This window comes from Sebastes umbrosus, chromosome 18 (genome assembly GCF_015220745.1).
Source record: "Sebastes umbrosus isolate fSebUmb1 chromosome 18, fSebUmb1.pri, whole genome shotgun sequence".
Taxonomy (NCBI): Eukaryota; Metazoa; Chordata; class Actinopteri; order Perciformes; family Sebastidae; genus Sebastes; species Sebastes umbrosus.
In genome coordinates this window covers 8,678,888-8,967,245 of record NC_051286.1, presented here as the reverse complement: position 1 = coordinate 8,967,245, position 288,358 = coordinate 8,678,888, and the positions used below count along the sequence as shown (strand labels likewise).

The window sequence follows — 288,358 nt, the reverse complement described above, 5'->3', positions numbered from 1 at the left end:
TTAGTTCCAGTTCATTTAAAGTTCACGTTGTCTAATTACAAACAAAGCAAGATATTTAAATTGGTCACGAACTGAGAGGTAAATCGTTCTTTCTGCAGTTTTGACGAACTGTGAATCCAGTATCAAATCCACTTATGAAATCCTTTATTGGCTCCATTTGGGTAAATACTAGGGCTGTCAAAGTTCAAAGTAATTTCTTTAACGAATTAACGCAACTTGCGATTTCTAAGTTGTAGCGGAATCACTTTTAAAACTAGAGTATCATATGAAACTAGAAAAACCTAACGAATCCATTGGCACCAACCATGTCATACTAGCTTGTCACAAAGGAGGCTAAATAACGCTCCAAACTTGCGTTAATTTTTTGAGGAGGAAAAACTGGCATGGCCATTTTCAAAGGGGTCCCTTGACCTCTGACCTCAAGATATGTGAATTAAAATGGGTTCTATGGGTACCCACGAGTCTCCCCTTTACAGACATGCCCACTTTATGATAATCATAGTCAAGTCAGCACACTGACACACTGACAGCTGTTGTTGCCTGTTGGGTTTGAGTTTGCCATGTTGATTTCAGCATATTGTTTTATGCTAAATGCAGTACCTGTGAGGGTTTCTGGACAATATTTTTCATTACTTTCTGTTGTTAATTGATTTCCAGTAATAAATATATACATATATTTGCATAAAGAAAGCATATTTCCCCACTCCCATGTTGATAAGAGTATTAAATACTTCACAAATCTCCCTTTAATGTATGTTTTGAACAGATAAAAAATGTGCAATTAATTTGCTATGGACAATCATGTGATTTATCATGATTAAATATTGTAATCAATTGAAAGTCCTAGTAAATTCAGTTTGTAACTTAATTTAAAACTAAGATTTAATTTAGATTTTAATACTATTTTTCTTTGGTAATCCTACAATTTAAAATACAACAGTAGTGCCTCCTTCAAATAACTTTGTCTTTTCTTATCATAGAGACATAACTTGTCTCTCTTTCCTCAAAAAGGTTAGCTGTCCCCCCAGCCTACGTTAGCTGGTGTGCTGCCAGGCTGTTCAAGTGTTATTAAAAAAAAAGGGGGTCAGACGTCCCCTCACTCCACAGAAGTTTGTCTAGTTTTCTGAACTAGCGAAGCGGCTTGTTTCGAGCTAGAAGTGCCATCCATCTAGCAGCTGTGAACTTCCATTTCTCTCAGCAAAGTCAAGTTCCATCACAGTGTCCTGAAGAAAAAAAAAAAGCTTCTAGATCTTCTGCAGCTTTGACAGATTACAGCCCACTACTGTCTCTCCCCACTAAATCAATCTCCTGCTCTCTTTTACTCTGCACAGCGCTGTGCTCAACAGAAGCAGCGTCCACATGGATTCAGCTGATGAAAACACTGTGCAGCACTGACTGACATGTCTAATATGGGCCGTATCATAGTCTCATCCCCGGACACCCAGACTCCTTCTTCTTGTATCTCCACTCAAACTAGAAACTAGAGCAAACAACGACGTCTGGTAACAGCTTGGCATTAAATTTCCCTCAAAGCAGTCTGAGAGAGAGCGCTGGTGAAACGAGACATGCTACACAGCCAAATAATGATTGATATATTCTAAAGGACATGATGCATCTCAGCTTTCACTGTCCAATTACTAAAGCAAGTGATCAAGTCAAGCTGAACTCGTACTTTAGCCTATAAACATCGACCATGTCAACAATTTCCCCCATGGAGGCCGAGGAGCATGCATACCGTACTCTATTGGTTTTATTTTTATGTCTGCAACTCGTTCAACCAAGTAAAACAAACAAATGGACAAACAGTACTTTATTTCCTTTAAATTGACAGGCCGCACTTGTAAATAAATCTCTCTGCCTCAGGGGTTTTGTTTCTTCACCTGTCTAAGTGAAGGCTCGAACAAACTAAAACCATTATCGCTGGCTCACAGTCAGCCCACGAATCAAATTTGAAACTCTATTATTGGTTTTCACATTTGTTAGCGGCCTGACATCTGCATGTTAATCTGATATGCTCGTTCCATATGAGACAAATATTACTTCACCTCCAGCAAAAACAGAAGGAGCTGAGAAGCGTAGAGTGTTTTTTCTGAACTTGTGATGCAGCATATTAACGGTAGACTCAAGTTTTGTTTGGTAGGAGGATGTTAAAACCACCCTCTTGGCCTAAATTGGCATAACAGCTTGTCTACACAGACATGTTTTTAAGTCATCCATCTTTGCGTGTCTTACGGAGCAGATACGATTCTATTGTAATCAATCCAGCTGCCGACACAGGCCACGTAACAGCTTGTGTTTCACTCGCATATTTTTACACTTCAAGTCTATTTTCTTCCGTGTTACAGTCCCCGATTTTTCTGTTTCTGGTGTTCACCTTGAATTATGAAAACATGTTTGAAGGACTTAAAGCTGCACTAATAAAATAGTTTGATTCTCTTCATTTCTACAGAGCATTTTAGTGTCTTTCAGCTTCTTGTTTTGTTTTTCTGGCCCGCAATTTTACTGTTTTGGTTCAGTCTTGTGGCTCTTATCTGCCTTGTTTTCAGCAACAAACTCAAAGCAAAAAAGTGAGTATTGGACAGAACATTCATCAAGTACCAGGAACTTGTTTCCAAATTAATGCTAATGTTGCTCTATGTCTGTCGGATGTGTAAATATGCAAGTATTTGATAACAAGTTCACCCTAACTACAGCAGGATGATAAAACCAAAAATGTTATCACAATATGTTTTTTTAGGGCTGTCAAAGTTAACGAAAATTTGTTTTAACACCACTAATTTCTTTTACGCATTAACATAACTTGCGATTTTTAAATAACCTCTTAAAAATCCGACAAGCTGCTGTCGGGCCGGCCGCTATTGGATCTTTCGGAGGTTGTAGCTCAGTTTTAAAGATAGAGTTAAGGTCCTAGCACCATATGAAACTAGAAAATCTAAGGAATCAATTGGTACCAACCATGTCTTAATAGCTTGTTGCAAAGGAGGATAAATAATGCTCCCAAAACTAGCAGTGCGAGCGGCTCTTCTATACTTTCCAAATATTATCAGACCAAATTGATCAAATTCTGATAGTGAAACGAGTCATTTTGCGGGGGGTTGTGACGCTCAATAACAATTTCTCCACCGCTTTACAGCCAAAACAGTAGTGGCATAGTAAGCTACGGCAGAGGCTACGACGTATTGGCTGTTTGTCTAGTGTTTTTGTAGGTAGAGGAAAACGGTTTCAAAAATAACTTTATCGAAAATAAATCTCATAAATGTATTATCGTTATCGTGGAAGCCCTAACCCCAACAACTTTACAAGGCTGTCAAGTGTGTTTGTGATGTTCAGCTTGTTATGAAGTTCTGCCCCCAAGTGGCCAAAAAAAAACTAATTAATGCAGTTTTAAAGTTCAATTTTAGGTCCAATACATTGTGACCTAAATATTAAACACCCTCAGTGGTGAAATGCTCGGTGTGAATTGCCATTTTTTACATGATAAACATTTGATCAGTTCCTCTCACTGTAAGCCACCACCTCTGTTGTGCCCTGCACATTCCCCTGGTAAACACTGTTGTTGTGGGAGAGATGGATGGATATGATGTACTCATTTATTATTCAGGCCTCGGTGTGTCTGAAGAGGGACGACAGGACGGCGGTGTAGGGGGAGCCAGAGAAAAGGCTGTGGTTACTAATGAGAGTTTATCACAATGATACAACCTTCCTCATGCATCTTTCATACAAAGACCTGCATAAGTATACAAACACGAGAGGCTGTGTGGTGCATTGTTGCGTGTCCTGGCATTAATTATGTGTGTCATAACCATGAGATGGCCAGACTCTGCTGTCCTATAGAGGATCCTATACTTTAGAAAACCATGGCAACAGATCATTCAAAAGGTTGTTAATTTGTCTGGACAATAATATATATTTTAATATTTAATACTAACAAGAACATCTTCTTGAACATATACAAAAAATCTTAGATATTTAAATTGTAGGAAAAAAATAAATTCAGAATTAAAACATTTCCTAAATTGTATTATAATTAGATTTTCTTATTATTAAAACAGCTGTTCATAATCGAGAAATGTAGCGAGCAATAATGTGTTTTTCAACCTGCGGATGAGGCTGGTGGTATTTTACACTTTTCTTATCGTCAGCAAATCCCATGAAGTTTTTAACGCCACTAATTTCTTTAACGCATTAATGCAACTTGCGATTTATAATTAACATAAAAATCCCGGCCACTATTTGATCTATATGAAACTACAAAATCTAAGGAATCCACTGGTACCCATCATGTCATACTAGCTTGTCGCAAAGGAGGCTAAAAAACGCTCCAAACTTGCGCAGAATTTTGGCGAGGAAAAACTGGCATGGCCATTTTCAAAGGGGTCCCTTAACCTCCGACCTCAAGATATCTGGATGAAAATGGGTTTTATGGGTACCCACGAGTCTCCCCTTTACAGGCATGCCTTTAAGTGGTAAAGAACAGTGTTGCATTACACCAAAAGATACACACAGGTATTTACTGAATCTTAACCAAGCTGTAATGACTTTAAGGCAGAATAAAAGTTGTCCAACAACCACTTTATCTTGTAACTTGTGTAACACAGACACTTTCCACATGTTCTTACTCGACAGGGTTACCAATGGTCTCCATGTCGGTGAGAACAATGTCTCTGTAGCTAAACTCCAGTCCCTCCATGAACTCCAGGTAGTCGCTGACCTTGAAGCCCTGGATTGGCTCCTCCTGCAGGTAAAAAGAAAAAATGTTGTAGTTGTAGTTTTTAACATTTTACCACATTAAAGGGGCATTCCACCAATTTTTTGTACACATAAAGGTCAGTTTACTCGTCGTGGGGAGTGCTACTCAGCCTCTGAAAACAGTTGTAATGCTGTTGTAATGCTGTCAGTGCCTCTGGAGGAGTTAAAGACAAAGTAACCCAGTGGCGTTATAGTGATGTCATCAAGGTTATCTCGATTTAAGGTTGGGAACCGTCGCTTAGAAATACAAAAGAGTATATCAGAAGTTTCCAGGGTACTTTTTATAGAACAGACTGTTCTCAGTTACCTTGCTTTTTTATATATATATCGTAAAGTTGAATTATCCTTTGGTAAGTGACCAAGACATGAAGGTAGAGGTATACAGATAGATAATGGTTTGGTATTGCGGCAGAAGGTGGCTTACTTTATTATCAGTCACTTTGTTAGGAGGTGAAGTGTGAATAATTCAGTATAATCTTTTAATTAAAATGCTTTACATTCAATCTATTTCAAAGGAAATCAAATTAAATCTCTGGAAATCAAATGCTGCACCGAGCCAATAGACAACATCCTCGCTTAGCGTTCAGGTAATGAGGTTTTATGTATAGGACAAGCAAAACAATATCTTAATAAGTACTAGCAGCATCTCCACCAAGCAGGTATACACATAACAAGATGTGGCTCAACATGCTGCAATATCTTAGCTGTCTAAGAGATACGAATCGCACACAAACATTTAATTTGGCTCATTTGTTCAGTCAGGATTTTAATTTTGGCTGCCTGAGCTACAGTATAAATCTGTCATGACAACACACGACCTTATGGGCAATGTATACACAGCAACAGAGCAAATAACTGTGACTGCTGCAGCATTATGTTGCGAGTAGCATCATCAATTAGCAGCCTGAGAAAAACGCTGCACCCAGAAGACACACCACACATTCAGAATAACAACACACACAGCAAACACCATAATTTCACCCTCTGTCAGTATCTGCAACTTCAGCACTCTCCTAATTTCCTTTCATCACTTTGCCAAATGTGTTTTTGGATAATCTAATTACGGTTTTATGTTTGCAGGTAAATAAGGCTGACGAGGACGTGACACAGTGAGAACACAGTCAATAACGGGAGTGCAATTTAAGGTCGGAAACTCATCCCGTTAATGTACTTCTTCTAATAAGTCTGAAGATTTCCACTCATGTAAATGTAAACATTACCTATCTTGCATTGGGCTCCCACCAATGTTTCCCAACTTTGAGGTCGGAACACCTTAAAGGGGTCACAAAACTAATCTCTGAGTGGTCACAAGATTAATAACAGGACGGGAGAGAATGAAAAGCTTATTACTTTTACACAAAATTATATTATTTTTTTTGGACTTTTCTATAATCCCTAGAGCTATGCTAGTAAAATATCTCAACTATTTGATGGATTGCCATGAAATTTGGCACAGGCATTCGTGGTTGCCAGAGGATGACCCGTAATGGCTTTGGTGATCCCTGACTTTCCCTCTAGCGCCACAATGAATTTGACATTTCTGGTTTAGAGTGAAATATCTCAACAACTATTTGATGGATTGCAAGTATATTTGGTACAGACATCCGCTTCCCCCTCATGATGAATTGTACCAACTTTCCATCTAGCGCCATAATCAGGTCTAAATCTTTTATTTTGTTCAATACAGTGTGAGCATGTTAGCATGCCGTCATTAGCGTTTAGTTTTATAGCCTAAGTACAGCCTCAAACAGCAGTTAGCTTGGCTTCATACTCTTAGTGGGGAAGAAGACACCGCTTTGGTTGAACTGCTCACAACTCAACCATATTAAACTTGATAAGACAGGTTACGTGTAAACATTGCTGCATTTTAAGAAGGTTGGGAACCACTGAGCTGGATACAATCTGTGTAATAATGCGTCATTCCCCTAGATGTGTGGTCTCCAATCGGTTTTGCTTGAGATGAAGAAATGTCTACTTGTGAACCCCTGTTAAAGGTTAGATGTCTTTGAGTTGTGAGCAGTTCAATCAAAGTGTGATTTTTGTCTGCTTTGTTTGAATAATTCAGAGGCGTGATGAATAAATGACGTGAAAATGCGAGATACTCGCCCGCGAATATTATATGTCTGAGACTTTTATTGTGATTACGAAGCTGCCGTGTTGTTGTTTCATAAATATAGGCGCAACTCAACTCGTTCCGCACAACGTGATTGGTTGATGCCATTATTCATGGTGTGAAAGCTCAGAAAATTTACCTTGTTCCAAAAGAAACGTGCGTCACTTTTTTGCCGCGTTATATTCACGCTTTGTGTCAAAGTACTCAAGACAAAAACAACAGTTCGAAAAATATATTGACGTGCAAATTAAGCACATGAAAAAACTTACGATTTTAACATTCTTCCTAATTTAGCACACAGGTAGTCCGAGTCACTCATCACCTGGACGTGTTAGATGGCACTGATTGGTCTAATGCTCACAGTGGTGAGACTTTTATATGTTTATATCCTATATGTATCGGGACATACTTAACATCTTGGCTTTTTGAGCTTCATATATCTGCTTATTTTTAGCTGAACTTAAAATCTGTCTTCTCATCATGTGCAGGTTAAAACAACGCAATGAAACAATTGGCAGATTACCTTTTTTTTCTTTAAAGAAAAAAAATATAAAAACTGTAAAATTGAAAGTCAACAGTCATTTGAACTTCCATTACCACAATGCCTTGCAAGTTAAAAAATGAATAAATTGACATGCGAATTAAGCGCACGAAGAAAAAAAAATCACAAGAAAGCAAGATCAGAGAAAGAAATAATATTTATACCCAAATTTAGATTTTTTTCTTATCTACTATCCTGGAAATCATCTCAGTACCGCCTTAGATCACCAAAGATTTCCGGTTAAGGATCTCGTGTCCTTTATAAGGTAATATTGAGCGTGTAGAAAAACCACAATGGAGTGAAGTGCAAAGAAACGAAATAGATTAAGAGAAAATGGAGCGATAGGTTTTTACTATTTAATAGTTTAATAGAGTGACTGAAGAGGGGTGATCGTTCAGAGGGGAGTAAGTAATGTCAGGAAGAAATGAGTTTTCCGTCTGATGGAGGACTCTGCTCTTGCAATTATTCCAAGCAGCAATGTATCATTACATTAAACGCAATTTATAAGAGAAAAATCTCCTTTTAATTACATGGTATTATGAATTAGAGGCCACAGTCTAGACTTATTTGATATACTGATGTTAATAAAGTGTAGGTTTATTACAGTCAGCAGAACCAGCTACATAACTCTAAGTCTATTAAATCCATATTTTGTTGGTGTGAAAGTCTTGTACATCCAGCAAGATGCTTTATGTACTGCTATTCTTCTTCTTGTCAAAACGTAACAGCACTATACTGCAGTAAGTATAAAAAAGTCTCCCACTTGTCTGATTCCTTATTTGAGCCAAGATTTTGCCGAGTGAGATTAATCCTGAAGAAACATCAAAACTAAAGTTGCTCCGCCTGTTCATTTATCGCACCGGGAAACGTCTGCTGACACAGTTAAACCCGTGAAGGGAGAGTAGAGATAAGCAGGGGAAATCACTGGGGAGAGTATTTTTGGTTTGTTATTTTCTCTGGGAGAATTAAAGAGGGTGAAAAAAGGAAGATGCAAGGACGCCAGTGTGTAGGAATTAGATTTGACTAATGGGGATTCCTTTAACACAAAATATACTGTGATGTTCAGTTGAGTACTTTTCATGCTGAACAGGTGACACGAGCCGTTTAATGTTCCTCGTAATCTTCAAGATATATTAACCATTAGCACTTATGGGATCATTAGGTACGCTAATTAATGCATTAATTACTAAAGATTGCTATGTTTTCTTAAGCCTGTCCTCACATGACAAATGAGTGGTGTTAATATTCAATGAGTCTGGATTTGCATAAAAGGTGACTTTAATAGGAATATATCTTGAAGCATTAAAGAGTTTTATTGGTTCGTTAAAAGAAGATATTAGCGTTAATGCTTCTTAATAGCAGGCTGACTCAGTTCAGATGTTTTTTTTGGTTAGACGTTTGGATTAATGGATTACTGGATTTTTACAGATTACAGAAGACATTGTTTTAAAATAAATATTGAGTTGCAAGGCATTGTTGGTAATGGCGGTTCAAATGACTTTAACATTTTGCTTATCTGATTTTCAATTTTACAGTTTCTATATTTTAAAAAGTAATGTTATTTCAATCTTGTTTTAACCTGCAGTTGATGAGAAGAAGGATTTTAAGGTTCGGTGAGGTTTAATAAAAAATAAGCAGATATATTCAGCTCAAGAAGCAAAGATGTTAAGTATGTCTCGATACATATATGACACAGCCATCTAAAAGTCATATCATATGAAAATTAGAAAAGTGTGTAACAATTATGGGAATCTATTGGCAGAAATGGAATATAATATTAATAAGTATGTTTTCTTTAGTGTATAATCACCTGATAATGTTCTTCTTTAAGTCCCTGTAGCTCATTGGAAGTTATATCAAATTGAATCGGGAAGGCGTTTACAGTGACAGTCTGCTTTTTCAGCATTTAGTTTGAAGTTTTTTAACGTAGTTGAGTTGAGGGCTGATTAATCTGTTGATCATTTTCTTGATTATAAGAGTTGTTTGGTCTATAAAATGTCAGAAAATGGTGAACAATGTCAATCAGTGTTTCCCAAAGTCCAAGATGACGTCCTCAAATGTCTTGTTTTGTCCACAACTCAAAGATATTCAGGTTACTGTCATAGAGGAGTAAAGAAACCAGAAAGTATTCACATTTAAGAAGCTGGAATCAGAGAATTTTTACTTTTTTTTCTTCAAAAATTACTCAAACTGATTCATCGATTATCAAAATAGTTGGCGATTAATGTAATAGTTGACAACTTATCGATTAATCGTTGCAGCTCTAGTTAAGTTGGAGTAGAAAACAGCCGTTTCCCAAAGGAATAAAAACAAGTGCGATATTAATTGTTGTTCCCGTAGGCGCACATCAGAAATTATTCGACAAACGTTATAAAAAATATAAAAATATGAGGAAGAAATCCTCATCATGTCTCCAGTGTGAACGCTTCATGTACAGTATGTGGTGATAGGCAATTTGTCTCTGAATGCAGTACGTCAGTAGAAGACGTATAACCTCCGTCTACTTTGCCTCTCATAGCTTCAGCTCCACTACAGTTAATCTCCAGCTAGACTCAGAACGATTGTAACGTTAAGTCATTTGGCTTTTCAAATTTTAATTTAGATGAAATATAGATATACCCCCCAGTGAGACAGGATAAGTGTAGAGTCTGTGTGTGTGTGTGTGTGTGAATATTTAAAAAATCCTCTAATACCACATCTGTCTGAGTAAAATAATTCCTTCACATTGTCCCACAGAGAGAGACAGAGAAGAAGGGGGAAGATGAGGCCGTCGGATGCAAACCTGTATGTCTAAAACTTTGAACGGTTCAGCTATGGACGAGGACTGTGTAAGCTTCTCTCACACACACAAACACACTCTGTCTCAAAGCTGTCTCATGCAGCAGTATCTGATGCTACAGCTCATTAGAAGAGCTTCCTCAGATAAAGCCTACATAACTGATCTTTTATTCACAAAAACTGTCAGCGGCGGCTCATGGCGATGTTAACACCAGAGCTATCAGCCGGAGACAAGACGGACTGAGATGCTTAATGAGTAATGACGATGAGTGCTTCATGTCAGGCCATGCCTCATTCACGATGCTGCTGTTTAACGTTGCTTTGGATATTGGTAGAAGGCAGACGTCTCGGAGACCGTAACTTTAGACCTTTTCTGTGAAATCTTTGGGGCCGCTCTTCAACTCGGTGTTCATCCAATTCACAGAGCAGAACGTATTCCAATGAAACATGTTAACTTTCAGAATAAGCTTCTTTTCACAGTGTATTTCAAGCAAAACACACCATAGTGGGAGGTTTTGTGAACTAATTCTTAGAGTAGATTTCTTATTCATTGTGGATGTGAATCATGGATGACTACTGAATATAAAAAGGGAGCTGAACAATTCAGTAGCGGTCTTACAGTAGAAACTGCATACCATTTCTCAATTTGGCTAAATCCAGAAAACCTATGAGCTCAAATAATGAGGTTTTTCTAATTTATTGAACTGCAATAAGGGACTGATTGTTCCAATTCAGGATTATAGCACAGACATGAGTGATCGCTGTGCAGTTTACTGATATGAACTGAGAGAGCAGCATTGCAAAAACACAAAACAACCTCTCAAATATAGAGGTCACCTTTTGAGGTAGCTCAGCTTGACCTACTGCATGCCCTATTGACCTATCCTAACAGTAAACTAAGCTAAAATAAAAAGGAAAACGCTAGCAGGCAAAGCGTTGCTGATCAGATAATCACGACACCGAAGCATCTGAGAAGCAGATTGTGGAAGTATTTAAGGTTCCACATCGTAGATGGCAAAATTACCAACAGAGATAAAGCTGTTTGTCAACTTCATAAAGAGTATCTTCCTACTACGACTACACACCTGAAGACTCACCTGCTAGCTGCAGAGATACCAAATCGAGAGGAGCAATTGTACAACATCGTTTGACTGCTTACTCGAGACACTTAAGCTAGTGCAGCTGTATGACATCACACAGGAAACTATAAAGACCATACTGAAGGGTAAGACGCTCTCTATGACCACTAATGAATGGACAACGCTAGCCACACATGCAGGACAACAATAACAATCACAGAAGTCTGGTGTTCTTTGACCCACCCATCCTCCCAACGCGGTGTTTGTTGCTCTTTGTACTTCCTGGTTAACGATTACGTGGATTAAATATGAATTGACTTTGTGGGATATATCCGAATTACAGCACATTACTTTTCGTAGGTATAGCTACGAATGGTGTGAGAACAGCCTTCTCAAGAACACCTGGAAATCAGTTCTTCAAATTTTACACAAACGTCCACCTGGACTGATTAACTGATTCGATTTTGGTGGTCAAAGGTCACTGTGACCTCACAAAACATGTTTTCAGCTGAGTTTTAAATATAGTTTGACAGGATGTTCTTTCTGTATAATATACTGTAGGACTGGCGCTCCTTCTCACCTTGAGGAAGACCTGCAGCTCCTGGGACTGTGTACGCTGCAGGATGTCTGGCTGCAGATGTTTGAAAATGGCCACGCACATGTACACCTGGTAGTCCGGACCCATCACCACACAGGTGGAAACGTAGTGGCAGATTTCTGTCCAGTCCAGATAGTTCCAGAAACACTGAGTCAACCAGTGGAGGCACACCTGGGGGAAGAAAGACAGAGGATTTCCAGGATTATTATTGTTGAATCTCACTGTTACTGACAATAAACCTGTCTACAGAATATTACAAATTTCTCTGTACCCAAGTCTTATTAGTTTACATTTTATACAGGTGGAAGAAATAATTAAAGACATTAATTATGCTGTAATATGAATGATCTACTTGACGCTTCTGACAATTAATGAATCATGTTTCAGACAATTATCCTTCTCCCTGTAATAAATCAAATATGTCAAATATAAAGTGTTTCTCCTCTCAGTTTCTCATCAATCTCCATTGCTCTCTTCAATATACCTTCTCTATTAAAAGGGAAAAATATATTCTAAAGAATTACAAATAATGTCGGTGTCTGAGTCTATATCACAGTTTCATGTAAGTTTTCTCACATCTTATTTTATGAAGTCTTAACATTTACTTAAATCTGTACAAAACCACCAAATAATTACATGTAAGCATAACCATGATAAAGTACTATTAAGAGTGTCAAACCAGTTAATTATGAGCCAACAAAGGGAAAGAAAGATGACGAGGGAAGTATTTAAAAGACAGGGTAGCACAAATGAGAAAAATTATGTTATGTAAAGTAAGTTATGATAATTTGAAAGGCACCTGAACCAAGAGCTCAATAATAAGAACAATAATTAGACTTAACAGAGTAACTCAGATGTCAATAGGTGTTTAGACGTCATTTAAAACAACACACACTGACTAAGTAATTGGAGAGCTATTCCAGAGCCTGGGGACCACAGTGGCAAGTGTACTAAGAGTTTTGCCAGCAGAGGCATACAGCAAGCTCAGCAAAATTTTTAAATGGCTTCTGTATTTGACAAATAGCCATCAGAGTTGCGGTCAGCCAAAACAGAGGTGATAATGTGGTTCAACATAAAAGCCTTGCTGTGGCATTTTAAACCACATTCGGGGCTCCAGGCCAACTTTTCCACTGGCAGCACTGCGACTACCAACTTTCTCAGTTGGTCACACCAGCACATGATTTGGTCGCACCCTTTTTTTTGGTACAACATGGAATTAATCAGTGGTGGAACATAATTAAGTATATTTACTCAAGTACTGTCAAGTACAATTTTGATGCAACTAGAGAAACATTGTAGTTTTTACATCACTACTAATGCTGTCAAAGTTAACGCAATAATAATATGTTCGCGCAAATTCGCTTTAAAGCGGAACAGTATAGAAAATGAATAAAATGAACTCTTTTGCAGCCAGCTACAGCAATAAAATGCATCTTACATGTTACTGCATCAATAATAAGAATTTAATATTATAATATATATAATAATATAACAACTAAAGAGCCCATTTAGCTGCATAGTGAGAGCTTAATCAAATGATTGAACAGGCTTATTACAGTCGTGCAACAGCCACAGATACCAGATTTTTTTTTTTTTTTGTCAGAGCATTTGATTTATTGATTGCTGTCGGGATGTAATGAGGATTTCAACAAATATAACCATAATACCAACCCTAGCTTTAAGACGGGTTGTTCCCATGGAAACATGATATAGTACAGTATGTACCATTACATGGAGTTCATGTAAATTGTACCCATTCATCTTCACATTTACATGATTGAGATTATGGACCAGAATGTACAGTATATTTAATCAGCCTGCCTCCTTAAAGACATGTTTAATTATCTAAACTCACACGGCTGTTTGATCACACACTGCTTTGTTCCATATGTCTACAGTCTATATTAACTTCACTTGCTGACTCAGCTTTTCTAAATTAATCTTTCTGGGCACGTTTGCGTTGAGAGTGAAAAATTATAACTCACAGCAGTGTTGAATATTGAGGTGGGATTAGGAGACAAAGAAACAAAGGGATGCATGCTAATGTATGTTTCTCCAGCTGATGACTAATTTGAGATCAGTGAAATTAATGCAGTGGCTCAACAAGCGGTTCCCTCCTGTCCTTAGTGAAAAGAACACAAATTACTACAGTATCTAAAGTAAAATTATCTATAGAAGTTATATCTAGCTCCTCTTGTTCTGCACTCACAATCACAGTGTGTCCAAATGACCATAAACCTAAGCCCCCGAGACAGCGTTGGGGAGAGAAACGCAGCGCATCGTTGTCATCGCTAACCGTATCCAACTATCGATTCAATGATCAACGATCCAATATCATAGGAGCTGTTCTCATACCGTTAACAGTATCGGAAATGCGGGATTCTGGATCAGGTATCGGCGAGGTTATAAGATTATATTTATCAAGCTGGTATCGGATCGGTACTCGGTATCGGTTGATAAAGCAAGTTCAGGTATCGGAATCTGTATCCTGAAGGAAAAAAATGGTATCTGAACAAAGCTTGTCGTGGTAGTCGGTGTTACCGGTGTTACACTGTGGTCGGGCACACACCGATTATGTTACGTACCCACCGCCCCCACCGTCGTTTTGCTTTTTTTTTACAGAAATGAAACCCATTTAACTTAGTTCATTTTGGCGTATCAGCGCCGTGTTATCAATACAAAGTTGGACGACAGACTCTAGAAACTGACAGTGAATGCATCTGCTCCATACGGAGTCTCAGCTCAGAGTAGCAGGTGTCATATTTCACACACACGGAATGAGACAGAGTTGACAGATGAGATGAACGAAGCGAAAAGCAAAAGCACCTATTTGGTAAAATTTCAGATTCAAACCCAATGCTACAAGGCAACCATACTGTAACGTTAAGAGGCTATCAGCGTGTGGAGGACGGAGCGGTCACAGCCGGGGTGGAAACCTGCGGCCACGCAGCAAAAGCTGGACCGTAGAGTGACAAGCCACTCAACAGCTCTGACCTGCAACCACATGTCCAACAACTGTTTTTATTCTTTCTATTAAAGACAAATGTGCATCTCATGGTGGCACTACAGGAAAAGTCAGGGGGAGCACAAAAAGTCAGTAAGATTTGTACTCTGGGGAACATGAATGTCTGTTCAAAATTTCACTGCAATCCATCAAATATTTCAGTCTGAACCAAAGTAAAGGACCGACATTACCATGCCCAGAGCCAAACCATTAGAAAGGCTAATAAAGACATCATGCTGAGAACTTTACATGTGCTGTACTCTGAGTATACAGCCTCACAGGGAAGCAGCATTATGATTCAACAACAATCAGTAGCTTTGAGTCTGACAGAGCTTCACACATTAATATCCAGCTTTTCCAAACACACAACAAACAAGTGCACTCGCCGCGTTTTTACTAATTGTCGTGCCAATAATTAGCCACTGTGTTCACTAACGATACAAGTCTGCTCAAGCATACAAACAAGCTCCACTTACGCTCCATAAACATATTAGATTATTATCGCCCCCTCCTCAGCTACACGCTAATGAAAATACTGACATCCTAATTTGCGTGTTGTAATAAAAGCGGGGAACGACTGGATCCATGCTGCGCTCTGTTTTCAAACCCTCAGGCAGAAAAACAAGTACACGTACAGTACAGTACTTTCTGTGACTAGAAATCCCTTCAACGTCCTTCCAAGAGCACCTCTATTTCTGAGAGCGACAAAATGTGCTGTCCTCTGTTACTGTTCATGTGAGTTAAAACTGAGGGTGCACAGGTGAGTGTGACTGAATTCTAGCAGTATTTTTTATCCTTTTTTCTTTCTGCCATAGAGAGGATTTCAGAGCTATTATTATTAATCTGAGCAGGTCAGGTCATATTAGCCGGCTCACCGAGATATCTCTGTGTGAGAAACACTGAATGTTCTGCAGCAGAGATGAGTGATAATTAAATGTTATTGTTCATAGACACTCAGTTTAATCTAATGCTGATATGATCATATAATGTCATTGTTTTAAGAGCAAATACTGTACAAATTAAATCAAAAAGTTATTGAAGCTTTTGATTTGTTAACAGTAGAACACATTTCTTTGCACTTAACATTAAATTGATAATAAAATATATACTTTTGAATACATTTGACATATTACAACATACTTTAATACTGGAAAAATAGTTAAAATTTAATTTCTTGATATTGCCGTATCACTGAGCCTTATTTTGTGGCTATTGACACGATGAAGTATTGATGCTTAAAGCGGCATTATATTTTCATATTAACAGAAGAAAAGTAAATTTTCAGCCCAAAAATGGCTCAAATGTAATGATTTATTTTCTTTTCCCTGCTCTATATCATTTTAAATTTAATATCTTTGGGTTTTGGACTGTTGGTCGGACAGAACGATACATTTAAAGACATAATCTTGGACACTGAGTAACTGTATGGACATTTTCTTTCTATTTTCAGACATTTTAAAGACTAAATGATTAACCGATAAAATAATCAGCAGATAACTCGACAATGAAAATAATTGTTCGTTGCAGCCCTAAACTCATAGTGGGTGAAATTTAACTGCAACTAGATAAACACTTTACCTTTTACCTTTTTACCTTAAAGCAATGTTAAGGATATTTAAATCCATAAGCGTGGAGAATAAGGACCACTAACATGTTACTGCCCCTGAAGACAGACATTGTTTCTTATTTAGGATACCTGAACTACACAACTCTTTTTTTCCCATGATTCAGCTTAATTATCCTTTACCTACCACCAGTCGCTGCTCAGACTTAAGACAATTACCGTTCTAAAGGTGCAGTGTGTAGGATTTGGTGGCATCTTGCTCATTCTAAGCTAACAAAAACACGATTCTTATTTTCAGGTGATTATACACTAAAGAAAACATATTCCATTTCTGCCAACATATCCCCCTAAATGCTCGACACTGGTCCTTTAAAGTCTCTTCCTGTCACACACACACTGTTATTCACAGGAAGTCTGACTGTTTCAAATGCTTCCACATTCTGTAGATGGATTTCAGCTGAGACCTGCGTCCACACACATTCAAACACAACCTCCGCTGTATGAATGTCAGAGGTGTATAATGCTTCATTTGCCACTGCTGCTCTGTCAGGATTTCAAAGCTCAAACTTTTGGAATAGATATTTCCATTTCTGACTGAAGAACAGGTGCCCATTATCGCCTTGAAGAGCAAAGAGACGAGTTGAATGCCAACGTTTTACTCCACCCTGGAGACGGCGAGTTCAGATCTTTGATGCAAATGCGGCGAGTCTTATACGCGCCCCTGCTGCCGTACATTATGTGAGCCTCAACTGTCAGCCGCCGACACACAGAAGACAGGATCAAACATAAGAGGATTCAAGGTGAAATACCTTTCTTCTGCCTCGTTGTTTGTGAGAGAGAGAAAGTCTGTGTCAAAAGAATTAAGTGCTGAGGAACAAAGATCTAACTTTTCAACTGCTCAGCTTAAAAAAAAAAAAAAGGAATTCAATGTCAAAACCACATTTTGGTATTTTAAAGTGAAGGAAGGTCAAAGCAGGACGAAAAGGGAAGTCAATCACAGGGCAAAGTGTGGTAATAAAGGCGTTAAGCTGTGTTTTGGGTCTCTTACTAAATATTCAACAACAGTGACAACAACAACAAAATAAGCTGCTGACTCTTTCGGTGTTGTTGTTGAGGAAATGTCTACGTGGTATATTTTGAATTAAGCAAATCTAATCCAAATTCAGTTCCTTTCGTTTCCTCCATCAGCAGTCATGACATATTGATCCAAGAGGCTCAGAAAGGGGAAGTTAGAATACAAAAGACAGAAAAGGAAGAATTAAATATTTGATTTAAACTAATTGTCTGCTGGATAGACAGAAACTAATGTCTTCAAAGCTTCATCAGTCTGTGAGTGTTTCTATAGATTTACATTATCTCTTCAGTTGATTCTGTCTGAATAGCAACATGTGTCAAATTAATCAATATTAAGCAAATAAAAAATGCATCTATTGTTCTAAACTCCCACACATAGAGTTATGAATTATGTAGAAGAACGACAGCTTTATATAATATTTTTATCTTTTACATAATTGGGAAAAGAAATCCCCTAGTGACCAAATCACAAATTAAGTGGGAGGGATGGCTCTCTACAGCCATATCACATCTTTGAGAACAGAAAAAAGTCAATGTTGTGGGTATGCATGAGTCTCCTCTTCACAGATATGCCCACTTTATGATAATCACATGCAGTTCGGGGAAAGTTATAGTCAAGTCAGCACACTGACACACTGACAGCTGTTGTTGCCTGTTGGGCTGAAGTTTGTCATGTTATGATTTGAACATTTTTTTTATGTTAAATGCAGTACCTGTGAGGGTTTCTGGACAATATTTGTCCTTGTTTTGTGTTGTTAATTGATTTCAATAATAAATATATTCATACATTTGCATAAAGTAGCATGTTTGCCCACTCCTATGTTGATAAGAGTATTAAATACCTGACAAATCTCCCTTTAAGGTACATTTTGAATAGATAAAAGATGTGCAATTAGTTTGCGATTAATCACGATTAATATTTTAGTCGACTGACGGCCCTAATATAAAATTATTTTTATATTGAAATTGTGAAAAATATCCCAAATTCTCTGGCTTAATTTCCCTCTGGCTGACCCTTGCATCCCTCACAAAGACCAAATGCTACAAACTTCATCAACAGAAAATTTTAAAACCAGAATTACCACCTGAGATATCACATTCACGAGAATGGGACGGACGTGAGGTCACAATGACCTTTGACCAATAGAATCTAATCAGTTCATCCTTGAGACCAAGTGGATGTTTGTTCCAAATTTGAAGAAATTCTCCCCAGGCGTTCCTGAGGTATCTGCCGTTCGTATATCCTGAACTGCTGTGTTGTATCATTCTGTGATTTTTAAACTTCTATTTATTTCTAAGAAAATGTCCGATGAAGATCAGTTTTATTCTAAGTCTCAGCCCGAGAGAAAATCTCGCACTAGTTCGCTTTTTAGTGAACTGTTTGTCTCCTTCTCTACAGATCCTACCTGTGACGGGGTGAAACCGGACATCCTGAAGGCGGAGTGGACCAGAGGAACTTCAGCTTTCAGCAGCATCTCCACATAGTGAGCTGTACACCAGTAAACAGGAGGGATTCCTGATTCAGCTACTTCCACAGGAACATGGACCTGTCACGACAAACACAAGCTGTTTTTTTAATCTCTTTTGATCTCAGAACATTTTTAGATTCAAGGTAGAGCTCTATATCTGTAAATAACGTCTAACTTTGCTTTCATTACTGGTGGATATTCAAACATAAAAACAACACAAGACACATCAAGTACAAGCTCCTTGTTTTGTATTCAGCGCTGATACAGAGATAAAAAACAGTCTTGAACACTTTTATTAGCTTTTACTTTGAGTAATGAAAATAGAAACAGTATGCTGCTTTGTGTTCACATACAGGTTTGTGTGTGTGTCCATGCCTATATTCCCTCCTAAGCTTGCTGCTGCCTCTTAATTATTTGTGCCCTTTCTGTTTTCCGTGGTATTGACAAAATCGACCACGTTGAGTAGTTGGAGTCTAACTGCTGTGTGGAGAAATTCACCGGCTGCATCTGCATCAAACACACTGAGAGCACGTAACACGCGTTCAGTCGAGTCAAATTGAGCTGTATTGACTTCGACTGGAGACGACGAGATGACAGAGGTTGGTATAATGATAAAACTTCTCCCCTGCAATTTACAATGATTGAAACCAGACTCCCGTTTAGACTTCTTCCGCTAACTTGGATTCCTTTTACTCTGTTATTTCTCCTCTTTCCCCCTCATTTATCTCTTTGAGTCGTCTTCCTTTTAGTACTCTAGAATTCCTCTCCTTTTTTCAGATGAGTAAAAAAACACCCGGTTTGTTTTTCACCGTGTTGAAAAATGAAGAAACGGAGTCAAACTGAAAGTCATTATGTGAAAAATGTTTCATCATCTTCACTTATTCTTTTTTTTTTGTTTTGCTGTGACTGTTGACGTGCTTTGTATGTAAAAGGTGGGATTAAATGAGACGGATGTGGAAGCCGTTAACAGTTGGGAGGCGGGTTTGAAACGGACGTGTTAATCCAAAATCTAGTATAAAAGAAAAACACATGAACATCTCTGAACGACACCTACGCACTTACATGCAGATGTAAAACGCTGTTCCAGCCCTAACAAAGAAGAGCTTACGATACTAACTGATTTACATGAACACTTTTTAGCCCATAATTTACATTTTTTTTCAAAGCAATCTCTAACTGTCTCCTGAGCAGCAGCAGCATGACTGAACTCTTCACAAACCAAGTAAGAATACATTAAAGCTGAAGAATGCTCCGTAGGATGATGCCTGTTTCTCAATAGAGTCTTTCAAATTTCAGGTTTTCTGCCTTTTGAGGCTTCTAAAGTGCTAAATTACTGCATATTCAAAAAAAATGATGTACGGTAGTCAACGGCGAGAGACAAATATCTTTTGATCCTGTCTGAATTGCGCCATGAATCACACATATGATGTTTGTCAGTTTTGCAAGTCAAGAAAGTCTCAGTTTGTCGTAGTATCATTTAGTTTTGTGTGAAGCCACTCAGTGAACTACATCTCTCATCTCGCACAACATACGTCACTACGTCTTATACTTCAACAGTTTTATGACAAACTGAGACTTTCTTGACTTGCAAAATTATCTTTTAAATTGACAAACATCATATGTGTGATTCATGGCGCAATTCAAACGGGATCAAAAACATATTTGTCTCCCGTTGTTGACTACTGTACATATTTTTCCGAAATAAGGTAGACTTCGCCTCTTCATTTCAGTACAATTTGACAACACAAAGTCACTTTATAAACCTGTCTAAATTTCTATCCCATTAAATTCACAGACAGAGAAGGAAATGAGAAGGTAAAGGAGCTGAAAACAACGCTTAAAAGACAAAAGTCTCTGTTCACCAAACTGAAGTAGAAGGCCAACGCAGCAACAGAGGCTTCGTTTAGTGGTGCACATTCTCACGAAACACAAAAAGCCCTTCGCCTGTGGCGAGATTGTAATAGAGGTGATGACTGAAACGTTATTAAAGGAGCAGAAAAGTAAGACAGAAATGATGTCCACTATTGGCGATGCACAACTTGGTGCTATGAGTTGCTCTCGGCCAATTTAATTTTGTCAAATTAGCTCTCAGTCCTCTGAGAGAAAAAGCCGTAGACCCCTGCTGTAGTGTTTACAGTTGTTTTGCACGTTGTTATACTCACAGAGGCATGTATCCTCGCCGGCCAGATGAATGCAGAGGTAAGCAGAGAGGACAGGTTGAGCAGCAAACTTAGAGTCCGCTCCACGTCTCCGGCCATGATGAGGAACACTGTGGAGGCCAGCCAGTCGTGGCCGGGATAACCATCCTGCTGAGTGACTGGAGGGCAGAGTTAAGGTGGAAAACATACTCTGACTCACAGCGATGCTAAACAAACATAAGCATAACTGGTTCACCCCAAACTCCCCTATCTGAACTGTACACCCAGTCAGTGATCAGGAAAGCCACTCTGATCAAGCTGGAGCCCTTTCACTCCCTCCACCAATCCTTCCAGTTACTGCCGTCAGGTTGACGCTACAAAGACCCACTGGCTCGCAAAAACATCTACAAAAAATCTTTAATTCCCTCTGCGATTATCACCCTGAAAAATTTAAAATAGGCTCTGTACCCTGACCTGTTAGCACTGTTCTGTCAACCGTGGTTTTAACAGTTTTATTTTACGTATGTTTGTGTTTAAATGTGTTTTAAATGTTTGATGTTGAGCCCCGTCAAAGGAGAATTTCGGTTGCTTTTTGACAGACAATAAAGTTTTTAGTTTTGCAATATGAAAGTGTACTGTAAAGGACGGAGGTTGTTGTATCCTGTACAGATTGTAAAGCACCTTTGAGGCAAATTTGTGATTTGTGATATTGGGCTATCCAAATAAAATTGACTTGAAGGTGGTCCATTGATAATAAATGGGCCAGATGTGGACTGAGGACTGTTTATCCTGCTTTCAAATGAGCCTTCTGTAACACAAATTCAAATGATAACAGCTTTAATGAAGAGAAAGATCCACTTTGCATGTGCAAATAATCTGAATTAAGTAACAACCTCTGCATTTTATTACTAATTATTAATGATCCACAGAGCTGTACATCAGCGTGGCATAAAAAAAAGACTAATTTGAATTGGCATATTTTCTGGCAACAGCAGGTGGTGTTAATTCAAACAACAGCATTAGTCACAAATATTATCAAAGCTGATATTTTAAAGGATATGTGGAGATCCGGTTTAAGCGTCACAAGACACTGAGTCCTTATGTTGTGTTAAATAAAGCGTTAAGCTAATACCGCTTTATTGTCAACTGACACCGCAGAGTGTCAACCACAGAGCGAGTAATGCTTTGACAGTCAATTAACCCTGATACACCAGACCATTATCTCATAGCAGAGAAACAGACTCCTACAGATGAGACTGCAAAGATTCTCTGTCGGCTGCATCATTACGTGAATTTATGATTTTGGTGATTTTGGTGTACGAGGAGTCAAGAGAGATTCTGCCGACATGAATCATTTAATACAAGGTCTCCCAGGTGGCACCTCTGCATTGTGAACAGCACATTATGCCAGTAATGACGAGAATACAAACTAACATGATTTGAAATACCAGGGTCACAACACACTCAGGCTCTTAGGTTTCTTACTTAGAGCCTTTAAAGTAGTTTATTCAGGCTCTGGAGTATTTACTCTTTGAGCTCGGTTTCATTTAGGCATTTTAATAATTAAATCAGATCCTGCTGGAAGCGAATAAGTGCCCTGATATGCAGGTCTGAATCTGACTCGACTCCAGAAAACAACCCACAGGCTATCGACACGTCTTGCTTTTTATGTCTTTCTGCTGATTTGCTGCCTTTGAATAATGTAAACCTTTAGCTTTTGTTTAGGTACAATGCACATAGGAAGATTTAATATGCAATGTGCCCTTAAAACATTCGCTGTAATAGCACGTAAAATATGCTTGACAAACTCAGAAATGATTCAGGTTATAAATAGTGAAATGTGAGGACGTTGTAACGGTGTGAGTTTAACCACTTAGTGAGCTGGGGTTATTTTGAAACTGATTGACAGACAAGCCTCATCTATTAGTAGTACACTCTGTCAAGACATCATTTTGAATGATAAAGAATTATAAATAAAGCACAGCCTGGAAAAAAACCCATTTTGATCTGCCATCACTCAAACTAAAAATATTGACTTAATTAAACAACTTCTCCTGTCCCTCTGAAATCAGTGCTTTATTTTGCATTTCCTGACTTTAACTGAGAATCTACTACTAAAACCAGATGTAGGAATTTAAAACTATCAAATTTGATCAATATATTGTACACTGTGCAATACAGTTTGCACCAGGTCAAGCTTTCTGAATCCATAAGACACATTTTAGTGGCAGAAACATTGTGGTAAATGTGCATACAGTTAAATTATTATATAATCGCACAGCATAAAAGATCTTCACTTCTTCATATTAGCTCAAATGTCAGTGTGGTCTCAGTACTACAAGAACAAATGTCAGTCTGCTTTATATTTGTGAAGCGTCTTTATCTCTACTCAGTGTTTTCAAGTTCAATTCTCCACATACAAAAGGGAACTTTCTGAAGCAGAGAGGGGAGGCCTATCAGATGCTTTTCGGAACAAAGGGAGGCTCAAGTGTTCGCTGAGACACAGATGGAGTCAGATAATCTGTATTGTGTTGATCAGACAGAGATGGACACTATCGGTCCCTCGTTGTCCTTCTCACAGTGAGACTGGTGAAGTTATTAACCTCACACTACTGCTGCTGCTACTGCACACACACAGAAATACTGTGTAAAACTGTGTCCTCTGTTGAATAACAGAAAAGATGGATATAAAATGAAAATAAAATGCAAGTATGTGTCAACATATGTGAGTGCATTATTTTATAGTGAAGTCAGCATGCCTTTTTGTATGTGTTAATGACTATCTGCACATCTGCTTTACCTCTGTAAAATGTGTTCATTTATCTGGGATGGTTTATCTTTAGATATTTCTAGATATTTTTTAACAAAAAAAAAAAATTAAAATAAAATTGACATTGCACATTTCTATGTTCTCCTAGTGTTAAGTTATTTAAAGATTTAGTTAGTAAAATTATTTTGAATTTATTATGAGATTCAGGAAACTTTTTGACTTTATTTATAAATTTCAGAGGAATATGACAATAAAGTGTAATCAATTACATACTTTTAACTGTCAGAAAACTTTTGAATCTGTTAATATAGAAAAAAAAAACTTAAATAGGGGTATTGCATAGCAGAGTACCCACCTACTAAACTTTGTCATTTAAATACATTTTAAGGTTATGGTGGGACCCCACAAATTCCATATTAATGTATTTGAACAAACGATGTTGCCCTACAAAATATGCAAAATGTCAGAGGGGGTGAATACCTTTAAAGTCACACTCGGATTCTGTAAAGGATACTGAGCTCTGAAGCAGTTTCAACTCTCTGCGTGGACAAGAAGATCTTAATATGCTTCATCAGCAGCGTCAGGTCGTTCACAGCATCTTCTGTCAGTAGCTTGAGGAAGCTGCCGTACCTGTAGATAAAAAAGACAAAACAGTGATAATGTATAAATATTTTACCACAGCCAAAGATCATCAGGCATATTTTGAAGGGAATTCCTTTAATCACAAGTTCAGCTTTTTCTTATTGTATCTGAGAAATTAAATAAAAGCTATTTCTGACAAATGTTACTCGATAAATAGATAGATATAGATAGATATTATTTTTCTATGCTCTCCCATAATCCCCTTCTTGAACTCAATTTAAAGTCACGATGGGAGATATTCGAATTAGTGAGGCCTCAGGCAAATACACAGAAGTACTCCTCAAAATTGAATTCACAAGAGAAACAATGTGGTCAGATTTAAGTCAAGGATCAATTATGAATTCATGTCTGACACGGTGCTCGGTGAGTAAGGGTCACACACTAAACATGGCGCTCCGTGTTTCTGAACTAGCTCTGAAAGTTTTCATCCGGAAACCTTCTTTCAGGGGAGGAACAGAGCAAAGAGATATGTACCCACTATATAATGTAGCAGCGGGGTGTCATTAAAAAAGAGCAGTGTGAGAACAGTAACACAAGTCAGAGGTCCTACTTTTGGGAAAATAAAGAACAGACCAGGTATTACAGTGAGCTGTGTACACTGGCTGCATCATTAGAGTGAAAACAGAAAAGCAAGAGAACCCTTACACACCTTGGACAGGTGTGGGAGCCAGTGCTCTGCTAGTAGGAGCAGAAGGGAATACTATTATCTCTACACAGCAGCATGTAGTTCTGAAGAAAAAAAAAAAAGAAGGTGGACAGCTGGCTTTCTGAAGGACACACCTTTGCGAGCTGTGGCCTTCACACAGCCCACAGAGGGCAACTGAATAGGGAAACAGCTAACATCCATGGTTGTTGTACACAATGTCAATCCCATCTGTCTGGAGAAACTGTTTTTCTATTTCTTCATGGCCTTTTCCCTTTTCATTGTTGGTGCACGATGGCAGCTCAAGAAAAAAGAAAAACAACTTCTGTGACCCTGAGGTATTGAAACCAAAACCTGGGGCCAGATGCATAAATGATGTGCACGCACAAAAAACATGCATACACAATTTCACATATGTAAACTAGTATTTATAAAAAAATAGGTATCAAGAACATGCTTATATATGTTTTTCTAGACTGAGCTCGGTGTGATGTAGCAGCCTGGTCTCCTAAAAGTTACGTTCCCATACAACGAAACTGCACTGTCAAAGATGTCTGTTTTTAACGTATCACAAATACGTTACTAACCATAGTCTGATCGGAAGTCCGCGTAAGGTGGAGGTCATGGTGGACGGGACTGTTTGTGTCCCGTGTGAAGAGTGCAAAACCGTGCTATACGAATGATCATATGAACGTTAAAAAAATGTTCATAGTGTGTGAGAAAAGAATCTCAGCCGCCGTCTGACTGCTCCTAGAGTAGTATTATTATGTTGAGGATGGCCTCTGAGCGAGGGGAACGGCGTTACCCTGGTTTTGCACTCGGCGGCTCATGTTACCGCAGTCTTGGAAAGGGAGGGGTGAGCGGAGGGGTACTCTACCTTTAAGGCCAAACCAGGATGTTTTTTATTAAACCTAACCAAGTAGTTTTGTTGCAGTTTTTTTTTTTTTTAATTTACGTTAATCACGTGTTTTAAACTGCAAACATAATCCGGCAGAAAATACGTTTCCCTCAAAACGTAACTGAGAATGCAGTTTAGTTGTATGGGAAGGTAATTTTATAGGAGACAGGGTTGGATATGGAGATGGAAAAATAAGACAGGTGACTGAATGTAATATGCTGTGTTGGGGAGCCGGCTCTCAGGTGAGCTCTGAGTGAAATTGCTTGGGGTAAGTTCATGATTGAAGTGAACTATGGTGGGAGTTTTAGAGGTGGTTTGAACATAGGTTAATGTCGGAGCATTGCTGTGTCACGAATGCAATTGTAGCCTCAGGAAACTCAAATCAGAGTAAAATGGTGGACAGAGTTTCGGGAAAGGTTTTAAAATGACTTGCAGCAGATAGCAGGCTATAACAGAGTAGCATAGAGTAGAGTGACCTGTTTAGAGTTTCACTTTATTTTTCAGGTGCATACTTGTATTTTGGGTTTCTACCAGAACATGTTTACAAAAAAAATGCTTTATTTTTCTCTTACTGGCTCTGCTGCAGCACCTCTTTTCACCCTCTGTCTGAAACGCTCAGTTTGAGCTCCTGCCCCGCCCTCTTGAAAAGCCCAGTCTGCTCTGATTGGTCAGCTGTAACCTCTGTTGTGATTGGTCAACCAAACCAAACTCTTCGGATTCTGCTCCAGCTCCGCTCTAACTAGCTTTGTTTGAGGACGTGCCAAACTAGCTGCTAGGCAGGTGTTATGCAAATGTGTTACAGTACTTTATGACATCACTAAATTACGGGAAAAAAGGCGGGACTTCAAGCAAGACGTTTCAGGCAGTTCAGGAGCAGTGTTTCTGTGGGGGAGAGTAACTTCCTTTGGCCTGGACTTTGGGTTTTATACCTTTGCAGACTTTTTACTGTACATGCACAAAAACACGACATAACACACTAAAGAAAAAAGGGAAAAAGCACAAAAGCATAATAGGTCCTCTAAGAGTCTTTTCTCGAACTGTAGTTACTAAAATGAAACTTGTAGTTCAGTGAGTGTTTCTACACAGCAGGATTCTCCTTCCTACCCAGGTTGCTGCTGTCAGAACACTGTCTAATTAAATACAGGTTTATGAGCTATAGAAAAACACCTTACAGTACATACCTGAGACAGGTGTTGATGCCCAGCTGCTCCACAGATGATAACACAGCACTCTCTACACTCTTCTCCTCCTCTGCTGTAAAACAAGGAAATTAAAAAGGAAAGGTGTTCATTACCAGGCAAGGCGATACCCAGAGGATGGGATATGGCTGGAGGTTTTGTGGGTAAAACACTCCCAAGACATCACTAACGTGGTGCGTTACGACCGTGGAGAATGGGAAAACATGACAACGTATCATGAGTTGCTACTTTCAAGGCACTACAGATGTGATGTTGTATCTAGGTAATTTCGTAGTTGGCAGTTTTACAGCGGTTGTTTGCCGTTTAATTGTGATGTTTGCGAGGCAGCATGGCATCAAGGTGACTTGGGTAATTTCACTAACAGTCAGCCACGGGTAATTTCACAGCAGCATTTTGATGGTTTAGAGCAGCGGAGTCATAACTCTGATTTTAGGAGTGTGGTGGAGTTTTGGAAGAAAATACAGTATGAACTCTTGAGCCCTGTGAGAAATCTCTTTATCTCCGAACTTTATCTGTGGAGCGAGATACTACAGCAGCTAAAAGTACTGCAGCAGGGCAGCTTTAGATCCACATGCCACAGCTTTGTACAGATCGTTGAGCTATCAGCCTCACCAGCTGCTCTCATGGGCTCTTACTTAGCACCATTAAGTGTGCAGAATCATAAAAATATATTAGTTTTTGGAGTTGCAGTTGTAATTGTGCGGAGAGACCGATGAATGGAGCAATAACTGGGGGAGGACTGATATTTTGTTTTGGAAGATGCTTCCTGGCTTTGGGGAAAAGCAATATTATTACATCTGTGCTAATGGATCCCCTGCTTCAGACGGTTTGCGGTAAGATGATGAGAAGATTTCGACAATTAATAGAAAAAGTATTATCCAGACAGCATCAGTGGCAGGGAAAACTTGAAATCCAATTTACAGACTAATGGTGCAGAAATATGAGAGGGAAATGCTAATATGGTGTCTGTAATCTACATACCGAAGTGATAATTCAACATTGTTATTATCGAAAAATCAAAGCTGAGCAATGTGGATGAATCCCAGGCCATCAAATCTTATATTAATTGAAAGAAAATAGCTCAAGATGAGGGCATGAAGCAGTGCCAGAACAACTAGTGCTGTATTTTCTCCCTCACCCTTCTCTTCTCACATATTAACATCTCTAAAAACCTCTTGCTGATGGCAATTACTGTCTAATGGAGATGAATGATCTCTTGTTGTATTTATTCCCTCCCTCCCCGTTCCTCTCTCCTGCTGTCTCTCCAGCATTGTGCCACCGGAGTCTACTTTACAGTTTGTAATAACTATAATCATAACCAAGACCAACTGTTGAGAGATGGCACCTGAAATGTATCTCTGACATTAGTTGTGACAACGTAAGATGAACACAAAACATCTACAAGGAGGCAAATGTGTGCAGCCTTAAAAATAATATGTGAAATTGAGACTGCGGAAAATTGTAATATTTTTTTTCTGATGAAGACTGTGTGACAAGAAAACAAGTAGAGTAAGGGTGCTTTCAAAAAACAACATTTTAATCGTACTCTGGTGCGGATCAAAAAACATCCGAGACTACGAGGGTGACCAAAAACGACTTGAATATTATCGGGTTTGAACATCTCTTAGTATATATATATTTTTAAAACTACAATTGTTCTTTATCTTCAGTATTTCTCGTTGCACTATCTTGGAATGACAACATTATGATTCCTTATATGCAAGTATACTGACAATATAGTTGAATTGAGTTGTATTTTTTTGCTCTGCAGTTGGCTATAATACAGAAGAGAAGGTGGTTTAACCAAAAGCAGGATGTGTTAAGAAAATCTATTTAAATAAGGATTGATTTGAGAAAGCGGAGATCTCCGTCTGAGCTATTAAGATGTAAAAAGCGCATACAAAGGTTTCTCTCTCTTTGTTTCCAGCCACCCAATTTAAACATGCAGCTGAAATAAATGAGATTGCTCGACAGCTGCCTTCAGGAGTCAGGGCCATGAAGGGTGAGGAGATACAACTCAGAACGGTGAACTGACAGAGGTTAATACTTGCCAAATGAGTCCGCTCTCTCCATACAAATGGGAGCACTCAAGTAGGGCAGAGTGGCTGAGACTGTAGTCAACGTCAATCAAACGCTAAGAAGTGCCTACTACCACCCATTCCCCTGCTACACACACACACACAGTAACACACACATGTGACTGGCAGATTGCAGAATTTAACAAGAGCCATGACAGCTGCCTGGTCTCCTCAGAGGCTATTAGGTGGGAGGAATATTAGAGCGGAAAATGGAATAGCAGCGTGTGAGTATGAAATAGAAAGTACACCAGAGAACCTTCATTTTAAAGCAATGAAGAGATGCAGAGATGTAAGCTAACATGGCAATTTCATAACTGATTCTTGGCGCGATGCTGGAGCAGAGGGTGCAAAACAGTTTTCAGGGTGTCACAGATTTTTTTAAACAGCTTCTGTCCAACTGTACTGACTAAGGTGTAACAAGTCTGACCAAAACGAGACTTATAACAAGTGTCCTTTGCTCTTGTCTAAGATTATTTATTGTTTACTTGCTGTTAGTTTGTCTTCCCCAAAACTAGTGATGCACAGCTGTTATATAATACATCGCAGTGCATTACATCTCAAGTCCATTTAAGTCTTCTCCACTCAAAAATGTGTTTTGCTATTTGTCACTTCACTGTGCATGATGTATGTGCAGAGTTTGACATCTGCTGAAGGGGAAAAGTTTCTCTGTGCTCTCCTTAATTTTGTGTTTAGTGGTTAACTGAGGTATTTTTCAACCCTGTTTTCCCATGTTTTTGTTTCTGAGTGACTAATGGAGCAACAATTTTTGAAAATGGAGTAGTATTGAGCGAGAACGCCGTAACCAGCAGCTAAACGGGCCGCAATGTAATCGCTCGGGGCAATTCCTCCCCATCTATTGCATGTCCACTAAAAGTGCTTGTTTTTGCCACTGACAGGCTCAAATTGTTATTGTAAGTGAGAAATAAAACTGTTTTTCTTTTCGTTTCTTTACGTTTTACCTTTCATTTGAGCCGGTCTGTTTGTTATTGTGTCTAACCAAGTCTCGTTCAAGGAGAATTCTCATTCTGAAATCTTGCAAGATGTGATTTGTTGCCGGAGGAACGATGCATTGTGAATTAAGGATAGAGATCTTTATTAGACTGGTCAGACAAATTCCTACCGATCGTATGTGTAAAATGTGGGAGGACTACTAGGCCCTATAAGTGTTCCATGTTAACAAAATTATGTTAATTGAGTCTGACTGATTTCTAAACATAGAGTGTGAAAAAACGAATGTGATAATGTGGAAAAATCAACAACTTTTAAGTGGGTGAGTGAACTTAGATAAATAAATCATCAAAACAAACACGATTTTTCATCAGTGTGGCTTCGGAGGAGACGTGCCTCTGTACTGATACTGATAAAAGACATCCAATACACTGTGGGGACATATTTCATTCTTCAATGGAAAAAGAGTAGCTGACAAGCCTTTTTCCTCATTGGAAAAAGCATCATAAATAATTATTAATTGTTAATTAATATTGGCTACTAATTCTAATACTCTCACGCACTATCTGCTCTTCTTCGGTAGCTCAGGGACATTTGTCTGAACACTGAAACATACATACTTAATGCAGTTTTTTTTTTTAAATAGTGTGCAGAATTTGATTGGCCTACAGCTAATGTTAATATACCATGACCGTGGAAAATGCTCTTTTTTGATGAAGTTGGCAGGTATCCATTTGAATTTCAAACAGGAAATCTCAAACATAGTTCCAGTCTACAGTTTAGCTGCACTAGTAATGTTATGGATAATGTATCATGAGATACTGTAGTATACTTTCTAGAAAATCAACTGAGAAAAACTGTTCATGGATAAAATATGTAAGTAGACCGCATGTCTGATCCAATGATATACTGTATATAAGAAGTGGACTTAGTCACCATGACATTACCCATTGGTTTGTGTACTACGGTTTTGAAACCTCGAGTTCGGCATTTTGGCCGTCGCATTCTTGGTTTTTGGCTGTCGCCATCTTGGTTATTTGGAACCAGAAGTGAAGTTAACTTTTCATGAACGAAAAACACACTGTGAAAGGGTTAAAGTTCTAAGATGAAAACACGGACAACTCCCAGACCGGACAACGCCAACGTCAACCACAAGGTAGCCACGCCCTAAAGCATCCCCTGCTTTATGGTCTATTTGACTCTAAACGGGACCATAATTTACTAAATGAACATCACGCTGTATTGGAGAAGACTTGAAACTAGCGATTGTTTACTGAGGTAACAAATCAAGTAAGAAGTAGGCTCATTTTCTCATAGACTTCTATACAATCAGACTCCTTTTTGCAACCAGAGGAGTCGCCCCCTGCTGGCTATTAGATAGAATGCAAGTTCAAGGCACTTCAGCATTTGCTTCACTTTTCAGACCCGGAGGTTGCAACACATAATGCAATGTGACGCTTTAATTAACCAGTCACAATCCTAACTAGTATATAAATGTGTGTCTGTTCATTTCTAAGCAGCTGACCAGAGGATTTGCTCATACAGTCATCATAGTGTTCTCCTTTTTTCTCCCGTTCTGCTCTTCGCTGTAGTTTGTGCTGCTGTGAAACTCTTTGCCTTTCCTCGCTCTCCAATAAATGCATTAAAATTGTACTTGACTCTGTCTGATCTCTGTACTTGGCTTCATCCCCTTCAGTGCTTAAAGCAGTGGCAGTATCATAATTATAATAATATTACTAATCAGTGCCAGATGATTGCACAGACATTATTTGAGCAAGGGTATATAGCACCGTTGATTCAATTCAAATGTAATTTCCATTATTCCCAGTGATGAATGGATTTAAAACATAATGTATGTTTTTAAATCCGTGATTATTTAAACTACCGGGTAATATCGCAGGTATCATGTTAAACTTGATTAAACATAAAGGCCTAATTCCATTTATTCAGGGAACACTTACTAAGGGTATTTGTAAGAAGATTTGTTGCTGCATAGTAGAAGTAATACAAGCATAACACTACTTGTTGTTGTTGTTAAAAGGAGTTTTTCAGGTGAAGGGCATGCTGTTATCATGGTATTTTGTAAAAATATGTAAAATAAGACTGAGCAATATGCAATTAGCACTTCATTTTGCAAGATTTTCTGGGTATTCACTAATTAGCAGCTTTTCTTTCTAGCTGCCATCAGTCTGATCAGGTTGTTTAGCCCAACGGCTACCAAACAAGCCAACCTACTGAAATCATTCACGCGTTTGATATGGGAAACATAACACATTTTAACCTCGGGTAAAACACTGCTCTGAAAATTAGTTAGAATTTCTCCACTTCTTTTTGTACCCCGGTCTGCCAGCCCACAGGGACTGTCCCTGACTTCCATACAGCATGGAAGAGGTGTGTCAACCGAGACAGCTCAACAATATGCAGAGTCTTCAACATCTCAAGACGACTCCCATCCACCTCGGGATTCTGCCAGCTATTCAGAAATCCATCACTACGTTTGTGTTCATTTTTTAATTAGTTAGATACACAACAGTTACATCTGACAGTTACTGGGTGTAAATATTTAGTAACAACTAATGCGTAAAACTCCGCTTCTTCAACACTTACGAAGAACTAGGCTAAGTTTGAACTTAAGAACAGCTGGTGCGACCGGCTCCTGGTGCCCTGGCCCTGTTGAGCTTTTTGCCTACCTCAGTGACCTCCACCAGTGAGGTCAAAAACACTTTTCCAACTGTGTGTCAGTTGGGCATGTCAGTTATGTTCAGGAGTTCATCAAAGTGTTCCTTACACAGCTTCATAATCTCTCCAGTGAAGGTCAACTGTTCTGTTCCCTGCTGAAAACAGCCTGGCTAAAGCCATGCATATCTTTCCTAAGGACTCTGACAATTTCCCTGAAGCTGCAGCCCTGGTCAGACCTCCTGACACCCGCCTGCTAATACAGGAGTCCCAGTTGTGATGTAGGAAAATATACTCTTAAGGTGGGAGTTGAAGGTCAAGTCATGTTAAGTCAAATATATTCATACAGCACAAAGTCACAAATTTGTCTCAGAGGACTTTAGATTCTGTACAACATCCTCCGCCCTCTATTCTTAGACACTCGATTTTCTAGACAATCTCAGTTCACCCTCACTGCACATTTGGGTTTACTGGGTCAGGCAGCCAGAACAACAGATCCCCAGAGTGACAAAAATAAGACATTGACATATTATATATATATATATATATATATATATATATATATATGTATGTGACTCATAACCGTTTTAGCTTGTCGGGAAGGAGGCTAAATAACGCTCCAAACTTACACTAAATTTTGGCGAGGAAAAACTGGCATGACCATTTTCAAAGTGGTCCCTTGACCTATGACCTTAAAATATGTGAATGAAAATGGGTTCTCTGGGTACCCACGAGTCTCCCCTTCACAGACATGCCCACTTTATGATAATCACATACGGTTTTGGGCAAGTCATAGAGTGACCAGCAATTATGTAGTATTATGATACTTGACCTTACACCGATCAGCCGTAACATTAAGACCACTGACAGGTGAACATTTTGAACTTTGAACTTTGTGTTGGAAGCAGAAAAAATGGGCAAGCGTAAGGATGTGAGCGACCTTGACAAGGGCCAAATTGTGATGGCTAGACGACTGGATCAGAGCATCTCCAAAACTGCAGTTCTTGTGGGATGTTCCCGGTCTGCAGTGGTCAGGATCTACCAAAAGTGGTCCAAGGAAGGAAAACCGGAGAACCAGCGACAGGGTCAGACCCAAGGCTCATTGATGCACGTGGGGAGCGAAGGCTTGCCTGTGTTGTCCGATCCAATAGAAGAGCTACTGTAGCTCAAATTGCTGAAAAAGTTAAGGCTGGTTCCGATAGAAAGGTGTCAGAATACACAGTGCATTGCAGTTTGTTGCATATGGGGACCGGTCAGGGTAAAGCATTATGGATATTTAGTAGTTATAAATGTAATTATACAGTGTTATAAGCACATTATAACACTGTATAAGTATGTTTATAATGCATTATAGACACGGACGTCATAGAAAATGTTTCCAAATGTCTTAATGAAATGTTCATAACCCAGAAAGTAACAACAGCAGAGGAGAGAACAGGTTTATGTCCCGTGTACAAGGACCCTGGCTTACTTCACTGATCCACAGAGTACACTTTATTTAAACAGAATGTATTGCTTTTCTCCACTGACCTTTGTACTGAGCCTTAGAGAAGAAGCACTCCGTGGCAGAGTTGGATAGATGGGCCACAACCTTCTCCAGAAGGTCAGCCAGCCCTGAGGAGAAAAGAACAGACACATACACAATACTTATGCTAGTACAACTTCAATAAACCTTGAGTTCACGGAAAATCAAATTTACAAATACATCAGCTCATTTACTTCAACTACATATAGAATGTGGATAACATCCTGTTATATACACTATTAAGCAGCACAGTTACAGTGCAAGTGGTCTGGAAAGATGCCTTTCCGGTGAACCGTACTTTGTAGTATGCATGTTTAATGTTCCAATAACTGAGTCATTAACATAAAAGAAAGGCCAAAAGAGCCACTACTCATATAGATAGTCCATAAATGAAGCAGCATTAAATATAGGAAGGATAAGCGTCTGACACAGAAGATCATTGTTCACCTGCAAAAACACGTGTACAATAATACCATCACTACACTTTGCAATTGTGCATCTGCTCGTATCTATTTACGGCTTCACTGCCTCCGACCGTCCCTGAGTAAACCCTCACAACTTTGCTTTTAGTGTCATATCACACTGCCGAGCAAAGAAACCACCCACAGTCACTGAAGATCTAATTGTGGGAATCAGAGGGAACACTGAGGCCTCTTGTAAAGGTAATACAGATCCTACAACTCTACAACAACACAGTGACACAGGAGCATATTTTTGTATATTTCCAAAGACATTCTGAACTGATCGTCCCTTTATTGTTTGCTTGAACGAGTATTTGAAAGAAAAATGAGTGCAGTCAATGGCAGGAAATTCACACACAACAGGTGTTCATCTGACTCTCTCTAGTTTATAAAGTTGCTTATAGGGAAGTGAGTGGTGAAGCAAGAGAGAGAGAGCAGCGACGACGGCAGCGAGTAACGTTAGCGACTCCGGCCCAAGCAGGACAAGTTAACAGAGTTTGGTTTGTCTGTTCTGGGCTACTGTAGAATCATGGCGGTACAACATGGTGGACTCAGTGAAGAGGACCCGCTCCCTATATCGATATAAACGGCTCATTCTAAGCTAACAAAAACACAATGATTCTTATTTTCAGGTGATTATACACTAAAGAAAAGATAATTATTAATATTATATTCCATTTCTGTCAATAGATCCCCCTAAATGCTACACACTGGTCCTTTTATAGTTGTATTACTTTAATTTAGTAGCAATTATTCACTGTCCTCCTGATGAAAGTCCTACTGAATCTTACACCAAACATGGTCAAACATACTGTACAATTTTACATTTATATTTAATCGTTTGGTAAATTATTTTCTTCTAAGTGGCGTACAAATGAGTAACAATCTAAGCCACAGTAGATCAGGGAGAAGAAGATTAAAAATATTACCGAGCACAAGTTCCACAAAGATGCAGGTGCACTTTTTTTTACTGTTATATTAATACATATGTGAATTGAGTTGCATTAAAAATGTATGATGTTTTCTACTCAGTAGGTCTTGAAGATAAAACATTTTTTTCCAAAGCCAACCTACATGAAGCTTATAATGTTCAGATTTTGTTGAAACTGTTTTAGAGAGTTGTTGATTTTGTGATAAATTTGGAGGCTGTAGTTTGCGGTTATATTATAAATAAGTGTGTCTAATATTTAGTCTACCCTACTTTGTATGAATATGCGTTTCCCTTGCATGTACTAAAATGAAAATATGTTAAGTAACAGCACCACTTCTGGTCCACTTGAAGTACTGCATTTAATTAATATAATCTATTTTCAATGTATTCTGATGTACTTATTAACTCAAGTGAAACTGCTAATGAGCATTAATAGCCAGTTCCTACTCCGCATTCGCCTCCAGTCAACCTTTAACACTTAACAAAGCTGAATATATTACCTTATCTAGTCCAGTACTTGAAAAGCACTCTTTTCAAGTGGCACCAGTGGAATTAAGCTACAATATATTAACTGTGTTTAAAAAAAAAAAAGCATTTATCATACAATGGCAATCAAGGATTTTTCATATGTGATGATGGAATAAAATGGAGTTTTACATTGACTCTGCTTTAAGTTATCTTTAGCACTTCTCACAGAGCCCATCTTTCCCCTCCGTTATTTAAAAGCAAGCTAACTTTAATTATATGGCACATTTCATTCCATGTGGAAACACAATGTGCTGCACAACGCGTGAGCAACTACGGAGGTTGCTGCCACAAACACTATATTGATAGTGTAAAGATAAAACATTAAACATAAGCAAACATAATATAAAACAGTAGGTTAAAAACAATAAATAAGAATAGACAAAAATAATAATTAAGAGCAGCAACCAGACTACTGAAAGGCACAGCTAAAAAGGAAAGTTTTCAGTTTAGTTTTAAAGGCTGATCGCCTTGGGGCACACCTAACATGACAGGGTAGGATGTTCCAGCAGCTTGGTGCATAAAAGCTGAAGACAGTTTCACCACTTTTCGTGGAGACCCGGGGAATAACCAGACAGCCTGTTCCAGATGACCCGAGGGGTCTAGCTGGTTCATAGCTCACAAGCGTGTTAGAGAGATATTGGGGTGCCAGACCATATAGGGCCTTAAACACGAGCATTACATTTTAAAATCAAATCTAAAATGTACTGGAAGCCAGAGTAGCACACCTCAGCACAGGTGTTATATGGTCGTGTTTCCTTTTTAAAATTAAAAAAGTCAACATAAAAACTCTTGTATAAAGTGTTAAGTGAAATAGGATGTTCGTTATGTTCACGCAACCGCTTAACATGCAACACAGCCATGAATGCTTCTGTAAAAAAGCTCTATTTTTTTTATACAGATGACAAAATCATCACAATGCAACCCAGTGACTCTGAGCACAAGTCAATGCACCTCATTGACATGCTGTTGAGGGAGACCAATTAAGCAATCGATGCGCTGACAAGATAGTGAGGTATTGAACTTGCGAAACAGTTCTAATCATGAGTGTTTTTGATGAAGAGATAGTATACATAATCATTTTCGGCTGACAGCTGTGTAAAAGCCTGTCGAAGGCACAAGTGATAATCACAGCGTCTTCATACGCGGAGCTAGACATCAGTAAATGTTCACTAAATTGCCGAGGAAGTAGGTTAATTTAGTAGTCAGCTTATAAATGCTACAATTTCCTTCATGGAATGTTTCTTAAAAAAGTTGAATGCCAGGTTTTTGCATAGTTAATAGTGTGCCAAATAAAACAGCACTTGTGCAGCAGAGGGAAGCTTAAAAGATAATAAATCCTGATCACAGTCTTCCAGTGAAAAGCCTTAAATGAACGCCGTGGAGTAGAGCGGGGAGTGGATGCTTTCACAGGCGGCGTTCAACAGTGTGCTGATGAAAGGAAGCAATCACTGTACAGTGCATGCATTAATGACAAGATTGTCAGCCGTCCTTCATTCTGAATGTATTTTTGTCCTCCTTGAATCACAGCTATTTACTCCTACGTAAGAAAAGTAGGCGTGATTGCCATTTCATAGTGGCTGTCAATGGCAGTGATGAGGAGTTCTTAAAAGGTTCATGGACATCAGATCTGTGTAATCTTGATGAGGAGGTGTGTGTGGTGCACCTGCAGCACAATTGAAGGCATCAGCAGATAACATAGTTGAATACAGTTGCAGTATAGTTTGACTATCATATAGCGTTGTTTTTCTCATTATTATTCCTCTACTTATCAACACATTTACACAACTAACTTTATAGGGAGCTAATTGGAAACTGATGCTGTAAAAAGCGAAGGTGACATTCTTATTTCACACTTCGCTGGCTCATTTGTATATGCATTATGAACACGTGGAGATGCACACATTCCCGCTGCATAATCTTTATCATAAATATTAATTTATGTGGGTGGGAAATGTAATTTGTTTTCATGGTCACACATATCACTTATGTATCTGGCCTCCGGTAAAATGTGACCTGGACACAACTGAGAGAACGGTGCCGATCAGCCCAGAAATAAAATCTAAGGATGAAATTTGAACATAAAGTAGGACCCATATGTTGTTATTCCTCTGGCTCAGTATAGCACACTTTAGCTGTGGTGTGCTGTCATCCTCACAGCTGATTGGTTATTAAGATAAACTGTCATTATCATCACTTGACTTGAAAGTTAAATGTTCTGTCAGTCTGCCGAGCCACACGGTGATTACAGTCCATTAATGTGAGTTATGACGAAAAACAAAGACACCATCTTTATTTATTACACGGCTTTGTTGAATACTCGGTTCTGATTGGTCAATTTCTGCATGCTACTATTTCTTTATAGCAGGCCATTGCTGTGGACGCAGTTTTGATCTCCATACAAAGCGAGAGGAATATTTCTTTTAGAGGAAACAAATGCACCCTTCATGACCACATGGTTCTCTCTACTTATTCTTCCCATGCCGCAGTCATTGCTAAGACTCATCCGCCAAGATATATTATGTATGCTTTGTAATCATTATGCAGAAGGTAGAAGATCGTGGCTACAGGAAAAATCCTGGCTACCCAGTGAACCAGCAGCTCACCTTTTCCAGTTAAGACGTTGGGTTCGGAGGTCATGACTTTGCAGTAATTTCTCCGGCACATCTCCATCCAGCTCTCGTCATTCTTTGAGTCTTTAGATGACGCCAGAAATTCACTGATCTCAGAGTCTATAAGATGGAGGGGGGGGGGGGGGACTATAGATGAGAAAACACAATAACGCACCAGATAATATTGGCAACTTCATCAATGCTCCTCTTACCCTGTGAGTTATGGCTCTCTGGTGGGTCCAAAGTGTAGCAGGGAGGTAGAGGGTAGCTTGAAAACATGGGCCAGGGGTAAGGATCTTCTCCCTGGAATGAGCAGATAAAGAAATTCAATTGACCATTAGGCCAACTCATTACACCCGACTGAAATTATTACAAACAACCTACATGATTCATCATGTTTGTATTATTGTCTTTGATTCATTTCTGCTCTGCTCTGACTAGATAATTGCTGTGGCTGTTTATGAGTTTGCTGGTTTATTGATGTGTCATTATGTTGGAGTGTTAGCATTTGTTTGTAATTTAAAAACATTTTAAACTATTAACAGTGCAGTTAAACAGTGACTTAGATGAATGAATTACTGAGCAATTGTTTAGTGCAAGCAGTTTATCAAATTATATGTTTATTATTTGTATTCCATCAGTTATTTCCCCCTTTCTGTCTTTTTTTGTCAGTCTCTCTTTCTTCCTTTCTTTCTTTGTAACCCACTGCTATTTACTCTTGCATTCATTACGCTTGTCATATCTTAGTTTTGAAGAACCATAACTTTTGAGTCATGGCTCAGCATGTGACTTGCCAAAATAGCATGCTCTAAATGTTAACTGGGTTTAGAAAGCAGGCCTGTTTATCCATTTGTCTGTGCCCTCCGCTCATGATAATCCCTGCTGGTATTTGAGTGTGCCTCTCAGGTGTTGTGCTGCTCTGACGACGTTAAGAGGAAGATGCACGGAGCCCTGTATGTCGGTAAGACGCTGATGATTGCATACAATCCTTATACAGCTTTGGGGCTCACTGCTGCGTGCAACGTGATTTGAAATACTTAACTTTTGGCATTTTTTTCTAAAGAGCAATAAATACTTTTAAAAAAAAATGACAAAATTCCACATTTTATCAATTCATTTGACTCTTCAAGTATAGCTTATGTAAAATTGTATCCTCTTATATTATGGTCTAAATGCTAAGCCCCTGCATGACATGCTCAGTGATACCTACAGTCTTGCACAGGGCACACTGTGACTGTATGACAGTTTTGGTCTTAATGTCTCCAGGTGATTGAGCTCTATTGTGCATTCCTAACAGTTTTCATATAAACATGACCAAGTCTGTGGAGCCATCTTTGCATACTCTAGTGCCATGCAGCAGTTCAAGAAATATAACAGTTTAAAGGTGCTTAATGCGAGATTGGGAGTATTTCTATTGCCTCTTCACGGTTCTCAACATGCATGCAACTGCAATTTGAATTATTATATAGTGAAAGTCTAAACATGATTGAAGATGTTTCATAGCCATCGTGGCATTCATTAGGTTTCTTTGTAGACAGGACATATTCTAACTGTCCCTTCCAAATGTCAGGAATAACCTGATTGTTTTTAACACAATGATACTTCTCTCTTCATTTCACACAAAGTGTTGATTCATTTTCCTTTTGTTTCATAAACTTCACACTAAATCAGTACTTATTTAACAGCTCTCTGGTTCCTGTACTCCCTACAGGTGACAGGAGAGATGAATAAACCAGACCTGTGAATCACAAAGGAAACGCTCACTAAACTAATTTACGCTCTCCCCTTTCGAAGTCTCTCCCACATCCTTTCATTGACCTCTCCGTAAATTAGTTTCCTGTTTTTTGTTCAGCATAAACAACACCTACATAATTTATATCCATCCCAAAACATGCTGAGTAAATAGAGCTGCAGGCTGCAAACAATGACTGAAGCCCTGTTGGTAAAAATAAAATTACCAGCAGCACAGACTCTGACTGAGTTTGTGTTAATGACAAATTTCATGATATTGTGATTAAAGAACAATTAAAGGACAAATTAAAAAAAAGAAATAGACAATTTAGTCACTCTATTCAGCGCTAATGATCAGACCAAAGAAAAAAACAAACACTGTGAAACAATGCGATGAAAAGCAATCAAAGTTCAAATGTCCAATAAACAGTGATGAAGGCTTGTATCGGTCTGTGGAGCTGTCCAAAGATACCACCAGTTGTCAAGTGTTGATGTGTTTGTTTCCCCGAACAATACTTAGGAAAACAACATTTCACCAAGCGATAATTGGCAAAAGGAAAATTTGTCACCTTTTATGAGGATGTCTAATCAGTGTTGATGGTAAATGTATTTGATTGAAGCAATAAATTTCTCAGTGCTGTGCTATATTGACTGAGAAAGTCTGAGTTTGCAGCTGCAAAATCTGTTGTTCAGCCGAATTTATTAGAGCCAGAGTGTATGGTCGAAGAAATGCAGCTCAGAGAGACCAAGGCTGCAGCTGCATTAGCTGCGCAAGAGGATATGGCCGGTGAGGACCCTCCGAGCATCAGAAACTCGCACGCAATAAATCCTGGTACATGTAGGCGCTGCCGGCACGGCTCCACAAGCAGGAGAACTCAGCTTTCTGGGTCAATATAGCACGCACTGAGGAATTTATTGCTTCAACTGACTAAATTTACCATCAACACTGATTGGACGTCCACATAAAAGATGGTGAATTCTCCCTTTAAGATTCTTTGGATACTGAAATGTCTACAAAATATCTGTCGACCACAGCCTCCCAGAAAAACTCCTGTTGTGGTGGTTGGTGGTTGATGGTTGTAACTTGCACACTTTGCTAATGTGTATAGTATGTTAATGTTATTCTATGTTCATATTGTTAGTTGTAATAGTTGTATTAGACTGGTATATTCATAGTGTATTCTAATATATTCTTTATATTGTGTATACTATAGATATTATCTCTAGTGTTGATATGTATATTTACTGTGTATTTACTGTTCTCGTACATTGCCTGGATAACCTGCTGCTGTAACACAAGAATTTCCCAATTTGGGATCAATAAAGTACTTCTATCTATCTATCCATGTATTTATGGTATTCCTTTTTTATTTTACTCCAGTGAATAAAACACAATTTTTCTTTTGTCCAAAAACAGATTTGACTCACTAAAAGCATTCACTCCACCTAACAGGTTGAGAGGAACCATAAATTGTACTGTGCTAATTCAAAACCAGGTTACAATGAAAAGTAGCTGACCTCTTGCAGTGCTCGAGGAGGAAGCTTCCTCTCAGACGGACCTCCCACCACACTAACGCGAACCAGCACGTGATTCCTCTCCACTGATACGTTGTCGATGATGAACTCCCTGAGAGGGTTTAACAGAAAAGAAAGAGGATTAGACAAAGATGGAAGTGTAAGAGGTGGTGCAAAAGGAAGTAAAAAATACAATGGACTCCAATGGCTCTAATATAATAATCGTTCATGCACTGAAACACTGTCCTCGACCAAAGAAATTCTTAGTCGACTAACACGCATACGATTTTGTTGACTAATCGATTAGTTGATTCAATCAACGGATCTGTAAAACTGAGTTTCTCCACAAAGAATCTCACAAAAGCACCACTTTAAATCTTGTGTTTACCAGAGATGTGCTCATATGTTTCTTTTAAATTAGTAATTTGGCATGAACAAAGCATAAAAAACAACTAATTGACTTAAGAAATCTTAGTCGACTAAGACCAAAACGACTGATTAGTCAACTAATCAACTAAGAGGGGGCAGCTCTATGAGAAAGACATTTAAAGAAAAAGAACATTGGGTCTGTCGTAGAATACAATACAAGTACGTCTAATATTACAAGTATTTTATAATACTTTTGGTAGACGAGCCCGTGCTATTTAATATGCCATCCAGTTCACTAACACTTCAAAACTCCCCCGATGTATTGGAGCTCAGATAAGTTTCTTTGAAAAGTCTTCTAAAGGACTTTGTACAGTTTGAAGCCTCTGAATGACTGTATCATTACTGCACGACAAGGAAGAAAAGAAGGAGAGAGGGTTTCAGTGTTAGAATTTTAGATAAGATCAGAGAATATTCCCATTATAAAGGCACTTTAGGGTCGAAGGGTGTCAGCCTTGGTGGATAGTTCTTACAGCTGAAGCAATTTGGACTGGAATTTGGTAATAAAGGAGACTATTTTCTCGCACAGTTCTCTTTCCAATGGCCTGTTTGCCACAAAATGTAATTTGCATACATTTCTTTGTGAATAAAAAAAAAGTCATATCACTCAAAGCTCAAACAGCTGGGGTCAAATAAAATGTGATTGTGCTCCCAAAGTAGTTTTGGTGAAACTGTGTGTCACCAATATTAAAAAGGAAATGGAGTGTTCGGTAAAATGAATGGCAACAAAAAGTAGGGTGAATCACATGCCAAAAAGTAAAGTTTAAAAAACATTGAACAGAAGCGAAAAGACGAGGAGATGATGTCTGCGATGATGATGGGAGCGTGAGGGGAAGAGAGGGCACGAAAGGGAGATGGGAGAATAAATTAACAAGTCATCATTCTCCCAAAATTGAGCCAGAACTCAGACATGCAATGTGTGCTGGCATTTCAGGGCCATTTCCATTCATAACCAATAGCCACAGCTCCGCCAGCCATTACCAAGAGAGACGGGCTCTTGAACACCCACTCTCAGAAATGGTCTTTTCACTGTCTTTCCGATTTATTTCATTTTATTTGTGACAAGGCAAACAAACAAACAATTTCTCACCCTGAGCAATGATTAAATTTGAAAGTGCTCCATCACTTCAGGGTGATGCACGGAGGAGCAAAAAGCCTTTACGGAACGAGAGAGAATGACTGGGTGCAAGCTGAGTGTGCTCAATGTGGAAACTATTGAAATGTCTAAATGTCTGAAATAACTTCTTTCAGTTCAACTCGGCTCTGGCTGCAATAAACTGAACTTCATAGGAAAGATATGGGGGCAATGACTACAGGAAGCATATTAAAGGAATCGTTTTCGGAAATACGTTTATTTGTTTTCTTTCCCAGAGTTTGATGAGAAAATCAAAATCAAGTTAATATATGTGTGTTAACAAAATAGCTAAAATAAAGACGTGGTTAGCCTAGTTTAGCGTAAGGACTGGAGGTAGCCTGGCTGTCAAAAGTTCAAAAATATACCAACTAATACCTCTAAAGCTCACTAATTATTATGATATATCACATTTGTTTAATTCGTACACAAAAGCAAAATGTATAAAAAACTTTACCTTTAGCCTTTACAGAGAACTTTTAAAAAACAAGTGCCCACTGACTGTATCTGGCAACCTGCGCTGTAGTCAGAGACGCTAAATAAAATAACTGGGCGGATGAATAAACTGTTCGCCAAGAAATAGAAGGAAGAAGAAATAGTTACATTTTTGTTTGTTTACAGACTAAACAAACCAGACACAATATGTTAATTTCATCTCACTCTCGGAAAGAAATTTAATCATTCCCAATAATAAAAATACTAATAAATAATTTGTATAAAAATAAACTTTGAAAACATAACTACTAAGTGCTTAACAGCAAAATAAAAATTGAATAAAATAAAAGCATTATAAAAAATAACATAAAATTAAGAATAAACCAAATAAAGTATATGACAAGATTAGAATAATTAGATATTAAAATAATAAAACAATAAAACTGATTATTAGACATACACAGCAAAGAATTAATTGGGTAAAAGTGCATTTAACAAATTTAGTTTTAAAAGAGATTTATGGGGACAGAAATGTGGCTTAATCTGTTGGAAAATGTTGGAACTATTTCCTTAATAGAGAAGAGAGCCTTTGTGTGTTTTCAAATTATATTAAATTACAAGGCTGGTGTTATTCTATATTTTGTTATTGTCAACTAATGGAAAAAGACTTAAACCAATAAGGCATTATTTTCTCTCTCAGTTACATCCATTATGATAAGCTCCAGCTAAGTGATGCTGTTCCCATCATGCACTTCTTGAGATGTCCCTATGAAAATGAATAATAATACATATTTTTGAATGTATTGTTATTTGGGATTTATGGCAGAAGTTAAGCCACTTTAATAGAATACAGTATTTTGTTTTTGCAAGTTCTAAAGGCTATAATGTTAATCTCTGTGATTAACCACTAATGATACAAATAACTTGATCATTATGACAGAATTGTTTAAGTAATTGGTTTATACCCATCATCGGTGTCCAGCTCGGTGACGACGTTCTCCCTCTGACTCTGCAGCAGCATGGAGCAGATGTTGAACTGGCTCTCCAGCAGCAGAAAGGAGTCCAGATTACAGCAGAGCACACTGAGCAGTCTGCAGAAACACACATAAAACGCACAAGAAATCAAAAATACAGAAGGGGCTGGCATTTAGAGATACTGTAGCAGAGCAGTGATGTAGTACATACTGTACAGCAGGGCAGAACCATGCAGACAAAGACCCCATTTGGACTTTGGTTGTCTATTTCCCCTGACATTGTATGTCTGCAAGTGCTGGATCAGTCAAAACAATTTTTCAGCAGCTCGCCGTAGCAAATTGTAAGCTTTGTTAAGTAGGAACCCCTTGGGAAAAAAGCTTCATGGTTAATTTTCAGTTGCTGGTAATGACACCCGGCTCAAGCAGGCTGTCAAGCTCAAGCAGCGTTTTGGGACACGACAGTGTGTTTTAGCTCTGTTTTATATGATCCAACACCTGTAGGGAAGAAATGCTTCATAATATCTTTTTAACTCCAGCGTTACTGAAGTGGTCACAGTTTTATTAGTGATAATTTATGGTGCAATAATCATAAAAATCCCAAAGGAACACAGGTGGGAACCCATTTCCCAAGACCCAAATGTTACTTCCTCACTTCCTCCTCCCATCAGTACCAGGGCTAATCTTAATTTAGATTGAATTAAGTGTGTATCAGAGAGATATGTGTGTCACCGCGCAGCATTAATCAAAACAATCTAGTTAATTCTCATATTGTCAGCCTGCTCTGCGCTCTACCCCTTCAATTAATTTGCCATAAAGTACCTCAAGTTTCAAACTTAAGTTTGTCCCCTTTTGCAAAATGATTTCCCCTTAGCTCAGGGGTTCAATTAGGAGAGTTGTATAAAGCCTCTTAAACTGCACACTACAAGCAACATCACAACTCTACAAGTCATTTTCAATGGAAGCCGGTGACATGAAGCTACAAACTGACGCTTGATGCGCTACAAATACAGTTGAGATGGTTTTAACTTTTTACAGCAATCCATATGTATATGTATAATATAATAGAGATTTTAAAGATACATTGACGGTCAAATCTATACTTTCTTGCCGGGAAGTAGATGAGAAGATCGATACCGCTCTCATATCTGTGCATTAAGTATGGAGCTGGAGCGTAACCATAACGACCCATTAGTCAGCTAATAGACTGACGGAGCATGTTTAGGATGATTCAACTGCTTCTGTTTTATCTTAATCAATAACACTCTCAGACCATCTTTTGCTTATTTCTTATAGATTGATGCTTAAGGTCATGCGAGTCTTTAAAATGAGCAAAAATATATTTATTTCACTCCTATTTTGCAAAAGCGTAGTATATCACTGTAATCTTAGACAGTTTTTTGTATGCGTCCAAGTTGATTTCCTTCTTCATTATCATTAATAGTGTACAACCATTTTTCAAAATACAGCTTAAAAAACAACAAATGCACGATGAAATGAAGAGAAATGTCAGAGTTATTTTTACACATTTAAAAGGCAGTTTAAAACAACTTTGATCCTGTTTTGCAGAGAATGGCATTTCAACTTCTAACAGTGTGTGTGTGTGTGTTCTTGTACTGACATATAAGAGGTAGTGTTAAGCTCTGCATGCTGTTTGGTGTATTGTGTGTGTGTGTGTCCTTGTGAAACACTTCTCTCCTTTTAAGCAGCTGCTTCATTTCCTGATGTGCTGGGCAGCTGCTTGGACTCGTGTTTGACTGACAGCTCTACTCAGTCACTCTGACAGCAGCACAGCAAGAGGCTGTCAGCCCTTCTGACCTCTCTCTGTTTGAAACTAAGAAGTAGATAACCAGGCCTGCTTCCAGTTTGTCTCTTTGATAGGCTTCTCTTATCAAGTGGGTTAGAGACTGACTGTCCAATCAGAAGTCTTTTAAACTGTTTAGCTGTTCTGAATAGCAATTCTTGGCAACCTTTTGAAAACAGCAGTGGTAATTGTGTTGCCTGCAACTAATGATTCTTTTCATTATCATTTAAAGGGACTATTTGTAACTTTCAGAAATGCTTCTTAACAGCGACACCTGTGGCCATGAAATCAACGAAAGTCAGTCAGCGTCGGGCTCATGCTTGTGCTCGCTCTAAATGGACATGAACGAGCATCGCTCAAAACAGTGAGGCGACACACGTCAGCTAAAAGCACAATATCACTCTATATTTCAGCTGCTTGGCAGTAATGTTAGCTGACCAGACGAAGGTCTCTCCATGAATCAATGCTGATACAGTGCAGTCACATATAAGAAATAGGTAGGAAATAATTATGGGTTATTAAAATAAAGCAACAACAGGAGTAAGGGTTTAACTAAAGCCAACCTGGGAATTAAGTTTTACGAACACAGGGCGCTACCTTTATAAAAAGGTTTCTGAATTCATTGTTTTGATCTATAAACCATCAGAAAATGGTTAGAAAAACAAAAAAATTATAATTACCACCTCGAGGTTGTATGTCTCTGCCAACAAGTTGCAGTTTACATCCATGTCTGTCCAAAATGTCATCACTTCAACATTTCATCCTATGAGACATTTGTGTGAAATTGTCATAATTAGCATATGAATTCTTGAGTTGTGGCCAAAAACATGTTGTATGAGGTCACAATGACCTTGACCTTTGACCACCAAATTCGAAACCAGTTCATCCTTAAGTCAAAGGGGGTGTTTGTGTACAATTTGAAGAAATTACTTCCAGGTGTTTTCTGAGATATCACGCTCACGAGAATGGTACAGACATGAGGTCACAGTGACCTTTGACAAACAAAATCGAATCAGTTCATCCTTGAGTCCTAGTGGAGGTTTGTGCCAAATTTGAAGAAATTCCCTTCAGGCATTTCTGAGATATCACGTTCACGAGAATGGTGTAGACGGATGGACAAACAACCCGAAAGCATAATGCCTCCGGCTACGGCTGTCCCCTGAGGCATAAAAATGCCCATCACAACTTCCCGGGGCACCAAGTTGACTTAATCAAATTGCTTGTTTTGTCTAACCAACCGTCCAAACCCAAAGATATTCAGTTTACTATCATACTAGAAGATTAAGAAAACCAGTAAATATTCACATTCTTCGGTGAGACCGCGGTGGACAATGCGAGCGTGTCGATAAAAGATGTAACATCACCAAAGTCCACAGCGATTTTTCACAGGACTTTCCGGCTGGTAACAGTCTACGAACAGAGAAAGTAAAGGAGCTGAAAACAATAAAAGACAACAGTCTCTGTCACCAAACTGATGAAGAAGGCCAACACAGCAAACAGAGACTTCGATTAGTGGAGCACATCCACACGAAACACAGAGAGCCCTTCGCCTATGGCGAGATTGTAATAGAGGCAATGACTGTGGTGGCTGAAACGTTATTAAAGGATCATAAAAGTAAGACAGAAATTATGTCTGCTATTGGCAATGTACAACTTGGTGCTATGAGTAGCTCTTGGCCACTTTCATTTTGTCAAATTAACTCTCAGAGGAAAAATGGTTGGAGAGTTCTGCCTTACAACATAACCTTTTACCAGTACTACCTGTACCGTGACATAAGGAATCGGAACAGACTCTGGACATTTTTTACTAAGAAAATAACTTTTAATTAGTTATCAAAATAGTTGCAGATTCATTTTCTGTCAGTCAAATAAACAATGAATCATTTCAGCGATATTTCATTTATTTAATTTTGAAGGTTGCAACCCAAAGAGTTTTCAGTTTTAAGAGAAGACTGCTACCAAATTTTGCTTCCCAGGTACAGACAGCTCTATGTGAGCCTGCAGTAACATACTGTACCCAACACTTCTCAGCAAAAAATGTCTGAAAACAAACAATAGAATTTGACTGTTTGGCTACTCCAACCATAGAAATAAAACTGTTTCATATCTATGACTATAACAGACACAGGTAATTACTATGCTGTTTTTGAAAAGGGATCACAGCAACTATTTTTGACAAATTTGGTGATTTGTGTTTGCTTCTAACTAGCTAAGCACAGTATGTGGTCAGCAAGGCATTATATATATATATATATATATATATATATATATATATATATATATATATATATATATATATATATATATATATATATATATATATATATATATATATCAGTGGGGCAGCACTATTAATTTGACAAAAAATAGCTGTTTTAAAAAAAGGAGGAGTAACTGAATGACCATGTTAAATTTGATTCCAGACTTGTTATGTCCTTTTTGGAAATAAGATTCACTTTCTCCACTAGGACACAAAGGGAAACACAGAAGCTGGATGGTTAAGATTTTGGAAACACTACTTATCTTATGTTGAAACGCTCATTAATGACAGATAATTACTCCCTTGATGATGTGCCTACATGCATCAGAGGATATATGAATAAACCAATCAAAACCAATCTGCTGCCAATATGACTGCCTGCATGATCGATTAGTCATGCCCGAGGTAAGATGCAAATGGTCAACCTAACGAACGTACTATTTGAGAGGCCTCTATTATATCATGGACAGTCAGGAGGGCCTGCTGAAATCAATCATAACATCATTAAAAGGTGCAGTAATGCAGATAAAAGATCTGGAAATGTGGCCATAAGAAGGAATCCTTTCCCGTAGGTCTGTGGAATCGGCAAATACTAGTAAAATAAGTTTGCAAGTTCTGCTTTTATGATACAAATAGAGACAAAATTGCTAACAACACCACACTTTATGAATGAAAACAATTGCTTTAATTAATGATCTGCACATAATCAGGTAGCAGGCTGGAAAGATCGATTAGAAGCTTCTTTTGGGCCTTGACACTGCTCCCAACACCACCATGAAACGTTACTACACTGTGGGGAGTTTTTTAATCCGTCACTACTGAGCGTGAAACAAAAAGTAATCTCTTTGGTGCTTTCACAGAATGAAACTCTGACATATTTATTTTCTTTTATTTATTCCTAATCTATTCTAATCTAGTTTGCTTTGGCTGGGGAGGTGAGACGACCACAGCTGAACTCAAATGAAGACAAAATAACTCTTTGACCTGCCACAAAGACATTGTCTTGGTTCTATTACTAAATGTTCCCGTCGAAGCCGTATTTGTACCTTTTCGGTTCTCACACGTCAGGGTTTCACCTCGCGACCTTATCTCCTACAAAATGACGTTCCATTACAACTACACTGCATTCTCAAATACATTTCGAGGGAAATGTATTTTCTCCCGGATTGCGGTCGCTGCTTTAAACAGTTTTAAACACGTGATCAACGTTGTAAATCAAAAAAAGAAAAAACGCAACAAAACTACTTTGTTAACTTTACAACAACAACAAAACTACTTGGTTAGATTTAGTAACATCATAGTTTGACTTAAAATGACAACAAAATTGAAACAAAACACCACAAAAACTCGACAAAACTACTCTGTTACACCATGATTAAAATAAGTGAACGTTCAGTTTTAGCTTCACACGGGACACGAACAGTGCTCTCCTGGACGAAAGTCTGGTGTTTGTTGAACCAATTACCACCCTGACCTCTTCCCTACACAGTTTTCCGCAGACTATCCCTACAAACGTATTTGTGATAAGTCAAAAACAAACGTAATCTGTGACAAAATACATTTCTCTCGAAAAGTAATTCACAATGTAGTTTTGTAGTATGGGAACATAATTTTTAAGAGATGAGGCTGCACCTGAGAACATCTGGACCTTCCTGCAAACAATCTTCTTCATCTCTAAAACTCCAGCTACAATAAAGACTGTGACAGCATTTTGCTCCACCTTAGTGCATAGGTGGTCAGTGTTAACAAGACATGCTATGTGAGTGTCCTTCCTTGTCTCATTGCGAATAAAATTAAAAAGAAGTTTGACCATTAAATGATATAAAAAAAAAAAGAAAATCTAAATCAAACCAGGTTAAAATGTGTGAAGCTCAGCTCACATGACGTGTTCAGAGCCGTCATCAATAGCAGAGAGAGGAGAAGAATAAAGGCATCCAAACAATTCAGACAGGGGAGAAAACATGCAAGAGCGCTGGTTGCCATGACAACAAAGAGGCTTTTAGCAACAAGGAAAACAGAGCTGAGGGATTTTAGCTCTCATTAGCTTGTGAAGATCAAGAGGGGGGAAATTGTGGCTTTTTTTTTTTTTTTTAAAGAAGGGCTGCACTTCAGGAATGCTCAGTGCACGTTTGTTTGACAGTGGTGCTGTTGATTAAACCTGCAATGAATACGTTAGAAAAGGTTCACAGCCTATAAAGACATTGTGACATACTGATGGAGCCTGAGGCTGGTTTCAAACTGCTGCGAGGTGAACTCTTACTAGAGCCAATTGTAGAATTGGTCCAATTTCAGGAAAATTGCTCCTTCATTCATTCTGATGGCTGCTTCAAGGATACTCTATATTGTTCTATATGTTACGTCAAAAAATCCCATGAAAAAAACAATGTGATCCTACTAACAACTATTGTCTGTGTATCCAAAGCCTGATAGATCTTATTCCTCTGTGCCATAGAGCTCCATTGTTCTCCAAAAACTATTAAAAACACCTCAATGAGGTACACTATGTTCACTCATTACAGTTAATATGGACACTGTAGTTTATTTTGAGTCAAAACTAGATACACCGACATGTTACCGAACTGTGCATTAAATGTGCATAAATCCGCAGCTGAAAATAGTCATATACAAATGTAGTATACAAATGATGCAGTATACATATGCACCATTTACTCCTGTTTGAGTAATCTTTACATTCAGTTTATTCATTTGCAATACTGTCCACAAATTCATATTACTTTCATTTATATTTTATTTATGTTTATATTTTAGCCTTATGTTTGAACTTGCACTATTTCATCTCTTAGATTCTCATTTTGCTTTTTACTTGCATGATTTTCCTTTTTATAAATATTTAATGAATATTGTTGGAGGGAGCCTGAAATCCAAGACTTTCATTGCCAACGACTGCTTCTCTGTAAATGTTGTGCATATGATAATAATAAAGAACTTGATTACTAAAAACTACAGTTCCCAGCTGATTTAGGAAATTACTGAGCCTTTGCCACTATAGATTTATGACCTGTTTTTAAAGATTTATGACCTCAGTAGGAACCAGTGGTCTTTTAGCTGAGTGCCATAGACAGGGTGTGAAAGTCGAAAAGTATTGAGAGACTTGTTGTCTCTCAACGCCAGACTTTTCCTTTCAACAACCACAACGCCTCACAGAATATAATCACAATCAGTAAAAAAAAAAGGGTGTCAGGGAGCAAATATGCAGCTACTGAAAATGGAGAAGCATCCAGAAATTAAAATACACAAATGAGGATATTTCTCACAATTAAATTATCTTTCCAAACATGGACCCGTTATCTATTATTCATTATGCGGCATTCGTGATAGATCGACGCCTGTGCTAATTATTGAGTCCGAGTCCGCTCGCACAAGCTTGCAGCATGTGTGTGTGTCTGCGTTTGACCTCAGATGAAGCCACACACACTTAAGTAAATCTCTTTTTTTTGGTCCTACCTGCATAGGTTGTGTTATCTATTTATCAGCGATATAAACACAAAGAACACAGAGTCTCTTAGCCAGAGAGGTGTTTGGTTGCCAGGTTGTCTGCGTAATTAGAGTTCTTTTTTTCTAATTAACTTTATGTCTCAGTGGAAAATACAAAAATATATACAAAATCTGTGGTACCAAGCATCAGGTAAGAGTATCTGCAGGTTTCAGAGAGTCAAACTTAATACATTTTTAGTGCTATTTCTAATTAAGTTAAACACAAATGACCCAGTGTCAAATACACAAACAGAAAAATAATGAGACAATGGATGAAGAGCTACGTGGATGAAACAGAAGCAGGTGCTCCTGGTGCAGCGGTAGACTAATACCATCCACAAGGAAAACACACCGTTTCATTAAAGTACAAAAAGTAAAAAATATGTACTGTATATATTATCATAGCTACATTATTAAAAACAAGACCAATGCATAACTTGTTCAATTGTTTGAACTGAGACAGACCAGTGTGGGGTCAACGGTCATGTTTTTAAATCATGTAGCCTTGATAATGAAGCTTTTTTAACTTTTTGAACCAAACAGTTTGTCTTGAATTCTAGGAGGGAATAGATCCCCTTCCTTGGAGACAGTAAAATAAATTAAGGCAGCAAAACCAGTCACTTTATAATCAAACAGTGTGATGAAATATCTGAGCACTGTAAGAAAGGGGAGCCTTGGAAATAAATATTTAAATTCAACCGTGTGAAACACAGTTCAGTATATTAATGAATCCTGTTGTTTACTGCAGAGCTTTACTGACCTTCACGCTGCAGGGGGCGCTGTTCTCCACTTAATACAAACTGGGCCAAAACTACAACAGTCTAACCCACTGGTTCCCAACCTGGAGGTCCCGATCCCCACTAGGGGTTGCCAAAGGTTCACAAAAACTAAATTACATAGTTATTTTTACAGTTTTACAGATTATTATTTAAGATATAAACCGAATAAGGGCACAGTGATATTCACAGAGCCTTCCCTCTCTGCTAAACAGCCTCATCCTGCATTCGAAAAGTACGCCGTTAAAACAACCAAAAAGCTAATAGAACAATGGTCAAGCGTCAAGGAGAAGAAAACACTGAATTTGTCTAAAGAGAAATCAAAATTAAAAAATTAAAAAATACACAATACAGACAGAATTGGGTTTAAAGTTCCTAAAAATTAAAAATATATAATAAAGAAATAATAAAAATGTATCTCTGATGAAAAATTCACAGGAAATAATCAGCTTAAAATTCATCAACATTGCTCGTTTTACACAAACTTTCTGCAGTTATTCCGTTCACTATTTGGGTTGTGGCGGACATGGCAAACTCTGAAAAGGACCTGCTCCCTATGTAGATATGACGACAACAATTCTTAGTTTTAGGTGATTATACACTAATGAAAACATACTTATTAATATTATATCCCATTTCAGATAATAGATGAAATGAAATGTTACACACTGGCCCTTTAAATGGAAATGGAGAATGGATTGCATTTATATAGAACTTTTATGAATTACCCATTGTAAATGTATTTTCAACACCTGCCATGTGCTTTTACTGTCATTATGATATATATTATATAATATACCTAAATAGTGTACGTACTATACACATACTTAATAGCCATACGCTCACAACATAATACAACCTTCATAACCATTTCTATCTTGGCCCTTTTTTGCACCCTCCAGTTCCCTCTATATGCTTTTTAATTATATTTCTTTTGACACATTGTTTATTAATAAGTGCAATGTCCTTGTGTGAAGTAGCTGCTTCACTGATGCAATTCCCTCCCCTGGGATCAATAAAGCGCCATCACTATACCACGCTTCCACATCCCTTCAGGCTGTGGATAATCAGAAAATCGAATAAAAAAAACAGGCAGAATTTTATTGTGTGTTAAAAAGGACGAGTTCTTTCTTTTGTTTTGCTTTCAACTGTTGGAGTGCACATCGGTCATGTGGGTGTGTATTAAAGGGCAGCACCCCCACATATAATATAGTAGCAATACAATAGTATGTAAATATGTCGAATGGTGAATTGATTTTGAACACAATCAATCAACACATTGGCAAAAAACATAAGCAAGCCATTTCACTGCACCATTTCCTATGATAAAGAATTAAATCATGCTTTGTGGAAGCTTCAAACATAGACTTTGCTGTGTTCATGGCCAAACATTAATACTGCAGATTTACCCAGAAGTTGAAGGTTTACAGCAATTACACAAATACCTAACAATGTACGTGGTATGACTTGGCTTACTGTTAATAAAAGGCTACATTTAGCACAGTTCGAGCGCCACACGGAGGCACAGAGTGTAAGTTTGCCAGTGAATCCATCAGTCTGGGTGTCAGATGAATAGAGCATCTTGTTCCTTTCACTTGGCTTCTGGATGTTAATAGGAGTGGGCTGACTGACAGGCACAAACAGAGCGAGTGAGTCAGCAAGGCTCCAAACAAGTCAAAGCTATTGTGATTCAGAAAGCTTTATATAAAAAAAAGGAAAGCAATGCAAAGCAGCCACCAGAGCTTTGCACACACAACTAAGACACATATGCACCTGCGTATGTAAAACATCCTCTTGCACAGATTGCTTTATATCTCCCATAAACACATTTTTAAGCCATTTCTAGCTTATTATCCTTCACAATAAACCTTAGTTTTAAGCCTACCGTAACACTTAAAACTACAATATGCAGTCTTCATTTTGTCAAAATTTTGACGTCCTTTAATTTTATGACTAAATTGTAACAACAATGTAAATGAAAAAAATATTGACAACAAAAATTACAGTAAAATCTCTGTTCATTATGCCCTGACGAGTAAAGACAAGACAAAATAATTGGCTCTGTTCAGGCTGACAAGGGATGCTAATTTAGATTTTTTTTTTTGACCGATGGCCGACCCTCGTTAACCGATCATTAAAAGGGACTGTATGTACGTTTTTACACACAAACGTATTTTTTAAACCTTCCCTCTATCAGCCTGTAGACTGCTTTTAATGTGAAGGATGCAGGCCATTTTTTCCAGGAAAATCCAAGGTATGTGACGTCATGCACGCTCGCGAGTGCTCCGCCACGGGGCTAACAACGTGAGTCATTTAGTATCGTCAGCTCCGAGAGTCACATAAGTCATTAGTCAGTGAAGTAAACGTCAACCACGACAGTTTCCTAACCCTAACTAAGTGGTTGTGTTGCCTAAACCTAACTTCCTGCAAAAACTGAAGTTTATTTTTGAAAGGACACTATGCACATAACGAGCGTATATTGACACGCTGTCCCTGGTCCGTCCAAAACGAACGCAAGAGGGGTACCCCGTGCGTTGGTCTCCGATACCGAGGGACACTAACCAAGCGGCGGTATTTGACGAGTTGGGAGTGAGAATGTGTTGCTGTGAGAACCGTGGCGGAGAATATTCCGCTTGGATGGAGCGCAGAGATAGCGGCTCGCTAGAGTGGCCAACCTCGGGAAGCGCGTCTAGTTCAGGGCTTTATTCGTCCTGGAAGATTTCAATGTCCCACACAAGAAGGGAGAAATATTAGTCAAATATTGTCTGTGTTTATTGAGCTTAAAAAGAATTGGCAGATTATATAAAGAATGACATCATCATGAACGCTCAACATTTTTGTTTCTTTTTGATTAGAGCCAGAGAATCAGCGTTCTCCGTGACTTCAGACTTTCATACTCGCCGTCATTGTCATTAGACCTGCTTGGTTTCTGAAGGGCTGTGCTGAATAGTCCGAAGCTTCATTCATAACATTGACATTTCCCCTATATTCATTCTGCAGTGGCGCACCACTCTGCATGAGTTGCAAATTAATTATACAACTTTTTTCACAAATATTCTTTTCAATCCTTTTCAATTATTATCATTTTAACAGTACAGTATTAACTTTAACTTGTACTGGAACCCTACCCCTAATTTCAACCGTAACTCAAAACTGAAGATAGATTATAATTTTAGATGAATTTCTTCACTTCTTTAATCACCCTTCTCTCTCGCTATGATGCCTGTTCTTCATAAATATAGAAATACACACACACACACACACACACACACACACACACGCACTCAGACAGCCAAGCTTATTTGTCTCTTATCCAGAGAAATCCTTTCATCAGCCTTTCAAAGCTGGGTAATCAAAGTATAAAGAACCATGTCAGTCTGCTTTTGCAAGAGGATGAAGTGTGCGAGCCTGTGTGTGTGTGACAGTGTGTGTGTGTGTGTGTGTGTGTGTAGTCACCAGGTGCTAATCCGATACCATGTGCTTCCCCAGTGATGTTAAGTAATATGGAAAAAAGAAATATCAATCTCACCTCAGGCCGAATGTGTGTGACTGCTCATAGTGGAACAGGGAATGAATCTTTGCATCTGAATTCACAGCGATCAGCCTGTCAATCAGATCCTGTGAAGTAAAATGAGAGGCTGTGAAAAAAAATACAGCAGTTATGGTGCAAAAAAAGGGAAAACTGTGGATATTTACGATGTGTAAGGTGAAACATGTACATCAGCCTCAGTGTACAAACGGATGCGTGGGTGCTGGTTGAAGGCAAAATAAAAAGTGCAAACATGCCCTCAAATGGCTGAGAGAGGCATTGCATGAAGTCTGGACAACACGGTGTGAAATCACTCACAGGGATGGAGGTTGGCATCTCTCTCAGGGTGTATTCACTCTTGTTTGCGAGAGGCTGTCGACCCAGGAGCTCCCACACCGAGTGGGAAGAGGAGAGCAGGTTGACCAAGGACAGGAAAGACTGGAGAGACAGAAAGTGAGACAGACGGAAAGACCATTAGAGGGCTAGAGAAGTAAAAACAAAGAGTGCAATTGATCACAATTGATCATAACTGGGATCGTTTTAATTGAAAGTGATAGTTTGGGTGTTTTGAAGTGGGGTTGTGAGGTACTTATCCATAGTCAGTGTATTAACTACAGTAGGTGGCGGTCAGCACAGCTGTTGTGTTATTGTGTGACTTTAGTGAACAGCAACTCCCGTGTTCTGTGAGGTAAAATTACTGTTTTCAATGGAGTCTGGTTGCTTTGGCAAGAGCATAGCTAACGGCTTCAGTTCCCTGATGGAAACATAGACTGTATATCTGTCTGACGACAAGGTAAACCGGTGAAAATATTCTAAATGTAACGTACACTTAAACTAAAATAATTTTTTTGAGGTGAGCCTTTCTTTTAGGTGTCCATAGTACGTTTGCTGCCCCGTCCACAGCAGTACATTGCTTTATTCCTGTGAGGTAACTCTTGTCTGTTTCTCCAAACTGGGGGCGTGTCGACCGTCATCTACTGTCGGTAATACACTGACTATGGATAAGTAACTCATACAACCCCACTTCAAAACACCCAAACTATCCCTTTAAGTTGAAACTGTTTTTGAAGAGTGATTAGACATGTAATCATTGGCTATTTTCATCAAGATTAAATCTACTTTTATTGTATTTTTATTGTATTTTTTGCTGTAATACGGTGTGTGTATGTTTTTCTAGAAATACCTATCAAGGGATTGGTTTCAAAAACTAGCTTAGGCGACAAATGCAGTGGCATTGGTCAAATGATATGTATCCCTATAAAAAATAAACCTTTGAATAAAATAATATAAAAGATACATGATAATACAAATACTAGAGAGATAGGAGGATAAAAAAAAATGTAATTAATGCAAAAACAAAGTGAATGAAAAGACACTGATCGCATGTGAGCACTTATACCATGAAATTAAGTCTGAACATATGAACAGAACAGTAGCCTGAAGAATAATAAACCAAGTCCTCCTACTCTCAACACTGGATCAAGGAGAACGGGGAAAACTCAAAGAAAAAAAAATGAAGTATGCACAAATACACACACACATAAATAAATGTCAGGTTAATAAAAGCAGCTTGAAAGCAACAACAAAGCTTTGACAATTGCAATGATTGTAAAAAAATATATATATATATATAAAAGTATGTTTATCTGCGGTCCATTCTTTCATCTGCCTGTTTGATGTCTCAAAGATGCATTTCAGACTTCAACATGTTTTATTATCAGGCAGCTTGTGTTTTGAATGTATTCCAACACACAAATGAAACCAATACATTGAACGAAATCAGTGCAAATTGGCCAAAAATGCTGGTGCAGTCTGTGCTACATATAAGTTTGAATCATGACACACATTTTAATTGCACATTTATCTGTTTGAAGCAGCTCCATGTGCTAGCTTGGATGGACTTGAAGGTCTGACTGTATGTATGTAACCTGGCAGCTGACCCACTGATAAGGCCGGCTTTAAAGTCACCAGTGGCAGGGCACAGTTCACACTTCACTGGCTGTCCGTATTCACTTGGCTAGTTTCACTGAGACGACTTGGCTCCTGTCAGGCCAGCATCAGACACACACACACATACAGTACATACAGACAGACACACACTAGAGTTGCAAAGAAAGTTTGAGCCTGTCCTAGACTGAACCTGAACATTCGGCCCAAACTTGTACCAAATCTAAAAAAAAAATGCAGCCTTGTGAAAAGGAGGAATTATTCTCAAGGTTTGAAACACTTGAACTGAGTTCACTGAGTGAACTTTGACTACAGTCCTGTTAGAGCTTGAACTGAGACACGTACGGTTACATTTTCAGTCAATCAATTCAATTTGATCCTACTTCAGAACATAATCCCTGTTTCGACCGCAGAACTTTCCCTAGGAACTAGGAACCTTTTGAGGAACTTGTTGCATTTCTACCACAGGGACCAGGGTCTAAATTAAGTTCTGGGGACATTTTAGCCCCCAAGAACACCCTGGATGGGGGTAGTACTTCGTGAAAGTACAGGAAGTTTCAGCGAGAGGTTTGCAGTGATGACGGTTGCTGATTGGTCAAACAAACACAGCACCACTGCTTCAACTGTACCGCTTCATTCATAAAACAAGGAAGTAGTATTTCATTCGTTACATCCAACGTGCATCAGTAAATATATGCAACAGTGAATGTCGTCGCAGTGAGACAAAACGTAACGTTTTTATTTTTTTCAACGTGTTTTTTAGATGATACGGACGGACACACTGAACTGCAGGCTGCAGAGTGTGTTTACCGCTGTGACCACCAGCAGACCTCGTCACATACCATGTTGCTTTTTCATACATCAGCGGACTAATTTGCCTGATCTTCGCAGGTCTTTAGACCGCTATGGAAACGCAGACAACAGTGGGCTGAAGGAACCTTTTAGTTCCTGCACCTTCTCACACACACATACACAATATACCTTGAGGCAGCTCCGGTCTATGGGTTCCATTGGTGTGGGCTTGGGACGGACCACCCCGACATCTTCACTGCCGCACTCAAGTACAGACCACAGCTCTACTACCAGGGCCCGGACAAAACCTGCAACACAAACCAGTGGTTTCAGTATGGATTTGTATGGAGAAAGTCTGAATTGATGCACAAAATTTAATTTGTGAGCTTGGAATTATACACTTGTGTTTGTGACGGGAGTGCAATTGAGATTTTTAAGCATAGGAGCACAGGAAATATGGAGAGAAGGAGAGAGAGAGAGAGAGAGAGGAATGACATGGAGCAAAGGTCCCTAGCCAGATTCAGAACCGTGGAAAATGTGATGATGTAGTAAATATCTTAACCATTCAGCTACTCAGAAGCTCCAAATACAGTGGAAACTTCTTGTAGTGATCACGTCTGTCCGGGTGAAATTGATCACTAAAAGAGGATGATTATTATAACCAAATGTTTTTTATTTTTATATATTTCTCATGCAGATTACCAAGTAATAAACATTTGTATTATATTAATACAAAGTAATGAAACGGACAGCTTTGCTATTTACTGAATTTTATTGAGTGTTTCAAAATACAGTACAGTTGTTTCAACCACACGCCCTTCCCTGTCTATGCCTCTTAACTACCTAACACTATGTACCCGATATGTGGAATGTATTCAGATATAATTTACTACAGCACATCTCCTGAGTGCTAATATTAATACAATCTAATATTACCTTATCTATATTACATTTCTTGTCAGACTGTCTTAATCCTTACAAAAAACTTGACAGTTAACTCCTCATCTTGCTCTTTCTTCATCTACTTATCCTGTCACAAACTATTTGAAAAATAAGTTGCTTCCAGGGCTGCTCGATGCCAACGGTGATACATGAGGCTTGTATCCCGAGTTGTTTAGTTTTTGTTTGATCAGTAAGTGCTTTAGTACCTGAACTGTGCAAAGCTGCCACCCCTGGAGCAGTTGCTGCCACCTGTGTCACCATCACACCGTATCCAAACTTCTCACAGCGGCTCACCTACAGAAAACAAAACTATTTCAGTACCTTTTTTTGCTTGCATAAGTCAAAAATGAATGAGAGGTTTGTACAGGATAGACAAATAAATGATTAATATAGTAAAAACATTAAACTAAATTTGGCGTTTGTGATTCAGTATGCAAAACAAAGTGCTATGATGACACTGTTAGAATCCTGAAAAGGCACTACATAATGTAGTTTAGTATTACGCTGAGGAGAAATCAAATTGCAAATTGATTTTGCGTGTGCAGGCCCTTCATTAATTACAACACAATGTCACCACTAAAAATAGACAAAATGTAATTACATTCCATAATTAAAGTGAAATGCCAAACGAGAGAAGCTATTACAAGAGTGCGTAAACAATGGCAGTAAATTAAGCCCTCGGGGGATTCGTTAAGATTTGCAGCAAGACCCTGTGTCTGAAATATGAATCGTGGACAATACTATGTATGTAAGGCATATGTAGAGTCCAGAGATTAATAAATTAAACCCTGCGTGGGAGTAGCAGCGTGTAACTGGTGAATACTGAACAGTCTTCAGGAAATATGACGGCGGCCTTGAGGAGCAGCGGGAGAAACAAATTACCACATCTTCTGCAGAGTGAATTAGGGATACCGATGACATGATGTTTGATGAGGTTATGACGATGCATTATGTTCTGCAGGGTAGGACATTATAGGATACAACAGCCTAGAAATACTGCATGCATGCATACTGTATATTATTGTACATAGCAAGCGTTCGGTTTACGCATGAGTAATTTCAAATGTACATGTGTTTTTAGGGTCTAATGATCAATAATTTATATCTGTGTATGTTAACAAACAAAAACAGTTATACTGTATGATCTATTGCCATCAAGAGGTGTTTCAACAAGCTAAATTTACATTTTAATTCAATGAAAATAAATGTACATGATGTAACAAGTCTGTGTGTGTAATGATTTTTTTTCTAATCCTGCATCCTGGCTTCAGGGTTGGCTTACTGTAACTCAAGTCAACGTGGCAAAGAATCAGCGTAATAACAGCGTACTATGACTTTGGCACGTTGATGCGATCCAGAAGGATTAAAATCTGAGTCACTGCCAAAGTTAATTCCTCCAGGGCTTCCATAAAGGTGATGAAACAGTTTCATAGAACTATATCAGCATCAGCGCTTATCAGCACTTTTGCAGTAAAGACATGAAGCTGGCACGATAAAGTTAATGACTACTAGCTGAAATTTTAACTTGACATCTACTAGCGGTGCTTTTACAACTAAATGATTCTGGCAACATCTGGAGTTCCTCAGAAGTAGTATTATCTTACATCAGCCATTTCAAAGTCAAGCACTTGTTGAAATGGCAGTATTGGAAGCTACAGTAGATGGAGAAGGGGACAAGTAGCACTGCTCCCTCACTACCACAGTTGAGGTGTGGTACCCTCAGACTGCTCCACTGCTTTCAGTGACTGATCTGCAGTTGGATTGGGTAGCTTTCAGGTGTGAAGTAACACTGGCTGGAGGAGGACTTTAAGTGTGCATGTGAAGTAAAAAATAATATTTGTAACACTATTATTTCTATGATGGAAAAGCACCAAATTGAAAATAACCACAGTAACAGTTGTGTAGCATTGTAAAGTACAGTGTCTGTTATTACCTGTAGTTTTTTAGTAAAGCGAGAGAACATGTAGGACAGGCACTCATTGATGGCTCCTGTCTGCTGGAGCAGAAGCAGGCCTTTAGGAGTCGCAGCAAAGTTCAGCAGGCTGTCCAACAACGTCTCCTCCCAGATGAGCCTGTTATAAAGTTGAAGAGAGAGACGGAGTGAGCTGCAGTGCTGTGTAAGACACTGGAAGGCAATTCCTTACACAGGTGAACAATCAGGGGAAAGTGCCTTATGTTCAGGTGGTAAACAAGCTTCTTAGCCGAGAAATGTTGAAGTATTTGTGGTCAGATTCACCCAAATTATTACTTCTTTATTGCTTTACATATTTTCTTTGTTTCACAATAGTTCAGCCAGGGATTTCAACAACAAGCTCCTTACATTATTTTTTTTTAAACTCAGTTCTGTGTGGTCTGGACGAGCTCTGTTGTGTCAAGGGACAACAACTTTCATTAGCATAAATCATTTCAATATACAGACGATGCTGAGTACAGTGGAGATGAGATGTATCCTTGAATATTTTGCATTGCATCTCATGTGCTACACTGCTTCGCTATAGGAGGCCTTTCTACGTGTCACTGTCAGAGGTAGATAAATGTTGATGTCAACCAAGGACAACCTGATATTATGGTATTGTGATCACTTAAACTATCTTATCTTGCATGTAAACATAATAAAAAGGTAATAAAGGTATGTGTTTTGACAAGGGAACAAGCTTACTGTTGGAGAAATTACATATTCAAAACTTGGATGGAAACTGTGTCTTTAAATGTCCAAGTTTAGTCTCTGCAATAGCTGCATTTTGACTAATCACTACTTTAATTCCAGGGATTTGAACAAAGTTCTCAAACTGGCCTCACATGTTTCGCAGCTCCTGGGTGGATGTTCCAGCTGTGGCTCCAGGTACCGGGGTTGGCACCCGTTCTGACAAGGAACTGGTCTAGAAATAAAGAAGGAGAATGCATTCGTTATCACTCCATGTGTTTGAGTGTGTGGGCAGATCTGAAGGTTTTGACCAGAATTATTAACAGTGGTAAGGACATCATGATCCTGGAACAGAGAGAGACTTGGAAGCAGCCATCTGTTTTATTTATTCAAGATCAAATCAATCTAAACCTACAGACTGATATTGGACTATTTCTGAGTGTAAATAGAACCCAGTTGTATTTTAATTTCATAAATTGTTTAACCTTGCTGTTTCTGTACTTCTGTTATTCTGTGATCTTCACTGTACTCTTGGTCTACAGGTCGTCCAATAAATCAAACCTTTAACTGTTTTTTTCTCTGTGAACAAATTAAAATCACGTCTCCTTAAGATGCTTCCCACAAACTTCGGGGGCCAAGTTTGTGTCTTTGAATAGTGGATGGACTGGGGTCAACATTGTAGTTGTTAAATTATGTAACACTACGAAAATAGATGTGGACTTGGATTTGATATATCATGTGTTACAGCGTGACAGTACGTGCAGGCTGATAATTAATATTTAACACACTGGGGTAAAGTTAGGAGGAAATGAGTGGGAAAATGTTGTGTACTGATGTCACAATGTCTCGTAGAAGTTAATTTTTGACATGAATGTTTTGGATAACAAAGTGGTAAGATGTGAGGTGGGACTGTATGCTGCGTTTACAGATGTCTACCAGTCATTAATGATGTCTCCTGCCTGTTAGAAACAGTTTAACTACTTGTCCTTTCTCGGTTTCCTCTGTAGCTGGAGTTATTTTTGGTTGCACATTCAACTTTGTCTGTTTTTGTTTTCAGTTTTGTTTTTCAGTACAGAGACTATATTACTAAAGGTATTCTGATGTTGATGCATTGTTATGACAAAAGCAGTATTCTAAAAATGAAATGGCGCAGATTACAATGGTTAGTTAATTCCCTCCATTTGCAAGCCGTGGTGGCTGCAGTGAATGAAGAAAGAGAGAACACGACATTCATCAAGCAAATGAAACATGACAGGAGTATTCTAGCCAGTGAAACTGATCATTAGACACGGACACCCCTCCATTAGATACTCTAGAAAAAAACATTACTGATACAACCTTTATCTAGCATCTTTTACAATGTTTTTATGGGGGGATTAGTCAAGCAGCGCTCTCCAAGAAAGGGTCTCATTGCTTACATTTACAGAGTCAGCCTGTAATAATCAACCAATATTATAATGCAAATATGAAACAGTTTTTTTTGTTTTGTTTTTTTTATCAGAAACTTTTCCTCCAAAACCGCTGAGGTCTTTTATCAGGCTATTATTTAACCACCAAGGGGAAACCAAAAGCCATTGAGTTTGTGAAACTGAAAGTTTGATAAATGTTATATTGAGAAATTAAGTGCAGGTACCTTTTTCCATGCAGCAGCTACAGCCTTGTGCAGGCCGTAAGGTCGGAGGACCTGCAAACCCTCACAGGTGTTGTATATCTGCCTACAGACAAAGATAAAGGCTCCACATGATGTATGGGACCCGTCAGATTCAGTTAGTGATGACAGCTCCTTATCCAGCAGCCTCAGGGTGAACTGTACAATGACATGAGCGGGAAAGGTTCTGCAGAGGAGAGGGGAAACAGACAAAGAGAAATATGCTGAGGGGAGATACAAGATAGACAGATTTTCATGTGTATAGGTGTTGTGCTTAGAAAAATGCCAGGGGAGTTATGGCGTGTTATAACTTTCCCTTCCTGTTTTTTATTGGTGTTTTCTAAGTGTCAAATACATTCTAGTATATTTCTTTATAACTGTAAGTGACCCATTTGTATTGCTTTTGCTTTCCCTGTCTGGACTAAGTCTCTAATTTCATTAAGTGAACTTTTTATATGCTCATTTTTACAACATATTTCTCAGAGGATGTACATAAGAATTAATGGCACACTAAGGCACATTAGTCAAAACAGTTTGTACCCGGTGGTATCAGCCTTGGTGAATGTATTATTACTAATTCAACAACAGACTGGTCAGGGTCAGCCAATTACAACAGAACACAAAACTAACGTGGGGCCACTGAGTGACCCTGATTATCTTTTTTGAAACACAGTTTTTGCTGTAATGAGACTCGAGTAGATCAAAGATATAACCGCAGTGACTGACAGCAAGATCCTCGGGTATAATCTGCTCTCTGTGCAGAACTAGGAGGATTTGTTATGCAAACTTAACTCTATATTGAAGTCTTCTTGCCAAGTCAGAAAAATGAAATTTATTCATTACCATCAAAGCTACAAAAAAAAAACTGTGTATTTAATCAGAACTCAATCGCACCGTCTCACCTCTCACTGTGGGCTACCACTACATTCTTCTCGTGTAAGAAGAGAGCTAATCCTCTGTCAGTGTTTGCGATGCGAGCCAGAACATCAGCGATGAGAGTCAGTGTTGCTGCAGGAGATTTTAATTTGGCCTGCAAACCAGAGAGAATAAACACAAATTACTGCTTCAGAAACACGTAGAATCCCAGGTAATACTGGTATTTGGTTTATATATGATGTTATGTTATGGCATGTTCTTTGTCTTGTTTCATTTATATTGTATGACAAAATAAGTTTGTATCATGGAGATCAAAGTACATGTATGGTTGAAATGAAATTAATCAACACAACTGGAGGTCATTTTGTTAAAAAAAGCACATTCCTTATGTTCTCGTAGACATAAGGGACAATAAAAAACAAAAAGTGAATCTCATTCTCAAGTTCACCAAGCTCACACAACAAACACATTATATCCTCCTCTGGAGTGGCATTAAACCTGCTGGTCTCTATGGTTAATGGTTATGTTCCTGAGCAAAACTGTGCACATAGGGACCTATGTCTTTTGTTTAAATTATACTTAACATAAAGTTCTACACCACAGTTATTCTTTATGAGACAATAAGTTCGTAACTTTTGTTTACACCACATATCAACGGACCATTTTTCTCTATACATGAGAAGCAATTGTGATGTAGTTTCCCTGTTTATTGACACTAGAAACTCAATTTGTGTCCATTTGTATTTATGAATCTATGAATCATATTTTTTGTGGTATGCGTCTGCAAACCTGTATGTGGTCTATTCTACTCACATCTTTATTAAAACAAATGTGTGTGTTGAGTGTGTTTGACCTGCTGTCCATTGAGCAGAGCTATGACAGGAGCCAGCAGCGTCTCTATGACGGGCGTCTGGTAGAGACATTCTGCAGCACACTCCGTCCTCTCACACAGCGTCCACAGCACCTCCATCGCCAGACAGCTGGGCGACAGGGAGTCTGAACACACAAAGATTTAACTCAATTACATGCATGTAGATACATCTTGCAATATTTATATCCTTTAAAACTGACACTAAACACATTGTCCTGCTTGTACGGCATTTGTTGATGACCTGAGAATAACATTTTGTCAAGACGCTGCTACCAAAGCTGCTGGACGCTCGTAGGGTTTTCCTGCCTGCATCTGTACATTTCCATTTTTATACATATTACATTTATACATCGTCATTGTGAGTGTGTTTAAACCTGGATTGATGCATTTTTTATTTCATGTACATTATCAATCTGATCACCCAGGAAACTCTGGTGACAATACTTCATACTCCAATGGTGAAAAGTAACTACGTACATTTGCTCAAGTACTGTAATTAAGTATAATTTTGAAATCCTTGTACAGTAATATACTGGCGCATTTCCATTTTATACTAGACGAGACGCTAGGGGCGGGGGGAGAGTTGAAAAGTTGTATTGTATTACTTTAAGTAAAGGATATGAGTAGTTCTCCAACTGCTGTCACACTCATAATTGTGAAAAACTCTTTTTGGGGACATTCGTCATCACTGGGTAATGGGCAAAGATTTTAAATCAACAAGAAATAAATCATTTACGTCACATTCGGGAATAATAATAATGCTTTTAGAACATTGGAAAAGTCTCTTAAATATTGTCTAATGGAGCTTTAAATGAAGTATCCTCCAGCCAAGACCAACTCTCTCACACACACATTTTAATTCTACTTTTACAGGACATTGCATTCTGTAGCATCATGATACCATTCAGAATATACTCTCACGAGTAGTGCAGGTGATCATCAGACTGCAGTTAAAATATGAATATAAATCTATGACTTGCTCAGCATGACTCTGCAGCAGCCAGAGGAGGATGATCCTCTGACAAAGTCAAGGTAGGGGACACTATTGATCACTGGCAGGAAGTTGCTGCAGTGTAATTCATGAGAATGAATGGGGCATTAAAGCAAGGTCTTCCTGGAGACAACCACAGCGCTGCATGACTCAGTACAAGGTTAAGAGATAAAAGATATGGTGTGAGGAATGCTGTTACGCCTCATAGGGAGGGTCACCAGGTTCCTGCTGTCCCCGATTCCAGACTCACAGTCTGCACAGAGAGTAGGGAGGAAGCAGGAAACTCTTTGACGCAGTTTATATCCGTGTGTGAGTGTGTGGGGCCTCACCTGTGTGTGAGTCGTCACAGTGCGGAGGTTTGGGGTGTTGGTACATGATGTTAATCAGGATGACAACCAGGTCTGTCAGCGTGACTGGATCTGAAACAGGATAATGATCAATAAGTAAATCAGTCTGGTTACTCACTGTCTAAACAGGGACAGTAAATATAGTAGGTACTGCTGGGACGGAAATGGCCTGAGTCCAGCTTTGGTGGCCTTGAAGACGAGGATCATCTGTCCAGGATGAGTTTTAGTATCTGGTGTGTTTTAAATAAGGCTGTTTTTCCCATTTTGTAACTAAAATACTGTTGAGGAAATGTAAGGAAAACTACAATCAGTCTGGTAGGATAGTGGACTTCACATTCTAGCTGTGGCATTACTAAAAACAAACAGTAATGCCTGAACTGCTGGAGACTTTAACAAGTGTGTGACGTGACTGGAAACCTTGGTACAGAACGAAATGGTGCTCTTAATGTAAAAAAATATGACAAAATAATCATTTGTTTTAGCTGGTTCTGTGTGTGTCTATGATAGAGCACCGACTATCAGTGACAGTAAAGTAATAAAATGTTATAAAAATTAAATTGTCACTGTGGCAAAGTTAGAAAAATAACGACCTGGGATGAACCAAATAATGGGAAAGATCGTATAAAACATGTGTGGCGTCATTTGGATCATAAAAAAAAGTCACCGTAATAGACACTGACACATTATGACACACAGGTGCCCACTGCAAGATGTGGAGTAACAGGCCTCCACCCAAAGAGTGGGCCTTATGATCAATATCAACCACTCCTACGTCAATGATTTGATTACCTCCAGACTTCCCCGGAATAAGACTCATTAATGATTAAATAAGACTGTGTTAAGAGCAGTGACAGCAAACGGTGAGTCTGCTTTAATGGTTCACCTACAACACGTATCATTCACGCCATTACATAACTTTATTAGTGATTAAGACGGGTGGAGGGACCAAAGATACTGCCCATGACGACTGGAGGGAGTGGCACCATGGGTGAGCTGATCTGACACATTCCTACATGAGATTATCTGCTGTAAAGATAGGATGGATAATTTTGTTGAAAAATGACTAAAGGGACAGATGATGATCTACCCAGGTCAATAAACTATCAACATCCATTTTTCCCTTTAACTCCACATGACTCATTTAAACCATGAGTCAATTCATTTGAGTCCTGCAGCTGCCAACAATGGGCAATATGCAGTATTCAGCTCTTTACAGGGTTTAGACGTTCCACATTTCCAGTCTTTGTACTAACCCGCTGCTGAATGTAGCTTCATATTTAAAGTACAGATAGGAGGATTGTACCGGCCTTCTCGTCTAACACTCTGCCAAACAGCCATAACTATAACTATAAAACATCCTTTTACTACAGTAAAAACATTATACTGCTTTTAGTGAAACCATTATTTAAGACATTAAATATTATACCCCACATACTTGTGACAGATGTTTGAAACTGTTAACAGAACCGTCTAGTATTGTACCTTTGCGCTTCCTCACTTTGATGGGAAACAGCTTCCGGCCGTTGGTGTATATGAGGAGTTTCCCCAGGACACACAGCGAGTGGACAAAGAAGGCATAGTCAAGCTCTTTTCCAGTATAAGCACTCCTCTGGACTGAATCTGAAACATTACACAGAAACAAATGGAGTCACATTTCCAGTTTTCATGAGGTCCAAGTATTGTTGATATTAACCAAAGTTGCTCGAAGGAGCAAAGCAAAGAAATAAACAGAGGAAAGAAATGTCCTTTTCTATCCATTGGCTAATTCACTATAAAACTAAGTATGAATTGAAATAAGAGGATGGTAGAATCAGCTTGCATGAACAGGACTGATTAGTAAAGATGTTGTTTGTGTTGATTATATTTCATGATTTCAGCTGAATATGAAAACAAAAAAATTAACTTTGCAATATTCTGATATGCTAACTACTGTTCATAAACCCATGATGAATGTTGTGATGCTGCGGTGGACAGTCAGTTTGAAGACATTTCAGATCTAAAGCTTCAGTAATAGAATGAGACGGACAAATAAAAAAAGTCTGCAGTGCCTCGGGGCTGCAGAAAATCCAAAAGCAGCTCAGCTCAGAAAAGCTCTTCTTCTTTTATGAGGAGTGTATCAGTGACGGCGTGTCGGCGTATCTCCGCTCATCCAACACAAGGTCAAAATGTTCAGTCTCGAGCAGCCAGCTGGCTCACAGGAGATAACACACTGACACCGATATCCCCTTACACCCCATCTACCGCTGTAGTCACTCTCATTTAGTGCATTTTCACAATTAAACGTGCATCCGCATGTTTTTGGTGCATTTTACTATCAACTCTTAATGTTAATTTTGGAAATTTAGATTAAATACTGTAAGCAAACAAACACTAGCTGAGAGACAGTAGAGGGGTTGATGGGAAATGTTGCTTTGAGAAACAAGCAAAAACTGGCACCACATGACATTGGGGATCAGATAAATACTAATAATCATAACAATGGTTGGTGTTTTTGTTGCATTACAGTGAATTCAAGGATGACAGACAGAGTTACGTTGTTATCCTGATTATTTCAGAACTGTAGCAACTTAAATTAAACTAAAGTAAATTCAAGGCACCTATCATAGGTTTTTCTTAGCTTATATAGCGACTACTATCAATTAAAAAGGCTGCTAAGAGGCCAAGTAGACTTCTATACAATCGTCTTCTTTTTGCAACCAGAGGAGTCGCCCCCTGCTGGCTATTAGAGAGAATGCAAGTTTAAGGCACTTCAGCATTGGCTTCACTTTTCAGACCCAGTGGTTGCACACTGGGTAGGACCTTATAAGTGTTTACTTCTACCTACTCCTTTTTGAACATTAATAGTTATATAGAATTTGCTGTATGGGTTCATGTTTTTTATTGGTTGTTCTTCTTTTGTTTAATATTTGTTAAATGTTCAAAATAAATCTATCTAATCTCATAAAATAAATTTCTCTCAACAGTTTGTTTGCTTTATCTTTTGTTTCTCTTCTCTCTTTCTCTTCTCTTTGTTTTTCTCTGCATCCCTCTGTTTTAATGACGGCATGAACAGCATGTTCGCATTAAGGAAACGTAATAAATGATGACTGTGAAGTCTAGGTACGAATACATTTAACGCCTACAGGCTTCAAATGAAGCATTACTTTCTCATTAGGCTTTCACAGTAGTTCAGCCTGAGTGTATTATATTTGAGTTTGTTTCACAGGACACATTAAATCAGCATTACCGCAAATGTGCTGATGTTTACCACGGAGAGAGTGAGAGTGGAGATTGGTATTCGTATATATGCCTGAGAAAGTACATAAACCTGTTGAAGAAATCAAAAGTCTTTGCAGTGGTTTACTTACCAGTGTTCTGCTGCTCCGCTGACTGGGGATCAGTTGTCTCATCCGTGAAGCGTTCACAGGCTTCACTGTAATGGATGCACTGCTGAAGAGCTGCTACGATCTGAAAACATAATAAGATAAATGTTCATGTGGTTGCTGCCGACACCTGAATGGTCTGAATGACATGACAACTACTAATCTCCTGTGACAGATGAGTATGCCGCTATGAAGAGGCCAGAAACAACTGGCTTACTGAAGAATTAACTCAGAATGTCAATGCAGCCTCCTCTTATCGAACCTTGTAATCAAGAGTTTTACGACTAGAACCATTCGTTTTAATCTAAATCCTGTAGCACTGGAGGGAATATCAATGCACTGCAATGCAAGAGTAGTTTAGGCTTACAGTGCCTTTGCAGGAGTTATTGACATTTACTTTAGAGAAAGTTTCAGGGCTGATTCCACAGTAATCCTCTCTGAAGTCAGAGTGAGAGCTGAGAGGGAGGTTAAGGATTAAACAATCAATTCTTAAATGTCGAAGTGACACTCAGCTCTCGTGCCCTTTTGTCTCAAAGATTCCTACATTGACCTTCACTGTTTGGCTACACACACACACACACATACATGGGCATTAATAAGAATTTCACTGTAAGCATCGGTTAAATACATCCAATCCTTACCACCTGTTTATTATTAAAAGGCATATTATGTAACATTTCCACATTAAAAAGACTAAAAACGACGTCGAGAGACCCCTAGCGGCAGAAAAAGATATACTGTGCCTTTAACATTACTTATTAAGTATGATTCTGAATACATCCAGTATATCTTGGTACAGTAAAGGTAGGAACTAGGAGAGCAAATTCAGTTTCTTTCTGAGGCCCAAGAATGAAACCAGAAAATGCAGAAAGGAAAAGCATTTCCAGCTGGATGTAGCTCATCATCCGCCTCAAAGACTAATTGAATTAGTACTTTTGCAGTTCTACTGGCCAGCGACTGCAAGCATATCTGAGTTTGTTCCAGATTGCCACCTTTTCCTTGTTCATACACAGTTTTTTCATTCTTGAATGCACTTCACAGTTCAATGGTTTCTGGTGCCTGAAGGAGGTTGTGGGTTTTGAATGCCCTCTGGAAAGACTTTTCATGCTTGTTTCTCTACGGTGCAAGACATTTCAGAAGTACAAAGGAGTAAGTCAGAGATATTGATCGAGGAGTGAATCACTCACCAGAGACTTGTATTTTCTCTCCAGGAGTCTGAGAACCACAGTCCTGCTGTAGCATCCATGCTGAGAGAGGGAGACAGATCGGGATAGAAGAGAATATATGAGACGGAGTACAAGAGAGAAAGAAAGAATTATTAAGCAACACATAAACACTACTGTATGCACTCTGCACAAATCAAAAACACCTGTTCATTTGCAATACACACCATCCACTTTTTAAACCAGGTAGTTTTAACATCCAGTAAGGCCAGTAGGTGAATGGGTTCCAGGGTTTTCTCTGTCCCAGTTGAGGCTGAGCCATGGTCATGATGGACGGACAGCAGGGAGAAAGTGCTCTCTATAACTTCCTCCATATATCTAAAGCAGGGTAGAAAGAAGACTAAAACAAATGTACTGAAGGTGTACCGTGATTCTCGACGTAATAAAGAAAAGTAAAGTACATTTGGACTGGGAGAAACCACATTACAGCATACTGCACATACAGTATATCTCACTGGTATTAAACGTTTTGACTTTGCATCACATTTTGTCATAATTCAATCAGTGGCATCTGAGACAGTGAGCGTTGGATGTGGAGAGAGACCTGCCAACTCGACTACATATTGGGGTAAAAACTCACTTCTCAGGATGGCGGATCCAAAAAGTTGTCACCTCCTTTTGAAAGTCATTCATCAATCGAATCTGAGGCAAGACACACAGAAAGGGAGAGAAAAAGCTGTAATGTGTTTGTATGATGATACACTTTGAATACTGTCAGATAAAAGATAGCTGTACCTGTTTGAGAAGACGACTGATCTCAGGTCTGTTGATGTCGATGGCAGCTGAGCCAGTTGGAAAACTTAGCTTGTGAGACAGAAAACTTGACTCCACACTTTTAGCTGCACATCAAAAGGCAAAATATACTTATTACAAACCATGCATTACATGCAAGATAATATTAATGTTCATATACATAACGCAGCATATACACAATCAATTTACAGTGCACATATTCTTAATTTAACAATTTAAAGACATTAACATTATTAAAAAAAATTTAAAACTGTATATTGTAAAACTAGATAGCCCCAATGGAAACTGCCCACATTGAGGCCTGTGAATTATTTATTCAGTATAAAACAAATAAATACATAAAACTAAAACTACAGTGTCAGCATGGCTAGATACCACTAGCAGTAAGAGGGGAAAATATTTTTTCTTCATAAATAAAGAGAAGCTCTGATGGGAATCTGGTGTGTGTTTATTTATTTATATTTTTGTATTATCGTCACAATTTTTTTATTTTTTTTTATTTTCAATTATATTTTTCATATTCATTATTATTATTATTGTTGTTATTATTATCATCATTATCATTATCATTATTGTCATTATTATTATTATTCTCCTCCCTTGTTTTTGAATACTTTGTATTTCAATTTAAAGTTACTATCTGTTATTATATGTACATATTACTTTATTTGTTATGGTTAAGTTTGTTGTAGTCATTTTTCTTAAGGAAACAATAAAAAGCATGATTCAAAAAGAAAAAAGAAAGAGGAGCTGACCCTTTAAAAGGTAATGCACATGCACTCAGTCCATTCAGAACGGCCTACCCAAGCTGGTGTAGATTTCTCGGGTCACATTCAGTGGAGAGGAGGAGAAGCTTTTAGCAAAGAACTGCAGTACATGATCCTGATGGAGATAAGGCACAATGTTATCAGCATACACACACAATCATATTAGCAATCAATGATACCTGTAGTTTCAATTACAGGAAAACATAATGAGATTTAATTAAACAATATTATCACAAAAAACAGATTTGCAGCCCCTACTGAGAGCGGTCTGCATATTTGCTACCAATTAGCTCTCAATCATTCAGGACAACAGCGTTATCTTGTTTTCTCTAATTAAGCAGGTGTGGCAGAATTGCATGTGGAATGATGAATGAACACCAAGTTTTCTGTGTTTGTTATCATTAATTATAAAGCCTAAAATTGTTCATAAACATTAAATGATTATTATTGATCCATTTGTAAATTAATTCGATCAGGACTCACGCTGAGGTCGGGGTCGGTCAGAGCGGCACAGAGGTTCCTGCGCAGGCTGCTCCAGCTCTCACAGCTCAGCACATCAGACGGAGGAGCACAGCAGAGGGCCTGAAGAGCCTCCCAACGCACCTTTACACACACAGAGAGGTACATCACTTCACCTGGACTACACTGGCAATCATATTCACATTAAAGGCAGCGTTTACTCCTCATCACAAGATGCATATGTCTCTACTGAAAACTACAATCACAAAAAAAGAAAATGGCAAAAACCAGGTATAACATCGATACAGTTGCAGGTTATTGTAAGTCAACTTACAGAAATAACTCTTAAATCAACATGTTTCATTGATCTCTGAACTGAAAATGACTTTGGCAATTTTATCTTGCAACCCTTTGTTGGGACCCCAACCCCCATGTTGGAAACCACTGATCTATGGCACAGTGCCACACATGACTCTCCAGCGTACTGACAAAAACTAACAGCAATGTACACACACCATCATAAAGTCTATGTGTGTGAAAGTGAGCCTTTCTACCTCTTTGGGTCGGCTGGAGTCAAGTTTTTCAGCCAACGCTTGCAGCTGCTCTTGTCTGATGAATGCATAACTCTAGAAGGGAGAATGGAGATGAAACATTAATTATTATGATCCATCATAAAACCAAAATAAAAAAGAGCTCTCATTATCTGATGGCACCACGACAGAAGTTTCATGGCTCACTGGGTGGATTTACTGTGGGCTTTGCCCTACATTCAGTCTACCATGGAAAGGATCAAACGATACAATCTTGGCACTTTATGTGAGTCATCAACAGTAATCTAAAAAAGGCAATACAATATAAAATATTACCATTTATTGCCACCAAGTGCATGAATTGTATCTCTGACCTGATTGAAGGAGGAGTCGCTGTCGGAGCAGTTGTCAGTGTACTGGCTGTTGGCCTGACTGTGCTGCTTCTCTCGGTGCATCTCCTCCTTCCTCATCTGGTCCTCTTCAAATTTGTTGATTGAAGACTCCACCACCATGATCATGGTGTTTTTCAAGGTCTGCATCATCTGCTGGTACCTGTCACAAAGAGAGAAAGTGCATCAGTGTATAATTAATATCACTTTGTGTCAGAATCCATCCATTCTCCTCTTCTTATCCGGGGCCGGGTCGCAGGGGCAGCAGGCTTAGCAAGGCATTCCCAGACTAGATGAGATATATAATCTCTCCAACAAGTTCTGGGTCTACCCTGGGCCCTCTTAGCAGTTAGACATGCCTGGAAAACCTCTAAAGGGAGGCGTCCAGAAGGCAACCTGATGAGATGCCCAAACCACCTCAGCTGTTCCCTTTCGACACGAAGGAGCAGCAGCTATACTCCGAGCTTCCTCCGGATGTCTGAGCTCTGATCTCTGAGGCTGAACCCAGCCACCCTACGAAGGAAGCTCATTTCGGCCGCTTGTATCTGCGATTGCATTCTTTAGGTCAAAGCTCATGACCATAGGTGAGGGTTGGAACGTAGACGGACCGGTAAGTCTAGAGCTTTGCCTTCCAGCTCACCATTTTACCCAAAATAGAATTATTATCTGTGAATTGACAATAAATAAATTATGAACATCTGGATAAAGCAGAGATTAAGCTCAGAGTCTGAGCTACACTCACTCAGCTGAGTCCCTGGTCCTTCGGGTGACAGCATGGATCAGTGTGTCATGACCTGAGCCTATTGCATGTTGTCCATCTCCTCTGGTCAAGTTCTTGGTCTCTTCTTCCACCACAGTCCCCAGTGAACTCTCCACGTACTGACGGAGATACTTGACAAACTCATAACTGAAAGGAGAGCAATGATAGATTCAGACCACTCTTCTTCAATTCTATATACATAAATTGTTTTTAAACCAGACCTTTAGAGTTAATTTCTATACTATCGGAGTCTGTTGGTCTTACTTGTGGAAGTTCTTGTCCGTCTCCTCCAGGTGAAGGAGGATCTCTTCAGCACATTCGGTCGACGGAGCGCCAGAGATCCTGTCATTGATGCTTCTCAGAAGCTGCTTGAGCAGGGACTGCAACTCCGCTTCATCTTCAGCTGACAACTGAGACATCTCTACTGCTGGTCCTGAAGATGAAACAGAATAGATTGATTGGTTTTCTAGGCTGGAAATGTGCAAATGTATAGTGGCAAGGGGCCAGTTCCCCTTGTAGTGATACCCAGGGTTTGGCAGACAACTTCAGCTCAGAAAAAAGGATGTGTATTTGAGTTTATTTTCTCGTAAACTTCTGATTTTATTCTCATGATATTATAACTTTTTTTCTCATAAACCTATGACTTTATTCTTGTAATATTATGATTTTATTCTTGTAATATCATGACTTTATTCTTGTAATATTATGACTTTATTCTTGTAATATTATGATTTTATTCTTGTAATATTATGATTTTATTCTTGTAATATCATGATTTTATTCTTGTAATATTATGACTTTATTCTTGTAATATTATGATTTTATTCTTGTAATATTATGATTTTATTCTTGTAATATTATGACTTTATTCTTGTAATATTATGATTTTATTCTTGTAATATTATGATTTTATTCTTGTAATATTATGACTTTATTCTTGTAATATTATGACTTTATTCTTGTAATATTATGATTTTATTCTTGTAATATTATGACTTTATTCTTGTAATATTATGACTTTATTCTTGTAATATTATGATTTTATTCTTGTAATATTATGACTTTATTCTTGTAATATTATGATTTTATTCTTGTAATATTGCGATTTTATTCTTGTAATATTATGACTTTATTCTCGTAATATTATGACTTTATTCTCGTAATATTATGACTTTATTCTAGTAATATTATGACTTTATTCTTGTAATATTATGACTTTATTCTCGTAATATCATGACTTTATTCTTGTAATATTATGACTTTATTCTTGTAATATTATGACTTTATTCTCGTAATATTATGACTTTATTCTTGTAATATTATGACTTTATTCTCGTAATATTATGACTTTATTCTCGTAATATTATGACTTTATTCTCGTAATATTATGACTTTATTCTTGTAATATTATGACTTTATTCTTGTAATATTATGACTTTATTCTCGTAATATTATGACTTTATTCTCGTAATATTATGACTTTATTCTCGTAATATTATGACTTTATTCTCGTAATATTATGACTTTATTCTCGTAATATTATGACTTTATTCTCGTAATATCATGACTTTATTCTTGTAATATTATCACTTTATTCTCAAAATCTCAGATATATTTCTTTTCCTCAATGTGGCCCTGATACTCAGTCATACCATAGACCTATAACAATGATAAATACAAATAAAAATGTAAACAAAAAAACAGTTTCCATTTCTATAAATCCACAGGAGAGGAGCTAAAGAGCTGCATAAGTCTCCGGAGCCGCAGGTTGCAGACCCCTGCACTAATTGATAATCACGTGTTTAATTAGGAGCCTGAAGGAGTTAATTGATTCTACCTGCTTCAGCTTGATGCTGCTGAGATGCACCACTGTAGCACATCTAGCTAACTGACTGCAAAAACTGCCTAATTTTAACTAAAAACCGCAGCTGAGCCAAAACCATAAACCTCCCCGCTGCACAAACCACCCACCCAAACCGAAAGAAACCATATGCATTGTATTTAGAAACCGGTCACCTTGTTTTTGGACTTGTAAAAGCGTTTCATCCAGGTAGCATTTCAGGAGCACTTAGCTACCGAGTGATGTGTCTCTATGGAAACCGTCCACCAGCGTCAACTGCGGTGCATTGTGGGATATCCAGAGAAACTACACGCTGCGTTTTGAGCGTCGGAAATATGCGTTTCACATGTGAGATATTCATTCCTCCTGAATGATATATATCATAAAATACTTTAAGGTGAAGGTATGTTTAAGAAGTTAATGCGTCTTACTTAACCCACTCACATTGGATCAGACACATTATGTTATGTATGAATTTAGAGAAAATCCGTTATACCACCCTGGGAACAGAGAGTACATTTCACAAAGTATGGGGCCCCTTTATGTCATTTTTTGTGAAACCCACTACAGTAATCTCTGAGTAGCCAGTAGTAGTATCTTCTTTTTCCGTTTTTGAAATTTATTTTATTTATTTATTTATTCATTATTATCATTATTATTTGATTATTTATTTTTTTCTTCTATTTTTATATATATGTATGTGTGTATTTATGTATGTATGTGTATGTGTATGTGGATGTATATATATATATATATATATATATATATATATATATATATGTGTATGTGTATATCTGTATATGTGTGTATGTGTGTACGTGTATATACGTGTATATATGTGTGTATGTGTGTATGTACGTAGGTATGTATATATATATATATTTAAAATGTTTTTTTTCTCTTCTTATTATTATTATTTCATGACTTATTTGTGGATTCTCTCCCTGTGTTGTATTCTCTACAATTTGAATTTTATGTATCCATGATTGAGAATCAGTTAAGTCCTTTGTGGCCAGCTGCGGCTGTTTGTGTGTATGTTGTTGTCAGGTAGAAATTAACTTTCCCTGTATAGTGACTGTTCTATTGATTATTGACAATCAATAAAAAGACCTTTGAAAAGATTAAAAAAAAAAAGTTAATGTGTTATATCTGTAATGTAGGCTAACAAACGGGTTTGACTTCCCTGCTGAATTGTAAAGATTTGTTAAATGGTAAATCTACTCTTGAGCCAGTAACATTTCCGTCGGTTTTTCTCATGCGGTCTTGAATGCAGCACCACTGAAATACACTATCACGTGACTCAATGTTTTGTTTTGCTCCTTCAGCCTGGGTGAAGATCATCTCTAGCAGCTACCTGCTGAAAACCTGCTAGTTTTATCATAAATGTACTATGTAGGAGCAGCGACACGTTTTATTCACACGCCTGAGTTACTAGCTTTAGAAACCACAACGTTAAATCAGCTGAAAAACGCTTTAGATAGCAAGATAGCATCAGCATCACTAGAGTGGACTATGGCGGCTGTTGACAGCTTTCAGCTTCTGCATAGAGAACTTTCTCGGTCATGTAGTCCTTACTTTGAAACCCTGGCCCTGGTCGGTGCACTGTACACGGCCAGCAGGGCGATAATCCTCCTGAGAGACTGCTGCTTGTTGATCAGGGTGCATTTCCTGCCAAGAATTATCCCGAGGAAGAAGCTCAACCAGAGATTTGGTGACTGGGCTGTTGTTTATGGTAAGAGATGCTGCAGGAGATCACAACAGAGACACAATGGTGCTGGTTTGTCTTTCAGTGAGTGTCATGCATTGACATCACAGGACCCCACAGAGCTTCATAACAACACATCAAAACAACACATACAGTGCATACAAATGCCCCACATTAGCTGGTATCAGCTTGTCAAATTTGACAAATTTGCTGCTTTTCTCTGTTTTAATATCAAAATGAATATACTTTTGTTATTCAGTTGTTGGTAGCACAAAACAATAAATTGGAACATGTCATCCTGGGCTTTGAGAAATTGCAAGAATACATTATTTTTTACTATTTTCTGACACCTTGTAGATGAAATGATCAATCAATAAATCAAGACAATAATTTGCAGGTTGTTGCAAACCTAAATATAACACTTCAATCACACTGACATTGCTAAATAGGTCTGCAAATAGTGGTCATATTAATCTGTTGATTACATTTTTGATGGATTGGTCTATAAAATATAGAGAAATAGTGGAAAATGCTAAAAGCTTTTAATCATACAGCACTCCAAAACCCCAAAATATGAATTTTACAATTATATAAAATAGAGAAAAGCAGCAAATATATTTTTAAATTTTAGAAGCTGGAACCAGAAAATGTTAATTCATCAAGTGAACTTGGTAATGTACTAATCAGCTTATTATTTCAGTAAGAAAAGTAAACTTTATCTAATATTTTGAGGCCATAGTGCAGTTCTATATCCTCATTTCTTCTGACTTTCATTGATAAATATCGTCCTCTCCTGTCAGGTGCATCAGAGGCTGTGGCCAAAGCCTATTCAGAGGAGCTGGCCAGGCACGGTATCAGCATCATCTTTGTCACTCAGAACCACACCTCTGTCAGAGACACCGCTGCGTCTCTCTCCCAAAGCTACGGAGTGGCAGCTGTTGTCGTCCTAGCCGACTTCTCTTTGGACCAGGCGGCCAGTAAGCCCATCATAGAAGCCATGAGGGGGAAAGATATCGGCTTCCTGGTGAACTGTGTGGAGTCTGTGGCGTCCCCTCAGAGCCTGCTTGACATGCCCGAGCAGGGCCTGTTGGATTTGGTGAATAAGAACGTTGCGGTCGCTACTCTGATGACCCGGTTGGTGCTGCCAGGGATGCTGGAGCGCAGCAGAGGAGCTGTGGTCAATATCTCCTCGGGTGCTTGCTCCAGACCGCTGCCTGGAAGAGTGACGCTCACCGCCTCCACTGTGAGACAAAACACTGAGGATATCTGCCTCACGGACACACAGCTGTATAGATCTTTTTCACAGCACAGGATTAGTCATAGTATGAAAAGCCCATTTGTAAATAAATACTATAAATAATGACTCCAAAAAGGGTTTATTAATAGGGTAACATACCCTCAAATCAACTGCATCCCTTCATTCTTTCTTCTTCTGCCCACTAAGTAAAAACATAATCACATTTTTCTAACCTGACAATAATCCTCTTTCCCTTTCTTCTCCTGACATTTCAGGGCTACTTTGATCATTTCTCAAGAGCTCTTCACCTTGAGTACGGCGGCAAAGGGATCTTTGTACAAAGTCTGACTCCTTTCCAGGTAGATGATGCCTGATATGATATGACCATTAACAAGTAGGGCTGTGTACCAGACCTAAATACAAATTTTACTGACGACCAAAATGTGTCAAGCACTGAAAGCTGGCTTCAAATACTCAGATTCATGATCTTGTTTACTTATTCTGTGATATATAGTTCCTGATTTGAATTTCGGATTTCGTATTTAGACATTTAACATTTGAGAACTTTGGTTTCTTTTGTCAAAGGGGACGTATCATAAAAAACTCACTTTTTCAGTGCTTGTGCTCATACATTTGAGTATCTGGAGTGTCTACCAACCCACAAATTGCGAAATAAGACAACCCAGTCAGTTGTTTGTGGGCTGCCTAGATCAGAAAACGTGATTCAACAAGCCATTCAGATTTGGTTCCCCTTCATATGTCACATGCAGCCTCATTAGAACATATCGCCCTCAGCTTGAGAACTACCTTTGTAAAAGTGCACCATATTTTTCTCTCAAGCCAATCAGAGCAGACTGAGCTTTTTAAAGAGACAGGTGCTGAAACGGAGCGTTTCAGACAGAGGGTGAATACAGGCATATTCAGATAGACAGTATGAGAAAAATAATGTGTTTTTGAACATTAAAGCATGCAAACATGTTCTAGTAGAAACCCAAAATACAAGTATGAACCTGGAAATGAGCATGTTATGTCCCCTTTAAATGAAGATAAGGGTATTGTAGAAAATACATGTTTATATTTCTCATAGTAAGGTATAGAAAATTGTTTTGGTGTCATTACCGACACTAAGGTCTTGTATCAGAACGACACATAATATGAAATGTGCTCTATAATTAGAGGTTATGAGTATATATATGTCAGCGCTTGATATACAGCATGTGTGTATGTGTCACCAGATCGCCTCGAGTGATCAACAACCATCATCTTCATCGACACCGTCATCAAGACCAGGCTGGTTTACACCAAAACCAGAGGTTTACGCCCGCCACGCCGTCTCCACCCTCGGCGTCTCCAATAGGACCACCGGCTACTGGCCTCACACACTGCAGGTCAGCACTAAATAAGTCATGATGTCAGTTTGTAATTGGTATACTCTAACAGTTACATTATCACTGATACATTCCAGCCTTTGTGAGAATAGGATCTAAAATATGAAAAACATGTATGTATGCTGATCGGTTTCTCTCTGTTGTTTTTCTCCCCAGTACGGACTGATGAGACGTATTCCAGAGAGGATTTGGGTTCTTGGATCACGGTGGCTCATGAGTTCAAGCTAAGAGCTCACCTCTCCTCTCCTCCCTTCACTAAAGACTTAACCCAGTTACTGAATCCTCTTGTTACCGGAGTCATTAGTTTAAATGTATTATACTCTCAGGATCTGTTGAATTGGTAGTAAAGAGTTTATCTTCTATTTATTTGGTGTCAATTTTAAGGAAAGCTGCAGTGGAATTTGCCTGAAATAATGAATGAATATATATTACTCCTGTATGGTCTGATAAATCTGTGACATCCTAAATTAACTATAGAAAGAAGACAACCTGATGATCTTAATGGGGGCCAGACATGAGGTTGACATGAGGTTGACTTTGAGTCAGGATTGTAAACCTGCTGATTATCACTAGAGGATAATCATTTGGTTTGGTGCCTGGACTTTTATAACATGTAGTTTCAACACTTTGAACTGTTGGATAAGAAATCCTTTCAAACCAACATGGATCCTGAAGGCCTGGTTTATTAAATATCAAACTGAATGTACACTTATTTTATTTTGCTATGCATTTAAAAAAAGTTGCACACTGAAATTCTTTCGCTCTGCAAGACAGAGTTCAGTATAGAAACAGGTGAGATCAAAAGCCTCACCTCAAATGTAACATAGAAAAAGACAGAAATCAGAAGAAAGCAATAATAAAGTAACCAAAAGATAAACAAAATCATAACATAAAATTAACCAAGTGTAATTTTGATAAATATAACTCAATCCAAATGTAAAAAAGGTGTTAACTGACGGTGGAAATGATGCATTTTTAAACTCCAACTCAAGTATATATCTGAATATATTCTTGCAAAGACGGAGTTCAGATAAACCCAAATTGTGCCAGTATACAGTATGATACATGTGAGAGTGTTTACAGCAAATACGCGTGTGGTGGTGAATGATAGCTTTAGGTGTCATTCCTCAGACTAAAACATTCAAGCATCTCCAGGAGTGAATTTGAAATGCGATGAAGAGTGAGATAGTGATGTTTTGTTTCTTTGAGAAACTGTATTTCAGCTATATTAAATATATGTGGATATTGCTTTAAAACAAGTATTTATATTTAGAAATGTGAACAAATTCATATATGTTGTGTTGAGTGGTTGCTTACACTAGAGCTGCAACGATTAATCGATCAAAAGTCAAAATTCTCTGATTCCAGCTTCTTAAATGTGAATATTTTCTGGTGTCTTTACTCCTCTATGACAGTAACCTGAATATCATTTTATGGACCAAAAGCCTAATTGAGAAAATAATTGACAATAAAAATAATCATTAGCATGCAGCCCTAGCTTACACGTACAGTACAGTATATAACAATGTTGACTTAAATATGATATGTGTCATCATAGTACAAAAAAACAATAAATCTCTTTCTCCATTCCCATACTGTCCTGTCTTTAATTGTATGCGTCAAAGTGTCTGTCTCTGAAGATTAGTCCTTTATCTGACTGGTGGGTGTTTCATGTATATGAGATGTTGACTGATCTACATGCTGAAGGCCACAAACGCTCTGTTTTTCTCTTAAAACATCAGTATGGTGTAAATCATTTACGTGAACAGACACCACGCCGGCTGCCAGAGTTTACCCTGCGACCCCCTTCAGAGCAGCAGGTCACAGACTGTTTGTAAACCAGATGAACACACGTGAGGTGCAGTCTGCCGTAAATCCACGTGGTGCAGAGCTGTACTGCTTCAGGAGGATTTAAACACAAAAACTAGAATCTGACAAGTCTGATTTTTTTAAGAGGCATTTGGTAAAGGTCTACATGGAATAGGTAAAGTTGTGAAGGCATTTTGTTTCTTAATCAGAAAATGCTGAAATTCATAAGAAATTAAGGAAATATGGTAATGGACTTTATAATAAACATTTAGATAGCTCCTTTTAATATAAATAATGTCAGCTTAAGTGCTATAAAAAAAAATAAGGAGAATCAAGAAAACAAGAACAAACAGTAACACCAGTAGTAACTAAAAAAGTAGCTGTACGAAATGAATCAAATAAGTACAGAATACCATCAGCAATGGCAATAAAAATAGTGGTAGAAAACACTTAAAATTAAAAGACTAGATTAAAAGCTAAGTTTTAGAGAAACAGGAAGTAGTATCCTTTGGAATAGTAATCCACAATTTGGGAGAACAGTAAGTAGAATAGTAGAAAAATGCTTGTGAATACAGACAGATTGGAAAAATATTAAAGGAAAAGTGTCTTTGTAAGGTGGAGAGTGAAGTAAACACTGCTTACAAGTTTACTTGCAGAAGATGTTTCAATGAATTGAAAGGCTCCTAATAAATCGATCTTGTGATAAAAAGGGTTTCCTTGGTCACGGTCAACTTTTAAGTTCATCATGGACGAGAACTTCGAGAGAAAAAAAGGAAATTTTAACATCTACTGTTCAATGACAACATGGCAAACTCCATCTGCTGAGGCAGATCATGTCATACAATAGAAAGCTCCAGAAAAAGCTACTCAACTCCCCTTGTGTTGTCAAATAGACGTTTTTACGCCTCCACGTCGGCGAAAAGTCGTGGTCGAAGGCTTTATGTTTTCGGGTTGTCTGTACGCCTGACCCATTCTTGTGAACACGATATCTCAGGAACGCCTTGAGGGAATTACTTTAAATTTGGTACAAACGTCCACCTGGATTTAAGGATGAATTGATTCGATTTTGGTGGTCAAAGGTCACTGTGACCTCACAAAACACATTTTTTGGGAATAACTCACAAATTCTTATTATGACAATTTCACACAAATGTCTAATAGGACTTTTGGACAGATATGAAGGTAAACTGTGACTTGACTGGTTGACGGAGGCATACAACCGAGAGGCGGTAATTCTAGTTTAGCAATTCATTTTGCAGGGACATGCAGGTCGGCTTTTTAACCCCTAAACCACAAGAGCGCCTCATAGCAAGTTTTAAGATGGTTCAAAAGAGGGTTTTTTTGAGTACTGAAACTGACAGAACATCTTCAGTACTCTTTCAAGTCTGTCTCTACTTGGGGGATGAAACGCCATTCTTCCAAATAATAGTCCCTCATTTGACGTTTTCGACGGTGGCGGTGAAGCGTACTGCCTAACAGTCAGTTTCCCATAGGTGTTCAGGTAGGGTTGAGATCTGGTGACTGTAAAAGGCCACAACATTTGAATCACACCATTTTCATGCTCATCAAACCTTTTAGTGAGCGCTCAAAGCATGTGCATTTGTTTCCCCACTCGTTTATTCAGGTGTGATGTAAAACACAACTAACAGGACAAAACAAGGCTTTAAGCAGCTGCTCAGATTCAGTGTTAGGGCTGGAGGTTTGTTGTTGTGGGTAGGATGGTGTCCTTCCAGATAAGACGCCAAAGGAACCATGAAAGAACAGCTTCTTCTTCACTTTCTCTCTTCGTCGTCCTCCTGAGACATCGCTCTCTTCATACACCTTTTTCTCTGTGGATTTGTTCAACTGGTAAGTTGATTTTTTAATCTATTCTCTATAATTTTACCTTGTCAAACTGATATTGAACTGTTCATGGACTGGAAAGAATTGAAGATGTATGGATTTATTTTGGAATATGTTATCGTTATACTACACTACTGCAAAATTATGCAATATCTGTAACATGCACTATTTAAAGAAACATGAATATGCATGACATTTGTACTTAGACGTGCACACCATAATGAGAAGCTCAAAAAGTGGAACTATGTTGTGGATATGGGAGTAATTTAAAAGTAAGAAATGACAAACGTAAATAAGAAATAAAAAATGTGATTCTTTCCAACTAACATATATCTAAGAGCTACCAAACAATTTAACATTTGATTTGTGCACAAATTACTTTTACTAGAATGCTTAACAAACATTATTCTGATTAAATAAACCGACCATAACAGAAAAAACCACATAAAGTCTTATGAAAAAACATAAAAGATGAAAAAATTCAGAATATATTAATTCATTATGTAAAAGAAACCCTGTAAATGGAATTTAGCAGCCTTATTTACTTAGGCAGGTCAATCTGTATTTGTACATTGGTGGTTGAGCTCACGCTCTTTGAATTAAGATTTGCAACGGTTGGTATTAACCAAGGTTAAGGTCTTGGTTTGCAGCAGATAAGTATGTTTTGGAGACTGGGAATCAGCAGCCGTGGCTTCTATCAGTAAACTCACAAGCCTGCGAGAAATTATAAAGTTTGGCCTTGTGAGAGAGTCTGTGTGTTCTGACTTTAATACAACCAATGATTTCTCTATCATCTTTTGTATAATTCTGTTTGCAAAATATGTTTTTGGCCAACTAATAATAGTGTATATAGTTCTCGAGTAATGCCTTCAGAGCTTCTGTGAGTCATAATGGATCCTTTTCGTCTTCATCCCCTCACACAGAAGTCGGACAACTGGCAACTGAAATGGGTGAATGGGATCTGCTGGGCCGCCTGCTGGATAAAGTGCAGAGCCACTCCACGGTGATCGGCAAGGTCTGGCTCACCGTGCTGTTTGTCTTCCGCATCCTGATCCTGCGCGGCGGCGCTGAGAAGGTCTGGTCATATATTCATTTCAAACACACTTCACTGGGAGCCCGGCAGTAGCCACCATGTAGAAATCGGGAATGTCTGTTCATCATCTCTTTTTCTTCTAATCTTCCTCCAGGTGTGGGGCGATGAGCAGTCCGACTTTGTCTGCAACACTCAGCAGCCCGGCTGTGAGAACGTCTGCTACGACCTCGCCTTTCCCATCTCTCATGTTCGCTTCTGGGTCTTTCAGATTATAGCTGTGACGACTCCGAAGCTGCTATACCTGGGTCACGTCCTCCATGTGATCCACATTGAGAAGAAGGTCTGTCGCTGAAGTGGGGGGAGTATGATAGTGTTACTGGTGAATGCCATACCTGTAGTGGCAGAAGCATGGGCCAGTAATGTAAAAGTGTAATGCCAAACCCACTGAGAATTATCACCAACTCTGCTTCTTAAATCTAGTATATTTCAGCTCACATACTTAATGCATGGTTGAGTCTAAAGCCTCGATTCTACTTTCTGCAAGGACGGTCGCACTGACATGAGCTGACTTGGAATCGTGACGAGGAAACGTTTGGATCTTTTATACTCCTTGCGGGTTTCTCCTAAAGGCAAATCAACATTCTCAAAGTTCTCCATTTTCTCCACCCATCTGCATCCGAGTAGTTAGAAAACCTGCCACAAGGAACCCCCGCAAAGGGCTGTGTCTGATGGTTTGACGTCACTTTGGCCGCGCGGAAACTCGCGACCCTCGTGGATGCGGCAAGCATAAATCAAGCTTAAGTGAGCCATTCTCATCAACGCCATTGAGCAGCTGTTTCCAGTTCTTCTGCCCCCTAGTGGCCAGAGATTGATTAATACAGCTTTAAAGCGATACTTACCCCAGATCTATATTTTCAGCACCCAAAACTCACTTCTTGTGGGCTTAAAAGGTAGTCTCGTAATCAGGAACGGTGGCTGTGGTTAGCTTGAAGTTAGTTGGTCACAAAGAATGTCAATGATCAGACGTTTTCATGGCAGAAATAAGTATCAACACTTCCATAAAAACTTCTGAAACTACTCCTCCAGCATAATCAACTTATCTGCTGAGCTTATATTTTATAGTATACTCATCGTTTTGCCAAAATGTGGCGAAAAACAACTCCCAGCACTTCCAAGTTTCAAGGATGTAGATATTGTAGCACTACACGCAATAAGTGTTTAGGAATATTTTGGCAAAACTAAATTCCTGAACTTCACACTGACAAGAGTAAGGTTGCATTCATCTTGCGTCTTTCACCTAATTACTTTCAATCATAGACTGTATACTGTATAAGAAGTGGATGTAGTCACCATGACGTCACCCATTGGTTTTTGGACTGCTGTTCTGAAGCCTAAAGTTCTGCATTTTGTCCGTCACCATCTTGGTTATTTGGAACCAGAAGTGACACAAGAGTGTGGAGCTAAGTACAACCGAACGCGGAATAAGACATTTTTAGGAGACCAAAATGTTACAACTAACTTTCATGAACTGAAAGGGTTTAATGGGTTAAAATTCTAAGATAAAAACACGTTGGCTATTAGAAAAAAATGCAAGTTTAAGGCACTTCCGCATTGGCTTCACTTTTCAGACCCTCTAAATCTGCAAGTTTTTTTCAGATTATTGGAAAATATCTGACTCTGTTTTCTTGTTCTCCCAATCCAAGATGAAGGAGAGGATGAAGAAGCAGGCCGAGTTGGATGACCAGGCCAGTCTGTTCCTTAGAAGGGCCTACAAAGTTCCCAAGTACACCAAGAGCACTGGCAAGATCAGCATCCGTGGCCGTCTCCTTCGCAGCTACGTCCTCCATCTCGTGGCCAAGATTGTCCTGGAAGCTTTGTTCATCGTGGGTCAGTACTTTCTTTATGGCTTCACCCTCCAGACGCGCTACGTCTGCACCCGCTTCCCTTGCCCTCACAAGGTGGACTGCTTCCTGTCCAGGCCGACGGAGAAGTCGATCATCATCTGGTTCATGCTGGTGTCGGCGTGCGTCTCCCTCGTCCTCAGCCTGGTGGAGCTGGTCTACCTGTGTGTGAAAGCTGTGAAGGAGTGCATGACGAGGAGGCAGGACTACACCGTGACCCCGGTGACGCCGCCGCCTTCGGAAAGGAAAGCGTTTAAAAGCCGCGACGAGATGCTCCAAAATTGTGTCAACCTGGAGCTGGAGCTTCAAGGACGGAAGTTAGGGGTGAACGGGGCCACAGGCGGGGTCAACGAGGCCGCTAAGAACGTATCGCCTGAGAGCAACAACATGGGAGGAGAGATCCGCATCTGAAGCACGGAGGCAGTGATAGGTTGGAGTTCTAGTGTTTGAGTGCTTTGGCTTTGGGGAGGAAAGGGGGGAGTAGCCAGCTTCTGTAAACAGTACTTAGTCACATGCAGAATGTTACTTAAAATTACTTTTGTGGCATAATACAAAAACAACAAACCATGTTTTCCTGCAGTTGACATTTCCGTCATTTCAAAACAATGTAGATTATTTTTTGACAGATTTTGCTAAGGGTACGTTTTTGATATGATTTTAGACAATGTTGTTACAATTTTGATCAATAAACCTTTCATAAATACGAAACTGTCTGAATACTTTCCTATTGAGAACAGCCTAATCCATCCGAACCTCTATCGCACTGTATATAAAGAGTAATTGCTATAATGCATACAAAGCATTTGGTTAGTTGTGTCCTGATAGAATTTTTAATGCAGTTTTAGACTTTGTACTTTGTAAACTGAGAATATATGAACCAGAAGACCTTATATTTCTAAATATTTTATTCCTCAAAGCATTTGTTCATCACAGTATCAGAAAAAGTAACAAGTAAAACTAATAGACATGAAACGACTAACCTGGCTCCTTCCAAAGGTAACAAAATTAGCCTTCCAACACCTGTAAAGCTTACTAATTAATCGGTTATATCTAAATTGTTTAACTCATACAAAAATCAAAGTGTAAAAAATGTCAAGCTGTGGTTTTAGGGAGGCGTATGTGTGCTGGACTATTTCTTAGCTGGATGTGACTTCCTAGAGCAGTGGTCCCTCAGGGGTGCTTGAGGGAGTTCCAGGGTGTCCACAGCAAAAAGGCCAATCATTTTCATTATAATTACATCCATAACTAACACAATGACAAAATCTATTACTATTTTGGTTATGGGTTTCATACACTTTCTGTAATAAAACATCTAAAAGCAAAAATCCTATCAGATGGAGGACCCTGGGACAAAATCGAATGGGGGTCTGTAGTCTAATTTGCATCAGTTTAGGGGTTCTTGACGTGAAAAGGTCGTGAACCACTGTCCTAGAGTATGCACTAGATCAGTGATCAGTGGGCTAAATCTTGCCCTCGACCATTTTCTAATTCACAATGAAAATAAATTGATTCACAATGGGATTTTTTTTGCACATTTAATGTAGATAAGGTGCCAGAGCATAAAAAAGCATCAAAATAGATTAATTGAGCTTGTTTATCGGGGAAAAAAGTGCCAGCTGAGGATCTCCTGGACAGTTGGTTTGTTTATTAACTGGCCCCTGGCTTCCTGTCATTTTGCAAAAGTGGCCCCCGGGCAAAACAAGTTCAGTATCCCTGCGTTAGATGGATCTTTCTGCCGAGCTAAGCTAACTGGCTGTAACTTCATATTCAGCATACAGATAATGTGGTTTCTATCTTAACATCTAACTATCTGCAAAAAAGGCATATTTCCCTAAATGTTTAACTATTCCTTTATGTGTTTTATAGGTATTACTCCTGTAGCGATAGAGTAATGAGATACGGTATTTGATGATATGATACCGACCCCTTTATTTAAATGCCTCAAACCTTTCACAAACTGTGCCAAAATGAGTGATTTGGGATTTTTGGACGCAATGATCACATTTTATTGACATTGGCTCAAAATTAAGTAGGTGGAGGTGAAGGATACTGTGAGTCAAACCAAATAAAAATGCACCTGTTTTCACCAGGAAACTATTGATTTATGACAAGTCAATGATTAAAGTGTGTGTATTAATTGGCCCCAGATGGAAGAATTTAACTATTTACAACTATGCGTTTATTTATGATTCATAACGGCAGTGAAATACATGCAGAATATTTAAATATGAGCAGCCCTTTTAGTGATTACACACTTTTTCCTGTTTATTTTCAAACATTCAAGGCCATTTGACGGAGATACCGAACACCTGTCGTCCTATTGGTCTCTTCAACTTTTCCTACAACGTGACATTTAGAGCCAGATGTGTGTTGTGCAATGTGATCAGTGTGAGGGTCATGCTGTCCTCACCCAACACACTCCAAGGTCCAACTTTAAAGTTAGCGATCTGTCCTCACAGACAGTCTTTCCTGACCAGGTCAGAAGGTAAGATGCAACGATTATTGTTCTCTCATACAGATAACTAATCATTTGACGCATTTAAGAATACAAATTGTGAGTACATATTTGTAAAGAGCAAGAGTATTTTTTTTCTTTTTAATATATATTTGTAAGAAAGTGATGGACTTTTATTTTACTTTTGAAATTTTAATGACATTGTAAGTTTTCTACCAGCATTAATATGACTTATTAATAATATAATAATAATGGCACCAGATTGGTTTTTCCAACTTTGCCCACAAGACACACATTTTATGTGTATTGTATAAATGTCATTATAATTGTGTTACATTATTGATGTAAGTTTTTTAAAGTTACATTTACACAGGTTTTTTTTCCTGTTTTTCTCTTCCATCTTAGTTTTATCTCTTTACCAGCCTACTATGCCTCTTTAGTTAATGCCACCGAGTCTGCCGTTCTTGCCGACTAATGATTATTGTCGGAAAATATTGACCAACTAGCTCAGGGTTCATGGGGCTCTGATATCCTCCTGCTTCTCAAGTAACCAGGTTCAAGAACAGAACCAGTTATTTATCTAAATTTAAAAGAACAATGAGCGTCTTTCTTCCAGCAGCAGCATATTGATTGAATACTAAGTTGTGGTTAATGTTTTCGTTAATAAGGTGTGGTGTCTGTTGAATTTATTAGCTCATTCCTTTTATCTGTTTATCACAGATTACTAACTGAACATAAAGATGGGAGACTGGGGATTCCTATCAAGCCTGCTGGACAAGGTCCAGTCCCACTCCACGGTCATTGGGAAGATCTGGATGAGCGTCCTCTTCCTGTTCAGGATCATGGTTTTGGGTGCCGGTGCCGAGAGCGTCTGGGGTGACGAGCAGTCGGGTTTCCTCTGCAACACCCAGCAACCTGGTTGCGAGAACGTCTGCTACGATTGGACCTTCCCCATCTCGCACATTCGCTTCTGGGTCCTCCAGATTATATTCGTCTCCACGCCGACGCTGGTCTACCTGGGCCACGCCATGCACGTCATCCACAAGGAGAACAAGCTCAGGGAGGCGATAGCGAGCCCCGGTGGGTCCCGGGTGATGAAATTGCCCAAATACACGGACGACAAGGGTAAAGTGAAGATCAAGGGGAACCTGCTGGGGAGCTACCTGACCCAGCTCGTGGTCAAGATCATCATCGAGTCCGCCTTCATAGTGGGTCAGTACTACCTGTACGGCTTCATCATGGTCCCCATGTTCCCCTGCTCCAAGGAGCCCTGTCCCTTCACCGTGGAGTGCTACATGTCCCGACCCACAGAGAAGACCATCTTCATCATCTTCATGCTGGTGGTGGCCTGCGTCTCCCTGTTCCTCAACGTCATCGAGGTGCTCTACCTGATGGTCACCAGGGTCAGGTGTGGGCGCAGACCTCGCACTCACAAGATCACTTCAGCGGAAAACCCTGCCAGCCTGTCAGGTCCCAGGTGGCCCACTTCAGAGGAGGCGCTCAAGCAGAACAAGATGAACATGGAGCTAGAGAACAGCCAGAGTATCGGAGGAAGTCTGGACGGGGCCAAAGAGGAGAAACGACTACTGAGCGATCATTAAAAACCACTATAACATATTATCTTACCCGCCTTGTTCAGATACATCTAAGAGACTGAAGTGAAGAGTGCCGTACAAATCATGAGAGAACATCAAGGAGAAGATTTATCATTGTGTTAAGTCATATTCCTGCTGAGAAAAAAGTAAATCTGCAATTTTTTTAGGGCCACATTGTTGGGATTTTACATTTACTTTGTAATATTTAACAGCAAATCTAATGATGGAATGCGTGCAATATTGATAATGTATTTATGTTCTTTGATACTCATTTGTTTATCGGTTAGTGAGCAGAGTTTGGTCTATGCCCAGTTTTTGAATGTGTCCTGTGAGTTATTACCATGTTCATTATCAAGGACTTGAAATAGTTTGCTCACTGAGTGATGATGATGATGATGATGATGATGATGATGATGATGATTGTGTTGAAAAGAGACATTTTTTGTGCTGTATTGTTTTTAATAAATGATTCAAGTTGGATAAAAACAATGTTTCATGACTATATTAATTATTTACAGATGACAAGTTTAAACTTTACACACACTTCATAGTCAAACACGTTGCTTTCAAAGAGCATGATTAACACTTGTTCGATAACGCTGTAGGGCCGCAACTAACGATTCATTTCATTATTGATTAATCTGTCAATTATTTCCTTGATTAATGGATTAGTTGTTTGGTCTATAAAAAGTCAGAAAACGGTGAAAAATGTTGATCAGTGTTTCCCAAAGCCCAAGATGACGTCCTCAAATGTCTTGTTTTTATCCACAACTCAAAGATATTCACTTTACTGTCATAGAGGAGGAAAGAAACCAGAAAATATTCACATTTAAGAAGCTGGAATCCGATAATTCTTTCTTAAAAATTACTCAAACCAGTTAATCAACCATCAAATAGTTGCTGATTAATTTAATAGTTTACAACTAATCGATTATTCGTTGCAGCTCTAGTTTACAGATAACTTTCTCAATTAACTGATTAAATATTTGGTCCATAAAATATCCGCAAATTATGGAAAATGAGCAAGAGCTCATACTGACATGTTCAAATCTGACATATTTTATCCAAAACCCAAAGATATTCATTTTAATATCACTGGAAAATAGGAAAACCAGAAAATATTCACATTTGAGAAGCTGAAACTGATGATTTTTTGGTCTATTTTTGTTTAAAAATTACTTTAATGATTAATCGATTAGCAAAATTGTTGCCAATTCCTTGTCTGGTGACTATCTGATTAATCATTGCAAAGCTATAATAGTTTATAGCTATAACTTCAGAATAGGGAGTGGTTGACAGATAGATTGACAGATAATTTGAATGAGTTCATATAAGGATAAGGATATCTACATCAGATGGACACTATGTGACATATTAAGGGGACAAAATACATCCATAAAGCCTGCAGGGATCACGAGGACGTACTCGACATTTTGCAATTCAATACAAAATAGATTAGATTTGCTCTGTTTGTTCAGAATTTGTGTAAATCACACAAAAAAAAAACTATGTGTTGACACAGTCTCAACAAAAAAATTAATCAATCGTCACGTAGCTCAGTGCAGGGTTATTGTACTGGATTGCATCAGTCTGTACGGGTGTTATTGTGCCCTTTATTCCCTGAAATTTCAGCAAATACAAAATGCAAAAAGGGGAGTAGTTTGGGGATTTACTGTGTCTGTGTATGATTTAACTATAAAATAGCATCAATACAAAAATCACTACATGATAATTGTGAACAATAATAATAAACATTTGTAGAAAAATAAGTATTTGGTTTATGGCGCTGCCAATCATTAACCCGTACAATCTAGTCAGCTCGGCCCAAAATTATCATTTCCAAATGTCATGACAACGTGACAGCTCACACTGTTCCATCGAATCTAAAGTTCAAGGTAGTGTAGACAGGTTGTCTTTGGTTCACTGCTCTCTATCAGTCATCTCCACAGCTGGTGGCCGGTCTGTTTGTCTGAACGGAGGACTTTAAACTCAAAGGTAAGGTGCATCATTTCTTCTTCTTTTCTGCACAACATGTAATGAATTCTAACTTAGATTTAATGGTATTACTTTTGAAATAAAATATACACACATTCAACTACAAAGGTGTTTTATGATTGGTATAGGCATCTATTATTATGAGTGTGTTCTTACTTTGGCATAGTGTTGTAAGCGTGTTAGTATAAGTGTAGTAATCAGACTTTAGTAAAAGTAGTGATATCACAGTGTAGACATACTTTGTTACAAGTAAATGTCCAGCATTCAAAAGTACAAAAGTATCAGCATCAATATATACTTAAAGGTACCAAAAGTAAAAGTACTCATTATGCAGAATGGCCCATTTAAGAATAATATATATTATATTACTGGATTATATAATTATTGATGCATTAATGTGTTCATCACATCACAAGGTGACGCTCATTTTTTACAGTATGTACTGCCGCATAGCTTGTGAATTTCACCAAGGGATCAATCAAGTTTTATCTTAGCCTATAATAATACATCATAATTTATTTGTTTTTTATATTTTGTATTCTGAATCTGCAAAGTAACTAAAGCTGTCAAATAAATGTAGCGGAGTAAAAAAGTACAATATTTGCCTCTGAGATGTAGAGGAGTAGAAGTATGAAGTAGCGTAAAATTAAAATACTCCAGTAAAGTACCTCGAAATTGTACTTAAGTAAAGTACTTGAGTAAATGTACTTAGTTACATTCCACCACTGGTACAGAGGAAATCTACAGACCACCTGAACATTCAGACTGTTGCATAATCCATAATCTATGAGAATAAAAATCCATATTATTTACGTATTTCCACATTTTCTTGGGGTTCAGAACTCTTTGCAATATTTACAAACACCAAATTGTATTTTAACTTTGACTAGATAAAGCCATGATGTGTAATAAAACACACTTTTCTTCTTATGAAGAAACATATATCTATAGATGTAGCAGTTTAAACATCTGTAGAATATAAATTCCTCTCTTATCATTACATCTAATCTCATATAGTAAAATAGTTTGAGATAAGTCTTCGTTGTTATGTAAAGGATTTTATAGCTCTGTCTTTACGCTCTGAACATCCTGTACTACAGTGTAGATTAGGGGTTTCACAACATGTGGTTGTGTCTCCTAAGCAAAATAGACTTTCTGCTGTTATTGATGTTTTACCCTTCATGTTAATCAATAATCTCACAGCACCTAGCACTATCTGTTCAAAAATAACAGCATGCTTTATTCTATACTTTTGTGCTATATCATAAGCGCCAGTCATGACTTAAATTATAACAAAAAAATAATTATATTTTCACAAATAATGCTTCCGTTGTCAAACACTTGATACCAATTTAATATGATTTACTAGGTCACTATAACGTAACCATGACCTGACAATAAATTTGGAAAATATTGTGCAAATAATAATGGGTAACTGAGTTTCCATTGGCCTCTACTGCATCTCTGGTTAATTGAATAGTTAATATGTCAGACTGTTTAAAGTTGTGAGGTCTGACTATGATTAGTAAAAGTTAATATTTCTTAATTAAACGTTTCTCTTCTGTCTCCATCTGACTGGAGTCTTCAGTATGTAGATGCCTAGAATATCAAATTCACTTCGGCAATGATAAATGGGGGATTTCCAATTAATAAAAACAAATGTTTTTGTCTAAATTATGATTATCTATTTGCTTTTCCTTATCAGATCAGAGACCATGGGAGAGTGGGGTTTTCTGTCCTCTCTGCTGGACAAGGTCCAGTCCCACTCCACCGTCATCGGGAAGGTCTGGCTCAGCGTGCTGTTTATCTTCAGGATCATGATCCTCGGAGCTGGAGCAGAGAAGGTCTCCTTTGTTTGTTCATACTTTATTTATTGTAGAGTTATACCTAACGGATGAATCTCTGAATGAATTTTATGAGAAGCTTTCAGGTGAAATAACAACCTCTGGTGGCCAACATGGAGGTCAACAGCTCCTGAGCAACCGGATTCAGCTTGATAACAAATTATCAGATTTCATAATTAAGACCTTTTTTATACAAATTTAAATAACTAAATACCTTTTTCTTCAATTTTCTGTACTGATTATCCTTTAAAGAGTCACAGGGCCTGGAGACTTTCCCAGCATGCATTGGGCGAGAGAATATGAATCCTCTCTGTGCTAAATTAGCCTGCTGGCAAAAAAAAAAACATTTTTCTTTATTTAAATTTGCTTTTTATCCATTTATAAAACTTTAACTTTTTAAATGTCACTGGTTGTAAAGCCACATCATAACAATTTATCGTCAGAATTACATTTTGTAGCGTGCCTGTTTATTATTTTGCCATAATTAGCACAACTGGACCTCCATTATGACACCAGTGGTGGATGCAGGAAGATTTGTGCTAAAGCTAAATAAAATACATTTGTTTTCATAGAAGTATTTGCTGTACATACTTTATATATAAATAATAATATGGATTTCTCATCTGAACATTACAGGTGTGGGGTGATGAACAGTCCAATATGATTTGCAACACCAAACAGCCCGGTTGCAAGAACGTCTGCTATGACCAAGCCTTCCCGATATCACACATTCGATTCTGGGTCCTCCAGATTATCTTCGTGTCAACGCCGACGCTGATCTACCTCGGTCACGTCCTCCACGTTATCAGCAAAGAAGATAAGATTAGAGACAAGGAGATCCGCTCTCGGAGAGGAACCCTCAAAATTCCAAAGTACTCGGACAAACAAGGTCACGTCGAGATTAAAGGCGACCTGCTGGGAAACTACATGACCTCCATATGTTTCAGAATCCTTCTGGAGGTAGGGTTCATTGTGGGGCAGTATTATCTGTACGGGTTCATCATGAACCCAAGAGTCGTCTGCACCCGAGCCCCCTGTCCCTTCACTGTAGAGTGCTACATGTCTCGACCCACAGAGAAGACCATCTTCATCATCTTCATGCTTGTAGTGTCCTGCATCTCTCTTCTACTCAACGTAGTGGAGATCTTCTACCTGGCGTGTTCTCGCTCATCCAGGCGAAGGTTGAAAACAGTGCCGACTGCTGCCATTGCTCTTCACCCGCGTGTAAACGGCGGCAGTCTGATGAAAAGTGAGAAGCTTAGCCTCCATGATGCCAGCCAGAGCACAGCCTGAAGAATGTCATTTAGAGCCAATGTGTAAAATATAAACATAGTTCCAGAGAAAACAGGAGGGCAAATAAAAACATGACTGAAATGAGACCATGGCCCACTTGTGTAACACTCAAATTTATTTATTTACAAGATGCTTAAAAATTCCTGAAAATGATGCACATTTGGAGACGTATATGTAGACTATTTATGAATATTAAAAAATGCACAAGAATAATACAGTATAATACTGTATCACTGAAGCACACTTTTAAAAATTGTACAAAAAGTGAGCTTTCGCGGTTTTATTTTGTTCTTTTTTTGTGTTTTGTACTCACAACTACATATATTTGAATATTAGTTCCCCAAGTGGCACATTGGTTATTGTGACTATTGAGTCTTTCCCATGTGGTTTGACTGCACGAGCTGTGCCGCTGTACCAATTTGCATTGGCTAAAAGCCATTAAGTACAATCCTTTTTTTGCTTTAAAGCAGTGTGTGTAAAGGTTGTTAGTGCTACTTTGCTTTTCAGCCTCTCATATATTGTTAAATTTGCAGGAATGACTTTTTGAACTGTAAATATTTTAATAAAAAATCATGTTTTGTTCATGTTTTGTATTAATATGACGGTATGTGCCTTTAAAAAGGGATCCACAAATGTTTATTAAAAAGTCCAAAACATTTCAAACTGCTTAAGTTTTTTGTTTCATGATCATTGTTTTTATACTCGTGCAACATTCATGATTTCTATTTCTGGGTATCACTGAAAGGACATTTAACTTATGCTATAAATCACTGATTTAGATACAGAAAAATATTGACAAACTTTAAAAAAAAAAAATCACATCAAAGGAGGAATAAAGACAAAATATTCAGAAGTAGAATTTAGATAAATATCACCAGAAGGATTTTATGGATTTTATGCAAATCTACTGATCCAGTGTACTGTAGGCTAACTTATGCAGTTAATGCAATTAGCCTATCGTGCAGGTCTGCAGCTCTTCTGGTGGGCAACATGGATACAATCTTATATTATGATATGTGTGATTTGATCACAATTATCACAATACAAGTAAAATCACAACTACAGTTTGGAAATTCACTGGAGGAATTGATATCTCCCAGACAGTGCAGGCATATGAATCTTGGATTTCACCATGTGTGCTGGATAAGCAACTGTTTGCTTAACTCAAAAGAAATGTCAGTGTGTGTGTGTGTGTTTGACTGTGTGTGTGTGTGGGTGTGTGTGTGTGTGTGTGTGTGTGTGTGTGTGTGTGTGTGACTGTTATTACCTTGTTGATGAGTTCTGGTTGACTTTTTTTCCTCTGGCAAGTTTGCATTTTCAACATCCATCCTACAATGTAGTTAAACTCAACCCACTGTATACTAACTTTACCTGCTGCCTTAGCACCATATAGTTAGCTAGCAGACACAGTTAGCAACTAGCCAGCATGTCTATTTTGGCTTAGTAAAGATTTGTTTGATTCTGGTGGGTCCTGCCTCTGCCTCTTGTGGTAGAAAAATAATAAACTTTCGCGTTTTAAAGGGGACATATCGTGCTCATTTTCAGGTTCATGTTTGTCTTTTAGGTTTCTACTAGAACATGTTAACATGCTTTAATGTTCCAAAAACATGTTATTTTTCTCATACTGTCTGCCTGAATATACCCGTAATCCCGCTCCGTCTGAAACGCTCCGTTTTAGTGCATTTCAACGGAATGACAACGAAATTTCATTGCTAGGAAACAGTTTGGGTACATGTTTACTTCCTGTCAGCTGATGTCATTCACATACACTGCAACAGGAAATAAACTGGGACTCATTTAGAATGTTTACGTTTAAAACTGTGAAATAGTGTAAATATTGTAGATTTGTGACATCACAAATGGAAAGAAAAAAGTCAAAGAAAAAAAGAAGTCATAATATTATGAGAATAGTCATAACTTAACGAGAAAATATTCGTAATACTATGTCAATAAAGTCATAACTTTATGAGAAAAAAAGTCATAATATTACGAGAATAAAGTCATAACTTTACAAGAAAAAAGTTGTAATATTACGAGAATAAAGTCATAACTTTACGAGAAAAAAGTCGTAATATTACGAGAATAAAGTCATAACTTTACGAGAAAAAAGTCGTAATATTACGAGAATAAAGTCATAACTTTACAAGAAAAAGTTATAATATTACGAAAATAAAGTCATAACTTTACGAGAAAAAAGGCGTAATATTACGAGAATAAAGTCATAACTTTACGAGAAAAAAAGTCGCAATATTACGTCAATAAAGTCATAACTTTACGAGAAAAAAAGTCATAATATTACGAGAATAAAGTCATAACTTTACAAGAAAAAGTTATAATATTACGAAAATAAAGTCATAACTTTACGAGAAAAAAGTCGTAATATTACGAGAATAAAGTCATAACTTTACGAGAAAAAAGTCGTAATATTACGAGAATAAAGTCATAACTTTACAAGAAAAAGTTATAATATTACGAAAATAAAGTCATAACTTTACGAGAAAAAAGGCGTAATATTACGAGAATAAAGTCATAACTTTACGAGAAAAAAAGTCGCAATATTACGTCAATAAAGTCATAACTTTACGAGAAAAAAAGTCATAATATTACGAGAATAAAGTCATAACTTTACAAGAAAAAGTTATAATATTACGAAAATAAAGTCATAACTTTACGAGAAAAAAGGCGTAATATTACGAGAATAAAGTCATAACTTTACGAGAAAAAAGTTGTAATATTACGAGAATAAAGTCATAACTTTACGAGAAAAAAGTCGTAATATTACGAGAATAAAGTCATAACTTTACAAGAAAAAAGTCATAATATTACGAAAATAAAGTCATAACTTTACGAGAAAAAAGGCGTAATATTACGAGAATAAAGTCATAACTTTACGAGAAAAAAGTTGTAATATTACGAGAATAAAGTCATAACTTTACGAGAAAAAAGTCGTAATATTATGTCAATAAAGTCATAACTTTACAAGAAAAAAGTCATAATATTACGAGAATAAATTCATAACTTTACGAGAAAAAAGTCGTAATATTACGTCAATAAAGACATAACTTTACGAGAAAAAAAGAAAATTACATGTAAAATTACTACTTTATAATATTATGACTTTATTCTCAAAATCTCTGATTTTTTTTCTCCTCAATGTGGCCCTAACATTGTACCACAGACCTACAACCATGATAAATAAAAATGGAAATTTAAACAAAAAACAGTTATTCATTTCCATTTTTAAAGATCCACAGGATTGACGTAGAGATCATTATAATCTGAGCACGTGGTCTCCTACTGGGCACGAGGTGGCGCCATTAACAAACACAGCCGTTACATTTGAACGTGTCCATCACGTTACGTCATCTCTGACAGCCGGAAGTCCCGCCCCCCGCCCACTCAGCTTCCTGTTCCTTCACTAAACAACAACAGCTGGAAGCAGCTCACTCACTAAACATGGCTTCTATGATGATGGCCGCCACTATGGCGAGCATGAACGCCCACAGGATGGAGGAGAAGAAGTTCGAGTACTTCTCCTCCATCAACTCCATGGCGAAGAAGATAATGCAGGAGCGGAAGAAGATCGAGAGGAAGCACGGCCCGTCGTGGGAGACGATGACGCCGCAGCAGCAGGACAGCGCCATCGACAACGGGATGATGGACCCGCACATCAGAGCCCGGTACGCGATGCACCGAGTGGACCGAGACGAGGTGGTCTGTTACCCGAAACTACTCATCCAGACCGGGCAGAAGATCGTTCACTTCGGGGAGGAGGTACTGGAACTACATTTGAGTTGCTATGACATCGCGTTGTGAGTGTTTTAGTGGTCAGAACAGCCTCTGTGTGATGTCATGGTTTTTAAATAGCCACGTAGCAGTTGGTTGAAATATGTAGGTAAACGTCATAGTGGCTACGTGATGACGTCACCTAGTGGCTAACAATGAAGTGTCATAATCAGGGAATGAAATTAGCACCTGTCACCTGCCAAATAACAGCAGGTCAATGTTGGCTGTGGCAGGTAAAACATTTCAGGTCACCTGCCACCATGGCAGATGGTTTTCCTTATATTAAGAAATATTATTTTTTTAAATCAATTCTAAAGCCTAAATTCAATATATGGTAACACTCTTCTCTTCTCTCCTCTCCTCTCCTCTCTCCTCCTCTCCTCTCTCCTCTCCTCTCCTCTCTCCTCCTCTCCTCTCTCCTCTCTCCTCTCTCCTCTCTCCTCTCTTCTCCTCTCTCCTCTCTTCTCCTCTCCTCTCTCCTCCTCTCCTCTCTCCTCTCCTCTCCTCTCCTCTCTCCTCTCTTCTCCTCTCCTCTCTCCTCTCTCCTCCTCTCCTCTCTCCTCTCCTCTCTCCTCTCCTCTCTCCTCCCTCCTCCTCTCCTCTCTCCTCTCTCCTTTCCTCACACTGTGGCAGGTAAAAATATTATTTTTAAAAAGCAATTCTAAAGCCTAAATTAAATATATGGTAACACTCTCCTCTCCTCTCTCCTCCTCTTCTCTCTCCTCCTCTCCTCCTCTCCTCCTCTCCTCTCTCCTCTCTCCTCCTCTCCTCTCCTCTCTCCTCTCTCCTCTCTCCTCCTCTTCTCTCTCCTCCTCTCCTCTCTTCTCCTCTCTCCTCCTCTCCTCTCTCATCTCTCCTCTCTCCTCCTCTCCTCTCTCATCTCTCATCTCTCCTCCTCTCCTCTCTCCTCTCCTCACACTGTGGCAGGTAAAAATATTATTTTTAAAAAGCAATTCTAAAGCCTAAATTAAATATATGGTAACACTTCATTTTACAGGTCCACACATTTCATGGTAATAATGTGATAATTAGCAAGTCATTTTGACATTTCTTTGGAATTACTGCCAAATTACCCCAATATTTACCAATAAATTGATTGAAAATGACTTTATTATAAACATTATTTAATAATAATACTCTGCTATTTCTCAATAGCTGGTTATTATTTAATACATTTCCAGGAAAAGAATACAAAGTTAATTACCATCTTTATTACCATGTCTGCTGGTAAATAGATAATAATTAGCAAATATTTTTGAAATTTCTTTAAAAACTCACTGAATCATGACATCAGCTACCAGGTTACATCCGTGTAGACAATAAGTCACACAGTGGTGAGATTTGTGCCTGATCAGAAGAGTCTTCTATTAGTTCTGATAAAAGCAGCGTCTAAGGGCCTTATTTTAACGATTATATACTATTTTAGCATATAATTATTAAATTATCTTTTTAACAAAGTAATTTTTGATAAATTGAGGCAAATATTGGGGTAATTTGGCTGTAATTCCAAAGAAATTAGCTAGATAAATAGAGTAAATTAGGCCTGTCTTTAAAACAATACGTTCTGTAAAAACACACTTACAATAGGAATCTATTTATAACATGGCCATAATAATTTGCCTCCCAGAAAATTGCTGTTATTATGTGTTTTGCAGGCAAAATGTGAATAAGGTAGACTTCGTCCTACTTTATTATTTAAGGAAAGCCCTGAGTGTGTTAGTTGAAATTGTAACTACATTGTTGTGTTTCCATTTAGGATATTACCTGGCAAGATGAGCATTCTGCCCCCTTCTCATGGGAAACAAAGGTAAATATATATTCAGTATTCAATATTAAAGGTCCCATATTATGCATATTCAGTTTAAAACTACATACAACTGAAAAATGGTCACGTCCTCCCATTTAAGACCCAGATAATGTTTGGCACTGTTCCTTTATAATTTACTTAAATGTTTAATTGATTATCATAAGGATTGTCAATTCACTTACAAGTTAGCCAATGAGGTTATATCTATCCTTTCTTTAATCCCTGCATATCTAAATACTTGTCCGTTTTCTGTCTGAAATTAGCGTGTAGTGTTGAGCCCAGTTGAGTCGTTGTAATTGTTGCTCCCGTCTTTCAGAGCCAGCTGGAGTTCAGCTTGTCGTCAGGCCCAGCAGACCAGGCGATCTCAACCTCACAGGCCGAATCAAAGGCTGCAAAGGTTCCTCACTCCAACCAGATTGGCAAGAGTACGCCAGGAGTCAAGGTAAGATAAAGAGTGTTTTGCGGTTGTTTTAATTTCTATATTTTGATTGGAAAGGAATCATTTGACTCATCATTTGTTACTACAGATGTAGATATAGGCTTGACTTGGTATTATTAACTCTATATTAATGCGTCGGACTGGGTTAAATCATTGCATCCAAACATAAGAGGAGGATGTCATCATTCATAGCTAAGCTTAGGACTGATTTTTCAAAGGAACTTTGAGCCTTTGGGATGGACAGTAACCTAAATCACAGTGAGGAGGTATGATCAAGAAAATAAATTGTTAATACCAGTTTAGTTCTTAAAATGTTAACAGTGGCTCTTAACAAAAATATTTAGAGCAACATGGCAGGTGTTTGTCCCACAGCAACAGTCTGCTAGATCCATAAACACTGCCTTTTTGGCTTGTTTGAATGATGCATATCTCCAGCAGGAGGATTAACCTTTAGCTTAACTTTAATCACAATCACAAGACTTGGGAGAGTTAGAATTAAAGGTGTTATTGTGTGATTGTGAAGGTGTCTGTGAGCGAGGGACGGAGGCCAGAGGAAGAGTCGTCCTTCTGGAAGATCAGCGCCGAGAGGTCCCGGCTGGAGGGAGAGCAAGCCGACTTCCAGTCCCTAACCCCCAGCCAGATCAAATCCCTCGAGAAAGGAGAGAAATCCCTCCCCTCCTACCTCCGACAGGTAAGCACCGAAATCTACCAGTCTTTCTCCTTCATATATTTTGGTCTGTATAGTGTTTAACAAACAACAGACTGAAAGCAAGTTCCAGATCTAACAGTTGTCACTAGGCTTATCGAGCTGTGTATCCTGAAATAGAATCTAGCCTGAAGCTTAGATAGCTGGCATCTGTGTAGTCTCCACAAGTGTCAGAGAAGCAGATGGTGAATGCAGCTAATTTGCAGCCAAAAAAGAAACAATGATGTCTGGATTGTTTCTGAACGCTCTACTTTGCTGTTCTTCCTCTTCTTCTTTCCTGCACATTTTGTTGTTGCTGTGATTTTTTGTCATTGTTCAACCGCCTACATACAGTAGCTTTCCATGCTCATACAAGAAGCTTAAAAGAAATGTCAACAAATATGTGACCCCTCTTTTTGACGATCAGTTTTTGAACAATTTCAAAACACTATTTGTTCTTTTTGTACCTTTTTAGCTTAAAGGGCCAGTCCATTATTTTTGTTATTTTTTTTTTTTTTTTCACATCATTCTGTAGCTTCCAGTGGTGTTCCTTATGTATTCAAATCCGAACATTACAATTATTATATGTTTTAGTGTAAAAATGCTATTTTCCCAAGTCCCACATTAGTTTCGGATCTGAAAGACACACAATAACACAAACAAACTAACGGATCGCTGCAGCGTTAGACCAGCAACTTCTGTGTTCCTCGAGGTCAAATTCATGTTTTTGTGAATGGAGTCTGGTCTGGTGGCTTTGAAGGCAGCGATAAAACAGCAGTCAGAAAGGGCTGTCTGACGGCAAGATAAAGCAGTGAAAATATTCTAAACATAGCGTACACTTAAACTGATATAGATTTATTTTTTTGGGTGGCTAAAATAAGTTTTGCTGCGGCTCCTGTCCACAGCCGCTTTACCTCGCCATCAGACAGCCCTTTCCAACGGGGAACTGAAACCATTATATTGCTCTCTTCAGAGCCACCAGACTACATTCACAAAAACAGTAACTTTTCCTTGCAGAACACTGGAGTATACATACAACCCCAGTTAAAAAAAATCTAAACTAACCCTTTCAGTTACTTCCAAACTCAGAGAAGCTAACTGACTCAGCTACTGCTAGCGTTCACATTATTCACATCCTTATTGATTAGCTTTGATTAGCTTATTTAGTAACCTACATCACTGCTTTATGAATCGGCCGAGTGGGCGTTTCTATTAGAAAAAAACTGAGCAGATGGACCCGCCCTTTAAGTTATCATAAACGTGCATAATTAAAAAATAAAATCTTAACTTTGAATATTATTTTTCTGCAGGAGAGCTCCGTCACCACCAAGGAGCCAGAGGCAGCAGACCCCCACCCTCCAGCTGCTAACAGGTCCACCAAGCAGCGAGCACCCCGACCTCCCGCTCCCCCTCCCCAACCCCCTATCCCTGTCGCCGTCGCAGTCAGTGCAACACCGGCATCCATCTCCATTTCGCCAAACCTGCCGCCACCTGTCAGCGTGTCGTCGTCCATCGCAGGATGGGAGCGATCTCAGAGCACCCTGCCGGCGGTCAGCTACACCGTGGATGAAGTGTTCTCCTCTGGCATGATGCCTAAGCCCTCCAGCCACCCCGCTGCCTCTGTGGCTCAAGAGGGAGACGGTTCCAGCCCCACCTTTGGCCAGGTGAGTTCTGAAACAGATTAAGTTTTCAGAGGGACATGAGTGCAGTTTCTTGACCCAGCGATTCACAGCTTTCACACCAGCTTAAACAAACCAAACCGAGCGGGTTATAAATGTAAAAGCATCCTAACTAGACAAGTAAAAACTTGACAAAAAGCCTTTGTACATGAGGAGAAAAAGAAATGGGAGAAATCTTTAGAGATGCAATTAAAGTAAAAGAGAGATTCCAGCTAAATTAGCCATAGGTAGGAGGAAGGAAATGTCAAAATAATAGAAGTTCAGGCAACACTGATACAATAAACAGGAAGTCCAACAAGATAAATCCAATAAAATAAGTAAAAACAATGGAATTACTCCAACATCAATTCCTCATATTAAATAGAGAACAAGAATAAAAGACCTATTGTTTCTAATAGCCAGTCACAATGTACTAAACTGTGTCTCTCTCTCTGTGTCTCCCAACCTCCCGTCTCCTCAGTATAACACCAGCAACAACATCCTGAAGACCGGGTTCGACTTCCTAGACAACTGGTAAACCTCAGCCGAGTCCAGTCACCGCTATGAATGAATCATTCTCATCGTCACTCTACAGAAGAACCACACTGCCATGACTACAGACATCCACATCTAGATTTAACACACACCAGTTCTCTAGAATGACCACATTATATTGTTGTGATTATCTTCAGTGGCTTGTTAAGACATTATCTCACTGCCTGTGTGCTGGTGTTCTCTCTCTCTCTCTGGTTAGGTTTGAATCACTTAGATGCCTTGTTCACTAAATGCAGAGTGAGCAGGGATTTTGTACCCCCCCTGACTGTGCAGTCACACTGCGATCAGCTCGGTTGAAAGATTTACACAAGAGAACTGCATCAAAATATAGAATATTATGATATTTCTTAACTGCTAGCTATGGCTGCTTTTACCCTGAAGTCTGTCAAATAAACGTTGTAAAGGAAATGGGAAGTCTTGGAAGTGAGAATATCCAATGTTTTTTATTAGGGCTGTACCTAATAGTTCATAACATGGACATTCAATTTCTAAATCAACATTCAAATGCTGCACAGCTTCTTTTTTTCTGGTATTTCTGCACAGTTGCAGATAAAGATTAGGCTACAGTAATATTATCATATTATTTGTAGAGTTAGATTCCAGTGGTTGTAAAGTCCAAAAGTCAAAATGTATTGAAAAAAAATATATAATCATCACAACAAGTTTTTATCTGACAAAATATTCTGCTTAAATCTGTATTTGTTGGCGTTTAGCCTTTCAAAAACAACATTTTCACTACGGTCAAAAACGGTTTGCTCTCCCGCTCGCCACACACAGAGAGGCACTGATGAGTTATTTTTTTTTTTTTCAATATATTATAAAAGAAAAATGACATTCGGTACAGCCGTAGTTGTGGATGCATTTTCTCACAAATTTGCTACCTGGTCGACACATTAGCCATATTTACCAGGTGGTAACTGTTAACCTGCTGATCACGTAGCTTGCAGTGTGAATGCACAGTACCGGTGTGACTTGGCTGCCTTCACATGTAACTTTTAGACACTAATCTAAGCAAGCGAGGCCATTTTTGAGTACCGTAAGCATGTCAAATTGTCATGTGTGCAAAAACACTAGAACACATCCATTTCTTTATTATGTTTTATTTTTGTTATGAAGATTTTGCTCTCTGATGTGCTTTTTATTTATACGTATCTATATATTCCTATAAGCCTAAGAGTTTTAGAGTTAAAGTAGTGCTCCGTACTGCAGTCCAGTTACTACAGACAATGTCCCCCGACTGGTTATGGAATTCCTGGAATATCATGGATTTTTTTTGAAAGATGTTCAGATGGGAAACATCATGGAATTTTACCATTGGATCATTTCACAGATATGAAACAGAATGTATTTTCCAACTTTCACACAGTCATTGAATTAGATGGTTTTCAGCGAGTGGAAACTGAAACAAAAAAGAAACGGGAGGAAAGAACAGCTCAAACTCGGAAAACTGAATGTCCGGGCTGCCGTGGGAACCTGTTACAGACGTCCTGTATGGATTCCTCACCACCTCACCCCTCCCCAACTGTCACCTTTGACCTCAAACTAGTGCTGAGCAAAGCTAGTGTGCATTTATAAGAATAATAATAAAAAAAGACGCACTCAAATTTCGTGTATTAGATAAACAAGCAGGCATGTAGTGATTTGTACCACTTGTGTCATAGATCTAAAGTCCAGTTTACATGACTAGAGTACTATTTTACTGAATTTTATATTTATCTGCTGATTGTATCTTATGCTATACATGTATACTGCACTCATGCATTTTGAGGTCACAGATTGGAAGGAAGTAAATAAATAAATAAATAAAAGTCAAACCTGTTTCTTGTCTTTTTCTTTTTTCTACACAACAATTTTTTTTCCTTTACAATGCAGAGTACTGTTTTCCATCTTTTTTCCCCCTAACCATTTAGTTCTTGATCACACCCACAAATTAAAATGTTCCAAATTTAATGAAGGCCACGTTAATACAGTTTTCTGCTGAATTTCTCCGGGAAGGGAAAGAGGAGGTCACCACCATGAGTGTCTGTTATGGTTACAAGTGCAACATCAGTCAAAGATTGTTTGCATTCTTGTTGCCCTCCCTCTCAGCTCCGTGACATCAGTCCCTCCAGCTGTAATGTCTACCAGATCCAACATGGCATTTAGGAAAGGAGGAGGGAAGGATGTCCGTTGCTCAGAGGAAACTTTGCTGTTGGGTTGAACAACACGTTGGCCCAGTTTAGAATAACCAGACCTCATTCCACCGTCTCCCCCGGGCACAAGGCAACCGCTCTACAGTGTGTATTTAAGGAAGGAAGAGCATTGCTGTGTTTCATACATAATGGATATTGTGAAGGCTAAAAGTGAAGCCACCAACATGAAGCGGATGGTTCTTTTTTATTGAATACCTGATATGGTTCAATCCACCTGTGCTGTGATTGATGTTATATACATTTTATTATGATCATTTGTGTGTCCCATGATTTACGCTGTAAAATACACAGACTACTCAACAAACTAGAAAAGTGCACTTAGTAAAGTGCAGATCTCTGCCAGATTACTGCTGTAATGCTTGTTTGAATGAATATAACCCACAATTATTATTTTTAAAATTTTGCTCAACTACTATTATTACATTATAACAACGATTATAAAGTTATTACAAGTATCCAGGGACTGTAGCACAACATATATTAAGAATTAGAAACAAAAGAAAAAATAAAGGTTATTTAGCTCTATGACAGAAAAAATGCATAAAGATAAGATAAAAAATATTAATCACAATATCTTATATGTCATTCTTTTAAAATTATTTGGTTTTATATCATAACGAGTCATGTTAAGACTTCTTTTGCCTTGTCAAAACATGGCGCCTACATTACCCACAATGCAACTCACCCGCCGCCAATAGTTTGTTCGGAGATTAAGGGTTGTGTTTAGAAGGTAAAGCACAAATTGTGAGGTGGTTAGACATTGAACTCGAATAGTTAAGGTTAGGATAGGTCGTCGGGCAGTTTTGGCAATTTGAGGGTTACCATCTAGACATACTAGGAGTTGTGCTAGGAGCGGCTAATGTAGCCTCGAGCAGCGAGCCTCAAGTAGAGATGAGGAGCGGACTAAAGAGGTCTGATGAACTCACTTCTTTCTAACTCTGCACTGCAGATTTTTTTAAAAAATGTTCAAACTTTTAGCCTAGTCTTCAGACCTTTACAAACATTGACTCAAGTGACATCACTGGAGGCAATTTATCAGACTTCACGCAGCTCCCTCTGGAACCACCAAAGGCTTTATAGTATAGAACTTAGTAGTCTACTCTCCTAGACCTGTAAACACCCTTTAATGTGTAAAATCAATGTTTTACGGTGTGTGTGACTAAAGCACTAAATATGAATAATTTTGGGACCTTTAAACTGGTCAGAGAAAATATTTCACATCAGAGCAAAATAACCACAAACAGATTAAATCTAAATATATCATGTATCAGTGTCTGTCTTCACTGTAAGTTTGTGTTCTTCATCCCTCTCTGAACTGAGGCAGCTTTGTCCCGTCCAGCCGCCTCCCTGCAGCAGCAGCACCACCCAACACCTCCAAACTCTCTGAATGGCTGCTTTGTGTTCACTCACCTCACCATTTTTTTTTTTTTTGCAACAAATGTTTGGGTGAATGAAAATCATTGCTTGGTATTAAACTTACAGCGGAAACAGAAACAGAACCGTTATATGTCTAGCAGGCTAATAAGGCAGCCTGCTCTTCAGATATTATTAAACTGAAAATATAACCGTAGAACTGATCAGACAGATACTGAGTCAGCCGTGTACCAAGCTGACCTTTTTCTAATTTTAGCAGCATTGTTCAGGTCTCAGAGGTCTGTAGATAGCTGGGAATTTAACTGAGTCATCCACATGTTTTTGTACTGATGGTACCCTGTGGTACGTGAGCAAAGTATGGGAAACATCTGCATTTCAGTCCTATTATATGTATAAATACACAAATGGTCATTTCTATTCATACATTGTAATCTTGTGGATATAATACAGACACAATGTGAATTTGAGGGGGTGCTTTTACATGTATTGCTCATACATTAAATAGTTATTATAACAGTTTAGCATGTAAAGTTTGATTTAGGGCTGCACCTTACAATTATTTTCATTATCAAATATTTTCTCGATGAATTGTTTGGTTTATTAAATGTGAGAAATTCCCATTGCAATTCCCTAAAGCCCACGGTATCCTCTTCAAAATAGTTTTTATTGTTCCATAAACAGTCAAAAAAAAATCCCCAAATACTGAATTTATTATCATATAAGACAAAAAAAAAAAGCAGGAAATTGTCACGTTTGAGACGCTGGAACTTGAAGATTTTTGGTATTTTTGCTTTAAAAAAAATGTCTTAAAACGATTAATTGCTTATCAAATAGTTTCGGATTAATTTTCTGTTGATTGATTAAGCGATTAATTAACTAATCTTAGTTTGGTTTGAATGCAGTTGCTTTGGTTGTTCTGAGTGGGAAAACAACAAGAACCACCAAGGTCAAAACAAGGCTAAATACTTTTTTTAGGGGGGGTCACAATTTGTTTTTCCAGACCCTTGTTTGTATCCTAACTGAAGTCTGGAAAAAGTTTGGAGTTTTGGACCCCGTCGTGTACTGGTGTACAGATGTGTATAATGTGAAGACTCACACATCTGTCCCTCTTTGCTGAAAGCAGACGCTCAACAGTCCCAGTCGCTGCCGGAGCTCCTCCCAGTCTCCACATCCCAGAGCCATGCCTCGCTTCCCTGGAAACTCTGCTGGATTCTTGTGGCATTTTAACTGGCAGGCATACCTCCTGTTACTGACACACACACACACACACACACACACACACACATACAGACATGCACAGACAGACACACACATGCACAGACGTTTCTTTTTATGTCATCATTTCCCCTTAATAGATTCAGAACCCCATAGTCCTCTTAACCATATGATTTATTTAATTACACTAGAAAGCTTGGTGAGCAGGCCTGATATTTGGCCAAATTAATAAAAGGGCTGTGTGTGTACATGTGTGTGTGTGGTGTGTGTGTGTGTGTGTGAGCGAGTTTATGACCACAGTGTGCTCATGTGTAACAGGCATGCAGTGTTTTCTATTTGCAACAGAATTCAGCCAACATTTAAGCCAGAAATAAAAGCTGAGGTTAAAACAACATACAAATTGTACATCACGCAGGAAACTTCCTTCTTGACCTTATAAATAGTAGCCTCGTTTGTCAAACTGCTGTTTAAAGGGCCAAAAATGAACTTTCTTGCTTAACATTTAAGTGAAAAATAAGGGAAGAGAGATCCGTGATAACGGAGCATCATAGTTAGATGCTGCTGTTACAGCGCCACCTATTGGCCAAATGGCACCAAATGTGTCATGGTTACTCAGACACTATATCTACACATGTCCACCAAATGTGGTCCCAATAGCACAAAGCGTTCAGGAGACATGACATTTTTTGTAATATAAGCCGTGCCCACAGTATTTGAGCTAACTTTGAGGGCCAGCTATAGCAAAACTGTATGAAACATCAACAACCCCTAAAAGTAAGTTTTTCTGACTTGGTCCAAAGATGTTCTGTACCAAATTGGGTGACAATTGCTCAATATTTGTAGTAGGAGTAGCAAAAAATCAGATTTGGACACAATTGAAAATGGCGAAAAATCTATCTAGACTCAAATGGGCGTGGCTTATATGGATATATTCGTCTGGACCATGGATGTATAAAGAGAACTGGATATAGCGTCAGAGGCGGGCTCTCGTTCATTCGTAGGGGGGTTGCTCAGTGGCGCATAAAGCCAAAATGGCTCGACTTCCGAGGGATAAAGTACCTGAATCATCCGGCGATCTTCTGCATCCATTGGACCCATAGAGCAGGCGTAGTAGCGTTAGCCTTGGACTGGGGCTCATTCATATCGACGGGGGAAGGAGAATAACTCGGCTATTTGTGCATTTTACAACTTTTAGGACCTAACGATTTAAATAAGAGTTATTCAAGTTCTGGGAAGTTGATTTAATTTTAAAAAAGTATCTGCTGATTCACAGACGTCTCTTTCCCAATATAAGTCTATGGGAAAAAGTATTTTGGGACCCAATGGCATCACGTGATGGATACCAATGTTGTAATACCACCATTTGGCCACTATTTCAAAGCTCTTTCTGTGGGCTTGGTCTGGTTCCAGGAAAAAAGTTTTTAAAAATGTTGTTTCTGAGAGTTACGGCTCCTAAGTTACAGGCCGAAACACAAAGTTCATGGTTACAGCAACACCATCTGGTCAAATTGCACCAGATTCAACGCTGCACTCCCTTGGGTCCTGAGCAATACACCCGCACAAGTGTGAAGTAGATCGGATGAGCGGTTCTCAAGATATGTGAAGGACACAGACAGACCGAGATTATGCGCTTTGTAGTTAGATATAAACCAAAGGATCAAAATGCTGTCCAGAGAAACCACATATCTCTAAATCTGATGATTTTTCTTAAAAATGCATTGTCACAAAGCTGAGAACTGGGTTGTTTTTTTACATGATTTTCTTTGGATTTTCTTTGGATAGTGAAAGCCAAAGTAAAACCCTTTAAAAAGGCCTTAAAAAAGCATTACCTGTGATGTTATCCCCCTGTGTAAAACTGCAGAGTTCACACAAAGAGTGGAAATGGGAGGTGGGAGCAAAAACAAAGAGCTTTCCTGTTGTTTGGTTAGAGAGAGGAGAGACATCCTGAACGAGGCAGAGAGAGAGGACTGGGATGGGATTTGTGTTTTTGAAATACCTGTGATTGTTTTCTCTCATTCACATTTCTAATGGGAGATTCCTGCTGCTGATCCTGGACCACATCTCTGAGGGAAGCACGAGGGTCAGGCGGGAAAGAGGAGTGAAAGAGAGACAGACAGAGAGACTCAGAGGGAGTTCAGCTGCTGAAGTAAAGGCAGAGTTATTAGGAAGCAGAAAATGGGACCGGCTGCCACCTCGCTCGCTCTCCTGTGTTTATACTCTCTGGGTGTGTGTGTTCCTACAGGGACGGCCGACGCTGCACCGACACAGGTCAGGACTGTTATGTGTGTACTGTGTGTGTGCTTGGACTCAATTTACTTTAACATTTTTTTATTGGAGATGTTGCTTGTTTCTTTGGGTAAAACGCTGCATCCATTCACAATGCTCTGAGTACTGTACATGTGTGTAGGAGGGATTCACGTCTAGCTAAATCAAGCAAAAGATAATCAACATTAAGATAATGTTTGGTAAATATTATGCTGAAGTGCAAGAGATGACATGTTGAGGATAATAATGGTATTAAATACTCATATTTATGGTGATACACTCAGAGGAGCAGGTCCATCTGGCAGTTTTTTTACTCTACGGAGACTTAATGTGTGTGTAAGACTTCAAAACAAAACACATCTACCCCCAAGGAACATGTTGATGCATATGATTATAATTGTGTTGCTGATACTGATTAAATGGTTTCAAGCTTAGATACATTTTTTTTTTGGCAATGCTAAAGGTAAATATATGATTAGAAACACCCCATCCTGCATAATAAGTAAGATTGTTGAGGATAAAGACACAATAAGCTAAACATTTATTTCCATTGTGGTCCTCTTTAGAGGAGAGTAATATTATTAATAACCATTGCTGTGCATAATTTAACAACTATTTCATTACTAAAATGTTTTTTTCCTGCTTCAATGATCCTGGAAGACCTGCAGAAGTATATGAGAACATATTTTACTCGTGCAGCTTCTAAATCTCAAAAAGAATAAAATGTGTTGAGCTCCCTCTTGTTTCATAGTTTTGATAAAACTTTAATTGTTGGCAAAGTGTCCAAACTGGATTTCTTCTTTCTATATGTAAGAAAACCTGAGATTTTGAGACGGATCCAGATGTGCACAGCGAGGTAATTTGCATTTTGGATACAATGAGCTAATGAGCTTGTTTTGAGCAGCTTGTTTGTGTTTGGTTGCGGGGGAGCTGGTGGAAACAGCATCTAAGAAATGTTGACAACGTGATTTCTCTCTCTCTCTCTCTCTCTGTGTGTCAGGCTTCCCTGCCAGAGGTGAAGAAGGCGCGAGGCGACGTTCCTGATATTCTTCCAGAGCCTGAACCAGAGCCAACCAGTCAATTGTCAGACTTTGAAAACTCATACAACTATGTCTGTGAGTCTCCATATTCAGACCCAGTTCACATTTAAAGCTATGACATCAACGTGGAAAATATCCACATGATATTAGTCTAAACTATGAGTCATGTCGCTGGACTCAGCACAGTAATATTTACTATTTAATGAATGCAACACATTTCTATTTCCTGTTTTTCTCCTTCATCATTATGTTACTGTATTCTATTAGTGTCCAGACTAGCCGGTATGGACCAGGCGATCCACAAGCTGAATGTTGGTCACTACACCCTGGATGTTAAAGTCAGCCAGTTAATGGACCGTCTGACCAGGATGGATGGTAAGACCATCACTTTCTCCCACAAATCTTCCACATTTCTCCGTCTTCATGGACTTAATTACCTTTCCACCATAATTTTTTTATCTATATTTCCAGCATTTCCATTTCAAGTCAGTCTGTCTGTCTCCCTCAGGGTTTCCAGGGAAACGGAGTGAATGCATGGAGGAAAAATTTTAGATTTTGGTTGCAAAAGGAATGAAAATATAAATTAATGGTCTTAATTGTTTTTCTTTGGCAAGTGACCATGGTATAAGCGGGATAATCCACACACTTCGGACGGTTCTGGCCTCCACGCCGTCCATTAAGTAAGGGATAATGTACAGTGAGCCGGTCATTATTGTGAAATAAACCCCGACAGGGCATCTAGCATTGCCCTGAAGGGGTTTATTTCACAACAATGACCCACTAGCTGTACACTATCCCGCTTATTACACGGCTACTTACTTAAGAAATCAATAATTTGACGCAAAAACGGTCTGCCAGAGTGCGACATCAGAACTGTGCCCATAGCAACGGTCTGCTATAAAGAAATAACAGACCGTAGAATGTCGTGATTGACCAATCAGAATCGAGTATTCAACAAAGCTAATAATTTATAATTCCCTACTTAATCCCCCATAATAAACTGTGATGATGGAATCAACTTGAGCTTCATTTGTCATGATAGTTTAAAAAAATGATACCCTGTACTGACTTACATGTCTCCTTCTTTTTGTTGTTCTTCGTCACCAATATGGCAGCTAAAGTCGGGGAGCTGGAGGACCACATCCGGGAGGTCGACCGGCACAGCAAGGATAACCGCAAGGAGATGGGAAGACTGGAAGGTATCAGAGTTACTTTCATATAAAACACGACTCCTAAAAAATGCTAATTTAGCTCTGCGTTTGCCGTGAGAAAATAAACAACAGTTTGCCATAAGCTTTGTATGGTGATAATATGTCAATGTTGTATTAACAGCTTGTTGCGTTGCCCCCAGGTGGCCAAAAGTATCTGTTCATGCCGGTTTTTAAGACTGGATTATTTTTTGTCTCTGCAAAGTTTGCATTGCGGCTTTTGCAACGCGACTGCAAAAGCCGCAATGCAAACACTAATCCAAAAGCTGCAGTGCAAAAGCCGCAATGCAAACATCTGTCACTCGCACGGAACAGATGCACTTCCATTTTATTAAATCTATCAATCCACGCTTCTCTTCAAGTCTATTTTTGTCGCGTTTAGTGAAGCATAAGCTGCATAGACAGTTGTTTAAATCACATAAATATCCCACCATATTTGTGTTTTGAACTTATTAATTGATCAAGGCTCCCAGTCTACGAACAGACAGAGACAGATTCCCCTCACTCGCTACGATGGGCAGGGAAATACAAATCAATGAATCACTGTTTTTTTTGTACTCTAATTCTAAGGCTGCATTCACACCAGGTCATGCGTTGCGGCGATTCACCGCAGGGTTGTGCGGATGTCTGGGCGAGTCTCCTTAATGGCCCATTAACTGCGACGATTAACGTCTTTTGTTCCCTCATGGCTGGGTTTTACAGCTCTGGATTGCCCGTTACGTGATCTGCCAACGCAGCGTGAGGTCGGGTTGCGTTTCGCCAAAAGTTTATTTGGTTTCTATTTTTCCACTGCATTTTTTTTCAGCACTCCGTGCAGCCCAAATACACTAACCCGCATTCAAAATGAATCGGAGGGCGTTTTTGCCGCACCGCTGGATCTGATGTGAATGCAGCCTAAACGTGCGATAAAACGTCCGTCTCGTTGTTCTTTTTTTCTTAGGTTGCCAGAAGGGACACAGGATGGGATACAAATGCTATCTTGTGTACAATAGCCAAGAGGACTACGCCGGAGCAGCCAGGAAGTGCCTGGAACGCGGCGGCCGCATGGCGATGCCCCGCGACCGCAGGGAGCAGGAGAACCTCGCCGACTACGTCAAGTCATTCTTCCACCCGGGGAACTGGCCCGTCTGGCTCGGCGTCAACGACCTGCGATCCGAGGGCCTGTACCTCTTCGACGACGGGTCGCGGGTCTCGTACTTCCAGTGGCGCAAACACTTCCTGTCCAGCCAGCCAGACGGAGGGAGGCGGGAGAACTGTGTGGCGATGTCGTCGGACGATGGCGACTGGTGGGACCACTACTGCGATCGGACCATGAACTATCTGTGCGAGTTTGATGACAGGGTGGCACTTTAAGATGAACTCTTTTCAAGATTTACTCTCTCACCACCTTACTTTGGCCTCCAGTTATTGATGAAAAATTCATGTATTGCTAAGTTCTGAAAGTACTGAACACATCAGATTATGTTAGTATTATAAATATTATATTATTCATGCAGCTGCGGGGATATGAATGTAAACCAGTCAGGACTCTGCTGTGATTTCACGCCTGGAATTCTAAATATTTGTTCAAAGTTTCCAAAAAAGGGGAAAACATGAAAAGCTGGAGGCCCTTTCTTCAGAATCAGCACATACTGAAGATATAAATCAATGTGTGTTTGGTCTTAACAGGAATTAGCAGTGCTTCTCTGTTACTTCTGAACTTTGAAAATATTTAAACAAAAGTCTGGTTAAACTGCTGATGCTTCAACATCTCTGGCACAGAACATTTTTAGATCTCACTTCTGATTTAACCCCCAAAAATAACCCATTATTACTGTATGTGAATGTATCCTGAGTCCTACAGTAAAACAGGAGAGTTGTACATAAAATGCTGAATGTAAATGTTTTTCATAAATCTTTACTAAAGGTTGACGTGGTTTCCAGCATCATTTTCTGATCAGTCAAGAAGAGAGAGATTTGCCTTGTGGACGTAGTCTAGTCACCATGACGTTGCAACCAGGAGTGACACGAGAGGGTGGAGCTAAGTACAACTGAACGCTGAATAAGACATTTTTAGGCAACCAAAATGTTACAATTAACTTTCATGAGCTGAAAACACACTGTGAAAGGGTTAAAGTTGTAAGACGAAAACACAGACAACTCCCAGACCGGACAACGCCGTGGTAGCGACCTGTCAATCACAAGGTAGCCTCGCCTTAAAGTATCATGATATCAGATTCTCACTACACTATTGTCATGGCCAAAATAATTCATGATAATGATATTATTGCAATATCTATAGAAAATGCAATCAGTCACATACTGTAGATATTTAACTTTTTTTAATTGTACATATTGTTTCTTTTTTTTCCAATTGTAGGGAGGTAGAGAGAGAGTCAACCATAACTGCACTTAAGTGTGATTTAAGAAGTGCCGGATTATTTACATAATATAATCATTTGTGTATTAGTAAAAATATATTAATATATATATTTTTTTAAATATCACGGTTATCGTCAATACCGTATATCGTGACACCCCTAACCTAAAGCATACCCTGCTTTATTGACTATTTGCCTCTAAATGGGACCATAATTTACTAAATGCTGTATCGAAGAAGACTTAAAACTAGCGATTGAGACCATAAACTCATGTTTACAATGTTTACTGAGGTAATAAATCAAGTGAGAAGTAGGCTCATTTTCTCATAGACAATACAATCAGACTTCTTTTTGCAACCAGAGGAGTCGCCCCCTGCTGGCTGTTAGAAAGAATGCAAGTTTAAGGCACTTCAGCATTGGCTTCACTTTTCAGACCCGGAAGTTGTTCCTTGGTATTGTAGTGATTTGTCCCTTAAAAATATTACCTCTCACTGCCACTTAGGGCCGCCAGAACCCAAAGCTGCATAATGCACCTTTAAAGTAGAGCCTTAAGAACATTACAGTTTACATCAAATTGCTAAAAATATAATTTTTTTTTAAAGTTAAATAACATTTATATTATATAAAATTAACTTCCTATTGAATCACACTGTAATCCAGTAGTATTGCTGATTTAAAAATCCTCCCATCCCATCACTGACACAACAAAGGAGATCAGCTGTCTTTGCTTTACGGTTCTGCATCAGTCACATTTCTTCATGGTGTCATGAGTGCGAGACGTGACGTCATAAATGCGAGTCAAAGAGCTGCTCTTCCTCTGCGGTGTCAGTGATGTGGTATAAAAAAAAAAGTAACCCTGATCAACCCCAGACTCAGTGTGTCTCCACATATCTTTCAAAGCATATCAATGTTACTTTTGAGCGTCGGTGGAGCAGCCTGACGGGTCGACGACCTGCAGGATGGTCTTCAGACTTGGCCTGTCCATCGGATTTTTAGATGGGTGAGAAAGAAGGACCTTCCCTGCTTCATCAAGCAAAAAGTCACCTCCCATCTGGAAAAAAATAAAAACACATTAAAGCTGCATAATTCAATATTTACTGTATATTAACATAATTATAAGCAAACTCTGCAGCTCTATTGCTATTTTTTTGGGTTTTGCAGCCTGAATAGTTTTTTATTTTTATTTTTATTTGATCCTTTATTTATTTATCTTTGTATTAATTCCCTTATTTATTTACTCTTCAGTTTAATTTTCCCTTTTATTTATTTATGTATTTATTTTTATTAATTCTTAAATGCATTTATTCATTTTTTGCATTTAATTTTTATTTATTTTATATTTATTTTTAAATGTATGTATGATTTATTTCTGCACGATTTTCCCTTTGCATTTCACCCCTTATTTATTTCCCCAAACTTTTTTTACTTCTGTATTCTTTTCTTTTTACATTTCTTTCTGCATTTCTGCCTCATTATGCAAATGAGGGGGCTGTCATCACTGATTAAGTGTTTGCTGTGTCGTCCCTGTGTACCTGGTAGATGTCCTCTAGCAGGTGAGTGGGGACGTCTGGGAAGTCTCTGTCCATAGCTCCGTACTCAGAGTACAGCAGCAGGCAGCCAAAACTCATCACCTTGGCGTAGGACGAGCCGAGGCCAAAACTCCTGTATACCTGTGGCAGAGACGACATTGTTCACTATTCTCTGCAGCAACACAATCAAAAGTAAAAAAACAAAACATCCGCTTTGGATTACGCAATAAGAAAAGTATTTTCTGTATGACATAATCAGGTTCTTCACACACACACACACATCATGATTGACGAGCACTTCTGTGGCATGTGGAAAATCTTCATATTTGGTTGATTGCCCTTTCCTTTCCGTCTCACATCTGCTAACATCTGGAGGTTGACTTTTCAGAATGATTGTTTTGGAGGCTTCAGTTTACTGGGCATTCAAGACACATCATCAAACAGCTGCTAAATATAATAAATAGCCTTTTCTAGTTTCATGCACCTGCATAACTGCACTGAATATAAATATATAAACAATATAATATATATATATGTATCCTGACCTTCCTCTGTGGATCCAGCAGCATGTCAAAGGTACATCCAGTCTGCTCCAGCCACACCTGAGCTCCCTCCACACCGCCGAATGAAACCACCAAGACCCGCACTGACCGAGCCTCCAGGCCGGCCTACAGACACACAGAATGAAAGACATTTAATATGAACACTGATTACAAACCACATTAAGAATATTTATGTTGCTTCTTGAGGATATTATTCCACATTTTTGTTCAACTGCAAGTCATTTGTTGACATAAAAGTAAACGGGAAGTAGCTGCAAGACCATGGAAAAAAATGTTGGACCCCTTTGTAGCCAGAGCAGAGAAAAAAAATGAGTTTAGGAGTGATTAAATGTGTAGTGTCGAGAATCTGGCGGCATCTAGTGGTGTGGTTGCAGATTGCAACCAACTGAATACCCCTCCGCTCACTCCTCCCTTTCCGAGACTGTTCAGGTCAATCAGAAGGTAAAGAGGGATGCAAACTGCTTTTGTTAATGAACACAAAAGAACAGTTTCACAGAGTGACGTCACAACGCCGTAACTGGTTGAAGCTGTTTTACTACAAATGACTAATCACTATCAGATTGAAGGTTAACTGACCTGCCCGGCCTCCAGCTCGGCCACGTGGTCTCGTCACGGCAGTCATCCGAAATGTCTGATGAGGACCAGCAGAGGCTTCTGACCCTGATCCAGGTACTGACCCAGAGTCACACTCCTTTAAACAACAATCACACAACACAACTCCATTTAATTAAATATTTAGATGTTTGTTATTGAAAAACAGAAATCAGGATTTGTTTTCATTAAAATATTTATTAAAAAAATGGGAAAAAAACATTAAAATCCCATAAAAAGAGGTGTGTCCTGTTTTATGATATATTTGAATTTTAAATTTGAGTCACTGGGTCAAATAACATAAAATTATTGAAATAAAAATGCCATTATTTATTTAATTTTTTCTTTAAACACCAATGAACAACTTGATTTACTGAAACACTTTGTTGTTCCATGATAAAAGTTGAACTTTGTACTGAAGAGCAGCCACACTTTGGGGGCTAATCACCAACAAAAGGCAGTAAAAACATAAACATTGAAGATCAGATTGAGACCAGCTATGTGTGGTGACTCACTTTCCAGTCCGTCCATCAGTGAACGGAGTATCAGGGCTCAGGCTGTCGGCCGTCTTTCCTCCTGACAGCTGTCCGTCTGACGTCTGCAGATCTCTGTCCACGCTCTCCAGGAAGGAGTCCCACTCACTCTGCACACACAAACACACACCAGGGTTGAAACTAAATTAATCCCAGTACGTCAAGTCAATCACAGACGGGTTTAAAGACAACTTAAATATAAAAAAATAAATTGTAAAAACAAGAATAAAACATCTGTGATTGCTTTAATTATTTAGATATAATTAAAGGAAACTGGCGTATATAACAAAAACTGGAGAACAAAAAATCCAGCGCTCTTGTTTCTAAACTAACAAGCACAAAGTCTAAAGTCATTTTAGTGATTTATGTGACTTTTATGACCCACAAACAGTCCATTTTCAGACAGACCTGTCTTTTTATTGCAGGAATCCATGTGGAAACTGAACGTTAAACTGTGGAATTTAAGTCATAATGTCCTAAATTTAAAAACTAAATATAAATTTTAAAAAGACAAAAAAGTTTCACACATACTGACCTCCAGCTGCAGAAGTTCCTCCACCTGATCTCTCACCTCTGCATGACTAGAAAAATACAAAAGTTCTGCTTTATTTAATAAATGAATGACTTTCTTTTTTATAAACAATACTTATTTGCGTGAAGGCCTCACAACTCTGCCCTTCCTCCCTGGTGCTCAGTGTCTTACCCCTTATCATGTTATGACTTACTTCGTTCCTCGGGCATCTCTGACCCTGGTTGCCCTGGCGACTGGCTCTACGGTCTCTACTACAGACACAGCTGTACAGATAACGGTGGCTCCTCTAGACAGGACTCCAACCCAATAATGTCAACAGAGGGACACTCTGACAAACACTCTGACCTTTCTACCAATAAGAGAGGAATTGATGGAAAATTCCATCACATAAACAATACTTTTATTGGAGTTTTCCCAGTTCTAACAGACATTACATATTAATAAAATGGTCAGTCTTGGCAGTAAATACCATTAAATGATTATTCAAGTAAATAAAAAAAACCATAGTAATTATAACAGAGGTGAATATACAGATTTTACAGTAATTACAATGTACAGAAATCTTAAAAGGTCACATGGGCTACTACATTTTATATTCTTATTCCAGTTGTCCCGGTCTTTAGCTTTATTTATCATTACTAATATTTTGTTTCATAAACACCATGAAGCTCCCGCAGATATTTTAGTAATGTATACTAGTTTTTCCATTGAAACACATGCTAATAAATCCTTAATATATTGATTCATACTTGTTCACATTTTCTATTCTATAGCTATTGTTTTCATAGCTGTAAGAAACACAAATCTATTAGTGCACAATGCCACTCTTCTTAATGATAAAATCACTAAATAAATAAATACCCAGGATGCAAGGGACAAGGGATTTTAACCATATCAAGAACCTCCTTCCAAAATCGTTTGACCTCATTACATTCGACAAGCAGTGAAAGAGTGTTCCTTTAGCATTGTTACATGTGAAGCACGTGTATCACATTTAATAACTAGTATGCCAGCCGTTAATCACGCTAACTGTCTCCACCCTAGGGTGAAGAAGAACACATCCAGCACCCATCAGCAGGTATTACCAGTTTATGTAATTTGTATCAACTGTATTGTGGGAAAGGGTGGAGTCAAAGTGCAGAGTGGAGCAAAGATTTATGGTTTTAGGAGGATGGAGGGATAGTTATTATCTGTGTTTTCATCTCTTTTTGTACGTAAGTAACTCGTCTGTATAATGTTTTATCACAAACATAAATGCTCCAAATGCTGGAGGGAATGACGACAGGCCTGGAAATTAAATAAAGAAAACCTGTAGTAACCCAATGGTTATAACAATAAGATATACATTTGTTTATCTATTATTATTACTATTATCATAATTTAATATGATTATATACTTACTGATAAAACTTCTTCCATATGTCCTCTGCTTCACTCTTCTTCTTCACTCCGAGGCTGCTCAACAGACACAAAAACACACAATTATTTCACAAAAAAACAGTGGATAGACTTAATTATTGATTATTCATTAATAATTAATGAATTAATTATTGTTGAAAGCTCCTCACCTTTTGTAGAAGTCTGCTCCGGCTTTGATCAGGCCCAGCAAAGTGGTGATCTTGTATGGGACAAACTTCTCCAGGGAGTCTGTGTGAGAGAACAAAGGGCCATAGTTAGATGTCAGGCTGATTTGTGAAATGTCACTGTGTTGGCAATAAGCATGACAGGGATTACATTACAACACCAGAGATCTGATCACACTGATCTACTTTAATAACTCACAATAAGCCTGTGTTGTAGCCAGTTTATGAAATATTCAAAAAGGAGACATGTGAATTATAATTATATATATATATTACATGGTAACTGTGGGTGATCAGAGTGATAACAAATGCAGCTGCAGCTTTATTTCAAACTAGATTTGACGTTTTATCCTACCTAGTAAAAAAATGGAACTCCCATTAAATTTCTCTCATTTTAATGTTGTTTTCCTTATTGGGGACAATATATAAGTTATAAAACAAAACTAAACATTACACCTGATTTAATCTGATCACTTCTTCAATTCGGCTTAAATATAATCTATTTAGGAAACACGAATTGGAGCAAAATCATTATTATAATAATATTATATCTCAAGTGCAACTACCTATGTTTTACCTGTTTTATTTGCTTTATATACTGTGTGTGTGTTTTACCTGCTATTTGTTTTACCTGTTTTATTTGCTTTATATATAATGTGTGTGTTTTACCTGCTATTTGTTTTACCTGTTTTATTTACTTTATATACTGTGTGTGTGTTTTACCTGTTATTTGTTTTACCTGTTTTATTTGCTTTATATACTGTGTGTTTGTTTTTACCTGTTTTATTTGCTTTATATACTGTGTGTGTGTTTTTACCTGTTATATTTGCTTTACATACTGTGTGTGTGTTTTACCTGCTATATGTTTTACCTGTTTTATTTGCTTTATATACTGTGTGTGTGTTTTTACCTGCTATATGTTTTACCTGTTTTATTTGCTTTATATACTGTGTGTGTGTTTTTACCTGCTATATGTTTTACCTGTTTTATTTGCTTTATATACTGTGTGTGTGTTTTACCTGTTTTATTTGCTTTATATACTGTGTGTGTGTTTTTACCTGTTATATTTGCTTTACATACTGTGTGTGTGTTTTACCTGCTATGTGTTTTACCTGTTTTATTTGCTTTATATACTTGTGTGTGTGTTTTACCTGCTATATGTTTTACCTGTTTTATTTGCTTTATATACTGTGTGTGTGTTTTACCTGCTATGTGTTTTACCTGTTTTATTTGCTTTATATACAGTGTGTGTGTTTTTACCTGCTATATGTTTTATTTGCCTCGTTTAGTCTTGTCAAGTATTTGTTTTAAAGCACATGACCAGAAGTGGCAACTGTGAATCTCATTGTATTTAATACAATGACAATAAAGCTTTCTATTATATTCTATATTCTATTCTATATCATTGGTTCACAGTAGCACATAACAGCATTATTAAAGCATAAAATGAATTGCTATGTTATATCTTATGTATGCCGAATTACTCACAAGACAAAAACAATTCACTCTGTGTAAAAGTTATAATCTAGGTGGAGTCTAGCACCTTTTTTGGCAGCAAAACACTAAAACGTCAAAATTTTCAATGAAGTCTGGTACATTCTTCTAGTCTCATTCCTACCTTCTGCCTCCTGCTTGGCATTCTGTAGAAGGACTTTGCCCAAGTTGACCATCAGAGTCAGAGCACTTGTCAAAGTCTCCTCTGATACAGACACATCCTCAGCCATGATGATCACCGGCTCTTCTCTCACCTGCACTGACAACTAGACCCAGAGCCATGTGAGCTCCGGTAACATGCTGCATGAGTGACCACGTGACTGCATCACGTGGTATTAGTGGGATTCACCTTCAAGGCTGTGTAACGGTGGTGGAGCACAATGGGGAAGTTAGATTCGAGATATAAACATTAAACTGTTTTTTATAGTTATGATTCAACAGATGATTAGACAAGAAAAATTAATTATTATTCCATGTAATGTGACCCAGCGACTCAAATTTAATACCAAAATGTGACACTTTACTGACACACAGGAAACACCTCTTTATATGGGATTTTAGTGTTTTTATTTTATTTTTATAAATATTTCAATGAAAAATAAATTATATATATATATATATATATATATATATATATATAATTTATTTTATATATATTAAATATAACATAATATAATATTAATATTATTAATATGATATAGATATATATATATATAAATATTAATAAAAATAAAATGACATTTTGATTATATACAATTTTATAAAATACAAATTAAATATATATATATATATTATTTTATTTCATATATTTTAATTTATATATAGTATATAGTAATTTTATATATTGTTTTTTATATATATATATACTGTATAATATTATTATTTATTTATTTTTATTTTTTCAGTATTTTTCAGTATTTCCATGTAATGTGACCTAGTGCCTCAAATTTAATACTAAAATGTATCAACACACTGGAAACACCTTCTCTTACGGGATTTTAGTGTTTTTATTTTATTTGTATTAATATTTTAATGAAAAATTAATTATATATATATTTTCTGTAATTTCCATGTAATGTGACCCAGTGCCTCAAATTTAATACCAAAATGTATGAACACACTGGACACACCTCTTCATATGGAATTTTAGTGCTTCTTTTATTTTAAAGTAATATTTGAATGGAAAATTCATTATTTTTTCAATTACTGTCATGTAATGTGACCCAGCGACTCAAATTTAATACCAGAATATATCATAAAAACAGGACACAACTCTACATATGTGATTTTAGTGTTTTTTTAAATAAATATTTGAATGAAAAATTCACAATTTATTTTTAATAATTTTCATGTAATGTGACGCAGCGACTCAATTTAATACCAAAATGTAACACTACACTGGACACACAGGGTGTTTTATTTTAATGAAAAATTCATGATTTATTTTTCCAAATTTGGACTGGAGTATTTTTTTACGGGCCATTGTAGGTTAAAAAAAATAATAATTAAGGAGCAGGGAGAGGAAGGTAATATTCTGAGAAAAAACTTGAATATTCTCTGAGATTAAAGTGGCAAATTTACGAGAAAAAAATTACAAATTTGTGAGATTATAATGTCATAAATTTACGAGAAAAAAACGATATTCTCTGAAATTAAAGTGTCACATTTACATAATCTTGCAAATTTGTAATTTTTTTCTCATGAATTTGCGACTGTAATCTCGGCAGTTTTTTCACAGAATATTATCCCTCAGCTCCGTAATCTTTTTATTGTATCATACCTCATTTAAAAAAAAATAATAAAATAATAATAAAAAATAAAAATACCTAACCCTTCATGTAGTTTTTTTTCCCTCTTAGCAGAAGTGGATTTCATAGATTTCCCAATAAAAAGAAGGACAGGTCCTGTTAAAATTGTCAACCAGTTTTATTGACTGCTGAACATTCATTCACTCATTCAATAAAAAAAATTCCCTCCTTCAAGTTTTTAGCTTTAAGAGCCCACCATAGCACTTAATGACTGGGTCAGCCAGTCCAAAAAGAAAAGAGAAGAGAAAAGACAATGACAACCAGTCAGAACAATCACTGATATGAAAAAGAAAAAGTGACACAGACACACTATCAGAAATGCAGGAAATAAATTAGATATGCCATTGAACACATTGATTTGTTTTTTACTGTGTGGATCTAATTAAATGACAAAATGAGGAAACCGGACATTCAATCAAGAACTACTGCAGCATTGAGATGACTTTCAGTGACGATACTTGATCATTAAAGGCCTCGAATTCACGTTCAAGTTGCAAATAAAGAGAAAGAAAACTTTGTTCAAAAGACTGACGATCATTCCAGGTGAATTACCTGCTGAGCTTGTTTCCTCTTTGTGCTTAAACTGACGGTGATGAGTCATTAGAAAACACAGGCTAATGTAGCCTCAATATCACTTAAGTATCTTTGTTTCATATGGTTGTAAACATCATATTCCCATTTATTATAATCACATAATTTCACTTGCAGGATCACCCCCATTTTATCTTGAATTATGAAAAACATAAATCAGTTTTTATGATTTGTATTTGTGCATATTCAATTTCCATTAAAGCGTCTTTAATTTTGTGTGGCCAGAATTCAATCTCGTCAACAGACTTTTTAAACTTATTAACTTTCATTACAGAGAATACCAAACAGAAAACCACATTTTTTCAAATTTACAGCCAATTTAATGTCTTTTTGAGGATTTCCGAAATCTCTTTAACCAATTTTTTTCTGACCAGGTTTTCTCCAGAGAGCTTGACAAGACAGAAATGAGGCCATGCAAAGTTAACTCAGTCACATTATGTAAAATTATACAGACAGTGTTCGATGATTAAGACATTTGGAGGCATTCAAGCTCTTTTCTCCCAAACTATTGCTCTTAAAGAACGGCTCGTACAAGCAAATTAAATCCACGAGAGCAAGCTAAAGGAATGATAGCAAAGACAACAACAGTATGTGGTGTGCTTTTAGCCCCGTCTATAATTAATCATCTACATTAAGACCCAACAGTCAGAGACGTCAGAGAACATTCAGGAGTCTTTATTTCTGTTGCTCACGTTTGGATTTTTACTTTTTATTTTTTAGTCATTTGATTTGTTGACCAAAATGTGGCAATGTTTATGTAAAAATTCAATAAAATATTAATTACAAAAACAAATGGAAAGATTAATCAATTTGTATCAATTAATCTATAAGCTATCAGGAAAAATGTTGTCTGCTGCTCATTTTTGTCTTTCCATAGACAGGGATATGTATGTATTTATTTATTTTTTTCTAAGCCCAAAATAACTGTTGACTGCTGTGCCAAATTGTAAAAATAACAGAAAGTATTAAAGAAACAAAATACCTAAATTGGAAAATATCCAAAAAAGGTAAGAGAAATCTAAAAGTCCAAGATGACATCTTCAAGTTTCTTTTGTCCTCTAAACAGTCCAAAACCCAAATTTATAATGATATAAACCTCAATGAAAACTTTTTTTGCTTGATAAGTCACTTAAATAATGAATCTATTTTTTTCTGTTTTCTGTCGATCGAACTGACAAATCTTTGAGGACTTGATGTCACGTAAAGCAACAAGTAGCTCTCTGAAAATTCTCTAAATAATCTCTGACTGTTGTTCTCCTACTAGTTCAGCAGCCAACCCCTTCTTAATACCAACCCGTTATTGGTCACGTTGAAAGAAAGCGATAAGAGAAGCGACACTTCCTGCAAGTGTCGAGAAAAACAAAATAAAAAGAGACTGCTTCAAGTATCCCGAGTGGAATTCAATAGCCCTGAAGGTTTTTGTTTCATATTTCTTTAAAAATCCCAGAACTCCTTCTCTGCTAATAGGCTGTGTGTGTGTGTGTGTGTGTGTGTGTGTCTGCGTGCACAGCAGTGGTTAAAAAATATTTTTTTAAAGTGCCAATTACAGATACCGGACTACAAAGTCACATCTAATTTAATTCTAAAGGTATATATCTAAAGCTCAGATTTAACCACAGCTGTGCAGCAGCAGATTGTTCATGCTGATGGTTCAGGAGGTTGAGGACTGTGTGCTTTGAGTGTTTCATGTTTGAGGCCTATAAAGCAGAGAAAAAGAAGGAGAGGGTGGACAGAGTCGCTTCTGCATCCCAAACTGTGACACTAATGTTCTCCGTCATCTTCTCCAAACAGAGTGTGGATGGTTGTGTTGTCACAAGCACCACATTTCACTATTTTTTGTACCTGAACAAAAGTCTGATTCAATATTTAACTTTATAATTTTACTTAGTGGAAAAAACTGGAAAATAAAAACGCCAGCCTGGATGTTGGCAGTTTTGAATTCGTATGAATATCGACTCGGTCCAGTTTGGGTTGCAGGAGAAGACGGTCCCTTTGTTCTGCCCACTGTAGCAGCTCCATGAATTAAGACTTGAATTAAACAGACTTGTCTCCTGTGGTAGAAGTTGTGTTAGGACTTCTTTGGACAGTGTGAAGACGAGTCTGTGTTGAGAACCTCGATCATCGTTCTGGAGGACGGGAAGGTCTCTGCTACAGACGGAAGACTCTGGTACCAACCTGGTAAACTGATGACGAAGAAAAAAAGTATTAAAAGGTCTCTGCCGAGGAGATGAATAACAAACAAAGGACATGTTTAGTCTTCCTACCTCTTGAGAGTCATCCAGTTCTTTGCTGTTTTACTGAAGCTGTCTGGACTGGGTGTCGTCATGGCCTCAAAATCCACCAGCTGGAACAATATTTAACAAACACAAACACAGTTAGAGGAAACATACTGTCAATATATGTCCAAATAAATAAAGACATGTCTCTTTGTGTTGACCTCCCGTCCTACTCGGCAAACATTTTTCACACCTTAACATAGCGCTTTCGGAAACCAACTCCTCAGAATAAATAAATCCCAGCGTCCTGCTCTGGCTTTGCTTTTCTATAACAATGACTCCGTTTACATGCACACTGATATTACACTATTATTTAGAATATGACAATATTACGAATTTGATAAAGGTCATGTAAACACACAGAGCTGCAACGATTAGTCGACTTATCGATTTAAAAGTAATTTTATATGCAACAAATGTCAGAAAATGTTGTTTGCAGCCTCTCAAAAATGAAAGTTGAATGCTTTTTTCCACTTTATAACATATTAAAGTGAATATTTTTTTAGTTTTGGACAGCGAAAACAAGACATTTAAAGACATTACCATGGACTTTGAGAAATTGGGACATCTTTCACTGATGTTTTCTGATATTATATAGACCAAATTGTGAGACCGATTAATCAAGAAAATAATCAGCAGATTAATCGATAATGAAAATAATCTCTAGATGCAGCCCTATAAACAGCATATTCCATTTGGATATTCTGAATTAGGCTTTATTCAGAATGAAGCATTTTTCGATTAAGACGTGTGATATGCTGATATTATTCAGGTTTTAGGAGCATTCTTTGGACATGTATACAGCTCATTAAGAATACGCGTCTCAATTGGAGTTTTTAAGGAAGTTGGCGAACTACCCGACAGTTTGCAGAGATGTATGTCCAAAAGATAATCCCACATTTCTGGCCTAGAGGAGAAACACACCTACTTTTAAACATCATGAAAGACTTGGATATCAACAGGTTTTTGGATATATGCAAATATCGAAACGTCAACCTTTTCAAGAAGGTGGTTGAAGGAATGAAAGAGAGAGGCTGCGTTCACACGTTCCAACCAGTCCACCACAGGTTATGTTAATCAGAATATGCACGGCTCCATGTGAAAAGGAATATTAGTGGAATATTAATTTTCATTAGCCATGTAAACAGCTTAGTAGGAAGACTGTCTTTTTTGGAATAATAGACAAAAAACTGAATATTTTGTGCATGTAAACGTAGTCGATGGCGTATAGCTTTACAGGTCCAGTTCGATTTTTCTAGTAGTTAAAATGTTGAGAAGCCAAATTTCTGTTGCTGCAAGATCCCACTCATTTTGATTTTCATGTCCTCACTAGTAGCAATATGTTTATAACATGACATTTGTGAGATCCACAAATCCCCAGACAGTCTTTAGTCAATCAAACAGAAAACAGGACATTATGAGGACACTCAACGAGCTTCCTGGCAGAAAACAAAGAGTCAACCTCAGCTGAACTTTTCATGAGCTTCAGCTTTCTGACACCTGATCAAATTTCTATTTTCTGCCTTGTCTCAGGAACAAAGTGTCTGCTTGGCAGGAGCAACATTAGGTGAGACTTTCAGCCAAGTTCTTCTTCCAGACGGCTGGAATAAATGTGTTAGAAACAATACATGGAGAGGTTTTGTATCCATCAATGGAGTTGATGGCAGTCTCTTATGTAAAGTAGGAGACCACAAGAACAAAAATAGGAGCTACTGATAGTCTTTTACGTAATGTTTCTTTACCTCAGACGCACCCTTTTCAGACATTCAAACACTGCTGGCTGTATGAAGCTCTTTAAGTGATGGAAGCTTTTTATCATTCACATATTTTATGTAAATGTTGTCTACAGTTTTATTCACATTAAGAGATGTGAGCTGGAGATATTTAGCAGCTGCTGCGTGAGAGGAAGTGATATCACAGCTAGGAAAGAGTGTTGAGCTGAAAAATGTAATGATAAAAAAAGAAAAGAGTTTTCTGTTCTGATCAGACATTAAGTTGGGATTTAAATTAATGAATGTCTTTTATTTTATCTGTACCAAGGAAGACATGCACATCTTTAAAGTTTGCTTATGTTTACCTTTCCTTTCGGGATCCTGCCGATGACCTCTTTCCCACTGGCCATCAACGCCCCCATCACCACTGAGTAGGCCACCACACTGAGGAGAAGCAGATTAAGAAAACACCCTTAAGGCTAAGACACACCCAACCAACATCAAAGAACTAGCGGCGACAAAAGTTGCATTTGAACACACCTCAAACACTACAGCCAACGGCTGACTACCACGTACGTCCTGCGCCTGCGTGAGAGGAAATAACTCTCCACACCAGCAGGCGGCGGTACATGTACCTACATACATGAAACAAAGCGGTGTTTGACGACCATTTTCACATCACTCTCTCTCACCGCTTAGCTTCATTCTAGATGACCATGTCGTTGCGAAAATATTTGTGTATTTGAATGATCAGATGAGATGAAGATGAAAAATGAGAAGAGCCTTCTGTGTTTTTCCTCTTGACTTTACTCGTTGGCTTGTTTTCCTCACATCCGTTTCTCTTCTCATGTACTGATTCGTTTAGGCTGAACAGCCAATCGGAGGGATTTCTCTCACCGACTAGCGCCGCCGCCGATTCAACATGCTGAATCGGCCGCCGAAAAAGTCATCGGCAAGGGCCGAATAGTGCCAATGGTGCGGGACACACCACAAAAACAATGCCGACAGATGCTCACCGATGGCCCGACATTGGCTGGCAGTCGGCATGGTGTGTCCGGGCCCTTTGCAGTTTGTAAACACAACATTAAAGGTTGGCCCCTCCTCCCCGGCTCAACGAGGGTTACAGTGCTTGCCAGCGGGTGAAAGCCAACCTTAGCTTCACTCTCGTTCTGGAACGAGCTTTGTTCGCTTGATGCCTCTCTATACATTAGTGTTTTTTCGACGCTGTGTCCGCCATTTTCGTAGCGTCCTCTTTGATGTGTACTTACGCTCAGGCACCTGCTCGCTATATTTCTATAAGCAGAGGGCTTGGTCTCTGCAGATACAGACACCACCACACATTGTGCGCCTTTAATGTCAACTGTTAATTGTTGTATTTTTGCCAAAGGGGATCTCACTCAAACCGTGAACTAAAATGACAGTTACTCACAATAGAAATATTAACGTTAGGCACAATGGCTGTTTTGACATAGAAATTACCTGGATCCTCTGGAGAGAGGCATGAGGTTGCAGAAGTAATAAACCAAGGAGAGGATGAGGTTACACACAGCATCCGCATCCTAAAAGAACAAAAGTCATCACACAGTCAACTGTAAAGTCATAAACTGGTGCGGAGAAAGAATTTAGATACTGTTCCAGGTATCAGTTTCAGATCAGAGACAATAACCTGGTTTAGTTGTTACAACAATGGGGACATTGTTGGGTGTCATCACAAACAAGTAAGAGTAACTGAGCTGAGGTTGAACAGATTCAGACTTGCTAGTTAGAATGTTTCTTTAATGGTTTGATTCTCTAAAGTCTAAAAGTCTGTTTTTACTGTGTGAAAGTCATCGACATCAACCAGCTGGAGAACTCATTCTGCTATAATCCTGTAAAATGATCTATTAGTAAAATTACTGTGATATTCTCCAGAGAATTAATTAAATTCTCTCCCCAGTTTTCCAGTCTAGAAAACTGAAATCTATGATATTCCTGCAGAGGGGAAATAAGAGAAGAGGAGATTGTCAGATGCTGAGGAGGGGAACTGCTGTGCTGCTGACTGACGACGTGAAAGTAAATTAAATATTTAACATGCTTTAAAACAGTTGGCTGCTCAGCCCAGCTCACTATGCTTCTGTTTATGTTTCCTGCCATTATTCCTCCTCCTGCTGCTGCAATGTTTGTGATGGATACAACTGCAACACGGGCTTCCACTCACAATTATTTTCCCCGTTAATCTATTTATTGTTCATAAAATGTCATCATAACATCTCCCATCTCTCTTTTCCCCAAAAGCCCAAGGCGACATCTTCAAATGTCTTGTTTTCTCTAAACCAACAGTCCCAAACCTAAAATATATTCAATTTACAGCAATATAAAACAGAGAAAAACAGCAAATACTCATATTTGAGAAGCTGGAACTAGAGAACATTTGTATTTGTAATATCTGCTTCGTCTGCTTCCTATTATGTAGGAATGCCAAAGAAGAGCTTCCAGTTGAGTGCGGAGATAAATCTTACCCCGAGTTCGGTGGACAGCATTAGAGCCTTTCCTTTAGCGGTGAGGTCTTTGTAGATAGACTCTATCTCTGACTGGTACTGCTGCGTCCGCTCTTCTGTCGTCTGAGTCTCTACTGAGAATAACATGTTGCCCACCCTGAAATACACAAAACACTTCACTTTATCTCCTTCTGTCAGTTCAAACTAACTGGAAACTGTCATTGCCTGCTGTAATAAGGAGTTTTAAATTACCTGCTAACATTTATATATTTCAATATAGACTGAACAAAAACATAAATGCAACACTTTTGTTTTCACAAGTTTAAATCAGTTCAGTTCAGTTTATAAATACAGTATAGTATAATTGTGTCTGAAAATTGATTGGATGCTTGTAAATTAGATTAGACCATGGTGCAGATGAATGTAGGGATATGTATTTGATTTGTCTCTTTTAATTTATTTCTTTATTTTTGCATTTTATTTGTATACTAGGATTTTGTAGATATTATTTTTTAAATGTATTAATTTATGTTTTTTATTAATTTATTATAATGTTTTATATTAATATTATTTTGCATATAGGAGTTTGATTTGAGGACCAAAATGTGACAATGTTCATGTTAAAAAAATCAATAAAATACTAATTACAAAAAAAAAGATACAAGTACAATCGTAAGCCATAAAGGAGATATGTAATGAAACACACTGACACTAAGCACATAGTAAACATATATTTTAAATAATAACACTGTAGTCTAGATTTGAAAAAGTGCATGCATTAAACAGTGACATTTACAACCTACAAATCATGAAAAATGTGTACTTCAACTCTCCTGTACCTTAAAAACTCACTTACTTACTTATCTTCAAATGGGGACAAAATATCAGCTATCGATTTTACTTGTGAATAATAACTCATCGTGGTATTTGTCTGTTAAAAAGACACCTAAAATATAGTTAATAAAAAAGGCAAAAGGCAGAGCGTCACTTCATTGTACCTGTCTCCGGTGATGGTGATGGTGAAACCGTCGTATTCTTTCCCGGTGTCCTTCATGCTCGGCACCTTGGAGTTGACCGTGAAGCCATCTCTGGTTTTACTATTGAACTGCTTCAGGAAATAAACACACAAACAAACATCCTGGGTTTTCACTGCTGAACGGCTACAAGACATAAAACAACTCAAAAACAAATTAAATAGATGTGTTGCTGCTTCAGAGGTTTCTTACAAATAAAACATTTGACATTGTAAACCAACTAAATGTCAAGTTCGAGAAGTTGACAAAACAATCTCTACTCAAGGTACAGTAACTTATTTCTACTCCAGTTGAGAATGATTTGACAAAATGTCGATTAAGGAAACATATTTTTTAAATCCAGTTAATATGGATTTGCACACATCATCTTTATCTCTCCATTTACTTCCCTCTCCACTAATTTTCCCACTTTTCGTCCTTACCTTCATTATAGGAAGCAGATCTTCTACTTTATTCACATTTTCAAGAGCCTGACGGACCTCTAAGAGTCCTCTGGGGTTGTACGCCCTGAGACACACAACAGAAACTTAGTTAGTTAAAGAAGCAGCAAGAAAACAGAAGCGTGAGGAAACTGATGAAGAATAAATGTATATATTTACATAAGACACTTCATCAACACTCTCATGCAAAAAAGACAAAATCATTTACATAATTCTGCTTCGTAGGCAGCGTACAGTAGGCGAGCATATTAACATAACTGCTGTCAAAACATTTAGGTGAGACATGCTGATGTTAGCCACAAATATGCAGCTATCACTGGGTTAAAGGGATAGTTCAGGTGTTTCAGGGTTGTATGAGGTACTTATCCATAGTCAGTGTATTACCTACAGTAAATGGAGTAAAACGTCTTTTAGCCACCAAAAAGAAAGGCTAACCTAAACAAATTAATATCAGTTTAAAAGTATGCTATATTTAGAATAAATATCAACTCAGGCATCGCAGAACAGTTTAACAGGTAAGGTTTTGGTGTAATTTACCCGTGATACACCAGTATTCTGTCTTTAATGAAGTCGAGGATGTTGTCAAAGTACGCCAGGTACCTGATGTTGATAATCTGTCCCCTGAAGGAAAAAAGAAAGAAAAAAGGATTTTAAAAAAATCTGCTTTTGTATGTGCTTTCAGTGAGCTTGTCAGAGTAAAGGCTACAGTGGAATAAAAACTGAATAAACTGGGTCGTATTACAAAGAATTTAAATTAATGTTTTTGTGCTACAAAGTTGAGAAAACCCCCAAAGCAAGGCCACGAGGAAATTCAAGTCGCTCAGGGAACTCATGAGAGCGTCTGACACCGTCCCCGGGGCCTTGTTGTTACCTGATGAGGTTGATATGATTGTTGAAGCCTCGACTGAGACTTCTGGCGGGCATCTGGTCTAACCACAGAACGGGCTGGTCTGGATCCGCGATCCTATGAGAATACAGGAAAAACCTGGTTAGTCTCTCAACACTGAAATCCAATCAGCTAAAGACCAAAGACTCTTTGGTGGAACGTGATCTGTCTTCTGTGGTCAGAAGAAAAGAGGAAAAGTTGACTTTGTTCTGAATCTGATTATGGTTTATTTAATTTGATGCCCTTTAAATGTAAACTTAGAATCTCCCTATTCAGCCCGGCTTTTGCTTAAGACTGGCTGTTATTTTTATTTTTTTATTCACTTATTTTATTTTATTTGTAAAATTAAATTATATTTTATTATTTTATTAATCACTTATTTTATTGTGTTTAATTTGTATAATGTTATTGTATTTTATTGTTATTTTATTAATCACTTATTTTACTGTGTTGAATTTGTATCATTTGATTCTATGTTATTGTTATTTTATTTATCATTTACTTTATTGTATTTAATTTGTATATTTTTATTCTATGTTATTGTTATTTAATTAATCACTTATTTTATTTAATTTAATTTGTATAATTTTATTCTATGTTGTTGTTATTTTATTAATCTAGTTTTTCCATCACACTGTTTTAATACTAATACTGTTATAGCTTTTAATTCTATTTTATTACATTTTTATAATTTTATTGTCTTGTGTGCGTTGGTCTCAAATGATCAAATTGTTAAATTGTTGAATTGTTTTTGTCTTTTCTGTCGTTTTCTGTCTTACTTTCAATTTGTCAGCACCTGTATGAAAGGTGCTATACAAATAAAGTTTGATTGATTGATGAGCAAACCATGACGAGTAAATAGAAGTGACTGAAATATAACAGTTTAAAGAAATTCTGACTTCTCTTTTCTGGTGACTACATGAGGACTGAATATGAGCTTCAGTCTAGACTTCCTGTTCCTGTTGTTATGCAAGAAGGTGAATTGGTGGCTATCATGTATAAACATCTGTCTTCTTCTTCTTCTTCCTTTAAGAAGTGTTTTAGGGTTATTTCCTGGAGGTGATTAGGATTCCACAGTTGCTCCTAAACTGCACTTCATTTCTCTTGGAGAATTTTTAGGTGTTTTGGTTGTTCTCATCTCGCCAAACCAAACTTACACTTGGATGCTTTCAGAGTAACTCAACACTAAATCCACTTTTTGAGTCAATAAATTGTGTCTACAGTCGACGTATTATACGGTCAGCTGATCCTGGTCTATAGAGTTCAGATTATTTGCCTTTTTCCAAAGAAATTCCACTAAATTTGTCCTCTAAACTCCAAAAAATATGTGAATAATCTATAACGTTCGCCCACCACCCCTGACATCTGGGTTTGAATTAATTTTTCTAATTAAAAGAAAGTCCTCACCTCCTCCATTTGACAGCTATGTCGAACATGTCTCTCCACTGCATTTGCCTGGTCTTGCCGTTGACTCGCACTTTGGAGTTGCTCCATGTTCGATGCATGGCCTGCATCACCTCCAGGGTCGCTAAACCCATGGCTGAAAAAGAAGCACAACAAACAACTCTTATTTTACTGCTATTTTTAAAGTCCCCATAAAATGAAAAATACATTCCCCAGTTTTAATCCTGTGTTCCTGTGATAACTGTTCATTTATCTCTTGTGATATGCCAAATATATGTCAGAAAAATCAGACAGTACAGAAGCTAAAGATGCTCTAACTTCCATTTCATGGGGATTTTATTACTTTAAGTATGTGTGTGTGTGTGTGTGTGAACTACAGCATCCATCAGTGGTACCTCTGTGTATTCTCCTGTTAGGTAAGAAACCAGGCGTGTCGTATTGCATTAGCGCCCCCAGGTGGTCGGCCGTGCAGATCAGCTTCTGAACTTCACTGCTGTAGCTGTCAAAGTTCTGCGGCAGCACGTCTCTGCAAACCACAAACACAGGAAGAGGATTCACTTTGACAAACCTTTCATGAAGTGTGAAGTTTTTTGGGGGGTCTTTTTCTGGACTCTACTGTGGCTATCTGTCAACCTTCTGAAACGTCTTTGTAAAACTAGTTTCAGTTTGCTGACAGAGGCATAAAAACATCTGTCTGAAGGACACTGGAGCTTTCGTGGCTTATAGAGAAGATGGCAGGTGTTTGTTTTAAACCATAAAACCCTGTTTGCCTCAGCGCTGGGTTCATGAAAATGTCTACAAACTGCAGCTCAGGATATTAGGGTGGTGATGGATCCTGATTTCTCAGTAATGATGACATACTTCAGGTCAAGTGTAGGACACCCCATATTAACCTCAATATTATCTGTTATATATTATTATATTAAAGTCCATTCACATCTGTAACAATAACTGCAGTTATGGTCAACGTTGTTGCTCCAGGTGTGAATCAGCATCAGACCTACTTGATATGTGGCTGCAGGCCAGGCTGTTCTTCATAGTCTTCTATTAGAAAAGGCAGGTTCTTAGCCCAGTGGTTCTTAAAGTTCCCCGGTAAGTCCTGGTCCACGTTGTACTCTGCTACTGGGATGTCAAGGTGGGAGTGCAGGTAACGAGAGTACTCTGGTAGAAACACAAGGAGAGAATATAAGATATTATATAAAAGTAAAAGGCTTAAATCTATAAAATTGTTAATAGTTTACTTGCACAGGATTCAGTATTGAAAATAAACACAGAGCATTTCAGTTGTGTGAATGATGCACCGACCGACCTCTGAGGTATTTCACTTTGAGGTATTCGGAGCTGGCCTTCTGTCCCAGCAGAGGGTCGTTCAACATGACTTTAGTCTGAGCCTTGATGCCCTCGTAGAACTGACCCATCGCCACGTGACTCAACCCCTTCATGTACTGACACACCTCGTTGTAGGGCTCCAACTGTAGACACCTCTGGAGGACCAATAGGAGGAGAGGAATACAAGGGAAGCAAAATAAAAGAAGGTGAGAAGGACTGAAAAAGGTGTACATGCAGTAATGTACACAGTTTAAGATTGATGAACTTGTGGATGCTACAATTTGTTTGTTACTCACTAACTCAGGGTCTAGAAGAAGTGTAAATCTGCTGTTTTAATGAGTATGAGGGCAAAAATAAATAACACAGGCTGTATAATTCCATGCAATCCTAACAGAGGAGCAGAGGACGGTGGATTCCCCCACCTTGAAGTTGCCTATGGCCTCCTGCAGCGAGCCGTGGTGGTACAGCATCATGCCTCGGAGCTGGAGAGACTGGATGTGGTTCTGGTTCAACATGAGGGCTTTCTGGAAGCTCTCCATCGCTGACTCAAAATCCCCCAGCTCTCTGGAAAGAGGAAGAAGAGATAAACATGTTGTTAGTGAGGCAGAAAGGCGAGGTAAGTACTCTCAATTCCTCAAATACAAAGAGGACTTATTGTGTTTATCCGTAGGATGTGAAGTAAGCGGTGACTACCTGTAGGCCTGTCCGAGACTCTTATAGGCATCTATGAAGTCAGACTTCAACTTCAGGGCCTCTTTGAATGTCTCAATGGCTTCCTGAAGACAGAAAACACAACCTTTCAGAGTGACAACACAGAAATAACAGGAAATTGCAAAAAAGGGAACATGGTGGGTCGAACTAAAATTCTCACACTCAGCAGATGGTTCAGACCTCGTATGAGATATATATCCAGACTGTGTCTACAGATTGTAGTTCACAAAACGTGGCAGCAAACTGCAAACGCTTTTCATACCAGCAGTATAAAAGAATGTCTAGTGTAAATACAATATTTCACTATGTAATCCGGGGCAGTGTGCACCTACTGGGTCAGCAGACAGAAAGAGCATGTTCACACTATTTCTTTTTACTGATAAAAAGCAGATTGTGCAATGTTGACTTTGTTTCCATGAGGACGAGCTGCAGCCGATTCCACCATCATGAAACAGAGTACAGTACATGATACTACTGTTCATGATGAGAGTATTAACTGTCTGAGTATCAAATGCACTACTGGCTCTTTTTTCAGTATATTCAGAGTGTTGTTGGTGTTCGCAGTCACACTGTAAAATGTCTGTGCAGGGTTTCCCCCCCAGGAAATTGGTTAGCCAACCGTTAACAGAGGCGATAAACACAACCCCAAAAAAACCTTCACACACACGAGACTGACACAGCAACTGAAGGAGCTTTGCAGACAAGCCTTGCAGCTGAAAACCCGCAGATTAAACAGCTGCACGCGCTGCTCTGCACGCTACTTAATCTGACAGCAATTATCAAAGTGTCAGAAACACTGTGCATGTTGAACCAGGCCTAGACCGACCACAAAATAACAGCACTGTTAAGAGTTAAGTAATTTATTTTTAGGGCTGTCTTCGACCAAAGAAATTCTTAGTCGACTAACACTCAGTTGATTTGATCGACAGATCTGTAAAAAACTGAGCTTCTCCACAAAGAATCACACAAAAGCACCACTTTAAATATTGTGTTTACCAGAGATGTGCTCATAAGTTTCTTAGAAATAAGTTATTTTAAAAAAAAAGCATAAAAAAATGACTAATCGACTGAAGAAAACTTAGTCGACTAAGACCAAAACAACCGATTAGTCGACTAATCGACTCAAAGCGGGGGCAGCCCTTGATATTTTATTGAGATGTTTCATGTTTTAAAAGGAGATATGGAGACATCTAGAATTTTAACTTGCCTCACGGTGCATGGAGCAATGACTTTTGATGTATTTGAGCTGCAGCAGTGATTAAAAAAGTATTTTTATCAAAGGACTAACTTCCCAGAGACTGAGATGAGTCAACTATTTAGCTGGCAGACCCAGCAGCACTCAGGGATTCTTCTGCTTTTATCATCAGTTTTCTGAACAAAGTACGGACTTTAATGTATTAAATAACACCCTGAAGGGTCTTTGATGTTTCTCAAGACATTAGGGAGTCTGCAGCCTCCACAACACACAGATACAGGATACTCTGGTGTGATCTTCTCCCTGCTGAGAGGTCCGCTCAAAAAACTCTGAGTGATGAAACCTCTGAAAAAAAACTAAAAATCAACCCAGACACTGAATTTCTCCCAGAGCAGGCTACTCCATCTACTTTGCAGCTGCTCGTAGGCAAGACTCAACAATAAGGATTGCCTGTTAGCTAGTAAATCTGGTAAAAAAAGAATTAAACACAACAAGCTAAAAGCTCAAAACGTCACCGGTGGTAATCAATTAAATGTTTATGGGGGAATATCTAGTGTGCAGACTCCATCTTTCCGTCTTTTACATACTTTTCTGTCCTGCACCTACTATTTATCATCTGGATGTGTGTGCTTTTGTAAATACTGTAAAGTGATTTCCACCCAGATCTATGGCCCTAAGCACCCAGAGTTTGTATATTATGTTTCTAGCAGCAGGAGGACACTGGCTACAGCAGTTTACAGTAAACAAAGGCATCATGTTGACAGCTCATTAGAAGAAACAAATGGGGATAGAAAGCAACAAATGAGGTGTTGATTATGCACTAGAGTCCCTCTAAGTAAGTAGAAAAAGAAAACAAAATAAGTGGGGTGTTTGTGCTACCAATTCATCTTTGAAAAGTCTGATTTTCACAGATGTTTGCAGTAAAACAAGACTTACCTTGAGCATGCCTCTGTGGAAGAAGGTGAGGCCCTTATACAGCATGGCGATGGGCTGATTCTTCTTCAGCTCTAAAGACTGCTGGAAGTCTTCCATAGCTGCCACATAGTCCTGGTGGGGAGGCAGAGCACGGGATCAGCATGTGGGAGCATGAAGGCGTGCATGCATGTACAGAATATTTAATAATCAAACCTCTGAAATGAAGAGCAGAGTTCCTCTGTGTCTGTAGAGACGGGCCGAGGGCTGCAGCTGGATGGCTTTGGTCAGATCACCCAGAGCTTCACTGATACGACCCAGAGGAGACAGGATCTAAAGACGCACACACAAAAACATGGAAAGATAAAGTCCAAGCACATATTAGAAAAAACACTCTTTGATGATTATTTTCTAGATTAATCGTTTGGTCTTTGAAGTGTCAGAGGATGGTGAGGGATAGCAATCCCAGTTTCACAATGTCCAGGGCGATGTCTTTAAATGTTTATTTTGTCCAAAACCCAACGATATTCAGTTTAATATGATATTAAAACAGAGAAAAGCAGGAATTTGCCATATTAGAGAAGCTGAAAACAGCATTTTCTGCCATTTCTGCATTAAAAATTACTAGTTATAGTGGCCGTTTATTTTTCTGTCGACCGACTAATCGAGTAGTTGACTAATCGTTGCAGCTCTATTGTATAAAGAACGTATAGCCTACGAAAGAAAGGAAAACTGTTGAATGTTGCAGGCTTTGGGTGTCGCCCTGTAGTGTATAATCAGCCTTTTTACTGTTATAATATATTTTATTAACTGCGGTGTAAAAGGCCAAAGCCTTTTCAAAAACATGTTCTCTGTGCCCTGTGTGAACTGCAACGTACCTCTGTCTATCCTGTGTTTTGAGTGAAGAATATAACCATTTAATTGGGTCTCCGATGCTTCAAAGTTAAGGGAGTGAAAGAATAGATAAGGCGAGGTCGGAAGTGTATAACTATCTGAATGGGTCTCTGTTTGTTCAAGGTTAGGGAGTGAAAGAATAGATAAGACAATGTCAAAAGTGTATAAAAAGAGCATGTAGGACTGGGTGCCTCATCTCTCGAATAAACAGACAAGGAACTCACGAAATCTGTGTCTTCATTTGAACACTGAAAAAACACTACAGCCCTCGCAACCACCACCCCCCCCAAACCCTTCCTGTGCTACTTGTGTGTCTGTTTTGATGTTTTATGAAATGTTGTCTTTTGAATTTCTCTGTCTTAAAATGCACAATAAAACTGTTAATCATAAAAATAAAAAAAAACAATGAATAAAAAAAACATCCTGAAAATCATGTCTTTTTATTTGATTCTTGCAGAAATTCTGTTTTTAGTAACTTTTCTTTGCTGTTAAATTGTTTTTCCTGCAGATTAGAAAAACTGGTTTGATCATTACAGCTGAAAATACGCTTGTGATCCTTCTTTTTTTTTTTTTTTTTTAGCAAATCACACTGATGTACAGTTATCAAAGACCACTATTTCTGGTTGATATTCAATTCTGCAGGATTTCCTCTTAGAGAGGACTATAGACTTTTCTTCTAGAGGAAAGGGTGGAGTGAGTATTGTCAAAGTAAACCGCACATTAAAAATAACAGGTAGGATCTTGAAGAATAGGATTTAAGGAGGACTCAAACATCTAATCAGATCATTGACTCAGCCTTTGGATTGCACAATGTTGTCGAATTGCGAATGATGCTTTTGTCAAATTACGAATGATGCTTAATGAGTTTAATAAAATGCAACTGACGGAGTTGTGTAACTACTTTTGTGCCACCAGAGACGTATTCATGTGGCTCAGAAAGAGGAAATAGCCCGTAAAAAAAGCCTCAAAGTGAAAGCCGGAAGTGTGATTCTTCGAAAATTCTGCTGAAGTATAAAATCACGTGACTTCACGGTCGCTTGTGTGTCTAAATATTACTGGCTAGTGCAGAGTGTATGTTACTGAACAACTGAATATTTACATCTTTATAATATGTGTATTAATCCACATGCTCTTTTCTGTTTCTTTGCTTGTGTGCACATGGTTAAATCAACACTGATTGATGCTGTTAAATTTTACATCTTAATAAGTTTCCCCAATTTTAAAACTGCACCGATTTGCCTAATTGTCATTGAACATTTCCCACACCATCGGGGATTATGACTGCCTCCTTCTCCTTTCACATCTGCACACAATCTGGAAACATACTGAACATGCTGTATTTCGCCACACTACAACTTCTGACTGCATCAGAAATAGAAATAGTGTAAATCACGTGTTATCAAGAAGTCAGTGATGCTTCGCTGACCAGACATCTAAACATCAAATTGATCAGATATGGTGGTGATTAATGATCAGTTCAAGTTATGAACAGTAAAGAAATGTAATCAGCTAAATTATATCCATTGTTGCAAAGAGCTGAAGTCTTTAATTTTGTTAGAGCTGCACGGATTAATCAATTAGTTGTCAACTATTAAAATAATCGCCAACTATTTTGATAATCGATTAATCAGTTTGAGTCATTTTTAAAGACAAAATAAGTCAAAATTCTCTGATTCCAGCTTCTTAAATGTGAATATTTTCTGGTTTCTTTACTCCTCTATGACAGTATACTGAATATATTTGAGTTTTGGACAAAACAAGACATTTGAGGACATCATTTTAGGCCATTTTTCACCATTTTCTGACATTTTATATATCAAACAACTAATCGATTAATTGAGAAACTAATCGACAGATTAATCAAAAATGAAAATAATCGTTGAAATGATAATAAAACTTGAAATCTCCTCTAAAAACCACATGTTTTATACTTTTGAAGGAGCTTCAGAGGCCATGAACCGTAATAAAGCATTACTCTGTCACCTCTGCTCTCTGTTCGTAGACCTCTGGCCAGTTTGGCTCCAGGGTGATGACTCTGTTGAGCTCGTACAACGCCAAGTCAGCATTCTTTATGTCCTGGCATGGAGACACAGGAAGGGGAGGTAGATTTTGTTGACATTAATATATAGTGAACAAAACTAGGAGCAGAGCCACAACCAAGTAAAAACACAAAAACTGCTCTCCAGGCTTTTATTCTGGAGGGAAAGACTCCCATAACTGCAGAGTCCAGGCGGATTGAATTAGTATTCATTAAATGACACACTGAGTCATTCTGCGTTTACCTGAAACTGCTGCTGTCACCGAAATCCAGCATGAATGAAAAAATGCCTCCGGACAACAAACTCCCTCTGCTGCCAAATTGTTTTAAATCTAACTTTGGCACAAACACGTGAGGTAGTAGTGGAGTATACCAATTAAACTAATGCAAATGAAGGCAGTCGATCAATATAGAAAACACAGGCCGCACTATGTAACTAAGTATGAGTCATCTGCCATGAATAATCTGAAGACCTTCGCTACAGCTGCAGCTCAGTATTGAATGGTGTGTGTTTCTCATAAATAATCGAGCAGCAACATTTTTCACCCAAACAAACACCTATTATTTTGAAAAGACACCCTTCATATCTCAATGAGGGCAATAAGGATACAACTTTAGTCATAACTTAATTATTCGGTTTATGACATTGTAAATGCTCTTATGGACCTGAAGACACTTTGTAGGGATAGTTTGGGTGTTTTGAAGTGGGGTTGTATGAGGTGCTTATCCATAGTCAGTGTATTGCCTACAGTAGATGACGGTAGACAAGCAACTCCTGTGTTCTGTGAGGTCAAATTAATGTTCATTTCAATGGAGTCTGGTTGCTTTGGTGAGAGCATAGATAACTGCTTCAGTTCCCTGTCGGAAACATAGATTGTATAGCTGTCTGACTGCACGGTAAACCGTCAAAATATTCTAAATATAGCGTACACTTAAACAGATATGTTTTTTTGCCGTTCAGTGCGGTAACTCCTGTCTGTTTCTCCAAACTGGGGGGGCGTGCCGACCGTCATCTACTGTAGGTAAGACACTGACTATGGATAAGTACCTCATATAACCCCACTTCAAAACACCCAAACTATCCCTTTAATAGCTGACAAGAAAGACTGCTCATAATTAATGTGGCACATTTCAACTGTACTTTAATTGTTGTTGAGTAAGAAAACTTTCTTTCTAGTTTCCTGAGTTACACGGTGCTTCACAGAAATTACAGCACCGTACAAGAATTTAAGGGAATGGCCAAACATAGAGAAATAAAAGAACATACAAAAAGAACAACATTAAACATGATATTAAAAAAAAGCTGGTATGTTATCATCTATGACTCACCTGTAGACTTTTCTTCCCATAAGCTATCCCTCTCCCATAGATGGCACTGACCAGCTCCGGGTCGCTCTTTAATCAAAGACAAAACACGTCAGGAAAATATTCTTGGCTTCAACACCAACACAGTAAGTTTTGATTCTAGGTTGACGGGATGTAGAAGGTGACTAAATAGCATAAGTGCTGCAATATTAAAACATGATGTATTGAGAGTGAAAATCTGCTTCAACACACCTGTAATAAGAGTGAGAAGTGTTTGATGGCTTCATCATAAAGACCGTTGCCTATCAGAACGTAGCCTATAGCTGCAATGACAAAACAGATTATGATGAATATTTGGGAGAACATAGCAAAATCATATAAATCTGTTCAGCATGTATAGGAGAACATTTAAACTTACCAAGTTCTTCGTTTGTGTTATGGTTATCTACAGGGAAGGGGATTTTTTTCTGCTCTATAAACAGCTTGGCCTGGTTCTGTGAGATGGAGACAAGAAAAAAAAAACACGTATGGGTGAAAAAACTATTTAAAAATAATGATTTCCTGTGTGAAGCCAGTAACAGATCGACTGAACGGAGCAGAAACACAGAATAACACTGTCAACGGTGGAAAGCTAAAAACATGTTTTCTGTTTCGTTGAAAGTTTCACAATCTAGTGACATTTTGCTGTAAAAACAACTGTATTTAATACATCTGTAAGAAAGGAAATGCTGTAAATTAAAACCACTGTCAAGATAAAAGGGGCTTTTAACAAGCTTTCGAGCATCTCTCAAGGTTACACTGAGAAATTAAACCCGACAGAACAAAGAAAGAAATCCTTTCAAATGTCAAGGACGTTTACTGCTGCCAAGCTAAATTCCTGTGAAGCAATAAATATGCTGTGTATTGCATCAAAAGGCTATTTCTCTTCCTCCTTTCTCACAGTGTCACACTGTATTTACTGTGTAATCCCAAATGGAGAATGGCAGCATACGTAGACACACACACACACACAATTACAGAATGCAAATTTGACAGCATGCAAATGTTGCTGCGGCAGCGTTTTGGGTTTCAAACAAAGCAACGAGACAACTGACAGGACAAATACTTGCCACATTGATATCATCAGATAGACTCGCATAACAAGTAGCTACATCATCATAATGACAAACTCACTCACTGGCAGTTGGTCAAAAGCTAGAGGGCTCAAGTTTTAACTGTAAATCGGTCATAAAACAGGCTATGAGGATAATTTACAAACTGCTAAACACGCACGATTTCATGCCTTTAAACCTCCTTAAAAATAAACAGGAAACAGATTTAAATGAACCAATTTCAGAGGAAACATGGCACAAAATAATACAGGGAATCTTCTCCTCGTCCTCCTCCTTTGGCATGCCGTTATTCAACTCAAAATTGTACACCATCTGCACTGGTTTAACGTCACACTTTCTAGATTAAAGCCAACATAGATCCCACATGACGGATGCAGGCAGGCTCCAGTCACTCTGCTGCACATGTTTTGGACATGTTACATGTTTCGCAAACCATTTTGAAACCTTCTCTAAGATATTTGATTTGTTTCATCAATAAATTAATCAATAATATACAATAGGGCTTTTCTCTTGATTCAAAAATGGAAAGACTGGAGAGCTTGTCACACAGTAATTTAGCACGTAGCGCAGTGTTGTGCTATTTAGATAAAAACAAGCCGTTAAGACTTGACTAGAAACCGCCTTTTTTTTCTCTAAAGGAAACAGTTAGAGCTAGATCAGATTAGTGATTAGTGTGTGTGTGTATATGTGAGATCTCACCAGGATCTTCTCAGCGTTAAGTGAGAAGACTGACTCGCAGGGCGGGTTGCTTCCCTCCTCACAGTCTGGGTCTTCCAACTGTAAAATGGAGGACTCTGAAAAGACAAACATTATGAGCATTTATTATTCCATAGCACAATTGTTAATATCTATATATATATATATATATATATATATACTTCAGACCATTGTATGTAATGTGAATACACCACAAACTCCCATCCTACCAAACCATTACTCTTTCAAGTTACATTTAAACCGTCTTATATTTCAAAGAAGAAATGTCTCAGATGTGGTAGAGGCATGTAAGCAATGTGGTTTGAATGACTCCACAAAGATCTGCAGACCAAAAGGCAGTGCACTAAGGAGTAACTAATTGATATAATTCAAATTATGTTGGACTCTTTGACAGCTTTTCATTGCACAGTTTGACACACCAAGCTCCATTCAAATCTTGGGAGATTAAAGTTGCATTTTCATTTTAAAAAGTGAATTACTTAAAGGGGCCATGCTAGTATTTTTTTGCATGCTTTTTTCCCAATATACTGCAAAGCATATGCATTTTGCATGCAAACAATGTTCCCAATAAACAAAAGTTTGTGGATATTTTAAATAGATATTTCACGGCCATCACAGTGAACACAATGTCTCTTTTAGATCTCATTAGAGCTATGTTATTAATGTGTGGTAAAATGGTTTAAAAGCATGGACAGGGGCTGGTTTGTTAAGTCTACATTGCATTACCACACAGAGATAACATATCTTTGATAGTAATAAAAGCTAATTTGAGCCTTCCGATTGCCTAAGAGGCAGGAATGACACATTTAGGAACACTGCAATAGTGCTTTCAAATATTATACCGATCATTAAGAATATCTCATTGAGCCAAGTAGCCGACACTTCAACAGAATGTCAACCTGCACAACCAGTTCACATGTCATTTATCTTTGTCCTCCTCCACCAAAATACCACAATGCCATCACCCAGTCCGACCAGTCCTCGCTGTATCAGGAGGTGAAGCCTCAACTTCCCCCTAATAGACTTAAACTGATATAAGCTTGTACGTATTTCAACATCTTTAAATTATCTGATCCACAACTGCACCACAACTTTACAGTATACAGTGCATTTAAGTTTGCACAACATCCACCTCACACATGACACATGTGTACAGTAAAAGTCTCCCACTTTTTATTTGAGTTATTGTATAGTTTTGTGCTCCTTATACACACACACATAATTGGGAACAGTGTGTCCTAAAAGCTGAGATTTGATAAAAACTATAAAGCTGGGTGCATCAGTTGTATTCAGAATCCACCAGAAGCGAATTGCTATCAGAAGACTGTTTCAGTTATGCACTGTTAAATATGTGGTTTGCAGTGCAGGAAGAGGCAAAAAAACCCACTGGGTTTATCTTAAGCCTCCACCCAGAGACAAGATTAATATAAAGAAATAATATGACAACATAATAGTGTGTCCTAAAAGCTGAGATTTGATAAAAAACTATATAGCTGGGTGCATCAGTTGTATGCCGAATCCACCAGAAGCTAATATCCATCAGAAGTTTTCAGGTTTCAGTTCATGCTCTGTTAAATATGTGGTTTTGCTGTAGAGCAAAGCAACGCCAAAATTACCTATTTTATGAATGGAGTTTGGTGTTGACCTCTTGGGGTAAGTTAAAACAAGCTTACCCCAAGAGGTCAACACCAAACTCCATTCAAAAAATACGTGATTTTGGTGTTGCTTTGCTCTACAGCTAGTAAGTGAGTTTCCCTTACTGTTATATGTACACATCACAATATACTCTCACTCCTGCGTTACTACTCTTTAGTTTAACATCCTATTTAACCTCTACGGTTAGTTAAAGGTCCCATATTATTAAAAAAGTGAGATTTTAATGTCTTTTATATTATAAAGCAGGTTTAAGTGATATATAAATAGTGTGACAATATCAAAACACTCAATACACAGATAAATACACACAACCCGTATTCAGAAACTCTGCGTTTGAAACAAGCCGTCAGGATTTTCTGTACATTTGTGATGTCACAAATCTACAATATTTAGACCATTTCACAGTTTTAAACGTAAACATTCTAAATGTGTCCCCGTTTGTTTCCTGTTGCAGTGTATGTGATAAACCTCAACTGACAGGAAGTACACATGGACCCAAGCTGTTGACTAGCAACGCAATTCCGTTGCCATTCCGTTTGGAAATGCGCTAAAACGGAGCGTTTCTGATAAAGGGTGTATACAGGTATATTCAGACAGACAGTATGAGGAGAATAATGTGTTTTTTTAACATTAAAGCATGTAAATATGTTCTAGTAGCAACACAAAATACAAGTATGAACCTGAAAATGAGCATGATATGGGACCTTTAAGAGCTTATCTCAGCTGTGGTGCTGTCACCTCAGCTTGTAGCTCATCTCATCGTTAGCTTAACGAGGAGGACGGACGTGGCAGCAAAGTAAAACAGCAGAGACAGAAACACAAGAGAGACTTTTCATTTACCGCAGTCAGCCGCGTACTCTTCCCACTCGGACAGCGAGCTGCAGCCCTGCTTGTGGAGCTCGTTGTTGAACAAAGTGAGAGTGGAGGAGGAGAAATACTCGGAGGAGAAGATCGTCCGGCTCAGGTAGAGCAGAGAGAGCGCTGCCATAACAACAGCCCGGCTGGCAGGGGCCATGTTGGAGCTACATGTGTGACGACACAGAGAGAGAGAGAGAAGAGCGGAAGCTGCTGCATGTCGATCCAAACCGCCCAACGGACCAACGGACACGCCCCCCTCACGTTACACTACATTTCCCAGCATACTCTGCAGCTGTCAAACCGGTCCCTCCACTGTCAAACATCAAGTAAAATTAAAAAAAAAATATATATATTACATGAAAATGGTAAAGTACAAGTAAAAGTACAGTTCTTGAGTAATAAATAGTAGTAAAAGTAAAGCAGTAAATGTACTTAGTTGTGAAGAAAAAGAAAACCGCAGCCGGAGAGGACAGTTAAACTACATTTCCCAGCATACTCTGCAGCTGTCAAACCGGTCCCTCCACTGTCAAACATCAAGTAAAATTAAAAAATATATATATATATTACATGAAAATGGTAAAGTACAAGTAAAAGTACAGTGCTTGAGTAATAAATAGTAGTAAAAGTAAAGTAGTAAATGTACTTAGTTGTGAAGAAAAAGAAGACCGCAGCCGGAGAGGACAGTTAAACTACATTTCCCAGCATACTCTGCAGCTGTCAAACCGGTCCCTCCAGTGTCAAACATCAAGTAAAATTAAAAAAAAAAAAAAAAAGTATATTAAATGAAAATTATAAAGTACAAGTAAAAGTAAAGTGCTTGAGTAAATGTACTTAGTTGTGAAGAAAAAGAAGACCGCAGCCGGAGAGGACAGTTAAACTACATTTCCCAGCATACTCTGCAGCTGTCAAACCGGTCCCTCCAGTGTCAAACATCAAGTAAAATAAATTTAAAAAAAAAATTATATTACATGAAAATGGTAAAGTACAAGTAAAAGTACAGTGCTTGAGTAAATGTACTTAGTTGTGAAGAAAAAGAAGACCGCAGCCGGAGAGGACAGTTAAACTACATTTCCCAGCATACTCTGCAGCTGTCAAACCGGTCCCTCCAGTGTCAAACATCAAGTAAAATTATAAAGTAATATTAAATGGAAATGGTAAAGTACAAGTACAAGTACAGTGCTTGAGTAAATGTACTTAGTTGCACTCCACCACTGAGTACAGTATAGTATAAAATTGTAGGCTACTGTAGTATAAACCGGAAATATTAGTAAATCTCCACACCTGAAGTAAATACAGTGGAAAATAATTTTTAATTTTAATTTTTTAAAAAAATGTATTTTCCACTGTATTTACTTCAGTCTAAAATGCAGCAAGAAATGCATTAAATCAGATTGTAAACACAACTTCTATTCTATTAATTGTAGAAAACATATATTTTAATTGTAGTTTTCTATTTATATAAGGTTATATGTATGACTCTTGACTTTTAAAGTACTTCTTTTGTGTTAAGTTGTTTATTTTTTACCGTTATGCACCACAACACCAAAAAAAAATCCTGCTTGTGATTCAAAAGCCTTCAGATTTTTTTAATTTTTTTTACATTTATCCTTTGATATTGCAATATATTGTTATTAATTGTTTTTTATTTGTTTGTTTGTTTTATTGACACAACAAACATGTATTACTTATTTATTGTTTTCTTCCATTTACATGCATGTTCTTTTTAAATATCTATATATTGTAATTTGCTTAATGAATTGTATATATATATGTTTATGTTTTTGTTTTTATTTTGTTATTTTTTTATTGAATTGACGCTTTGGCAATATTGTTCACCTGACAGTCATACCAATAAAGCAAATTGAATTGAATTGCTGACAAATCTGTACTTTTATTTTGAAGGCGGAACTGTATGGAAAACTCTTACTTCCTACTTCCGCTTTGCTTGCCTCCCATGCTAGCTGTGTTTTGTAGTTATCAGGGTGAAGAATGGGGAAAGATGACTTTAGGTGTGTTGAATGTAACGAAAAAGCCTCGGAGTTACACCGGGATTACAGCAACGGGATCCTGAAGATAACTATATGTGTATGTTAACTGTTAACTTCTTTGAATTGAGTCGTTTGGTTGTGTTTATGATGAAGATGTAGGCTAACAATGTTTACCTCAGAGATGTTACAGCTAATGTTGTAGTTCTATATGACTAGCTAACACAACTTTGACAACATGCCTTAATAGTATCATGTCATTCCTTAGCAGCAGCATGGAAACTACAGATCAATCTGTCAGTATCATGCTGGAGTTTACCTGTTTGTGTGTGTGTATGTGTGTGTGTGTGTGTGTGTGTGTCTCTCCAGCAGTCCTGCCAGAAGCCAGTGGACAAGTACATTGAATATGACCCAGTTATCATCCTGATTGATGCCATTCTGTGCAAGACGCAGGCGTTCAGACACATTTTGTTCAACACAAGCTTGAATGTAAGTCAACTATTTTTTTTTTACCTCCCTTGCACATGTGCAAAAACAATAATAGATCAGTCTAAACTAGGATGTGTGCATGTTGATGGACATTTAAAGGTCCCATATTATAAAAAAGTGGGATTTTCATGTTTTTTTTATTATAAAGCAGGTTTAAGTGATATATAAATACTGTGAAAGTATCGAAACGCTCAATCCACAGGGAAATACAAACAGCCTGTATTCAGAAACTCTGCATTTGAAACAAGCTGTCAGGATTTCTGCCCGTTTGTGATGTCACAAATATACAATATTTAGACCCTTTATACACATTTAATCGTAAACATTCTAAATGTGTCCCAGTTTATTCCTGGTTGCAGTGTATGTGAATGTCATCAGCTGACAGGAAGTACACATGGACCCAAGCTGTTGCCTAGCAACGCAATTCTGTTGCAATTTCGTCGCATTCCGTCAAAATGTGCTAAAACGGAGCGTTTCAGACAGAGAGTGAATACAGGTATATTCAGGCTGACGGTATGAGGAAAATAAAGTTTTTTTTTGTACATTACAGCATGTAAACATGTTCTAGTAGAAACACAAAATACAAGTATGAACCTGAAAACGAGCACGATATGGGACCTTTAAGTTAAAAGTCAAAACACTGACAGGGAACATTTTACTGCACAATGAGTACTTTTACTTTTGATACTTTAAGGTTTTGAATGCAATACTTGTAGTGTATTTTTTACACAGTGCGGTAGGATGAATACTTCTTCCATCACTAGTGTTCAGGTATACTTAATTAATGTGTGTGATTTTACCTCCTCTCTTCCACCTCCTCCTCCAGATCCACTGGAAGCTGTGTGTGTTCTGCCTCCTGTGTGAGGCGTACCTCAGGTGGTCTCTGCTCCGCGGCTCCGAGCAGAGCAGCGACCCCGCTGACATCATCAGGTACACCAAGCAATGGGAGTTCTACGGCATGTTCGGATTGGCCGCCCTCGGTAAGATGATAACACCAGAGCGCCATCACACGTCTGTTACTGTCTGTGTCGCTGCCGTAGTGTATGTTAGAGTGTTAATATGGAGCACCATCTATCTACTGAGAACACATGGATGGTTACAGTCAGTGGTGGAATGCAACTAAGTACATTTACACAAGTACTATTTTCAGGTACTTGTACTTTACTTGAGTATTTTTTTGAGCTGGAACCAGAGAATGATTCACATATTTAGCTTGATCAAAGACTTAATCGATTTAAAAACTGTTGTTGATTAATTTTCAACTAATCATTTCAGCACTATGCTGGAGTCAAGCGCCCTCTATGGGATAAAGAATAGAAATGACAATTCCCCTCTTGTTGGTAAAGGCTGAATTTTGCTGATACTCATGCAATCTGGAGGATACAGTTTAATCTAACACCTTTTGTACTAAAAAGTAATTTCCCTGTATCATTAAATACATCTATCTGTGTCTCTTGGTGGTGTAGAGCTGTCGGCGTTCTGCGGCGGCGTGCTGTGGTTCCTCTGGGTGGTGGTGGGTCGTCAGCAGGGCGGGACCCTGGAGCTCAGCCTGCTCCTCAGAGCCCTGCTGCTGTCCTGCTACGGGAAGGTCCTCCTCATCCCCGCTGTCATCTGGGAGCACGACTACTCGCCGCTCTGCCTGGGCCTCATCAAGCTGTTTGTGCTCACCTCAAACTCACAGGCCATCAGAGGTAGGAGGACGGATTCTCTCACTTACATCTGGTGTCATCTACACAAGCAGATAGATTTAATTTTTACTCGCCCCAAGACTCACTGTAAACAGGTGTCTTGGAACTACTTTTTACAGAGAAAATAGTTTAATAAATATATAAAAAATAAGTGAACAAATTTACTTAAACAAGTAACATTATATACTGTGGCAGCTGCCAATTCTCTGGTGCTTGCTGTTGTTTCCCTTTTCCCTGGTGTTTTTTTGGTTGAATTGCTGAGTGGTTAGAGGGTTATTCAGTTCACCTGTTGCGCAGGGTGTGGGGACTGGCTCTTAAATGATAGTTGAGAGCAGCTTGGTGCATTCCCCTCTTGGCCAATCAGGGTGTAACGACGCCCTTTCTGTAGGGCTTAAAAGAGGAGGGAAACTGCACACCTAGTGTCATTCTGATCTCTCCTTCACTCAATGCAACATGTGTTATCAGCTTTATCAGAAACTCTGGTCTGTTTTGGGCCCTTTTGGGATTCTGTGATCTTTGTGTTTTGTTTGTTGAGAGTGTTGACTCTCCTAGTTGGGGAAATAAGTTAAGTGCCAACCAATTGGGTTACCTGCACTGGGACGTTTAGGTACTATTTGTGCAACGATCTGGCTTGCCTTACAATAGCCTAACGCCTGCAGGCTGTATTTTTGTATTCTATTCATTTGTTGATTTTCAATGAAACCCTTTATACCCATTTCTTTTAGTGTATTTTATTTGGGAAAACTTTAAAGGAGGGTAAAAGGAAAAACACAAACCAATATTTCAGTTTCCTTAATTGTTTGTTAATATAGAGGCATTTGTTCATTATTGAAGAGGCATTTGTTCATTATTATTATTAAGAAGGCATTTTATTTTATATTATTATGTGGATGGGAACTGTTTTTCAGTCTTCTGACTGAACAACTAAAGTCTGGGGAACTCAGTGCCGCCACAATACATCTAAATAAATAAAATGAAAATAATAAATACATTACAATAAATACATTCAAATAAGTAAGTAAATTAAAATAAATAAATAAAAACGTATCTTTATTTTTTTTAGGATTTTCTAACACTCTCAATACTGACCAAGAAAATATCATAATTTAAGAATTAATAATAAGAAAAAAAGTAACTTTTTAATTTTTAAGGAATATGTTTGTACTTTGTGAGACACATCGGTGAAGTCCCGGTATTTCATTCTTTAAACAACGTTTCAAAGCACCAGCAGGTGGCAACTAACTCTCTCTTTGTTTGAAACAACCCCTCCTGCTCCTGGTGCTCCTCACTGCATGGACCCCCAGACACTTAAAATAAATACATTACATAACACAAAAGGTTTTAGTCCACGTTTTTTGCATTTGTATAATTATTTCTTCAGCAGCTCTGGAAACATAAATCTGCTCATTGTGTTTGGCAGCTCGCCTGTGAGCAGCAAACAATCAGATGTTGTTGAGTATGGTTATGGTCTGCTGCTCTGATGAGGGGCTTCTGTACGTCATATTAATAAAGAACAAATTAGAGTTCGTCTGATGCCGAGTGCAACGAACTCTTTGATCTCATGTTGTGTCTACTGTTCATACCAGCTTGAAAATAGAATTTCTTAAAATAAATGTTGAGACTTTTTTTGGTTTACACATTTTCTGTAGGATTCAAGATTTTTCAGACGTACTTTAACTAACATGAAAACAAAGTATATATATTCATAATTTTCTCATCCGTCTCCTCTGCAGTGATCCTGAACAGCAGTAGACGTCTGTCATTGCTGGCCGTGTGTTTAGGCCTGCTGTCAGAGACCTGCGTGGCTCAGGCCTGTAAACAGCTTCCATGGAGCATCCAGGACATGTTGACATTGGACTGAACGTCATCAGACTGTCGGTTATCTCTCAGGGACGAACAAGTGATCGTGGACGCCAACTTGTGCCAGAGAGAGGCAGGTTTTTGAAAGAACCCTCTACACACGGAGTTGGAGAAGGGAGTGTTCTGAAGTGTTTTTGCTGCTCAAAGCCAAAAACGGAGACAGAAAGCAGCAGAAGATCCATTTTCGTGTTGGAGGTATATTTAGGAGGCGGCTCTCCTGTTGTTTTTGGTTTTAAAGGGTGGGCAATGAGCTCAAGATTCCTGTGACATTTTTTTATTTGATTTGATGACTTTATTGAGACAAACATACAGAGAGGAGCTGCAGCATGGCAACGTCTCCTGATCTAAATGACTGTTTCTCAGGGCCGCTCTCTCTACGATTGACACAAACACCGACCCCGAGGTTGTAATTTGACAAGAAGTACTTCTCTGTTTGGACAGGACGCTCTTCACATTCTTTGGCTCATTGGTGACATACTTACCTTAACTCACACACACATGCATACAGAAACACACACACACACAGGGTCAATTGTGAGAATGAAGTGGGGATAAGTGGTTAAATAAAGCAGACAGAATTGACTTTCCCATTATTTATTGCTCTGCTGAAAGATTAGTGTCAATGTGATAGAGGAAGGACAGCTGATGTCATATTTTGGGTTTGATCGGGTTTCGATTTTTGCATCAGTAAGCACTATTTTGTTTGATATTCAACTATATTAGGGCTGCTACTAGTTGATTATTTTTTTTAATAATCAATCAATTGTCTATAAAATGTCAGAAAAGATAAAACAATGCCTTACAGAGCCCAAGGTGACTCCCCCAAATTGCTTGTTTTGTCCGACCAACAGTCCAAAACCCCAAAATATGTCATTTACAATTTTACGAAATAGATGAAAGCAGCAAATTCTCACATCTGAGCAGTTGGAGCCAGAAAATGTTTGGCATTTTTGCTTGATAATTGACTTAAAATGATTATTTGATTATCAAAACTGTTGCTGATTAATTTTCTGTCAATCATCTAATCAATTAATCCGCTAATAGTTCATTGGAATTTATTAAATTAGACTATTCTCATGACAAACAATTACCAAAATTATTTCTACTGTGTGTTTTCCTCCCATATTCTTTGCTTTTGTCATCATGTGTCATTAAACTCACCACTGAAACTGAAACTAATGAAATTCTTAAGGCAGGGTCTGACATTTATTTGTTACAGAATGATGAGTAAAATCCTTTAACACACTAAACTGCAGCAGGAATCTCCCCAGACATCTGGTTTACAATAATAATCATTATGAAACATGTGGGTAAACTTTACCAAACCTCCTTTTACTGTCCCTGGAATGTGTCTGTCTGTAAACAGAGCAACGTTCAATCAGTAAAAACAAACGTCCGAAGCCGACCGAGTGTCTGTGGAATGAGGGGAATTCATCCACTGCACTTACCTTCATACAGTATGAACAGTATGAAGGGACAGCTGAACCGGCCTCGGCCCTCAGGAGTCTTTGCAGGAGTCGTGTCGTTGTAACGAACACGTGACGAGAGGCGAGGCTGAATTCTTTCTGAACAAAACCATCTGCTGACAGAGGACTCACCCCACCAGATAACGGGATGGACATTCGGTGCTTTTAGGGGCTACAGTTTCTATACTATAGCTGCATGTAGCATCAATTTATCATCAAATTAACACCGTAAACAAATCATCTGTTCTATTCAATATCACTGTTTTTACTTCTTAACATCGTGTCTTGTCCTCCATGAACCCTTCTTTGGTGTTTGTTGTCTTTATGACATTTTATCTGCATTTCACTTCTTCCACCATCTGCTGTTACTACAAAGTCTGTTGTAAGAATCACGCCCTTCTGCTGTTGGGTTGTTTTGTAAGGCGGCATTCGCAAAATGTCCTCCAGTTACAAGAAATGAACAAAAACTACAACAACTATTAAATTAATTGGCAACTATTTTTATAATTGATTCATTGGTTTTAGTAATTTTTTAAGATTTTTTTTTTTTTAAATGTCTGATTCCAGCTTCTTAAATGTGAATACTTTCTGGTTTCTTTACTCCTTTATGACAGTAAACTGAGTATCTTTGAGTTGTGAACAAAACAAGACGTCATTTGGGGCTTTGGGAAACACTGATTGTCATTTTTCACCATTTTCTGACATTTTATAGACCAAACAACTAATCGATTAATCAAGAAAATAATAGAAAATGAAAATAATCGTTAGTTTCAACCCTATGTTAGTGTCTTATCTGTACCTTTGTACTTTCCACGATTGTTGCAGATGTTGCAAAAGAAATAATGTTGAAATATTTGTGTCTTTCTGTCATGGACGATCCCTGAAGTTTGGCAGAGACTTCTGTTATATATTATGTAAAACGAACTTGTAGAGCAAGTTTGCCACGAGCTGCATGAAACACACTGCAGATAAATGTTGCAGTACGCGCTCTCTGTACTGTCTGCTATATAAACATACGACATGGAGTAAATCAAATATTTGTATTTAAACATATGTATGTGATTTGATTTTGTGTGTGTGTGTGCGTGTGCTGCCTCTGCACATGTTGTTACAGGCCTGTGAATAGTTGAGGAGACGACACACGAGTGAGGAATGTTTTGTTAGGTGTCCTCACCCTGGGAGGATCCGTGCTCCGGAGCAACACAGTCTGGATCGGTTTAAGCTTTTAACACAGAAATGACCGAAACGTCTTCTTCTGCAGGAGATAAACTGGTGTTTTCATGGATCCTCGCAGCAGAAGGAAGCAGAAAGAGCAGTGCAGTTTGGAGCTCAGTTGTACAAATTGTGCTCTGTGTCTTCTTCTTTTTATTTCAAAATGTCATACATCCATGTGTCATTGTTCTATCATAAAAAAACAATGTGCAAAATGCATAATTTGTCAATTAAATTAAGGTTATAGGAGAGGTCTATCGGCACAGATACCAACTTGTGAGATATCTTGTCTACCTGTTTTTATTTCAGTCTTTTACATTTCTTTAATGATGCACAAAAGTGTAAATAAGCACAGGAATAGACACGTGTTATGTCAGTGTCTGATTCTCCAGGACAAAGTCTTTGTGAACAAAGCTCCGAGGGAGTTTCTAAATCTGGAAAGTGTCGCTCAATTACTGCGGCATGCAGAGGTTTAATCTGACCAATCAGATTACCGTAACAGCAGTCGCCTCACAGCCATTTACCAGTCAGGACCAGTGGGGAAGCCAAAGGAGCTCAAACTGGAGAGTAAATCCAACCTCAAGTCACTTTACCCTCCTGGTACAGAACCCTCTGCCTTCGCTGAAAATTGAAATGTTATTTTACCTGATAAGTTCAGACTGGAGGTCACAGTTGATGTTAAATTGGCCAATATACATCAAATAGCAAAATCTGAGATCTTGTGGTAGTTTGTTCCAACAGTGGACTAAACACAGCGTACATCTGAGGGGAATTTAGGAAGGAATTTGGTCATAAACCAAAGTATTGGACACATTATGGAATTTTTTTTTAGTTGGCGCTGCTATTACAATTCATCCTGAGGGGGACATGAACCAAATTCCACGGCAATCCATCCAATCGTTGTAGAGATATTTCACTGAAAACCACAAGCTGCAGGCAGAAACACCCCCCCAAACATCATTATAAAGAATGTATTCAAAGCTGCTCCAGTTGAGTCTGGATATCAGCAGGAAGCAGCACACAGAAATGCATGAGGATGTATAAATATTCAAATTATGACCCATTAAATGAGCAGGAAATGTGTTGTATACTAACCAGCAGTCATTAGAGCCAGCAGGTCGGTCATGAACCGGCCTCACTGGGATCAATGGACTGAAAAGAACAACACTAAGGAAACAGAACAGCACTATATAACAGGAATTAACTCAGAAAAAACAAGAACTATCAACAGAAATCAGTAATTGGTGACCTCAGTTCAAAAATATGACCACCATCTAACTCTTTCATGCATGTTATTGTGAAAGACGAGCCTTCTGCTGGTGTCCACAGCCCGGCTCAGATGTAGCAGTCTGTTCCTCCCTCCCTCCCTGCAGAGAGAGTGATGCGCACCTTGGATTTGCTCTCTCAATCAAGATTATGTTAATCTGCTCTAATCCCCTAACAGACGCTCAGATGGGCAGCACGAGACCAGAGCACAGAGCAGAGAGAGAGAGAAAGACAACATGGGCTTCATATGATGCACAACTGTCTGTATAGAGGAGCCTTTATACAAAGAATATATCAAAGCTCTTTTATAGAGCTTTTAAATGAATACATGTTTTATGATATAGGGGTATATTTAGGCATTTCATTTGACGTCAGATGCCAGTGCAGCTTGGCTGGTTTGCTTTGCAATACTGGTTGCAGTATCTAGAGTTTGAGTGGAAAGCTTTAATGTCCATTTAATGCTTAAATTTAAACACAAATGAGACCAGAAACAAAAAAAACAGTGCATTTAAAAAAACTCCAAAAAACATAAGAGTATAAAAGAAAGAAAGAAAATTACAAAGCACCACAATATTGCCATTACAATTTAAAGACCTGTAGGCCTATCAAAGGTTTACTTGAGTAAAACTATATAATATTAAGAGCAATTAATCTGTATTAATCTACATTAATATGTAAACAGAATTTTTGCATTGGGGCGAATTGTTTTTTTGTGATCAAATTTTATGGAAATTATTACCAACAACAAAAAAAATGGCATAATTCAAAACAAGACATTAATTGAAATAATAATAAATAAATAAATAATAATAATAAAAAATACATAAATACATTTTTTTTTTAAATTAACTAATTGGATTGGAGCTGATTTGACTTATTTTATATACTGTTAAGTGTTTCAATTTACTGTATAACAATGCCTCATATTTTATATGCACTTCATAGATTTTTAATCTTAATCTGCAAAGTAATCATTAACTATGTCAGATAACTGAAGTACAATATTTACCTGTGAGTACATGTACTGTAACTAACGTACATACTCAATACACCACTGGTTAATTACAGGAGTACACTGTCATCTATTAGTTCTCACTGTTAAATTGGTATGATTATATTTTAAAAAACACCTTTCTGACTATTACACTACCACACTCTGGTATTTCAAAGGACAAAATTCACAAAGCAGTGACACCACACAGTGGAGAACATTCAGCGCATGTGGAGTTGAAACGAGTGTTGCGTGACCTATTTCTTCAGTCTCACAGGGAGGTTTGTGAGAATTTAAACAGAGTCTCAGCGTGTGAGAATATAAACAGTGTTTTATCATCATCAGTAATTCATCTCCCAGCATGAGGAGCTGCTATATCAAAGCCGTCACATCCTGCTGCAGTAATGATCAATTAAACCGGAACTGCTTTGGCATGGCAGATAAGATAGTCAGGACCAAAATGCAGATTGGTGCATTTAAATGCAGGTCAGAGTGAGATGCATTCAGGAGAAAAACAGAAGAAGTAGGGCAGCGGAGAGAGGAAGAAGACTGTAGTTTGGTCTGAAGGAGCTGTGAGTTTTACTGGGGCTGATAGGGAAGAAGATGTCTTATTATTTTTTATTCATTTTTAGTCATTTTAGCAGCTATTGGATGAACTTCCGTGAGATTTGGTTCAGCCATTCATGACGTACGTTGGTTCAGTTTCATGTAGAATTAAAAAAAAAAAGCTCACACCAAACCTGAAAAGTATGGAATCACTTTATTAAATCCATATCAGTATAATAACTATGATAGCATTGAGACTAATTGTCCAAAGAAACAGTAGTATGGTCATTATTCATAGATCAAAGAACAGGAGTAATAACAGATGGTAACAACACACTTCTTCTGCTTATATGCAACACAAAATACATTAACACCATTTTTTTCCCACTATAGTGATTTAATGAATGATTATGATATACAGTATAAATATGACATTTCACTCTCACATTCAAACGAATTTAACGGCTACAGCCGGTAATTAGAAAAGGTGGATAATAATAATCGGAATATTCAATCTGTTGTATTTAACACCTAAAGGCTCTCTTGTGTTTTTCTTGGCTGATTTGCGCGCTACAATTCAGCTGATGAAACACAGGTCTCAACACAGGTCGGCTTAAAGAAGAATAAGTTTGAATTTTAGAGGAAAAACTCATGTTTTTATGCATTTTTGGCCATTTCTCAGTGGGCCAAGCAGAAGTTAGAAGTTTTAAGGTGACTGAAACATGGTCATTTGACAGCTCATCATGATATAAATCAACATGTTTCATGAATAAATCTCCCTCTCTGACACTCTCATTAAATACCATCAATCTCTGTGTGTTCACACTGTTCCTACATTTCCCAGAGTGCTTAGTAACAACCGCTAGAGCTGAGGTGAACACTGAGATATGACTGTGGCTACGTTCCAAATCACATACTTTTAGTACATACTGCAGCCTTACAAAGTATGTACTGTTGCATGCAGTATGTATACAATTGGGACATACTACTTCTTCATGACATTGCACCTTGAACTTTGACCCTCTTTGCTCATATATCCGCCGCAGAGGATTGTGGGTCACAATAGCCAGAAAAGCATGCTGGCTTGCATACTGCAAAATACATCCGGATGTAGTAGGACATCCTGGTATTTTTGGGTTTTGACATACTATGTAAATCATTTCTGGCATATTAAATAGTAGTATGGATATTGGAACGCACAGTGTGATTACAGTAACACCCCTCACTTTGTGGCTGCAATGCATTCTGGTCTATTGAGGCCACTTTATGTAGAAAAATCTCTCACAATTGAGTTCTTCCTGTGATTGTTCGCTTTAGAATAGAAGCGCTTGCTGTTTGATTAAGAGAGACTCGCACCAAAACATGACATTTACATAGAAACAAATCCACTGTAGTTCGCTGTAAGTATGTGGGCGACATCATCACATTGTGTACATTTACAATCGTGTTCAAATGTTTGAAGTATTTCTTTTTGTCCCTCCAAGGTAAAGATGATCAATAAACACCCTGAGATGACATCGCCACATTACACATCCAATAATCACATGAAAAAAGGGGGGCTGTAAAAGTAGGAAACACACTTTTCAACTGCTAATGGTAACGATATTAGGGTACAATTTGCTGGTGTTCAATTTAAAGTTCAACTCTCTTGTGCTGGGTTTAGTTACAGTAGAGCTACTGTAAAAGGAGCACTGTGTGCCTGTGCAATAAAGACCAACTCAAAACAAGATCAGGTACTTTTTAGGGGAGATTCAACACCGATCAACCACAAACAAGTGCAAAATCATACTTGTTTGAACAAGCGAGGAGTGCACCATGTCGTTTATTTTGCAAGTGACACGACTGATTTTAAGGCTGTTACAAGTTTTGGAGGTTAAAGCTGCTTCATGTAGAAACTAAAAATGGATTTTGATAGAATAAATGTAGAAAATTGAGTTATTCTGTGTTGCGGTTCCGTGTTTTGTCGTGTCTGGAAAACATCAAACCCAAGACAGGAAGAGAACGACCTCAGCAACTCAAATTTCAGAGGGAGGAAGCATCAGAAAATAACACCACCACCACCACCACCACTCCCAACAGCTGCATCCTTGTCAATAAAATGAAAAAGGAGCCTTCGACCGAGGAGTAAAAAAAGAAAACAGGAAAGGAAAAGTACCAGAGTAAAGCTCCAAATCTCTAAACACCTTTTAATCAGCTCTTTCTGAGATTTTCTGGATTTGCATATTGATGTAATACATTACCAGAAAAAGGATTTAGGAGGTTGCAAAAGCCATCAAGTTTCAAACTGTACACGAAGCAGCTTTAAGAACCAAGTGCATGTCGAGCGAGTCAAATGATATAAACGGTTTATTCTCGTCCCCGTGTTGAACAGCGAACCACAGGGCTGAAACCTGAAGGTTTACCAAGGCACTAATTGTGTTGACATCCAATAAAACGTCTGGGGTCAAGTTTGTGCAGAAATGTTTTAAGCTGCTTCGATTATTAGGGATGGGGGGGAAAAAAAATCTATACAGCATAGTATCACGATATTTTGCGTGGCAATATTGCATCGATACATGGACGTTAAGTATTGATCTTTTATTGTGTGAATGCTGTACAGCATTTGTTAACAGGTAGCTCAGGATGAGGCTTGTTTTTCAAAGTAAAAGACCCCAACTCTCACTGTATGTTAACAGGAAACTAGGGATGGCCCTAATGTTTCAAAATAAAAGTTTATTCCACCCAAATACTACTTTTTAGAAGTCTATTCCGCATTTGCGCTTTAAGATTTCTGTATTTTCAGCAATGCTTTGCAATTACTTTCAGTTGTCAGCATTCACACGCATTTTCTGCAGGAAATGCAATCATTTAGTTTAATCCTCTCAACAATCAATTAACCAATACCGCTCGCTATTCTGTCTTTCAGAGGTTGTAACAGGCTCAGTTTTAAAGCTAGATTGAAGATACTGGTATCATATGAACCTAGAAAAACGAAGGAATCAGTTGGTAACAATCATGATGAGAAGAACGCTAAATAACACTCCAAAGTTGGAGAGCAAAAACTGGCATGGCCATTTTCAAAGGGGTCCCTTGACCTCTGACCTCGTGATACACGACTGAAAACTCTGAGATGTACAGAGTGAAAACTGGATCTTATTAGATAAAACAAATGTTGACAAACTGCATAATTTGTAGTTGGAAAAAGGCAATAAATTGCAATACATTGTAATATATCTTATCGCAAAATGTTTAAAATCGTATTGTGACTTAAATATCGTGATAACATCGTATCGTGGGGCCTCTGGTGATTCCCGCCCCCATCGATCGGTAGCTTCAGATTAGGTTGCAGGGATAAAACTGGTGTTTTAAATTACTTTAAATGGGTCATATGACTGGAAATATTAGGAGCATTCAGATGCAGGTTGACTGTACAGACAAAATGTTACGTTTCATAAACTGTGGTCCTTTACGGACCGAGATGATTCGTAACAAATAACAGAGAGCAAACATTCAACCCAATGTATTAGATAATGTAGTCAGTACCATTGTACTCTATTGCAGAGTCTGTTTAGGTGTTTGGTTCCATTTAGAAACTTGCATTATCGATTATTAACAGCACAAGATTTAAAAGTGAGTAGGTAGTTGTGTTTTTGAGCGAGAGGTGTCGTGATGTTACACTGCTGTAGGTCACTATGAAATGATGAGTTTGTACACCGTTACTGATACTGTACTTTTGACTTCAGGGCTCTCAGATGCAGAAGCAACTGAGACTTTGACTTGTCAGTCAGCAACAAAAACCACGTATAAGAAAATTTAAATTTTCTGAAAATATGAGTGTTTCTTTGAGAGGGCTAAAGACATAACCATCACCTCAATGAAACATTAACCGTCACTGCTAAAAGACAGAGACAACATGTTCATGATAACTGTAGAGACATTCTTCAGGACATCAGATGTCAGTAAGTACTGTACATTTTAAGTCAAATGTAACCATTCAAGAGCAGTTCATTATGGGAAACTGTCTTCTTCAGCACCTTTAACCATATAGAGTGCTGCAGGAATGAGTCCTAAAACACAGAAATGAGTCAGCATTTTAGATCTTCCGGTTCCCTCGTCTGGAAGTCAATGGGATTATCTTGCTGAACAAAAACTGTAAGTATCATAAATGTGTGTTTGCCACAGAGCTTATTTTCAGTAATAATCCAAAACCTAATGGAAAAATCCCATTGGCTTTTTGTTAAGGGAACCCAGGGTGATGCTAACTTCCTGGTTGGCCTACAAAAATACGTCATCCCTGCAGCGCTCTATACATTTCATTTTGAGTGCTGTACTTTCTTTGGTTTGTGTTCCACGAGCACACAAATAGTGGACCAGCCTACAAACAGATGGCGTCGCATGATCTATACAGACACAATATCAACACTGACACTTCCCACAGCTTCTCAAAGTGAAGGTGGGTGTTGACAGTCAGAACAGCTGCTGTGTGTTGAGCTGAGGCGTTGCGTGCTACAGATTTAGCTAAAACCTTTTGCTGTAGAGTTTCAGATATTAAGGAAGACCATTCATGTGTGTAGCAGAAATATTTGCACATCCAAACGTCTTTGCCACTTGCTAAAGTAAGGCTGTCTTTGTGGAGTGTTTCAATTAAAAACACTCTTTAAAACAGCAAGCAGAGATCCACCGGGGTCTCTTAAATTAGAAACACTTGCTGTTACAATCTTGTTAATGACCAGTATTGTCTCGTAATGGAAAGCCCTGTTTTAGATTGAGGTTGCAGGTATGTTGAAACTAGGGCTGCAACTAGGATTATTTTTCATATTTTCTCGATTAATCAATTAATCGATTAATCGTTTAGTCTATAAAATGTCAGAAAATGGTGAAAAATATCCATCCCAATTTCACTAAGTCTAAGGTGATGTCTTTAAATGTCTTGATTTGTCCATAGATATTCACTTTAATATGATATAAACAGAAAAAAGCAGGTCATTTTCATATTTGAGAGGCGGCAAACAGCATTTTCTGACATTTTTACATCAAAAAATGACTTTAACGATTAATTAACAAAACAGTTGGTGAATATTTTTCTGTTGATCAACTGATCGATTAGTCGATTAATCGTTGCAGCTCTAGTTGAAACATGAATAAAACCCATTACATCCCTCTCTAACGTGTCTTAAATAATGTTGAAACTCCAGGTACCTGCTAGATGCTGCAGAGCATGTTGCATGTGTTGTTAAGACAGGATCAGTTTTAGTAGGATACATAGTATTATAAAGTACCCTGTAGTGAGCTGATAGTTGCTACCAAGCTACAGCTTTGCGTGTTACACGGCGAGCAACATTTGAAGGCCACAGCGACCGCAGAAACAATTTACTGGAACAAAAACAGAACTTTTCAACAGATTTGTGTTCTGTTTCTTCCACTTCTCTGTCGATGACAGTTCAACTAGCAAGTGTAAATTATGTGAGAAGTTGATCACAGTTTCTCAATTATTGGCAATATATTTATTTGAGAGTACATTAAGAAGAAAAGTCTCAAAGCTGGTTATGTTGAAATGGCTGAATAAATCATTTTATCCAGTTTTTTCCTGATTATTTTTCAATCAGTGCTGGCTAGTAAGCGCTTGCTACATGTCTGTGTTGCTGCTGATTTACAACTTGAGCCTTATTTTCATAGTCGTTTCTGTCAGTTATGATGATACTGCACAAGGGAACACTTTCCCTGTCTGACTGTCTGATTGACGGCCATAACTATGAAAATAACACCCAAGTTGTAATAAACCGGGATTATGCTTTAACTCCTCAGTCGATGCATCATGAAAGTGAGTAGCCTCAGCAGAGTATAAAACATGATTTGCCAGATCGAAACCACCCAGTCAGAAAACAGTGGCGCATCAAAGTTGTCCAAGCTCTAACAGCTCTGAGGGTTCAGGTTGAAACCGTCTCCAGCATTTTGAACATTTCACATTTTCAGAGCAAACATCAGCTCTGTGTAAAAAAGGCAGAAAAGTGTAGCCTCCACTCCTGTACCAAAGCTCACTCTGTTAACAAGCATTTTTACACTTTGAGCAGGTATGAAGGACTCCATTCTTCTTCAGGTCTGACAATGTCTGTCCATGTAAATGAAAGATTTCACCACTTAAAAGTAACACACACACACACACACCGTCTCCGTCAGCATGTCCACGCCGTCGATCGTCTCTTTTGCGCCGACACTGATTGCAGAGTCCACTGTGTTTACGTTTAAAGTCCCATTATCTGTGATTCCCAACCAGTAAATGATGTACCCGTGTACCTGGGTAGAGTACAAAACATCCGTAGAGAGCAACAGGAAAGCAAATATCTTGTTATTTATATTATATAATAAATAATACAACTTTGTTCATATATTTTGTATATGTAAAAAAAAAAAAAAAGGTCTGCCAAAAAGGGAGACTGGCTAGTAAAACCACTTGATATAGAAGCAGCAGTAGAGCTTGTTTATAAAAAGAAATAATATATATATGTATATATTGCCTAATTTTGAGTATATGGAGTCTTGGAATACAATCCATCTCAACTCCTGAGATTGAGAGAAGGTCAAAACACCCGGCCTCTCAGCCCCGCAGTCTGATGAAGCTCCTGGTTACGCTGCAAAAAGAACCTTCTGCAGCACAAGCAGGTGTGTGTTTCACCTGAGGAGGACGAGTCTATTACGGTAATGACATACCATAAACTGCTACCACTAATGTCTTGGAGGCCAAAAGGTTTCCAGAGCCACTCAACTTTTCCTCAAGTCTTTTCAGTATGTATCCGTCTGCAGAAGAACGCTGAAGAATGAGGCCTCAGATGGTGACGTGAAAGGAGTCCCAGCTGTCGTCTTTGCCGCTCCCATTCTTGGACGCTGCCATTGTTGCCGTCCCGTCTCCGACCTCCCCGTCCGGCTGGTCCCCGGTGGGTGTGGCGCCAGGCTCCGGGTAATACTCGTCGTCCTCGTCGAAGTAGCCGTTCTCCATCATGCTGAGGCTGGAGGCGGCGCTCAGGTCCTGGCAGCTGCCCTTGTACTCCTGGATGGACTCGTGGAGCGACCACAGCTGGCACAGCAGGGACATGTCCTGCTGACGCAAACCCACCTGGAGAGAGCAGACCCTTATTAATTACATTATACATTTCTGATGAGGCGTTTTAAAGGCATTTTCCTTCTTTTAAAATATATAGTGTTTGCTGGTTCTAAACTTCAGTTTCTTTTAGGTTCACAAGGAAAATGCAAACATAAAGATACACCTTTATTTTGAAATTCCCGCTTTACTTGTGATTGTTTTTCATTTAGATGTCTGGAAGATCCCAGTAATAAATTGTCAAATCATATTTTAGTTTTTTTCAGGCCCCTGAATGTTCTTTGTGATATCGGCAAATATTGTATGTTGTCCACAGAATCAGTATAATATCGTACTGTGATGAAACCTGTGATTTACACCCCTAGAAATCAACTGAATGCATATGCATGACCACAAAGTACCATAAATATGTGAGCTAAACATAAAATCGGATTTTCCTTAAAAAGTTAAAAGTGATACAAGATCTTTCTTGAGATAATCTGTGATTGGTACTCCAGACTAAATTTGACCCGTGACAACTAGAGCTCCAACTCTATTAATATTATAATTATTGCCATTATTTTATCCTAGATTTTGATTACTTAGAAATGCAGCAAATCCTCAGACTTAACGATTAATCGATTAGCAAAGGAATTGCTGATTAATTTTCTGGTTGCAGCCTCTAAAATGTGAAAATGTGCAGTATTTTTTTATATATATATATTTGTTCATTGCATATTTTGAGGTTTTTGGACTGTTAGTCAGACAAAACAAGTGCAGCCTGATGGTAATTTCTTAAAAACTATTTGCACCCATTTTGAAAACTATTCATTAATCTAAAAATACAATCAAAAGAATATACTAGTGAACTAATCCTTAGCTGCACCCTTACCTGACATTATGACATTACTGACTCAAAGCTAAAAAGACAAAACTCAACCGCCAGGGTTGAAAAGGGCATTTCTACTGCATACCACTCCGCTGACAGTGCAGTATGAACTGAGGGTCACTGCATTGTCTTCCAAACAAATTACAGAGAGCAGACATGCAGGTCAGACAGCTGAAACCGAGTACTGAGCTCCATAAAGTGGGGAGCGGCTTACAGATTCTAGCATGTAGGACACATTTACAACTTATTAGACAACGTGAACTACAATCTCATAGTAATACATTAACGGCAACAAAGCAGTAAGCCTGCAGTGGGGAACGTGCTGAGGGGAGGGTAAACATGTGAAGCAGAAATAGGATTTAGTAAAGCCTGTAACAAAAATCCAAATGGCAAAGGGATAGAGTTTCAGCAACAGTTTGACCCCTTTCATCTAAATGACTGGCTATGAGGACACCACAGGCTATTGTTATGTATTGACCAACAGCCATGGAGGAGTCTACCTTTATTATGAAATCTGGTCTGGCTCTGTAATGAAAACCCCTGCTGCTGGCAAGGGAGTGTGCAATAAGTGTCTCAATCTGTTTACACCTCAATGACTGTAATAACATGTTCACCACAGGATTGCATGCTAGCTCATTAAAAACACTTTTATACTGAAGCTAAAAGGAATCAAATTAAGTTTAGAAAAACAAATCTGCACAATCCTAATGGCTTAAGAGTTGTCTCATCCCCTGCAAAGCTCCTCCTGCTCCTGCTCTCCCTTGTAGCTGGTATTCTTAACACCAGACTCCATTTAAAACAAACGAGTTTTATCTTCTCATGCTTACAAACAACTTTGTATACTGGGTAGCATATAAAAGCATACACTTTGGGAATCAATGGGGTGTTTTCATAACCTCGGCAAACATACAATCCACAATGGTAGTCATTTTGTTCAGTTAGCTCTAAATCTAAGTGGGCTGCTGCTGCAAAAAAAAGAGAGATCCATACCTGAAAGTTGGTATTTTATTTATGTAATGTGGTGTATGGTAAATTGTATGTATGCCGAATTTACTAGGAGACTCCAATAATTTGTAAAATGCTTTAAATTGTGTGCAAAAAGGTGTGTAAGTTTGTGCAGTTGTACCATCTAGCTCTAAATCTAAGTGAGAAGCAGCATAAAAAGCGAGATCCATACCTGAAAGTTGCTATTTTATTTATGTAATGTGGTGTATGGTAAATTGTATGTATGCCGAATTTACCAGGAGACTCTATTAATTTGTAAAATGCTTTAAAATGTGTGCAAAGAGGTGTGTATGTTTGCCCAAAAGCCAGGCAACATCAAAATATCATCAAATCTTAATGGAATTTGGTTGGATACGAAATGTGCAGCGCATTGACAAAAACAGGGGTGCAAGTTGGTATTTTTATTTATATAATGTGTTGTATGGTAAATTGTATGTATGCCGAATTTACTAGAAGACTCCAATAATTTGTAAAATGCTTTAAAATGTGTGCAAAGAGGTGTGTAAGTTTGCCCAAAAGCCAGGCAACATCAAAATATCATCAAATCTTAATGGAATTTGGTTGGATACGAAATGTGCAGACAAAAACAAGGGGTGAAATAAGGGGCACTTTCTACTGAAACACTCCCTGAAATGTTACCATCTCTTTCCGCAGGAGAGCCAGAGCAGCGTCGAGGTTGGCCGGCTTGTTGGCCAGCAGGTTGTCGGTGTTCCTGCCTCTGCTCAGGTCGTCCTGGATCATGGTCTTCTTCACGTACATCCTCTCCATGTCTCTCCAGGAGCCGCCGCTCGAGTTCAGCAGCCCGCTCAGGCTCTTCGGCAGCGGCGGCAGACCCTCGATACAGGCCATTCCTCCGTGAGAACCGTTCGATGACTTACCATTCATTGTCCTGTGAGTTTACTAGAAGTAGTAGTAGTAGTATTTACTCTGAAGTTGACTGTTTTAGTCTTTAAGTCCTGTAAAACGATGAGAATAAACAGCCGTCTCCTCGCGACCAAACAAGCAGAGCAACAGCCGAGGTTCTCTCTGCCCAGGGCGGCCAGCGACGAACCGTCAAAGTACCCGGATTGAAGATGTTACACTTCCGGTACGATCATCAAAATAAAAGCATCACTGGCGAAAATAGAAGTTTGTGATTTCAGACTTTTTTGTCAGACTTTATTTCTTCCGACATTTTTTTTTTACATCTTTCAGACTTTTTTGTCAGACATTTTTCAGACTATTTTTTCAAACTGATTTTTCAGACTTTTTTCAGACTTTTTTGTCAGACATTTTTCTTCCGACATTTCTTTTCGACATCTTTCAGACTTTTTTGTCAGACATTTTTCTTCCGACATTTCTTTTCGACATTTTTCAGACTTTTTTTTTTAGACTTTTTTACTATGGACTTTTTTTTGACATCTTTCAGACTTTTTTTTCTTCCGACATTTCTTTTCGACATCTTTCAGACTTTTTTGTCAGACATTTTTCAGACTTTTTTTTTTAGACTTTTTTACTATGGACTTTTTTTTGACATCTTTCAGACTTTTTTTTCTTCCGACATTTTTTTTTGACATCTTTCAGACTTTTTTGTCAGACATTTTTCCGACTATTTTTTCCGACTTTTTTTTCCCGACTTTTTTTTGACTTTATTTCTTCCGACATTTTTTTTTTATATTTTTCAGACTTTTTTTCAGACTTTTTTCAGACTATTTTTTCAGACATTTTTTTCTGATTTTTTTTTTCAGACTTTTTTTTCAGACTGATTTTTCAGACTTTTTTTTCCAGACTTTTTTCAGACTTTTTTGTCAGACATTTTTCTTCCGAATTTTTTTTCAACATCTTTCAGACTTTTTTGTCAGACGTCTTTCAGACTTTTTTGTCAGACATTTTTCAGACTTTTTTTTCAAGACATTTTTAAGACTTTTTGTTCAGAATTTTATCAGACTTTATTTCTTCCGACATCTTTTTTTTTTTACATCTTTCAGACTTTTTTTTCACACTTTTTTTTCAGACTTTTTTTTCAGACTGATTTTTCAGACTTTTTTTAGACTTTCTTGTCAGACATTTTTTCTTCCGACATTTTTATAACTATAATACAGCCTGACATACTATAAAAAAATACTCAGCTTTTATTTTGTATTTTGACTTCCGGTCATGTTATGAGTTATTGTGGTAAACTTGATGATACTGGATTGTGGATGAGTAGTAAAATCCGCTTCCTGTCCTTTTAACACAGTGGCTGCTGGGCGTCTCCCTGCCAACACTTACAGGAAAACTGTCTTTTTATCATGATTATTCATGTATAATTTCATATATACATTAATCAAACAGATACAAAAGAAATAGGCCTGTAGTGTATTTTTAAAATACTGACCATTGATAGCCTACACACTTTCTCTTTAGAGAAATTAATAATTAATTGAAGAAACTTGACACATTTAAGTCCAAACAAAAATAACTTCTGTACACTTTGAAGTAAATCTTAAATGAAAAACTTTTATAAACAGAAAATGTATAAATATCATCAATAGGTGCTGTTTATTCATATTTTATTCAAGTTTATTGAATAAGCTGGGAATTTATGATCTTTTGAATGTATTAATCTTTGTCGTTAGATAGCCTTTATAAAGTCCTGTCTCTAATAATGAAACAGTCTTAGCATTAAACTAAATGTCTGCCAGTTTAATGATAACTGTGTTCATTTGAGTCCCTATAATAAAACTAATTGATAGATTTTCCCCCAGCAGAGTGCAGACAGAGGGACTCCATGTGTGTGTGTGTGTGTGTGTGTGTGTGTGTGTGTGTGTGTGCAGGACAATAGTTTTGAGTATAAAGGACAGATGGTAGGCTTCACTTCCCCCCCAGCCTGCAGCCCCGTCACAACAATAAAACAACAATAACCTTGAAATCAACACACAAAAGCATCACACACGCTCCTCTGCAAAAGAGGAGCATGTGCTGTACCACACACACACACACACACACACACACACACACACACATGGAGTCAGGCAGATGGATGACGCCTGAAGCCTGGTATTCCTAATCGCTCTACTGAAATGAATGCAACCTGACTCATCTCCTACAGACGGTTAAGACATAAACGCTCATCATGTGCTTCTTATAAGCATCCTGCCCAACAGCCAGGTCTCAAGCTTCAAAAAAGAAACTTACGGCTCAAAGAAATAATGATTTGATGATATTTTGCTTTCATTAATCAAAGTAGTATTGGTCAAAAAAGTGTTTCTAAAGTTGTCAGATACTATGCATTATTTAAAGGAATAGTATATTCACTTTCTTTCTTGAGAGTGAGATTAAGATCAATATTAATCTCATGTATGTGGCAAAAAATGATGGTTTGCAAACATTATTTTCTCTGGAAGATGTTAAGTTGTTGTCTATGGCACCCCGAAAAACAAAAACAAAAAAGTAGTCAGAGCAAAGTACATATATTCCCAAAAAGTGAAAATCAATTGTCTGTTCAATTGCAACATTTCCGCCATTTTGGACTGAAAGCGACTACCGGACGCCAGTAAAACGTCCACCTAAAAAGTGCCGTACAAAAGTAATACAAAATAATTTCTATTCTATTGTCATATTCTACCAAAATGGCCTGTATTGAACAACGAAATATTATAAATATGATAAGCAATTTCAGTCCAAAATGGCGGCAGCGGCCATTGTCAAAAACAAAAACAAAAACACCACAGTTCCGTCTCTTTGCTTCTATTCTAAATATAGACCTAAGTTAAATTAATAATAATGGTATCAATATGGTCAGTGTTTACGTAGCCGACTCAAATCTACTGCTGAATAGTTGTGTTCTGGGATGGATAATCAACCAACAGTGTAATTTTTTTAACTTGTTTTAATTCCATACATGTCATATGTTATAATGGCCCATATTAGAGCATCACATCCCCTCTGTAGCCTGCAGCCTAATCCTGCTCTCAAAACAATTAGCCATCAGCTGACAGTCCACAGCTGCACAGTTTAAAGAGACCGATCAAGGACAATCTGTTTTGTGTGAGGGTTTTATGAGCAGAAGGACCCCTCTATAAGCTTTCATCACCACCATCACCACCATCACCACCATCATCATCATCATCACTGCCTCCTGAGATCAGAGGATTAGACGTATGATGGCACCCCCTGGGGATGCATGTAACTGTAGCAGGCTCGTGTTAATCTGCCTTGCTAAAATGCACAATGGGTTTGCATCACTTAGCGTAGGCCGGCTAATAACGGTCTAAAGATATCCGCTTATGTCTCTGCTGGAAAGCCATGTATCTTGCTAAAGGCCCAAAACATTACAGTAAATAGACACCAGACGTCTCCAATAATACATTCTCTCACTGCTTGTCTTATATTTTGTTTGCCTTAATTTTATCTTATTTTATTTTTTTCTCCAATTGTTCCTTCTTATTGTCTTTTTTAATGTTGTTTTATGCCTTATCTTAAGCCTTTTGAGGATCTCTTATAATATGCTATACACTTTATCTATCAACAGAGGATTTATTGACAGTTTTGATAATTAATTAATGAATAATTCAAGTCATTTATCAAACAAAATGCCATATATTTGCTGATTCAAGCTTCTCAAATGTGAGGATTTGCTGCTTTTCTCTGTTTTATATTACTGTTAATTGAATATATTTGGTTTTTAGACGGTTGTTCTGATAAAATGAACAATTTAAAGACGTCAGCTTGGGCTCTGGGGAATTGTAAATGGCATTTTCACTATTTTAATTATTATTATTATTATTATTGTTATTATTATTATTATTATTGTTATTGTTATTATTGTTATTATTGTTATTAATAATAATAATAATATTTTGTATTTAATAAACGCATTCATCAATTAATTGAAGAAAGATATATAAATAATAATACAAATATAATAAAGCAAACATATTTATAGATTATCTGATCATGAAAGTCATCAGATCTGTGGTGCAAATACTGTAAATTTGCTTTGCTCAACAGGATTATTTTCCACCATGCATAGAACATTAGCTTCATATTTTTCCATAATAAATAAGTAATTAAATCATGGAGGAAACCGCAGAACGTGGCAAGATATGATAATGTCATCATTCAGCCTTATGATGATTTATCTGTTATAAGAAACAGCAAAAATAGTCTAAAAAAGGACAATTCAGGTTAAAAATGAAAAGAAATTGGCTACTGGTGATACTGAACAGTTACTGCCACTTTTAACGTTTATATTCTCAAATAAATTGAAATGAAATCATCTCCTTCTAAGCTGGTGGTTCAGTGACTTGGCATATTTTACATCATATAGACTACAATGTATATTTAAAAAAATATAAGCAACATGATTTGCTGATAAATGATCTTTGCAGAGAAAAAACTGACACTTCTATCAGAAATAATCACCCCAAAGTGTGCCTCAGTCCTATGCAGCTGACGGAACAACATTGCATTGAACTTGGAGCTTGTCTGGGATGCATCATTGTCAGAGGGACACAATAGGTCTGCAGGGAAGGAGGGAGGGAGTGTGAATGTGTGTGTTTGGAGGAGGTCAGCTTCCTATAGTGCGTCAGTGTACAGCAGGTCAGGGAAGAGGAGTGTCCGGTGTAACAGCTGCTGTCACTGACATCAGTTTTCCTCCGCTGAGGGGCCTCTGAATGAGCTATGGTAGTTGCAGTGACAATGCATGATGTTATTTTTTATTTTCAGGTCCAATGATGACCAAAATGTACCTCTAGATGTGTGAACAGCCTCTTCCTTCTGTTGAAGACTGGAAACAAGTGAGTAATTTCTCACTGTGGGAATGTGTGTGCTGCCTTCAAGAGCTGCCTCTCAACACCTGCAACTTCCGAGTGTAGAAGTGATTTACTCAAGTACTGTATGTAAGTGCAATTTTGAAGTACTTCTGCTTCACTTGAATATTTCCACGCTACTTTTTACTACAACTATAATATACTGTACTTTTTACTCCACAACATTTATTTGACAGCTGCTGTTAGTTACTTTTCATTTTAAGATTAAACCCCAACGTTTCTGTCTCTTTCTGCCTCAGCAGAACCAGTAAAGAGTGAGTTCCCCGTAGAAACAGAGCATAGAATAGTATAATCCTATTTTATTTCTATGGATTACCTCTTAAATTTCTCAGATGTTTTCATTTAAATAACTGTTTGATGCCAAAATAGGTAAAATTATCCAATACTTCACTCAAAAAAGCAAAGAGAGCTTACTGAATCTTTGCATTTTTGTGAAATATTGCATCATGTTACCAAAGTTCAAAAATGTAATGCAGATTTGTGCAGCTGAACTTTGCTTTGTTTTTTCTCTTTCCTCTCCCATTCATCACCTCAAGACCCCTCAGATTTATCTTGTGACCCTTTGAATGGGCCTGACCCCTAAGTTGGGAACCATTGAACTAAACTAGATATAGCGTAGTTAACTCTATCTCCACCTTGACTAGCTACAACTGTAAAATGCTACTTACACTCTGGTCCATCAGTATTAATAATCCAATAATGTAACATTTAATAATATGTCAGTCACAAGGGACACTTTTCTACAGAACAAGTACTTTCATGTTTGATACTTTAAATCATTTTTAATGCTAATACTTTTGCACTCAAGGTATGATTTTACTTATAATGGAGTATTTTCATATTGTTGTATTCATACTTAAATTATCTGCAAACTTCTTCCACACCATCAGGTCATATTAACAGGTGTGTAGGACCAAAAACTCTTGACTTAACTTTATCTTATTTGTGTAGAAGTCAGAATTATGACTTGTTGTGCTTTTAAGGACCTTTTCTTCTGCTTCTTTTAAACATTACATTTTGGTACTAGATCTATTCTTCACTTCTAAGTGTGATGCACGTGCAGCCGGATGGTAATCGGAGATTTGTGCATCAGCAGATTGAAATGGGATGGGTGTATGCTGCCCTGCCCCTGGCCTCGCTCCAGGAGGGCGTAGTCCTGATCAGCAGCTGGCCTCCCCGTGTCTGACCTCTGACCTCCCCCTCCTCCACCACCAGCTCTGCTACACCCACTTTCTGTCTGCCTTTCCCTCTCCTCGTCTCCAGCACAACTCCTCTCACTACGATCACCGTGGTCTTGTTGCTGTTTTTTTAATACTCTCTACAAGACTCTACATGATGAGCTTGAGGCAACACTGACACCCTATGTAGATCTGATGATGCACAGATTCATCAAGAGTTGTGGTCATTTATCATTTTAATAGTTTGAGTTTTTATCATTAGACGATTGTTTGATATGATGAATTAAGCTCCATACAAAACACTGAGGTAAATAGAACAATCAAAATGTTTTATTTGGCAATAAAATCTGAACATATTTAACAATTTCCTGAAACAAACACATCATATAATAGTGGAACAAACAGATATAAGATGTAGCAGTAAAAATAGCATTTTGAACTCTAAACATTTCCCTTAAAATACAAAAATGTCAACCATCCTATGATTGATGAAGTCCATCAGTATTACTGAATCAAGGCACAATCAGATACCCGTGCACTGCCTGCAAATGCGAAGACGTGCTGAAATAAATAGCTGGCAAGCTGGAAATCTGATTCCTACAGATCAGCAGAGGTCAGTCATTCAGTGTCTCCTGGTGTCTGAAGGGCAGCAGATGTAAATTTGAGGTGGAGGATGCATCAGGAAGCAGCCAACACATCCGCCCCCAGAGGAGGATAAAAGAATCTTTCTACACACACAAGCAGAAACCAGAAACTGTATCATCAATTGCTTCACTGCAATTCTGCTATTATAGCCTTCACATATAGTCCAGCCCAATGTAAAGGAGACCAGCAGCAGTGATCCCAGACAAGTTGTACGTAGGCCTACAGTGAAACAACGGATCAGTATGATAGAAAGTAATAGAAGAATGTCAACCTTTAAATATTAAAGTTAAAACAAGAATGCTTCAGTTTCTGGTAAAATACACACACTTGTACTCGCCACCAGCCAGAATTCAGTGGATTTTGTTTTGTTTTGCCTGATGGAAAAGGCAAAATGAATTCAAGTAAAAGTCAATTCACTTACATTATCTGTTAAAAACTGCTGTGCCCTCAGTACACTAAGGCACAAACTGTCAGACAGGCACTCGTAAGAGAAGAATTGTCATTATTAGAATAAGGTAACACTGACAACCTCAAAGAAAACAAGCCAGTGTGGTAGTAAAAACTGTCTAACCATTTTTTTCAAATCAAAAGTGAAGCCACTGTCAGTGTTGCCGACTTGGCGACTCTCTCTTTAGATTTAGGGACTTTTGGAGCTAGTGCTGCTAGCTACTTTCATTGGAAAAGGGCTGGGTTTTTCAGTTGGATAATATTTAAAATCTAGCATACTCTTGCTAGTTTCTCAACATTATTGACTCTAGCTTTAAGTTGAGAAACTCAAAAGGAGATTTGGTCCAGACGAAATCAATAAAACTAAACACAGAAAACTCCCTGAACCTTCTCTAGACATTTTTTAAAAGTTGGTTTTATTGCAACGTCCCTCTCACTGTCTCAATCTGCTCATTCAGGAGAGGCACGAATCAAGATGCTCGTTGATCTTTGACTGCTGCACCTTTGCTTGGCACACAGGACAGCTGACCGTCAGTGCAGAGGAGGAAGACGCAGAAGAAGAGGAGGGGGTAGAGCTGGGCAGCCCTGCGGAGGAGGAATGGAGGGAGGAAGTAGAGGAGGATGAAGAGGAGGCAGTGGCGGTTGCAGTTCTTTGCTGCATTGCAGGTGATTTTGTCTTTCCCGACTCCCTCGACGCTGCTGAATCGCTGCCTAAAGTCTTCTGGAAGAAGTCAGAGATGGAGGATGAGCCACTACGGTCGTCCCACGGCCTCTTCCTCGATGCCTGACCGGCACCAGCAGCTCCTGATGTACTGTCACTTGTAGAATGACTGAAATACTTTGAGTGTGTTGGTTTAGCAGGACTGCCTTTGGTTCCTGTTGAAACTACAGAATGGCTGGATTTACTCGGACTAGATGTTCCGGGAGAGGAAGCTGAATGCTGTTTAGGAAAGATGGAGGAAGATGAAGCCCTTGTACAGTTTGGTGAATCTCTTTTAGTTTCAGTGTCTGAGGTGGAGGATTGACTCCCTGACATCCTGAGGCTCGCGCTGTTGAAGAGATCTTCAATGGATCTCTGTTTCATTTGATCTGTTTCTTGGCTACGGCCGCTGCTGCTGTGGGGTTTGGGGATCCTCACTGGCGAGCCGTTGATGTTGACAAAAGCTCTTGTGTTACCGACAGACCTCTTTACGGGTGGTTTCCGCCCCATGGAAGGAGCTGGTCTAGAGATTCCTTTGTTATCCAGGCCGGGGCGAACGGGAGAATTGAGACTTTTAGCTGAAGATGGAGGGGTGAAGAGTTTCTTTGGTGAGGAAGGCACCACTGGTGTGTGAGGTGGGGAGGAAGACGTGGAGGACTGAGACATCCCTCCGAGTAGGAAGCCTTTGCCACTAAATGGGATCATGTTCCTTATGTCCTGTAGTTGAGAACCTGAGAGGGAGAAAGGCAACAAACTTTCTTTGAGACGTCTGAGCAAATACATTCTTACACTACGCTTTGAAAGGACTCTCTAAATGTAGTTGTGGTGACATTTACTCAGCTTAAAGGATTCATAGCTATTACAGCTGGACATACAACAGAGGAACACGCTCATCACCTGTAGTTGTACTTGAAGGCTTTTCATTTCCTGAGGCCTTCTTCTCTGAGGTCTTCTTCTCGGAGGTCTTCCCATCCTTCTTGCCTTTTTTGCCATATCCTTCAGGCTCCTTGACCTTGATGTAGGTCCCTCCGCACATCCTCATGTGGTCCCCCCACCAGGGATCCTGAGCAGATGGAGCCCGGTTCATGGCCCTCTTCACGAAGCCAAAATAGGGCTTGCGGTTTTGACAGGGCCCGTTGCATTTCCACCAGTGCTGCCGGTACACATCAACCTCATCGTTGAAACTGTGGTAGACCTGAAGAAGACAGAGGGAAGAGACACATTTAAGAAGGTTATGTTATTATTGAAATCTCTGTAAAAGGCTGTGATAAGACAAGACAATATCAGCTAAATGTGTAAAATGTGAAATAGAAGATAAACCTACAGAAATTTTTGTCCCACTGGCATCGTTGATCCGGTTCATGTGTTTGCAGAACTCGGGGCCATGACCGTCTCGGTCTCTGTTGTTCTGGGTCACAAACAGCAGCGCGTGAATCATTTCATGAAGGAGAGTCTGTGGAAACAAAAACATAATAATGATTAATCTAGGAAAATCTGTCTAAGGAAGGACACGTGTTCTTTTTCTTTGCATTTCCAACTCCATCTCATTATACACTGACACACATCCACAGCTGGGACTTGGGAGCTGAAATTAAGAGGAAGGGTTGCTGTTTCGTATAAGAGGAATTTAGAGTTTATTTTACAAGATCTAACCTGATATTTTTCTTTATCTTCTGAATGTTTTTTAACCTGTAATATTACTATTATTATACTGGTTGTAAACATTTCAAGCTTTATAATAAGCTGTTTTAACAGTGAAAAGAAAACATAAATGATTAAGTTGTTCCGATACCGATACCAGTATCGGAAATGCGTCCGATACTGCCCAAAACTTGGGATCGGGTATCGGCGAGTATGCCGAACTATGGACAGATCCGATAACATAATTTATTAACCAGAAAAAAAATCAACTTGTTTAACCGGAAATCAATTATTCTTTGCCGCTCTCAAGCAGTAGCCCTGGATGTATTATGGCTGCCACTGGCAACTACTGTTTTAGAGCAGCGAAGAAGAAGTGATTGCAGGTAGTCTGTCACAGCTGTTAAATAATAATAATAATATTTTTTTTATCACGCTGGTATCGGATCGGTACTTGGTATTGGCCAATACCGCAAGTTCAGGTATCGAAATCAGTATCAGAAAGGAAAAAATGATAAAGGAACATCCATAATAAACGATATATTCAGTTGAGTGGTCTATTTTCAGTGTTATTCTAACCTTTTTTTTCTTTGACAGAAGATTGCTGCTTTGACAAACACAGGTGATTCTTTATACTAACAATTGAAGTATTTTAAATATTTTAAATAACAGTTGTAGAGAGGAATTTGATAATAACTCAAATCCCTTCTGAAAAAGCAAGATCCACCTCACCTCCACCAGGTCTTTTCTTGGTCTAAGCTTCAGCAGAGGCTCACTGAGCCTGATTGAACACAGACCACCTCGGCCCTCATAAGAGCACACACCAGCACACCTACAAAAGCACAGAAATAACATGAGCCATTAGAGACAAACAGTACTTTCATAAACCATACAAAAAAGATCATTTACACACAGCAGCACTGGTTTACTGGGTAGTTTAAACCATGACACAGCCCCTTCTCTGCAGGACAGATAATAATGCAGGACAGATAATAAAGCACACAGTGCACTTTCATAGACTAAGCTACTGGAGTTACCCTGCATTATACTTATTTTTAACAGTCTCCTCTGCACTATATTCACTTTTAACAGTTTTCTTCATCTCCATGTATTTTTATATCTGGTATATTTTTTTGTACTTTGCACTAATAACTTTTTTACTGTCTTTTTACTAACATGTTTTGCACTATGGAACTGTGATGCTGGAAACTTGAATTTCCCTCAGGATCAATAAAGTTATTATCTATCTATCTATCTATCTATCTATCTATCTATTCATCCATCCATCCATTTTCTCTTCTATGGTTACACCAAACCCCATACAAAAATATGATATGATTTATTTTTAGTGAGGGCATTACTGTGGTTTTAGTCTTTGACAACAACAACAACACAATCAATCATTACACAGACTTACAGTGTCATCCTCGGGCTCCACTTCACCTCAACCCCGCAGAGTTTCCCCCAGAAGAAGATGTCATTGAACTCCAGGAACATGGCTCTGACATCTGGACTGGGGTCCAGAGTCTCCCAGGATGAGTCCACGATGGACAGAGGCCTCTCAGGCTGGACAGTCGGCTTCCAGTAGGGAACAACATCACTGCTGCTGCCTCCTCCTCCAGAAACCTCCACTCTCCGTTTCTTACTGCTCTGTCCGAAGCTGTTAACCTCTGAATATGATGAGGTCTCGTATTCATTGTCAAACTGCTCCTGGAGCCGAATGGCGAGCAGAAAATCCTCATCCATTATAAAGAGAAACTAAAAACACTGATGTAAACAAAGACTAGCCACGTAGCTGTGGTTAGCTTGCTGAAGCTAACTATCTAACAGGAGGCTCTCACACAACACGTGGAGCCAGAATAGAGTCTAAAAGATATACTACCTGTACAAATGCTCCAATTTGTGTCATGATTTCATTAAAAAACACTCATATCTTCATGTTGGATGAAGGTTTTACTGCTGACTAACTGTCAGTAGTCCAAAGCTAGCTAGCAGCCAACGGTTCTGTCAAATCGCTCACGATGCAACTACAGGATATCCGTTTTGGATTTCAAAATAAAACTTCTCTAAAAAAAATATAAGCCATATATTTTTTAGAGAAGTGTAGGTTTAGTACAGCTATTTTTCGTTTTCTAAATGTTTATAATTAAAATTAAAAATGCAATTATTTGTTGTTCTGAAAGCAAATACGAATGTTTTTTAAATCGTTGTAATATGTTGCTCTTGTTATAGAATAGAATAGAAAGCTTTATTGTCATTGTATTAAATACAACGAGATTCACAGTTGACACTTCTGGTCAGTGCTTTAAAAGAAATACTTGACAAGACTAAACGATGCAGATAAAACATATAACAGGTAAAAACACACACACAGTTATAAAGCAAATAAAACTGGTAAAGTAGATGTAATAAATAAATAAATATAAACAGAAGTGTTACACTAGAAGTATAAAATATAAAAATTAGATGTAATGTAAACAGAGGTAATTACACTTGTAAAATAGGTAGGGTAGATGTAATAAATAAAATGTAAACAGAAGTGTTACACTAGAAGTATAAAATATAAAAATAGATTTAATGTAAACAGAGGTAACTGCACTTGTAAAATAGATAGGGTAGATGTAATAAATAAAATGTAAACAAAGGTAGTTGCACTTGAGGTGTATATTTCATCAAGGATATAATGCACAAACAAATGTATTCACATTCAGTGTATTAATATATATTAATACACTGAATGTGAATACATTTGGCACAATAAATCTGTGCAATATTGCACAGATTTATTGTTTGTTCAGTGTCTGTATGGCCTAGGGAAAGAAACTGACATTTATTTCCACACAATACACCAATTTAGAATAATAGATATGTTGTGGTTAAAAACAAATCTTTTTTTAACAAGGACTGGATGGAGAAAGGAATTTGGTCGGTGAAAAAAAAAAATGACACTAGATTTGAGTTAATTCTCTCAAACTTGACAAAACCTTTTGCTTGTTTCAAATCAGAGCAATGCATTCTGGGAATTGTTGTCTTCTTTATTTAAAGTAGTTGGCCAACCTAAACCGCACTCGGGGTTTTTCTATTGTCCTTTACTGACTAAACCAGTGGTAATTAGCAACATGTCAAGTCTTATATATAGTTTATATTTAAAAAATGTTAATTAAAGAACGATATTGACTACTGTAAAAGATTAAATTTAATGTAAAACATATTTGTTTTGATGCGATTTGTTGGCCGTTTAATTTTCTGAATCTCGTGACGTTCCAGGGTGTCAACCGGTTACTACTTCCTGTTTGGGTTGCAATCGGAAGTGAACAGATGAGCTCTTCCTCTGTCTACATTTATCACTAATTTGTGAGCATTTTGAGTGAATAAAGACACACACACGCGATATAAGATGTCGGAGACGGGGAACCGGCTACGGAAGCTGCTTGAATCGCCTAATTTCGACCCTCAGAACTACGTGAAGCAGCTGTCACAGCAGAGTGATGGAGACAGAGATCTGCAGGAGCATCGTCAGAAGATCCAAAACCTGGCCGACGAGACGGCTCAAAACCTGAAGAAAAACGTCTACAAGAACTACAGACAGTTCATAGAGACGGCCAAAGAGATCTCGTACCTGGAGAGCGAGATGTACCAGCTGAGCCACATCCTCACTGAGCAGAAGAGCATCATGGAGAGCATCACTCAGGCCTTGTTGTCCACAGACAAGGATGAGACCTCCAAAGAGATGCAGGCTGCTTTCCCCAAGGAGACAGAGGAGCTGAAGCAGAGGACGCTCACCTCACTGCTGGAGAAAGTGGAGGGGGGTAAGAACATCATGGACACCCCAGGGAGACATCTGGTCTACAATGGTGACCTTGTGGAGTTTGATGTTGACAACATGTCCCCAATCCAGAAGGTGCACGCTTTCCTCATGAACGACTGTCTGCTTATCGCCACCTGGTTGCCAAACCGCAGAGGAACCGTGAAGTACAAGTACAACGCCCTGTACGACCTGGAGAGCTTCGCCGTGGTCAACGTGAAGGACAACCCTCCCATGAAGGACATGTTCAAGATCCTCATGTTCCCGGACAGTCGCATCTTCAAGGCAGAGAACAGCAAGATCAAGAAGGAGTGGCTGGAGATCCTGGACGAAACCAAGAAGAACAAGGTCACCAAGGACAGGCATAAGAAAGAGGAGGAGGTCCCCACGTCTCCTGTGAGGGCTGAGGTGTCCACCAATCCTTTCGACCAGGAAGATGACGATCCAGCAGACGCTGAAGAAAGCGTGGACCTCCACCTCGAGTGGATCCAGGAGCTGCCGGAGGATCTGGACGTGTGCATCGCCCAGAGAGACTTCGAGGGCGCCGTGGACCTGCTGGACAAACTCAACGAGTACCTCAAAGACCAGCCGGTCACCCAGAGGGTCAAAGAGCTGAGGCTGAAGGTGGAAGAGCGGGTTCGGCAGCTGACGGAGGTTCTGGTGTTCGAGTTGTCTCCAGATCGGTCACTTCGTGGTGGACCGAAAGCCACCCGGCGGGCCGTGTCCCAGCTGATCAGACTAGGTCCTACATTGTTTGTTTGTTTTTCCATCAATAGCACCTCACACATCATATACAACATATTTAGTTTACTATGGCATAAGACAAAATGTTATATTGGTTAGAATAGTTTCTTTATCTTGAAACTAATCACCCCTTAGGTTTAGGTTCTGATATTATGGTTTGGTGCAGGCAGTACAGCTTAGAGGAGAGACACTTTTTATGATCCCTGTGCAGAAAGTGTAGGTTGTAAATTAAATGGTTTGGACCAGGTTTATTAAATTCAAAACATACTAGTAAAGTAAAGTAAATTACAGCTTGGGAACATTCTGACAGAGTGCTACAGTTAAATTTCAAGAAATTTAGTAAAACATGTCTTCAAATTAGCCATAAACCCCATGTATATAGTATGTGAAAATCCATGCTGTGAGAAAATGCCCTGTCTCTCAACATTAGATCAAACATTTGCATTGCATTTGAATAGTTTCTGACTGTGTTGCAGGCCAGTCCACCAAGGCCTGCGAGTTGTTCCTGAAGAACCGCGCCGCTGCGGTCCAGACGGCCATACGGCAGCTTCGCATCGAAGGAGCTACGCTGCTCTACATCCACAAACTCTGCAACATCTTCTTCACCAGCTTGCTGGAGACGGCCAAGGAGTTTGAGATGGACTTTGCGGGGAACACGGGCTGCTACTCGGCCTTCGTGGTCTGGTCCAAATCAGCCATGAGGATGTTTGTGGACGCCTTTAGCAAGCAGGTAGTTATAGGATCAGACAGACAATAACAGCCTGTTGAATAAGGGATTTTTGAAGGTCAGGAAAGATGATTTAGTACTGATACCTCTGATAGAAAAAGAAAAATCTAAAAAATATTATGACACAAATGTTCAATCTGGAGCCATTCTTGTGAAAATGCAAAAGAATATCCTAATAAAGTGATTTATTTTTGTCTCCATCAGGTGTTTGACAGTAAGGAGAGCCTGTCGACAGCAGCAGATTGCGTTAAAGTGGCGAAGGAGCATTGTCAGCAGCTGACGGAGATCGGCCTGGATCTGACCTTCACCCTGCAGTCGCTGCTGGTCAAAGACATCAAGGCGGCCCTGCAGAGCTACAATGACATCATCATCGAAGCCACCAAGCACCGAAACTCTGAGGAGATGTGGAGGAAGATGAACCTCATGACCCCCGAGGCTCTGACTAAACTCAAGGTGGATTTTATTCTCTTCATGTTTTGTCTTATTTTGTCTGATGGTTCTCAGTGATGATTGACTGTTAGTCAACAGAAGATTTTCAGCTTCTCCAGTTTGAAGATTTGCTGCCTTTTCATATGACTGTAAACCAAATATCTTTGGGTTTTTGACTGTTGGTCAGAAAAAAACACAACATTCGAAGTTGTAATTTTGCACTTTTGGAAATTGTGATGGCATTTTTCACTATTATCTCTCATTTTATTAACTAAAAACTGATTGATGTGCAGGATGAGATGTGCAGCTGTGGCATTGGCAGCTTCGAGCAGTACACCGGCGACGACTGCTGGGTGAACCTGAGCTACACCATCGTGGCCTTCACGAAGCAGATGATGAGCTTCTTGGAGGAAGGCCTGAAGCTCTACTTCCCCGAGCTGCACATGGTGCTGCTGGAGAGCCTGAGGGAGATCATCCTGGTGGCCGTGCAGCACGTGGACTACAGCCTGCGCTGCGAGCAGGACCCCGACAAGAAGGCCTTCATCATGCTGAACGCCGCCTTCCTCCACGACACCGTGCTGCCGGTGGTGGAGCGCAGGTTCGAGGAGGGCGTTGGCAAGCCGGCCAAACAGCTGCAGGACCTTAGGAAGAGCACAAGGCCGGTTCGGATCAATCCAGAGAGCACCACGTCAATGGTCTGAGACTGCAATAAAGAGCACATAAATGCTCTTTCACTGACTGTTATGGCAATTTCAATTCCCATTTTAGAAATAACAGCGTTGTTTTGAGATTGCGGGACACGAAATGACCAGATGCATCATAGAGAACAGCAGATACCTCAAGATAGGTATGTCTAAAAAGCTACTTGCACCTGACTTTGTACCGACTCTCACAAAAATGCCTATTGATGTTTGCTAATATTGATGAAAAATGATCTGATATTAGCATTGCTTTCAAAAATCCCTATTTGCTGCATCCTGTATTTGTTTTTGAGCAGTGACCCATTTGAAATGTTCCATTTTTCAGTGGAAAATGCCTCAACAGTTGAGTTAAACACACAATTTGGCACATTGAACAAACTGCTGATAAATATATGTTAAGTTTCTGATCAGACTGGTTATGCGCAGTTTTGTGCACGTTACCCTATTTTCTCTGAAATTTCATTACACAATTTATGACAGATATTGGCACAAATCTGATCTTAATGGAGTGTGTGTGTACTCACCATAAAATGTATGCTAAAGTAACATAATCTGATGTTTGATTCAAACTCACCCATCTTTGATTTTGACACTACTGGACCGTTATTAGACACTAAATACTATTCTAACATAGTAAGACTGATAAAAAAGGGATGACTGAAAATTAAATGCACTGGTAAATGTTCACTGTTATAATCATCAAAGTGTGTTTAACAAAAACACATGAAATGAAATTCAATAAAGATCTACATGCACAATCTATGTTTTTATGTATTTCCAGAAAGATATGAGTTAAAGGAGGAGTTAAGGAGTTTTGTGCCTGTGTTCCTGCTATAAAGAATGCGTTTAAAGTGAATTTCTGTAGTTCCCAAACCTTTTCTGTCAAGCCATACTCCTCTTTAATGCATAAATGCTTGTAACAATATTAGGTGGACTACTAGTAACTAGAGGAGCCAAGTAATGTGGTTTTTAAATATCATCATTTACATGAACTGCGTGTTTCTTTTCCCACATTTCTCATTGTTTCTAGGGGTGTAAATCACAAGTTTCATTATGATACGATATTGTATGGATTCTTTGGACAGGATACAATATTTGCTGATATCACAAACTCTCAGCAAATCTCAGTCTCCCCTGCTGTATCGACAGGGAACTTGAGAGCAAGATATGAATCTGACTGATGTGTTTGCTTGAAAAGGATCCCCAGTTTTTTTTTTTATTCTTTGACAAAAGTCTTATGTTGTGTATGAATCAGATTCATAGACCTTTTTACAGCAGTCATTTTGACTTGTCATATCAGGGAGGTGGAACTAATAACATTAATGATGATGATACAGTAATAGCTGGAAGGGATTCCAGCAGTTCATGTTATTAGTTCCACCTGTGCTTTCCCTGTTATGACGAGTCAAAATGTCTGTGAAAATGCTTCAAAATACTTTATTATTGTACCTATAATGGCTCTGCACCCTCACAGAGGGTCCTACAATTTGGATACTGATTGGATTTGATGAATCTAATCCTCAGATTAATATTTGGCAGACCAATAATCCTAGTTGTGTTCATTTGACTGGATACCAAACCCTGCCTATTTTTTTTTTTTTACACTAGTGGAAGACAGCAAATCTTTAATGGATACAGAGAGAGACTGAAGCATCTGCAGTACCTGCACAACAATACAATTCATTTCTTGATCCTTGTTTCAGGGCTACATTGCCCTCTTGTGGCAGCTCAGAATCAGGACATTTTTTAATATGAAGGTTGATTTAAAGATGTTCAGGAAACCTTTTGTGATCTTTTTAATGAAAATTAAAAATAGTAGTATTAGTAATTAGAAAATTAAAAATAGTAGTATTAGTTATTTCCAATACAATAGTTTTATTAGTTATTTTCATGTTTTTCAATAATGTTTTATTAATACTGTTTATGGTTTTAGTGTACGTCCTGGGAACATCCTAAAATATTTTTGGTAATTTCCCCCCAAAAATCTGTGCATTCAACATCCTGTTTTGCAAGAAAATTCTAAATTCATCATCTGCCATGTCTGCCTTGCAGTTGTTCCTGCAGTTAAACCCAGTTAAACCAATTTGACGTGTGTTGTTACAACATAAAAACAATTGCTCTTCTCTCTCTGTGTGTAAATCATTTCCCAGCAGCGACAGGCCGGCGTGCCACGATGGCAGACGCAGATATTTTTAGACCCCGTTCATGATTCAACACATGATTGTTCTCTCTGCTGCACAGCTCATCTCATTATAATCACTGATGTGATCTGGGGCTCGAGGAAAGCCTTGGGTGAAGTTATCAGCTTATCCTCAGAGAAGAAGAAGAAGCGTCAAGCTGGTGGGATTATTCCAGAGGAATTCATTCAGTCAACACTCTCAAGTCTGGTTATAGTAATTCTAATCCTCCTGAAGGGACAGAAAGAACAGTTTGTTCATACCAACACTTGACCCTAAAGTTACTTCAGTGGTAAGATCTGCCTGACTACTAGGCTACCTTAAGAAATAATAATCGTAACATATTCATTATTTGCAGCATTTGAAACAAGCTGTCAGGATTTCTGCCCATTTGTGATGTCACGAATATACAATATTTAGACCCTTGACACAATTTTTAACGCAAACATTCTAAATGAGTCACAGTTTATTTCCTGTTGCAGTGTATGTGAATGTCATCAGCTGACAGGAAGTACACATGGACCCAAACTGTTGCCTTACAACGCAATTCCGTTGCAATTCCATTGAAATGTACTAAAACGGAGCGTTTCAGACAGAGGGTAAATACAGGCATATTCAGGCAGACAGTATGAGGAAAATAAAGTTTTTTTGAACATTACAGGATGTAAACATGTTCAAGTAGAAACACAAAATACAAGTATGAACCTGAAAATGAGCATAATTTGGGACCTTTAAAGTGATGTACACATTAATGCAAAGGGCCACCTGCTGGCAGCAGAAACAAGTGTGCTTTTAGGGGCACTAAGTAATTTAGAAATTAATATAATTCTAGATTAATGCATGCCATATAAATCCTTGGTTGCTGCTGTTATTAATCATTATTCTGCAATTTAAGTGTTTCATGGTATTTTAATTGTCCCAGGTCCCATATTATGCTAATTTTCAGTTTCTTACTTGTAATTTATGTTTCTGCTTGAACATGTTTACATGCAGTAATGTTAAAAAAAACAACCTTTATTTTCCTCATACTGTCTGCCTGAATATGCCTGTATTCACCCTCTGTCTGAAACGCTCCGTTTTAGTGCATTTCAATGGAATTGCAACGGAATTACGTTGCTAGGCAACAGCTCGGGTCCATGTTTACTTTCTGTCACTTGATGTCATTCACATACACTGCAACCGGAAATAAACTGGGACACATTTAGAATGTTTACTTTTAAAACTGGGAAACGGTCTAAATATTGTAGATTTGTGACACAAATGGACTGAAATCCTGACAGCTTGTTTCAAACGCACCGTTTCTGAATACGGGCTGTCTGTATTTCTCTATGGATTGAGCATTTTGATACTTTCACAGTATTTATATAGAACTTCAACCTGCTTTATAATAAAAAAGACGTGAAAATCTAACTTTTTACAACTTTTAGTACATCTTTGAGGTACTTTTTATACGTTTTCTGCGACTTCTACTCCACCACAATTCATTCATTCAGAGGCAAATATTATTCTGCTATTTATGTGATACATTGACTTTGCAGATTTAGATCAATAACACAAAATATTATAAACAAATAAATGATAATGTATTATTAAGATAATAATGTATTGATTCTTAGGGTTAAATTCAAAAACTGCACTTTTGACATGAAATGGAAAAAAGTAGAGAAAATGTAGCCTCAATTTCCATATAATGCAGTCTTAAAAGTAGCCCGCTCCTCTTGACTGTAATTTTAAGGGGATAGCGTTGTTGTCGTTTGGATTTTCTTCAGGAGTAATGATTTCTGCATTACTGTCATAGTGACAATTTAACTCGAGCTTTCATCTCTAGCTTTCACACTGAGCTGCAGTGATTTACAGCCCTGCATGCCTTTATTTTTTTATGAATACATGTCCTCAAAAATGACTAAAACAAGAGGAAACCTAGTTCTAACTTGTGAAAAAGCCTTAGATTGATGTTAAAGGTTAAATGAGGCAATGAAAGTAATTGCATGTGTGTGCATATAGCGTTTTAAAAGTGGGTGTTCACACTCATTTCAGCACAGAGAACAGATCAGATTCAGGTAATGGGATGCTAACAGGGAGCTGTTCCAGTGGGTGGGATTAATGCTGCACCCTGAGGGACTTCAGTCACGGCTGCTGTCTGGTCAATTAAACGTTGAGCTAACACAGAAAGCTAATGTCACACAACACAAAGGTTACTGGATCGAACGGGCCACAAATCCCCATCCCCATCCATCCTCTCTGGTAGGATCAAGGATCTTAACAGTCATTAGTTAATGTTCAGAGTTTTATGTTTCATCTTTATTTAGTATGTGCTAGTTTTTCCACTGTGATCATTTGTCTCTGACTGACAGGCAGAACAAATGCAGTGTATCAGGCAGTCACTATAAATGGTCATCATTAGGCCTATTATCTGTTGACATAATGATTGACAATTATGGCTTTCAAACTTAAGCATGGCTGAGGATGAAAGACTTTAACAGAAATTAAGAGTTTCAGTTATTTTGTATTATTATTTAATGATATACAGGGTAGTATACAGGATTTGTAAACAGACTTGCAGTGGTGGAAAAGTACATTTACTCAAGTACTGCACCAAAGTACAATTACAAGGGACTTGTACTTTACTTAATTTCAAATTTATACTACTTCATACTTCATACTTCTAGGTATTCTTTTACTCTATCAAATGTATTCAAGATTCAATAATTTATTGCCACATCAACTGCACTTGATTAGGAATTTGTTTTGGTGTGCTCAACAACAAAACATATAATCACATAACACACACAAACAAAAACATATTGCGTACTAAATAGCATGTTGGTATGGAATTTCAGACGCAACCTAAGTCAAGCATCTGAGTTCACGTTTTTATAAAGTCCAAGAAATAGCAATATTTTTCTACTTCAAATTCTGTATTTATTAAGAAATAAGTAAATTGTGGGTACAAAATTTGAACACTAAATTACAAAGTACACAAGATATATTATGTTTTTTCTTTAATGTTCACTGTTCATCTTTCTAAGTTTCTGTTATAATCATCATAATAAACTTTATTGATACAGCAAAGTGGTTTACATGGTTGATCCTTAAAGAAATTCAGGATTGCAATGAGATGAAGAGATTAAAATAATACAAAAATAAAATACCCATCAATAATATAGGATAAATTATAATAAAACAGATAAGACAAAATAATGAATAGTCTATACAGACTATTAACAAAATTGCACAAGTTGAAAATGATATTGCACAGTGAGAATGAATGAATGAATGAATGAATGAATGAATGAATGAATGAAATTCCACCTGAAAATATCAGGCATGTAATATAGGATAAATTATAATAAAACAGATAAGACAAAATAATGAATAGTCTATACAGACTATTAACAAAATTGCACAAGTTGAAAATGATATTGCACAGTGAGAATGAATGAATGAATGAATTAATGAATGAATGAATGAAATTCCACCTGAAAATATCAGGCATGTAATATAGGATAAATTATAATAAAACAGATAAGACAAAATAATGAATAGTCTATACAGACTATTAACAAAATTGCACAAGTTGAAAATGATATTGCACAGTGAGAATGAATGAATGAATGAATGAATGAATGAAATTCCACCTGAAAATATCAGGCATGTAATATAGGATAAATTATAATAAAACAGATAAGACAAAATAATGAATAGTCTATACAGACTATTAACAAAATTGCACAAGCTGAAAATGATATTGCACAGTGAGAATGAATGAATGAATGAATGAATGAATGAATGAATGAAATTCCACCTGAAAATATCAGGCATGTAATATAGGATAAATTATAATAAAACAGATAAGACAAAATAATGAATAGTCTATACAGACTATTAACAAAATTGCACAAGTTGAAAATTATATTGCACAGTGAGAATGAATGAATGAATGAATTAATGAATGAATGAATGAAATTCCACCTGAAAATATCAGGCATGTAATATAGGATAAATTATAATAAAACAGATAAGACAAAATAATGAATAGTCTATACAGACTATTAACAAAATTGCACAAGTTGAAAATGATATTGCACAGTGAGAATGAATGAATGAATGAATGAATGAATGAAATTCCACCTGAAAATATCAGGCATGTAATATAGGATAAATTATAATAAAACAGATAAGACAAAATAATGAATAGTCTATACAGACTATTAACAAAATTGCACAAGTTGAAAATGATATTGCACAGTGAGAATGAATGAATGAATGAATGAATGAATGAATGAATGAATGAAATTCCACCTGAAAATATCAGGCATGTAATATAGGATAAATTATAATAAAACAGATAAGACAAAATAATGAATAGTCTATACAGACTATTAACAAAATTGCACAAGTTGAAAATGATATTGCACAGTGAGAATGAATGAATGAATGAATGAATGAATGAATGAATGAAATTCCACCTGAAAATATCAGGCATGTAATATAGGATAAATTATAATAAAACAGATAAGACAAAATAATGAATAGTCTATACAGACTATTAACAAAATTGCACAAGTTGAAAATGATATTGCACAGTGAGAATGAATGAATGAATGAATGAATGAATGAAATTCCACCTGAAAATATCAGGCATGTAATATAGGATAAATTATAATAAAACAGATAAGACAAAATAATGAATAGTCTATACAGACTATTAACAAAATTGCACAAGTTGAAAATGATATTGCACAGTGAGAATGAATGAATGAATGAATGAATGAATGAATGAATGAATGAAATTCCACCTGAAAATATCAGGCATGTAATATAGGATAAATTATAATAAAACAGATAAGACAAAATAATGAATAGTCTATACAGACTATTAACAAAATTGCACAAGTTGAAAATGATATTGCACAGTGAGAATGAATGAATGAATGAATGAATGAATGAATGAAATTCCACCTGAAAATATCAGGCATGTAATATAGGATAAATTATAATAAAACAGATAAGACAAAATAATGAATAGTCTATACAGACTATTAACAAAATTGCACAAGTTGAAAATGATATTGCACAGTGAGAATGAATGAATGAATGAATGAATGAATGAATGAATGAAATTCCACCTGAAAATATCAGGCATGTAATATAGGATAAATTATAATAAAACAGATAAGACAAAATAATGAATAGTCTATACAGACTATTAACAAAATTGCACAAGTTGAAAATGATATTGCACAGTGAGAATGAATGAATGAATGAATGAATGAATGAATGAATGAAATTCCACCTGAAAATATCAGGCATGTAATATAGGATAAATTATAATAAAACAGATAAGACAAAATAATGAATAGTCTATACAGACTATTAACAAAATTGCACAAGTTGAAAATGATATTGCACAGTGAGAATGAATGAATGAATGAATGAATGAATGAATGAATGAATGAATGAATGAAATTCCACCTGAAAATATCAGGCATGTAATATAGGATAAATTATAATAAAACAGATAAGACAAAATACTTAATAGCCTGAATAATAACAGGACATGACAATCAGGAGATCTGTGTTGTGTTTCAGAGCCTTTAAATTAACTCCATCAATCAACTCAAACCACAATCCCCGCCCCCCTGTTGCGCATGCGTAAAGACGCACAGAGAGCTGTCCGTGTCAGTCGGTGCTGGAGTGTTTTCACTGAAGCTGCTTCTCCTCCTCCTCTTCCTCCAGGTCCAACACAACGATGGAGGAAGAGTTAAAATGCCCCGTCTGCGGGTCCCTCTTCAAGGACCCCATCCTGCTGCCGTGCTCCCACAATGTGTGCCTGGCCTGCGCCCGGAACATCACGGTCCAGACCCCGGAGGGTGAGACCCCGGTGCAGAGCCGAGCCTCGGCCGGCAGCTCCGACTACGACTACCTGGACATGGACAAGATGAGCCTGTACAGTGAGACGGACAGCGGGTACGGCTCCTACACGCCGTGTCAGCTCAAGAGTCCAAACGGAGTGCGGGTGTTTCCACCGGCCAACCACCACCTCCTCCACCGACACTGCTCGCTCACCTGCCCGCTGTGCCACCGGAGCGTCTCCCTGGATGAACGGGGGCTCCGGGGTTTCCCTCGGAACCGGCTGCTGGAGGCCATCGTGACGCGGTACCAGCAGAACCGCCGCACCTCCGCATCCTCTGCTGCTTCTGCTGCTTCTTCTTCTACAGCGGTGAAGTGCCAGCTGTGCGACCGCAACCCGGTGGATGCCACGGTGATGTGCGAGCAGTGCGATGTGTATTACTGCAGCGCCTGTCAGCAGCGGTGCCACCCGTCCCGCGGTCCGTTAGCCAAACACCGCCTGGTGCCGCCGCCGAACCGAGCGGCAGCAGCAGGAGGTGCTGCAGGCGGTGCAGGCGGTGGAGGCGCGCTGCCGCCTGCTACCGCGCGGAAACCGGCTACCTGCATAGATCATGAAGCGGAAAACTTCAGCATGTACTGCTACAGCTGCAAGGCTCCGGTGTGCATGAAGTGTTTGGAGGAGGGAAAACACGCCAAGCACGACGTCAAAACGCTGGCCATGATGTGGAAACAACACAAGGTGAGGGGACACAGACACACACACTATACACACACACACATACATACATAGCCTACACACACACACACACATATATAGCCTACACACACACACACACACACACACACACATAAACACACATAAACAAACACACACATAGCCTACACACAGACACACACACACACACACACACACACACACACACACATACATACATAGCCTACACACACACACACACACATATATAGCCTACACACACACACACACACACACACACACACACACACACACATACATAGCCTACACACACACACACACACACACACACATACATAGCCTACACACACACACACACACACACACACACACACACACACACACACATATATAGCTTACACACACACACACATATAAACACACACACACATACATAACCTACACACACACACACACACACACACATATATAGCTTACACACACACACACACATATAAACACACACACACATACATAACCTACACACACACACACACACACATAAACAAACACACACATAGCCTACACACACACACACACACACACACACACACACACACACATATATAGCCTACACACACACACACACACACACATATAAACACACACACACATACATAACCTACACACACACACATACACACATACACACATAAACAAACACACACATAGCCTACACACAGACACACACACATACACACACACACACACACATATAAACACACACACACACACACACACACACACACGCACACACGCACACACACACATATAAACACACACATACATAAACAAACACACACATAGCCTACACACAGACACACACACACACAAACACACACACAGCCTACACACAGACACACACACACACACACACACACACACAAATAGCCTACACACACAAACACACACTCACACACATAGCCTACAAACACACACACACACACACACACACACATACACACTCACATACATAGCCTACACACACACAGATAAACACTGAGCCTAATAAAGGCCCTTAATGCCTTTCAAATCCATAATTGCTTGGTATTAGGCTATTAACAATTAGGCTTGAATCCCAACGCTATATGGTTTACTCTCTCTCTCTCTCTCTCTCTCTCTCACACACACACTCACTCAGCCTACATGCACACACACTCATTGTCAGGGACATTTGTGTGTTTTCAAGCAGAAATACGCCCACACACTCAACACACTTTATTGCCTGATGTGCCTGATAGCTTATATCAATCATAGTTATTAACGTTTTAACTGTTATCTTATTATAGTAATATATTAGTCATTAGTTGGGCTGTCAATCAATTAAAATAGTTAATCGCGATTAATCGCATGATTGTCCACAGTTAATTACGATTAATTGCACATTTTTCATCTGTTCAAAATGTACCTTAAAGGGAGATTTGTCAAGTATTGAATACTCTTATCAACATGGGAGTGGACAAATATGCTGCTTTATGCAAATGTGTGTATCCATTTATTATTGGCAATCAATTAACAACAGAAAGTAATGACAAATATTGTCCATAAACCCTCACAGGTACTGCATTTAGCATGAAAAATATGCTCAAATCATAACATGGCAAACTGCAGCCCAACAGGCAACAACAGCTGTCAGTGTGTCAGTGTGCTGACTTGACTATGACTTGCCCCAAACTGCATGTGATGATCATAAAGTGGGCATGTCTGTAAAGGGGAGACTCGTGGGTACCCATAGAACCCATTTACATTAACATATCTTGAGGTCAGAGGTCAAGGGACCCCTTTGAAAATGGCCAGGCCAGTTTTTCTTTTATTATCGCGTTAACTTTGACAGCCCTAGTTATTAGCTATCAACGTACAAGCTTTCAAAGCAAATCCTTCATCATCTTACAGTATATGCATTCATATTTGTGTTGGTTATTTAAAATTGTGCTAACTGCTTTGTCATGTTTCATGTGAATAATAATTCAGTAAAGGAAGTGAGAGGATGCTACACTATGAGGTGGAAATATTACTCACAGAAAATGAAAAACATTCCAGTGCTGTGTTGAGTTTACTGTATGTGGGGCGAATTGTAAATTAGAGAACCCTGACTGATTCACACATTATGAAATAATGACTGTAGGCGTAAAACCCCGGTGTGTGTGTGTGTGCACTATGAGTCACACAGCGTTGTGTTGCTATTTCATGCATGTACTGCATGTGTGTGTGTGTGTGTGTGTGTGTGATGTCAGTAGTGACGGTAGTGTGGGAAGAGGAGTTTGGTGTATTTCCTCAGGCAGGTTCAGGACAGTGATGAGAATCAAAAAACTAAGCTTTGTTTCAAGTTTGAAGAAATATGGTTTGAAAATACCTCGTTTAAAGGACATGTATTCATTTTAAGAAACTAAGTACATTTACTCAAGTACTGTATTTGTACTTCACTTGACTATTCCCATTTTATTTGATGTTCTTTGTACTTTTTACTCCACTACATTTATTCCATCGCCATGGTTACCTACTGCTTTTCAGATTAAGATTTGATATGTATAACAGATGATCAGTTTAATACGCCAACGGTATAAAGTTTTTTTTTTTATGAACTATTTAACAATGCTCTCATGTTTATTATCCTAAATAATATTTCTATAAAATACACTATACTATAAATATAACGCTCTGAATGGGGGAATGGGGGTTTCATAATGAGTACTTTTACTTTTCAGTATATTTTGCAGCTAATACTTCTGTATGTTTACTGAAAGGTACAGTGTGTAGGATTTGGTGGCATCTAGTGGCGTGGTTCCAGATTGCAACCAACTGAGTGCCTCTCCGCTCTCTCCTCCTTCCAAGACTGCAGTAACGTGAGCTGCTGAGTGCAAAACCGCGGTAACGCCGTTCACCTCCCTAAGAGGCCATCCTCACCATAATAACACTACTTTAGGAGCAACGGAAGTCAGACAGCGGCTGGCGGTACCACGGTTTTCACTCTGCGGCTCACATTACTGCAGTTTCACAAGCGTGTCGGAGAACTACGGTGGCCTTCAGGTAACGTAAAAACGTGAAAGGCTCTGTCTAGAGCCAGTGTTTGGTTTGTCCGTTCTGGGCGACTGTAGAAACATTGTGGACTCCGATAAGAGGACCTGCTCCTTGTGTAGATATGAAGGGCTCATTCTAAGCTAACAAAAACACAACAATTCTTAGTTTCAGGTGATTATACACTAATGAAAACAAAGTTATGAACATTATATTCCATTTCTACTATTAGATCCCTGAAATGTTACACGCTGTTCCTTTAAGTAGGATTTTGAATGCAGGACTTTTACTTGTAATGGGGTATTTTATCATTCTGGTACTTCTACTTTTACTTAGATCTCAGTATTTCCTCAAGCGACGGCATATTAAACAAAAGTATGGCTCTAAATCATAAGCTCAATATCTCGCTTTTATAGGAGCCAAAAATCTTTAGTTGAAAACGCTACTCTCCCCTCGAGCTGTTGATGTTGGCAGATTAAAACATATTCAGGAGGTAAACCGATTGAGCTGTGTGATTTAGGAGGAATGGAAAATGTGTCCCATTTTCTTTTGCATTTACTATGATGAATTAAAAGTGTCAGTTTTCCATGAAATGCCTCGAGGAAACCCTGAAATATTCGGGTGTACTGGTGATAAAAAATCGGGCTGGTTGTTTAACTCTAAAGTTTGCTAACTTTGCCTGAAATGTCTGATTTCTCCAATATTATACAGTACATGTTTTCACAAAGGTTTAAGAAAATGCAGCACTCTGGATCTGGTTTATATTCATTTAAAGCATAGTTAAGCATTTATGACACAAAGATAAAAAAAATAATTAATTCTCTGCACAGTCTGGAACAAAATTTGGCTAAAGCCAGGAGATAACACCATGTTTCGCCATCCAGCCTCATCCCTTCTTGACTCTCCCCCTCTGCCTGCCAAAAATCACTTCATTAAAGGATGATTAAAGTGATTTATGATTTAATTCATTTTTTAATGACTCTTTCATTAATTTAAAAGTGTGCTATGGGGGGTTGGGGTCAACTCAAGTTCACTCCTCTGAGGTTACACTGTGATCTGACTTTGCTGTTAAAATTTAAAACTTGCAAAATTGAAAACTTGATAGCACAAAGGGGCGATATGTGTAGCATTTTAACAATATCATTACCATATTTCTGAGATTATGGTGGGGAAAAAGGCCCCGGGGCAGGAATCAAAAGGGTTTAAGGGAAAAGCTATACTAGTACTAATATTTAACAGGCTGCAGGACTACTTCCTGTGTTTAATACAGCATTTCATAAGGCCATCATCATCATGATAAGTGTAAATTAAAAGCCATTTTTGTCTGTCTCCTGCTAAGTGGGTCATTGGGACTAATCTCTCAGTCTGTGTCTCTTGTTTTCTGTGTGATTGGAAGCCTCCAGTCATTTATCTGTGTCACATTTCAGCCTCTTTTGCCTTTTTCTCTTCACTTTCACTCATCATTCACCTTCTCTATACCTCCCTTTACCTCCCTGTCTCTTATTTACTCTATCTCCTCCCCCCCTCATTTACCCAGCTCTTCCACCCGCCCTTCCTCCATCTTTACCTCTTTCGCCCTGTCCCATAAATGGACCGTGAAAATCCCATCAGTGTACAGGAGTGAGGGGGCGTTGATAAGTAATGAGCTGCGTATGAATAAGAGATGGCCGCCACTTGGTTAATATGGTGTCCTTCGTGCTGAGGGAGATCGATGACTGGCTGTCTTCCTCCCTCTCGGTCTGCACTTGAGCAGGCTCCGAGCATCATGAGCTGAGATGGCTGTTGAGTTTTTGATGTGTCATTCAGAACTGTTTTTTATTTAGGTGGGCGGCACTCTCTTCCTTTATTTTATTCATTCTGTGTCAGTGGGTATTGCTGCATCTTCTTAGCAACCCTTTCATTCTCCTCCTCCTCCTTCTTCTATTGATTTAAAACAAAACGCTTCTGCTTCTGTGCACCAAAAGGATTTTTCTCAGGAAAGACCAGATATTGAGTGTTTTTGGCTTGTATTGTATTGAGTGTTCAAGCATGTATGGGCTTACGAGACACTAGAAAACCAAAATGATCACATAACAAATCATAATCAGTTCCACATATTAAGAAATAAAACATTTGAAAAGATCCAATTAAGAGAGACTGACTGATGCTGAATTTCTGAGGCAGTTGCTAATATGGATATTTGAGACTTATACAAAATATATATATGAGAAACCATAGATTGTGTGTATATAAGAAGTGTACGTAGTCACCGTGACGTCACCAATTGGTTTGTGGACTATGGTTTTGAAGCCTTGAATTTGGTGTTTTGGCCGTCGCCATCATGTTTTTTGCAACCAGAAGCATCACGAGAGAGTGCAGCTAAGTACAACTGAACACATTTTTAGGCGACCAAAATGTTACGATTAACTTTCATGAAGTGAAAACACACTATGAATAGGTTAAAGTTGTAAAATGAAAACACAGACAACACCCAAACCGGACAACGCCGTGGTAGCGACCTGTCAATCAAAAAGTAGCCACGCCCTAAAGCATCCCCTGCTTTATGGTCTATTTGACTCTAAATGGGACCATAATTTACTAAATGAACATCATGCTGTATTGAAGAAGACTTGAAACTAGCGATTGTGACCATAAACTCATGTTTACAATGTTTACTGAGGTAATAAATCAAGTGAGAAGTAGGCTCATTTTCTCATAGACTTCTATACAATCAGACTTCTTTTTGCAACCAGAGGAGTCGCCCCCTGCTGGCTTTTGCAAGTTTAAGGCACTTCAGCATTGGCTTCACTTTTCAGACTTGGAGGTTGCAGCTTGCTGGTGACTTTGTTACTAATCTACCTGAAACCTGCCTTTCACATTTCTTTTCTATAATTGTTTGTTACTTCTCGGCCGATATATATGGCAACACAATACAATACAATTAATATCGGTTGATGGTATCAGTCCAGTTCTAGTAAGTTGCATAACAGAAATATCCAACTATAAAGACTCAGGGTACTTAGCTGCCATTTTGCCATAACACATAACAATAACAATACATTTGAATAACCAAAGCAAAATACTTTAACTGTTTTTTTTTTTCAAAGGCCACAAAAAAAACACAAGCACTGCTCTACAGGAACACATTTATATCTGCCTACCTCAGTTGTCAGAGGTAAGAGAAACCAGTTCTTAACAGAGCATTCAAGGACCTTTGTCTTCTCTCTAAATTGTATTTAATATATGGCTCTGTGGAGTAATCCTCATTGATCTTGATAAGGATGTAATTGCTAAGCTCTGGTTAATTCCAGATATCCTCCTCCCATTGTTCTTTACAAATTTCACAATATTCATATTACGCTGCAAATTGCTACTAATCAAAACACAAGATATATTTTTTTGTAATTAAACCAATTAACTACCTGGTCAGTTGGTCAAATTTGTGGATTTTAAATCTCACATTATGGACAGTACTTCTAAATAAGTAAATCTCCACCATTAAGACCCTTCCAGGCCACTGTAGCTCAAGAAGAGGACTGTTGGGTGATTGCTTGGCGTTTGTTTTGTTGTAAATGTTGTCCATTAGGTGTAAAGGATATTCATTTATTAGACTATGGACTGCTTATGCATTAATGATGCTGTACCGTCAAATCCTACCGAGGAATGGCTGCCATGATTCAGCAAAGGACGGTTGTTGTGTTTATGGTTTGTGTGTAACCTGGGGTTGTATACTGAGTATTAACGCTATGTCAAACTCCTTGGGGAGTGAACGTGAACCAACTGCATGAGTGTGTATTTCTTAGTGCATTTTGCATATGCATTGATAGTTTGGACATGTATAAATGTATGATTAGGCAGATAACATTTTGCTGCATTTCTGAGCATATGTGTGTGTGTGTGTGTGTGTGTGTGTGTGTGTGTGCGTGTGTGTGTTTATTGCTCTATAAATCTTCTTGACAATTCACTAATGCAGAGAGATCTCAAGGAAAGACAGTTGGATCATCATTGTATTTGTTGCAAATCAAACACTAAGCACATCACAGAGCAACCCAGGGGTGACTGTCCCACTGCTACACACTCAGAGGGACTCAGATACACACACACACACACACACACACACACACGCACACTCACACACAGTCATCAGCACACACACATTCGGAAGGCATAAATATGCATAAGTGAAGCGGATGAACTTTCGCTGAGGGAATGCAGAGGAAGACGCGCTGATCCAGTTTCCTCTGATCAGTCAAGCAGAAAACACACTGTCTATTTAAAGCACATACACACATATGTGTGTCCACACGTGTATTTCAGTGTGTGTATATGTGTGACCCTGCTCAGCCCAGTAAAGAAGAACTAGCTCACTGCTCCGAGTTAAATATTAAAAACCACAAATGCAGAGTTGCTGGTTCTCCTGCTGTGTGTGTTTCAGTGTTTGCACCGTCATCTTGAGATCATTTTAGATTTGAAATGGGACCAATTAGGTTTTTGTCATATTAACATCTGTGCTTAAGCATTTGTGCTGGACAGCAGTAATGTTATTTGTGAAGTGAAGCTGATAATTCATGTTTTGTGCTGTTACCATGTCAAAGAAATTAACTTAAAACAGCAATTAGTGTTTCTTGGAAACTTAATTCTTGTTAGGTCAGAACAGCCCCTCAAACAGCACTCTCTGTGCTACCAAGACTGTTAAATTATAATCCTGCAGAGTGGGAAGCTGGAAGGGAAGTGATCTAATGTTCAACCATGAGATGCATATTGTAATTTCTTTTCTTTTGAATATGAGGAAAACAGCACCTTTACATATTCCTTTTAGTCTGTCATTTTTACCTTGGTGAGTTTAATTTGAATGCAGCTTTGAGTTAAAGGGTCTCCCTTTCCACAACTCTGTCTACTATAAATCACGTTTGTATACTACTAAGTTGCAGCAGCAAACATGTTTTTGGAGAAATGTAGGGCTGTCAATCGATTAAAATAGTTAATCGCGATTAATTGTAAAAAAATGTTATGTGTTCAAAATATACCTTAAAGGGAGATTAGTCAAGTATTTAATACTCTTATCAACGTGGGAGAGGGTAAATATGCTTGCTTTATGCAAACATATGTATATATGTATTATTGGAAATCACTTAACAACACTAAACAATGACAAATATTGTCCAGAAACTCTCACAGGTACTGCATTTAGCATAAGAAAATATGCTCAAATCATAACATGGCAAACTGCAGCCTAACAGGCAACAACAGCTGTTGGTTGGTACCAATGGATTCCTTAGGCTTTTCTAGTTTCATATGATACCGGTATCTTCCCTCAAGCTAAAAATCGTTAATGCGTTAAAGAAATTAGTGGCGTTAAAACGAATTTGCGTTATCACGTTAATATTGCGTTAACTTTGACAGCTCTAGAGAAATGTAATGCCGCCTGAATTACGTTTGATTTCAGCATTTACTCTTGCAATACAATATCCTTACTGCAACCAAAGCATGATAAAGCTTTTTTTATTGTTATTTTTCACCACTCAAAGCACTCGGTTAAGATTAGGGAAAGATTGTGGTCTTGGTTATGGGTGCTCTATATAACATTCAGAGCATTAATATATCAGCAAACAACTATTTGCTGTGTAAAGACATGGAGGGGATACATGTTTTGGTGGTGGGAGGAAACCGGAGAACCCGGAGGAAACCCACACAAACACAGGGTGGTATAAAAATATAGCACAATCTGCATTGGAACAAAACGTTGCCACTGAACATAATCCAGGCAGAAATTATGTTTCCAGAATTTCTTTCGCCTGGGTTGCCCTTTATCGGCTCCATTGTGTTGGATAAACACCTTTCACATCCCCCTCCTGGATATTGCAAATCCTTGTGCTCTCTTGCTTCCAAACACCTTCAACTTGGCTGGCTAAACAATATGTGCTTCAACATATCAGCCTCTCTTGTAATTGCATTTTTTGGGCAAGTGTAGGCTTGTATCTTTCTGTATGTTAGCAGATAAGTCTTGATCAAAATAGATCCTTTTCCCCAAGATGTTCTTCTCCTTTGCCCTGGTGGCTTTTTAAAATGTCTGTGTGGTACCTCAAAGATGTGACCATTACTACTGAGTGAGGAATGATGTGGGATCTGTACACAGCACCAACATTTAATTGCTCCCTCGGTAGTTTGAGCTGCTCCGACAGGAGGCCACTTCAAGTCTCTCCTTCCTTCTGTCACCTGATTTATCTTCAAGTTGTTCTGCTGGGAAAAGTTTCTAAACCTGAAGGGTTGTTTTCTGCTGCTTTAGACGGTGACACAAAGTTCTCTTATTTCCTCAGTCACCTGCTGGAAATCATGTTTCATCTCCTGTGAGTGCTTCAGATTCACAATTTGTCATAAAGATTGTTTTTTTTTAATAGTTCATCTTTCATATATGGGATCATTCAGCTGAGATTTTGATTTGCAAAAGAGGGTAACATATCAATGTCAAATTAGCACTAAAGATCTTAAAAACATAACTTAATTTTAATAATGTGGCATCCTGTGTGGTAAAGAGAAAGAGAGAAAACCAGTTGGTCAGTGGGCAGGTGATGTCGATGTATTCTGGTGTAGTAACGTGAGTCACCATCATCACAGTTGGTGTGGCAGGAAGGCTGCTTTGTACCAACTATTGTTGATCCTGGGAAACACACTTCAGATTCACCGACTTGAGATCTGTGACACAGTTCCGCCGTCAATCACGAGGAAAGAAGATGAATAATTACGACAAAGATAATACTGTGTATCCCGTCTCCACAGTGGCATTTACATGTGTCATGTTTTAGATATGAATCGTTTACATTCGCTGGTGTCTTTAAAATGCATCTCCAGTGTATACGTTGAAATCAGATTTAGTTTTCCCTTGCCAGATTTGTCAATTCCTCTCATGTTACATCATTTAATTATTGACAGTAAACATTTTGTCTCGCTTGTTTTCTCGTCCGTGGAGACTCTGACAAAACATTTTGACAAGCATGTTACTATCTGAGCTGCCTGCTGCCCGTTTGTTTTGATCTGTGATGTGGTTTATGAAGCTTATATGTGGATCGGAAACTCACTGCGCTTATAATGATACTGCATTGAATTATTGAATATTTGCTAGATCTATAATACATCTATGCATTTCAGTATAACATCACAGAATCACATTATTTCAATTCATCACTGAGGAAAAGAGAAAGGATGGGCATCGAGAACCGGTTCCAAATTGTCCGATCCATCAGAATTGTTTGCCTCCGAGGTTATCAATTTCTTTTATTGATGCCGGTATGTTGTTCTGACAGTTGCGCGTTGCAAAAGGTCATGCATCATGATGTCAAACTCTGCGTCTGCTGGATTACCTAGACGTAGGCCTGCCAAAGTTTCATAATGAACCAAAAATATTTGTACACCTCTCAGCGCAGTTTGCCCGAGGGATTGAACTCAGCGGGTCAGGGACGTCCACTGGGACCTCTCCCTAGCGCTGTCTGACCCTCACCAGGTGCATTTCTACTGTGGCGTTGTTCCGTGACTGGCTCTCAAGCCCCCAGGAAGTGTACCAAGCTTTTTTCATTGGGAAAGAGACGTCTGAAAATCAGCAGATAATTTTTATTGAGGTGAATCAACTTCCCAGTATGAACACTTGAGTAGCCCTTATTTAAATCATTAGGTCCTAAAAGTTGTAAAATGCACCAGTAGCTAAATCCAGAGCTATTTTCCTTCCTCCGTTCATGTGAATGAGACCCAGACTGAAGGCTGGAGTAAGGGCTGGGAGGCACGGTTAAAGAAAACGCTACTGCGTCTGCTCTATGGGTACAATGGATGTGGAAGATCGCCAGAAGATACAGGTACTTTATCACTTGGCAGTCGAGCCATTTTGGCTTCATGCGCCACTGACCAACTTCCATAGGAATTAAAGGGAGCCCGCCTCCGACGCTGTTTCCAGTTGTCCTTTTACATCCATGCTTGCTCTTGGTCGACTTTGAAAGGCCCGGGGTAAAGGTGATAGCACCCCTCGCCCTGGACCTCGCCGCTTCCCAGGGCCGTGGACTTTGTGCTCGCTGTGCCCTGTTTCTCTGTGGGGAGGGATGGGACCCCCTGCTCCCTTTACGGTATTTTAACATATTACCTACACTGTGTTCAGACACATAGATTAAAAAAACAGCTGTGTAGGCCTACGTTTTTTTCAGGAATCAATAAGGGAATCGATAAAGAATAAGCAGAATTGATAATGGCATTGGTATCAATAAAATGTTATCAATCCCGCTCCCTAGAAGAGTTTGCTGAGAGTAGGGCAGTCTGAGAGTTGTAAATGTGCTCATGCTTATTTCTCTTTCAAGACGCAGTGGGAGGAAGGTTGTGATATAAAAGCGGAGAAGCAGCTTTTGATCTCAGTCAGACTACAAGTCAGAAAGCGAGTTCGGAAAGTGACTCATGTTTCAGTAACATCCCCATCAGATCCTACTTCCTACAGATACTGTATATTATGGTCATTTTATCATACAGTCTATTCATGTTTGAGTTTTAATGATGACACGTACATATTAGAAAAGCCAGGTAACCTCATGTCATGTCCTAATAAGAGCACAAGATGAAACACTGTTCTAATTTCAGTGTAACGAGGAGTTTCTTCTGTCTAATATCTAATACGTCCTTTGAAATTGTATTCAGCGCCTCAGGCTGCATAACAAGAAATTACTACAATTTTATCAGCAGAAATAGGTGCTTTCATCTCCCAGAGACGCCGTTACTGAGGTAATTTAGAGCGAGGGCTGAACTGTGCCGACTGGCTGTGGCTGACTAACCTCATTCCAGATGGCAGCTCGCCGACCATGACAGGTCAGCCTTACTCGCCTGTTACCTCAGGCTCAACAACACACACACAAACACTCTCTAATTTGAAGCACTTATGAGGACATTCTGTTGACTTTCAGTCCCTGACCAAAAACTGTGTTTTTGTACCTCTTCCATTCATAAGTGTCTTATTAGCTTCAGATATGGATGTGCACGTTTTCTTTTTTTCAGAATAACCAGGACTGTTGATGGTTTATTGGATGTGAATAGCGTGGAGTTAGAAAGCAGTGAGCTCACCAGACCTCTGTAGACCGCTCGTCATCTCTGCTTGAGGCTACATTAGCCGCTATTAAAATAACACACCCAAATCTCTGACCATACTGTCAGCAGTCGAGTTGCATTATGACTAATGTAGGTGCAGTGTTTTGAAAAGGATGAAGTATGCACAGAATAATAAAGACGATTGCTGTGTCTCAGTTTGGATACTACCGTTAGTACACTTCCATGTAGTACACTATGTACTTACTTACAAAAACAAAAAATGAAAGAATGTTTTGCTGCCTTTTCATCTTTACTAGTTAACAGTTCACTAGCTGTAGACTGAGAAAAAATGATCTAATTCACTGTGCCGCTCAAAGGCTACCTGCAGCTACTGGCAACTTTTAAGGAATGTTTTCTTGCATGTTACTAAATGCATGTGTTGACGTCGCGAATCAATCAACACACCTTATATATCATATGTCAAAGCAATACAAAAATTCTATCATATATATTTTTCTACATCTTTTCTATCATGATATAGGCTAGACCTATATTTATGTATTTTTCCCCCTATAATTTCACTTAAAACTGCTATGTTGATTTTACACTCAAGTTCTTAAATGAGAAAATACTTTTCATTTGTCAAGTATTTAATTCACACAGGAGTATACAAAAAATGGGCTTTACCATGTGGTTATTTCATATACACTATTTATTCATAGAATTACCAGATAACATGCTATATCCTGATATACACTCACCGGCCACTTTATTAGACACACCTGTTCAATTGCTTGTTAACACAAATAGCTAATCAGCCAATCACATGGCAGCAACTCAATGCATTTAGGCATCTAGACGTGGTGAAGACGACTTGCTGAAGATCAAACCGAGCATCAGAATGGGGAAGAAAGGGGATTTAAGTGACTTTGAACGTGGCATGGTTGTTGGTGCCAGACGGGCTGGTCTGAGTATTTCAAAAACTGCTGATCTACTGGGATTTTCACGCACAACCATCTCTAGGGTTTACAGAGAATGGTCCGAAGAAGAGAAAATATCCAGTGAGCGGCAGTTGTGTGGACGGAAATGCCTTGTTGATGTCAGAGGTCAGAGGAGAATGGGCAGAGTGGTTCGAGATGATAGAAAGGCAACAGTAACTCATATAACCACTCGTTACAACCAAGGTATGCAGAATACCATCTCTGAACGCATAACACGTCCAACCTTGAAGCAGATGGGCTACAGCAGCAGAAGACCAGCCGGTACTAGCAAGGTGTACCTAATAAAGTGGCCGGTGAGTGTATATTGTTATTGATATGACCTATATCAGGATAGAAGATTTTGGTCATATCACCCAGCCCTACTTAATTATCAATATGACAACTTTGACCATTACATTTGTTTTTATTGACTCTCTTGCAAAACATACGCTTTAGTGATGATTAGATCTTAAAGCGCTTAAAAACATGTATATGGTTTTCAACCGGATTAACTGTGAATATTCTACTTCCTCACATGGATAAAAAAATGAGCAGAGTTTCGTTCCGGTGCTTTCCGGTAGTACGACACCTCTGGATGTGTAGGATGTGGCACCTAATTTTAATTCAAACCGTAACCCTAAAACCACGTCTTACCCCTAAAATAAATGATTAACCTTGCGGTGACCGGATTTATGTTCACACATGGGAGCTCAGTGCCCATAATATGACAGTGTTCCTCACAATGTCATGAGTACATAAAACACACACACACACTGGCAGAGTGTAACTCAAGGCTGTGCTGCTGGACTTGTGCGTTGAATGTAGGTTAATGCACACTCTACTACACTTCCTCTCTTCTGGCAGACATACTCTGCAGAAAGCCTGTGTGTGTGTGTGTGTGTGTGTGTGTGTGTGTGTGTGTGTGTGTGTGTGTGTGAGAGGGTATTTGTGATCTATTTCTGGAAACAAAATGAGTGCTGATGCCAAAGCTCTGAAGAGAGTGTGTGTGGACATCCTATAGTGGAACAATGAGCTTCGTTACCATGGTTACAAGCGGCTGCTCATTCATTAGGAAGCCCAATAAATTAAACAGCAGATTATACGCTTATAATTGTATGTCTTATGTGTGTGTGTGTATGCCAGCTTCTATGCATTTGTCAGCTTCTGTAACATTCTGCTGTAGTGTAGTGTATCAGCGATCCTAACAGAAAAATCCCATGATAGTCCGTAATAGATTTATCATCTCCAATAAACCTAATTTGCACTTGTTTTATGACAATTACGCCCTCTTCGATGTACCTACCTTCTTTATTTATTAATATGGAAGATGCCCTGATCAATTATTGATTAGAGGGGCTGTTCTTCTTTGCCCTGCAGCTCTTTTGTTGCCTCGCCGCTCTCTCCTCAGAAGCTAACCCCCACGAGGGAAAAGTCAGGGTGATAAAACGATGCTTCCTCCTTCCTCCAGGAGCTCATTCAGGCAGTTCTGACTATAGCCACTGATCCATGCTACGGTTTATCTAAGACGACCGGGGAGGAATCTACTTCTCTGCAGAGAGGATGTGACAGTGAGTGTTGTGCTCTGGTTGGGTGGCAAACTGTGAAGGGCCTCATCATAGTGAGGAAGGAGATGAAGCGTTTGAAGTAGCTCTTTCTCTCCCTGCAGGGATTTGCTTTTGATTTATTGATAAATAAGGGAACATAAAGTTGAACTTGAGCTTCACATTATATAGTAATGTATTCGTAATGCATTTTATGGTTCATAACAGACACTCAGTTCAAAAGTTTACGAGTATGTAAAAGGTGCCGACTCATGGAGATGAAGCAGGCTTTTGCACAGCTGCACCGGACATGTGTGAGCACTGAACCGTATACTATAAATATTGATGGTTTTCATATAGCAATTTTAAAGGCTTTCTGCTCTGTATGGAGAATAACTTCTGCTCCACATTTTCTGGGTTAGCAACACTTAAAACACTTTAGTGTTAGTTGGTTTGTTAGTCGCACTAATGGAGCACCTCTACAGTATGTATGATGATGTCAGTTTGTCGATGCGCCACTTTGGTCCAGACTGAAATATCTCAAAAACTGTTTGATGGATTGCCATTAAAATTTGGTTCAGACAGTAATGATTTATAACCAAATATCTGCTAACAAGCTAAAATAAGATGGCGAACATGGTGAACATTATACCTGCTAAACATCAGCTTGTCAATATTGTCATTGTGAGCATGTTAGTATACTGACGTTACCATTTAACTCAAAGAACTGCTGTGCCTACAGTCTAACAGAGCTGCTAGGACGGCTGTAGTCCTGTGGCTTTTGTGCATGTCGTTTTTAGTATTATTAGTTTTGCATTCTTCTTTGAATTATAACGTATTAATTCAGACAGAATGACGCAAGGATAGTTTAATCTAATTTGTCTATTTGTGTCTGAATGAAACATAGAAATGTACGTACAGTATATCGGATGTTACTCCCACACATTAGCCCCGTCCCATCATATTATATTGAAAGCGCATTTCTTTGCTTTTGCTCTATTATTAAAACAATTACTATAACCACTATGACTAAACATGACCAATATTTATTGATTTACTGTTGATTTTTCTTTCCTGATATTTAGAAATTATTTTATTTATTATTATTTATAATTATTTATTATTTTGTACTTTGGCTCAGCTGATTCTTGTTTTGTTTTGGTGAGGTTAAAGCTAAATGTGGCATTGGCAAGTATTAGCCTTAAAATGGCTGTGTGGCAGAGCAGCAGAGGATTGAAAGGCTGTGCGATGGTGGATGAGAGGATGAAGAGGAGGAAGGGGAAAGGAGATTGGTTTTGACCTCCACCAGATGTGGAACACTAATACTGTAACACAGCTGGCTGACTAGACTGAGGGAGGGAAAGACTGTTTTTTCTGGTGGAGTAGAGCTATATACTGTATGTACTGTACGTATAAAGTTACATATTAATAAAATATATCAGTTTTTATATCAGTTTTTTATATCATTACGGCTTTGGCAAGACAAACATACATGTGTTTTTTGGGTAAATTTGGATTAGGCCAATCTAAGAGGTTGGACTGGGGCTTTTATCAAGAATTAGTTCTTGGAAGACTACCTGTGATTTGATAAAGATGATGCAGTTGATTGATTACATACAGTATCTAATATAAATTTGGTCAATACTACATTGATTTTCTTTTTAATTAATGTGATTTTTATGACAAAATCGAATTTCAGGTTCAACACAGCAATATATGAACATGGTTACATCTTCCTTTGTTTAAGAGGAGAGCTGTACGATCCATGATGATCTAAGGCTCTGTGCTATTTTTGTGTTTTTTCCAGCACATGCAGACAGGAGCAGACCCTTTTCAAAGGCATATCAATGCTTTTTATGGATGATCATGTCATTTAGATTTTTTTTAAATATTAAAAACATGAAAAGAAAATATTTTTTACACAAAGATATCTAACTAAAATGGAAGGAGTCTGTTTTTGTCTGTGTGTTTGATTTTCTTGACAACCGTTCATCTGATCGACTTCACACTTGGTGGGTGTATTGCTGAGGACCCAAGGAAGTGCAGTGTCGAGTGTGAAGTTGTGGATGCGTGGTTCTCGAGAAAGCAGCAATACTGGAGGCCAAGCAATCATACTGTTCCAAACAGGCACGTTTTAAACTAGTAGTGTAAATGATTGACATCCGACACAGAACTGTGAGTGTGCACTGTGACGCACAGAGTGGAGATTGTGGAGGCAGCTGCATCCTCCTGTGATATATCAGGAACTGGCTCTGGGTTGTAGCCAAATACACCCTGCAATCTGCCACTGATTCTCTTTGGATCATCATGTGGTGAAATTATTATGATTATTATTTTCATGCATTGAGCAATGGTTCTTGAAGGACTTTGGCAGCTTGTGTGCTCTTTAATTTAATGTGCATTATGTTTCTGCACAAGGAAGTCAGTTTTCTTTTGGGAGAAGTGGATTAATTCTAGGCTGCTTTCCTCATCACAAAATTGTCAGCATGCCATGATGCAGAGCTCTATCAGGGAAGGAGAAGAGGTGATTTGATTGGTCAGCTCTTTCCACACTTACAAACTTGTGCACTATTGATTTACTACTTACCACCAGTGCGTCTTTGGGAGATGGTCGGGTTTTAAAATGTTGTAAAATATCAAGTGCTGTTGAGAACGAGAGCGAGGGTTAAGAGTAAATGCAAACAGAGATAGAGGAGAATTTAAAAGCTTATGGATGCAAATGAGAAGAAATAAAAGGGGAGGTAAATGAGGGGTTCAGCCCCTCCTCCGCTTGCTCCTCTCCATGTCCCCTGGGTATCATTCTGACAAGGTCAACACCACCATCAAGCATTCCCCGGCTGACAGCCAAACACATAAGAGCTGCCTATTGTCCTCCTGTGGGTCACAGTAACCGCCTTCTTCTGTCAGAGATTATTCACCACAACTGCTTCTCTACAACATTAACACAGCTTCCAGAGGTGACTGAACATTAATGGGAAAATTAAAGTTTACTTTTTTAGCACATACAATGAAAAGAGTCCTTGATTGAAAAAGAACCATGAAGTGTATGCATACTTCTTTTCAAATGAGAATGTGATCTTAATAAGTAGGTGTTTTAATTAAGTTATTAATTAGTAATTCTCACTTTATCTACTTTGTTTAATCAAAGTCGTCACCCTGGTAAAAAAACACAACCACTCAATTTTTTTCTGTCCAGCAATGATCAACTGTCTCTGCACGTCCTCAGTGTCGACCTGTGAAACTTAAACCTGATGCGAGACTGGAGTTTGAGTTGAGAGACGACCGGATTGTTTCACAAGTAGCCAGTTTACAAGCTAATTTTAAACCAATAAAACCCTAAACCATCGTCAGACAATAGCCGTTGGGTTCGACCAAGGCTGGAGCGAGGACTGGGAGGCGGAGTTATCAAGCCGTGACGACAGCGTGACGGCTGTGACCCCGTGACCGAGCCATGTGACCGAGCGGTCGCTACTGCGCCTGCTCCATAGGCCCAATGGATGCGGAAGACTGCCGTAAGATCCGGGTACCTTTCCAGTCGGAAGTCAAGCCTATTTGGCATCATGAGCCACTGAGCAACTTTCATGGGAATGAACGGGGCCCCGCCTCCAACGCTGTATCCAGTTCTCTTAATACATCCATGATCCATGTGAACGCAGAATCTGTGTGTGTGACAATGTTGTTAGGAATTTTCCTTGTCAACAGTGACTTGAAGAACAAGACAGGATTATAGGTTCACCAAAACCTCGAACCCTTAATCAAAGACTTTTGGTTACCTGAACCCAATTGCAAGATGCAGGAAGTGAACCAGTGTTCATCCACCACAGCCTCCAGCTGAGAATTGTGTGTGGTGAAAGAATGCGACAGTGATAGATTGGAGAAAAACTTAAAATCAGACAGAAATTACATTTCCTCCACAAATTAATTGGTATTTAATAGTATTTAAATGTAAGCCATGGGAGACAGGGTTGTTATTGTAGTGGTATGTTGTAGTCACTCTCCACTGCTTACAATCTGTGATTGTCGATCTACTTACCATCTCCTTAATACCCTTTTTGCGGTGCTGAGTTAGGGCTTTTTTGTTGGACTGAAGGCTAATGTGATCCTACCTTAAGACATTTATCATCATTTATAACCAAAGTCACACGATAACACAAACAAACTAACCGATCAAGGCAGCGGTAGTCCAGCAACTCCTGTGTTCTGTGAGGTAAAATTACTGTTTTTTTCAATGGAGTCTGGTTGCTTTGGTGAGAGCATAGATAATGGCTTCAGTTCCCTGTCGGAAACATAGACTGTATAGCTGTCTGGCGGCAAGATAAAGTGGTGAAAATATTCTAAATATAGCGTACACTTAAACTGATATTGATGATTTTAGGTGGGCCTTTCTTTTAGGTGGCTAAAATACGTTTTGCTGCCCCCATCCACAGCAGTACATTGCTTTGCACTCGTACTGGTACTCCTGTCTGTTTCTCCAAATTGGAGGCGTGCCGACCATCATCTACTGTAGGTAATACCCGAACTATCCCTTTAAAACTACTTTCAGGAGTCGTTGCATGTCATCAGTCGCTGTTTAACAATGATAATAACAGCAATAATTCCATATTTTTACACTGAGTCTGTTTTAAATGAGAATACCTGTACTGACCAATCCAGAAGTCACACTCGCTGGAAGTTCAAACTGTCTCCCTGCTCCCCAGTTAGCCACCGTTTCATCGCTATAATCAGTTCACCTCCTGAATCAGTTTTGGCTGCCTCTTCTGCTGCATCCTGCCATTTGTTGAGCTGAAACGTTTCAGTGAAACAACACAGCTGTGCCTCAACGAATGTCACTGGTCTCTGTGAATGTCACAGACTGAATAAATGGTCCTCCATCGCTCCTATAATAAGATAATGAGATAATAGCACTTGTCTCTGAGAGGAGTGCTGAAGGGCGCTGACAGCGGGAAAAAGAAAAATGACACTCCCGTTTGGAGGAGTAATAAAACGCTGAAAAAGGTCAAGGGGAGGAGAACAAAAGAAACAAAGGAGGGAAGAAATTGGATTTCTGAGTGAATGTACAGCTCTGTTCTGCAGGTGCGTCAATATCATCTCGTTGTTTTTCGCTTTCAATTTCCTTTTCATCTGCATGATTTTCTCATGTTTCTGCGATTCTCTTTTGTTCCAAATCTCTTCAGCGGCTCGTCCTCTTCCTGCAGGGCAGACTTGTCACATTTCTACACTGTTATACACAGTTTTACTGGGCTCTACTGTAGGTTGACGCATCGTGACTGAAGCCAAATTTAGACCTGGGTATTGTGTCGACATTGTATTCAGGCTTGGTATGAAGACGTGTCTGGTGAATTGGTTATTTTAAAACCTCCAATTATTGTTTCTCACAAAAGGTCTTTGCATTATATTGTTGCTTTGGGAGCGTTTTACAGAAGAAATCAGCCGAGAATGTATTTTTCAATAAAAGTAAAATGGCATGCAATCCAGCACAAGTTATGTTGACTATTTCTTCATAACCCTTTAATCACATACATTAACAAAAGAAAGACTAAGGCAACAACAACAAGCCATTAGTTGATTAAAGGAGTAACTTCATAGCATTGTTTTGTGGGTCAAAGAAAAGCACATTGAGGGATAATCTCAAAGCAAATACATATTTTATTACAAACACAACAACTTTGTGATGAAGGAGACTTGGCCTCTTTAAAGTTAACAAATGAACAAATAAATAGCTTTAATGTGTGGATGTCTACAGCATTATGGGCAGTGCTGTAATCTATTTAAACAGCTGTTCAAATACAGCTAATTAATTAGAGCACATGAGCAGTTTGGTGCCTCGGTGGAGACACATTCAGCATCAGGACAGTCTAATTATCTGCAAATTAATGTTAGGCGGTTATATTCAGCTATGTGTAACAATAGGTCCTATTTTCTTGGTAGAAACGTGCAGCAGTACAAAGTTAATTTTCATATTCAACACCAGAAAATGTCATGTTTGCAGGTCCAGTACGACAGATACATAGATTATTGCAGCAGGGTGTCCAAAACAACACCTGATGAGCAGATTGAGATGAGATAAAATGACTGAATTTTGAATGAATGGATGATTAAATGTGGCTCAGTGTTTAGTTGTGCAGCTCTATAGTTAAAACCTGCTTGTTGTTCCAGACAAGCGAGGCTTTATACATACAATACATGGGAATGTTTGTAGATGTAGCTTTTTCTATGCATTTTGGGCTTTCGTCCACACCCAAACAGCATTATAGATCACTGAAAAAGGAGCTTTTGTAAAACTCTTTCCAGGGTGAAGATTTTCAGATACTGTAGACCGGGAGAACTGAGTTTTTGGCTTGTTACATCAGAGTGTGCGCCGTTGTCTCCTCTGTGAGGCGTCACTAATGAGGCGACGTGTCGTGCAACAGCGACATAAATACATCCATGAACGGCGGGCGTGACTGAATAACATTGCTAACAAGACTTTTGGTTAAACATAAATGTGTAGTTGTACGGTTACTCTTCCGCTATAATGAAGAACAGAGGCATCAGAATGCGCTACGGAGGTCACTGCTACTTATCCAATGCAACTATCCCACAGACCCTGTCGCTGGTGTGTGTGGCCAAAGTTCCGCACTGGCTTTGGCAGCGCTTCAATTGTGTTTTTGTGTTTTCATCTGGATGGAAATTTTTTTAAATCAGAGCCCCAACCCTCCTGATTTTCCCGGGAGACTCGTTTTTCATTGCCCTCTCCCGGTTTCCTCTCAGGGTCACAATTCTCCCGTATTTCTCCCAATTTATGATAAATGTTCACATCTTTTTTTCCTTTTCGTTATCTCAACCTGTTTCTGGTACTGTACAGCGTGTAAAAGCCCTACTGTTTCCATCCGGACAACAATACAGCTACACCAAATGTCGTTTTTTGGGGGAAGAGAGCTCGCCGCTGGGTTCAGCGCATATTGTCAGTGCGCGCTGCACCCAAAGTTGGGCTTTGCTCGATGCAGCAAAAAGCTGTCGTGGCGTAAGCCATTGGAAATAACGGGTTTCAGAGCGCAGTGGTGGCAGCATCGCGTTGTGTTTGAAAGGACCTTCAGTGAGTGAGAGAAGGAGGGAGAAAGAAATAGGCCTACTCAAGTGAGTGAGTGAATGAAAACTGATGATGACAGAGATTCACACCAGAGAAGCCAATTGTGTGGTCGGGATTTTTTTGAGAACGAAGGAGGAAAAATACCATTTACAAAAATACCTGTGTACTTGTGGACTAGGCCAGAGGGTAGTTCCATCCATCCATCCATCTGCAACCGCTTATCCCGTTAGGGGTCGCGGGGGGGCTGGAGCCGATCCCAGCCGACATTGGGCGAAGGCAGGGTACACCCTGGACAGGTCGCCAGTCCATCACAGGGCTGACACATAGAGACAGACAACCATTCACACTCACATTCACACCTACGGGCAATTTAGAGTCAACAATTAACCTAACCTGCATGTCTTTGGACTGTGGGAGGAAACCGGAGTACCCGGAGAAAACCCACGCTAACACGGGGAGAACATGCAAACTCCACACAGAAGGGCCCCAAGCCAGATTTGAACCTGCAACCCTCTAGCTGTGAGGCGCCAATGCTAACCACTGCACCACCGTGCAGCCTGAGGGTAGTTCCTCTGATGCATAAAGTTCACACTACAAGCGACAAAAGCAACAAAATGGCCAAGCGTGGCCATGCCGCGGAGTCACTGTTGACGCAGTCATGTTGTTAACTAGCATTTTTTAGACGGAATGGAACGGGGTGAAACAAAAACTCCAATGAAACGCTTCACAGCATCACTGGTGCGCTGAAAAAAGTTAAGACCAGCTCAACTTTATTTGTAGCGTGTCGGTTTTTAGCTTTATGCCACCGGGGTTCCATTGAAAATGTAGCGTGTTGCTGTTTCCATTGTAGTGGTATTCCAGCATAAGGCATACATTTGAGTGTCCCTTCTCCTAAAAGTAAGGTATAGTACTAACCATATAAGTACTAGAGTGCCTAAACGTAACTATAAAAATGTTAATCATGCTTTTTTTGCAAAGAGCAGATGTTGTATTTTAAGAGAAGGTATTTGGGCAGAAAATTCAGTATCAGCGTTTTTGCAGCTTGTCAAAAAAATACATCCTGGATGTTGTTAAATTTCCTTCTTAACATATCTGCTAATGCAAATTAGTTATAGATAAACGTCATGTCTAGGAGACAGGCTTGTACCTGTATGTGCAGCTTAACTGGGGATTACTTCTGCTCTTTTGTGGTGTGTGACAGCTGTCTTATTCTGGTTCTGTTGTTTGTGTTGTATTAGTTGTTGTAACAATGTTTAATGCAGGTCTCTCTTTGTAAAAGAGACTTTAATGTTAATGTGGCCACTCTGACTAAATCCCTGTACAGCCTGCCTTACACACGATGCATGCTGGGATAGACTCCAGCTCCCTACCACTCTGAAAAAGAACTAGTTGGTTAATAAAATCAATGAATGAATAAAAAGAGGTTTGATATAGTAAACGAGAGAGCAGAAAGGGCAGGTGGGTGGATGCAGCTTTGACCTGATGAGCAGCGCTGCAGTTAAATGAATGTAGAACCAGACAGAACTAACAAGAGAGGAGGGATGTGCCAGAACAGACCTCGTATGGCACATCCGTCATCCCCTTGTTAGCATCTTGGCACGCAAACGCACACACACACAGACACACACAGAGGCCAGACAGCTTGCTGGGCCAGATGGCCTCTTGGTGAGGAGCAGGGAGAAGCTCCACAGAAGGGTTGGGTTGATTCGTGAACCATGACCTCCACACGTCCCTCCTCCTGACTCCGGACAGCACGTGGATAGAAGAGGGATGGACGGGGATAAGATCAGTGTGTGTGTGTGTGTGTGTGGGGGGGGGGTGTGGGGGTGGAGTGGTTATTGTGGAGATGTGCAGAGGGGATTATGCATGCAGTACATTCTATGTGTGTGATGGAAGATTTACTTTCAAACATAACCAAGGGAACAGTGACGGGGAAGTAATGTATAATGATCAACACCAATACAAGGTGAATTGATCATTACTTAAGGTTTTTTGAGAATTATTTAATGTTAATTTTAGGGCTCGCAATCGATTAAAATATTTAATCGCGACTAATAGCAAATGAATCACTTTTTTATCTGTTCAAAATGTACCTTAAAGGGAGATTTCTCAAGTATTTAATACTCTTATCAACATGGGAGTGGGTAAATATTCTTGCTTTATGCAAATGCATGTGTATATTTATTATTGGAAGTCAATTAACAACACAAAACAATGACAAATATTGTCCACGTGCATGTTCAGATAAAGAGGAGCAGGTGGGAAATGTGGGTGTGGCGACAGTGGAGCAGATTCATCACAGCTTGGCATGTGTGTAACAGTGTGTGTGTTTCCTTTGTCCTGTCTTTTCTTATTTAGCAGTGACTGATGCACACACACACACACACACACACACACACACACACACAGACTCTGACCCTCACTGAGACTATAATCAGAGCATAGTTTCATTTTGTCTCTTTATTGGACTTCAAAGACTTTTAAATGCCTTTTTAAAATATGCAGAGAAGGAGCACCGAGGGTTAAACATATTAATTAACTCCTGTTTATAGTTTGTGATCGACACCACCAGTATTTTATCTGCGCTAGTAGCTGCAGGACTGAGATATATTAGCTGCCTGTTTGCCGCTATTTCCTGTGCTGTTGCACATCTTTCAACATGCAAATGATCTAAACAGTACAAACAGCTGTTGATAGTGATATAGAGAATATTTTGCATAGTAAAGATACGTCCCCGATGGCTACTCTATGGAAATTAGCTAGAAAATTAGGGGGATGTGCTCCATTTAGGAGAGCAAAGGGAGACAATTTAGTGAGGATCAAAGAGTGTCAAACGCATTAGACTCAGTACTCAGATTAAAGCACTTGCTGACAAAATATTTGCCGAATATATATTAAAAAAGAAATGTTGTAATTATGAATATATTCATAATATAATGGATTTTTAGCTCTTTATTATGATGACTTTGCTGCACATCAGTGCATTAGGAGAACCAAATGTCTAGGATTTGTTTTTATATTAATTCCTGCTCGTTTAATTCTGCCTTGTGTTGAAATGTTGCTATAAAGAGAGAAACAAGTGACGTGTTTTCTAGACTCTAATCTAGATTATAAAGTGAATCCCTTTTATCAAAACAATGCAGGATCCCGGCCCAATGATTTTGCAGTGGGCCAGGATCAGACGTAATCTGAGCATCCAGGGGGAATGGTCTGTTGGGTTAAATGATTACATAATCAAACGTCAGAAGTAACTAAACAAATAGGCATGTTTTGAATTTATTCAGCTTTTGATTTGGTATGGTGGTTTCCTTTTCTTCTTCTCTACATGTCATGTCTATCTTCCTCAAGTCAAGAGAAATGGAGGCAGTAGTGTCATGTCTAGGGCAGTGATTCCTGGGATTTAAAGAACAAGTTTGACATTTTTCTTTACTAAATGAAGTCTTGAAAAGTGTCTAGAGCTTTCAGAGTTGTATCCGGGACAATCACATGGTTGATTGCAGCATATTTCATTGTTTGTGAGAACTTGATTGGACTGAAAATGTGTATTTCTCTTTTTGTAGTTATTTAAAAGTAAATAATAATACTCGCCAAACTATTTAACACGACTGAAGCTGCCTGAAAAAAATCCAACTTTTTTGATAATGTATTTTAATTATGTTATGTTCTTTCTGTGTGTGTCTGCAGTGCCAGATCTCCCAGGCCCTGAACGGTGTCTCCGACAAAGCTAAAGATGCCAAGGAGTTCCTGGTTCAACTCAAGAACATGCTACAGCAGATACAGGTAACACCACTGTACACTTAACACTGTGTGAAATATACTCTTTATACATTTCTTTATCCCATATGTAACTATCTGTACAACTGTAGATTAGAAGATGTCATGGGATGTCAAGATAGTTTGAAGTTTGATGAAATGTTTTTGTCATCAGGTACCAATTTCTCCACAAACATTAGCCTCAGTAGCCCAAAATGCAATGCAGCAAAACAAAAGTGAGGGGTGTGGTTTGGCATAAAACAGCAGATAATATTGCTTCGGCAGACCTCTGTTTTGTATTTGTTTTGGCTCGTGGTGGTCGTGTGTACACAGGCTGTTTTCATACACCGTTCGTAGCTATACAGTACGAAAAGGAAAGCACTGCAACTCGTATATATCCCACACAATCAATTTGTATGTATTCCATGTAATCGTGAATTAGGAAGTGTAAAGAGCGACAAACGGCACGTAGGGAGGAGGTCGTTTCACCCAGGAAACCGGGGTTCGTGTCCTGTGTGAAACCAGAAGTCAATGTGGATTTATTTGTCACGTAACTGCCGTACTTAAGTTACGCTACTTCGTTAGCTATTTCAACCCAAACCACGATATTTTGTTTCCTGTGAAGATGGAAATTTATTTTGAAAAGACTCTATGCATGTAACAAGCGGTAATTGACACGTGTTACTGGACATCTGTAGGAAAATATAATATATATATTTTTTAAGAAATCCCAAGCTACAAAAAATAAATACTATAAAGATGAAATAGTACACACTGTATCCAGATGGTATGCAGATGTTTAGCAGGTGGAACTGGGACACACCTCTTTATTTTGCTCTGGCACCATTTCTGAAAGTGGTTGTTTCAAAGCCTCAGGATCTCCATGAAGGTCTGGCTGTGCAAGATTGTACCAGAACCGATGTCCATGTCCGATCAGTTACCTCCACATGTAGAGGTCTTTACATAATTTACATCAGCACTGGTGTTTTCCTAGACTAAATACATTTTTTTTGCTTTGGGGTTGCTAGTAATGGGTAATAAGCTCCAAATAAATCAGTCATAGAGACACATTTGGCCTCCTCACACTGTGCAGCAGGGAGGTAAATCCACTGACTCACTAAACTAAAACAAACCATATCCGCCAAATGTGTGGAGTGTGTGTGTGTGTATACATGTGCGTGTTTTCCCTGCAGACAGCTGATCTCTCATGCAGCATCTGCCAGTCATGCACACACTTTTTACACACACATACACACACTGTCTGCACTGTCATATCTCCAGCCACAGCACTGTGAACAGGCATTAAGAGTCTTACTGCAGAATGAAGAGGATTGTATTTAAATAAAAAAAAGTCTTTGCACTACTTTGCTCTGTCTGAGAGGAGGGAGAGATATGGATGGATGAAGAGGAAGAACAGTGTGGGAGTGACGAATAAAGACCTCCAGCACTCATCCTCTTATAGATCTGAACTGTGTCCCACAGTGGACGAAGCGTGATTGTAAATCACTACTATCTAAGACCTCATCTCCTCATCATGTGGGCTCTATGAAGAGATAAAAATGCGTCTGTGGATTCTTCTTGTATTAACGGCCATCTACTGTAGCGACTGCACGCAGACCTGCAGTACGTTTTCTTATCCGATACTGCTATAGTTAAGGTTTGGTCAGCTTCTGGCACAAAAATTATTTGGTTAGGTTCAGGGAAACATTGAGGTTTGTGTTAAGATCAGGGCTGTCAATCAATTAAAATATTAAATTGTGATTAATCGAGCATGATTGTCCATAGTTAATCATGTTTAATCGCAAATTAATCACACATTTTTTCGGTCCAAAATGTACCTTAAAGGGAGATTTGTCAAGTATTTAATACTCTTATCAACATGGGAGTGTGCAAATATGCTTGCTTTATGCAAATGTATGTATGGAATTAATATTGGATATCAATTAACAACACAAAACAATGACAAATATTGTCCATAAACTCTCACACGTACTGCATTTAGCATAAAAAAATCCCACAGGCAACAACAGCTGTCAGTGTGTCAGTGTGCTGACTTGACTATGACTTGCCCCAAACTGCATGTGATTATCATACAGTGGGCATGTCTGTAAAGGGGAGACTCGTGGGTACCCATAGAACCCATTTTCACTCACATATGTGAGTGAAAAATAAATGTTGCGTTAAAGTGTTAAAGAAATTAGCGGCGTAAAAAACGAATTTGCGTTAACACGTCATTATCGCGTTAACTTTGACAGCCCCAGTGTAAATGACACAACGTTGACTGTTAGAGCAGTCCTCCATGTTTAAGTCCAATGATTTTTTTGACCCATCCATCCACCCTAACTTCCTCCCTACGCTGACTTAGTCGCTTTACATTTAACATTTTTCCATGTACTTTATGTCTACTGTATTTTTATGATGTATAATATGGCCGTGTGTTTTGAGGGAAAAGTGACAGTTGTACAAACAGATGGTAAATATAATGTATGATTTATTTTTGTCTGCAGTCTATTGAAATAATTAACGCTGTATATTAATGTAATGCGATCATTGAAACAAAAATAGAACAAGATCTGTTTGGTAAATTAACATCAGTAACAAACACAGAGCAGCTCAGTGCTGCTAAATAAAGAAAAATACACCAACAGATCTATTTTAGTCCCAGTGTTGATTTAATTATTATTTCTATCTGCTCATACGCTCATAATGAGAGTGACTTTGGGACGCCTTAAACTAGCTTTATTTTGGCAAAAGTGTTCCATTCAATATGACGTCTTATTACACGGCTTTGTTGAATACTCTATTCTGATTCATCAATCACGGCGTTCTACGGTCTGTTATTTCTTTATAGCAGACCGATGCTATAGATAACAGGCCGTTGCTATAGACGCAGTTCTGATCTTGGACTCTGGAGGACCATTTTTGTGTCAAATGATTGATTTCTTAAGTAGGTAACCATGTAATAAGAGGAATAATGTACATTGTTGTGAAATAAACCCCTTCAGGGTGATGCAAGAACGCTTTGCATCGGGGTCCTGCATCACCTTGTCGGGGTTTATCTTGCAAGAATGACCCACTGGCTGTACATTATCCCTGACTTAGTGTGTACAATGATTTTTGACCCATCTGATCGTGTGTGTGTGTGTGTGTGTTTCTTCAGGAGAACGGCGTGGAGTTCGAAGCTTGCCTCGTGGCCCAGTGTGACTCTCTGATCGAGGCGCTCACCAGACAGAAAGCCAAACTGCTCACCAAAGTCGCCAAGGAGAAAGAGTACAAGCTAAAGGTGAGCTCTTAGGTTTTATTAGAGTGTAGCTGCGTGTTCACCCGACCTTTCAGGGAACCTTTCAACATGTACAAAGACACGTTGTCAATGCTGCAAACAGCTCTCATCTTTCTTCATCAGTTCATTTCTTTACTGACGAGAAAAGAAATTCTCTTTTCTTCCTTTTCCTGCCTAAAGCAAGCAGCATATTTGAGGTTATTTGATTTTAAGAAATTGTATTGAAATCTGGCTTTCTATTCCAGCACTTCTTCATGTATATCTCAGTATATCAACAACAGCAAATCACGAGTAGATGAAAAATGAACCATGTGAATGTGTTATTGTCCACTAGATCTTGGGGAAAAACATCTTACCAGTTATGTAAAACTTCTGAAAACTTGGTTTCAAATATAAAGTATTTTGATTTAAATATTTATATAATCAAGTTAGAAATAAACATCCTTAATTATATATTAATAACTCACAGACTCTTAACAAAACAACTAACTAACAACTGTCACAAATTTGGGTTTTTCAGATTTTTATGCTGTTAAATTCTGATTGGTGCATGAAAATGAAAATACCTGACACCCCTCTCAAATACACTACGCCAAATAAGTGAGAAAAGCACAGACAAAACACAAATACAAAAATCTGTCCTGTCAAATAACCAGTTTTGTTCTAATTGTGAAGGATAATAGTGAGGTCATCGCTTATAGTAAGAAGCTGATTAGAAAAAGATGCTCTCCGTCTCGGCTCCTAAGCCAACGATTTCCAACCAGCAGTGTAGTTTATGACTTTCCTCTGTAAATCCACCGCTGGGGATTTCCTGAGTCGTAGTGGATCACATGGACGCCTGCCCAGCCTCAACGTGCCCGCCGACCGACTGACCGTCTGGCTAGCGGCGGGGGAGGGAAGAGGGGGGGGTGTGTTTGGACGGAAGCCCCGAGGACAGCTGTTGTCATTATCTGCAGGCGGGGGATTGAGATTTAGCCAGAGGGCAAAGAGCTGGAGGCTGTGCCGGAGCTGGAACAAGAGAAGAATAGCAGCTTGTAGATGGCTGATAAACGCTTTTACATGAATAAATATTTAGCACATTGTTTCACTCTAACTGATAAAACGACAGGCTCCTATTCATGTTAGAAAATAGACAAACAACAGCTTAAACGCTTTGGCCCAAAACCAAAGATTGTGAGCCACATAAAGCAGCTGATTTAAATCTGTTGTATCAAACATCCAGCATTGATTAGGATTTACAAGCAATTAAAGATTTGGCTGACAACATAGATAAGAAACAGATTAAAAAACATAAATGAGTAAAGAAAACAAGGAGGTATTATACATTTATAATAATATTAATAATAATAAACTTTATTTATATAGAAGTCTTTGAAACAATGTTCCAAAGTGCTTTACATGAGAAAACCATAATTAAAACAAATCACAACCACGATTAAATTAAATTCATCAAACAAAAGTATTAATAATTACCCAAAAATAAGATAAAACAGTAAAATGAACAAATAAACCCATGGTGGAACTAATTATTATTATTTCTATTATTTTACGCTAGATAATTGTATAAGCATGGAAGATTTTAAAAACCGGATTGAGGACTATTTGACCACTGAATGTGTCAAACAGTCCTTGAAGTGCTTTAAATATAACCAGCAAAATCTTACAATCATCTATAAAACAGACTCTCTGAATTTGTTAAAAGCTGAGCAGCTGTTTTTTGTACTAACTAAGATTGTTTTTGACTTAACACTGAATACAATGCTACTGTATAAAAGTATGCATGACCTTCTCAAGATCAGCACGAGATGCACAGGCTGATGCTGCTCTACAGTTTTATGGGATGCTGAGAACAGAGCAGTTCAATAAGAACTCAAAGCTGTGTTTATCAGAGCTGGTGCACTGCATGTATATATATATTTTACTGTAGCTTCGTATCTCTATCGCAACTCCCACATTCCTCTAAAACCTGTAGACTACTTCACAATTTGGCAAAATAGTATTAGATTATATTTAAATGGCTTTCTGCATATGGTCATATTGTGCACATTTAATTTTAACCACTTTTTCACACGACTCCTACGACTCAACAATAGAAAAACATTGTACAACTTTTCCATATATTAATTATGAGACTGAACTCAGCTTGTGTTTGTTCTTTGACGGCTTCAAACTAAATTATGTAACTGCAGTTGCAAGAAAGCACAACTGTTTCTCATTTAGTAGTGCCAGTGGAGGGAGCAAGCTTTAAAAAGATGATCTCTTCATACACTCGGACCGTGAACTCAACCTTTGTCCTCTCCTTTTTTTTTTCCAAAAGCACTTACAAGCCTTATAATCAGATTTTGTAGATACAGCACAGCTTTGGCTCGACACAAAACCACAAAAACATGAAAAATCTAAAGACTGTGTCTACACCAAGAAAGGCAGATGTTGCTAAATATCACCAAAGCCTGAAGCTTAATCCCTTAAAAGCGACATATTTTGATTTCCTCTTTCAAAGAACAGACAGAAATACTCACTACTGTATATTTGTTTGTGCTGGTACGTGTATGTGGCTGGTTTGTACAGTACATTTGTGTTTTGTAATCACATTTGTAAATATTTATAATCATTTTATTTAGCCTTTTAACTGGGTTTGTCTCAGTGAGATCAAGGGAGACCTGGCCAACAATAGCAGCAACATAGTTTCAACAATTAATATAAACAACATAAAAGCACATAGAATTGAGTAATATTGAAACTTATCCTATAAAACATTGCACACTGACATCCTGGACTTAATAGATTTTACCATAGTTTTAAACTCATTAAGCGTCATTATAATTTGAAGCTTCAGATCAGTCTAGATTGTTCTCATGCAGTAGGTGACACACGTGCATCATGAATGTTATCGGAGTGCAAAGTGAAATCTGTGGAGAACTCTTTTAATTACCTAGCCGACAGGGAACCTAACGCAAATCCTTAACTACCTAAATCTAATTCAAACCTTAACTCTAGAACCAAGTCTTGACCCTCAAACAGACCAGTTAAAATGTCCTAATTTTCCCCAAATGTCCTCACTTTCCACGTTCCTGAAGGTTTACTTTACTTTGTCGTCACAAAGATACACATTCAAGAGCGCACCCACAGAAACACACACACACATACTGTAGTCTCAGCCATAATCCAGCGGTTTTATGGATTAATATTCACTTCTCTCCTACTCATACAGATGAGTGTGTGACTGAGTCCTTCTATGAATGAGATTAAAGTTCATCCGATCTCGGTTATTGAAGCCAGAAGCCAATTCTGATTTTTTTTCTTCTTCTTTTTAGATCAAACTTGACAGTTTTATGCTGTGTCTTTAAATTTGACCAAACTGCACATTTAAGCATTAGTTTTAAAGCAACATTTCATTCAAAACAAAACTTACCATTCTACCCCACTTAATACTGTATATAAAGCCACCATGTCAACATAAACACTGTGCATGTGCGCTCCAAAAACTACCAAAAAATGGACAATATCAACCCAAAATATTGCTCCAGCCTGAACTGAAACGTGGCTCAGAGTGTGATGAAGAGGCTGTGCGTCATGTTAGCAGACCAGTGTGTCTGGTATCTCGAATCTGGGTTTGCATTAACATGTTTCCAGTATTCACACCCTCAAATTCATTTCAGATGCATGTGGAACATATTGAAAAAGCCTGCAGGAGCGCGTGGGAGGGAGCTGATGGCACATCTCAGCGGGACACAAGGAAATTGAAATAACACTGAGATTTACTCAGGCTTCACGCTTCACACTCCTCCTTGTTTACTCAGGGGATAAGAGCGGGGTTTTAGCCAACCTGAATTGAAAAGTAAATTTTCTCCTGGTAAATAATTTGAGTGTTTGTGTGTGTGTTTGGCTATAGGTGAATTCCAGCTGCACGACAGTGTTAATGTGATATATAGCCACACAAATACATGATTTCTACAATTCTCTTCCCATTTAAAGGGACTATTTGTAAGACTTAACAGCGACACCTGTGGCCTTGAAATCAACGAAAGTCAGCGTCGAACTCGTGCTTGCTCGCTCTAAATAGACATGGACGAGCATCGCTCAAAACAGTGAGGCGACAGACGTCAGCTAAAACCACAATATCACTCTATATTTCAGCTGCTTGGCAGTAATGTTAGCTGACCAGACGAAGGTCTCTCCATGAATCAATGCTGATCCTAGTGTTGGCTTTTCCTGCTCAGCGCAGGCTTCAGCAGCGGGGCTCCTCAACGAGTTACGTTATCGCCTCCCGACTGCAGCCGGCAGCCGAAGACACCGGCACCCGGTCGGTAACGAGACGGTAACGTAACTCGTTGAGGAGACCCGTCACTTCACAAGACACGGAAAACCTCTGTTGGTCTGGAGGAGCTGCAGCATTTATTTCTGCACAAACGTCCACTGTACATTCACTAGATATTCTCAGAGCTAAACTAACTCTTCTGCAGTGTGGAGTGAGCGCGCGTTCACGTCTAGAGGTGGAGCGAGACAGCGAGGACGCGCGCACCGTCTGAGTGAAGGAGAGCAGGCAGCGGAGACAAGGCTCCGGCCACACGCGAGCGCGCATTTGCGAATGCGCATGTGTGCCGACCCGCTACATTTATACGCTTAAAAAGTTACAAACAGTCCCTTTAATGACCTCTCATTGACCTTTGATTAATTCTTTAACCGTCCTAATCCTAAATTCTTGAACAAAACCCAAGACATCTGACTCTAAACCAAACCTTTTCACACACAAACAACCAAATATAGAAAGAAGGCGTGTCCCAATATACCGGTATTGACGATAACGTGCTACAACCTAAAAATCGCAAGTTGAGTTAATGTGTTAAAGAAATTAGTGGCGTTAAAACAAATTAGCATTAACGTATTATCAAGTTAACTTTGACAGCCCTATTTATTTAGACCACCTTTCCAGATCAGACATCATAAAGTGCTACACAATAAAATAGAAAAGCAAGATAATAAGTAGAATAAAATGGGAGATAAGAAAAAGATCAAAATAAATCAAACTTGGCAAACGTAAGTCTGAACAGGTGGGTTTTAAGCTGCTTTTCACACAGTGATATAAGAGGTCGAACATGTCAGGCATTAGAATGTATTTAGGGAGTTTGTAGAAGTGTTTTTTATCAGTTTCCATCTGATATTTCTGCTGTTTTCTTCATCACACACTCCATATCTCCACATCTTCAGCTCAGATCGTAGATGGTTTTGATCCTCTTTCAGTTGACTCTTCATGCTCTTCATATTTCCGTTCATACAGCAGTTGACAGGTGAATAATTAACTGTGATCAAATGACCGAGGGGCCTAATTTCCAAGACTCTGTCTAATTAACTCTCTGATTCATTTAGGCGGCCGTTGGTTAACGGTGTAATTAATTATCTTGGATTCACCAACATCACAAGACACTTTCTGTCTAATCTCTTGTTCTATCCTTTTACAAGTTGATATATTTGTCACGTACATATATACATACATGTACAGTACATATTATATACATGTATCTTTTGTAGTTTGAGCAGATAATTAAAGATCTCTGATTAGTTGAAATGTGGTGCAGGTATTATTAAATGCAAACAAAAGGCTAATAAGGCGGTGACAGTTCGCTGAGTTTCAATTAGCCGTGAACGACCGGTTGTGACACCCGTCCAAATCTCATTTCCCTGCTGCTCAGAGTTCAGCCAGCAGATAGCGTGTGATGTGTGTGTGATGTGTGTGATGTGTGTGATGTGTGTGATGTGTGAGAGAGAGATATTCAAAGAGCTACAGAGTGAGAAGAAAGTCACATTTGTCTGGTAATGGCTGATAATGTGTTTCTGTAAAATACTCACCTCAGCTTAATCTGAAGTGAAAAATGTTGAAACAGGCTTACTGGTGATGGTGTGACAGGAATACTAAAGGATTTTATTAGTTCTGGGACTTGAAGAATGACAGTGTTTTAACACGAGCCGTGAGTTGCGTCGATGTGAGACAGCGGGGCCGTCTGTGTGTGCAGCACTCACACGCTTTAGAGGACAGTGTCTAGAGGAGCAGGTGGTCAAAAAATTAACTGGCTTGTATTTCAAGTACTTTGCTTTCTCTGCACTTTAGTTCACGCATTGACAACATTACAGAAGCTCTACTCTATGACATAACTTCTAACAACAAATTTCTCTGTCTTTGTCTCAGGTGGTGCGCGACCAGATCACCCACTGCACCATGAAGCTCCGTCAGACCACCGGCATGATGGAGTACTGCCTGGAAGTCCTCAAAGAGAACGACCCCAGTGGATTCCTCCAGGTATCCGACCCTCTGTGTCTGTGTGTGAGAGATTGTATGAGTGTTCATGTTCGTGGCATCTTCATGACTCACATAGCAACTGGATAAAGAAACACTTTTATCAAATCCAGTCCAATCGAATGATTATTTTCATTGTCAATTATTCTGTCAATTAGTTTCTCGATTAATAGATTAGTTGTTTGGTTTATAAAATGTCAGAAAATTGTGAAAAATGTAGATCAGTGTTTCTCAAAGCCCAAGATGACGTCCTCAAATGTCTTGTTTTGTCAACGACTAAAAAGATATTCAGTTTACTGTCATAGAGGAGTAAAGAAACCAGAAAATATTCACATTTAAGAAGCTGGAATCAGAGAACTTTGACTTTTTTTTTTTCTTAAAAAATGACTTAATGACTTAATCGATTATCAAAAGAGTTGGTGATTAATGTAATAGTTGACAACTAATTGATAAATCATTCCAGCTCTAAAAATGATATAAAATAACAATAAGTAGCGTTGTGTGGTACAGAGGCATTTGCAATATCAGTCTGTGGCAAGATGATTTCATTCTTGCTGTTAGTCTATTTATGGGAATTGCTGATCATCATGAAAAAGATAAACAAACAGCATCCTTCTCTTTTAAAACTACTAAAGTTAAGACTTAACGTTCAGAGGCAAGGCAAACACAGTATGGGGTCTTACTGTATATTTCTTTTTTTTTTTTAATCTACAACCAAATTTGTAAATGTGAAAGTTGAAAGAAATGAGGAAGCATGAGACTGTGTTCCTTTGAGCTTAAGAGGAGAAATCAGCTTTGCAGGGAGCCTCTGATGTTTGTGAAGCAGACAGCTAAAAACACTAAAAACACTAAAAACACTGCACAGTCAGAGGAAGACTGAGAATAACAACACACACACACACACACACCTGCATTCATACACACACACACACACAAACCAAACACACATACCAGCACAGGATGCATCACATTTGCTTTCCTAACACTGCAGCTGATCTATTTTTAATTGACCCGACATGTTCAATTATCAGGCTCAGATGCTCAGATGGCTGATCAATAGTTATTGATCCGTGTATTGTGAGGTCAAACTGTGAGAGGTCAAATGTGCACCTGCTTGGATGAAGGTTTAACCTTAAAGTTCTGTTTGGCGTCCTGGAGCCCTCTTTAACACCTCAAAAACACACTTAACATTGTTTTATCAGGTCCATACTTAATGGCCGCTGCAAAAAATGGTTAAATACAATGGATTTTGATTTGCACTGTATCTGTGATCAGTGTTGACAGGACTTTTTTTGGAGCACTTCACCCTCCAAATCCCAAATAAATCTATTTGGATTTCTCTTATTGGAGTTTTATATCTCTGTGGGGTCGAAATTACACAAACATACTGTAACTAACATGACAATGTACAATAGCATACTATACATTTATATTTATTTGGATTATGTTTTGACAAACAATAGGAATATACAGTATATTTGTTCATGCATAGCTCATATAATTAAATAACAATATTTCCTAATTTAGTATAATAACTACGGTTTATGGTCATTTACACCTTCATCAAATGTGCGAGCCCTGTTTGTGGCATCAGGAAGGGTTAAGTTTCAAGTTGAGTTTATTTATAGAGCACATTAAAAACAACAAAATTTGACCAAAGTGCTGCACAGTGGTAAAAGAACAATACAACATATACAAATTAATAAAGCATAATAAAAACATAAACGGGAAGAACATGCATAGAACCAGAAAAATGACTTATCACTTCAATACTACATACTGGGTTTTAATCAGTCACACTTTCGTTTCCGGTGCAGAACTCTTACCTTAGGACCTTCAAATTTGGTCTGATGGTTGACAGTGTGGTCTAGTTGTGCCTTTTGGAGGTTAGAAGTCCAGGGTGCCCAAAATTGTTGAAATTTTTCCAAAAGGGCAAAACCTTTGGCCCTACTTTAGTGGGGGTCAAGCAGTGCGCGGGGGTATGTGAGCCATACTCACTTTTGCCTTGTTATATTTGTTGTTTTTACGCAGACAGCGGTGGTGTGTGTCGGAGCCCACACAGCCAATATCAAATAAACACAAGGGTTAAATAGCAAAGAAGAAGAAATATAGAAAGAACACATGGTCTTTTAAACTTCTCCAACCCCTTTAGCTGCGTTTATGGCTGTATTGATTTCTATTGAATGAGATGAGATGAGATGAGATGAGATGAAATTCTAGCGTCTCTTCTTCTGGTTATGAATCATTTCTCTTCCTGGAGAAAGACAGCAAGAGAGAAATCGAGTATAAGGTGAAAGGGAGAGATGAAATAAAGATCAAAAGACACTCCTGAGGGACACACACACACACACACACACACACACATCCCTTTGCTTCCATTTCATCTGAATATTTCATAATGTATTGATTATGTGGTTCTTTATGGTTGCCGGCGTCTAAATCGTAACTAGAGTCTCTTAAGGAATCAAAGGTTGATATCAGTGTTTTTTCACTTCACATCAGTTGAGGAACATATTTACAAATGTTCCTCAACTGATGTGAAGTGGAAAAATGAAGCTAAATGAAGCATTTTGCGTTGTAATGCTGGAGGATTAATCTCCAAATCCTCTGCTCATGTTTTCAAGAAGCTTGCATCACATTTTTTTTTGCAGTTAAGAGTAGTTAAATGTATTCACTTTTCTCCTCTAAGGCAGTGAGGCTCTTACTAGCACACAAGAGGGGTCTAATTCTTAGCCTTAAATATTTGAACTGCACTAATGCCTGCCTCGTTTCACTTGTCAGACACAATGTAATGAAGCCAGGCTAATGGAACAGATCCCAGACCGGAGAGGCTGTTCTGTATGCAGGGCGGGTATCACATCCCTGCAGATGCTCTCATTTCCTGTGTTTGCTTGACTGTACACGTCTTTTCACATGCTTATCGTCAATCACTGTGTCTGCAGATCTCAGATGCTCTGATCAAGCGGGTCACATCGTCTCAGGACCAGTGGGTGAAAGCGGCCCTGGAGCCAAAAGTAGGCCCTGAGTTTGACCTCACCCTCAACACTGACGCGCTGCTGCAGACCATCCTGCAGCTGGACTTCTGCCAGGGCAAAGGTGAACACACAAAACCACACACTTCCTATTCAATTGGCAGTTTTTAACACCCATTTTACAACTACATTTGAGTCATGACTACACGATCACTTAGACTATATATCATTCACTGTGTTTCTGTGCAATATGCCCTTTGTTCTATTACATTTTTTTCATTAACCAATTGTATTTTTAACTTTTCTGTATAAACATTTGTTATATGTAAAGGAGTACTCCATCAATTCAGTATCGTGCTCATAAAGACGGAGGTCTGACGAGAGATGGATTGAAAAAGAACGGTCAAAATCAATGTAACTGAGGCTGAGATATCCTGACTTATAAAGTCCATTGTATGGCTCAAGCTCAGAACTTTGGATCCTACATTTCCCATAATGCAACTCAATTGTGACGATATCTTTCACTTGGTGAAAAGAACCTCATACTCTTAACGCCAAAGTTATACCTTCTGGGTATGCGAGGTTACGCTGTGGTCGACGTGACGTAAATTTCCTCATCAGAGGATGTACGCGTAGGCTCTGTGCGGGCGTTCGTTTGTTGCAGCCACTACCCTACCAGTGGTAGCGTAGCGATCTACTGCGCACGTGTGGAGCACGTTCTCCAAGGGGACAGTATAAACAGAACTACTATGCGTCCGTGATGTCCGCAGTTTTCCGTGTATGGGTCCGTTCGGGAGTATAAATGGGGCTTAAGTGTCAACAAACCGTTTATAAAATTAAACTCAAAATGAACACTAATGTAATCGATTCAGTTAATTTTAAAGGAGCTATATACAGTTTGTAACTGGTTTCACTAGTTAACAAACCGCTTCAAAGATGTAACCCCGCAAAAGATAAGGAATAGTGATTGAACGCTCCCAAGTCAGAATAGCTGTTCTTCCCGTACTGCTGACATTGCGTTTATGCAGCATTAGACCTGCTTTGTAAACATACATGGCTTATTTTCTCAGACTTTTAAAAGCTTCCTCTTGAGTCACAGGAGACTTCATAAAGCTGTTGTCAGTGGCTGAGTAGTACTCCTCATGACGAGTAAACTATACTTCATGTGTAAAATCAGCGGAGTGCACCTTTAAGCAGGCCCTATAAATAAATCAACTTGACATCCTTGACTTGAAGCAAAAAAGAAAAGCCCCTTGATGATATATGTGATAGCCAATAAACATTTAGTTTTTCGTCGCTCTTCCCTTCCGAGGTTTCTTCAAGTTGTACAACAATGTACACAACCGATTAGCTATTCATTGGGTGTTGCTACTCAGCAACCAGTTGGCTTGCACGAGTAAACACAGCGTCCTCTATAGTAGTTCTGCAGCAGTCTTAGAGATTCCCCAGATGTATTGTTAATGTACATTAAATATGTAATCATGCATGCATAATTTATTTTGATACGGCTCCACCGGGGCAGTAAAGCCCAGGTGTTTTCCTTTGCATATTCAACCTTGGTAAAATACTAAATAATGCTCATTATTCTTTTGACTTTACATTACATGCACTATTTTGTTTACTTAATGAGTTGTAATACAGTATTTATTCAAACGCATTGAGATACAGTACAAATATTTCAAGGGCATGGCCGTGATTGAGTCGTACTTGAAGGAGACTTCCTCTAATTTGATCTCCAGTCAAGCGAATCCGAGTAGGTTTGTAAGTAGAGGAGGGTCTTTGGTCGTCCCTCCTTTGTTCTTTAAGGCCGTCGACATGAAACCAATCTGTACGTTTCTCCTTCACATCCCACTGATCATCCGGAACAAAGAGTTTAAAGATGGAGCATTTGATTTCATGTCTTTGAATTTTAGTCTTTGACATCCTGAGCAGTGAAACGGTGTAGGAGGTGTTCGGGTTCACAAAGTAGCCTGAAATTATTCTCCTTCATTATACGTTCTCATTGACTATCTGACCTGAATGAGTTGCTCTGGATCATGTGTTTTTAAGTAAGTCTTGATGTCCTCTGTTAATCAACAACTGCTTATAAACACTTCAGACATTTGTCTCTTTCCCCATGTAATTACCAGATGACATTGTTTTTGCCAGGAAATTATTTGGCAATTAATGACGCGTAAAATGCTTTATGCTGCTTTATATGCCATCTTCTGTCTTGTTTTAAAACATCCAAACCAACGTCATATTTCCAGATGTGCAGGAGAATCCGTTATTGAAACAAATGCAGGCAGCAGACAGTGGTGAGGCTGAGCTGGAGACAGAGAGCCCAGGAGGTATTTCAGAGACTTTTCACAGTGAACCTCTGTTTTCCCTCCTTGAATTTATTTCGTCACTCCTTCCTCGTCCCTCAGCCCAGATTCTGGTTGGAAACTCACCGGTCTTTTTTGTCCCACAGCGTCTATCTGGTCTCTTTCCTCTGCATGGTTTTTGTTTTCCAGCTCCTCTCCAATGAACGGCACATCTGCAGAATAGTGCTGCCTTCACTGGAACACTGGAACACAACGTTTCCAAAAAAAGTTACAGAAATTTGTTGCCTTAAGTACTTCTCTGTTTCCCATGATAATAATTTCACTTTTAACTTTTTTTTTCTAGAAATAAAGCATTCAAACTTGTCATTATTGCATTGTAGTAATGCAAAACACAGGATGTAAATATAATCAGAGGAAATGTGTATTAAACATGATCCTCCCAACATTTATTTTCGCTGAGTGAGAAAATATATTGAGTAAAACACGGCAGAATGATTCTTGTTATTGAATTATTGTATAAAATAAATACTTGAATGTAATAAATATTCAGCAAAATATGTGAAACAATGTGGATTTGAAGCATAACATACAAAAACATCCTGCTACAAAGAGAATTAACTCAAATTATGAAATAATCAGAATCAGAAATACTTTATTGATCCCTGGGGGGCGTTATATAAAAATAAAGAAATGTCAGAAAATAGAAATAAAGGAGTAAATATTGTACATAATGCTACAATATAAATACAATATATGTAAAGAAATATAAGTAAGTAATACAATTAGAAATGAGAATATAGGAAATATGTAGAAATATTTGCAGTAAGACATGCAATATATAACATATTACCAGAGTGCAAATAAGTAAATACAAAATGCTGAGAAGTGGGATCTATTAAGTGTGTTAAATATATGTGTATATATATGTTAGAATGGTATAAAAAAAAATTAAACAACATTTACAATCAAAATTTGTATTATTTTCTTTAAATATATAATTCATGTTATACTGTAATTTGACAAAAAATAATCATGGATCAAAGAACTACTTTGGCTACAAATGCTGTGAAACATATTGCAATTAAATATTGATATTGATAAACTGATTTGATACATGTACTGTATATCCCATCGATCCTGCTATGTTGTTCCCTCTGTCATGACTGCTGCCTCTCCTCTGTGTCTTCACTGCTCTTATTTTGGTCTAGAGAGATCAGATAACAAATAATGAAATGATGAATGAAGCAGACTTCATCACCCTGAGATCTCCACTCGTGGTTATGTTTACCCTGTTTTTGTTGTTTGTGTTTTTGTTTTCAGCTCCTTTTTGGAATGCAGTTTTGTCCTGTTTGGTCTTACCAAAGTCTTACCTCCACCAGGGTTAGACAGATATGTCTTTTTATTAGAACAATCTCTTTGATTTGATGCTGGTTCATCTATTTCTTGACTTCTTTAACCAGCCAAGAATCATGTCCCCAGTCTGTCTTTTCACTTGGTTTATATCTAAAGACAGTCTACATATCATTTGAGAGGTTTTCCCACATCAACAAGTAATTTGGGGGCAACTTTTTGTCAAGAAATAAGCCAAATAGTCTTCAGATACTTGCTGCTGGTAACTTCAATTACACAATATCCACTAGTCTTTGAAGCTTATATCGGTCTAACCCTATGCACCACTAGCACTACTACCTCTATAAATGTGTGAGGTCCTCACATGACCTACTTAAAACCTCCACTGAATCCCAGCTGTTGCCCTGTAAATGAACCCGGAGCTCTATCACTCTCTTTATTTTGTATTTTTATCCCCCACTAGATCCAAATTAAAGCTCCTGTTTCTCTCCCTTCAGTTTGTTTAAAGGCAACCAGCAAGCCGACGACATCACCCTGTTCGTCTTCATCCATCCACCCTGTCACCTCCTCCCCATCCCCCTCCGATTACAATCTATACGTCTCATCCATCTCTTTCTCCCCACAGTGGAGTCTGGACCCTCGGTGCCGGCGGCTCCAATCCTGCAGCTGGAGAAGTGCTGCACCAGGAACAACAGCGCAACGCTGGCCTGGAGGGTAACTGCGCCTCCCGTCAGCCCCATCGAGGGTTACATCCTGGAGCTGGACGACGGCAACGGAGGACAGTACAGGGTCGGTGCCTCACTAAAACACACACCTAACACACAACAGTTAAAGGGCTGTCAACCTATATTCTGAACTGGAATGGGTGAGATGAGTAATTGCTGTCTTCCAATGTATGTACTTTTGAAACAGAAAACACGTTTTATATTGTGATATTTACTGGAAATGAAATACAATATAGCCAACAGTAAAGAAGGACACTTTCTGGTGATCTCCCTCCAGCCACCTCCCACCTTATTTAGGAGTATCGTATAGATTAGGGTTGGACGATTAGCTGAGTACATGGCCGGTTGTTTGCTTTGGGGGGTGCAGATGCTAGATATTCAAATAGTTCAAATGTGTTTTTTGAGAACAAATACTCAATTGGCCAATTTTGACAGCCCTACTGAGTTATCATTCGTAATGCGTGCAAAACAAAGTACAAAACTGCAGTAAATGATGTCTCTTCTGTAGCCAGTCTTTCTTTTTTTATTATTATTAATTATCCTTATGCTGCTCATCTCTGACTGAAGCCAGATGGTAGTTTGTGTGTGTGTGTGTGTTTTACATGTGTGCCATCAGTAAATATGCTCTTAACTAATACTTGAGTCCATGTATACATCTTGCGTATTTAAGCAAGCAAACATACAAGTGCAAAAATCTGCATTAGTAACGATGCTACTAAAATGTGTGTGTGCCCTCAGGAGGTGTATGTGGGGAAAGAGACAGTGTGCACGGTGGACGGCCTCCATTTCAACAGCTCCTACAATGCCAGGGTGAAAGCCTACAATGCCATCGGTGTGGGGCCGTACAGCAAGACGGTGGTGCTCAAGACCTCTGACGGTAGGTGGTGCAGTGTTAATTTTGGCAGCTGTTTTAGATATTTAGGCTTAGTCTTAAGACGAAAATGCTTATTAGTTTTAGTCACATTTAGTCATTTTTATCCTTCATAGTTTTAGTCCAATTTTAGTTGATGACAACTCAATACATTTTAGTCCAGTTTTAGTCACCAAAAAGTGAGTCGATTTTAATCAAAATGTTTTCTCTCTTTAATTTAATCTTAGTCCTGTTTAGTCATCAGATTATATTGAACATTTCTGTCATTTTAGTCAAGCTTATATCACATAAAATTATATCTTATCATTATCTGATGAAAAAAACAGGTTGAATGATTAATAATGCTGCTTTGCAGTTAGTTTGAGTCCTCCTGTCTGATCATTAATGATGCACGTTTCAGTCGCACCCACCGGTCCGTTATGAGAGCCAATCCGCACCTCCCAACTTGTAAAAATATGCGTTACTCAACCACCTGAACCCGACCCACAAACCGCCAACTTTATGCATTATAGTAGCACAATTGTCAGGATTGAGGTGTGAGACAAGAAGGACAGAGACGGACTGATCGCCGCTGCTACAGCGTGTGACATTTTGGTAAAGTTTTCATGTTTTTAAACCACATTTTAGTCTCGTCTTTTTCCGTCAACGATATTGCATGTTTGATATCGTCACCGTTAGTGTTTAATGGCGTCGGTACCGTCTCGCCATCGTCTCATCTTAGTCATGGAAAAAAAGATTGTTGACGAACATATGTTGTTAAGGAAATAAACACTGAGGTAGTGTGTGTATAAGTGTGTGTTTGTGTGTTCTGGCTTTGCCTCCAGCTTGCCAGATTGGCACTGAGTGGCTGCAAAAGGATGATGTCTGTCTCATTTAGAATAACACCCTTTTATTGTCTGGATTTTATTGTTTCTCCACAGAGCTGTTTTGTTTGTGATGATCTGCGTAAAAACAGGTTTCATGACACAAATTAATTTGTACCGTATAAAACTGATTAGATAAGCTTCTTAGAGGATGAGTCTGGAGGTTTTTTTTAAAGGTAAAGACAGATGGATAAGAAGCATGTAGTGCTTTATACTACAGGACATTGAGGAGAGAAGAGGAGAATGGGTGAAAGGAAAAGAGAGGAAGGGAAAGGAATGTAAAGCTGCTTTCACATGATAAGACATTTGCTCACATCGAGGTAGGACGCAGAGCCTTGCAGAAGCAGCAGGTAAAATATATCAACAAAAAGAGCGCAAGGAATCCCATTCACTGTTCCTAGGCAACAACAACAGTTGCAGCTGTTCTCATTGGTTGCACTTTGAAAGGTCAGCGACAACCTAAGTCAAAGTTGAAATAAGTTGAACTTTGAGCGAAGCGTTCGGTGGTGAATTTGAGCGGCGTGCCACGCCACCGCTCTCCCCAGAGGAAAACAACGGCACTGCCAGCACAGAGCGATTTTTTACAGCTGATTATGTGTGGGCGGCTTAAGGCAAAGGAAGATAAAAAAGAATAACAATAGAAAGAGAAAGGATGGAAAAGGAGAGAAAGGAGGACAAAAGACAGGAAAAGAGGGAATAGTTAAGGAAAGGAAAGAAAGGAGAGAAAAGGGTAGTCGAGGGAAGGAGTAGACAAGATAGAAAGATGGAAAAGAGAAAGGAGAGGAGAGAAGAGAGTGGACAGTGAAGAAAGGAATGATAAAAGAAAGTATAAGAAAGAGAAAGAAAGGAATGAAGAGTGAAAATACAAAATAGGAATGTAAAAGAAAAGAAAGGAGGGGAGAGAATGAAAAGAGGAAAAGAGAGAATAGGTAAGAAAAAGAAAGGAAGACAGTGGACAAGGAAGGTAGGAAAGGGAAAAGAAAAGAAAGAAGAGTGAAAATAGAAGAGGGCAAAGAAAGGAGGAAGAAAAAGGGATAATGACTAAGTCTTCCTAACCACAGTGGGATGATGGCGCAGAGTCACACTGAGACTCTCAGTCTCACAACAACAACAACAAGCATTAGTCTGTTCTGTGACTGATAACCGTTCATCCCATCCGCCCTCTTTCTCTTTTTCTCTCTCATCTTTCTGTCTTTGCCAACTCGCCCTGTTTTTTTTCTTTCTCTCGCCCCTCATCGCCTCCTTCTTCTCTTTCCTCGAGGACTGTAGCTTCATCATTGGATGGTTTTCTTGCTGGCATGACGAGTATAAGAGAAGGTGACAAAGGCTGCAAAACAAACACCGATTTTTATGTACAATTTTTTAACTCTGACCAGACAACTTCCCCCCTAGCGTTTCCAAGTGATATTATTGTTGGCGCTGCTGTCGCAAACGCAACCTGATTGCTTTCCATTTCCCTCAGAGCCTCCTACTAGCTACAAATTTAGCGACTTATTCAGACCATCAGGGAAAAAGCGAGAAATATATTCACATATATTATATTGTAATTAATTCACCGATGCTGCTCAGAGTAATCACAGTCCATGAGTTCTGTCTCTCTTAATAACAGCAGGCGAATGTGGCATCATGACCGACGTTGTTGTTTCCTTCCCACAGTGGCTTGGTTCTCCTTCGACCCCTCCACGGCTCATCGGGACATTGTTCTGACCAATGAAAACCAGACAGTGACCTGCAGCAGCTACGATGACCGCGTGGTGCTGGGAACCGCTGCTTTCTCTAAAGTAAACGCACACATTTTTGTATCTGTTTCATTGATTTTTATACATTGATTAGATCAGTTTCCACACCACGATTAGTAAAATTCATTGTACTTCCACTTGAATCTCAGGGCATCCACTACTGGGAGGTCCGCATCGATCGCTATGACAACCACCCTGACCCTGCGTTTGGCGTGGCGAGGATCAACACCATGAAAGACATGATGCTGGGGAAAGATGACAAGGCGTGGGCCATGTATGTGGACAACAACCGCTCCTGGTTCATGCACAACAACTCCCACACCAACAGGTAGGCCTATACTGTACTGTAACATCGGTCTACTATACTGTATGTGTTTTTTAAGGTATGATTTGGACGGAAGCTATCAATAGCTGATATTGTTTGTCAATGTTCAATAACTTAAAGATAGACAGATAGAAGATAGATTTTGTTTTGTTAATTAAGTATTTAGTGTTTTTCCAACCACAGGTGGAGAACACGGAGTAGCTGATATTAGAGATTTACTTACTAATGATGCATACTTTGTAAGAGGTTTTCAAGTTAACACTAAATACTTCATGTAAACTAAATGTCTAACTGACTAATGGGGACAACAATTTCTGAAATTGCTCCAGTATTGAGGGAGAGCGCTGTAGACAACAGCTGCTCACGGGCTGCAATATGGTGCTATTGGGGCAAGCTGGCAGCGTCATTTACGTCCACTAAAAGTGCTTGTTTTTGCCATGACAGGCTCTGATTGTTAATATAAGTGTCTGACATTATGGAAAGAGTCTGGCTCAAGAAGAAGTCTTGTTCTGAAATCTGGCGAGGTGACGTGTTGCTGGAAGACAACGGTGGAGTAGTGGAATACATCCATGGTGGAAACGCGAGTGGCAGCTGGTCAGTTTGTTGTGTTGGAGTACAGAAAGCGTAGCTTAGTGTTATCTGAAAGATTTCTAATGTCATGGCTGAATATTTAGATGATTTCCACAATGTGGACGAGGTCTTCGATGGCCGCCTGTATTTATTTGAGCGTATACGGACATACAGAGTATACGGATGAAGAGGTCCTAGAAATTGAAGAGAGAGGAGAGAGAAAAATCGTTGTCACTTTTAGTCACATAGACACAAAAACATGGGAAAATTGGGTCAAGGTTGAAAAATACTGAAGTTACCCTTTTACGTAACCATCACAACTAAACGCCTAACCCCAACCCTTCACCATAACCTAAACCTAATTCTATCCTGATCCTTAAAACCACGTCTGAACCCTCAAACAGGCCTTTGAAGAAGTGAGGACTGACAAAACTTTGTAGCAAGTACAAGACCACACACACACACACTCACACACACACACACACACACACAGAGAGGATAATGATTCATACCCAGAATGACAGAGGGACCCCCGGGGCTCATACAACACTGACTAACAAACACACCAGAGAGCAGCAGAAGAAGACTGCAGCGTGCAGGAGACATCAAAACATCTCTCTGAACCATCTCTCCCCGTGTCACAACCAAACTATCAAACCCTCATTAAACATTTATTTACAACAAAAAAAGTCTATTCTTCACAAGAAAAGAGTCATCTCTTCACAGAAATAATGCAAAACCCCCCTGACTTTATTCATCTCTCTCTACCGCGGTCCATCCAGACGACAGATTTATTCACTGTGCCATTTGCTTTCTTGTTGTTAATCATCTCATGTCGGTTTCATGTTATTTACCACATATTGATTCCTTCGTCTCTCGACTCTCACTACGCCCGGTCCTGAGGCATCATGTGTTTGAAACGTGGCTACATGCATGCTCACATGTATAGAGGTGGTTTCACACCTTAGCTTCTGAGCAAAAATCACACTGTATCTCTCTTTAAGGATAGAAAAACATTTGTAGTTTTCATTAAGTGTCCATTTTTGTCTCCCTACCACGTAGGTTAGACTGTGTCGTTGATGTAGTCTGAATTCCCGAGCTGTGATGAGACTTCACGGACACAAATGATCATTTTTTAATGCTTTACTTTTTCTTTCAAGCACATGCCACTTTACTGGCAGTGGAGTTTGGTTCACTTATGTATGCAAGCTCCATTTTAAAGGGACAGTTCACCCCAAGTCAAATACTCAGGTCAATATAACTCTATCCTGTAGTGCTATTTATCAATCTAGATTGTTTTGGTGTAGGTTGCTGAGTGTTGGAGATATCGGTCGTAGAGATGTCTGCCTTCTCTCTAATGTAGTGGAACTAGATGCCAGATGTCAGTGTTATGTACAGTAAAATGTTTTCATATTTATGCACCTTTACCGCTGAGAAATCAGTTTTCTATCATCTATCCATGAAATTAATTAAAACAGAGTATAGGGAGTAGTTACATTATTACACTTTCACTTTATATACCATAAATTAACCTGTTTCATCTATTTGTTCTTGTTGTGTGTGTGTGTGTGTGTGTGTGTGTGTGTGTGTGTGCGTGTGTGTGTGTAGGGCGGAGGGAGGCATCACTAAGAACTCGACTGTTGGCGTCCTGCTGGATCTGAACAACCACACACTGACTTTCTACATCAACAAGGAGCAGCACGGACCGACTGCCTTCGAGAACCTGGACGGGGTCTTTGTACCCGCCGTCAGCCTCAACAGAAATGTGCAGGTCAGTGTGTGTGTGTGTGTGTGTGTCGGGGTCGTAGTTATGATGTGTTCTTTAGCGTGTATGTAGGTCCTCAGACAGTGGTTGCATGAATGAGCAAATAGAGGGATAAATTCAACTTTTTGTTGATACCAGAGCTGCCAAGACGAGTCATAGTAGTGTCAAAGAGCACTGAAGCAGAAGAGATGCAGTGATGTATTCTCTTGTACCTTTTTTAACTTTTAATTGTGCGCTTTGGGGTCCCGCTCTTGGATATGCAAATATTACTGAAATGAATCACTAAGATGATCAACAAAAAAAATAAATCAAAGCAAAATTGCCAAACAAATGTGAGGATTTTCAGCTTTTTCTCTGTTTTATATCGCTGTAAACTGAATATCCTTAATAAAAAAGCAATTTGAAAACGTCACCTTGGGCTCTGAGAACTGCCTTTTTACAGATTTAACAATTATTCAATGAATTGATTAAAAAAATAGCTAAACATCAGGGCAATGGACACCTAGCAGGCTCATAATTATAAGACTGTGGTCTGTCATATGCATATGAATATACATTTTCAAGCTCTTCAGCCTCAAAATTACCTTTGTGATCCATATTTATTAAAATAAAAACGGCCGATTTACCGGGGGCTCTAACCTGCAAGCTGCACTTTAAACTACATATGTGTTCCCATATCCAGCTTGTCTTCTACGTGGCCTGATCTCCTCGCAGTCCGTCCTCAGTCTCTCTCTCTGATGACCTGCTGTGTTTGTCCCTCTCAGGCGACCTTACTGACGGGCCTGGAGCTGCCAAAGACCAAACAGTAGGAGATCCTTCGTCCCTCCGAGCGTGCCCTGGATACAAACCAACGATGTCATATGCAGTTCGCTCCCACGTGGACCTTTTCCAGTCACGTCAGACGGGATCTCCGATTCTTCTCAAGGTGCCCTTTGTCTTGGATACACTACAATCCTGCTTCATAATTTGGGACGAAGGAATACAATCTGGGTTGTTATTATTGGTTATAAATTCAACGATTGAAGCTTGCGGACGTCACTACAGAGATGACTGGAGTTACTGTGGATTGCGGTACTTTTTCATATCCAAGTTTTTTTCCCAGGATACTTACATCATTTATGTTATTATTCCAGCTTGTAAAAAGGAACATACGGCCTGAGACTAAACTAATCGACCCTCTCACTCTGACAGAATCACTGCTGAAGATTCCCACTCTGTGAAACAGTGTATTTCATTTCTCTATTTGTCTGATCTTTTCATCTATACAAATTTCAGATATACCATCAGAAAACACCACCACAATCAGTTTTAAAAGTCCACGACAACAAGGTGCTTTCAGGAGGCGAGGGAGAAACGACTCAGCAGCGCTTATTGCTGCTCTGCTTCTCTCTCATGTGTCTTTACAGCTCATGAGGTAAAACTAGATGAAGAGAGAGTTTTGCAGGAGTTGTAGTGACACCGCGGGATGTTTCGCTCATGAAATATTTAAAAGCTACACTTCTCTATCCTAGTTGTGGCTCCAACAGTTCTGCCTTCTCTGTTTTTCCCTTCTTCTCTATCGGTATACAACGTGGCACACAAGATTGTTTGGTGCTGTTCTCAAAGAGGTTTACACACTGAGGTCAGAAGCTGGGAAGGATTGCGCTCCGTTCCATTTCATTTCACAGCTCAACTCTGAGATCTCCGCTAGAATTTAAAATGAAGTTCTGTAAATTAATATTTGGCTGCGCAACATCAGCTTGCAATGACTAAACCAGCGGCCTGTCAGTGAGGTTAGAGGTTAAAACATGCCTGCAGCATTTCATAATTTGTGGGGGGCTTGTGTTAATTTGAAAACGGTGTGCAAACGGTTTGTACCTTGTCTTGTTGAATTCATCAAAGTGAGGGATTAAGGGTTGATTAATCGCCTGCAGGAGCGTTTCCTGCCTTGATATTTTCCCTGCAGCCTCTCCCAGGTTCTGTATTCACCTCGTCTCGTGAGGAAATGTTTCCACCTTGAGGGATGAATGTCAGAAAATGCTGAAATGAAATGGAACTGAGCCAAAGAATCTCACTTTTTTGTTTTGTTTCAGCTACGATAATGCATCAAAAGTAGATGAGAAAAGCGCGGTTGTCTCCTGGTAACGTCTCTCTGTAGAGTCTCTCTAACGTGTCGAGCTGAGAATGATCTGGAAAAGTCACATCAGGTAAAAAGCTGCTGCTACATTTCTCATCAGGGATACGGCAGCCTGTAGAGGACAGTTAATAGCTTCAAAATCCAACCAAACCACTGTGACTACGGACATAAGACGTTGTTTTAACACACATTACCCATGTATAGTTCATCACGGATGCAGCAGAGGATGGAGAGTTTATTTAATCTTTATTACAGTAATATTTCTATTCCCTATAATGAGTGTGAGAGAGGAGATATCGGACACACCTGCCATACAAAGACTGGGTTTATGTGTGAATGGAAATCCACCAACAAATGTAAATAGTTTATGATTTATGATGTGTGATATTAAGCATGGATTAACAAGTTTACAAAATATCTGCAGCTGTATTGTAAATAGTGTATTACCGTCTTTACAGTGAGTGATGTTAAAGCCAACTGCAAGGACAGCTCGCCCTCTGCTGGTGGACGGTGGCAACAACAGGATTAATGAACATATCTTGTTGTTTCATATTAACCGACTGTGTTTTCATACCTTTAATCGCTGACTTTTTAAACAATGTCAGCAAACGTTTAGTCTGACGAGGTGTCAGATTTACATCACTTACTATAACTCGTATCATCAACTATCTCATGATATTCAAACATTCAATCAGGGACATAAAATAGCACTCATTTACATTTTTACAAGTTTTTATATATGTTTACAAATTATTATGATTGAAGGCAGCAATCACATGTTTTCAATTCTCAGTTCAACACAAACTTTAATTATGCCAGGTGACTGAAGAGAAATACAGTAAATGAAAGAAGGTATATTTATTTTCAGCAGAAACATGATAAAATGTGATTTAATGTGAGAATGTATTTAATTGTAGAGCATTAGAGTAGTATATTAAGGTAATATCTTTTCATTTTGGATTGTTTTACTTCCTGTAAGTAAGAAATACGACTGAAGAATAACGATTGAGCCTTTTTGGGAGATGGGGATGGGATTGTGTATTTATTTATTTATGAATCAAAGCTGTTAACTATAATGTTAAATTTATGACATTTACATACCAGATCAGCAAACTGCAGGTTTATTATGCTCCCATTTAAGTCTGCAAAAAGCTCAACTAGCTGAACTGGCTTTTTGCACCTGATGCTGCATTCAAATTATGTGGGAAAAGATTATTTTACAGTCGCTAAAATCTATATTTCAATAACGAAAATGGATCAAATGTGTAATGTGGAAGGGGTCACTTGTAGTGATGAACCCACAGAGAATTATCACCTGACTCAGCAGTTCCCCTCAGCTCTATTGAGCGTTTTAGTCCTTCAGATCAATGGGCCTCATGCAAGAACATTTACGTACTCTTACCTTACCTTCCTCTTACTTTTTTCAGATTCAGCAAATGCTACTAACTTCAGATAACTGTGTAAATGACCTGTGTACACATGATGAATGCCACCTGTGCGTACATGAGAACTGTAAATTAGCATAACGCCCCAATGATACCATATAAGGCTACACATCCTGCCCCATTTATATCGGTCTCTGCCAATATATGAGCACGCTGTCTGAAGACACGCTCTCTTCAAAGGGCCTGACGCACATCCAGAAGAAGTAAGACAGCCATGACGCACCTGGTTACACTTCCTGTTGACCTTATTATATATAGAAACAAATTAACCTTCAATTAGTACGTAATTTAAGTCGTTTTGCAGTTTGAGATGTTCATATTGATTTTGTAGTGTTATACAATAGCATCAATGGCCAATTTAAATGAATGATATCGTTAGGAGTCAAACAGGATAATGTCAACTTAATTATGAAGTTTAATTTGTATAGGATGTTGAAATGAAATATAAATTCAGTGAAAAACGTATGTTTGGCTAACAGCAAACTAACACACAGCACATGACTCCTACGACAGGTCGCTCGTAAATTGTGTTGGTACCTAAGAGAAAATTCAAAATACGAGGAAATTGGTGAATGGGACAGGTTCTCCTAAATCACTCGTTCAAGCCACTTAAGAACGAATCTGTTCGTACGAGTGGTTCTTGCATGAGGCCCATTGTTTTGGTTTTATGGCTTTTAACTTTTTTATTAACTCTGATAGTCTTAATGCATTATTTCCGGCTGCAGCAGGCAGAAGTTTTTAGCGAAAACCCAACCGTACACTAACTGTCCAGCACTAAACAGACATACACATTTAACGGCTAGCTGGTGAACATAGTGGAGCATTTAGCAGCTAAAAAAGACAGATATTTCCCTCAGGAGTTGGTGGAGATCAAAAACAGAGCTACAGGGAGAGTGAATCTTTTAGCTTAATTTGTCTGTTGGACAAAAACACGACTCCAAATTAATGATAATGTTGCTTTGATTTTGCTGCTCCCAAGTGGTCAAAAAAAGCAGTTATTGCCGATTTAATGAAGCATTTCATTGCTAACGATAAATCCAGGCAATAAAATCCAAATAAACATTTTAAATTAAATTAGCCTTCTGTATATTGTCTACCAAACTGAAACTAGCGCCTACATTTGCCATCTCTCTCCACATGACATGAATGCAGCATTACTGTCAAAGTCAGGACTCCCGACCCAGAAAGCAAACATCTAACGATCCGCCAAAGGGGGATTTTTTCCTGACGTGCCCCAGACTGCCAGCTTTCCACCCGAGGTCTACATTTACATCATGTGAGGCTGCTCCTCTCTGACCGTCCTCCCACCTCCCACAACACCAGAGGAGAAACCTGCCCCCCGGGGTCGAGTCTGCCGTAACCAGGAATAGATTTAGGGCCCACGAGCAAAAGTGAGACATCTATCATGTAACCAGAGGGGAACCTTTTCCTTCATCTGAACGTCTGCATGATTTGGGGTTACATGTCTGCGGGCTGCGTTGATGTCAAAATGACGCCGAGGGAATTATAAATGGAGGGAATAAAAGCTGAAGGTGTTAGGTGGAGGTTCAGAAAGTCAGACAGGTTTAATGAGGTTACACCTTTTCATTTAGTTTTTTTTTTATATCAAAACAATACTTTATGAGGCAAAAATCACATATTTAAAGTCACATTGTAGTCACTCCTGTCTAGATATGGTATTGTAAGAGTGCATGTCCCTTGACCCCAACACTTACCCACCCATGAATGTGAGATTTAATTTAACTTCTGGTGCTGGGGGAAAAGCATGTCACTGCTGTTAGCTATTTAACTTGAAGAATGGCAGATTTTATTTACTCTATAAAGTATGTAAATATATTTATTTTCTTTTTGTATAATGCCCTCTTCAATTTTGTTGAGTATAAAAGGTTGAATGGCTACTGATTATATTTATGAAACTGTCTATGGTTGACAAAATCTCAATATAAAACAGCTTACAGCTTGAAACGATGCGCTGCAGATAAGCTTCATATTTCCTCGTTCTTTTTTGAAATGTATAAATAACACGAAAGCTGCTTCAAGAAAACGGTGTGAGAATTTGTGACCTCACCCAGCCGCACACTGCCAGATCACACCTCTTGTTTCGCCATCATCGTCATCGTCGTCGTCGCTCAAAATCTTTTTGTTTTCCCTTTTAACAAAATGAAAATGAGTTTTCTGTAAAGATCTGTAATGTTTACAACTAGAACGCAGCTTCTTGAGGCTGTCAAGAAGTCGTGTACATACAGTGAAGGGTTTAAAAAGGGACTTTGTCATGTTTGTATGTGTGTTTCTTCATGAAATCGTCTGCCAGGGCTTAACTTGTGAGTACATTTAGTTTTTTTAATAATTACCCCCATCTGTCCTGTTATGATCCCCTCCCCTTCCTGCCGATGTAAATGTAAATGTTTTGTACGACTACATGGTTTGTATATGAGAAATGCATTGTAACTGCATAATTTAAAAACCTTTACAGTGTAAAAACATGAGAAACGCAAATGTCTTCTTTTTTTTTTGGGTCATTTATAAAAACAAAATAAATTAACTGTGATGGAATATGATTTGACAAAAGTCTCCAGTTTGGTGCATTAACGTCCTGCCACTGTGTTGCATTCAGGGTCCCTTTTGGAGATTCTTGACTCAGCAGTTTGCCTCCAGACGAGTCCTCTGGAAATCAGTTCACGTTGTATTCGGCTCTCGGCCACCTCCTCCTAACGCTGCAAACAGTCCTGCAGTAAGCTGAGTCACTGGCAGTTCTTCCTCTGGTCTGTTTGTTTCCCATCCTGGAGGATTTAATCGCTCACCTGCAAACATAAACACAGACACCTCTCAGCGACCAAATGCAGTCCCCTTTAACTTTATCACTGGATGTTTAACCTTACCCTTAACTTATTCTAGTTCAAACATTAACCCTTAAGTCCCAAATGAAGACCAGTAGGAGTCCTGACTTTGCCGCCAAATCCTACATACTGTACCTTTAATTCCTCTTAGATCGATAACTAGAAGTATAAGAACACACTCACCTATTTGCGTTTCTTGTTGCCTTTGATTTTCTGGATCTCCTTGGAGCTGAGGATCAGCATGCCGTTCTTGAAGCGGCCCACCTGACCTGTGGGGGCCGATCCAGAACCAGAACCAGAGGACACCTTCTTCTTCTTGTCCCTGGTGGAGACGGCAACACAGTAAAAACACAGGTTTCAACCACTTAGACAGCCTGTATAAAATATCTGTCAATTGCTGAGTTTGTTATGTTAAATATCAAAACAGTAGGGCTGTTTTTTTCTCTCCATATATAATGATTAATTATTGTTATTATAGGATGCATTCTGTGCTTAGAAACTACTTAGATAATTATGAATTTTAACAAAGATTCAAGCCTGCTAGTGCAATGACTGTTTGGCTGATTGCTGTACTGCTTTCAGCTTTCTCAAGAACCGCTTCATCCAAACAACTTCACACTGCACTTCTTTGAGTCCTCAGCAATACACCCACCAAGTGTGAAGTCGATCGGATGAACAGTTGTTGAGAAACGTGAAGGACAAACAGACAGACTCATTCCATTTTAGTTGGATGTCTTCCAAAGCAAATGTTAGTTTACACCACCCTGCTACCTCTATGTATCAAATCTTAGAGGAAAATGTTTAAAGATATATTCACAAATGTCCGTCCAACCCACCTTTGATTACTCGGCTTCTTCTTTTTCTTCAGGTCCTACAGAGCAACGATACAGGGTATAAGAACAATATGCACAGTATGATTTTCTTTTAAAAAATTACCATTGTATTGTTTATTTTAATCAATCAATGTGTTGATGATTTAATGGAAATGTATCACTCTTTAAATTAACAAAAATACATCTTCTTATAATCTAAGCTGGAGCAGTTTGGTTCGGATTAATACTAATAATAACATTTATTTGTATAGCACCTTTCATACAAGAAATGCAGCTCTAAGTGCTTAACAATAAAGACATTACATGCACTGAATGCTTCACATGAAAATGAACATAAAGACATTAAGATGGAAAATGAAACCAGAGAAAAACCACACATAAAAGATCAAATTAATGATCTAAACAATCTGCTAAACAGCAAACTGTGGGTTCCACACTCTACATTGGTGACCTGAACAGTTACTAAAGTGATTAAACCTGAGACTGCCTGAAGGTGCATTTCTTACCGGCTGAACCTCCGCCTTTGCTTTCTGCTTCTTCTCTTTGATCTGCTGCTGCAGCATCTTGTAGTTGACGTAGTCCTTCTTAGGAGGCTGATTAAGAGACAATAAGTAAGTTGTGAACTGGTCGCTTAGCTATTAAAAAGGCTGTGATACTAATTAAATATGCACAGTTTTCCTTACTCTGGCCCCCAGCATGACGGCTCTGTCCTGTTCAAACACACGCTGCTGCTCCTTCTTATAGCCGGTGATCCCAAACCGATGCACCTCGAGACGAGCCTGATGAGAACAAACACAGTATGAAGCACTGTTGCAGAGATAAAGCGGCCTAAATGTAAGGCAATTATATTAATTACAAAATAATAACAGCAACAAAATGACGCCATGAGAAGAATCAATTCACACAAGACTGAAGGTTTAACTGTAACATCTAAAATAAATGACAGAACTGTCACCTTTTCCAAACTGAGTTCTTCTGGCTGGTCACTTTCTTTCTTCTCTGTTATCTTCTGAAGGGCCTTGAAGTGAAGACGGCACATAACCAGAGGCAACAAAGACAAGAGGAGAGAGAAAGTGAAGTGAATGGATGCTGACAAGAAGAACGTAAACAGAGAAGATTGACTAGAGGTCACAGAGCAGCACGGAGGAGGTTTCAAAATGTCAAAGATGAAAAGGGTTCTGCATTTGCACAAACAGGTTACTGTGTTACAGCGTGTGACAACACTTAAAGACCACGTTCTTCTGTTGCAAAGAGGATGTTGTCACGTCTCTTGCAAAAGAAAATTCCCTTCACTCTTCCACCATCTACTCCGTCTTTGGCCAGAAGCTTAAGTGTCATTGCCACCGTTTCCTCCTGTAAATCAATATCTTTTGTGCAATAACAAAATTTCCCTTTGTGCTGTTATCAGTTCTGCAAATGTGTCACCAAATCTGACGAGCAACACACAATATAAAATGAGGTGCAAAGTAAAAAAACAAAACTTTGTCCTCAAATGTCTCGTTTTGTCCACAACTCAAAAGATATTCAGATTAACTAACTAATCTATTAATCGTTGCAGCTCTATAGTGTCATTAGTGTAAGTTTGATCTTTTATAAATGAAGTACACAGAGTGAGCTAAAGTAAACTTACAGGCACTTTGTCGGAGGCTGGCGTCTGCTTGGTTCTCGGTTTCTTTCTGGGGTCCTGAAAGGTCACGACCTCCACCTGACTCACCTGCCGGACGGTCGGACCTGAGAAAGATATGATGAATTAAACCAACGAGAAAAAGGAGGAGTGGAGAAATTAGAGGTGGAAGATGAGGAGGCTAAAGGAGGGGAGAATACATATTTTATTGACAGCTGTGCATGTGTGTGGATGCAAAGTAATTAATTATTGATAAGTTGAAGCATTTTAAAAACATCAGTATGCCAAAGAAATGATCTGGAGACCTTTGGCTTGATTCCTGGAAACAAAACGAGTCAATGGAGGATATTAAGTCGATCTCATATGAGTGGTGTTGCTGCCCACCTGTTTGCTCAGTCTCTGGTTGTTGCTGCTGGTGTTCATCATCTGCTCCGTTGTGTTCAGTGTCACTGCAGATATCCTTGAATGCAGGGAACTCTTCTTCTTCCTCCTCCTCTTCCTCACATCTTTTTCGTTTATTCTTCTTCTTCTGAGACCTGAGCTTCTTTTTCGATGCCGGTCCTTCATCTGCACCATCAGCCAACAACATGAAGCATGAATTAAAAATCTCATTACAGTTCCTGCAAGTTTTTGGTAAATATGATTAACTTGTGATTAACTCTAAAAATCATTTCCTTTCAACACACAAGGAAATAGCTGGATATGATATGTGTCTGTGTACTTACATATTAATTTAAGACAATACAATATGGCAACTCTGCCATAAATTCTACCTTTACTGTACAAAGCTCATAATGTTATAATATTGATAACTACATCAACTATACGTTTATTATTGAGGTTGTAGTTAGTGGAGGTGTTACAGACTGTATTGGATTGATTTAGATTCTGCAATTGTATTTAATAAAGTGTCCACTGAATGCATAAGGAAGATAAGACAGAACTTTATTTATCCCGGGAGAATTGCTTTGCAGCAGTTGAGGAACAAAGCAGAGTGCAAATATAAAATATCAATAAACAAATTTGCAAAATCCAAAATATACACAATGCCAAAAATATAAACAAGGTCTTCTTAGTGACTTTGTTAGTGCTTACTATTATTATTATAATGTACTAAGATGTGTATTTTTTTTTTTTTATCTTAACAGGTATATAAACTGAGACTTTGTGGGTTTAACACTGCATCCCTGTACTGTATGTCACCAATTAAGATTATTTGTAGGTAAGAAAACTGCAGCAGAGCAGAGATTTATCTATTTATTCTGACAATCTTTACTAGAAAAGTGTTTAAAAGCTGGGAGACATACTGCACAACACCTGCATAATTCCTACAGGACTCATTCACAACTGAAACATATTCATGAAGGACTCTAAGGGACATATTTAACTTTCCATTATGAACCTTAATCTGTCACTAAGGTAAATAATGAGTTAAGATTAAGTTTATTGACACCAAGAGGGGAAATTATGTTGCAGCAGCACAAGGGACAGAAATAAGCACTGAAATAAGAATAGTAGTGCAAAATAGAAACTATACAAGAGCAAAATAACAAGGTAAAAGTGACAGTAGTGTGATTAATAACAGCAAAGTCAGAAGTGTATAGTGTATGTAAACAGTGTACATCAGACTTGATACTTATCAGTCAACTTTTAAGACTTTAATTAATAAAACTAGTCATTTTGATTGAAAGTGTTTGTTCTGTTAGTGATCAGTGAATATTAACATTTAGATGATCCATGCTGGAGACAACCAGCTAACATTAGCAATGGAGAGATAACACTAGCTTTTCGTATAATTAAAGCACCATAAGTAACAAAACGAATAGATCATTATTGTTTCTAACAGTTAACAGCTATATTGTGCCTGTGGACTCACTGTAAAACACATAAAACAGTATTAACAGACACCACTAGTAGCTATCATACCTAGCACACCTGGCTAACAGCACTCACCAAACTCATACAGTTTATCCAAAACATTCTCCAGAAACACACAATCTTCATCTTCTTTTCCGTCCATGTTTAAGCTAATAGTACAAGCAGGGTAAACAAGTAAAAATATATAGTTATTATCCTCTCAGGACTCAGAGATAAAAAGGCGAATGACAACAAACTGAGAGAACACGTGGGACGACGGGGCGGGTTTGTCCTTCGCGGCTACCGTAGATGCGGAAATGCTTCAGACCTAAACACGCCCATGTGAAGTTGTGAAGTTGTGAATCTCTCCATGTGAACTTCTCCTGCTGCCGTTATCACCTACCAGCGTTATAACGTGTTATATATCAAGAGGCAGGAGTCGTACCAACACCTCTGCACGTATAGCTTCGTGCAGAGTTTGTAAAGCGTGATAAAGAATGACATCCAACGCTGTTTACTCGGTATGTATGCTAAGCTAACTGTAGCTAGCTCGGTGCAAACAGGTGACACCCAACATGCATGCTCGTGTTAACAAAACAGCATCGAAAAACAACGTGCATTTAATATAGTTTTTGTATCGTGTTGCTTTGCTGCTACAAAAAGCACATTAAACGACCATGTCTTTATATTTGCATGAGCATGCAGCCTGCAGGACATTATGTCTTAATGTAACCACAGCTGCTACAGTAGCAGTACTAATGCATGCTGCTCTGCAAGTGTGCAGGATTTACTACAGTAACAATAACAATTTAGTAACAATTTAACTGTTTAAGTGATGAACTGATTAAAAGATGAAATCCTGCAGTTGCAACAGTGTTTCCCAGTCCTGCTCCTCCAGATGTTACTGTTTTCTTTCCTGTTTTGCAGAGGTGGGAAATAACTAAAGGCAACTTTTAATACCTTTAATCACAAGTAAACTTAGTCTGCTTTTGCATTAAAATGCAGTTAAGAAAAGTATTGTACTTAGCTATAATTTTGAGGTACTTTGAGTATTTCAATGTTATGGTACTTTATGCTTCTGCTCCACTACACAAAGTGAAATATGAGCTGTGAGCTTTAATCTCTGGTTACTTTCAACAACAAATAAAATATGAAGTATTGATACAGACTAAACTACCCAACACTATATACAGCAGATTAACTGGATGAAGACTAACCCTCCCACAATTGCTCAATGGTTACAAAAAGTCAAACAGGTGTACATGATGGAATACATGACTGCCCAGGTACAACTGAAATTGCCCTTTTTTTAAAAGGAGATGGATGTTAGTTATAGATTAGTCAGGAGTCCTGTACCTAATTGTCTTTGATGTATAGTGTTTGTAAGTATATATATGGGTGGATGTGTGTGCACTCCATCCATATGTGAGTGTTACTTTGTTTTTGTGTACATGTATGTCAGGTGAGGCCCAGTCTCAAAGCGGTTGTGTTTTGTGATGATTAATTGCCTGTTAATTTGTGTTAATGGCAATAAAGTAAAAAATAAATAAAAATTAGCTCCACCTTGAAAAGGTACAACATGATGATACATATGTGCTTTTATCTAAGTGGCAGCTTTAATCTAAATCAGAAAGCTTTATTATCCAAGTACAGTTTACAGGAATGAATTCAGGAGTTTTACTTGTACGGGGTATTTTTTACATTTTGGTATTACTACTTAACTTTTTTGTTACCCTATCTAAATAAGGCTTATCTTTTCTGGTACCACAGAAAGGGTCACATTGTTCATATCTGTGGTTGCCCGACAGTGTACACCATAGATTTGTCTGTACACCAATAACACTTCACGTGTCAATATTTGGTCAACCTATTAAGCTTTTTTATTAGAGCCAAATCTTGCGTGTCACAGAGTGAAAACCAGGGCTTTGCACTCTCTTATCCAGTGGTGTAGTGATTGCTGATGATGTGGGTGTACTACTAGGTAGATGGGTAGGTTACAGAGGAGGAAGTGGGTATATTCTCCTGGTGGGTACCTGCATATACCTGCGTATACTCTCTACTACACCACTAGTCTTACTCGTTTTTTTTTATTAGATAAGACTTTATTGTCATTGCACAGAGTACAGGTACTGAGACGACAAAATGCAGTTTAATATATAATTAGAAATAAGTAATGTACAGATATTATATGATATATTTCTTTCATTTTTATTGTTAGTATTTGTTCAGGCTTCCCTCTCTCCTCTTTATCAATATGTATTTTATATACATGTCATGCACTCATACACATAAACACGTGTGCTTTGCGTAACTACCCTTAGAAACAACTACCGGTTTGCATATTTATAATAGCAATAATAAGTTATTTGTTATATGTCTGATTCTGATGTTTTTGTTTTAATAGCATAGAGACCCGATGCTGAAGAAGAGAGATGACTTTGAGGACATTTTGGAGGAGAGGAGGAACTCCAGCGACCTGAGATACGCCCTCAGGTGTTACACTCCGGTCCTCTATAAAGGAGTGGCGCCCTGTACATCCAACATGCTGAAGAGCATGGTGCTTCAGTCTGATCAGCTCCTCTATGTCATCAATCAGGTGAGTTACAGGTTGTCATTCTGGTTTTACCTGATGGATGGGGTCTCATGATTACACTCAAAAGTTGACAGCTTGGTAAAGAGAAGTGTTCACTATTTTTGTTTTATTCCATTTTTGTGATTTAGAGACTCGACTGCTTCATTCAGAAACAGTAGACAAGAATTCAAAAAAATCAGCTTTGTGCAAACTACAGTTTAAACTTCTTTACTCTCTTTATATAGATTACATGATTGATTTATCAGTTTACAGGGAACCAATTTCATACTGTAGTATTAATCGTTGGTTTAATTAGGGCTGGGCGATATGATGATATATATCGTCAAATGATATAAAATGGTTCGTTTGTTATTTTTCTATATCGTTTTTATCGTGATGTGAAAAAAACGGCGGCCGATCTGCGTTACGGGCTACTGCGGCAATATTTTGTCATTTGGACAACGCTTTATGTTCCTTCCATGTGGGAGAGAACAGCTGTTTTGCTTTGAGAGGGCACGACATGTGGAAACTTTCTCACACTCAGCCCAGCCAAAACAAGAAGAGCTCATAAGACAGCCAGACACGGACCAGAAAACTATCTTCTGAAAAGTTTGCCACACACCGCCTCCGCTAGTGCAGGCTGTCCATTGTCATTAACCAACACAACGTGCCTTTTTTCTACTTAACCCTAAATGGACTTTAGACTACAGTACTCAGAAATAAGTTAACAGTGTTTTGGTTTTGTTCGTGGCCGTTTATGTAGGATCAGTATCTCAGTTGCACAACAACATATAACGGTTAACGGATAAATACAGTAATCTGTAGAGACAACATGACTAACATTTTATTTTGAATCGTCAAGGTTTCCAAAGAGACGGGCCGGGCGACCGATGACGTCCAGGAGGAGGCGTCGGCCATCTTGGAGGAGATGGCTCATTGTCTGCAGCTCAGCACCGTTCGATTCTTTGCCTTCACACTCAGCAAAGTCTTTAAAACGTTGTTCAGGAGCATCTGTGTCAACGAAGAGGGGATCCAGAGGGTGAGAATACACACATGTAACATTAAACCCAGAGTGTGTTGATTGACACACGTACAAATACACTCCTGTTTGCTTTGTTGTTAGCTCCAACAGGCCATTCAGGAGCATCCGGTCGTCCTGTTACCCAGTCACCGTAGTTACATGGACTTCCTGCTGATGTCATACATCCTGTACACCTACGACCTGGCTCTGCCTGTCATCGCTGCCGGCATGGGTAAGCATTGACAAGAGCACTGAGTTCAGTGTTTGTTGACTCTGTGTCAGAGAGGTGTTGGTGCATTATGGTATTTTTGAGGCTGTAGATAATAGTGTTTTTGCAATTGGTAGCATCTTTAAAAGTATTTCTTATGTTTTGTTCAATCAAATAAATTATGGGCAGAATATCAGAAACCTTAATATAAAGCAGTCCAACCAGGGTTTACGCTAAAGAATGCAGAGCGAGCACGGTGCCGCTCCTCATCTCTGTAAATGTCAAAGCCAGAAGCCCAAAAGTCAAAATTTATTGAAAAAAGACAGATGTAATCATTTCCAAAATTAATATTCTGCTTCAATCCATATTTTTTTGGGCCTTTAGCATTTAAAAAACAACATTTTCACTTGTGTGTGTATAAACAACAGCTTTTTTTTCAGCGCACACACAGAACGGACAGCCAGCGGACCGCGAGGAGATATTTGCTGAATTTGACAAAATGTGTATTTGATTAGAATCGTAGCGGATGCATGTCCATTTTTGTATAATAGAAGTTTATATTTAAGTTGTCTCGGCAACATATGGTAAAGGTCACACAATATTAGGCTATTTAATATGCTATAATTAATTAAATAATATATTTATTTGGCATTTTCCCCAATGTGCATTTTGGCGGTTGATAATTGAATTTGCCGGACAACTACACGTGATACCGACAAATAGGCCAATCATGATTTACACATAAACCTACAGTTTGTTTGTCCCTGCAGACTTCATGGGGATGAAGTTCATCGGGGAGATGCTGCGGATGTCTGGAGCTTTCTTCATTCGGAGGTCGTTTGGTGGAGATAAACTGTACTGGGCTCTTTTCTCAGAGTACGTCAAGACCATGCTGAAGGTGAGGAGAAGTTTTCTTTTATCCATTTAAGTGGCCACAAGAAAGTCCTTTTCACAGTGACGGCAACATTTTATTATTATTAATTTGTAGATATTTATATCTTCATGTTTCAGAATGGATATGCACCAGTTGAATTTTTCCTAGAGGGGACCAGAAGCCGAACGTCCAAGTCTTTGACTCCAAAGTTGGGTAAGTTACAAGAAAAAAGCAGCTCTAATATCTCCGAGCTTTACATGGAAAAACAATATTCTAAAATACTGATGAGTCCTGGATCAGATTCTGTGTTTTAGTTTCTCCTCCCAGCACATTTTCTTGTCAAAACATATATGCGACAAAAAAATAATATTTTCTACTTTGACATGGTTCTGCAAATATTCCCAATTTTCTGTGGTGCAACTGATGTGAAACGTTTTATTCTACAGACTGTTACCTTTCTGTCCTCTTCCAGGTCTGTTGAATATAGTGATGGATCCGTTCCTTAAAGGGGAGGTGTTTGATGTTAACGTGGTCCCGGTCAGCATCAGCTATGAGAGGATCTTGGAGGAGACGCTTTATGCCAGAGAGCTGCTGGGTATACCCAAACCCAAAGAGTCCACTTCAGTGAGTTACCATTACGCCTGCTTTTTTTTAGAGGGTAGTGGCGGATGTTCAGGGGGAGATACAAAGTCAACAGTAGATGTCACATAGAAGTGGTGTACATCATCTGAAAGCTGAGAACCTGAAGATTAATTTGAGATGCAGCTCAGCATTGTGTGTCAAGCTGTTCTAGTCAAAACATGAATTAATTAATTAATAAATTATGGTATCACATTTTTTTACATTTTGAGATTTCTGCAGATTTACTCTCAGAAACCCCCTTATTGTCAATATAGCTAGGAAAGCCATCCATCCTCTGAATGCTCTTGGTCTCTAGTTTGTGGTTGTAAAGTCTCATGAGGATGTGATTATCCTAGAGGTCACCACAGGTCATTTTATACAGTGAGGTCAAATTTCAAAAAATGGTCTCCCTACAATGAAATGGCCACTATCAGGATTAACATCATCACACATGAGTACAGTTGGGCTCATTGGATCCACAAGAGTCTCAGCTTTACAGTGATACCCAATTTATGTAATTTAAAGACTGTTTAGGGACCCCAGTATGCAGAAATATTCAAACACACAATTTTTAGAATAGGCGAAAATAACACGTTTATACATAAAGATGATTATCATAAAGTACTGAGATGTCACTTCATCTGCTTCTCTTCTTCTCCTTTTGTAGGGTCTGTTTAAAGCCAGAAAGGTCCTCAGCGAAGACTACGGCAGTATCCATGTGTATTTTGGTCAACCTGTGTCTGTCAGAAGTCTAGCCGAGGGCAGAGTTAACCGCCGCCAGTTCAACCTGGAACCAAGGTACAATATCTCAACATTACATTATTGTGTGTAGTCTAAAAGAACATGAAGACATCTTGTTTTTGCATTGTCCCTCTGTCTTGTGCCTGCCTTAGAGGGAAAGTTTGGGTGTTTTGAAGTGGGGTTGTATGAGATACTTATCCATAATAGGGGTATTACTTACAGTAGATGATACAGTACCTGTCTGCTTCTTCAAACTGGGGTCGTGCCGACCCTCATCTACTGTAGGTAATACACTGACTATGGATAAGTACCTCATACAACCCCACTTAAAAACACCTAAACTATCTCTTTAACATTCATACTTAAAAAAATACACTTAAAAATGTTGGAAAAATTATATTTCCATTCTTTAAAACTGTCAGTAAACATGTCAAGCCTGCCCCGTATCATAGTAGGGCTGGATATCTAAAAATGTGTTTCCTAACATAACTATATCTTTAATATCTTTGATGAGTTTCCACCTTGATTTAATACAGTTTTACTGTAAATACAGTCCCATGTTGTGTTTCTGGAAGGGTTTTAAAGATGTGACGTGCATTAACTGTAAGCTTCCCGTTTCCAGACACATCCCCAGGAGGCCCGGCGAGGACATCAACAGCTTTGTGAACGACTCTGCCTACAGGCTGGTGCGGGCCCAGGAGGAGAACATGGTCCTGAAGCCGTGGGTCCTTCTGGCCTCCCTGCTGCTCCAGAACCACCACCAGGACCAGGCGGCGGGGCCGAAACAGGGGATGGCACTGGAGGAGCTGACGGAACAGGCCCTGTGGCTCCGGGACCTTTGCCGGCAGTACGGAGCCTTCCTCCACTGGCCCGGTACAGTATGAGTATAAGTGTTCACAATCTCACTGCTGACTCTCTCTGTGTGTGCTCAGGTGGGTTATTCTGATTTTACTTTCTCTCCTTCAGACAACATTCCTCCATCAGAGGTGGTTTCCTCCAGTCTTTCCCTGCATCGAGGTCTAGTGAGGATCTGTGAGGGAAGAGTCCAGCTGGCTGTGGAACAAGGTCTGTGTTTGTTTCTTGCTTTGATTTTTCTATTTCATTTTTATTCCAGTGTTTTATTCCAGTTATTACAGTGTGCTATAAACCATTTATTAAATGTTTATATACTGCTTATGAATGCTAAATAGGTTAAAAATGTTGAAAGAAATGCATGAAATGATAAAAAAAAGAGCTGTTTTGGCATCTTCTGACATAAAACTTTGTCTTGAAGCAGGAGGGCCAGCGGCACCAGGGGAGCCTCACAGCGCCGTCACCCCAGAAGAGGAGCTCTTGAACCAGGCAGTCAGCATGCTCTCCTGCGCCTCCTACAGGAACCAGGCGCTGCACGTCTTTGTCCGACCGGCTCTGCTGGCCTCCGCCATCAACACCGCCTCCTCCAACAGCAAACGTAAGACTGACACACACTGTTTACATGTGCTGCTGTCTGCCTGTTGAAACGTTATTATATAATGTGATATACAGTGGTGGAAAGTACATTTCATTCAAGTACAATACTTAAGTACAATTTTGAGGTATTTTAATTGAGTATTTACACTTTCTGCTACCTCACATTTATCTGCCAGCTAGTTACTTTTCAAATAGGGATAAGAGATTATAAAAAACAATAATTATAGAATAGTAATCTCCAATGTCTGAGTTTTTAACAGTTCCACTAAAGAGACATTTCACCGTAAACTTCTCGCATTGTTTCATTTAAATAACTATTTGTGGCCCAAAGACATAAAATTATCCAATATTTCACTAAATAATCCAGGATCAGAGAAGATGAATACAGATTTGGGTATCAGAGCTTAATTTTTTTTTTCTTTTCTCTCCTGTTACACACATTTAATATAATAATATACATTGAAAGGGGCCCGGATGTGTACTTTTGATACTTTTAAATGAATTTAGCTGATAATACTTCTTTAATTTTACTTAAGTAGGATCTTCCACCGTTGATGATATAAAAATACAGCCCATGCAAGTAAAGTAAAGGAGAGAAAATCACACATTGTTTTATTGTTATAATTTTACATGGAAAGACTCCACATAACACAGTAGATTTTCGTGGCTTTCAAAGTATATTTTACGTGCTTACTTACCCTTTTTACACTAAAAAGCCACCTATTATACAGGCGTTAAAGTACATGTTCACTGGTTCTCCTGCATGTTAATGTTCATGTGTTTTATGTGTTTTGCAGAGGAGGTCTTCAACAGTTTCAGCTTCCTAAGAAACATGTTCTCCAATGAGTTCATCCTCTGTCCTGGAGCTACAGTGCAGGTGAGGAACAATATTTATATACTATAAATAAACGTTTGCTAAATTAAATGTAGAAAAGTGAAAGACCCTGTTGTTAAATAAATTATTGCATGGGCATATGTTTCACATTTCACTCATGCTGTGTGTCCTGTAGGACTTCGAGGAGGCCTGTTACCTGCTGGAAAAGACCGGAGCTCTGCAGGTGACCCAGCAGGAGGTTCTGGTAACAGAGAGAGGACACCAAACACTGACCTTCCTCACCTCTATGCTGGATCCCTTCTTACAAGGATACCAGGTGAGCGAGACACACACAGTACAGCTTTGTAAATGTTGGTTGTGTCATGTATACAGAGGGGTAGCTGTGTGCACAATAGAATCAGTTAAAGAACACGCAGAGAGTATTTGCACATTGGATTAAAGCTCTTGAACTTTATTAGATTTAAATATGCACTGTTTCATTTAAGTAAGTAAAATGTATTTATGTACATCACAAAGTGCTTAAAAAGATCATTACACACATTTAACATATGTTAATGCAGGTATCTGCATTTATACATCATACACACATCAGGATTGTTTTCATTAACAACCAGAACTGTTTGTGAGTGTTACACTGCTGAAGTCCTTTAGATGGTGCTGTTAACACATCATTAGTCTTGAGAGCTTCATGTGTGTGTGTGTGTGTGTGTGTGTTTGGTTTCAGGTGGTTTGCCGGTTCCTGTGTGAAGAGGCCACTGAGACGCTGACAGAAAAACTGTTTATTCCTGCCGTCCGGAAGTTCATCATCAAAAATCTTCTAGCAGGTGTTTCTCTCTTTAAAAGTTTCTCATTTGTCAGATTATATATATATGCTGGTGTTTTTCTACATCTACAACATGTACTAATAGTGTGTTTTATATATGTGTGTGATATCTAGGTAGACTAAGATACACTGAGGTGCTGTCGTCTGACCTCCAGAAGAACTCTCTGGCAGCTTTGCTGAGACTCGAAGCTGTACGGAAAATCAAAGGGTGAGTTGGTTTTCATCATTCTTGTCTCAGCTGTGAGGAGTCGAGGTGTGAGGAGGGTAGGAGAGAGGAGTGAGGAGGGTAGGACAGAGGTGAGACGAGGAGTGTGAGGAGGAGTGTAGGATAGAGGTGTGAGGAGGGTAGGAGGAGTGTGAGGAGGGTAGGAAGAGTGTGAGGAGGGTAGGAAGAGTGTGAGGAGGGTAGGAGGAGTGAGAGGAGGGTAGGAGATAGGAGTGTAAGAGAGAGGAGGGTAGGAGTGTGAGGAGGGTAGGAGGAGTGAGAGGAGGGTAGGAGATAGGAGTGTAAGAGAGAGGAGGGTAGGAGTGTGAGGAGGGTAGGAGTGTGAGGAGGGTAGCAGGAGTGTGAGGAGGGTAGGAGTGTGAGGAGGGTAGCAGGAGTGTGAGGAGGGTAGGAGGAGTGTGAGGAGGGTAGGAGATAGGAGTGTAAGAGAGAGGAGGGTAGGAAGAGTGTGAGGAGGGTAGGAGTGTGAGGAGGGTAGCAGGAGTGTGAGGAGGGTAGGAGTGTGAGGAGGGTAGCAGGAGTGTGAGGAGGGTAGGAGTGTGAGGAGGGTAGCAGGAGTGTGAGGAGGGTAGGAGATAGGAGTGTAAGAGAGAGGAGGGTAGGAAGAGTGTGAGGAGGGTAGGAGTGTGAGGAGGGTAGCAGGAGTGTGAGGAGGGTAGGAGTGTGAGGAGGGTAGCAGGAGTGTGAGGAGGGTAGGAGGAGTGTGAGGAGGGTAGGAGATAGGAGTGTAAGAGAGAGGAGGGTAGGAAGAGTGTGAGGAGGGTAGGAGTGAGAGGAGGGTAGGAGTGTGAGGAGGGTAGCAGGAGTGTGAGGAGGGTAGGAGTGTGAGGAGGGTAGCAGGAGTGTGAGGAGGGTAGGAGATAGGAGTGTAAGAGAGAGGAGGGTAGGAAGAGTGTGAGGAGGGTAGGAGGAGTGAGAGGAGGGTAGGAGATAGGAGTGTAAGAGAGAGGAGGGTAGGAGTGTGAGGAGGGTAGGAGGAGTGAGAGGAGGGTAGGAGATAGGAGTGTAAGAGAGAGGAGGGTAGGAGTGTGAGGAGGGTAGGAGTGTGAGGAGGGTAGCAGGAGTGTGAGGAGGGTAGGAGTGTGAGGAGGGTAGCAGGAGTGTGAGGAGGGTAGGAGGAGTGTGAGGAGGGTAGGAGATAGGAGTGTAAGAGAGAGGAGGGTAGGAAGAGTGTGAGGAGGGTAGGAGTGTGAGGAGGGTAGCAGGAGTGTGAGGAGGGTAGGAGTGTGAGGAGGGTAGCAGGAGTGTGAGGAGGGTAGGAGTGTGAGGAGGGTAGCAGGAGTGTGAGGAGGGTAGGAGGAGTGTGAGGAGGGTAGGAGATAGGAGTGTAAGAGAGAGGAGGGTAGGAAGAGTGTGAGGAGGGTAGGAGTGTGAGGAGGGTAGCAGGAGTGTGAGGAGGGTAGGAGTGTGAGGAGGGTAGCAGGAGTGTGAGGAGGGTAGGAGGAGTGTGAGGAGGGTAGGAGATAGGAGTGTAAGAGAGAGGAGGGTAGGAAGAGTGTGAGGAGGGTAGGAGTGAGAGGAGGGTAGGAGTGTGAGGAGGGTAGGAGATAGGAGGGTAGGAGATAGGAGTGTAAGAGAGAGGAGGGTAGGAGTGTGAGGAGGGTAGGAGGAGTGAGAGGAGGGTAAGAGAGAGGAGGGTAGGAGATAGGAGTGTAAGAGAGAGGAGGGTAGGAGTGTGAGGAGGGTAGGAGGAGTGAGAGGAGGGTAGGAGATAGGAGTGTAAGAGAGAGGAGGGTAGGAGTGTGAGGAGGGTAGGAGTGTGAGGAGGGTAGCAGGAGTGTGAGGAGGGTAGGAGGAGTGTGAGGAGGGTAGGAGATAGGAGTGTAAGAGAGAGGAGGGTAGGAAGAGTGTGAGGAGGGTAGGAGTGTGAGGAGGGTAGGAGATAGGAGGGTAGGAGTGTGAGGAGGGTAGGAGATAGGAGGGTAGGAGATAGGAGTGTAAGAGATAGGAGTGTAAGAGAGAGGAGGGTAGGAGATAGGAGTGTAAGAGAGAGGAGGGTAGGAGTGTGAGGAGGGTAGGAGGAGTGAGAGGAGGGTAGGAGATAGGAGGGTAGGAGATAGGAGTGTAAGAGATAGGAGTGTAAGAGAGAGGAGGGTAGGAGATAGGAGTGTAAGAGAGAGGAGGGTAGGAGTGTGAGGAGGGTAGGAGATAGGAGTGTAAGAGAGAGGAGGGTAGGAGTGTGAGGAGGGTAGGAGGAGTGTGAGGAGGAGTGTGAGGAGGGTAGGAGGAGTGAGAGGAGGGTAGGAGATAGGAGTGTAAGAGAGAGGAGGGTAGGAGGAGTAAGAGGTGTGAGGAGGGTAGGAGAGAGGAGGGTAGGAGAAAGGAGAGAGGAGGGTAGGGGAGTGAGAGGAGGGATGGAGGAATGAGGGTAGGTGTGAGAGGAGGAGGAAGCTGTAAGGAGAGAGGTGAGAAGCAAAAGCTGTATGGAGAGAAGAAGGAGCTGTGAGGAGATAGTAGGGAGGATGGAGCCGTTAGGAGAGAGGACGGACGAGAGAGGAGGGAGCTGGGAGCTGTAAGGGTAGAGGAAGGAGATGAGAGGAGGGGGCTGTAAGGAGAGAGATGAGTGGAGAGAGTAGAGAGCTGGAAGGAGATGAGAGGAGGAAGGAGGGAGGTGAGGGACGCTGAGAGTTCAGACTGAGAGGTGATTGTACTCACCCTCCTGGATAAAACAGAAAGCACAGAAAGCACTGAAACATTTTCACTGGAACTCTTTTCTAACAAAGAAATGAACTCCAGCTTGATGTGCTGAAAAATAACCATTCAGTGTGTTTACCTCAGAGTGGATGAGGGGACGCTGAAGGTCAACAGGGTGATGGTGAACTCACTGGAAGACACTCTAGGTAAGAAACAAGCCGTCAGTTAAACACACACAGCAGGAATAAAGAGTTCTCTATCTCTACGAGGAACTTTAAAACAAAATGTGTCTCTATCTAGGAGGAAAACTGCCCACTCAGAAAGCGGTCGTCGCTCGCCTCTAATTCACCGACCTCGTTGGCCCAAAGGTGACCGAGGAGGGTCAATCCTTTTACCTGCATCGATGAGGTCTCTCGGTCTGGTCCAGCCAAACTGCTCTCTACGAGATGGAACAAAACAAAAGAATAACCATCTGATGACAATTTATTTTCTCTTTTCAATACGCTTTTCTCCCCCTCTCTCTCTCTCTCTCTCTCAGATCTTTCTATTAAAAACCTTTTATATACGTTCATAAAGCCAGATGATGAGTAAGGCCTTCGGAGGTATATCGCTAAAGCTCTTTGCCTCATTCTGAAACACTGACCTTCTGCTACGAGCAGCCTTGTGAAAGCTTCTGAATGCGCCACTCAGGATAGTGGCCGTTCTCCATTAACGCACGTCCTCTAACACTCAGCGTGGTTTTCTTTCTTTGTGTTATTCTCTCTCTGCTTTTCATATCCGTCTGTTTATTAGTTTGGTCTCTTTCTCCTTTTTTTTTTTTTTTTTGAGCACTTTAATGAATTTATTCATGCAACGTGGTGTGGACCTATACCTTAACACTCCTTTGACACTGTTTTCCCTTCTGTGGAACTAAAGTTGCTAAATTTGGTGGACAAGAAGATTTGGGTGCTTAACATATTTTAGCTTTTGGTAAAAAAAATGTATTTTCTTTTGCACTGTTTGAACGAAAGAGTTTATATATATTATAGTTGAACTTGCCACAGACTACTCCAAGAGTCGCTTTCTGCCAACACTTCATTCGTCTTCGTTTACACAGTGGAGATCATGCTATGAGTCTAATAATGCCAGTGTCGAATAGTTGCCAAACTCCATATAGAATTGCAGTTAGTAATACTGAAGCACTACCAGCTACACCAAAGGAACACGTCTACGTTTACTGTTGGAGAGAATTTACATATGCTATCATGTTCCCAAGTCTAGAATAGTTAGAAGCTATTTATTTATATTCAAAACGATAAACTCTTTATATAATTATGTTACAAGGGAAGGAAGAAAATATGAGCAATAGCTGTAACACAGCAGAGTAACAATGCTAATAAAAAGCCACTGACGCAGCGGAATAACAGGTCAGGACTTGACGTACAAGGAGCTTTAAAAGTATCAGACTAACGGGTTTTTTTTTTTTTAAGACTCAGGTTGACCTACTTAGCTGACGGGTGTCTTTTTTTTTTTTTTTTTTAAATCAAATTTTCCAAATTAGATTAGTTTAAAAATTGAAGTTATTTATATGGTAGTTAACCAGCAATGTTATCTTTAAATGGCAGAGCTGCTTTTGGAGGCAGAAAAAAAAACGTCATTGGTTAAGTTAAACCTCGTAGAACCAAAACAGCCACAGATTCTCCGGCACTTCACACAGTATTGTCACTGAGGGTTGGCAGTAATTATAACCCAGCAACAAAAATCTAACCTAACACAATACATTAGTTGATAACCTCTCTTTGAGGAATATAAACATGTTCCTCTGATTAACACAATAAGCCAAATTTCGTCTCAAGAAAGGGAAACCACAATGTTTCCCGATAAATGCAGAATCTGTTTATAGTGAAGCCCATATTAAGTTGTTTATCTTCCATTTTGAAAACTCACACTTCAAAATCATAAATTATCACAACAATGATATAAATGCCACCTCCAACGTCTTTGATTGCCATATTTGCCAGATGCTAAACTTGACTTTCTCACTTGAGTCACTAAAGTTAACTCAACCAAACAACAAAGCAGCTCTGCATCTAACAAACGTTTGTAGAACATCAATCTGCGTGTCAACACGTGTCATCCAAAGTGCAAGTCTCCAGTGTGTTTGTGGTTTTTCAATAACAGCTTTTCTACTGTATAATGTCTAAATATTTGACTCCTTTGTGTGTGTGTGTTGGGTGAGGCCTTTTACTACAGACTGTACAGACTGATGAAATACAAAAGCACGTTAATAAAGTTTTGAAATACAAATTTCAGCCCAGATTGCATCTCTTTTGTAGTTGAACTGGAGTCAAGTTGCTCAGATTGATTAAAATCCATCCATTATTCTGTTACATCTAATGTTTGTTTGACAGTCAAATCTCTTGTGACAGACGGCAAAGTGAAACGGGTTGATCCAAATTGATTAAAACATGATGTGATCATGTTCAACAATGCTGATGTGTTTACACAAATTAACAGAGAAGATGAGTTTTATATCCTATGAACAAGACTTTGGATCTAGTAAAGGATCTGGAGCTGAGGTTAGGAACCTCCGTTAGTACATTATCTGTTTCCAAACTGAAATCCCTGTCAAATAATCAGTAGTGGAAATATTCAGATCCTTTACTTAAGTAAAAGTACTAATACCACACACTGTGAAAATGCTCCACTACAAGAAAAAGTCCTGCACTCAAAACCTTACTTAAGTAAAAGTATGTAAGTATTATCAGCAAAATGTACTTAAAGTATCAAAAAACCTTAACCATTCGAGGACAATGCCTAACATTAACTAGTCGAAGTTAATGACTGACCTTAGCTATTCGAGATCAATGCCTAACCTAAACCAGTCGAGTCCAATGCCTAACCTTAACTACTCAAGCTCAATGCCTAACCTTAACCAGTCGAGACCAACGCCTAACCTTAACCAGTCGAGACCAACGCCTAACCTAAACCAGTCGAGACCAACGCCTAACCTTAACCAGTCGAGACCAACGCCTAACCTAAACCAGTCGAGACCAATGCCTAACCTTAACCAGTCGAGACCAACGCCTAACCTAAACCAGTCGAGACCAACGCCTAACCTTAACCAGTCGAGACCAATGCCTAACCTTAACCAGTCGAGACCAATGCCTAACCTTAACCAGTCGAGACCAATGCCTAACCTTAACCATTCGAGACCAATGCCTAACCTTAACTACTCAAGATCGATGACTAACCTAAACCATTCAAGATCAACGCCTAACCTTAACCATTCGAGACCAATGCCTAACCTTAACTACTCGAGATCAATGACTAACCGTAACCAGTCGAGACCAACGCCTAACCTTAACCATTTCTTTTTTTGTCACAGCATGTGATTCATTAATTGCTGTCAGGATCTAATGAGAATTTCAACTAATATAATATAACTAAAAATGTTTCTAAAATCTTTACCAATCCTACCTTAAGTACAATATTTGAGTAAATGTACTTAGTTACATTCCACAACTGCAAATAATTGATTATACAGTATGGAAAACCTTATTTTGCGTCATTCACACACACAGTACAGTAGAGCTTGTGAGAAATCACCACATATAACGAACCTCTAGGTGTCAGACTTGCCTCTCCATGTGCCCTTTGTTCGTGGCAGGTTGTTGATGCATGCACACACACACACACACACACACACACACACACACACACACACACACACACACACACACACACACACACACACACACACACACACACACACACACACACACACACACACACACACACACACACACACACACACACACACACACACACACACACACACACACACACACACACACACACACACACACACACACACATTCCCTATCACAGCAGCATTTTTCATCATGTTTTGTGGCTCTGCTGCTGAGTAAGAGACTGCTGCCAGCAAATCCACCACTTTCCATCCATATTGCCCTTTCTCTCACACTCACTCAGTCGCTGACAAATTATAGGTTCATCTAAAGTTGCCATACCAAATTGCTTATATACACACTCCGGTCCGTCCATCCATCCATTTCCTCCTCCCGCTTTCTCTTTCTCTCCATCCATATCCGCCTCCCTGCTGGTGGTGTATAATAGTGTCAGCCACAGCCATATCAGCACTTTATCTGCTCTACATTATGACAAGCTGCATTGAAGGGGAGGCACACACACACACACACACACACACACACACACACACACACACACACACACTTCCATACACACACACATAACGGAGGGCAACACCCTAATAAACTACTTTCTGACCCGTGGCAGCCGCTGGGAAACAAAAGCAGCAGACAGAAGTGCAGTGTTTTTAGTTTTGTTCCTTTAAATCTGGTCTGTGTTATTGCTTTACTTTGTGTGTGTGTGTGTGTGTGTGTGTCTGTGTAGAGGTGTGACTGAGTGGCCTGGTGTTGTGCCCAGAGGGGTTTGTGGAGGTCTATATGTCGGGAATTGATTGAAAGAAAAAGGGACCCTGGTGTATAATGTTTCAGCAGTTAACCTTAGGTAATGGTAGGTTGATGGATTCAGCTCATTTGCTACAGCAGATCCTGTTTATCAGCGCCGTGCTGGAGGCGGAGGCATTTACATACAGGAGGGGGAGGCAGCTCTCAAACATCAAATTTGGTGCCTGGCAGGGATCCCTGAGGAGAGTCGAGGAGATCCCGATTACTACACATTTAAAAAGGCACAAACACACCGACACGACATCAAAAAACTAGCGGCGACGAAGCCCGACCGTTGCGTCGCCTCACGTCGCCTTTGTCTTGGCCAAAAAGTTGCACTCAAACACACCGCAAAGACTACAGCCGACGGCCAACTACCACGTACGTTCTGCGCCTGCGTGAGATGATATAACTCCACACCAGCAGGAGGCGGTAGTCTGTATTCGTCATTCATAAAGGGAAACCGGAAGACCGAGGATGGCACATATACAAGCCGTTATTATGATATGTACATGAAACAAAGCAGCGTTTGCCGACTATTTTCACACCACTCTCACTCACCACTTGGCGTCATTCCAGATGGTCATGTAGTCGTGATAATATCCGTGTATTGGAATGATCAGATGAGATGAAGATTAAAAATGAGAGCCTTCTGTGTTTGCCGTCTTGACTTTACTCGTTGGCTTGCTTTCATCACGTCCGTTTCTCTTCTCGTGCACTGATTCGTTGAAGCTAAACAGCCAATCAGATTGATTTCTATCACCAACAGGTTCCGCCGCCGATTCAACATGCTGAATCGGCTGAAAAGACTCAGACACGGGCAGACTAGAGTCGACGATGCGGGACACACGATGGCTGACCGTCGGCTTGGTGTGTCAGAGCCATAAAGGTTTTCTCAATCCAACCAGATATATAAAGGCTACCGGCTGAGCGACAGTATTTCATCATGAAAACATATCTCAGTATTCTCCCCTCAAACCACTCATCTCATTCTTTATTGACGAAGAAAACGGCGCTCTAAGAGCCCATCTTCATAGGTGAAAACATTTCAAACCTCAGGAATCAAATCTCATCCATAAATCAGACAATAACACAGCAGAGAGTCCCAGCAGTTTGAAGCAAATTACACTTTCCAGCTTACGAAAAAGTGATTTAAAGAGTTTTCCCCAGGTGTACCGTCCGCTGGAGTTCCCACATTGTTTAGCGCTTCAGCCCCCCGGTGGAACTACTTCCTCCTTAATGGTGAGAAATGCTACGGCCACGGGGACAACTTGATGCCTCAAAATGTTCCATGAGATGACTATTATTCGCTGTAATGGATATTTTATGTAGAGAAAGCAGCAATTATCATCTCTGCATATTGTTCTCCTTGTACTATAGAGTGCGGTTATGTGGCATGAAGGGAGGAGACTTCTCGGAGTATTTACATTTTCTGCTCCTTTATACTTCTACTCCACTATAACTCAGAGGGAAATGCACTTTTTTTTCTTCTCCACTATAATTGCTTGACAGGTGGCGTTACTTTTGAAATTAAGATTTGACATAAATACATATGATGAAGCTCATAAAATACAATGTATTGTAAAACCTGTGTCTAGTTTCCTTTAGACTTCTCAGATGGTTTCATTTAAATAAATGTTTGAAGCCCAAAAAGCCTAAATTATCAGATATTTAGCCAAAAAAAGCAAAGATTAAAATCCAAAATATGAAGTACAAGTGAACAAGTTTATGTATCAGAACTTTGTTTTTTCTTTTTTTCTCTCCCATTAATTATCTCACGATCCCTCACATTTATATCGTGACTAGGGCTGTCGATAATAACACGTTAATGTAACTTTGTTTTAGCCCGACTAATTTACTTAACGTATTAACGCAACTTTAATTTTGTAGGTTGTAATGGGCTCAGTGAAGATACTGGCATCATATGAAACTAGAAAAACCTAATGAATCCATTGTTACCAACCATGTCATACTAGCTTGATGTGAAGGAGGTTAAATAACGCTCCAAAATGAACTGCAAATTATTCAGATATAATACATTACAAACCTCAACAGACAGAAAACAGACCTGTCAGCTGACTTTACTGAGCCTGTTCTGTGAATGAAAATATAATGTTAGAAAATCTTGACTCAAATGATAAACTTTGATTTACAAAGGAAGTTCCACTAGAAATGCACACAACTACATATATATAATTATATAGACACACATTTTTGCTCACACACATAAACACACACTCTCATGCCACTTCAATTAGATTCTATTGGATTTTATTAAATCTTCCTTGAGCTTTCACTTCACGGCAGCATCCATCAGAGGATTATTATTTATCTTGCTGTCAAGAACTGGCAGCTTGTGGCGTCCCACAGAGACTGAGAGGAATAGCTGTGTGTGTGTCTGTGTGTGCGTGTGTGTGTGGTTCTGTATATGTATATAGAAGCACTCCCGTGTGCAGATGTATGCATGTTGCGTGTGTGTGAGTGTGAAATCTCTGGTGTTAAAGTTTATAGCAAATGTGTTGCTCAGAATGGGAAATCATATTCTGGCTAATTGCCGACATTAGCACAGAATATTACATCCATGCATGTCTGCATTATGCAAATATAGTTAAATATGCAAATGTTTTCATTCAGCACTAATCGCTGATCTTAAAAGAGCTTATCTTTGATGTATTATAGAATAGAAAAAGAGGAATACATTAACAATAATTGGTGAATCACTTAACACTTATTGTTTGCCCTCATTGTCTCATTTGTGACCAGAGCTAGACAGCTGATGTTATCCAGACTATACTGAATATGCACATAAATGCATTATACCAGAGATGTTGTTGTCAGATGCATTTTAATGTTGCTGATCATTTAAGGTGTGAAGTAAAAACAATTCAATTCTGCAGATTCACTATATAAAACAACTGTTCCAGCTAGAAATCACAGCTGTGAACTGTATTTCTGTCACAGTGTGTGTGGAAAAATGGAATTTGTTCCCTATTTGAAGATTTCATTTAAACTGTGATTGAAAAAGTTTTAAGATCCTTTTACTTAAAGTACCAATACCACAATGTAAAAATAATCCTACACAAGTAAAAGTCAGGACGTATTGTCATTACTTAAATTATAGAAAATAAATGTACTCATTCTGCATAAATTTGTCCCTATTATCGAATATCTATATTTGATTATGAATACTGATGAATCAATGTATTAGCAGCATTTTACTGTTGTGGCTGGTCGGGCTAGTTTTAACTACTTTATATACAGTTTGGTAGTTTAATTTAAGTGGTTCTCAACTTCAACTAAATTAATCACATTTTTTATCTGTTCAAAATGTACCTTAAAGGGAGATTTGTTAAGTATTTAATACTCTTATCAACATGGGAGTGGGCAAATATGCTGCTTTATGCAAATGTATGTATATATTTATTATTGAAAAATGAATTAACACAAAACAATGCCAAATATTGTCCAGAAACGCTCACAGGTACTGCATTTAGCATAACAAATATGCTCAAATCATAACATGGCAAACTGCAGCCCAACAGGCAACAACAGCTGTCAGTGTGCTGACTTGTGATTATCATAAAGTGGGCATGTCTGTAAAGGGGAGACTCGTTGGTACCCATAGAAACCATTTTCATTCACATATCTTGAGGTCAGAGGTCAAGGGACCCCTTTGAAAATGGACATGACAGTTTTTCCTCGCCAAAATTTAGTGCAACTTCAAAGCGTTATTTAGCTTCCTTCTCGACAAGCTAGTATGACGTGGTCGGTACCGATGGATTCATTAGGTTTTCTATCTTGTTATCTACGTATCTTCACTCTCCGAAAGTCGAAACGTCATTGCCAAGAAATCTCTCAGCTTCTCTCCTCCATTTGACTAATTTAAAAGTATCAAATAAGACAAAAAAAATACAAATTATGGCTATTTCCGGTTGAGGCATTCGGGGGAAAGAACAGCAACTGGGATGATTATGTTTTTTAATCTTTTTTATTTCAAGAATATTTTATTTATTTAAGAGTTGTGAGAGGAAATTGCTTCTCCTAATCTTTGGAAATAATAAGCTGCCATTAGAAACCTGTTTTTCCTCACTGCTATTAAGATTCATGTTTTATTGGCCTTCAATGTTCTCTATTAACATGAAGACAAGTAGTAAAGTAAAAATAAGAATGATATTAACAATTGTCCTTTTAAACTTCTCATCTGTAACCATATTAATTAGAAAATAATCATTATTTAATTAATATTGAAAGGACAAGAAAGAATGTTACAGCAGTTATAAACATAATATAATCAATTACTTAAATATATAAGTGAATAAACAATTACAAACAACCCCTGCATATAGCAAATGAAAAAACATTTGATATCACACAAGATGTATTGTTGTTATTACACTCTGTATTTAGAGTTAAAACCCACCTGCTAGCTTACAAGCATAAGGTGGGAAAATCAGTAAACAATCTCTTGTTGAGCTGCGTAGCTGCGTTTCCCAGCCAACATCCTGTCTGCTAACAAACTGTGGCAGAGGCTCAGAAACAAAACCCAAAGCCAAATGAACTTCTGCAGTCCTCAGTGGGGCTTTTTAAGATTGTGAAAGGTAAATCTGGATCTAATTAAAACAACAGCATGGGTAAACTTCCTTTCTCTTTCTCTCTCTCTCCCCACATTGTGAGTGTTCTCTGGGGCCAAAATAACTTTCATAATTATGAGTGAATTGATCGTTGACTTTGCCTCCATCACAGTAGAGGGTGTGAAGCAGCTTGTGAATGTAATGCACGGTTTAGTGTGTTTATTATTTCAGCAAACAGGGCAGGAAAGCGAAGGGAAATCTACTTTAAAACTTAATTTAAGACTTCAATAACCAGGGATCTCATTTATAAAACAGTGTGCAGGATCCACACTAAATGTTTGCGTACGTACAAATGAGAAAATGTATTTATGCCAAAAATATTCTGATTTATAAAACTATGCGTACGCCTGCCAGTGCGTAATTTGATTTTATAAATCCTAAATCAACTTGGAATTGTCCGCACATGGATCAGCCTCATATTCCCGCCCTCTAAACCCCCACAATCAATCATAAATGGTCAATGCAAAGCACCTCATGAATGTTGATGTATACAAATAAGCCTGCTGATCAATGGTTCTTTATCATGACATTTTTCGACACACTATGACTTTTTTATGACATATTATACACATCTTTTTTTTCATGACATTTTTCAACATGCTTTTTCTATGACGCTTTTTTTCATGAAATTTTTCGCCATACTATACTATAACTTTTTTTCATGACTTTTTTCGACATATTATACTATGACTTTTTTTTCATGACTTTTATCAACATACTATGACTAGACTTATTTTCATGAAATAAATCAACATATTATACTGAGTTTTTTTTTCATGACATTTTTTGACATACTATATTTTGAATTTTTTTCATGAAATTTTTCGACATACTATATTTTGACTTTTTTAATGAAATTTTTCAACATACTATATTTTGACTTTTTTTCATGAAATGTTTCGACATACTATATTTTGACTTTTTTTCATGAATTTTTTCGACATACTATATTTTGACTTTTTTTCATGAAATTTTTCGACATACTATATTTTGACTTTTTTTCGACATACTATATTTTGATTTTTTTTCATGAAATTTTTCGACATACTATATTTTGACTTTTTTTCATGAAATTTCTCGACATACTATATTTTGAATTTTTTTCATGAAATTTTTCGACATACTATATTTTGACTTTTTTTCATGAATTTTTTGACATACTATATTTTGAATTTTTTTCATGAAATTTTTCGACATACTATATTTTGACTTTTTTTCATGAATTTTTTCGACATACTATATTTTGACTTTTTTTCATGAAATGTTTCGACATACTATATTTTGACTTTTTTTCATGAAATTTTTTGACATACTATATTTTGACTTTTTTTCATGAATTTTTTCAACATACTATATTTTGATTTTTTTTCATGAAATTTTTCGACATACTATATTTTGACTTTTTTTCATGAATTTTTTCAACATACTATATTTTGATTTTTTTTCATGAAATTTTTCGACATACTATATTTTGACTTTTTTTCATGAAATTTCTCGACATACTATATTTTGAATTTTTTTCATGAAATTTTTCGACATACTATATTTTGACTTTTTTTCATGACATTTTTCGACATACTATATTTTGACTTTTTTCATGAAATATTTCGACATACTATATTTTGAATTTTTTTCATGAAATTTTTCGACATACTATATTTTGACTTTTTTCATGAAATATTTCGACATACTATATTTTGACTTTTTTTCATGAAATGTTTCGACATACTATATTTTGACTTTTTTTCATGAAATTTTTCGACATACTATATTTTGACTTTTTTCATGAAATATTTCGACATACTATATTTTGACTTTTTTTCATGAAATTTTTCAACATACTATATTTTGACTTTTTTTCATGAATTTTTTCGACATACTATATTTTGACTTTTTTTCATGAAATTTTTCGACATACTATATTTTGAATTTTTTTCATGAAATTTCTCGACATACTATATTTTGACTTTTTTTTCATGACATTTTTCGACATACTATATTTTGACTTTTTTTCATAAAATTTCTCGACATACTATATTTTCACTTTTTTTCATGAAATTTCTCGACATACTATATTTTGAATTTTTTTCATGAAATTTTTCGACATACTATATTTTGACTTTTTTTCATGAATTTTTTCGACATACTATATTTTGACTTTTTTTCATGAAATTTTTCGACATACTATATTTTGAATTTTTTTCATGAAATTTTTCGACATACTATATTTTGACTTTTTTTCGACATACTATATTTTGACTTTTTTTCATGAAATGTTTCGACATACTATACTGTGACTTTTTTTAATGAAATTTTTCGACATACTATATTTTGATTTTTTTTCATGAAATTTTTCGACATACTATATTTTTACTTTTTTTAATGAAATTTCTCGACATACTATATTTTGACTTTTTTTCATGAAATTTTTCGACATACTATATTTTTACTTTTTTCATGAAATATTTCGACATACTATATTTTGAATTTTTTTCATGAAATTTTTCGACATACTATATTTTGACTTTTTTCATGAAATATTTCGACATACTATATTTTGACTTTTTTTCATGAAATTTTTCAACATACTATACTGTGACTTTTTTTCATGAAATTTCTCGACATACTATATTTTGACTTTTTTTCATGAATTTTTTCGACATACTATATTTTGACTTTTTTTCATGAAATTTCTCGACATACTATATTTTTAATTTTTTTCATGAATTTTTTCGACATACTATATTTTGACTTTTTTCATGAAATATTTCGACATACTATATTTTGAATTTTTTTCATGAAATTTTTCGACATACTATATTTTGACTTTTTTTCATGAAATTTCTCGACATACTATATTTTGACTTTTTTCATGAAATATTTCGACATACTATATTTTGACTTTTTTTCATGAAATTTTTCAACATACTATACTGTGACTTTTTTAATGAAATTTTTCGACATACTATATTTTGACTTTTTTTCATGAAATTTTTCGACATACTATATTTTGACTTTTTTTCGACATACTATATTTTTACTTTTTTTCATGAAATGTTTCGACATACTATACTGTGACTTTTTTTAATGAAATTTTTCGACATACTATATTTTGATTTTTTTTCATGAAATTTTTCGACATACTATATTTTGACTTTTTTTCATGAAATTTTTCGACATACTATATTTTGACTTTTTTTCATGAAATTTCTCGACATACTATATTTTGAATTTTTTTCATGAAATTTCTCGACATACTATATTTTGACTTTTTTCATGAAATATTTCGACATACTATATTTTGACTTTTTTTCATGAAATTTTTCGACATACTATATTTTGACTTTTTTTCATGAATTTGTTCAACATACTATACTATGACTTTTTTTAATGAAATTTTTCGACATACTATATTTTGACTTTTTTTCATGAAATTTTTCGACATACTATATTTTGACTTTTTCTCATGAAATTTTTCGACATTGAGTCAAAAATATAGTATGTCGAAAAATTTCATGAAAAAAAGTCAAAATATAATATGTCGAAAAATTTGTGCTTCTATGATGCTTTTTTATGATGCTTTTTTTGATGCTTTTTTTTCACGAAATTTTTCGACATACTTTAATATGACTTTTTTTAAATTACATTTTTCAACATACTATACTATGACTTTTCTTCAGGAAATTTTTGACATACCATACTATGACTTTTTTCCAACATTTTTCACTATACTATGACTTTTTTTTACTATGACAAAAATGTCCAGAAAAATGTCATTGTATAGTATGTTGAAAAATGTTAGAAAAAGTCATATTATAGTATGTAAAAAAAAGTCGTAAAATATGTCATAGTATAGTATAGCTTAACAAGCCGTAAAAAAGTCAATACTCAAAAAAGTAATCGTATAGAAAAAAAACCTCAATATATCACTTTGCTTACAGTATCGCAATATATTGAATCGTTACCCCAGTATGATGATACGCATCGTATCGCCAGATTCTTGCTCATACACAGCCCGAGCTGCAACGACAGTTTAAATAGTTCCACTTCATAGTACACAACAACAGGACTGCAGTAGGACTTTGGAGAAGTTTCTCTAATTTGCACATTTCTCATGAAATCTTATATTATAAACAACGTAAACAAGACGGCAGTTAGTAGAGCGGACACCTCCACCTGCCAACATACGCTGCCATGTTATGCCACTGCTACAGATTGGATTTCCAACCAATTTTAATAATTTCTTCCTTTCCCTGTTCCCAGCTTGTTTCACAACAGGAGGTTCACACTCTGTCATGACTGCGACTGAAATGGGACAGGAGACCATCAGTTGGGCCAGTCAGCAGCTACGTGTACCAATTAGCTCTACACATATTCGTTGAATTAGCTCGATACAGAACGACATGTTCGTCTAAGACTGAACCAAGTTTAGGAAGAATATCAGTTATAATGAGCTCTTCATTACTCCATTGTTTGATTGGACCTTTCATGTCTACTGATGGCTGATAACATACACGTTATGGAAATATAATAACTTTCAACACAAAGTTTCATTTAGGAAGAATGAAACTAGAGCTTATTCCATCCATCCATATGTTTATAGTAGTCATTGTCAAATGATTGTTTACCTTTGTTGTCCTTGTTTTTAGCTGTATGTCTATTTCTGTGTATGTACATTGAGAGCAACAAAATACTTTGTAGTAAAATTCCTTGTATATTCTTGTACACACTTGCTTGGCCATTAAAGCCGTAAAAAAAGTGTGGTCTTTACAGTATATTTAATTACCTGAAGTTATGACTTGTTATTTCAAACAACCTACAGCACAACTGATTATAAAAATGTATTTTGGGCAAAGCTGGACACGCTTGTATAAAATATTTACTTTTATTTTCTTTCTTGGTTCCATATCAGAGTACAACACGCTACCACCGAGGGAGTAAAGCGATGAAGTGGCAGCTCATCAATAGCACCACATGCGCTCTCTGAGGGTTGTATGACTCTCAGTCACACCAGCTTTCATCTGGCTGCTGTCAGGCTCCTGCAGCGATGCTACTGCCAGGACCACACAGTTGAGACATGACGAGTTTGTCTTTGTTCCTGTGGACTTAATCAGGTGTTTTTCCCATGAAAGACGTAAAATGGAGAAATCAGAGCTTTGCACATACAATCAAAATATGTATATGTGCGAAAGGAACTCATTTTGCAGCAGCCTCCAATTTCTAAATAGGGATATTTATGTCTTATATATATACTACATCTGAAATATCTCAACAACTATGGGATGTATTATCATAACATCTGGATCAGACATTCATGGTTCTCAGAGGATGAATACTAATTTGGTGATCACCTTACTTTTCATGTAGCGCCACCAGCAGATGAACATTTTTGGTTCATAGTAAAATCTATCAACTCTTTGATTAGATGACTGGTCATTCAATTTGGTGCGGACATTCCTGTGTTTCCCACAGGATCTATTGTAATAACTGTTCTAACGGTGAGGACAAGTGGTTTAACAATATTAACAAGGGGTACAACTAAGGTCTATTTTCATCATTGATTAATCTGCCGATTAGTTTTGGATTTAACATATTAATCATTTGGTCTATGAAATGTCAGAACATAGAGAGTACCTGTCCGTTTTTTCTAAATACCAAAGTGAAGTTATTACGATGCTTGATCAACAGTCCAAATACTGTACAAATCAAGATATTGAGTTCACAATCATATAACATGGAAAAAGTTCCTTAATTAAATTAATTTAGTAACTCTAGCTAGGGAAAGTGTGGCATTCAAACTTTCATTAACAATGAATCGATTATCAAACTACTTGCTGATTATTTGTCGTCCATCGATTAATCAACTAATCATTTCAGCTTTAACTATTTTAAGTTTTATCTATTTAAACTATGTAATATTGCCACACACATCCCCGAACATATCATGTTCACAACACGATAAACCCTTTTCATATAGGTTACCGAGGACCTTTAATCTGGCTCTGTCATTTGGCCAATTTTTTTACATTTATTTCAAATTGACTGCTAAAGATCAGAGGCAAAGTTTGGACCTCGATTTTAATCTTTCTTTTGAAAAAATATATATATATTTAATATAATTTGATGACTGATGGATCTGACATTCACATATGCCGCCCGTATTTCTTTTTCATACAGTACGTCTTCTCTCTTCTCTTTGCTCATGGCAGAAGGTCAGCGAGGCAGACTGTTGTGAAAATAATCACAAAATGAATCGATGCAATCGAGAACAAAAACGATGACTAAGCCTGTTTTTGCTTCATTGCCCTCGTATGAAGTGTACAGGTAGTTTATTTGAAGCATAAAGGCTCACACCATAAGACATGACTCACACACACATACACACCACATCCAGGCAGCACACACCCTCACCTCAGCAGCAGCAGCAGCAGCCTGTCTGAACAGATCTGCTGTAATGTGGAGGAATGGGCCTTAGTGAGGACAGAGAAGTGGCCCGCGATGTGGCGGGAAGACAGAGAGAGAGAGAGAGGGCATGATAGACAAGAGATGTTGTTGATGCATTCCTGTGATCTGTGGCCTGAGAACACATAAGTGGCACCACAAAGAAAGAAAGAAAGACAGTAGGAGAGCAAAAGAAGAGATGCTAATACACCGAAAAGGGTGGAAGAGATAGAAAGCAATCAGGGTGAAAACGAAAGAGAAGGAGTGAGGGAGCGCACTGGGCGAGGCTGACACTTTGTCAGAGGCAGAGCTAGTTGTCAGACGGGCTAATGCCGCCTCGGTTCAAGTCCCTCTTAAAGACGTCAGATCACACAGGCAGATTGCCCGTGGAGGATTTGAGGCAGACGCCCGCCGGGGGAGTTGGGAAATTGCATTTGCTGGCTGCTACAAGATCCTGATAAGAGCAGATTTGTTCTAAGAACGCAATGACAGGGCAAGGTTATCACAAAGCTGCCTGCCCTCCCTACTGCAGAGGAGAGGAGAGGCTTCCGAGCACTCCTCAGAGGAGACCGGGAGAAACTCACAAGAAAAACCTGATAAATGATCCTCGTCCATAATATCGCCCACCAGAATGTGCAACTGTTGTAAAGCAAGAACCAGTGGTTGCAATGCATTTTCTCCCCACTGTAAATATGGATATCATACGGAGAAGAAGCCAGTCAAAGGTGTGAATCAGAGCTGTAGAAAATGTAGTGCGACTGAATTCTTCTAACATTGACCCAGAATCTGAAAGCAAACTGATGGGTGTTTTATCAGGTTTCTACAAAGCTGATATCTAGCTTCTGCTCACCGTTGCCTGTGCATAGAGCAGAATTTTAAGCTACCTGATTGGAGGTTACTTAACAAGATGCTCCTTTTTTACCTTCAGTTTGTATGAAGACAGGCTTGAACCATGTCATTTTTTTTTTTTTTTTTAAATAAAAAAACACTGATGTTTTCCCATGCAGTTGCTCAACTTTTATTCTGAGTCTTGTCCATCCAAGACATTGAAGTGCTCCAACTGCCAGTCACCTACCACTGTCTGGACTTTCACTTCCAGATCAATGAACATGTGAAAAAACTCCTCATGTGAACTAATCTGCAGATGCTGAGGAAAACCAAAAGAAGGCTGTGTGTTATAAAGTCATTAAGACTAAGAGAAGACCGGTGTCAGAGATGTCTGTTAGTAAAGTGAAGAGCAGACAAATTCGCAATTAAATATTTTAATCGATTGACAGTCTTTATATACTGTTGGGTAGTTTAATCTACAGCAATGCATCATGGTCTTTAAGATCATCATATGTTTGTAGCGTCTCTGTCCTGTGAGAACCACGTATCTCTAAAAAGTCAACTTTTCATGGTGTTAGAAAAACGTTTTCAGCTTTGTGACGATGCTTTTTCCAGCTGATCCAAGAGGCTTTTTAAAACAGTTTATTTAGCTGAAGAAGTAGTAGAAGTTTCTCAATATATAAAAAGGAACACTTCATCCTTCAGTTTATCACAAACATTCAACATCAAAACATCTGGAGACACGTGGTTTTCACTGGATAGGAAGGGGATGAAAAACTGTAATCTGAATAGTATCTAAAGCTGTCAGACAAATGTAGTGGAGTAAAAAGTACAATATTTGCCTCTAAGATGTAGTAGAGTAGAAGTATAAGGTTGCATAATGCTGGTATGTCCTGTAAAAATCAGCATGACGTCTTGCATTGGAAACATTTTGCTGGTTGTGTGTGAAAAGAGAGAAAGAGAGAGAGAGACGGGCCAGGTAAGTGCAGAGAAAGACGTGTTGCGTCTGTCTGACAGTCGTACAGGTCTGTCATTCTCAGTGAGAGAGCGAGCATTGGTCAAGAGACACAGAGAGAGAGAGAAATAGAGCAAGCAAAGTAAAAGTTCAAAGAAGAATGTGTCGAGGTGTGAGCTTCGACGGCTTAAGGCTGTCAAAACCTTAATCTATCTGTCGTGAGGTGTGTGGAGGCCGGGCTTAAAGTTGGCGGGATGTTGGACTGATGTCATTTGGACAGCCACGGCCCATCACAAGACATTTCAGGCTGGCACTTTATTCTCCTACACAGGACCTTTTCCTCAGCCTCCTCTATTCACTGTCAGGCTGCGGATGATGTGTCTGTTTATGTGTTGGGGGAAAGGTGTAACTACAACTGTGACAAAGTTAAACTTTAATTAACCTAATTAGAGAATGCTGGACAATTATGCACCAAATATGAATCAGGTAACACTAAGAAACATATCGACACTAACAAACTTATACAAAATGTAATAATGTAAAATTATAAACATAAAGTCATTAAAATGAGCTCCACCTTAACCAGCTGCAACATTAAAGTGATGAACACATTAATGCATCAATAATTATAATCCAGCTTCGCGTCGGGGTCTCTCATCGCCCTGAAGGGGATTCTTTCACAACAATGACCCACTCGCTGTACATTATCACGCTTATTACACGGCTACTTACTTAAGAAATCAAAATTTTGACACATAAAACGGTCCGCCAGAGTCCGACATCAGAGCTGCGTCCATAGCAACGGTCTGGTATACATAGCAACGGTCTGTTATAGAGAAATTAAAGACCGCAGAACGCCGTGATGGACCAATCAGAATCGAGTATTCAACACAGCCGTGTAATAATCTATAATATTATTTATTAGTTTGTTATACTTTGTATTAATAACCTGAATCTGCAAAGTAACTAAAGTTATTAAATCTATTAAATTTAGTTGTTTAATTGAGGGAAAAAGACGTATCGGTATCGGCAGATACTCAAGGTTGCGGTATCGGACATTAAAAAGTGGTATTGAGTCATTTCTACTTTCAAATGAAATCAGTTTCCTAGTTAGTATTACACCATGGATGTTGGCGTGAATGCTGTTTACAAGTTGGAAACTGGCAGGTACGGTAACTCCCATACGACATGATTTAAAAGTCACCCTGTAAGGTGGAAGGAAACTTTAAGATTTGGGGGATCTGCTGGCAACTAGAACACAAATTAGGGAGTGTGCCGTCTCCTAAATCACCGGCTGCAGCAGTTGAACTTTTATGACGAGAAAATTCATTCAGCCTTTTATTGTCACTCCATTTTTAGACAATAACAACTGTTAGAAAATCTGATGTGAGTGAAGAGACATGATGCAGTCAGAGAAATAAGGGGGTGTGAATTTTCCAAATCAGCAATACAGCAGTGTGGACGGGCTCATGGTGTGATGAACTGTCTTGTCGATGTGTGTGTGTGTGTGTCAGGTGTTTATCTCTGTGGGTATGTCTCAGTGCATGTGTGTGCAGGCGCTGAGTGTGTATTGGTTTCTGTGTGTGTGTGTGTGAAGCAGATGTTGTTACTGGGTGTGATTTAAGGCCTGCAGGAGTAAATTAAATCATTTCTCAAGGCCTCTCCTGTCAAGTCTGTCACACAGAAAGATAACGCTGTCGATGCAACCTCATCTTCACACAAAACACTGTTGCAGCAGACCAGAGAGGAACTAACGGGTTTTTGGATCAAACTGAACAATTAAATATAATATGTAAATGTTTTGGTCTAAATGTTTTTTTTTTTTTTTTAAGATGCAGTCATTCAAAGCAAAACACAACTCTCTAGTGAATGTTTGCAATTTAAAAAATATTGTTGTTTTGTCAGATATCCTTGATAAAATATTCAGAGGCTGTTTTCTAGCATATCTCGACAAGATGCATCTAAAACAATACCCCGACAATGAATTCAATAATGTGAGAATTTGTTGATATTCAAGTGTTGTGAGCACTGATTAAAAGTGTTATTGTGATTTCTTTCAGTCACTCCCAGGTGGCTGTTTTCTTGTTGTTTTTGAAAAAACTGTGTGATTGTTTGACAGTTCAAGAAAAGACTGTTTCTAATGTTATTTTAAATGTGTTTGAATTGTGAATGTAGCATTAACTTCACATCATTAGAATAGTATTGAATGTGTATTTGAGCACCACTCTAGGGGAAAATAATTAGTACATTTTTAGAACAAAATTGTAATATTTTGAGAAATATAACGTCAAAAGTTGTAATTTTCCAGGAAAAATGTCGTAATATTACATGAACACAGTTATATCGCTGTCTTCAAAGTCACCGACCAGACTCGATTCATAAAAATAGTAATTTTATCTCGCAGAACAAGGGAGTTGCTGGTCTAACGCTGCATCGATCGGTTAGTTAGTTTGTGTTATTATGTGACTTTCAGATCTGAACTAACGTGGCGTCCACACAGCAGTACATCGCTTAGCTTCTGTACCGGTACTCTTGTCTGCTTCTCCAAACTGGGAGCGTGCCGACCACCATTTAAGTTACTGTATTAATACACTGACTATAAGGATCTAAATATACTGTACATGTAGCAGTGTCATCATGCAGAAACCTACGTCAGGTCATCTGGGAAATTCTTTAAAGAAGGGCTTGGGAAAATAGCATTTTGACGCTAAAACATACGTACTACCATACCAAAATT

General features: G+C 38.6%; 16 protein-coding genes and 3 long non-coding RNA genes across 26 annotated transcripts in view; 11 read left to right on the top strand and 8 right to left on the bottom strand.

Moving 5' to 3' along the window:
• Positions 1–78,532, bottom strand: part of tbc1d32 (TBC1 domain family, member 32) — an 83,046-nt gene extending 4,514 nt beyond the window's left edge. Inside the window, exons 1-34 of one of the 2 annotated variants that reach the window (XM_037751449.1) lie at positions 78,407–78,532; positions 76,655–76,823; positions 76,373–76,537; positions 75,616–75,793; positions 75,266–75,337; positions 74,736–74,855; positions 74,289–74,367; positions 73,468–73,571; positions 73,313–73,374; positions 72,900–73,050; positions 72,697–72,756; positions 71,495–71,594; positions 69,630–69,767; positions 68,130–68,219; positions 66,792–66,934; positions 65,965–66,092; positions 65,048–65,249; positions 63,570–63,649; positions 62,704–62,842; positions 60,977–61,064; positions 60,018–60,136; positions 57,408–57,527; positions 57,090–57,178; positions 45,220–45,345; positions 42,265–42,373; positions 39,228–39,318; positions 39,010–39,135; positions 34,492–34,575; positions 27,242–27,314; positions 24,392–24,507; positions 21,132–21,286; positions 18,907–19,047; positions 11,841–12,029; positions 4,620–4,735 (exon numbers count right to left, since the gene is read on the bottom strand). In XM_037751449.1, coding sequence (XP_037607377.1) covers positions 4,620–4,735; positions 11,841–12,029; positions 18,907–19,047; positions 21,132–21,286; positions 24,392–24,507; positions 27,242–27,314; positions 34,492–34,575; positions 39,010–39,135; positions 39,228–39,318; positions 42,265–42,373; positions 45,220–45,345; positions 57,090–57,178; positions 57,408–57,527; positions 60,018–60,136; positions 60,977–61,064; positions 62,704–62,842; positions 63,570–63,649; positions 65,048–65,249; positions 65,965–66,092; positions 66,792–66,934; positions 68,130–68,219; positions 69,630–69,767; positions 71,495–71,594; positions 72,697–72,756; positions 72,900–73,050; positions 73,313–73,374; positions 73,468–73,571; positions 74,289–74,367; positions 74,736–74,855; positions 75,266–75,337; positions 75,616–75,793; positions 76,373–76,537; positions 76,655–76,809 — 3,908 coding nt within the window. In that variant the 5' untranslated portion in view covers positions 76,810–76,823; positions 78,407–78,532. Of the gene's footprint in view, positions 1–4,495; positions 4,736–11,840; positions 12,030–18,906; positions 19,048–21,131; positions 21,287–24,391; positions 24,508–27,241; positions 27,315–34,491; positions 34,576–39,009; positions 39,136–39,227; positions 39,319–42,264; positions 42,374–45,219; positions 45,346–57,089; positions 57,179–57,407; positions 57,528–60,017; positions 60,137–60,976; positions 61,065–62,703; positions 62,843–63,569; positions 63,650–65,047; positions 65,250–65,964; positions 66,093–66,791; positions 66,935–68,129; positions 68,220–69,629; positions 69,768–71,494; positions 71,595–72,696; positions 72,757–72,899; positions 73,051–73,312; positions 73,375–73,467; positions 73,572–74,288; positions 74,368–74,735; positions 74,856–75,265; positions 75,338–75,615; positions 75,794–76,372; positions 76,538–76,654; positions 76,824–78,406 lie in introns of those variants that run through there. The other variant, XM_037751450.1, reaches the window with a different exon arrangement.
• Positions 4,625–11,956, top strand: LOC119477377. Its single transcript, XR_005204227.1, has 5 exons — positions 4,625–4,741; positions 5,265–5,336; positions 5,830–5,894; positions 10,140–10,231; positions 11,822–11,956. It is a non-coding gene; the product is annotated as an uncharacterized LOC119477377 (long non-coding RNA).
• A 981-nt stretch (positions 78,533–79,513) lies between the features above and the next one.
• Positions 79,514–84,151, top strand: hsdl1 (hydroxysteroid dehydrogenase like 1). The gene is made up of 5 exons (XM_037751407.1): positions 79,514–79,962; positions 80,736–81,178; positions 81,448–81,531; positions 82,408–82,560; positions 82,717–84,151. Exons 1-5 carry the CDS (start codon positions 79,614–79,616, stop codon positions 82,786–82,788), a joined length of 1,101 nt encoding a protein of 366 aa, XP_037607335.1. The 5' UTR covers positions 79,514–79,613; the 3' UTR covers positions 82,789–84,151.
• Positions 84,152–86,072: 1,921 nt separating this feature from the next.
• On the top strand, positions 86,073–89,849 carry LOC119476512 (gap junction Cx32.7 protein-like). Its single transcript, XM_037749859.1, has 4 exons — positions 86,073–86,217; positions 87,135–87,286; positions 87,399–87,584; positions 88,948–89,849. Exons 1-4 carry the CDS (start codon positions 86,088–86,090, stop codon positions 89,554–89,556), a joined length of 1,077 nt encoding a protein of 358 aa, XP_037605787.1. The 5' UTR covers positions 86,073–86,087; the 3' UTR covers positions 89,557–89,849.
• A 1,640-nt stretch (positions 89,850–91,489) lies between these two features.
• gja13.2 (gap junction protein alpha 13.2) lies at positions 91,490–93,684 on the top strand. The gene is made up of 2 exons (XM_037751393.1): positions 91,490–91,630; positions 92,321–93,684. The coding sequence occupies exon 2, from the start codon at positions 92,341–92,343 to the stop codon at positions 93,199–93,201; it is 861 nt and encodes a 286-aa protein (XP_037607321.1). The 5' UTR covers positions 91,490–91,630; positions 92,321–92,340; the 3' UTR covers positions 93,202–93,684.
• Positions 93,685–95,031: 1,347 nt separating this feature from the next.
• Positions 95,032–98,414, top strand: LOC119477347 (gap junction Cx32.2 protein-like). The gene is made up of 3 exons (XM_037751394.1): positions 95,032–95,190; positions 96,896–97,034; positions 97,671–98,414. Exons 2-3 carry the CDS (start codon positions 96,906–96,908, stop codon positions 98,325–98,327), a joined length of 786 nt encoding a protein of 261 aa, XP_037607322.1. The 5' UTR covers positions 95,032–95,190; positions 96,896–96,905; the 3' UTR covers positions 98,328–98,414.
• A 3,308-nt stretch (positions 98,415–101,722) lies between these two features.
• Positions 101,723–109,075, top strand: c18h1orf198 (chromosome 18 C1orf198 homolog). The gene is made up of 6 exons (XM_037751387.1): positions 101,723–102,101; positions 103,870–103,920; positions 104,237–104,362; positions 104,883–105,050; positions 106,355–106,708; positions 107,184–109,075. Exons 1-6 carry the CDS (start codon positions 101,784–101,786, stop codon positions 107,238–107,240), a joined length of 1,074 nt encoding a protein of 357 aa, XP_037607315.1. The 5' UTR covers positions 101,723–101,783; the 3' UTR covers positions 107,241–109,075.
• A 4,899-nt stretch (positions 109,076–113,974) lies between these two features.
• clec11a (C-type lectin domain containing 11A) lies at positions 113,975–118,460 on the top strand. Its single transcript, XM_037751389.1, has 5 exons — positions 113,975–114,306; positions 115,304–115,418; positions 115,611–115,718; positions 116,459–116,542; positions 117,492–118,460. The coding sequence occupies exons 1-5, from the start codon at positions 114,214–114,216 to the stop codon at positions 117,902–117,904; spliced, it is 813 nt and encodes a 270-aa protein (XP_037607317.1). The 5' UTR covers positions 113,975–114,213; the 3' UTR covers positions 117,905–118,460.
• Positions 118,461–119,232: 772 nt separating this feature from the next.
• Positions 119,233–126,043, bottom strand: selenol (selenoprotein L). Its single transcript, XM_037751388.1, has 9 exons — positions 125,861–126,043; positions 124,228–124,306; positions 124,061–124,114; positions 122,663–122,708; positions 122,110–122,237; positions 121,580–121,694; positions 120,986–121,108; positions 120,444–120,581; positions 119,233–119,962 (listed from the first exon to the last, which is right to left on the bottom strand). The coding sequence occupies exons 1-9, from the start codon at positions 125,964–125,966 to the stop codon at positions 119,822–119,824; spliced, it is 930 nt and encodes a 309-aa protein (XP_037607316.1). The 5' UTR covers positions 125,967–126,043; the 3' UTR covers positions 119,233–119,821.
• Positions 126,044–129,008: 2,965 nt separating this feature from the next.
• LOC119477345 lies at positions 129,009–153,461 on the bottom strand. The gene is made up of 2 exons (XR_005204226.1): positions 153,396–153,461; positions 129,009–129,633 (listed from the first exon to the last, which is right to left on the bottom strand). It is a non-coding gene; the product is annotated as an uncharacterized LOC119477345 (long non-coding RNA).
• Positions 129,391–151,263, bottom strand: ttc13 (tetratricopeptide repeat domain 13). Of its 2 annotated transcripts, none has more exons than XM_037751386.1 (23): positions 151,074–151,263; positions 148,560–148,654; positions 147,167–147,242; positions 147,001–147,071; positions 146,773–146,838; positions 145,389–145,481; positions 142,728–142,844; positions 142,536–142,646; positions 140,387–140,469; positions 140,116–140,257; positions 139,674–139,848; positions 139,369–139,525; positions 138,760–138,890; positions 138,368–138,500; positions 136,946–137,038; positions 136,612–136,695; positions 136,057–136,141; positions 135,599–135,705; positions 134,622–134,757; positions 133,603–133,682; positions 132,489–132,567; positions 130,400–130,479; positions 129,391–130,318 (listed from the first exon to the last, which is right to left on the bottom strand). In XM_037751386.1, exons 1-23 carry the CDS (start codon positions 151,246–151,248, stop codon positions 130,204–130,206), a joined length of 2,484 nt encoding a protein of 827 aa, XP_037607314.1. In that variant the 5' UTR covers positions 151,249–151,263; the 3' UTR covers positions 129,391–130,203. The 2 variants fall into 2 exon arrangements, with proteins under 2 accessions (XP_037607314.1, XP_037607313.1); XM_037751385.1 differs by having other exon boundaries at positions 135,599–135,708; positions 151,074–151,248.
• Positions 152,996–159,077, top strand: arv1 (ARV1 homolog, fatty acid homeostasis modulator). Of its 2 annotated transcripts, none has more exons than XM_037751392.1 (5): positions 152,996–153,176; positions 153,449–153,565; positions 154,392–154,545; positions 155,032–155,256; positions 156,987–159,077. In XM_037751392.1, the coding sequence occupies exons 1-5, from the start codon at positions 153,081–153,083 to the stop codon at positions 157,112–157,114; spliced, it is 720 nt and encodes a 239-aa protein (XP_037607320.1). In that variant the 5' UTR covers positions 152,996–153,080; the 3' UTR covers positions 157,115–159,077. The 2 variants fall into 2 exon arrangements, with proteins under 2 accessions (XP_037607320.1, XP_037607318.1); XM_037751390.1 differs by having other exon boundaries at positions 153,001–153,176; positions 153,446–153,565.
• An 8,980-nt stretch (positions 159,078–168,057) lies between these two features.
• On the bottom strand, positions 168,058–172,706 carry fam89a (family with sequence similarity 89 member A). The gene is made up of 2 exons (XM_037750947.1): positions 172,182–172,706; positions 168,058–169,684 (listed from the first exon to the last, which is right to left on the bottom strand). The coding sequence occupies exons 1-2, from the start codon at positions 172,425–172,427 to the stop codon at positions 169,397–169,399; spliced, it is 534 nt and encodes a 177-aa protein (XP_037606875.1). The 5' UTR covers positions 172,428–172,706; the 3' UTR covers positions 168,058–169,396.
• A 6,114-nt stretch (positions 172,707–178,820) lies between these two features.
• LOC119477359 (sprT-like domain-containing protein Spartan) lies at positions 178,821–183,947 on the bottom strand. 2 transcript variants are annotated; one of them, XM_037751413.1, is made up of 6 exons: positions 183,825–183,947; positions 183,360–183,652; positions 182,675–182,774; positions 181,629–181,757; positions 181,202–181,499; positions 178,821–181,035 (listed from the first exon to the last, which is right to left on the bottom strand). In XM_037751413.1, exons 1-6 carry the CDS (start codon positions 183,849–183,851, stop codon positions 180,059–180,061), a joined length of 1,824 nt encoding a protein of 607 aa, XP_037607341.1. In that variant the 5' UTR covers positions 183,852–183,947; the 3' UTR covers positions 178,821–180,058. The 2 variants fall into 2 exon arrangements, with proteins under 2 accessions (XP_037607341.1, XP_037607340.1); XM_037751412.1 differs by having other exon boundaries at positions 183,360–183,947.
• Positions 183,948–185,204: 1,257 nt separating this feature from the next.
• exoc8 (exocyst complex component 8) lies at positions 185,205–189,134 on the top strand. The gene is made up of 4 exons (XM_037750336.1): positions 185,205–186,489; positions 186,968–187,221; positions 187,423–187,671; positions 187,941–189,134. The coding sequence occupies exons 1-4, from the start codon at positions 185,340–185,342 to the stop codon at positions 188,346–188,348; spliced, it is 2,061 nt and encodes a 686-aa protein (XP_037606264.1). The 5' UTR covers positions 185,205–185,339; the 3' UTR covers positions 188,349–189,134.
• A 6,875-nt stretch (positions 189,135–196,009) lies between these two features.
• LOC119476791 (E3 ubiquitin-protein ligase TRIM9) lies at positions 196,010–246,599 on the top strand. Of its 2 annotated transcripts, XM_037750335.1 has the most exons (12): positions 196,010–197,117; positions 222,452–222,547; positions 225,681–225,803; positions 231,985–232,095; positions 235,035–235,188; positions 237,314–237,394; positions 239,346–239,509; positions 240,184–240,322; positions 242,836–242,960; positions 243,068–243,246; positions 245,422–245,584; positions 246,343–246,599. In XM_037750335.1, the coding sequence occupies exons 1-12, from the start codon at positions 196,278–196,280 to the stop codon at positions 246,385–246,387; spliced, it is 2,220 nt and encodes a 739-aa protein (XP_037606263.1). In that variant the 5' UTR covers positions 196,010–196,277; the 3' UTR covers positions 246,388–246,599. The 2 variants fall into 2 exon arrangements, with proteins under 2 accessions (XP_037606263.1, XP_037606262.1); XM_037750334.1 differs by lacking the exon at positions 237,314–237,394 and having other exon boundaries at positions 196,011–197,117.
• Positions 246,600–249,421: 2,822 nt separating this feature from the next.
• On the bottom strand, positions 249,422–256,595 carry c18h1orf131 (chromosome 18 C1orf131 homolog). Of its 2 annotated transcripts, none has more exons than XM_037750340.1 (9): positions 256,387–256,595; positions 254,818–255,000; positions 254,440–254,540; positions 253,765–253,827; positions 253,493–253,588; positions 253,316–253,402; positions 252,813–252,847; positions 252,160–252,298; positions 249,422–251,940 (listed from the first exon to the last, which is right to left on the bottom strand). In XM_037750340.1, exons 1-8 carry the CDS (start codon positions 256,451–256,453, stop codon positions 252,160–252,162), a joined length of 771 nt encoding a protein of 256 aa, XP_037606268.1. In that variant the 5' UTR covers positions 256,454–256,595; the 3' UTR covers positions 249,422–251,940. The 2 variants fall into 2 exon arrangements, with proteins under 2 accessions (XP_037606268.1, XP_037606269.1); XM_037750341.1 differs by having other exon boundaries at positions 253,765–253,818.
• A 30-nt stretch (positions 256,596–256,625) lies between these two features.
• Positions 256,626–270,580, top strand: gnpat (glyceronephosphate O-acyltransferase). 2 transcript variants are annotated; one of them, XM_037750339.1, is made up of 17 exons: positions 256,626–256,811; positions 258,695–258,886; positions 259,725–259,901; positions 259,986–260,115; positions 260,862–260,989; positions 261,103–261,178; positions 261,438–261,589; positions 262,254–262,384; positions 262,950–263,200; positions 263,294–263,392; positions 263,604–263,777; positions 264,574–264,653; positions 264,787–264,927; positions 265,336–265,435; positions 265,549–265,642; positions 268,439–268,500; positions 268,595–270,580. In XM_037750339.1, the coding sequence occupies exons 1-17, from the start codon at positions 256,788–256,790 to the stop codon at positions 268,636–268,638; spliced, it is 2,055 nt and encodes a 684-aa protein (XP_037606267.1). In that variant the 5' UTR covers positions 256,626–256,787; the 3' UTR covers positions 268,639–270,580. The 2 variants fall into 2 exon arrangements, with proteins under 2 accessions (XP_037606267.1, XP_037606266.1); XM_037750338.1 differs by having other exon boundaries at positions 256,627–256,811; positions 263,601–263,777.
• On the bottom strand, positions 265,487–273,822 carry LOC119476795. The gene is made up of 4 exons (XR_005204107.1): positions 273,328–273,822; positions 268,690–268,733; positions 268,434–268,496; positions 265,487–265,623 (listed from the first exon to the last, which is right to left on the bottom strand). It is a non-coding gene; the product is annotated as an uncharacterized LOC119476795 (long non-coding RNA).
• Positions 273,823–288,358: the final 14,536 nt, after the last annotated feature.

Coding starts and splice junctions, on each gene's coding strand:
- hsdl1 (XM_037751407.1), top strand. CDS start 79,614: ATGTACTATGTAGGAGCAGCGACACGTTTTATTCACACGCCTGAGTTA. Junction 81,532..82,407: donor AAAGTCTGACTCCTTTCCAG/GTAGATGATGCC, acceptor ATGTGTCACCAG/ATCGCCTCGAGTGATCAACA. Junction 82,561..82,716: donor ACTGGCCTCACACACTGCAG/GTCAGCACTAAA, acceptor TTTTCTCCCCAG/TACGGACTGATGAGACGTAT.
- LOC119476512 (XM_037749859.1), top strand. CDS start 86,088: ATGGTGTCCTTCCAGATAAGACGCCAAAGGAACCATGAAAGAACAGCT. Junction 86,218..87,134: donor TCTGTGGATTTGTTCAACTG/GTAAGTTGATTT, acceptor CCCCTCACACAG/AAGTCGGACAACTGGCAACT. Junction 87,585..88,947: donor TGATCCACATTGAGAAGAAG/GTCTGTCGCTGA, acceptor TCCCAATCCAAG/ATGAAGGAGAGGATGAAGAA.
- gja13.2 (XM_037751393.1), top strand. CDS start 92,341: ATGGGAGACTGGGGATTCCTATCAAGCCTGCTGGACAAGGTCCAGTCC.
- LOC119477347 (XM_037751394.1), top strand. CDS start 96,906: ATGGGAGAGTGGGGTTTTCTGTCCTCTCTGCTGGACAAGGTCCAGTCC. Junction 97,035..97,670: donor TCGGAGCTGGAGCAGAGAAG/GTCTCCTTTGTT, acceptor TGAACATTACAG/GTGTGGGGTGATGAACAGTC.
- c18h1orf198 (XM_037751387.1), top strand. CDS start 101,784: ATGGCTTCTATGATGATGGCCGCCACTATGGCGAGCATGAACGCCCAC. Junction 104,363..104,882: donor AGAGTACGCCAGGAGTCAAG/GTAAGATAAAGA, acceptor GTGATTGTGAAG/GTGTCTGTGAGCGAGGGACG. Junction 106,709..107,183: donor CCAGCCCCACCTTTGGCCAG/GTGAGTTCTGAA, acceptor CCGTCTCCTCAG/TATAACACCAGCAACAACAT.
- clec11a (XM_037751389.1), top strand. CDS start 114,214: ATGGGACCGGCTGCCACCTCGCTCGCTCTCCTGTGTTTATACTCTCTG. Junction 115,419..115,610: donor AAACTCATACAACTATGTCT/GTGAGTCTCCAT, acceptor GTATTCTATTAG/TGTCCAGACTAGCCGGTATG. Junction 116,543..117,491: donor GGAGATGGGAAGACTGGAAG/GTATCAGAGTTA, acceptor TTTTTTTCTTAG/GTTGCCAGAAGGGACACAGG.
- ttc13 (XM_037751385.1), bottom strand. CDS start 151,248: ATGGCCCCTGCCAGCCGGGCTGTTGTTATGGCAGCGCTCTCTCTGCTC. Junction 142,845..145,388: donor TCTACGAACAGAGAGCAGAG/GTGACAGAGTAA, acceptor GTGCGTCTTTAG/ATCCTGTCTCCTCTGGGTCG. Junction 132,568..133,602: donor CCTCTCTCCAGAGGATCCAG/GTAATTTCTATG, acceptor GCTTCTCCTCAG/TGTGGTGGCCTACTCAGTGG.
- arv1 (XM_037751390.1), top strand. CDS start 153,081: ATGGGGAAAGATGACTTTAGGTGTGTTGAATGTAACGAAAAAGCCTCG. Junction 153,566..154,391: donor TGTTCAACACAAGCTTGAAT/GTAAGTCAACTA, acceptor CTCCTCCTCCAG/ATCCACTGGAAGCTGTGTGT. Junction 155,257..156,986: donor AAACTCACAGGCCATCAGAG/GTAGGAGGACGG, acceptor TCTCCTCTGCAG/TGATCCTGAACAGCAGTAGA.
- fam89a (XM_037750947.1), bottom strand. CDS start 172,427: ATGAATGGTAAGTCATCGAACGGTTCTCACGGAGGAATGGCCTGTATC. Junction 169,685..172,181: donor CTCTCCTGCGGAAAGAGATG/GTAACATTTCAG, acceptor TGCTCTCTCCAG/GTGGGTTTGCGTCAGCAGGA.
- LOC119477359 (XM_037751412.1), bottom strand. CDS start 183,688: ATGGATGAGGATTTTCTGCTCGCCATTCGGCTCCAGGAGCAGTTTGAC. Junction 182,775..183,359: donor TGGAGCCCGAGGATGACACT/GTAAGTCTGTGT, acceptor GTGCTTTTGTAG/GTGTGCTGGTGTGTGCTCTT. Junction 181,758..182,674: donor CAAGAAAAGACCTGGTGGAG/GTGAGGTGGATC, acceptor TTGTTTCCACAG/ACTCTCCTTCATGAAATGAT.
- exoc8 (XM_037750336.1), top strand. CDS start 185,340: ATGTCGGAGACGGGGAACCGGCTACGGAAGCTGCTTGAATCGCCTAAT. Junction 187,222..187,422: donor TGGACGCCTTTAGCAAGCAG/GTAGTTATAGGA, acceptor TGTCTCCATCAG/GTGTTTGACAGTAAGGAGAG. Junction 187,672..187,940: donor AGGCTCTGACTAAACTCAAG/GTGGATTTTATT, acceptor ATTGATGTGCAG/GATGAGATGTGCAGCTGTGG.
- LOC119476791 (XM_037750335.1), top strand. CDS start 196,278: ATGGAGGAAGAGTTAAAATGCCCCGTCTGCGGGTCCCTCTTCAAGGAC. Junction 197,118..222,451: donor TGATGTGGAAACAACACAAG/GTGAGGGGACAC, acceptor GTGTGTCTGCAG/TGCCAGATCTCCCAGGCCCT. Junction 232,096..235,034: donor ACCCCAGTGGATTCCTCCAG/GTATCCGACCCT, acceptor CTGTGTCTGCAG/ATCTCAGATGCTCTGATCAA.
- c18h1orf131 (XM_037750340.1), bottom strand. CDS start 256,453: ATGGACGGAAAAGAAGATGAAGATTGTGTGTTTCTGGAGAATGTTTTG. Junction 255,001..256,386: donor GGATAAACTGTATGAGTTTG/GTGAGTGCTGTT, acceptor CTGATGGTGCAG/ATGAAGGACCGGCATCGAAA. Junction 253,589..253,764: donor AAGAACTCAGTTTGGAAAAG/GTGACAGTTCTG, acceptor TGTTCTCATCAG/GCTCGTCTCGAGGTGCATCG.
- gnpat (XM_037750338.1), top strand. CDS start 256,788: ATGACATCCAACGCTGTTTACTCG. Junction 256,812..258,694: donor CATCCAACGCTGTTTACTCG/GTATGTATGCTA, acceptor TTGTTTTAATAG/CATAGAGACCCGATGCTGAA. Junction 263,778..264,573: donor CGCCTCCTCCAACAGCAAAC/GTAAGACTGACA, acceptor TGTGTTTTGCAG/AGGAGGTCTTCAACAGTTTC.